General features: G+C 44.0%; 7 protein-coding genes and 1 long non-coding RNA gene across 30 annotated transcripts in view; 7 read left to right on the top strand and 1 right to left on the bottom strand.

The window, feature by feature from the left end:
- Positions 1–2,402: 2,402 nt before the first annotated feature.
- Positions 2,403–22,695, top strand: LOC121573755 (vascular endothelial zinc finger 1). 2 transcript variants are annotated; one of them, XM_041885979.1, is made up of 6 exons: positions 2,403–2,490; positions 13,493–14,247; positions 17,247–17,316; positions 17,715–17,877; positions 19,443–19,478; positions 20,133–22,695. In XM_041885979.1, the coding sequence occupies exons 1-6, from the start codon at positions 2,458–2,460 to the stop codon at positions 20,483–20,485; spliced, it is 1,410 nt and encodes a 469-aa protein (XP_041741913.1). In that variant the 5' UTR covers positions 2,403–2,457; the 3' UTR covers positions 20,486–22,695. The 2 variants fall into 2 exon arrangements, with proteins under 2 accessions (XP_041741913.1, XP_041741914.1); XM_041885980.1 differs by lacking the exon at positions 19,443–19,478.
- Positions 22,696–23,995: 1,300 nt separating this feature from the next.
- Positions 23,996–44,648, top strand: LOC121573753 (CUE domain-containing protein 1). Of its 7 annotated transcripts, XM_041885974.2 has the most exons (13): positions 23,996–24,259; positions 24,488–24,558; positions 29,964–30,047; positions 32,692–33,407; positions 34,466–34,602; positions 39,428–39,590; positions 39,922–40,177; positions 40,480–40,551; positions 40,816–40,905; positions 41,411–41,504; positions 43,438–43,499; positions 43,666–43,735; positions 43,844–44,648. In XM_041885974.2, coding segments are annotated over exons 4-13 (1,269 nt in total). In that variant the 5' UTR covers positions 23,996–24,259; positions 24,488–24,558; positions 29,964–30,047; positions 32,692–33,083; the 3' UTR covers positions 43,845–44,648. The 7 variants fall into 7 exon arrangements, with proteins under 7 accessions (XP_041741908.2, XP_041741912.2, XP_041741911.2 ...); XM_041885978.2 differs by lacking the exon at positions 24,488–24,558 and having other exon boundaries at positions 23,996–24,168; XM_041885977.2 differs by lacking the exon at positions 29,964–30,047 and having other exon boundaries at positions 23,996–24,168.
- Positions 44,649–50,089: 5,441 nt separating this feature from the next.
- On the top strand, positions 50,090–105,069 carry LOC121573752 (kinase suppressor of Ras 1). 5 transcript variants are annotated; one of them, XM_041885968.2, is made up of 22 exons: positions 50,090–50,521; positions 81,087–81,227; positions 91,559–91,706; positions 91,993–92,476; positions 94,589–94,776; positions 95,607–95,676; positions 95,811–95,894; positions 96,043–96,104; positions 96,204–96,313; positions 96,441–96,603; positions 98,681–98,722; positions 99,137–99,185; positions 99,276–99,333; positions 99,418–99,696; positions 99,844–100,040; positions 100,160–100,256; positions 100,705–100,838; positions 101,447–101,578; positions 101,714–101,849; positions 102,107–102,240; positions 102,668–102,676; positions 103,327–105,069. In XM_041885968.2, the coding sequence occupies exons 1-21, from the start codon at positions 50,312–50,314 to the stop codon at positions 102,672–102,674; spliced, it is 2,925 nt and encodes a 974-aa protein (XP_041741902.2). In that variant the 5' UTR covers positions 50,090–50,311; the 3' UTR covers positions 102,675–102,676; positions 103,327–105,069. The 5 variants fall into 5 exon arrangements, 4 of the variants coding, with proteins under 4 accessions (XP_041741902.2, XP_041741904.2, XP_041741901.2 ...); XR_006002089.2 differs by having other exon boundaries at positions 102,107–102,676; XM_041885970.2 differs by lacking the exon at positions 102,668–102,676.
- A 4,721-nt stretch (positions 105,070–109,790) lies between these two features.
- On the top strand, positions 109,791–124,561 carry LOC121573750 (galectin-9). 5 transcript variants are annotated; one of them, XM_041885963.2, is made up of 11 exons: positions 109,792–109,916; positions 118,411–118,499; positions 118,706–118,913; positions 119,238–119,363; positions 120,175–120,216; positions 122,010–122,087; positions 122,280–122,306; positions 122,518–122,568; positions 122,681–122,769; positions 123,757–123,913; positions 124,104–124,561. In XM_041885963.2, exons 1-11 carry the CDS (start codon positions 109,887–109,889, stop codon positions 124,248–124,250), a joined length of 1,044 nt encoding a protein of 347 aa, XP_041741897.1. In that variant the 5' UTR covers positions 109,792–109,886; the 3' UTR covers positions 124,251–124,561. The 5 variants fall into 5 exon arrangements, with proteins under 5 accessions (XP_041741900.1, XP_041741897.1, XP_041741899.1 ...); XM_041885962.1 differs by lacking the exon at positions 109,792–109,916 and adding an exon at positions 112,400–112,523; XM_041885966.2 differs by lacking the exon at positions 122,010–122,087 and having other exon boundaries at positions 109,791–109,916.
- Positions 124,562–126,476: 1,915 nt separating this feature from the next.
- On the top strand, positions 126,477–201,909 carry LOC121573747 (neurofibromin). 3 transcript variants are annotated; one of them, XM_041885959.2, is made up of 57 exons: positions 126,477–126,689; positions 135,737–135,880; positions 135,993–136,076; positions 137,445–137,635; positions 138,922–139,028; positions 139,177–139,244; positions 139,696–139,771; positions 139,868–140,025; positions 140,175–140,348; positions 140,948–141,076; positions 142,747–142,821; positions 144,067–144,198; positions 150,857–150,991; positions 151,458–151,571; positions 151,677–151,756; positions 151,905–152,028; positions 152,274–152,520; positions 152,695–152,768; positions 152,888–152,971; positions 153,097–153,438; positions 153,576–153,715; positions 153,845–153,967; positions 154,253–154,336; positions 163,157–163,273; positions 163,396–163,577; positions 163,848–164,059; positions 164,341–164,502; positions 164,732–164,835; positions 165,070–165,205; positions 169,375–169,533; positions 169,650–169,747; positions 169,873–170,019; positions 170,267–170,413; positions 171,227–171,337; positions 183,460–183,892; positions 184,181–184,521; positions 184,675–184,877; positions 184,977–185,170; positions 185,693–185,833; positions 186,814–187,093; positions 187,309–187,523; positions 187,744–187,805; positions 188,092–188,233; positions 190,437–190,538; positions 190,918–191,058; positions 191,230–191,356; positions 191,445–191,576; positions 191,749–191,884; positions 192,055–192,212; positions 192,450–192,575; positions 193,111–193,232; positions 193,350–193,450; positions 193,564–193,706; positions 193,810–193,856; positions 193,948–194,164; positions 197,531–197,584; positions 198,062–201,909. In XM_041885959.2, the coding sequence occupies exons 1-57, from the start codon at positions 126,630–126,632 to the stop codon at positions 198,202–198,204; spliced, it is 8,280 nt and encodes a 2,759-aa protein (XP_041741893.1). In that variant the 5' UTR covers positions 126,477–126,629; the 3' UTR covers positions 198,205–201,909. The 3 variants fall into 3 exon arrangements, with proteins under 3 accessions (XP_041741893.1, XP_041741892.1, XP_041741894.1); XM_041885958.2 differs by lacking the exon at positions 197,531–197,584 and adding an exon at positions 167,096–167,158; XM_041885960.2 differs by lacking the exon at positions 197,531–197,584.
- LOC121573748 lies at positions 180,277–182,604 on the bottom strand. Its single transcript, XM_041885961.2, has 2 exons — positions 182,470–182,604; positions 180,277–181,872 (listed from the first exon to the last, which is right to left on the bottom strand). Exon 2 carries the CDS (start codon positions 181,866–181,868, stop codon positions 180,996–180,998), a length of 873 nt encoding a protein of 290 aa, XP_041741895.2. The 5' UTR covers positions 181,869–181,872; positions 182,470–182,604; the 3' UTR covers positions 180,277–180,995.
- An 11,148-nt stretch (positions 201,910–213,057) lies between the features above and the next one.
- On the top strand, positions 213,058–216,410 carry LOC121574373. Its single transcript, XR_006002179.1, has 3 exons — positions 213,058–213,284; positions 215,704–215,871; positions 215,991–216,410. It is a non-coding gene; the product is annotated as an uncharacterized LOC121574373 (long non-coding RNA).
- A 65,272-nt stretch (positions 216,411–281,682) lies between these two features.
- LOC121573745 (RNA-binding protein Musashi homolog 2-like) overlaps positions 281,683–288,358 on the top strand; it is a 335,153-nt gene continuing 328,477 nt past the window's right edge. For 2 of the 6 annotated variants that reach the window (XM_041885953.2, XM_041885955.1), the window contains exons 1-4: positions 281,683–281,876; positions 282,225–282,265; positions 282,529–282,610; positions 283,112–283,196. In XM_041885953.2, coding sequence (XP_041741887.1) covers positions 281,815–281,876; positions 282,225–282,265; positions 282,529–282,610; positions 283,112–283,196 — 270 coding nt within the window. In that variant the 5' untranslated portion in view covers positions 281,683–281,814. The remainder of the gene's footprint in view (positions 281,877–282,224; positions 282,266–282,528; positions 282,611–283,111; positions 283,197–288,358) is intronic. The other 4 variants (XM_041885956.1, XM_041885952.1, XM_041885957.1 and 1 more) reach the window with 2 other exon arrangements.

Below are 288,358 nucleotides of genomic sequence, written 5' to 3'. Positions count from 1 at the left end.
GCAGACACATGCATACACACGATAACATATGCACTATACACACACGTACACATGGATTTTTGTACTGTAGATATGTGGTAGTGGTGGAGTAGGGGCCTGAGGGCACACAGTGTGTTGTGAAATCTGTGAATGTATTGTAATGTTTTTAAAATTGTATGAACTGCCTTAATCCATCTGTGGTATATTCAATTGATTGGACATGATTTGGAAAGGCACACACTTGTCTATATAAGGTCCCACAGTTGACAGTGCATGTCAGAGCAAAAACCAACCCATGAGGTTGAAGGAATTGTCCTTAGAGCTCCGAGACAGGATTGTGTCGAGGCACAGATCTGGGGAAGGGTACCAAAAAACTTTCTGCAGTATTGAATGTCCCAAAGAACATAGTGGCCTCCATCATTCTTAAATGGAAGAAGTTTGGAACCACCAAGATCCTTCATACAGCTGGCCGCCCGGTCAAACTGAGCAATCGGGGGAGAAGGGCCTTAGTCAGGGAGGTGAACAAGAACCCGATGGTCACTCTGACAGAGCTCCAGAGTTCCTCTGTGGAGATGTGAGAACCTTCCAGAAGGACAACCATCTCTGCAGCACTCCACCCATCAGGCCTTTATGGTAGAGTGGCCAGACAGAAGCCACTCCTCAGTAAAAGGCACATGACAGCCCGCTTGGAGTTTGCCAAAAGGCACCTAAAGACTCTCAGACTGTGAGAAACAAGATTCTCTGGTCTGTGTTGAAAAGTAATAAAGGGGAGTATATATAAAACATGGGGGATTGGAAGTGATGCAGACAATTACATTGATAGAAGATACAATCTATCTACAATATTAAGCTGATCCACCCCCCACCCCCCAAAAAAAAAAAAAAAAAGATTATCTGGTCTGATTAAACCAAAATTGAACTCTTTGGCCTGAATGCCAAGCGTCACGTCTGGAGGAAACCTGGCACCATCCCTATGGTGAAGCATGGTGGTGGCAGTATCATGCTGTGGGGATGTTTTTCAGCAGCACGGACTGGGAGACTAGTCATGATCGAGGCAAAGATGAACGGAGCAAAGTGCAGAGAGGTCCTTGATGAAATCCTGCTCCAGAGCGCTCAGGACCTCAGACTGGGGCGAATGTTCATCTTCCAACAGGACAACGATCGTAAGCACACAGCCAAGACAACGCAGGAGTGGCTTCAGGACAAGTCTCTGAATGTCCTTGAGTGGCCCAGAGAGACTGGACTTGAACCCGATCTAACATCTCTGGAGAGACCTGAAAATAGCTGTGCAGAAACGCTCCCCATCCAACCTGACAGAGCTTGAGAGGATTTGCAGAGAAGAATGGGAGAAACACCCCAAATACAGGTGTGCCAAGCTTGTAGCGTCAGCCAGAGCCTGGACTTGAATCGCTGCTAAAGTACTGAGTAAAGGGTCTGAATACTTATGTAAATGTAATATTTCCATTTTTTATTTTTAATACATTTGCTAAAATGTCTAAAAACCTGTTTTTGCTTTGTCATTATGGGGTATTGTGTGTAGATTTATGAGGGGAATAAACAATTTAATCAATTTTAGAATAAGGCTGTAACCTAACAAAATGTGGAAAAAGTCAAGGGGTCTGAATACTTTCCTGAGGCACTGTATATATAACTTCAGTGTAGGTGAAGGGGAGGAGACAGGTTAATGAAGGATTGTTAAACTTGGAGACATGGATTGTATGCGTGACATTCAGAGGGTGAATGGGCAAGACAAAATATTTAAGTGCCTATACAGACTATGTTGTAAACGGTAGGCTATCTGCAAACAAACGAGAACAAGATTGTCCTGATTAGGAAACGAAATGCTTTAAATAGCCTAGATAAACGTGTACTTCTAGCGCCGAGAACCCTAGATGGCGTAGTTCTTCCGTTACGTATTGTATTAGAACAGACGACGTACTTTGGCGAACCTTGGGGCTATCTATAGTAGTACTTCCACGGAGATTACGAGTTTGAGCAAAAATTATTACCATGGTGCTTTTATTATGTGTGAGGTAATGCGATTGCAAGGTCAAAATGTTCCTCAACGATCAGTCCAAATGTATGAAGAACAGCTCCCCACTATTCCAACATGATGCCATATGCGGAGCAATTGATTACCTCTGCCGTTTATTGAATGCCCCCTGCAGAATCAGGGAAACACAGACATAGGGGTGTTCGATAAATTTAGTAGCCTACACCAGCAATATTAACACCGAGTTTCACAATATACTTAATATAAGTTGGATATTTAGTTTATATAAGTTAATTATATTTTAAACCCTTGTTGTGCTGAAAATAAGTTGTATACTTTCATTTGAAAACTCCATTAATGCCGCCCTAAAATGCTTTCGAAGTGGAACAGTCCAAGGGTTACAGGAAGTTGTAGCAGCTGCCATGTTTGGCTGCTTTGTTGTAGGTTTCTTGTAGGTTTCCTGCAGATTTTTTTTTGGTGTTGCAATGGAACCGAGCTGGAGTACGTTTCTATTTCAGGTAAGTGAACTTTGATACCCGAAAAGTAAGATAATTGATGGAATAACTGTAGGAAACTAAAGACATTCACGGTCTGACGTTTTTCAAAGGTATACTTTTAAGTAAAGGTATCCAAGCAAAACAATGGTACATCAATCCAGGCTTCCAGCTGAGAGGTTGGGCATGACGTTTGGAAAAATCTGTTCTCTTCTCTCTTTTTCGTATTTTTTTGTATTTCTATGATGATGATGATGATGGTGGGGGGGGGGGACATAAAATGAGTTTGTGTGATTATCTAAATAACGTAAAGCTTTGTTTATGTTATCTAAGTTAGCTTGTTAGATCAAAGCCAGCAAACATGATTCATATATCGATCATTCGCAGGCTCCAAGAACGCCACAGTTACGAGCCAGCCAGTCTTGTTTTTGTCTTTGCCCCGAACCGTTGATCCGTTTTTTTCTGTCTGATGGTGGGACTTTACTTTAGCTAATTGGCTAGCCATTGTTTATAGTCTCCTAAAATAATTGTTCCACAGATCACTAGAAAATGATAAATACTTTCATAATTGACATTTACTTCGTTGCTTTTTCGCAAGTCAGCGTTGAACTTTTTCCTTCCCTCCTCAATGATTCAAAATAGCCAGCTAGGTAGCTAAGTTAGCCCTACTAGCTATTATGTGACTGCGGGTAAAGAAGGAATAAAATATGCACACGAAATAAAAGCAGTGATTTATTTCAGTGTGCGAAATGGAGATTTCAATCCATATAACTATCTCCGTTTTAGCTAGCTAACCATTATATTATGCAACATGGCCAGCTGGTTATAGCTAAGTTAACGTTACTATTTTTGTCTTTGGCCCGCATTCAAGCTAAGTTTCTTTACAGTTTTGCATTACAGCATCACTGCACCAACGAATCAGATTTGGTTGATAAAATTGGACACATTTCTGCTAGCCTATTGGGCCGGGCATTATCAAATATTGTTCCTTGTTTACTTTAATAACTTTAAATTGTTTTTGCAAGCAGATAAACAAAGGTCTAGCCTACAGTTGTGGTGGAATGATTGTTTGTTTTTCAACAAATTAAGGCCAAGGTAACCTCATGCATCTCAGATTTTATCCATTAGCTGGTTTCTTGTATATTGTCTGATTTGGATCCTTGGGGACCGTTGGAATAAATTATCATCATAGCTAGTCCTTTTTGTGTCAAGATCCACAACCACAAAACTATTCAATCCATTAGGCCTACTCAGAGCTGGGCCTACAATGTTGCAATTCAAGTAATGATGGTTGTGTTTAATTGGGAATATAAATTGTCCTCCTTGTCATAATATTAGTATCACACATGTTTTATACATTATTATATTATAAACGTTCCTTGGAGTTGATCACACTCGTAAAATTATGCCTAGGCCCCCAGCAGGACTGGATCAGTTTAACTGTATCCGTTGGCCCTGCAGCCAGTCTGCAGGAGGTGAAATCGGAGCAGCCTGATTTCACCCCCTCCCTCAAGTGGTACATGGCTCCATCTTGAAAAATAGATTATCTTTCTCTTTTGAATTGGAGCTCAGATTGTTTGAATGACTCAAATTCTTGCTCTACCCGGCAAGCCCTTTTAGCCCTGCTTTCTGCTTTGAAGTGATTGCTGTAATTGTCCCAGGTACAGCTAACTGTGTTCTATTCCCAAAGTATTGGAAATGTGCAGCTGTTGCGGCTAATTGGAGTGGGCCCAGAGCCTGTGTGCAGGGGGCAAGTCGAGGCTAAGTGGCAGTCAGTCACCAAAAACTGCGCACAGTGCAGCGATTTTGCTGAGGGTGGTATGGTGTTGTATGATGCTATTGTGAACAGTCCCTCATTGATCAGTAGGTGTTAGGTAGTGACACATGGGGTGAAAGTTGATGTTAATGCAGCCCTCTTGCTGATTTCTCCCATGCAACTGCTAGTGCCGTGAATCATTGTGTCATGTGATTTTTTCCCCTCATCTTGCGGACAGTGCAGGAAACCAAAATACTGGCTACTTAGCCTAACGTTATTATTACTACCTCAGTTGTCTTGTTGATTCGTTGATCCTACCAGATTATTTCACCCCTATGGAGGAGCACTCTTTTTTTTGTGTTGTCTCAGTGTGGATTTCTTTTAGCCCATCATCAGACTATGAACGACCGTTTAATCAAACGGTAGCAGCTCAGGGCCAGAGGGATCAACCACCTGTCACTACTCAAGAGCAGAAGGAAAAAAATACTTTCATTTTGATTCCCCTTTTATGAGAAAAGTGGTGCTTGACAAAGGCTATTGTGCTCTCTGAGAGAGCTAAAGTACACATAATCCTTCATTACTCATCTGCAACAGTGCAAAATAAGAGGTGCGTCTGTCACTGGATGCCTTGTTCCTGACAGAAAGGCTATGTGACGCTGGCTTCTGCGTCTGTATGACTCACGCTAAACGCCTCTCCCCTCTGGAGCCCTCACTCACTCATTGATCCCAAGGATGTTGGCAGCAGATAATGGCCACAACGACCTCTCCTATATGACTCAATCTGTCCCTGGAGTATGATTGAATAGGCTACCACAAGTATTCATTTCATCTAGTTTAGCCTACATCTAGGAGCATTTTTTTTGCTACACCTACGTCCTGCAAGTACCAGAGCTGTGAAATACCTCCAGTTAGGCCTATAGCTTATCCCACAGTAGAATGATGGAACTGCCTGAGCAGTGATTCTTCCACATTTAGATAGCCTACTGGGAAAAACCCCAGGCAGGGATGTAATGTTCCAAAAATAACAATGTTAATTTCTGTTTTCAGGACAGACTTGTTAGCTAATCTGACATTGAGAACAGTGGCAAAGCAATACATTTGCACTCAAATTAAGGTTGTTCATCAATGTTCTTCAGATGGCTACAAATTGTTTACTTTTCTAAAAGCTGGGTAGGAAATGAACAACCATGCTACAAAGACTGTCAAAATGTTATTTCCTATTTCACATGTAATTGTTCTTACAGCGAAAAGTAAATAAACCGTTAAATGAATCACTGTTTTCTAGATAATAAAGTCTAAGCCAGTTACAGATCAGTAGTGTTGTTAGTGTCTTTTCAGAATTGCTTATTCTCCCTGCCTTCCATTTTGATGTTATTTGCGTTGGAGTGACCCCAGCCTTCAGAGCACATTTGTATCAAAATGGTAAGAGCAGCGTGAATGCGCTGCAGGTCCTGAACGTCTTTCTTGGGGCCAGGTTGTCTGCAGCAGCAGTGGCTGTGTCTGCTGCTGTCTGCAGTGTACATCCCCCCCCTCCTCCTCTCTGGACCAGCAGGTCCTGTTCAGACAGACCGAGAGAGGGCTAGAAAATTATGATATTGATGACTAATCCTGGAAGGTAGCGAGCGTGAGCAGGTGCGCAGACAATGCGGGCAGGTGGGCGCGGTGGCGTTCTCCCTGAGTTCCCAGGTCCCCCTGGGTCTGAGAGCGCAGCGACTCATCTGGGCTGAGTCGTGTGTGTGTGTGTGTGTGTGTGGAGAAATGCAGACCCTGTCCCATGAATAGAGGAGCCAAATCAGCGACGATGCGCTTACAAAGACCTCTTGTTGAGCACAGAGTGCATCACTGGCCAGATTTGTCTTCCACAATAGGGCAGATGAAATAAGGAGGAGAATGTGGGATTAATTTTTATTTTCTCCTCTGTCCCCCCCTCCTCCAACCCCCTCGTCTGTTCCTGGTGGGTGGATGGATGGATGGCTGAACGTGAAAGGGAAGGGTCAGGTATTTGACCTTGCCCTTTCGTGCTTGCGGAAGAGAACGCAGTTGTCTTAATTGCAGCGTCCCCCTTTTCATTTCAGTTGGTCACTGTGAGGATGTGTGTGTTTGTTTGTCTCCAGTTGTTATTTTTCATTTGATGAAATGGCCATGTTTCTATTAACTCAATAAAGTGTCCACACCAAAAAGACCCAGATGAGAAGACTTTGCCTCTCCATCCTACTCTATTATGCCTGCCTTTGGTCTCAGATGGAAACGGTCAGTGTGACCTGACCAATATGAATGCACATTTTTGTAGGACCTGGCAGCAGTTTTTACTGGATAAAGTTTTTTCTCTCGGATGTCAATATATTTGAGTAGCCCCCAAGCTGGGCTCTGAAGCTGATGAATGACAATCAAGTGTTAGGCTAGCCTACATGTTAGTGATGGGGGGGATCGATACAGTTACAAATCGCACAATTATTTTGGGACGATATTATATTGATATTTGACTCCCAATTATTGTTTTGTGTAAAAAAATAAAATCAACAAGTTAGCACCAGAAAGACCGTATTTTTCATCCTATAGCTTATTCTCTCTTCTTTTTAAATAGTGAGCCAACATGTTTTCAGCACTTATTTCCTTGACTGATCAAAACTCGTATTCTCATGCTTTCTCTTGTCTCTCTGAAGCAGACATATAGTGAGCAATATGTTTGGAACCTCAAATTGCAATAAAATGTCAGTATCGAATCGCAGTCGCGAGAATCGCAATACATAATTGTATCGGCACCTAAGTATTGTGATAATATGGTATCGTGAGGTCCCTGGCAATTCCCAGACCTACTAAATGTAACGGTCACTATTTGTGGGGTCCCCCCCGCCCAATTTAAGAAGCTCCATTGAACAGCAATAATGACCCCTAACAGGCATGCTTGGCTCTCTTTGTGCACAGCAGCTCTAGTGCCATTCTGCCTATTTATGTTCTAGAGCTGGATATTAAATCCACCCAGCCAGGCCTATCAGCTCTGCAGACGTCACACTGGCTACCGTCACATGACTTTTAGAACTACACAAGACGACAATACATTGACCTACATTCTGCATAATTTAATGATAGATCACCAGAGGGTCATATTTCTCATAATAACCTAGTATATTTAGCTAGATAAACGTGTTAAATTATGATAAACATGATTAGTTGTTTTCCATGACATTATGGGTCTGTAAGCACACACAGTGCCGTCAGTCGGAGGATCCCCAGTCACATCCTTTTCCTAAAAACATCCCCGTCTGGTGTGTCTGTGCTCTCCTAAAGTGTAGTGCAAAGCCCTGATCTAGAGGGCTGTTTAGTCTGCGCTGAAGCCAAGGAGGAGACAGGCAGACAACGTATTCCAGCACTGCGTGTGATTATTTATTAATGTCAGTCGGGTAGCTTCCCGCTTTGACGTCACTAACCTTCTCCCACAGCGGGGGACCTCTGCTCTGCCTGCTGTGCAGCACAACTATGTACTATTTTCACTGAAACTGAGTGATTTAGCAGCAGCACATTAAGGCCTCTCCCCTCTCTGCCAGCTCCTCTTTAATTGGGCTGCTTTGGGTGGTGGCTGGATGTGGTTCTCTATGCGGATGGTAGGTTTCCCTTAGTGTATTTGATGTAATATGGCAGAGATTCACCACTGTGGTTAGACAGGGAGGCATCCTGTGGCTCTCGCTCGTACCTGGTGGCTCTCCTCTGTTTCCTGATGTGTGGCTATGGAGACGGGGCTTGTGGCTTGACCTGCACAGCCCCAGAGCCCACGCAGTCACACCACTGAGGAAGATAGTGGGTGGACTGTGTCTAACAAACACATTTCTGTTAATTCTATATATATTTTTCATGTTTAACGGACACATTTGGAATGAAGTCCATTGTAATGTTGTGCTACTAGCTAACCAGGGGAGCACCTTGTCTGGTTTGGTTTAGCTGAGCTCATGCCCAGGCTGCTGCTGGAGGCACTGAGCTGGATTCTTCCCAGCCTGCCTACTTTTGCACACATGACGAATGAGCACCATCATGGCGGGGGATCATTTTTCATATAGCAAATTTAGATTCCTCAGCAGCAGCAGGCTGTTTGTGTGCCTCCTCACTAATGACAGAGCCAGGGCCTATTTTTGTCCCTGTAAAACACCCACAGTCACTGACCCTGCTTTTTTTGCGTGATTTGTCAAATGGATGCCCCAAACGTCAAAACTGTGGCTCGGTACAAAGATTATTCTTTATATGGGACTTGGAAGTCAATAGAGCATAGCATCTACTTGCAGTGAAGGGCTTTAGCAAATGATCTTCCCAGTCAGTGTGGTTTTAGACTAAAGGGTTGTTGTGATGATTATCTGGCTGAATGTTTCTGATTGAATGTTTTCAGATCTTCCAGTACATTTCCTCCGGTTGTCTTTGTTGTGTTGTTCGGCTGTCTCTCTTGCATGTCATTAGTCATTCAGCAGAGGGGAGGAAGTGCTGACTAGAGCCCCCGCTGATATACTTTCAGACTGCTCTGTTCTGGCCCCTGTGGTCTACTCTGCCACGCATGCGCCCAGAATGACTCACTGTCTATTTCGGTGTGGCTTCAGACGCAGTGGCTTTTGCCTCGCAATCACACCGGCAGCCAGCCACACTTTCACTCTCCAACTCTTTGCATCGTCAATTCAGCAGAAGAGCTGTGAAATCACTTCAGAAAGGGCACCGCACAGAGCCAGTGTTAAATCTCCATGTGTTGTGTAAACACATGTAACTACTAGGCCCAAGGCTAAAAGCTCAGACACAACGGTAGGATTGTCAAACGTTTGCCTGCCTACAGTACTTATCACATCTGAACAGAGTGTTGGCAGTCAATCTCTTTTGTGTTCACACCGCAAAAACCTTGGAAGTTGTCAGCCTTGTTTAAAATACTCCAAACCAGAAGGTGGCAGTAGCGTTGGCAATGCATAGCCGTGCGCATTGCTTATGGTCTAGATTCCAAGCTATCTGCGCTAATGTTGCTATTTTGTAGAAAGCCCTTGTTGATACTAGCCAGATGGCCACAGCTAGATAACTACCTAGCAAAATGAAGAAGAATAAACTATTTAATTCACTCTACATAATCCCATACTGACAGTGCCAGCCCATAGACAATGGTTTAGCTAGCTAGCTAATGTTAGCATATTCGCTAGCTAGCACAACAGTGCAGTGTCCTTAGCTAGCTAGCTATCTCGGCAGCTAACACAGGCAGCTGCTTCATGGAAACTAGCTAATCCATTGTGATTTAATTACAGTGAGGGAAAAAAGTATTTGATCCCCTGCTGATTTTGTACGTTTGCCCACTGACAAAGACAAGATCAGTCTATACTTTTAATGGTAGGTTTATTTGAACAGTGAGAGACAGAATAACAACAAAAAAATCTAGAAAAACGCAATTGATTTGCATTTTAATGAGGGAAATAAGTATTTGACCCCTCTGCAAAACATGACTTAGTACTTGGTGGCAAAACCCTTTTTGGCAATCAGAGGTCAGACGTTTCTTGTAGTTGGCCACCAGGTTTGCACACATCTCAGGAGGGATTTTGTTCCAGTCCTCTTTGCAGATCTTCTCCAAGTCATTAAGGTTTCGAGGCTGACGTTTGGCAATTCAAACCTTCAGCTCCCTCCACAGATTTTCTATGGGATTAAGGTCTGGAGACTGGCTAGGCCACTCCAGGACATTAATGTGCTTCTTCTTGAGCCACTCCTTTGTTGCCTTGGCCGTGCGTTTTGGGTCATTGTCATGCTGGAATACCCATCCACGACCCATTTTCAATGCCCTGGCTGAGGGAAGGAGGTACTCACCCAAGATTTGACGGTACATGGCCCCATCCATCGTCCCTTTGATGCGGTGAAGTTGTCCTGTCCCCTTAGCAGAAAAACACCCCAAGCATAATGTTTCCACCTCCATGTTTGACGGTGGGGATGGTGTTCTTGGGGTCATAGGCAGCATTCCTCCTCCTCCAAACACGGCGAGTTGAGTTGATGCCAAAGAGCTCGATTTTGGTCTCATCTGACCACAACACTTTCACCCAGTTCTCCTCTGAATCATTCAGATGTTCATTGGCAAACTTCAGACGGGCCTGTATATGTGCTTTCTTGAGCAGGGGGACCCTGCGTGCACTGCAGGATTTCAGTCCTTCACGGCGTAGTGTGTTACCAATTGTTTTCTTGGTGACTATGGTACCAGCTGCCTTGAGATCATTAACAAGATCCTCCCGTGTAGTTCTGGGCTGATTCCTCACCGTTCTCATGATCATTGCAACTCCACAAGGTGAGATCTTGCATGGAGCCCCAGGCTGAGGGAGATTGACAGTTATTTTGTGTTTCTTCCATTTGCAAATAATCGCACCAACTGTTGTCACCTTCTCACAAAGCTGCTTGGCGATGGTCTTGTAGCCCATTCCAGCCATGTGTAGGTCTACAATCTTGTCCCTGACATCCTTGGAGAGCTCTTTGGTCTTGGCCATGGTGGAGAGTTTGGAATCTGATTGATTGATTGCTTCTGTGGACAGGTGTCTTTTATACAGGTAACAAACTGAGATTAGGAGCACTCCCTTTAAGAGTGTGCTCCTAATCTCAGCTCGTTACCTGTATAAAAGACACCTGGGAGCCAGAAATCTTTCTGATTGATAGGGGGTCAAATACTTATTTCCCTCAATAAAATGCTAATCAATTTATAACATTTTTGACATGCGTTTTTCTGGATTTTTTGTTGTTGTTATTCTGTCTCTCACTGTTCAAATAAACCTACCATTAAAATTATAGACTGATCATTTCTTTGTCAGTGGGCAAACGTACAAAATCAGCAGGGGATCAAATACTTTTTTCCCTCACTGTATAATGTCAATACTAGCTAGCTACAGTGGTTAGCTAGCTTGGAGGAAGTATTTGGTGTTGTGTACTTAGCTAGCTACCATCCCATAGCCTACATTGCATATGAAGTGTGACTGGCTCATCTGTGGATGTACGGAGGTGCACTGACGAGCATTGCGATTCTATAAGTAGAATCAGTAGGTTCGTCGCTACCGTGTCGGCACGCAGCAGGTATCGCTTTTGTCCTATCCAGAGAAGGAACGGCCTCCCACTGTGATAAGTACCTATCGGCAGTCTATTGGCAGTGAGATTCTTGGTGTGTTTCATGCTTGAGGCGGACAAGTCACCAAAGCAAAGCCTTCCTAGCAGCACTGGAGCATTTTAAGATGTGGCCTGTGAATGGCAGTGAGATTAAGCTGTTCCCAATAGGCCTAGTTGTTGCATGTGAATGGCTCCCAGATTAGGCTATTCCCAGTAGGCCGTGTGAGCCAGTAAAACAACACAAAGAGAGACTAATGCTAAATTAATTTCCTCCCAAACTATTTTCTCACTGCAAGAGTGGTTATATAAAGGAGGAATGTGAAGACGTAGGCTAATCTACAAAAAGTGCCGGGTTACATAAAGGAGAAAGGCAGAGCTACAAGGATGTGAGGTGAATTTGGCTGTGTTGAGTAACACAAACAAAACCTGACCTTTCAGTGCTCTGTCTCTTATAACTAACCTGTAGCAGGCAGAGTGAGGCAGGCTCATGGTAGTCTCAACCTATAGTTCTACCCTGTCGGTTCCAACAGGAAGTCCACCTGCTACAAAGACAGTCAGGTGGTGTAATATTGTCTTGTATGAGAGTTGACCAGTGTTGTTCACCTACAGTGCATTCGGAATGTATTCAGACCCCTTCCCTTTTTCCACATTTTGATACGTTACAGCCTTATTCTAAAATGTATTAAATTAATCTACACACAATACCCCTTAATGACAAAGCGAAAACAGGTTTTTAGAAATGTTAGCAAATAAAATAAAAAACAGAATTGCCTTATTTACATAAGTATTCAGACCCTTTGCTATGAGACTCGAAATTGAGCTCAGGTGCATCCTGTTTCCATTGATCATCCATGAGATGTTTCTACAACTTGATTGGAGGCCACCTGTGGTAAATTCAATTGATTGGACATAATTTGGAAAGGCACACACCTGTCTATATAAGGTCCCACAGTTGACAGTGCATGTCAGAGCAAAAACCAAGCCATGAGGTCGAAGGAATTGTCCGTAGAGCTCAGAGACAGGATTGTGTCGAGGCACAGATCTGGGGAAGAGTACCAAAACATTTCTGCAGCATTGAAGGTCCCCAAGAACACAGTGACCTCCATTATTCTTAAATGGAAGAAGTTTGGAACCACCAAGACTCTTCCTAGAGGTGGCCGCCCGGCCAAACTGCGTACTCGGGGGAGAAGGGCCTTGGTCAGGGAAGTGACCAAGAACCTGATGGTCACTCTGACAGAGCTCCAGAGTTCCTCTGTGGAGATGGGAGAACCTTCCAGAAGGACAACTATCTCTGCTGCACTCCACCAATCAGGCCTTTATGGTAGTAGCCAGACGGAAGCCACTCCTCATTTAAAGGCACATGACAGCCCACTTGGAGTTTGCCAAAAGGCACCTAAAGGATTCTCAGACCATGAGAAACAAGATTCTCTGGTCTGATGAAACTAAGATTGAACTCTTTGGCCTGAATGCCAAGCGTCACGTCTGGAGGAAACCTGGCACCATACCTACGGTGAAGCATAGTGGTGGCAGCATCATGCTGTGGAGATGTCTTTTAGCGGCAGAGACTGGGAGACTAGTCAGGATCGAGGGAAAATGAACGGAGCAAAGTACAGAGAGATCCTTGATGAAAACCTGCTCCAGAGCGCTGAGGACCTCAGACTGGGGCGACGGTTCCCATTCCAACAGGACAACGACCCTAAGCACACAGCCAAGACAACGCAGGAGTGGCTTCAGGACAAGTCTCTCAATGTGCTTGAGTGGCCCAGCCAGAGCCCAGACTTGAACCCGATCAAACATCTCTGGAGAGACCTGAAAATAGCTGCAGAGAAGAATGGGAGAAACTCCCCAAATACAGGCGTGCCAAGCTTGTAGCGTCATACCCAAGAAGACTTGAGGCTGTAATCGCTGCCAAAGGTGCTTCAACAAAGTCCTGAGTGAAGGGTCTGAACACTCATGTAAATGTGATATTTCAGTTTTTTGTTTTTAATAAATGTGCAAACATTTCTAAAAACCTGTTTTTGCTTTGTCATTATGGGGTATTGTGTGTAGATTGATAAAAAAATAAAATCAATTTTAGAATAAGGCTGTTACATAACAAAATGTGGACAGTCAAGGGGTCTGAATCCTTTCCGAATGCACTGTATGTTGTTGACTAGTGTTTAAACGTGCTGTTCTGTGTCTCTACAGCAGGCCAATGAAGCCCTCCACCACCAGCACCAGGTGGCCCAGAACAGCCTGCTGCCGCTGCTCAACTCTGGGAACGAGCCTGTGGACCAGAAGCCTGTGATGCCCATCCCCCTGGACCAGAAACCCCCCGCTAGCGCAGCAGAGCTTCTCAAAGACAACGTGGCCAGCGGGGCAGGCGGCGGCAGGGGACCCATGCCTGTGGTGAAGAAGGAGCACAAGAGCAAGACACCCTTCATCTGCGGCTACTGCAACAAGGCCTTCCGTGACAGCTACCACCTGCGGCGCCATGAGTCCTGCCACACGGGCATCAAGATGGTGTCACGGCCCAAGAAGACGGCCCAGACAGCCCCCACCATGGTGCCCTTCATCTCCAGCCTGCCCAGGGAGAACAGCGGGCAGCCCTCCTACATCTCCACCATAGCAGGCATCCTCACCACTGCCACCACCTCTGTGTCCTCAGCCTCCAGCATCATGTCTCCAGCCTCTATGATCAATGTGCCCCAGCAGAGCCAGCCCAAGAAGCCTGCCAAGCCTGTGAAGAAGAACCATGGCTGTGAGATGTGTGGCAAGGCCTTCCGAGACGTCTACCACCTGAACCGTCACAAGCTGTCCCACTCGGACGAGAAGCCCTTCCAGTGCCCCATCTGCCAGCAGCGCTTCAAGAGGAAGGACCGCATGACCTACCACGTGCGCTCTCACGACGGTGGAGTCCACAAGCCCTACGTCTGCTCCGTGTGTGGGAAAGGCTTCTCCAGGTAGGCTCCAGGCCCAGCCATGCACCTTCACTAACCCTGGCTAGCTGTTTTACATTTCAAATAAAAGTGCTTGCTATTTATTACAAACTCATTTGAACTCAAACATCAACCAGTTTTGATCCTGTTAATACATGGTGATTAGTCTACAATTTCTATATGGTGTTAGATGAGCACTTATAGAGATGCACTGAGATGGAGTACAGTGGGGAAAAAAAGTATTTAGTCAGCCACCAATTGTGCAAGTTCTCCTTTTACACTTACAAAGATGAGAGAGGCCTGTAATTTTCATCATAGGTACACGTCAACTATGACAGACAAATTTCAGACAGGATTTTTAATGAATTTATTTGCAAATTATGGTGGAAAATAAGTATTTGGTCACCTACAAACAAGCAAGATTTCTGGCTCTCACAGACCTGTAACTTCTTCTTTAAGAGGCTCCTCTGTCCTCCACTCGTTACCTGTATTAATGGCACCTGTTTGAACTTGTTATCAGTATAAAAGACACCTGTCCACAACCTCAAACAGTCACACTCCAAACTCCACTATGGCCAAGACCAAAGAGCTGTCAAAGGACACCAGAAACAAAATTGTAGACCTGCACCAGGCTGGGAAGACTGAATCTGCAATAGGTAAGCTGCTTGGTTTGAAGAAATCAACTGTGGGAGCAATTATTAGGAAATGGAAGACATACAAGACCACTGATAATCTCCCTCGATCTGGGGCTCCACGCAACATCTCACTCCGTGGGGTCAAAATGATCACAAGAACGGTGAGCAAAAATCCCAGAACTACACGGGGGGACCTAGTGAATGACCTGCAGAGAGCTGGGACCAAAGTAACAAAGCCTACCATCAGTAACACACTACGCCGCCAGGGACTCCAATCCTGCAGTACCAGACGTGTCCCCCTGCTTAAGCCAGTACATGTCCAGGCCCGTCTGAAGTTTGCTAGAGTGCATTTGGATGATCCAGAAGAGGATTGGGAGAATGTCATATGGTCAGATGAAACCAAAATATAACTTTTTGGTAAAAACTCAACTTGTCGTGTTTGGAGGACAAAGAATGCTGAGTTGCATCCAAATAACACCATACCTGCTGTGAAGCATGGGGGTGGAAACATCATGCTTTGGGGCTGTTTTTCTGCAAAGGGACCAGGACGACTGATCCGTGTAAAGAAAAGAATGAATGGGGCCATGTATCGTGAGATTTTGAGTGAAAACCTCCTTCCATCAGCAAGGGCATTGAAGATGAAACGTGGCTGGGTCTTTCAGCATGACAATGATCCCAAACACACCGCCCGGGCAACGAAGGAGTGGCTTCGTAAGAAGCATTTCAAGGTCCTGGAGTGGCCTAGCCAGTCTCCAGATCTCAACCCCATAGAAAATCTTTGGAGCGAGTTGAAAGTCCGTGTTGCCCAGCGACAGCCCCAAAACATCACTGCTCTAGAGGAGATCTGCATGGAGGAATGGGCCAAAATACCAGCAACAGTGTGTGGAAACCTTGTGAAGACTTACAGAAAACGTTTGACCTGTGTCATTGCCAACAAAGGGTATATAACAAAGTATTGAGAAACTTTTGTTATTGACCAAATACTTATTTTCCACCATAATTAGCAAATAAATTCATTAAAAATCCTACAATGTGATTTTCTGGATTTTTTTTTCTCATTTTGTCTGTCATAGTTGACGTGTACCTATGATGAAAATTACAGGCCTCTCTCATCTTTTTAAGTGGGAGAACTTGCACAATTGGTGGCTGACTAAATACTTTTTTCCCCCACTGTATATGACCATCTGTTGTTCAATGTGACATTCTACATGTCCCATTGGCTGCTGCCCTCAGGCTCACGGATTTATAGTAGTGTTGAATAGTCTTGACTCAGAGCCTTTGTGGTCCCCAGCATGTTTAAACAGTCTCGCTTTTAGAGAGCAGTTCATCTTCAGTGTCCCAGAGTTCCCTCTTGCGGGAACAGGGAGAGGAGTAGGGAGGGGGGAGGCTGTGGTTCCTGCCAGCTTGTCACTGCTTCCCCTTCCCCAGGGAATGCCATTAGAACAGGCCTGGGAGGGAGGCAGCAGCCTGGGATTTCCTCTTACTCACACCTAGTTTTCCCACTCTGCTTCTGTGCTGCTACTTACAGGGTCCTGTTTGTTTAAAGTCTGAGCCACCTGGAATGACTGAGCATTCCTGTCTTTCCAGGCAGAGCCAACAGTGGCCTTGTAAGATGGCCTCTTTCAACATTTACGGCAACATCCACTCACTACTTCCAGCTATGCGTCACTAGTAATCTGTGCAATTCATTGGCATGAGTAATGGCAAGATTACAAATAACCATTTAAAACCCTTCCAATAAGCAAAGGGCTCTTACAGCTTGTTAGTTGTTCAAATAAGAGCAGAAGCTTGGTGTGAGTGAATATTCCAGTGGCTCAAACTGATGTAAACATTATGCTCTCTGTCCAAACTATAATCTCAGAGCTGGGCAATTAAGGGCAGAACCCGGCTTTGTTCCAACACAGTGACGCAGAGGTTTATCGGGACATTGTAAAGTGAGAGGCCGGCTTGCAGAATAACGCAACTCTGAGTCACTGCCAAGTCTGCAGGCACTCTCTCTGTCTGTCTGGAAGCTGCTGTCCTCCTCAGTTAACAGTGAAACGAGGAGAAGAACAGCCATTCCGGTTCACAGCACACCTGAAAATATTATAATTGACTCCTCTCCTTTGTAACAAAACCACTACCAGTGTGAAACTGTTTTGCTCTGGCCAAGCTGCCCGTGTTAGTTCTTCACACCATCACCAGTGATGAAATGATTTAGCTCCCAGCCTGTCTGCTGTAGTCCAGGTTTTCAGTCGAACTAACTAATGGTACCTCTGGGAGCTGCGATGAGTGGACTGTGTGAACATTTGAGTCTCACTGGAAAAGGTCTAAAGTACAGTGTGTGTGTTGTGTGTCCATTAATATTCTACAGCAAGATTGTAACTTTTCTTCTCTTCTCTCCTCCAGACCAGACCACTTGAGCTGCCACGTGAAGCATGTCCACTCCTCAGAAAGACCGTTCAAATGCCAAGTAACGGTAAGAGAGATAGAACTGTACTGTGTGGCCTCATTAGGGCCACTTGTCAGCAGCTCATTATTGACAACTTGAGCTGCATGTCTGTCGGCTAGCATAAATTCTCCCACTTTGCACTTTCCTTTCTGCCGTCTCGGACAGTAATTGTTAGTTTCCTATGCTAGACTAGTGTCTTTTTAAAATGAGCCCATTAGTCATAGCGTTGTAATGGCAGTCTGTCCACGACACCACACTCCAGTATGCCCTGTGGCCCCAGTAGAGATTTATGATGATCTATAAGCCTTTAAAGTTGGACATGTTCCATCCAGGCTGCACTTGGCACCGAGCTGGAGCACAAAGCTGGGTGGCCCTATGAATAGTAGTGTGCCTCTGGCCTTCTGACCCTGTCCTGTCCTCTCCAGGCCTGTACTTCTGCCTTCGCCACCAAAGACAGACTGCGCTCCCACATGATCCGGCATGAAGGAAAGGTCACCTGCAACATCTGCGGCAAGATGCTGAGCGCAGCCTACATCACCAGCCATCTAAAGACACACGGCCAGACCAACTTTAACTCCTGTAACAAAGGTACGTCAGTCCTATCTCACCAACCACTGCCTCCCTCCCAACTTAAATGAAATCTTGTCAGGTTTGACATTCCTAATTTAAAAAGTCAGAAACCAGTTTAAAATGACAACTTTTGAAACCCTTTTAAGTAAGTAATCTTAATTTGTTTGTACACACTTTGAACATTCACACACCTCAACCCATAGCTGACATTTTCCTAGAAATTGTATTTTACTCCATACCAAGACAGTGTGCCAGAGGCCAGTGTCTGGGATAACCTCACATGACAGTGAAAATATCATTTGATTGATTGATGCCGACTTTATCCTTAGGCAGGTTTCATTCTCTGTGTAGTTATAGTAGCGCTACAGGACATGGAAAGTCCCACCGTACATTGTCCATGATAGGCATTACCATGTAATCTTCGCTGGTTACATTTTGCCCCAATTCCCTCGAGTACCATTCTGTTTTTAAACATGAATTGGATGTTAGTCTGTTGAGTGGAGGGATGTATATGCTGTGCTATGTGATTTTTTTTTGTGGGTCTTCTGCTTGTGGTATGTAATCTGATGACATGTATTCTCGTTGACAAGTGAATGGCCTGTGGCAGAAATCTGTTGTCATGTTCTAAATTTGAAGCGCTTTCAGCAATTGGCTCGTGTTTGAGGGAAGTGTAACATGCACAATGATATCTGATCCAACCACAGCAAACTTACAGCTTCTCCACTCAATTGATTTGTGCAGCTTGCATGATAACCCCACCCCCCTCTTCTAATTTTCTCAGAGTATTGCTCTTCCATTAGTCTTTCTCATTAGTGTTATTGATATATATTTGTTGGTATGGACTCGAGATTACTTTGTATTACTGCTCAGTAAATAATTCAGAAAAATCACTGGCACCGTAACCGTTTAAATATACTACAAGTGTATAATACGTAACATGGCTGTCAAGTACAGCCCAATAACTGGTTTCTTCCTCAGTCTTCGTGCTATTACTGTGTCTGTTTTTCCTGTTTTGTTTATTCATCTGTGAATTTCCATTTGTGAAAGTGCTGTATTTAAGTTTTGGTGATTCAGGCCTTAGTCAACGTGTTTGTTTGTGATTTTCCTGTGGAACGTGTACACCCTGTTCATCTCTTCCCATCCGGAGAACACGGCATCATAACGCATTACACATGGATCACTGCTCAGAGGTGTAGTCAATAACAAAGTATAGCCTAGCTCAGGCCACCTAATCAACATTTCTAAGATTCCTCTTTCAGTTACACATAGACAGTAGAAGCAACAAGGGAAAGACGTTCACTGCTATGTTGTGTATTCACTCCGCATTAGCTGCCACCTGAATGAGCACTGCCACCCTTCTCCCAAGGGTCCACAGCACAAGGCAGCCATACAGCACAGAGAACACTACAAATAGGATATTATTTGTCACCACAGTAAGCGTATGGCCCGTTCCCTCCTCCCCCTGGGGACTAGCAAGCCAGGGTGTGTGTACCCACCTTGCCCACCTGAAGTGGGGCCTGTAGAGTGCACTGAGAGAGATGTAGACAGTCCATTATAACCCCTGTGTGTCTATTTCTGAATAGGGGACTGGCAGTGGAACTCCTCAGGGGGACGAAAAGGTAATGACAACGTAGCATCGCGTGAACCTAACCCCAACCCCCCTGCCCGCCCCCCAAGAATACACAGTCACATCACACACATACACAAGTAAAAGGCAAGGATAAATACAAGACTTTAGGCCTTTGGTAAACTCAGGCCAGTGTGTCACTTCATTTCCAAACATTGCATCATCATTGCATCCCTGGAAATGTTGTCTTGGAGATTTCTGTGTTCTCATTTTTAAACTGTTGTACTATACTATGTACAGCAAGAATGACCACTAGAGTGTTTTGTACTGTTTTGCCTATACATAATTACCTGCTTCGGTATTCATGTTTTAGAAGAGCATGTATTTGCCGCATTTAAAATGGGAAATGGTTGTTAATATAAAGGTTAATATAGTTCAGTCAGTGTGCTGCAGATGAGTCAAGGCAGTAGCAGTAAAGATGGAGAGGAATGCTGACTGCATATACTGCAAAAATTATCTCTGGACTATTTCGCATACATTTGAGTGTGGAGATATTTTTTTGCAGTGTATGGACAGCATTCCTCCCTCTGCTTAATGATGGAGAATAACCAGTAACTATCAGTGTGTACATGTATTTGTTTGATTGGTTTAGCAGTGAAGGAAAGGACACCATCTTTAACACTATCCTCTATCCCCTGTTCTCTAGATAGTAATGACATTCACAACTCTGCCTCAGCCACACCTGTAACAGCCTCTGCCCCCATCACCACCACGATGAACCGGGGCAACTCCATCAACAACCCTGTCACCATAGCGGCGCAAATGAACATTTCCACCAATACGGTTAACGTCAGCCTCCAGCACCCAGTCACCATCACTGGGCCCGTCAACATCGCCTCGGTCAACATCCCTACCACGGCACACATGAATATCGCCCACCCTCTGGCCATCAGCACCCCCATGTCCATGACAATGTCCGGGCCGCTCAACATCGCCATGAGGTCCATGGAGAGTATGTCTTTTCTGTCCCAAGTCCTGCCTTCGTCCCCACCCTGGTAAAAACAAAACGAGATGGAGAGAAAAGAAAGGGGAAAATGAAGCAAAACAAGAAAAGACGACTCCTCCCCATTACCACCATCTTTCCCCAGCCCGCTGGCCCCTGACCCCGTGCCCCTTCCTCAGACCTGGAAATGAACGTTTAGCCTACTTGTGCCGTGCAGTGGAGAGTACTTCCCTGTCACATGGCTCCACCCCAACCAATGTTACATCACAGAAGAGAGAACCAGAACAGTTGTGTAGAAGTTAGATAGGGTTTTGTCTATTATCTGAAGGACTTCAAACCTAGATGTAGTGAGTCGATGAAGTGTTAAACAGTGATGTCAACATTACAGTCGGGGTAGGATAACAAGAGGGGAGGACTCTCAAGCCTCGCTTAAACACCCATACCTTTGCAATGGAGAAAAATAAAAAAAAATGGAAAAGGACTAATGCAATAAGTATGAATTGTTGGTTTTATTGTTCCACAAGTTATCTTGCAAAGACAATGGGTGTTTCTTATGTTGTTTTATCTATAGCCTGCTAATCAGTATTTAATGTTTTTAGGAGATGAGTTCAACAAAAGGGACAAAGACTTCCATTTGGACGGAAGGTTATTCTTTTTTTCACATCTGTGTTTTTCAAATAGGATGTATGCTCTTGAGGTACATTGACTAACTTGTACAGTTTTCATGTTAATGTATTATCACCATCAACAATTTATTCTGTATTCTTTTGTTGAAGTGGATATCTGGACATTGTCCCTGTTGTCTGTTAAATATGTGTACAATTAGGATAGTTTTTTTCTCTTTATTAGGGATGGCAGAGGTGCGCTTCTTTTATTTGGTGATCAGTTGATGTCAATTGTTTTACATGAACTGAGAAAGGAATGAGTCTTGCACTGAAAGCATATCCCATGTGTAACTAAACAGCAGTATTATCAAAGATCAAATTAGTGTTAGGTAACCAGCCTACATAATAACATGGCCATCTAGTGGCTTACAAATGCCATTGAGGGAATGGTCCTGAAGTTCACCAATGTTTTATTTCTTAAACTATTATTATTATTATGTTGGTGACGGATTAGTTTTGTTAGAAATATTTTATAACCTTTTATCATTTTGTTTTTAGGACCTCAATAGGTTGGACCTTCTGCTCAGGAAACTCACTGAGAGTAGCCCAGTCAACTTCATTTTGTTTTAATTGAATTCATGTCTAACTTAATCCTGGTCTTTCCCATGTTACTTTGTAATATTTAAATCACCATATATCTTTGTTTGTTCAAAGAAAAAAGTAGAAGTCCTTCAAAGACTAGGGATCCAAGAACTCTTATTTTTGTCAACATAGCTGACCATTTTAATAATCATGTAATCAATTTCAGTCTCCGCCTGTGTCATGGTGACTTATGGATTAGAGGAAGGATGAGGTGATTGATGTATTGAGAACAAAACACTAATGATTTCTGAGAAGGATATGAAAATAATGAACTACTAGATCATGTTGTAGTGTTGCTGCAGCCGAAGGGAGGCCAGGATCTAGGCTAGTGGGGCTAGCATGTCCTGGGCAGCACATCTCAGACATTATGGCTGTTAAGTCCCATAGATTACCATTACTAGATAAGAAGTTCTTACTTGGCCAAACCTAAGGATGTTCTATCTAACAGTTTTCTTTGGTGAATGCCATATCACCATTGCAAGGTTTTTGTGCTGTGTGAGGTATAGTATACTCTGTCCTGAAAGAACACACACAAGATGCATGTGAGTTGTATTTTCCCCTGAGTTTTTTCAAAGAAAGTCCAATGATGTGTTTTCTTATGCATTGTGTAGATGCACTGTAATTGCCTATTCTGCTTGCCAAATTTTATACAATTATGAGATGCAACTAAGTGAATATTTTGAATTGAACGTTTCAGCATTTGTAACAAAAATAAAAACTGATTTGGAAATTATTGGGACACCTGTGAAGGCAGTTGAATGTATATCTTTGTACAAAACAATTTTAGTTCTGAGGATGTGGTAGTTAAAATACTAGACATGTGAAAGAACCTTTTATAAATATTTTGTATTAGAACATTAACAGCGGTAATTTTGTATATATGAAGACTTTCTGATTAGCAGAAAGGTAAAACATTCCTACATTTTTTAAATGTATGTTTGTCAAATTATTACGTAAACATGCGCAATGTTTTATTTGCCTTCTATTTGGGTTGTCTAAATAAAATAACTAAAACATGATGATTGGGTTGTGTGGCTGTGCCATTTCCTGATGAGTCAGCCTGCAGTGGGAGGCTAACTGTTCCACTCATTAAATAACTTTTACACTCACCCCACAGTACTACAGATGTTCAAACTTAGCCTAATTGACAGCAATAGCTTTCCTCTTTTGTCAGATTTCTTTGTGCCATTTTGGCTTTTAGGCCATTTGTTTTTCATTTTTTTAGTGATTGAGACACCAAGGGCTGGTTTCCCAGACACAGATTAAGCCTAGTAAAAAAAAATTGTCAATGGAGATTCACCATTGACACTGCTACCTAGTCCAAGACTAGGCTTAATCAGTGTCTGTGAAACCGGCCCATAGATGCTCTACTGATTTACTGACGTCGCGTGAATGACCTTTCCAGTCTGTATGGCCTGCTGCAGAATAAATTACAACTGTTTATTCAGGTCAAATGTCAATTTCCCCCTCCTTTCCAACTGATCCTCTCCTGATGTGTACACACAGTTCAAGGTGGCTGGATGATGCACCCTATTTAAAATGGTAAAATCTTTGAAGAAGAGAGAAAGGTGCTGAATCTTAGATATTGCATGTTTTCATTAAGAAAATATCTACATTAGTTAGTATAATTCAGTAGACCTAAATGTTGGCCAAGATTCTCCAGTGTCGCAGTATTGGATCTCATCTGACCATCAACAGAGAGGATGAAATCTGTGTTTTATTGCTGCAAACATTCTTGATATTTATGAGATCCAACTGAAAAACCAATTTAATTCAAGCGTGACGACCAGTCTTAGAGGCTCAGTTTAGATCTGAATTGTGAGTACCCCATGAGAAAAGCAAGCTTGGGAAGCTTGTAAGAAGCAGGTGTTTTTTGTTTGAAGCCTTTTGTCCCTCTCCTCCTCTCCAAAAGAGGATTAAGTCAGAGGCCACTGTCGCACATACGAGTTGCCTCATGTTAACCATCTGGTTTTCATGAATGAATACAATTATTTTGCAGTAAATGTATTATTAATAATAACATTTGTATAGCAGTTATTAGGCTATTGCAATTTTGCTTATGAAAAATAAAGCATTTTGTGATTATAAATATTACAAAAATAGATATCTGATAGCATGTAGGATACATAATTGCTGTTTTCCCCTATCCAAATATCATCCTTATTTACAAAAACCTGATGAAAGTATCGTTGTTGCCCCCTGGCCTCTGTGTGATTCCCATATTTCTCCACTAGGCGGCTCTCTGGCTCCATTTGTCTGCGCCGCGCGCAACTCGGAACTACAGTGAAGGACTGCGTTCAGGCTATCCAACTCCACCGTCAAGCAAGGCTATCCATGCTCGACTGAATTTGCGTGCGATAGCTTGACGGTCGTAGAGAAGTGGGAGACAACACAAGAGCATCATTGGATGACAGACATCACAGTATTCCGTCGCATCCACAATTTGCGCCCAGAGAAAACACTTTTCGTCAACGTTTACCATCGCCCCTTGGGTAAACAAATCATTGTTTTTCATTTCGATTGTAGGAATGGGGTAGCTACTTCTTTTTCTAGCTGCAGATGTTGGCGTCCGCTCTTCGCCTGGTAAGGGTTGGGAGTTTACATTTCACACATCAAAAATGCTACCTAGCAAAGCTAACGTAGCTTGCTAAAGATAACGCACTAGCTACATTCCAATGGCGTAACTACCATACACAATTCAAATGTCGTTTTTTGTTTAAAATACTTATGTTATTCCATGTTAGCTGTCTTCTAGATTTTTTTTTACAGGTTTGCATGTTTCTGCTTGCAATTTCTGTTAACTCATCTTAGCTAGCTAGCGGATAACGAACCAACTAACTGTCACCTGAAGAGTGGGATGAGATGAAGTCGGCGATCTTTTGGTGAGTGGTGTCGTGTGCTTCACTAGCCACATAGCTAGGTGTACCACGGGCACGAGCAATCAGTGTCATTGATCTTGTGCTGCTGCCTTGCCCACCAGGCCCACAGGGTCTCTTGGCTCAGATGTCCATGGCTGGGGTCAATTCTATTTCAATGTCAGGTGCATACCATCACCTATTTTACATTTACATTTACATCATTTAGCAGACGCTCTTATCCAGAGCGACTTACAAATTGGTATCATGTTATCTCTGGTCAGCTTATTTTTGTCATTTCTTTTTTCCCTATTATTGTATTGCATTTTTGTGTTTCATAAAAACACTATAGAAATCTTATGATGTAGGCTATAGTATTTAATTGATTACAAATGACAAATTATTATATTTACCTTGCTAGTGCACAAGATCACAGCATAATTTAGAGGTGGTGTACTGTGTCGGCATATGTGTAGAGAATAGTAGAACTCAGAGTCATATATGGAGTCATATATATATATATATATATGTGTGTGAGAGAGCAAGTTAGGCCAGGTTTTAGAATGGCCGCCTTTCTTGTAATTTTTTTGGTACCTTTGCCCCAATTTCGTGATGTCCAATTGGTAGTTACAGTCTTGTCCCATCGCTGCAACTCCCCTACGGACTCAGGAGAGGCGACGGTCGAGAGCAATGCGTCCACCGAAACACGGCCCTGCCAAGCCACACTGCTTCTTGACACACTGCTCGCTTAACCCGGAAGCCAGCCGCACCAATGTGTCGGAGGAAACACCATCCAGCTGGCGACCGAAGTCAGCTCGCAGGCGCCCGGCCCACCACAAGGAGTCGCTAGAGCGCGATGGGACAAGGAAATCCCGGCCGGCCAAACCCTCCCCTAACCCGGACGACGCTGGGCCAATTGTGCGCCGCCTTGTGGGTCTCCCGGTCTCGGCCGGCTGTGACACAGCCTGGGATCGAACCCGGATCTGTAGTGCCTTAGACCGCTGCGCCACTCGGGAGGCGAACGTCCGCCATTTTAGCGCCCATATAGAACTTTATTCTTGAAATGTTGGTGATGTAAGGGAGCGGTCGAAATTTACGCAATTGTGACCCGGAGGAAAATGGGAGAGGCTCATGCTTTTTCAATTTCAGTCAGGGGAAGGGTTTAGTATTATTTTATTTTTGTCGAGGGGTGGATCCGGTAATCTGTAATCTATTAAATGTCAGTATTTGTCAGCATTTTGGAATTTACGTATTGCATTAGACTATGTGTAACTTTGATGTACAACCCTGCTGCCCGGCTGGATGGGCATTTCGCTTTCCCTTTCCATTGGCTGTTAGATCAGTCTTTGTGCTTGGCGTATCCAGAACGAGTATCTAGCGAATCAAATAGCGCTTGTAGCGATGAAGTAGGAAGCTAGCACGCAGCAAGAACAGCGGTAGAAATGCCGTGTTCAAAACAACTGGGAACTTGGAAATCTTCGGCTTCAGTGTGTTCAAGATAACTAGGAACTCAGAAAAACATTAGTGCCGACTGGAAATCATTTTGAACAGTCATCCAACTCAGAATTCAAAGTCGAAATTTCTGGCATCTTTCTAGAGCTCAGACTTTCCGACCTGAAGATCACTGACGTCATGATTTGACCTCTTTTTTTGTTGTTGTTCCCAGTTGTCTTGAAAGCACCAAAAAACGGTGGTTTATCATAACAACAAGCATGGTGTCGCACAATTACACAAGGACCATAACTCGTGAATAAAGTTATCTTTACAATAATTTAAGGGTTTCTTTGCAGTCTCTGTCCGCTGAAGAGAGTCTAGAAAAATTCAATGGAATTTTGGAGTCGAAAGGAGATGGTTCCTCAATGCGGATTTAAAGTGAATGGATTAAATCGGTTGTTGGAGGAGTAGCTACTGAATGGGGAAGACAATAGTCCATGTGGATGGCTGGGCTATCTGTATGCCTACGAGTTTTAGAAGCAATATGTTTATCCTAGGCTGCCTGTCATTTCATGATATACACACACACACACACAGTGCTTTTGGAAAGTATATAGACATTTAACTTTTTCCACATTTTGTTGCGTTACAGCCTTATTCTAAAATTGATATAATAGTTTTTTTCCCTCATCGATCTACACACTACACCATAATGACAAAGCAAAAATAGGTTTTTAGACTTTTTTGCAAATGTATTACAAATAAAAAAACGGAAAATACATTTACATAAGTATTCAGACCCTTTACTCAGTACTTTCTTGAAGCACCTTTGGCAGCGATTACAGCATCGAGTCTTTTTATTGGGTATGAAGCTACAAACTTGGCACACCTGTATTTGGGGAGTTTCTCCCATTGTTCTCTGCAGATCCTCTCAAGCTCTGTCAGGTTGGATGGGGAGCGTCACTGCACAGCTATTTTCAGTTCTCTCTAGAGATTTTCGATCGGGTTCATGTCCAGGCTCTGGCTGGGCCACTCAAGGACATTCAGAGACTTGTCCCGAAGCCACTCCTGCGTTGTCTTGGCTGTGTGCTTAGGGTCATTGTCCTATTGGAAGGTGAACCTTTGCCCCAGTCTGAGGTCCTGAGCGCTCTGGAGCAGATTTTCATAAAGAATCTCTCTGTACTTTGCTCTGTTCATCTTTGCCTAGATCCTGACTAGTCTCCCAGTCCCTGCCGCTGATGAACATTCCCACAGCATGATGCTGCCACCACCATGCTTCACCGTAGGGATGGTGCCAGGTTTTCTCCAGATGTGACGCTTGGCATTCAGGCCAAAGAGTTCAATCTTTGGTTTCATCAGACCAGAGAATCTTGTTTCTCATGGTCTGAGAGTCCTTTAGGTACCTTTTGGCAAACTCCAAGCTGGCTGTCATGTGTCTTTAACTGAGGAGTGGCTTCCGTCTGGCCACTCTACCATAAAGGCCTGATTGGTGGAGTGCTGTAGAGACGGTTGTCCTTCTGGAAGTTTCTCCCATCTCCACAGAGGAACTCTAGAACTCTGTCAGAGTGACCATCGGGTTCTTGGTCACCTCCCTGACCAAGGCCCTTTCCCTGCGATTGCTCGGTTTGGCTGGGCGGCCAGCTCTAGGAAGAGCCTTGGTGGTTCCAAACTTCTTCCATTTAAGAATGATGGAGGCCACTTTGTTCTTGGGGACCTTCAATGCTGCAGAAATGTTTTGGTACCCTTCCCCAAATCTGTGCCTCGACACAATGCTGTCTCTGAGCTCTACGGACAATTCCTTCGACCTCATGGCTTGGTTTTTGCTCTGACATGCACTGTCAACTGTGGGACCTTATATAGACAGGTGTGTGCCTTTCCAAATCATGTCCAATCAATTTAATTTACCACCGGTGGATTCCAATCAAGTTGTAGAAACATCTTAAGGATGATCAATGGAAACAGGATGCACCTGAGCTCAATTTCGTGTCTCATAGCAAAGGGTCTGAATACTTATGTAAATAAGGTATTTCTGTTTAAATGTTTTAATACAGTTGCTCAAATTTCTTTTTAAAAACGTTTCGCCTTGTCACTATGGGGTATTGTGTGTAGATAGCTGAGGAAAATGTTTTATTTAATCAATTTTAGAACAAGGCTGTAACATAACAAAATATGGAAAGAGTCAAGAGGTCTGAATACTTACCGAAGGCACGGTGTGTATATATGTATATATGTATATGTATGTATGTGTGTGTATATATATATATATATATATATATATATATATATATATATATATATATATTTCACTGTGTAAATTCATTGTGTAGGCTTTTCAATGCAGTATTATTCCTAATAATTAATCTTTAAGATTGAACTCTTTAGCCTGAATGCCAAGTGTCACGTCTGGAGGAAACCTGGCACCATCCCTACGGTGAAGCATGGTGGTGGCAGCATCATGCTGTGGGGATGTTTTTCTGCGGCAAGGACTGGGAGACTAGTCAGGATCGAAGGAAAGATGAACGGAGAAAAGTAAGAAATCCTTGATGAAAACCTGCTCCCGAGCACTCATGACCTCAGACTGGGGTGAAGGTTCACCTTTCAACAGGACAATGACCCCTAAGCACACAACCAAGACAATGTAGGAGTGGCTTCGGGACAAGTCTCTGAATGTCCTTGAGTGGCCCAGCCAAAGCCCGGACTTGAACCCAATCAAACATCTCTGGAGAGACCTGAAAATAGCTGTGCAGCAACGCTCCCCCTCCAACCTGACAGAGCTTGAGATGATCTGCAGAGAGGAATGGAAGAAACTCCCCAAATACAGGTGTGCCAAGCTTGTAGCGTCATACCCAAGAAGATTTAAGGCTGTAATCGCTGCCAAAGGTGCTTCAACAAAGTACTGAGTAAAGCGTCTGAATACTTATGTGAATGTGTTATTTCAATTTTGTATTTTTATATACATTTGCTAAAATTTCTAAAAACCTGTTTTTGCTTAGTCATTATGGGGTATTGTGTGTAGATTGATGAGGGGGGAAAACAATTTAATACATTTTAGAATTAGGCTGTAACGTAACAAAGTGGAAAAAGTCAAGGGGTCTGAATACTTTCCGAATGCACTTTAGTATCTGCACTTTGGCTTTGCATGAAGTTAAGACCGTTGTTTTCACAATGCATGTTCACAGCTGTTCTGTGTCTTGAATTTGTCTCTGGCTACTTGCACAAATCAGATTGACATTGCCTACGGCACCAGGCAGGAGGTTTGTTGTCCAGGTCCATTGCCATGGAGCTGGGGTCTGACAGAATTATAATTGTGTTGGCAATGATTAGAATGGTAGGGGGAGTGTCATATTCCTATTGAGCTTTTCACTGCAGGAGAGGACGCCATACTGCCAACAACATCATACATAGTGATACCAGGTAGTCTACACTGTCATTTTATTATGATATGATTACCTCGCTGCCTACAATGATACCTTAGCACAGTCAGGAGAATTCTGAGATTTCCTGGAAGAGATCCCCTCTTTTCATATTGATTGGCTAAATCCAAAACATCTAGGCCTAGCTAGCCAAAGATAATCATATTTGTGTGTATCTATCACCATATGTTGTCCATTGTCTCTGTCTTTCATCACAGAGCTTTATCAAACTGTCCTTTGACTACTCCCGGTATCTGTAATCCGCTCAGGGCCTAACCTGCAGGCATTAGTTATGGGTGACGTAAGCAAGCCCTATACTCTATGTAATTCACAAGGGCAAAGCAGTCCTCCCCTGGCTCCCATATCAGTAAGCAGCTCCAGCTATGCAGCCTACATGAGGACAAAGAGCTGTGGTGGATTGTGGTGCTAAATATAGCTGGGCGCTAGGTACAGATTAGGTTGAATAGTGAAAAGTGAGGGATCAGTGTGTGGGGAATATCATTCAGCCAGCTCGGCAATGATTGATTTGACAACGTGGGCTCTCCCCCAGACAGCTCACTGGCTTCAATTGATGTCTGCCTGCAGGATGTTTGATAAGACCTATCCTATCCTAGAGATGCATCTGGAAGAAGAGCATGACGAGTGATTCTACTTTGTGGATTTGTTGCTGTAAGTCAATCCTCTCTTTCAGTCAATTTAGCCTAACATCTATTATGCTAAAAGGTAAGTATTAATGTAAAGATAGGCTATGTCTTTTGTATGTTCAGACTCTTCAGTCTCTGGTTTCTGCTAATCTGTGGTACTTACACTGCATTCGGAAAGAATTCAGACCCCTTGACTTTTTCCACATTTTGTTACGTTAAAGCTTTATTCAAAAATTGATTTTTTAAAAATCCTCATCAATCTACACACAATAAATACCCCATAATGGCAAAGTAAAAACAGGTTTTTAGAAATGTTAGCAAAAAACAGAAATATCACATTTACATAAGTATTCTCTCCAGAGATATTTGATCAGCTTCAAGTCCGGGCTCTGGCTGGGCCACTCAAGGACATTCAGAGACTTGTCCCGAAGCCACTCCTGCGTTGTCTTGGCTGTATGCTTAGGGTCGTTGTCCTGTTGGAAGGTGAACCTTCGCCCCAGTCTGAGGTCCTGAGCGCTCTGGAGCAGGTTTTCATCAAGGATCTCTCTGTACTTTGCTCAGTTCATCTTTCCCTCGATCCTGACTAGTCTCCCAGTCCCTGCCCCTGAAAAACATCCCCATAGCATGATGCTTCACCGTAGGGATGGTGCCAGGTTTCCTCCAGATGTGACGCTTGGCATTCAGGCCAAAGATTTCAATCTTGGTTTCATCAGACCAGAGGTGCCTTTTGGCAAACTCCAAGCGGGCTGTCATGTGCCTTTTACTGAGGAGTGGCTTCCGTCTAGCCACTACCATAAAGGCCTGATTGGTGGAGTGCTGTAGAGATGGTTGTCCTTCTGGAAGGTTCTCCCATCTCCACAGAGGAGCTCTGGAGCTCTGTCAGAGTGACCATCGGGTTCTTGGTCACCTCCCTGACCAAGGCCCTTCTCCCCCGATTGCTCAGTTTGTCTGTGCGGCCAGCTCTAGGAAGAGTCTTGGTGGTTCCAATCTTCTTCCATTTAAGAATGATGGAGGGCACTGTGTACTTGGGGACCTTCAATGCTGCAGAAATGTTTTGGTACCCTTCCCCAGATCTGTGCCTCGACACAATCCTGTCTCGGAGCTCTACGGACAATTCCTTCGACCTCATGGCTTGGTTTTTGCTCTGACATGCACTGTCAACTGTGGGACCTTATATAGACAGGTGTGTGCCTTTCCAAATGATGTCCAATCAATTGAATTTACCACAGGTGGACTCCAATCAAGTTGTAGAAACATCTCAAGGATGATCAATGGAAACAGGATGCACCTGAGCTCAATTTCGAGTCTCATAGCAAAGGGTCTGAATACTTCCTAAAGACCTGTTTTGGCTTTGTCATTATGGGGTATTGTGTGTAGAAAATATTTTATGTAATCCATTTTAGAATAAGGCTGTAACGTAACAAAATGTGGAAAAGTCAAGGGATCTGAATACTTTCCGAATGCACTGTATGTTTTTTGTTGTTGTTGCAGAAACTCTTAGAACTGATAGCAGCCGGTCCATAGGACAGGGCAGAGCAGTGTGTCCTTGGTGCAGCACTGTGATTCACAGGTTCACGTCACACTGCCCCATTTCATCCTGAGTGCTCCATGATGTTTTCAAATGGCCTCTCCTGGCAGTGCAGTACGTTCTAGAGCAGCTGCACTGATATGGAGCAGCCGGGTACTAGGTCAGTTACACCACCTGCTCCCAGTCTCAGGCCCTACTAGCCATTTAAACAGTTATTGATCCAGTGCCTCTAGACCAAGGGTGTCAAACATACAGCCCGCAGGCCAGGTCCGAGGGGGTCCAATCTTTTTACTTTAAAAAAGTATTATTATTATCAAAATACTTTAAAATGACTAAAACCAAATTCTTTACTGTGTCCAGCTCGCTAATAATCACCAAAATGAAAGCTACACAGTCCGGGAGCATCAAAAATGATGGATAGAGGACAATTTTTTTGCAAATTTTGATGGCAAGGAAATATAGTGCGGCCCTCCGGACCTTGTTGAAGCCCGAATGTGGCCTCCGGGGCAAAATTAGTTTGACACCCTTGATCTAGACTGCAAACCCTTATTTGCCCTAATTTGACACAGTCTAATGCCTGCTGACTGACTGTGATGAGGTGCTGCTGGGCTAGGCTGGCTTCATAGTCACACTGTGCGGGCGTCACTGCGTCTCTGTGAAACAAACTGCTGCATGGCTGTACTGGTGAGGAGTGTTTACTCAGTGGCAGGCTAATTAATTCAGGTCCTGTAACCTGCTTAGGCGTTGCATGTGGCGGCCGTCGGAGTCACGGTGCAGTTGGCAGCCGGTGATGCCTCTAGCCCCTGCTCTGCCCTCCGCTGGCACTGGCTGACGCTATTTTGGTGCCTGGGAACACAAGCGTTGCTGTGGGAACGCGGACACCTAGGGTGACGGGGCTGATGCAGAGTGTCGAAGTCGGGGAAGTAATGCTATCAGACACGCTGAATTGTAACGCCACTTTTTGTGTGTGTCCCAAAAATGTATAGCCTTATCTTTCTATAGCCTACTTGGACACACCTCGGCTATTGCTTGAAAGGAACATGTCAACACTGCTCATTGTGATGCCCAGTCATGATGTCGGTCTGCTTCTCCACAACATGGCTGCTGTTCCTGACATTCTTTCCTGTTCCCAACACTGCAGGTGCTGAAGGGATGCGTGGGCTGGAAGTCCTAGGGCACTGCTAGCTAGTCCACTTCTGCTCAGAGAGAACGCAGCACTGGGTCCTCCACACACTGCCTGCCTGCCTGGGGAGACCAGCTACCACATCCTCACAGCATTGGATGCAGCTGGCTCAAAAAACAGAAGAAGAAGAAGCGAGGGCTGTCTGGTGTTGTGATGATGAGGGGATAACGGGGCAGAGCGCTGAGGGCCCTGAGGTGGACTGGCACAGTTGAAGCAGCAGGCCAGGGTTGAGCCAGGCCAGGGGAGGCAGGCGGTGGGCACCCACCGTCCAGGGACCAGGAGCCACCATTTCTCGGGTGGTGTTGCCGGCGCGGAGGAGGGGCGCCGTGCGGAGGCTGGAGGCTCTTTGGATGATGACCAGCCTGTTCCGCCGCCACAGCAACAGCAGTGGTAACCATGGTGACATGGCGGCGCACAGGGAAAGCCCTGTTCCAGCCGAACTCAACAACAGTCGTCCCGGTGGGGGTGGACGCACGGTGCGGCATCTGGAGTTCAACCAGGCCATGGAGGACTTCAGGACCATGTTCCCCAGCATGGAACAGGAGGTGATAGAGTGTGTTCTGCGGGCCAACCACGGAGCCGTGGACTCCACCATCGACCAGCTGCTCCAGATGAGCCTAGACGGACACAGCTCCGACGACAGCTCTGACTCAGAGGACAGCCTTCCTCCTGAGGTACGTCTGGGTGCACTGGTATAGGAACTAGTGGGTAGCCCAGATTAAACTAAGTGAACACAACCTAAGACCGTCAGAGACCATAGCGTATCATGAAATGTATGTCAAAGTTGTCAGCTACCTTTTCACCCCATACTCGTTCATACACCTTATTTCATTGTATTTCGTTTTTTTGCCTATTCAAACCAGATGGTTGCTCTTGGGGAGGGAAAAGTATTTGATGTTGCCTTTAATATGCTGTTGTAGTGGATGACATGCATTTCTCTGGAGGGCACTGTGATTATACACTGCTATTGTGGACAGAAAGCTTTGATAAACTGTCTAAAGCGGTCTTCAAAAGCTTGACAATACCCGGAGACTGGCTGTGGATGTACATGTAGAATGAGACACATTGCTAGAGAGTGGTATGCTCTCTAGCAATGTGTTGACTGCTGTGAACAGCCTAGACAAACCATTCCTTTGGACATTCATAAACTCCCTTTGTGCTGTAGTAACAAGATTGTATCAAGTGCAATATTGGACTGCCAAGCTGTTCGCTTTGTATTTGATTAAATTACTGCAGGTCTCTCATATTTAGTGTTTTTATTAGCCTCAGTCCACTCTGGCTGTATTCCACCAATGACACCATGCTCCATACAGGATATTAACTAACTTTGTTTAGTTTATTTCCCCCAATCACTCGGAATGACCTGAGAGAGAGGGGGAGATTTTATCTTAATAAATTATGAAGAGCTGAACTTAATACTTATAGTGGAGTGTATTCTACCTCACATGCCAGGCTGTTATTTGGAAAGTGAAGTTAATTTACATTGATTAAATACAGGATGAAAACTTGCTGCTGCTTGAGGTTAATAAAACAGCTCAATGACAGCCCTCACACTGCCTCTTATTAAGGGCAGGAGGCTGAGCTGCATTTCCTATGAGCAGTTAGAATACAGATTAATTATTCATTTAATTCATTAATTAATGCTCTTTGAAATGTTCATATGTGCCATTTGAAGGGGTTGTCATGTCCTTTAGAACATTCTTAATGGCTCCCCTGACCTCTGACCCTGTAGATCCTTGAGCGGACGTTGGAGCCGGACAGCTCTGACGAGGAGCCGCCGCCGGTCTACTCCCCGCCATCCTATGACATGCACATCTACGACAGGAAGTACCCAGGCGAGGTCCAGCCCACAGCCTCACCACCTCCCAGGCAAGTGAAGTGAAGAGGAGGGAGGGAGGGAGGGAGGGAGGGAGGGAGGGAGGGAGGGAGGGAGGGAGGGAGGGAGGGAGGGTTGGTTGGGTGGGTGGTAGGTTGAGGGGGGTTGTCTCAGGGCTGGCTGGCTCTGACCTCATTTCACTTAAAGGAGAATGATAGATGTTAGGATAATGTGAATTAATGAATTCATTTTCTCTGAAACCATAATTTACATGAGTGTTGAGATATATATTCTTCTTTGGTGCTTTCTCAATCTAATACATGATATGGCTGGTCAGCGATTATTATTATCGGCCAGTCTGCACTGTCTGCACAGCGCGTTATCGACCCAGAACCTATCGGATTTTCTGCCTGAATCACTGAATCACTGGACCTTTAACACTGGATAATCGCAACTAGCTAGCTGCAACCAAATGAACGTTGTTGTTGGCTAATCAGCCTTGAGCTAGCCTTGAGTCAAGCACATCTCCCGGCTATCTACCTCTCTGTCAACCGGACGGGACCTCCTAGATTCGACACGGAGCCCTGCCGATCCATCACGACTGGTCTGCCGACGTAATCGTCTGTGGTTTCAACAGGCTTCCCGTTGCAAATTCCACGAAGATCCATCTGCTAGCCCCGGCCGGCTAGCACACGCAAACTACAACCGTGCTTCCTGCTCGCTCTGCTGAAGCCCCTATTTGAACTGCTCTCGGACTCACATATTTCTGTTCACTGGACCTTATGATCACTCAGCTGCACAGATGATGCCTGCTGGACTGTTCCTTTACACGGTACCCTGTTTATTCTGTTTAGCCTCAGCCCAAACTTTATCGCCATTACCAGTTGTTGTCTTAGCTCTCTCTAATAACACCTGTGATTGCTTTATGCCTCTCTCCCATGTCAATATGCCTTGTTAGTTAGTTAGTTCTTATTATACAATTTCACTGTAGAACCCCAAGTCCCTCTCAAACTGCCTCAAATAGTTCCTTTGTTCCACCCCCCATACATGCCGAGACCGGCTCAATCGGTGCCTCCAGTGATGCTATCTCTTTCATTGTTACCCAACGCTTAGGTTTACCTCCACTTTACTCATATCCTTCCATATCCTTGTCTGTACATAATGCCCTGAATCTATTCTACAACGCCCGGAAATCTGCCCCCTTTATTCTCTGTACCCAACGCACTAGAAGACCAGTTCTTAAAGCCTTTAGCCGTATCCTTATTCTAGTCCTCCTCTGTTCCTCTGGTGATGTACAGGTTAACCCAGGCCCTGCAGCCCCCAGTATCACTCCTACTCCCCAGGAGCTATCATTTGTTGATTTCTGTAACCGTAAAAGCCTTGGTTTTCTGCACGTTAACATCAGAAGTCTACTTCCTAAGTTTGAGTTATTCACTGCGTTAGCACACTCCGCCAACCCTGATGTTCTAGCAGTGTCTGAATCCTGGCTTAGGAAGGCCACCAAAAATTCTGAAATGTCCATCCCAACTACAACATTTTCCGTCTAGATAGAACTGCCAAAGGGGGTGGAGTTGCAATCTACTGTAGAGATAGCCTGCAGAGCTCTATCATACTATCCAGGTCTGTGCCCAAACAGTTTGAGCTTCTACTTCTAAAAATCCACCTTTCCAGAAATGTCTCTCACTGTTGCCACTTGCTACAGACCCCCCTCAGCCCCCAGCTGTGCCCTGGACACCATATGTGAATTGATTGCCCCCCATTTATCCTCAGAGTTCGTACTGCTTGGTGACCTAAATTGGGATATGCTTAACACCCCGGCCATCCTACAATCCAAACTAGATGCCCTCAATCTCACACAAATGATCAACGAACCTACCAGGTACAACCCTAAATCCATAAACATGGGTACCCTCATAGATGTCATCCTGACTAACTTACCCTCTAAATACACCTCCGCTGTCTTCAACCAGGATCTCAGCGATCGCTGCCTTATTGCCTGCTTCCGTAACAGGGTCCGCGGTCAAACGACCACCCCTCATCACTGTCAAACGCTCCCTAAAACACTTTAGCGAGCAGACCTTCCTAATTGACCTGGCCCAGGTATCCTGGATGGATATAGATCTCATTCCGTCAGTAGAGGATGCCTGGTTGTTCTTTTAAAAGTAATTTCCTCTCAATCTTAAATAAACATGCCCCATTCAAAAAATACAGAACTAAGAACAGATATAGCCCCTGGTTCTCCTCAGACTTGACTGCCCTTGACCAGTACAGAAACATCCTGTGGCGTACTGCATTAGCATCAAATAGCCCCTGCGATATGCAACTTTTCAGGGAAGTCAGGAACCAATATTCACAAGCAGTTAGGAAAGCAAAGGCGAACTTTTTCAAACAGTAATTTGCATCCTGTAGCACTAACTCCAAAAGGTTTTGGGACACTGTAAAGTCCATGGAGAATAAGAGCACCTCCTCCCAGGAAACACTATCACCACCGATAAATGTACAATAATCGAGAATTTCAACAAGCATTTTGCTACGGCTGGCCATGCTTTCCACCTGGATACCACTACCCCGGCCACCAGCTCTGCACCCTCCGCTGCAACTTGCCCATGCCCCCCGCTTCTCCTTCACACAAATTCAGACAGCTGATGTTCTGAAAGAGCTGCAAAATCTGGACCCCTACAAATCAGCTGGGCTAGACAATCTGGACCCTTTCTTTCTAAAACCAGCCGCCTAAATTTTCGCAACCCCTATTACTAGCCTGTTCAACCTCTCTTTCGTAACGTCTGAGATCCCCAGAGATTGGAAAGCTGCCGCGGTCATCCCCCTCTTCAAAGGGGGTGACACTCTAGATCCAAACTGTTACAGACCTATATCCATCCTGCCCTGCCTTTCGAAAGTATTTGAAAGCCAAGTTAACAAACAGATCACCGACCATTTCGAATCCCACCGTACCTTCTCCGCTATGCAATCCGGTTTCCGAGCTGGTCATGGGTGCACCTCAGCCACACTCAAGGTCCTAAACGATATTATAACCGCGATCGATAATAGACAGTACTGTGCAGCCGTCTTCATCGACCTGGCCAAGGCTTTCGACTCTGTCAACCACCGCATTCTCTTATTGGCAGACTAAATAGCCTTGGTTTCTCAAATGACTGCCTCGCCTGGTTCACCAACTACTTCTCATAGAGTTCAATGTGTCAAATCGGAGGGCCTGTTGTCTGGACCTATGTCAGTCTCTATGGGGGTGCCACAGGGTTAAATTCTTGGGCCGACTCTTTTCTCCGTGTATATCAATGATGTCGCTCTTGCTGCTGGTGACTCTCAGATCCACCTCTACGCAGACGACACCATTTTGTATACATCTGGCCCTTCATTGGACACTGTGTTAACAAACCTCCAAACGAGCTTCAATGCCATACAACACTCCTTCAGTAGCCTCCAACTGCTCTTAAACACTAGTAAAACTAAATGCATGCTCTTCAATCAAACGCTGCTAGCACCCGCCCACCCGACTAGAATCACTACTTCGACGGGTCTGACCTAGAGTATGTGGACAACTACAAATACATAGGTGTCTGGTTAGACTGTAAACTCTCCTTCCAGACTCACATTAAGAATCTCCAATCCAAAGTTAAATCTAGAATCGGCTTCCTTTTTCGCATGCTGCCAAACATGCCCTCGTAAAACTGACTATCCTACCGAGCATTGACTTCGGCGATGTCATTTACAAAATAGCCTCCAACACTCTACTCAGCAAATTGGATGTAGTCTATCACAGTGCCATCCGTTTTGTCACCAAAGCCCCATATACTACCCACCACTGTGACCTGTACGCTCTTGTTGGCTGGTCCTCACTACATATTCGTCGCCAAACCCACTGGCTCCAGGCCATCTATAAATCACTGCTAGGCAAATCCCCGCCTTATCTTAGCTCATTGGTCACCATAGCAACACCCACCCGTAGTATGCACTCCAGCAGGTATATCTCACTGGTCATCCCCAAAGCCAACACCTCCTTTGGCCGCCATTCCTTCCAGTTCTCTGCTGCAATTGACTGGAACGAACTGCAAAAATCTCTGAAGCTGGAGACTCTTATCTCCCTCACTAACTTTAAGCATCAGTTGTCAGAGCACCTTACCGATCACTGCACCTGTACACAGCCCATCTGAAATTAGCCCACCCAACTACCTCATCCCCATATTGTTATTTATTTTGCTCATTTGCACCCGTTTCTCTATTTGCACATAATCTCTTGCACATCTATCATTCCAGTGTTAATAACAATTTTAATTATTTTGCACTATAGCCTATTTATTGCCTTACCTCCATAACTTGCTACATTTGCACACGCTGTATATATATTTTCTGTTGTATTTTTGACTTTATGTTTTGTTTTACCCCATATGTAACTCTGTGTTTTTTATCGCACTGCTTTACTTTATCTTTGCCAGGTCGCAGTTGTAAATGAGAATTTGTTCTCAACTGGCTTACCTGGTTAAATAAAGGTGAAATAAAAATAAAATAAAAAATGCTGTGAGTGCTTTGAATGCTATGAGGTTCATAATGCATTCAATGCTCCACCTGCTGTCTAATGAATGCTAGTGCAGCAGCTATGCAATCCATGTGAGGTACATGTTCTTAACTGTGCTCTAACTTGGGTAGATCTGTAGACCTAATACTAGTAATAGTTTTGTTATATGAACACAATGTTTTATATGTGTGCCAAGGAGAGAACCTTTCAGAAGAAATTAGAGAAACAGTTATGTTTATGTTAGATGGATCCTTTGAAGATGACCAAAACACATCATTATTGATATTTACTGTTGCAGAACATAGCATCAATGGAACTAACAATATCCTTTGCCATCTCTCTGCCAGCTTTGATGCCAGTCAAACTCCTCCCTGCCAGCCCCCTCTTGGCCCACCCCCTCCCGCCAGTCAATGGCAGGTTGGCAGTTACAGGAACTGGAACCCACCGTTACTAGGCAACCTCCCTGATGACTTCCTGCGGATCCTGCCTCAGCAGCTGGATAGTCTGCCAGTAGGTAGATTTATGTGTCAGCCCCTAATGGACCAGTAACCCACACTCCCATTACTTACAGACTGCTGGCTGCCTGGTGCTCTACTCTGATGGCCAGCTGGCTGGATAATTACCAGCCTCTGCAACGGGTTGCACATGAAGAAAAATACAGTTCAACTATTTATACAGAATCAGTTCCCTAGTAGTCTTCCAAAAATGAAGACAACACCCAAAAAACTAGATATATTATTTTCAATTCATGGTGCAATTTTATAAAAAACTGAAGCATTTCCACATAGGACTTTGACATGTCTAACAGTGTTCTCTCTGGTCCCTCCCTCCCTCCCTGCAGCGCTCACACACCAGCCTAACGCAGAGTAGTCTGACCCAGCCCTCGTCCTCTTCTTCCTCCCTGTCGTCCGTGACGCAGCAGGTTCAGCCGGAGGCTGGGGCGGGGGCCAGGGCAGGCCAGGTTGGCATGGAGACGGAGCAGGAGAGGAAGCTGAAGCAGTACTTGGGGGATGAGCGCATCGCCCTCTTCCTGCAGAACGAGGAGTTTATGAGGGAGCTGCAGCGCAACCGCGAGTTCCTCATCGCCCTTGAGAGAGGTGTGCACACACACACATCCAAGCACGCACTCAGTAATACATCCTCACACTGATTATTTTTTGCAGCATTTGCAAATGTCTTATATAGTACTAAGCGATGATCTCACTATGCTTTCATCCCCATCAATCAAGGTATGAAGAGTCATTAGAAGAAGGGTCTCTATGTCATGGCAGTGCTTTCCTCCTCATTTTCTCCACTTCTGTTCTAGTAATGCATGACGGAAGGCTTGCAGGTTGTCCTGCTACGTGCCTCTATGCTCACAACTCCATTGATGCTGAGACATCGGCACTCTCTGTTTTAGATCGGCTGCAGTATGAGTCAAAGACATCCAAGTCCCATCATTCACAGGCTTTCATGGGGATGTCCACTCCAGGTAGATATCATTAATCTGCACTCCATAGCATTACGTTACATCCTAGTAATGTCTCACTCAGGTCCAGGTTTCATGTGGGGCCTATGTAGGCTCCTGCAGTGAAATGCCTTATTTTAAAGGCACACAGAGAAAGTGTGACTCGGTGTGCATCTCAGTCGTTGTGTGTGTCTCTGTGTGCGTCTTATCATGTCTCGGTGTGTGTGTCTTTCTCTGTGCTTGTGCGTGTCTGTGGGGTCTATTTCACGGTGCTTGTTTGTGTTCTAGGAGATAATTGTGCCTCAGGCTCTGGGGAGGCCTGCACCAATGTTACAGACGATGCCTTGTTCCGTGACAAACTCAAGCACATGGGCAAATGTAAGAACACTCCCAATCTCTCTCTTGCTCTCTGGGGCATAACTAAATATTTTTCTCAACGTGTGTGTCTCTCTGTCGCTCCCAAATTCCAAATGTTATTCGAACCTTCCACATTGGGCATCTACAGCTAGAATGAAATGGTTCTAGGATGTTCTAGCAGTGCATGGAACTGAAAAGGAGGGATGGTGTCTATATACAGCAAGGTCATTATTAGAAATCAACACACATTTGTAGGACATGACCCTCTTACAGTCAGTGCTCCAGAAAGGTATAGTAAAAGTCTCCAACGTTCCTACCGTCCCTGCTCTTAAAACTGCAAATAAGATATTAAGAATAAGATGTTTTCTGAAATATATAATTATGTATTCATGGGCATATGCTTTCTCAAATCCAATCAGTCATATTAAATAAAGAAAAACTCAGCTCAAACTTTTAAAATGTTTATACACTCAACCAATTGTCTGTTTTCTCTCCACTTTCTATTTGATCCTGTAATCCTCCACAGCTACACGGAAGAAGCTTTTTGAAGTCGCTAGAGCTTTCTCTGAAAAGTCCCGAAGAAGAAAAATGAAAAGGAGAGCCCTCTTGAAACATCATTCGTATCCTTCCACTTCACCAGTGGTCCCCTACACCACCCATCACCTCCCCCTCCTCTCCCTGGCAGGCCTCCATTGCCCAATGGTTATTTTGTCCTTGCCAGAAGTGACCGTGAGCTTCAAGTGAACTGAACAGATGCGCTTGCATTGTACAGATGTAATTAACTATCCCTGAGAGACTTCCCTGCATGTTGATGAGTGGCTGTAGTATCTGCCTTTGTTTCTAATGTTAGTGGATTTGATTTACAGGGAATGTCCCATTTAGTATCCATTTGGGTTTTATTAGGGCTGGGCTGAATTAGGAGGTCCTCTCATGGCCTTGACTCTGATCCAGCAGGCTTAGTACACTGCTCAAAAAAATAAAGGGAACACTTAAACAACACAATGTAACTCCAAGTCAATCACACTTCTGTGAAATCAAACTGTCCACTTAGGAAGCAACACTGATTGACAATAAATGTCACATGCTGTTGTGCAAATGGAATAGACAACAGGTGGAAATTATAGGCAATTAGCAAGACACCCCCAATAAAGGAGTGGTTCTGCAGGTGGTGACCACAGACCACTTCTCAGTTCCTAGGCTTCCTGCCTGATGTTTTGGTCACTTTTGAATGCTGGCGGTGCTTTCACTCTAGTGGTAGCATGAGACGGAGTCTACAACCCACACAAGTGACTCAGGTAGTGCAGCTCATCCAGGATGGCACATCAATGCGAGCTGTGGCAAGAAGGTTTGCTGTGTCTGTCAGCGTAGTGTCCAGAGCATGGAGGTGCTACCAGGAGACAGGCCAGTACATCAGGAGACGTGGAGGAGGCCGTAGGAGGGCAACAACCCAGCAGCAGGACCGCTACCTCTGCCTTTGTGCAAGGAGGAGCAGGAGGAGCACTGCCAGAGCCCTGCAAAATGACCTCTAGCAGGCCACAAATGTGCATGTGTCTGCTCAAACGGTCAGAAACAGACTCCATGAGGGTGGGGGTTGTGCTTACAGCCCAACACCGTGCAGGACGTTTGGCATTTGCCAGAGAACACCAAGATTGGCAAATTCGCCACTGGCGCCCTGTGCTCTTCACAGATGAAAGCAGGTTCACATTGAGCACATGTGACAGACGTGACAGAGTCTGGAGACGCCGTGGAGAACGTTCTGCTGCCTGCAACATCCTCCAGCATGACCGGTTTGGCAGTGGGTCAGTCATGGTGTGGGGTGGCATTTCTTTGGGGGGCCGCACAGCCCTCCATGTGCTCGCCAGAGGTAGCCTGACTGCCATTAGGTACCGAGATGAGATCCTCAGACCCCTTGTGAGACCATATGCTGGTGCGGTTGGCCCTGGGTTCCTCCTAATGCAAGACAATGCTAGACCTCATGTGGCTGGAGTGTGTCAGGAGGAAGGCATTGATGCTATGGACTGGCCCGCCCGTTCCCCAGACCTGAATCCAATTGAGCACATCTGGGACATCATGTCTCGCTCCATCCACCAACGCCACGTTGCACCACAGACTGTCCAGGAGTTGGTGGATGCTTTAGTCCAGGTCTGGGAGGAGATCCCTCAGGAGACCATCTGCCACCTCATCAGGAGCATCATGCCCAGGCGTTGTAGGGAGGTCATACAGGCACGTGGAGGCCACACACACTACTGAGCCTCATTTTGACTTGTTTTAAGGACATTACATCAAAGTTGGATCAGCCTGTAGTGTGGTTTTCCACTTTAATTTTGAGTGTGACTCCAAATCCAGACCTCCATGGGTTGATAAATTTGATTTCCATTGATAATTTTTGTGTGATTTTGTTGTCAGCACATTCAACTATGTAAAGAAAAAAGTATTTAATAAGATTATTTCATTCATTCAGATCTAGGATGTGTTATTTTAGTGTTCCCTTTATTTTTTTGAGCAGTGTATTATGTTTAAACCGCTGCCAGTCCCCTTAACATTATCTACCAGACTGGGTAATGCTGCCTCAACTGCCAACCTCTTGGCTGACGAAGAAGCCGGACACCTGAGTGGTACGTTTATCCATGTTTTAATATCATTCTAGTGAAGAAACCTAATTGAATGGTATGAGGCATTGATTGGTCGATTGTTTCATTTAGGCCTAGCCCAACTGTGAATGGGGAGGTGAATGTGGACCACATGCTTATTTGTATGAACCTAACTCATGTGTCTGTACAGAGGAGGACAGCAAACTTAAGAGACCAGGCCCTCAAGAAGAGGAGGTGCCCCAGCAGGAAGTGTTGTCATGGTGAGAGAGCAGTAACTCCACACACAAAAAAACATACTACCTTGAAAACTACATTTTTATGTTTTGGATTTCCTCAACTAACAGTTATCTTACCTATTTCACTGACAGATTTCTCATATAGTTTAGTCTGTGACAATGGAAGAACAAAATGGCTCACACTACACCTCTGGACCTGAACCAGCCCGTCCCAAGTCCCATGGAATATTGTTGCCTTCAGATGCTCTTCGGAACTGGGAAATGTCACATTTAAGTCGTAAGTCCAACATGACTGTTTTGGAAGTCAGAGCAATTATTCAACCAATGAGATTTTAGCTAGCAAAATGAGCTAGCTAATAATACTAATGATAAAGTTAGCTAGCTTGCTTAACTTTGACAGTAGGGTCAAAATAGCTATTATCCACATTGATAAGTTTGACGGCATCAAAGGTGAAAGGTCAGTGATGAAACGTCACAACTCTTAAATTGGGTATCATCTCCATCTCCGACTTTCCCATTTGGAATTCCAAATTGGGAGGGTTATTCAAGTGCTTATTTCCCAGTCTAAACATTGTATTTCCCACTTCCGAGTAGCATTTGAAGGCAGTCTTTTGATTTCTTGTTTCAGAAATCAACAAACTAGCTAGTTAGACACTTTTTTGTATGATTTAAATTACATTTGAATATAAAATCTATATTGTTATTGATGGTGAATATTAATAATGTTATGATTTTATTTTTTATGTATTACTCATTTGGAATTATTCCTGATAATTGCTGGGTGATACAGTGAAAGCTGGAGTTGTAATTCCGATACGACTCAGGACTCTAGTGCATTTTACTCGCATATGAATGGATTTGAACATATTTATACTGAACAAAAATATAAACGCAACATGCAACCATTTCAGAGATTTTACTGAGTTACAGTTCAGATAAGGAAATCAGTCAATTGAAATTAATGAATTAGGCCCTAATCAATGGATTTCACATGACTGGGCAGAGGTGCAGCCATGGGTGGGCCTTGGAGGGCACCCACTGAGTAGCCAGGCCCCATCACTGGGTAGAATGAGTTGTTCCCCACACAAGGGCTTTATTACAGACAGAAATACTCCTCAGCACCCTCCACATACCCCCTCAGACGATCCCGCAAGTGAAGAAGCCATGGTCTGAGGTTGTGAGGCTGGTTGGATGTACTGCCAAATTCTCTAAAACGACATTGGAGGCAGCTAATGGTAGAGAAATTGACATTCAATTCTGTGGCAACAGCTCTGGTGGACATTCCTGCAGTCATCATGCCAATTGCACGCTCCCTCAAAAGTTAAAACATCTGTGGTATTGTGTTGTGACAAAAGTGCACATTTTAAAGTGGCCTTTTATTGTCCTTAGCACAAGGTACACCTGTGTAATGATCATGCTGTTTAATCTGCTTCTTGATATGCCACCTTATCTTGCAAAGGAGAAATGATAACTAACAGGGATGTAAACAAATTTGTGTACAACATTTTAGAGAAATAAGCTTTTTGTGCGTATGGAAAATGTCTGGGATTTTTTATTTCAGCTCATGAAACATGGAACCAACATGTTGCGTTTATATTTTTGTTCAGTGTAGCTCGGCCCCATTCAACAGTCCATTTCAGACCTCATGTGAGTTGTGTGTGTGGAACAAAGATTGTTCTAGTTTATGCTTACCCAAATGCAACCATATTCTCCAAATCTGATATTATAATCTCTACCAAATTGTCTGCCTTGAGGTCCAACAATAAGGTCCAGATAGGCTTCCCATTGATCTATGGTATCTTCCCAGAGATGACCAATGTAGGTGAATGCTGTTTCCAGTGTAACCAGAGAGCACTGGTTTGAATCAGAATCTGGACCATCAGTGCAACAGTAACAGTAGACATGTGGCTAGGGTTTCCTCCTTTAGCATGCATATGCCTATTTAGTCAGTAAATCATTTATGTTCTGTTTCTCAAACAACTTTACAGTACAGTATTAGATACACTATGAATTTTCTTCTTCTGTTTGTGGCCTCTACATCTGTGTTGCTAACAGAAGAGCAGTCTGACCTTAAATTATGAATTGAGGATTTATTCCCGAATTTCACTCTGCTTGTGATTTTCATATTTTACCATTGTCATTCTTGATGAATTGTCTTTGTTAACCACGTGTTCTTGCTGGTGAATGTCTCTTCCATGCGTCTGAGGACACTACACCCCCATTGCAGCTCAGAACTTTTACTCAAGTCATATGTTTGTGTTTTTGTTATTTAGAGAAGAATAAATTATATACATTTTATTTGAAGAGAATAGTTTACTCTTGTCTTGTTTGTAGATGCTTAGGAAAGGAATCTCCTGATTGTATCACAATGATCCACTGGCTTTATCGGATAGAAGTTTTTTTTATTTTGACTACCATCATTTTTTATTGAGAATACCAGTACTTCCTGATAATACTCAAGCTGGTTTAGACTGTATGTATCTGCAACACTTTGCTATGTATTTAGCTAGATGTGTATAAATTGAAACGGTTTGAATGATTTATGATCTTGGGGATATCATTGCCATAAACTATGTAGATATACTTACTGTAGTTAGCAAGAAAATAATCAATGCTCAGGGAATCTTACTCAACCGCCATTTTCTTGTTGTGTTCGACCCTCTTCTCCGCCATTTTCTCCCCAACTGATTAAACACAGCTGAAATGTTTCTGATATTTATATTCTGCAGTGTTCCATGGCCTAGTATGCTATAATCCTTGTGGGTGGATTTTTGGACCAATTATAATTGGTTTGGTACTGCATTCTCTGGCTATACTAGAGAGAAAAGATAGCACTCTGTTGGCCTTTCTGGAATACATCAATTCAATACAAATGGCAAGACTTTTCAATGTCAGTCCTATCCTGAAGAAAATACTGTTTTAGCAAATGCAATTGCTTCTTATCATCAGACCACAAGCCTAATCTGTCGCCATTTTGAGTTGTAGCTTACCTCCACTTTTAAGAAAGTGAACCTATAAATGAACCTATAAGATCATAGATTGTTTTACACTGAAATAGGATATGGACCAACTATACCAAACCTAGAGGGTGACTTGTTATGTGCGTAAGAATTTCATTTCAGTCTGAGCATTTTTTTATCTGGGTTTGTGTGATGGATTAATTATTCTATTGTCCTGTGTGTTGGTCAGGGGGCACCTGAGACTTGGTATAATGGTATTTTCTTCCATGTTACCGTAGCTCCCTCCAAAGGATTGTGTGTTACATGAATGTACAGTATAGAGCCAATGTTGATTAAAACATTAACCATTTACAGTGCACCTCTTTGGGCTTGTTATTCTGAATGACTCACCATCACCCAATCAGAAGATAGAATGTATCTTTGTGAAAGTCTCATACTGTATTCCTCTATTTTTCTATTTGAAAAAGCATACATGCTAGAAATGTATCACCAAATTACATTACAATTCATGTTATCAAATGCAGCTTAAAGAAAAAAGAAATGCTAATGGTTTTTTATGACTTGTACAATGTATTTCTATCTGTAAGAGAAATGCTGGTATAGATCTTGAGAAATGATGTAATCTAGCATAGTATAATCTCTTACAACTCAACCCAATCCAAAAAAAGCAAAGAATACACTTTCAGGATAACTTCTTAAGCAAATATTTTCTTATACTGCTTTTATTTGCTACTTGAATAATACAGTTCTGTTGTACCCTGTGTTCTTGGTCATTATTGTGTGCCAGATCTTAACTCAACATATAGCATGTCCTACTAATAGCTCTATTTAATGTGTTTGTATGTGCCAGTGTGTGCTCCAATGCTCCTTCATTTAAAGCGTTCCCAGGAAGTGACATCGACACTGACTGAGCACTGCCTCTGATGTCATTTCACAGCACTTCATTTTAGAACGTTTACTTCCTCCTATCTTAGATATGTTATGTCAGACATGACGAAACAGACATTGAAGTGGTGAAGTGGTGTGTAACTACCTGTTCTTTCATGCCTGGTTACAAAGTAATTACACAGGGTATTACTCCAAAATATGCCTAAGTAATGTAAACGGTTGCAATTTCATTCAGTTTCTGTTGTCCTATGCATCTCATGACTTGACTAGGACTATATGTGATAGTAATCAATGCTGCTAAGTGAAATTATTTCAATATCACTGCCTCTACTTTTTCAATCGAGTGGAGTTTGGACCGAGTCCTAGCTGCAAACCTACTTTGTCCACTAGATGGTGCTCTACACAAATGTATTCCACTTTATTGCATCTGCATCCTATGCTTAGTTTCTTTCCTCTCATTGGCTCTCTTTCCGATAGTATGACACATCAGTGTTTTCTCTTGTTTGTTGTGCTGCTAATCTCTACCATAGTATCTTGATTATCCTTGCTTGCCTCATCTGTTTTGTAGTTCAGTCCTTTATTCACCCCTTGCTGTCAGTCTTTCTTTGTCTCTGCATGGCCTTCCTCTGTAGTCATTGCCACCCCTGTCCTGAAGGGGGCCCCAGCCTCTATGTAGTGGCAGACAGGCAGGCAGGGATGGCTTTGGCTGCTTGACATGCGTGTTGGGAGGAATAAGCCTGGCATTCCTTTATCCTGCTAATTGCATGGCGACTGTAGATGGAGCTTTAATCTAAGCCTGACTGACTACCCTGCTCCTCAGATCATGCCTGGGTCTGGTCTCCCCCTCCCTGTCCAAGGATTGGGATGTTTAAAGTCCTGTTTTACATGCTGTTGTGTCTTAACTAGACATGTGAACATCACACTCAAGACTTGACAATCTAAGAATTTCTAGTGTTCTTGTTTGATCAGCATAATGCAATAACATGCAATAGAAAGGCCCTGTAAGGACAATGCAGACAGTGGTGGTACATTATGAATGCAGTTGTTTCAGTGCAGCAGTCCTTCCAGGCAGGCTGTGTTTTTAGCAGGTTGACGTTTAATGTCATTACTTTTGCCCTGGAGGCAGAACTGAGCGATTTCCGCTAGATGAGCCAGCTGTTAAGTCAAAATTGTCTATATCGTAAAAATTTATGAAAACAAAAATGAGCTTTTTGGTCATAATTTAAGGTTAGGGTTAGGCATTAGGGTTAGCAGTGTGGTTAGGGTTGGGTTAAAATCTGATTTTATGACTTTGGCTGTGCCAGCTAGTGATGACTCTGCAGAGCTGTCTCCAGGGCAAGATTCATGACAATAAATGCCAACCTGTGTATTGTTATGGAGCAGCACTCCCACTGTTTAGCGTGACCCTCCCTGATCTCATCATCCCTCCTCAGACCTGCAGGGTTGGCTCAGGAGATCCCCTGGCACGAAAGGACACGCAATCAGATTGTCCACAATCCGATTTAATCTGATGCAATGCTGCCTGGGAGACTTGCCCCTACTGCCTACACTAAAATGTAGCAGCCTGGCCGGCCAATAGGGCTGCAGTACAAACAGCTTAAGAGGCCGCTGGGCCGGGTGGCATGGCAAAGGATGTGTGTGTCTATCCTCAGTTTAGCAAGCCATGTCAACAAGCTGACAAGTGCCTTCTTCCTTCCCCCACCCGATTGCTCTTAGACTAAATTGTTGTAAGCTTTCCTGTAAATTAGGTCTTGCTGAATTTTGGGGGAATTCTAACTTCATGAAATTGCTTTGCTTGCCTTGATGCTCTCGTGCCTTACCCTTGGCAAGACGGTAACAAGCTCAGTCCAATATGCAAGAAAGAAGGGGAGCACGTTTCTGGAAATGGGACTTAGTCTTTGAGTGTGTAGGTGACATAAAAGGCAGCAGAGTCTCCTGAGTCAAAGCCAGGACACACGTTGATGTCATTCACAGTGTGTGTGTCTAGACTTCAGCATTGCTATGTGGCGCTGAGCAAGAGGAGAGCAGTCACATACCTTGAAGGTGAGAGTGGGACCTTAGAGGGGGTTACCTTGTTATCTGCATTTTAAGATATTACTCTAAAAAGATGAGGATCAGGATGAGTGCCTACTAATTAGAGTTAGTTGTATGGCAAAATAGATTATTTTGTGTGATCTCTCTTGATGATGTACTGAGTGTGGAGTCAAGCATGCTCCTGTAGGTGCTTTGCAGGATGGCTCACTCAGAAGGGCTTACATGCACCAGACTAGCAGCTCAAACCTGTCCTTTGATCCTAGCCTATCACCATACCAACACAAACCAAACGTTAGGGAAGGCTACAGTCATTCTGAATCATAGCACACGTCACAGGAGCAGGCATGTCAATATGCTCCACTATCTTCATCACTTCTACCTTCACCCTGGATTCTGTGTGTGAGTGAGATTGAGACGCCCAGCCATAGTGAAGGACTTCGTTTCCCGAACTGCAACGCGCCCCATGATGATTCAAACAGCTGACAGACGGTAAACGCTTATGGGAGAGCTGTCAGGGAGGGAGATAGGAGTCTCTCGGCGGAACGGGCAGAATACACAACCCGAGCACTGTTGGACTTTGGATTGCTTTGGACCAGGATCTTGATATCGAGCATTTTGTGACATTTGTTAAGTTCAATAATATTGCGTCGTTGGTGCATGTGCATTTTAACATTCACAGTTTGCATCTACCCCCTAAACCCGTGCCCAATGCCGAGGAATGGATAGTGTGTCTGATAAAGGTGGAAAGATGGTCAAGAGTGATGAGCAGTCGGAGAGGGATAGTGGCGGTGGCGCAGCCATGGCAGCTCTACACCAATGCGAACTCATCCAGAACATGATTGAAATCTCCATATCCAGTTTACAGGGGCTCCGGACCAAATGTGCCGCGTCCAACGATCTCACACAGCAAGAGATACGTACTTTAGAGGTAATTAACTCTTGAAAACGCATGAATACGGCGGTCCAAACTGCGGAGTCATGTATGTCCGGCTCAGTTCTGGGCTGCAGCTCTTTAGTGGCTGTATGCGAGGCGCCCCATCAGTTTCCTCCTATTTTTCACAATACACTGTAGCTGTATTGCGCGATGCATGATTATTTAAAGAATAGGCCTATGTTTACACATGCACTGTGACTTCCCACATTATAGGCTAGGCTATTGATATGCTATAAATAGACTTGTCACTGACGTTGATCTGGTTATTATTGTGACCTCTTTCTCTAGGTGAAATATTTGGCTGGAACCCCGGATATTTTGCAGCAATGTAGCTAATGGTGCAGTTGAAATCAAACGGGCCAAAAATCAAACGGGCCAAATTGATCTCATGATGTCATTGTCTCTCTTTTTATTTTTATTATATTCTTGGTCACGATTCCGCATTTCTGCATCAGACAAGCCAAATTTGGGGGCGAACGAAATGCAGAATTAAATAGCAGAGCATTTCTCGGCAATGGTAAACACCCCTCATGCCAATAATCCTGATAAATTCCCTGACCAAAGCTCTGAGCCAATTAAAGCCAAGGTGTGGATATTGACAGTGTTCACTGCCTAATGCGTTCCCTGCACCTGTCTGTGGATCCAAATTCATTTCAGTCGTGTTGGGGATGACTTGGTTAGCATGTGTAAACAATTCTGATGAACCAACCAGGGGTTAAATTGTGCATAGGGTGATGGCCTACATGTAGGCTCTGGTCTTTATGCCTATAATAAAGTGTGCACTAGCTTACTGTAGTATGCACTTGGAAAATGTTATCATAGGAATAATAGAATAGGGAAATTGTATTATAGAGCAATATCATGTTCGTGGGCTTAGATAGTATTCTCATCTGTCATGACATTGGTCCGGCCTGCATTCAGTCACCAACATACACAAATATATACTGTATAAGTAGAGCCATTCTCTGCATGCAAATTAAATGAAAATACTAATATCAGTGATATGCATGCATGCTCTTCACATTTGAATACGATTTTCAGGTTGGTGTTTGTATTTGTGGAAAGCACATGCTACTACTCGTCCACTCCAGATTAAGATCACTTAATTGCACAAAAGGTCCAAACGAAATTTGACTTCGACTTTTAACCCAACCCCTCCGAAAGACACGCATACATACACTCAGTGGCCAGTTTATTAGGTACACCGTCTATTCACGAAAATAGTTCGCTCCTACAGACAGTGAACCATGTGGCCCTGGCTTTTTATATAAAACGGGCATTGAGACATTCAGTTACTGTTTGATTGAACATTAGCGACTTTGAGCGTGGTATGATTGTCAGTGCCAGGCGCGGCAGTTCTAGTATCTCAGAAACAGCCGGACTCCTGGGCTTTTCATGCACGACAGTATCTAGGGTTTACCGAGAATGGTGCGACAAACAAAAAACATCCAGTCAGCGGCAGTCCTGTGGGCCAAAACAGCTATTTGATGAGAGGTCGAAGGAGAATGGTAAGACTGGTGCAAGCTAACAGGCGGCTCACAAACAGGCAAATAACGGCGCAGAACGACATCTCGGAACGCACAACTCATCGGTCCTTGTCACGGATGGGCTATTGCAGCAGACTACCACACCTTTTACCACTCCTATCAGCTAAAAACAGGAAGAAGAGGATCCAGTGGGCACGCGATCACCAACACTGGACAATTGAGGAGTGGAAAAACATTGCCTGGTCCAACAAATCGCGGTTCCTGTTGCGTCATGCATGTGTCCATGGCCCCATCCTTCCTGGTGTCAACGGTACAGGCTGGTGGTGTAATGGTGTTTTCCTTACACATGTTAGGTCCCTTTACCAACTGAGCAACATTTCAATGCCCCAAAGAATTCAGGCTGTTCTGGAGGCAACGGGGAGTCCAACCCTGTACTAGATGGGTGTACCTAATAAACTGGCCACAGGGTGTACATACAATTCTCCAAAAACCTGTATATGTGAGGGGCTGCCACACTTGGCGCCTGGGGAGCTGTTGTTGTGGGAGGTTAAGTGCCTTGCTCAAGGGCTCAACGGTAGGCAATGGCATCTAGGATTTGATACCAGCAATTCTCTGATTGCCAGCTCACTTCCCGGAAGATTTTTCCTGTCGGAACCGAGATTCGAACTGTCTGGCTCGCATCTCTAACTGCTAAGCTACCTGCCGCCCCAGATGTTTTTGAAGAGTGCATTTACTTTTCGTATTTCTTCAACATCTGAGTTGTTAAAAGGTTGGGTCTATTTGAGTGGTGATTGGACTGAATCACTAGTTCTCATTAACCTGTTTCAGGACAAAGAAAGACCTCAAGTAAGTATTAGAAATAGAAAGCAATGAGTGGGTGATACAGTGCCTTCGGAAAGTATTCAGACTCCTTGACTTTTTCCACATTTTGTTACGTTACAGCCTTATTCTAAAATTGATTAAATTGTTTTTTTCCCTCTTCAATCTACACACAACGCCCCATAATGACAAAGCAAAAATTGGGTTTTAGAAATTTTGATAATTTATTACAAATAAAAAACTTAAAAATCAAATCAAATTTTATTTGCGACATGCGCCGAATACAACAGGTGTAGACATTACAGTGAAACGCTTACTTACAAGCCCAACAATGCAGTTTTTAAGAAAAGAACAAACAAACAAAAAAGTGTTAAGTACAAAATAGATAAGTAAAAAAGAAAAGAGGGGGTTGGGGTGGGGTGGGGTGGGGGGGCAATGCAAATAGTCCGGGTAGCAATGATTAGCTGTTCAGGAGTCTTATGGCTTGGTGGTAGAAGCTGTTAAGAAGCCTTTTGGACCTAGACTTGGCGCTCCGGTACCGCTTGCCGTGCGATAGCAGAGAGAACAGTCTATGACTAGGGTGGCTGGAGTCTTTGATAATTTTTAGGGCCTTCCTCTGACACCACCTGGTATAGAGGTCCTGGATGGCAGGAAGCTTGGCCCCAGTGATGTACTGGGCTGTGCGCACTACCCTCTGTAGTGCCTTGCGGTCGGAGGCTGAGCAGTTGCCATACCAGGCGGTGATGCAACCAGTCAGGGTGCTCTCGATGGTGCAGCTGTAGAACTTTTTGAGGATCTGAGGACCCATGCCAAATCTTTTCAGTCTCCTGAGGGGGAATAGGCTTTGTCGTGCCCTCTTCACGATTGTCTTGGTGTGTTTGGACCATGATAGTTTGTTGGTGATGTGGACACCAAGGAACTTGAAGCTCTCAACCTGCTCCACTACAGCCCCGTCAGTACTTTGTTGAAGCACCTTTTGGCAGCGATTACAGCATCGAGTATTCTTGGGTATGACACTACAAGCTTGGCACACCTGTATTTGGGGAGTTTCTCCCATTCTTCTCTGCAGATCCTCTCAAGCTCTGTCAGGTTGGATGGGGAGTGTCGCTGCACAGCTATTTTCAGTTCTCTCTAGAGATGTTCAAGTCCGGCACTGGCTGGGCCACTCAAGGACATTCAGAGACTTGTCCCGAAGCCACTCCTGCGTTGTCTTGTCTGTATGCTTAGGGTCGTTGTCCTGTTGGAAGGTGAACATTCACCCCAGTTTGAGGTCCTGAGCACTCTGGAGCAGGTTTTCATCAAGGATCTCTCTGTACTTTGCTCCGTTCATCTTTCCCTCGATCCTGACTAGTCTCCCAATCCCTGCCGCTGAAAAACATCCCCACAGCATGATGCTGCCACCACCATGCTTCACCTTAGGGATGGTGCCAGGTTTCCTCCAGACGTGACGCTTGGCATTCAGGTCAAAGAGTTCAATCTTGGTTTCATCAGACCAGAGGTGCCTTTTGGCAAACTCCAAGCGGGCTGTCCTGTGCCTTTTACTGGGGAGTGGCTTTCGTCTACCATAAAGGCCTGATTGGTGGAGTGCTGCAGAGATGGTTGTCCTTCTGGAAGGTTCTCCCATCTCCACAGAGGAACTCTGGATCTCTGTCAGAGTGACCATCGGGTTCTTGGTCACCTCCCTGACCAAGGCCCTTCTCCCCCGATTGCTCAGTTTGGCCGGGCGGCCAGCTCTAGGAAGAGTCTTGGTGGTTCCAAACTTGTTCCATTTTAAGAATGATGGAGGCCACTGTGTTCTTGGGGATCTTCAATGCTGCAGAAATGTTTTGGTACCCTTCCACAGATCTGTGCCTCGACACAATCCTGTCTCTGAGCTCTACGGACAATTCCTTCGACCTCAAGGCTTGGTTTTTGCTCTGACATGCACTGTCAACTGTGGGACCTTATATAGACAGGGATGTGCCTTTCCAAATCATGTCCAATCAATTGAGTTTACCACAGGTGGACTCCAATCAAGTTGTAGAAACATCTCAAGGATGATCAATGGAAACAGGATGTACCTGAGCTCAATTTCGAGTCTCATATCAAAGGGTCTGTATACTTATGTAAAGAAGGTATTTCTGTTTTTTATTTGTTTTAAATTTGCAAACATTTCTAAACTGTTTTCGTTTTGTCATTATGGGGTTATTGTGTGTAGATTGCTAAAAAATAATATTTAATCCATTTTAGAATAATGCTATAACATAACTGTGGAAAAAGTCAAGGGGTCTGAATACTTTCCGTTGGCACTGTATATGCCTTCTACAGTAGGCCTATCACTGCCACCACTCAAACTGCCACTTTAATTATTTCTTCCTTCACACTGGGCCAGGTTTCCTGTTAATTCAGGATGTCCATCTCCCCAGTATATTGGGCCACACTGGTAAGAGCTCATTATCGCTGAAGAAAAAGGACACTAAATCCTTTGGAAGACATTCAAAACCAGAAATGGTCATTCAGAATCCACATTCCTCCAGGCCGTACATGCCCTGATCCCATCTTCACACACACCCTGAACCAATCAAATGTGGGGGTGCTAGAAAGAATCTGGGTAGTATTACAGCACCAAATTTACGTGCTAGTTTTAGTCACAGTATTTCATAGGTACAAAAGCCATAACCATTTGGTTGAATCACCCCCATCTGTTTGTATGAGAAGATTGTAGTGACAATTGGAACAGAGAGAGGGGCTGTTAACCACAAGTCCCCCAGATCTGTCTTGGACTTGGCCATGAAATCCTAACTGGCAGAAATCTGACAAGCCTGTCTCAGCTTGACACTCCCAAAACGGTCCACAAGAGTCCCGTGTACAACAGCAGAGTGGAAAATATAAATTGTCAATACAGCTAAATGGCCTAACGGCTCAGTTAATTTGTGTGAAGAATGAGAGAAGTGAGCGCAATCAAGAGGCTTGAACTCACATTAGATTCTTACTGAAAGAGCTTTATTATGGCACTCCATCCATGGCAGTTGTTTTTGCAGTGTACCTTGTCGGTGAGAAGATAATGGTGCTTTGCTCTCCATGTGGAGTACCGCAAGGTGGTGCTTCAGTTTTCACACACTAATTCCTGTCTGAAGCATGATATCTCTCACACACCTGACCCCTCTGTCTGTCTCCATGTTTGCCTATCCTTTGCCATGTCTCCCCGTCATTGTCTCTCTGTGTCTCTGAAGCAGTTTGACTAATACACTTAAGCACTGAATGACAGGAGATTATATCCGCTCCCAATAATCTTCTACCAAACATCCTCAAGGGACAGAAAAGTATTCACACACCTTGACTTTTTCCAATTTTGTTGTGTTACAAGGTGGGATTAAAATTGTTAGAATTTTTTTGTCAACAATCTACACAAAATACTCATGTCAAAGTGGAAGAAAAATTCTAACAATTTTAATCCCACCTTTAAGAGGCTCCTCTGTCCTCCACTCGTTACCTGTATTAATGGCACCTGTTTGAACTTGTTATCAGTATAAAAGACACCTGTCCACAACCTCAAACAGTCACACTCCAAACTCCACTATGGCCAAGACCAAAGAGCTGTCAAAGGACACCAGAAACAAAATTGTAGACCTGCACCAGGCTGGGAAGACTGAATCTGCAATAGGTAAGCAGGTTGGTTTGAAGAAATCAACTGTGGGAGCAATTATTAGGAAATGGAAGACATACAAGACCACTGATCATCTCCCTCGATCTGGGGCTCCACGCAAGATCTCACCCCGTGGGGTCAAAATGATCACAAGAACAGTGAGCAAAAATCCCAGAACCACACGGGGGACCTAGTGAATGACCTGCAGAGAGCTGGGACCAAAGTAACAAAGCCTACCATCAGTAACACACTACGCCGCCAGGGACTCAAATCCTGCAGTGTCAGACGTGTCCCCCCTGCTTAAGCCAGTACATGTCCAGGCCCGTCTGAAGTTTGCTAGAGTGCATTTGGATGATCCAGAAGAGGATTGGGAGAATGTCATATGGTCAGATGAAACCAAAATATAACTTTTTGGTAAAAACTCAACTCGTCGTGTTTGGAGGACAAAGAATGCTGAGTTGCATCCAAAGAACACCATACCTACTGTGAAGCATGGGGGTGGAAACATCATGCTTTGGGGCTGTTTTTCTGCAAAGGGACCAGGACGACTGATCCGTGTGAAGGAAAGAATGAATGGGGCCATGTATCGTGAGATTTTGAGTGAAAACCTCCTTCCATCAGCAAGGGCATTGAAGGTGGACAATGATCCCAAACACACCGCCCGGGCAACGAAGGAGTGGCTTCGTAAGAAGCATTTCAAGGTCCTGGAGTGGCCTAGCCAGTCTCCAGATCTCAACCCCATAGAAAATCTTTGGAGGGAGTTGAAAGTCTGTGTTGCCCAGCGACAGCCCCAAAACATCACTGCTCTAGAGGAGATCTGCATGGAGGAATGGGCCAAAATACCAGCAACAGTGTGTGAAAACCTTGTGAAGACTTACAGAAAACGTTTGACCTGTGTCATTGCCAACAAAGGGTATATAACAAAGTATTGAGAAACTTTTGTTATTGACCAAATACTTATTTTCCACCATAATTTGCAAATAAATTCATAAAAAATCCTACAATGTGATTTTCTGGATTTCTTTTTCTCATTTTGTCTGTCATAGTTGACGTGTACCTATGATGAAAATTACAGGCCTCTCTCATCTTTTTAAGTGGGAGAACTTGCACAATTGGTGGCTGACTAAATACTTTTTCCCCCCACTGTACATGTAGGTAGAGTTAAAGTGACTATGCATAGATAATAAACAGAGAGTGGGAGCAGCGTAAAATAGGGGGTGGGTGGGTGTATGGGGGTGGACAATGCAAATATTCCGGGTAGCCATTTTATTATCTGTTCAGGAGTCTTATGGCTTGGGGTAGAAGCTGTTAAGAAGCCTTTTGGACCTAGACCTGGCGCTCCGGTACCGCTTGCCGTGCGGTAGCAGAGAGAACAGTCTATGACTAGGGTGGCTGGAATCTTTGACAATTTTTAGGGCCTTCCTCTGACACCGCCTGGTATAGAGATCCTGGATGGCAGGAATCTTTGCCCCAGTGATGTACTGGGCTCTACGCACTACCCTCTGTAGTGCCGTGCAGTCGGAGGCCGAGCAGTTGCCATACCAGGCAGTGACGCAACCAGTCAGGATGCTCTCGATGGTGCAGCTGTAGAACTTATTGAGGATCTGAGGACCCATGCCAAATCTTGTGTGGGGGAATAGGCTTTGTCGTGCCCTCTTCACGACTGTTTTGGTGTGTTTGGACCATGATAGTTTGTTGGTAATGGGAACACCAAGGATCTTGAAGCTCTCAACCTGCTCCACTACAGCCCCGTCGATAAGAATGGGGGTGTGCTCGGTCCTCCTTTTCCTGTAGTCCACAATCATTTCCTTTGTCTTGATCACGTTGAGGGAGAGGTTGTTATCCTGGCACCACACAGCCAGGTCTCTGACCTCCTCCCTTTAGGCTGGCTCATCGTTGTCGGTGATCAGGCCTACCACTGTTGTGTCGTCGGCAATCATGGGTGAACAGGGAGTACAGGAGGGGACTGAGCACGCACCCCTGAGGGGCCCCCGTGTTGAGGATCAGCGTGGCAGATGCGTTGTTACCTACCCTTACCACCTGGGGGCGGCCCGTCAGGAAGTCCAGGATCCAGTTGCAGAGGGAGGTGTTTAGTCCCAGGGTCCTTAGCTTAGTGATGAGCTTTGAGGGCACTATGGTGTTGAACGCTGAGCTGTAGTCAATGAATAGCTTACTCACGAAGGTGTTCCATTTGTCCAGGTGGGAAAGGGCAGTGTGGAGTGCAATAGAGATTGCATCATCTGTGGATCTGTTGGGGCGGTATGCAAATTGTGTGGGTCTAGGGTTTCTGGGATAATGGTGTTGATGTGAGCCATGACCAGCCTTTCAAAGCACTTCATGGCTACAGACGTGAGTGCTACGGGTCTGTAGTAATTTAGGCAGGTTACCTTAGTGTTCTTGGGCACAGGGTCTGCTTGAAACATGTTGGTATTACAGACTCAGTCAGGGACAGGTTGAAAATGTCAGTGAAGACACTTGCAAGTTGGTCAGCGCATGCACGGAGTACACGTCCTGGTAATCCGTCTGGACCTGCGACCTTGTGAATGTTGACCTGCTTAAAAGTCTTACTCACATCGGCTACGGAGAGCGTGATCACACAGTCGTCCAGAACAGCTGATGCTCTCATGCATGCTTCAGTGTTGCTTGCCTCGAAGCGAGCATAGAAGTAATTTAGCTCATCTGGTAGGCTCGTGTCACTGGGCAGCTCGCGGCTGTGCTTCCCTTTGTAGTCTGTAATAGTTTGCAAGCCCTGCCACATCCGGCGAGCGTCGGAGCCGGTGTAGTACAATTCAATCTTAGGTCTGTATGGACGCTTTGCCTGTTTGATGGTTCGTCTGAGGTTATAGCGGAATTTCTTATAAGTGTCCGGGTTAGAGTCCCGCTCCTTGAAAGCGGCAGCTCTACTCTTTAGCTCAGTGCGGATGTTGCCTGTAATCCATGACTTCTGGTTGGTGTATGTACGTACGGTCACGGTGGGGACGACGACATCGATGCACTTATTGATGAAGCCAGTGACTGATGTGGTGCACTCCTCAATGCCATCCTCAATGCCATGGGAAGAATCCCGGAACATATTCCAGTCTACATTTTTTGCAGTTTTACTTTAGTGCCTTATTGCAAACAGGATGCATGTTTTGTAATAAAAAATGTTTTATGTACAGGCTTCCTCCTTTTCACTCTGTCATTTAGTTTAGTATTGTGGCGTAACTACTATGTTGTTAATCCATCCTCAGTTATCTCCTATCACAGCCATTAAACTCTGTAACTGTTCCAAAGTCACCATTGGCCTCATGGTGAAATCCCTGAGCGGTTTCCTTCCTCTCTGGCAACTGAGTTAGGAAGGACACCTGTATCTTTGTAGTGACTGGGTGTATTGATACACCATCCAAAGTATAATTAATAACTTCACCATGCTCAAAGGGATATTCAGTGTCAGATTATTATTTATTTTTTACCCATAGGTGCTCTTTTTTGAGAGGTATTGGAAAACTGAGGCATTGGTTGAATCTGTGTTTGAAATTCACTGCTTGACTGAGGGACCTTACAGATAATCGTATGTGTGGGGTACAGAGATGAGGTAGTCATTCAAAATCATGTTAAACACTATTATTGCACACAATGAGTCCATGCAACTTATTATGTGACTTATTAGGCAATGTTTTTCTCCTGAACTAATTTAGGCTTGCCATAACAAAGGGGTTGAATACCTATTGACTCAAGACATTTCAGCTTTTCATTTTTAATGAATTTGTAACATTTTCTAAAACCATAATTCCACTTTGACGTTATGACATTGTGTGTAGGCCTGAGACACCAAATCTCAGTGTAATCAATTTTATATTCAGGCTTTAACACAACAAAATGTGGAAAAAGTCAAGGGGTGTGAATACTTTCTGAAGACACTGTATGGACATGAAAGGTTATTCAGAGCTTAAACAGAGTCCATAGCTTACAGGTTGTAGCTTATTAATGTCTCTTGATATGCATTTCCATCAATTAGTATTTTGGATTAATGCATCACCATGTTATCTGTGCAGATAATCCATCCCTGAGCCTACCTAATGATCAGCAGATAGAAATGCATAATCTGTGTTGTCTTCTCATGGTGTTGGAAAGAGTTTTCCTGTGCGGCTTGTGGTGTGAGCTATTGTGGCTGTTTCTATATTTAGACAGCGTTCTTCCTACGCATTTTCAGTGTTGGTTGTTAAGTAAGAAAATCAAATGACGCGCTGAGAGGGGAGAGCAGGGAGGAGGGAATCAAAGCCAATTTTATTTATTTGTATTTTTTATTTGTATTTTACCTTTATTTAACTAGGCAAGATAGTTAAGAACAAATTCTTATTTACAATGACGGCCTACACCGGCCAAACCCTGACGACGCTGGGCCAATTGTGCGCCGCCCTATGGGACTCCCAATCACGGACGGTTGTGATACAGCCTGGAATCGAACCAGGGGGTCTGTAGTGACGCCTCAAGCACTGAGATGCAGTGCCTGCACCGCTGTGCCACTCAGGAGCCCGAATTAGCTGGGCTACTTCGTTTGACATGGCAACCGCTGTGTCTGTCAGAGGCCTAGGAGACGACCGGGGAGAATCTGGCTATCACCGGAGAAGACACAAGCATATGATTGCAGCAATAACCACCCTATTTCTGTTCCCTATTTTTTATTTATTGGTAAAGCAAACTGTGTAATCCAGCAGTCAGATTGCATGGGGTGGAAATCATGGTGGTTTTAGCCCAGCAGGCAGCCTTTGAGCTATTCTTAAACATATTGAGGATGCAGCATTGCTATGTGTCTGGTAATTCTGAGGTCTGCAGTGTTTGTGTAATAGGAAAGAAGAATTTGCATGACATGGCTCCTCATAGTAGGCTACAAGGGGTTCCTTTGCCCTATTCAAACATGCTTCCTTCCTTTCTTCCTTCCTTTCTTTTATCCTTCCTTCCTTGAAGTGAGAACCTGATATGACATTATTAGATTGGTGAGAACATTCATTATTCATTGGTGAGAACATATTATTATATTTCGGTAACATTTTACATGCAGTTGCTCCTATACCTGTGTAATAACACTACAGTAGCTTTGAAATTGCGTACTAACAGACTTTAGTGATTTTGTTATTATTACTCCGGTGCACTAAGGAACAGTCCCTATTCCTCATTCTTGTTAGAAGGGTTCTATATATAGCATGTTTGCACAACTGAATTTGCTATATTTTATGTATTTTGTGTTTCTAATGTTGAATTCAGTTTAATATCAATTCAAAAATTCTGTGTAGCACAAAAAGAGAATTAGGAGGCACGATTTAGAGAATGATACAACACCAGCTCAAACTCCTACTCTAAGTTCTATGGGAATTGCCTGGTTAGATAATAATGCATGTTTAGTTTCAAATGTTTCTCAGGAGAAGACACTCATTAGCCCGCCCCCGTGCTGTTCTAACTCACTCATGTCAACGTGTAACCCATAACACTCAACAGTGATCTTCTAATTGATGTGATGTGGCTACAATTGATTCAGGGGCTTGATGCAAATGCAATCCCTAAGTTGCGCTATTGTGTTGTAGTTCCTGAGACGCCTACATGTAGTCTACGCCAGGAGATAACATGCAAAAACCTCTCCGGCACTCTAGTATCAGGCATTTGAGAAATGTCTCCCAGAATAGAGCTGTGTGCCAATGACTGTTGTAGGTTATCACACTGCAGCTCTAGACGGAGCACACGTGCACTTACATCAGTTTTAATGATATTGTGACTTTTCCTCTATACTGTACACACACTTAACTGCACAGACTCAGAACTATTTCTGAGCCTTTTAAGAACTGTAAAGAAGTGTGTGTACGGGACGTTTGCAATGCACGTGTGTGTGTGTGTGTGTGTGTGTAGTCCGTGTGTTGGCCAGGGCTGTGTTGTTGGGGAGCTGGGGCGGTGGCTGGGGCACGCCAGGGACTGACCTTATACAACATAAGAACAGAGGATTAGTGGCAGCAGCCAGCGAGTCCCACAGCCCCTTCCCCTCCCTGTGGGGTCAGTCAGCCCCAGTGATGACAGAGGAGGGGTCAGCGCAGCGGGCCATTGTCTCTGACAGTCACCCAGGGCGACGGGCGCTCAGCCCCTTCACATAGCCCTCGTGGCACGTGACGCTCCCTCCCTGCACCACCCGTAACTGTGCCTCTGTCCATCGTGTCACCCTGGTGGTGGGCGGGGGTGATTTGTGGCACCTTCATTTTATTACCTGGGGGCTGCTTAATATGCGGCAACACGTCACAGCTGTTTGTTAACATTTTAAGGCCCAATACAAAGGCCCAGTGCACACAGTGACAGTGACTGGGCGCCCACATTTTATTAACGCTACCATTGCCAGCATGGGGCCAGCAGATAAGGACCGATGAGGCTATAGGCGAAAAGACAAAACACAACAAAGCTTCCTTGTCACAAGGTCCTGTGTGCTTGATGGTGATAGTATTGTGTACTGATGTGTTCTTGTGCCTCCTCCAGTTATAAAGACAGATACAAAAAAATAAGTATGATTTTAAAATGAATGTATTGTTTTGGAAGACAACCATCATAGACACAATTAAACACTTACACATTTATTTAGCATCTTTAAAATGTGTGGGCTTCTGGGGGGTAGATTCAGAATCCATGTGGGTCCATATGCCCACCCTGACCACAGACGGCAGATGCCTTAAAAACTGCTGTACAATTCTGAGGGGACCAAAGGATAATTATACATAATACAGGTGACAATAGAAACTGCCAAGAGTCATGGAAGACTCAAATTGTTTTAGCTCTGAGAAATCTGTTGTTACCTTCTCATAGTCTAAGTTCTGTTTCCCCGGGAAAAATAAATCTTGCACAATTCTCCTGCAGAGAGGCATTGCTGTCATTGGCAAAGACATCAATGTAAGGCTGTCATCCAACGTTTATGAGAGTACAAGACTGTTATTTAGCTGAATCTTGAGGAAACAATTGGAACAGTAGGAGTTTGTCCCCTGTGTCAGACCGGTGTTCTGGTGTCTTTCTGGCTGTGCTCTGGTGACTTGGTTCATATTGGCTGTCACTCATCTCCTCAAGGCACTAAAGTGTTTCCATGGTGTTGTTTATCTCAATTTTCAGACTAACAGGTGGGATCTGAGGCTAGTCAGACCAACCCATCCCCCACCAGGCTCCAGTCTGAGTTCATGAGTTCCATCCTCCTTAACTGATCACAGGACTGATTGGAGAATCTATCGGTCTCTAAATCTGACTCTGGTACATTCTGAAGCCCACTAAGGTGCTCAGTAATACAACCCTATTTGAACACACGTCTGTAGAATGGGGCAATGCTACTCCAGCTTTTTGTCTTTCTATAGGAAATGAACTGTCATTCAGATGTTATCTAAAAAGATAAATGTGTGTTCTTTTTCAGAACTGCAAAGTTGTCTCTAGTCTGAGGTGTAATTTCAACAGATATTCCACATGGATGTGTACTGTCTGACCCTCTGTGTTTCATGTCTATGGGAAAATCCCACTCTACAAAATGCGTCTGACTACTCTGGAGTGAGGTTGCTAGGTTACCTGACGTCACTCTTGCACCAGTGTATTGTTCACTGTGCTGCCTGCGTGATCCCCATCTACCTGTGTGTGTGTGTGTGTGAATGTGTGGTGCTCGTGACAGGTGTCTCTGGTGCCCAACTACACAACGTCATGTTCCACAATGAGACTGCTGTCTCTGCAACTCACAGCTGAAAGATAATAAGGGAAAGCATTAATAAAATGTATGACTCGGGTATTCGAACCAGCAACCTTTTGGTTACTGGCACAACACTCTAACCGCTAGGCTGCTTGCCACCCTACTACCTGCTGTACTACTGTTGTACCTCATGTTTCATGACCATTCAAGCTATACCGAGAGAAGTGCTGACAGAAGTCTACTTCATAATGCAGTCTCATTCTGCTCTGTGGAAAAGTAATGTTGAGCTTATAAAGTAAAGCTTACATCCTGTCTCTCCACTAAAGGAAGACCCACAGATACAATGAAGAGAGCTAGTTGTCGGGAAGAAGAAGCTTACTGGCTCTCTTGTCCACCCACAGCATGAGCTCTTCTAATTGGCTAACCTCAAAGGTCAAATGCTTGCACCTAAAACAATGGTCAAAGTCCAGACACATTGGGTCAGTATACAGTATACAGAGTTGACTGGGCATAGAATAGCATAGGGCTCCCTTTAACCAGTCCTGTCAGACAGTCTATATTTGAAGTGATTCAGTAATCTACTATTACCTTCACTGGTCATAGTACCATTGATGCTTTAATGAGTCTAGTCATAAAGAAGATCTTGCTTCCTATTCATATTTGGCCTCCTGTCTCTTTTCCCTTTGCGGTCCCTGAGTTTGTTGCTTCTAAAGATCATATTTGTATTTTTGTATTTATTATGGATCCCCATTAGTTCCTGCCAAGGCAGCAGCTACTCTTCCTGGGGTACAGCAAAATTAAGGCAGTTATACATTTTAAAAACGTTGAAGAGTGTGCAAAGCTGTCATCAAGGCAAAGGGTGTCTATTTGAAGAATCTCAAATATAAAATATATTTTGATTTGTTTAACACTTTTTGGGATACTACATGATTCCATATTTGTTATTTCATAGTTTTGATGTCTTCACTATTATTCTACAATGTAGAAAATAGTAAAAATAAAGAAAAACCCTGAGTAGGTGTTCTAAAACTTTTAACCGGTAGTGTATCTATAACATGAAATCCATGTGTACATGTGTGTATAGTGCGTATGTTTTCATGTATTTGTATGCATGTGTCTGTTTGTGTTGCTTCACAGTCCCCACTGTTCCATAAGGTGTATTTTTATCTGTAAAATCTAATTTTACTGCTGGCATTAGTTACTTGATGTGGAACAAAGTTCCATGTAGTCATGGCTCTATGTAGTACTGTACGCCTCCCATAGTCTGTTCTGGACTTGTGAAGAGACCTCCGGTGGCATGTCTTGTGGGGTATGCATGGGTGTCCGAGCTGTGTGACAGTAGTTCAAACAGACATCTCTGTGCATTCAACATGTCAATACCTCTCACAAATACTAGTAGTGATGAAGTCAATCTCTCCTCCACTTTGAGCCAGGAGAGATTGGCATGTATATTGTTAATGTTAGCTCTCTGTGTACATTGCAATTTTCCTAAGTCCCTCTATGTGGCACCTGACCACACGACTGAACAGTAATCCATAGTAATCCAAACTAGGGCCTGTAGGACCTGCTTTGTTGATAGTGCTGTTAAGAATGCAGAGCAGCGCTTTATTATAGACAGACTTCTCCCCATCCTAGCTACTGTTGTATCAATATGTTTTGACCATGACAGTTTACAATCCAGGGTTACTCCAAGCAATTTTGTCTCCTCAAATTGCTCAATTTCCACATTATTCATTACAAGATTGAGTTGAGGTTTAGGGTTTAGTGAATGATTTGTCCCAAATACAAATATTTAGGACTAACGTATTTCTTGCCACCCATTCTGAAACTAACTGCAGCTCTTTGTTAAGTATTTCAGTCGCTGTAGTAGCTGACGTGTATAGTGTTGAGTCAAGATTGAAAAAAAGTAATGGGCCTAGACAGCTGCCCTGAGGAATTCCTGATTCTACCTGGATTTTGTTGGAGAGGCTTCCATTAAAGAACACCCTCTGTGTTCTGTTACACAGGTAACTATTTATCCACAATATAGCAGGGGGTGTAAAGCCATAACACATACGTTTTTCCAGCAACAGACTATGATCGATAATGTCAAAAGCCGCACTGAAGTCTAACAAAACAGCCCCCACAATATTTGTATTTGTATCATACATTTCTCTCAGCCAATCATCAGTCATTTGTGTAAGTGCTGTGCTTGTTGAATGTCCTTCCCTATAAGCGTGCTGAAAGTCTGTTGTCAATGTGTTTACTGTAAAATACACCATTTTTTCCCAAAAGTTTACTAAGGGTTGGTAACGGGCTGATTGGTTGGCTATTTGAGCCAGTTAAGGGGGCTTTACTATTCTGAGGTAGGGAAATAACTTTTGCTTCTCTCCAGGCCCGAGGGCACACACTTTCTAGTAGGCTTAAATTTAAGATATGGCAAATAGGAGAGACAATATCGTCCGCTATTATCCTCAGTAATTTTCCATCCAAGTTGTCTGACCCTGGTGGCTTGTCATTGTTGATTGACAATAATAATATTTTCACCTCTTCCACACTTACTTTACGGAATTCATAATAACAATGCTTGTCTTTCATAATTTGGTCAGATATACTTGGATGTGTGTCAGCGTTTGTTGCTGGCATATCATGCCTAAGTTAGCTAATCTTGCCAATGAAAAAATCATTAAAGTAGTTGGCAATATCAGTGGGTTTTGTGATGAATGAGCCATCTGATTCAATGAATGTTTGCCTTTTTGTCCAAAATTTCATTTAACGTGCTCCAAAGCTTTTTACTATCATTCTTTGTAATTTATCTTTGTTTCATAGTGTAGTTTCTTCTTCTTTTAATTCAGTTTAGTCACATGATTTCTCAATTTGCAGTAATTTTGCCAATCGGTTGTACAGCCAGACATGTTTTCCATCTCTTTTGCCTCATCCCTCTCAACCATACAATTTTTCAATTCCTCATCAATCCACGTGGATTTAACAGTTTTTACAGTCATTTTCTTAATGGGTGCATGCTTATTAGTAACTGGGATAAGCAATTTCATTAATGTGTCAAGTGCAGCGTCTGGTTGCTCGTCATTACACACCACGGACCAACAAATATTCTTCACATCAACAACATAGGAATCACTACAAAACGTATTGTATGACCTCTTATACACAATATTAGGCCCAGCCTTTGGAACTTTGGTTTTCCTAGATATGGCTACTATATTGTGATCACTACATCCAATGGATTTGGATACTGCTTTCAAACAAATGTCTGCAGCATTATTATTTATTATTATTATAATTATTATAACACACCTTGTTGTTCTCCCTGGTCCCATTGCATATAGACAGGCTACATGTTTTTTTTGTTTCTTTACCTTTATTTAACCAGGTAAGCCAGTTGAGAACAAGTTCTCATTTACAACTGCGACCTGGCCAAGATAAAGCAAAGCAGTGCGATTTAAAAACAACAACACAGATTTACATATGGAATAAACAAAACGTACTGTCAATAACACAATAGAAAATATATATACAGTGTGTGCAAATGTAGTAAGTTATGGAGGTAAGGCAATAAATAGGCCATAGTGCAAAATAATTACAATTTAGTATTAACACTGGAGTGATAGATGTGCAGAATATGATTTGCAAATAGAGATACTGGGGTGCAAATGAGCAAAATAAATAACAATATGGGGATGAGGTAGTTGGGTGTGCTAATTACAGATGGGCTGTGTACAGGTGCAGTGATCGGTAAGCTGCTCTGACAACTGATGCTTAAAGTTAGTGAGGGAGATAAGTGTCTCCAGCTTCAGAGATTTTTGCAGTTCGTTCCAGTCAATTGCAGCAGAGAACTGGAAGGAATGGCGGCCAAAGGAGGTGTTGGCTTTGGGGATGACCAGTGAGATATACCTGCTGGAAAGCATACTACGGGTGGGTATGGTGACCAATGATCTAAGATAAGGTGGGGATTTGCCTAGAAGTGATTTATAGATGACCTGGAGCCAGTGGGTTTTGCGACGAATATGTAGTGAGGGCCAGCCAACGAGAGCGTACAGGTCACAATGGTGGGTAGTATATGGGGCTTTGATGACAAAACGGATGGCACTGTGATAGACTACATCCAATTTGCTGAGTAGAGTGTTGGAAGCTATCCTACCGAAGTCAAGGATCGGTAGGATAGTCAGTTTTACGAGGGCATGTTTAGCAGCATGAGTGAAGGAGGCTTTGTTGCGAAATAGGAAGCATATTCTAGATTTAACATTGGATTGGAGATGCTTAATGTGAGTCTGGAAGGAGAGTTTACGGTCTATTCTAAGTCAGACCCGCCGAGAGTAGTGATTCTAGTCGGGCGGGCGGGTGCAAGCAGCGTTCGATTGAAGAGCATGCATTTAGTTTTACTAGCGTTTAAGAGCAGTTGGAGGCCACGGAAGGAGTGTTGTATGGCATTGAAGCTCGTTTGGAGGTTTGTTAACACAGTGGCCGGCACAGTGGGGCGGCAGGTAACTTAGTGGTTAAGAGCGTTGTGCCAGTAACCGAAAGGTCGCTGGTTCTAATCCCGTGCCGACTAGGTGAAAAATCTGTCGATGTTCCCTTGAGCAAGGCACTTAACCCTAATTGCTCCTGTAAGTCGCTCTGGATAAGAGTGTCTGCTAAATGACTAAAATGTAAAAAATGTAAATGTCCAATGAAGCGCCAGATGTATACAAAATGGTGTCGTCTGCAAAGAGGTGGATCTGAGAGTCACCAGCAGCAAGAGCGACATCATTGATATACACAGAGAATAGAGTCGGCCCGAGAATTGAACCCTGTGGCACCCCCATAGACTGCCAGAGGTCCAGACAACAGGCCCTCCGATTTGACACATTGAACTCTATCTGAGAAGTAGTTGGTGAACCAGGCGAGGCAGTCATTTGAGAAACCAAGGCTATATTTAGTCTACCAATAACAATGCGGTGATTGACTGAGTCAAAAGCCTTGGCCAGGTCGAAGAAGACGGCTGCACAGTACTGTCTTTTATCGATCGCGGTTATTATATCGTTTAGGACCTTGAGCGTGGCTAAGGTGCACCCATGACCAGCTCGGAAACCAGATTGCATAGCGGAGAAGGTATGGTGGGATTCGAAATGGTCGGTGATCTGTTTGTTAACTTGCCTTTCAAATACCTTCGAAAGGCAGGGCAGGATGGATATACAGTGGGGAGAACAAGTATTTGATACACAGCCGATTTTGCAGGTTTTCCTACTTACAAAGCATGTAGAGGTCTGTAATTTTTTATCATAGGTACACTTCAACTGTGAGAGACGGAATCTAAAACAAAAATCCAGAAAATCACATTGTATGATTTTTAAGTAATTAATTTGCATTTTATTGCATGACATAAGTATTTGATACATCAGAAAAGCAGAACTGAATATTTGGTACAGAAACCTTTGTTTGCAATTACAGAGATCATACGTTTCCTGTAGGTCTTGACCAGGTTTGCACACACTGCAGCAGGGATTTTGGCCCACTCCTCCATACAGACCTTCTCCAGATCCTTCAGGTTTCGGGGCTGTCGCTGGGCAATACGGACTTTCAGCTCCCTCCAAATATTTTCTATTGTGTTCAGGTCTGGAGACTGGCTAGGCCACTCCAGGACCTTGACATGCTTCTTACGGAGCCACTCCTTAGTTGCCCTGGCTGTGTGTTTCGGGTCGTTGTCATGCTGGAAGACCCAGCCACGACCCATCTTCAATGCTCTTACTGAGGGAAGGAGGTTGTTGGCCAAGATCTCGTGATACATGGCCCCATCCATCCTCCCCTCAATACGGTGCAGTCGTCCTGTCCCCTTTGCAGAAAAGCATCCCCAAAGAATGACGTTTCCACCTCCATGCTTCACGGTTGGGATGGTGTTCTTGGGGTTGTACTCATCCTTCTTCTTCCTCCAAACACGGCGAGTGGAGTTTAGACCAAAAAGCTCTATTTTTGTCTCATCAGACCACATGACCTTCTCCCATTCCTCCTCTGGATCATCCAGATGGTCATTGGCAAACTTCAGACGGGCCTGGACATGCGCTGGCTTGAGCAGGGGGACCTTGCGTGCGCTGCAGGATTTTAATCAATGACGGCGTAGTGTGTTACTAATGGTTTTCTTTGAGACTGTGGTCCCAGCTCTCTTCAGGTCATTGACCAGGTCCTGCCGTGTAGTTCTGGGCTGATCCCTCACCTTCCTCATGATCATTGATGCCCCACGAGGTGAGATATTGCATGGAGCCCCAGACCGAGGGTGATTGACCGTCATCTTGAACTTCTTCCATTTTCTAATAATTGCGCCAACAGTTGTTGCCTTCTCACCAAGCTGCTTGCCTATTGTCCTGTAGCCCATCCCAGCCTTGTGCAGGTCTACAATTTTATCCCTGATGTCCTTACATAGCTCTCTGGTCTTGGCCATTGTGGAGAGGTTGGAGTCTGTTTGATTGAGTGTGTGGACAGGTGTCTTTTATACAGGTAACGAGTTCAAACAGGTGCAGTTAATACAGGTAATGAGTGGAGAACAGGAGGGCTTCTTAAAGAATAACTAACAGGTCTGTGAGAGCCAGAATTCTTACTGGTTGGTAGGTGATCAAATACTTATGTCATGCAATAAAATGCAAATTAATTACTTAAAAATCATACAATGTGATTTTCTGGATTTTTGTTTTAGATTCCGTCTCTCACAGTTGAAGTGTACCTATGATAAAAAAATTACAGACCTCTACATGCTTTGTAAGTAGGAAAACCTGCAAAATCGGCAGTGTATCAAATACTTGTTCTCCCCACTGTAGGTCTGTAACACTGTAACAGTTTGGATCTAGAGTGTCACCCCCTTTGAAGAGGGGGATGACCGTGGCAGCTTTCCAATCTCTGGGGATCTCAGACGAGACGAAAGAGAGGTTGAACAGGCTAGTAATAGGGGTTGCGACAATTTTGGCGGCTAATTTTAGAAAGAAAGGGTCCAGATTGTCTAGCCTAGCTGATTTGTAGGGGTCCAGATTTTGCAGCTCCTTCAGGACATCAGCTATCGTAATTTGGGTGAAGGAGAAGCGGGAGGGCCATGGGCAAGTTGCAGGGGAGGGTGCAGAGCTGGTGGCCGGGGTAGGGGTAGCCAGGTGGAAAGCATGGCCAGCCGTAGCAAAATGCTTATTGAAATTCTCGATTATCGTAGATTTATCGGTGGTGACAGTGTTTCCTTGCCTCAGTGCAGTGGGTAGCTGGGAAGAGGTGCTCTTATTCTCCATGGACTTTACAGTGTCCCAAAACATTTTGGAGTTAGTGCTACAGGATGCAAATTTCTGTTTGAAAAAGCTAGCCTTTGCTTTCCTAACTGATTGTGTATATTGGTTCCTGACTTCCCTGAAAAGTTGCATATCGCGGGGGCTGTTCGATGCTAATGTAGTACGCCACAGGATGTTTTTGTGCTGGTCAAGGGCAGTAAAGTCTGGGGTGAACCAGGGGCTACAGTGAGGGGAAAAAAGTATTTGATCCCCTGCTGATTTTGTACGTTTGCCCACTGACAAAGAAATGATCAGTCTATAATTTTAATGGTAAGTTTATTTGAACAGTGAGAGACAGAATAACAACAAAAAAATCCAGAAAAACGCATGTCAAAAATGTTAGATTGATTTGCATTTTAATGAGGAAAATAAGTATTTGACCCCTCTGCAAAACATGACTTAGTACTTGGTGACAAAACCCTTGTTGGCAATCAGAGGTCAGACGTTTCTTGTAGTTGGCCATCAGGTTTGCACACATCTCAGGAGGGATTTTGTCCCACTCCTCTTTGCCGATCTTCTCCAAGTCATTAAGGTTTCGAGGCTGACGTTTGGCAGCTCAAACCTTCAGCTCCCTCCACAGATGTTCTATGTTATTAAGGTCTGAAGACTGGCTAGGCCACTCCAGGACCTTAATGTGCTTCTTCTTGAGCCACTCCTTTGTTGCCTTGGCCGTGTGTTTTGGGTCATTGTCATGCTGGACTACCCATCCACGACCCATTTTCAATGCCCTGGCTGAGGGAAGGAGGTTCTCACCCAATATTTGACGGTACATGGCCCCGTCCATCGTCCCTTTGATGCGGTGAAGTTGTCCTGTCCGCTTAGCAGAAAAACACCCCCAAAGCATAATGTTTCCACCTTCATGTTTGACGGCGGGGATGGTGTTCTTGGGGTCATAGGCAGCATTCCTCCTCCTCCAAACACGGCGAGTTGAGTTGATGCCAAAGAGCTCGATTTTGGTCTCATCTGACCACCACTTTCACCCAGTTCTCCTCTGAATCATTCAGATGTTCATTGGCAAACTTCAGACGGCCCTGTATATGTGCTTTCTTGAGCAGGGGGACCTTGCGGGCGCTGCAGGATTTCAGTCCATCACGGCGTAGTGTGTTACCAATTGTTTTCTTGGTGACTATGGTCCTAGTTGCCTTGAGATCATTGACAAGATCCTCCCGTGTAGTTCTGGGCTGATTCCTCACCGTTCTCATGATCATTGCAACTCCACAAGGTGAGATCTTGCATGGAGCCACAGGCCGAGGGAGATTGACAGTCTTTTGTGTTTCTTCCATTTGCGAATAATCACACCAACTGTTGTCACCTTCTCACTAAGCTGCTTGGCGATGGTCTTGTAGGCCTTTCCAGCCTTGTGTAGGTCTACAATCGTGTCCCTGGCATCCTTGGAGAGCTCTTTGGTCTTGGCCATGGTGGAGAGTTTGGAATCTGATTGATTGATTGCTTCTGTGGACAGGTGTCTTTTATACAGGTAACAAACTGAGATTAGGAGCACTCCCTTTAAGAGTGTGCTCCTAATCTCAGCTCGTTACCTGTATAAAAGACACCTGGGAGCCAGAAATCTTTCTGATTGAGAGGGGGTCAAATACTTATTTCCCTCATTAAAATGCAAATCAATTTATAACATTTTTGACATTTTTTTCTTGATTTTTTTGTTGTTATTCTGTCTCTCACTGTTCAAATAAACATACAATTAAAATTATAAATGGATCATTTCTCAGTGGGCAAATGTACAAAATCAGCAGGGGATCAAATACTTTTTTCCCTCACTGTTCTTAGTTCTGAATTTTTTAATGGGGCATGCTTATTTAAGATGGCGAGGAAAGCACTTTTGAAGAACATCCAGGCATCCTCTACTGACGGAATGAGGTCAATATCCATCCAGGATACCCGGGCCAGGTCAATTAGAAAGCCCTGCTCGCTGAAGTGTTTTAGGGAGTGTTTGACAGTGTGAGGGGGCGGACGTTAGTCAGGATGATATCTATGAGGGTGCCCATGTTTACGGATTTAGGGTTGTACCTGGTAGGTTCCTTGATAATTTGTGTGAGATTGAGGGCATCTAGTTTAGATTGTAGGATGGCCGGGGTGTTAAGCATATCCCAGTTTAGGTCACCAAGCAGTACGAACTCTGAGGATAGATGGGGGGGCAAGCAATTCACATATTTTTACATTTACGTCATTTAGCAGACGCTCTTATCCAGAGCGACTTACAGTTAGTGAGTGCATACATTATTATTTTTATTACATTTTTTCATTGTGGCCCCCCGTGGGAATCGAACCCACAACCCTGGCGTTGCAAACGCCATGCTCTACCAACTGAGCTACATCCCTGCTGGCCATTCCCTCCCCTACCCTGGACGACGCTGGGCCAATTGTGCGCTGCCCCATGGGTCTCCCGGTCGCAGCCGGCTACGACAGAGCCTGGATTCGAACCAGGATCTCTAGTGGCACAGCTAGCACTGCGATGCAGTGCCTTAGACCACTGCGCCACTCGGGAGTATGGTGTCCAGGGCACAACTGGGGGCTGAGGGGGGTCTGTAGCGAGCGGCAACAGTGAGAGACTTATTTCTGGAAAGGTGGATTTTTAGAAGTAGAAGCTCAAACTGTTTGGGCACAGACCTGGATAGTATGATAGAGCTCTGCAGGCTATCTCTACAGTAGATTGCAACTCCGCCCCCTTTGGCAGTTCTATATAGACGGAAAATGTTGTAGTTCGGGATGGACATTTCTGAATTTTTGGTGGCCTTCCTAAGCCAAGATTCAGACACTGCTAGAACATCAGGGTTGGCAGAGTGTGCTAACGCAGTGAATAACTCAAACTTGGGGAGGAGGCTTTTACGGTACAGAAGTCAACAAATGATAGCGCCTGGGGGGTAGGAGTGATACTGGGGGCTACAGGGCCTGGGTTAACCTCTACATCACCAGAGGAACAGAGGAGGAATAGAATAAGGATACGGCTAAAGGCTTTAAAAACTGGTCTTCTAGTGCGTTGGGTACAGAGATTAAAAGGGGCAGATTTCCGGGCGTTGTAGAATAGATTCAGGGCATTATGTACAGACAAGGATATGGAAGGATATGAAGTGGATATACAGTGGAGGTACACCTAAGCATTGGGTAACTATGAAAGAGATAGCATCACTGGAGGTACCAATTGAGCCGGTCTCCGCGTGTATGGGGGGTGGGACAAAGGAGCTCTCTGAGGCTGGTTGAGCGGGACTGGGGGCTCTACAGTGAAATTGTATAATAAGAACTAACCCAAACAGCAATAGGCTAGGCATATTGACATGGGAGAGAGGCATAACACAATCACAGGTGTTATTCAAGAGGGCTAAGACAACAACTGGTAATGGTGATGAAAGTTTGGGCTGATGCTAAACAGATAAACAGGATGGGGTACCCTGTAAAGGAACAGTCCAGCAGGCATTAGCTGTGTAGCTGAGTGATCGTAAGGTCCAGTGAACAGCAATAGGTAAGTCCGGGAGCAGTTCGTAGGCTGCTACAGCACAGGCGAGCAGGAGGCACGGCTGTTGATTGCGTGTGCTAGCGGGCCCGGGACTAGCAGATGGATCTTCGTGGTTGTCGCAATGGGAAGCCTGTTGAAACCACATCAGACGATTACGTCGGCAGACCAGTCGTGATGGATCGGCGGGGCTCCGTGTCGACACTAGGAGGTCCCGTCCGGTTGACAGAGGGGTAGATAGCCGGGAGATGGGCCTGGCTCGAGGCTAGCTCAAGGCTAACTGGTACGTCGGGACAGTGGTGATTAGCCAACAACAGCCATTCGGTTGCAGATAGCTAGTTGCGATGGTCCGGTGTTAAGGTCCAGTGATTCAGTGATTCCGGCAGAAAATCCGATATGTGCAGACTGGCCGATAATTGTCCAGGCTAGAGCTGGCTGGGAGGTAGTGCAGGCCACGGACAGTGGTGAGGACTGCTAACGGTGGCTAATAGCAAGTCGCTAGTTAGCTGGCTAGCTGGCTAGTTTCAGCCGTAGGTTCTTGATAAAAATAAAGAAATAATAGAATCCATTCCACATTGGGTGAGGTGGGTTGCAGGAAAGTATATTTAGTTAAAGGATGGAACGTGAGAGAGAAATATTTATGGAAAAAAGACAAAAAACAAAAAAACTGGCTATTTACACGAGGACACAACAGAATACACGACCGCACTGCTACGCCATCTTGGATATCTAGTAAAGATATGATCAATACATGTTGATGATTTCATTCCTGTACTGTTTGTAACTACCCTGGTAGGTTGATTGATAACCTGAACCAGGTTGCAGGCACTAGTTACAGTTTGAAGCTTTCTCTTGAATGGGCAGCTTGATGAAATCCAGTCAATATTTAAATCACCCAGAAAGTATACCTCTCTATTGATGTCACATACATTATCAAGCATTTCACACGTTATCCAGATACTGACTGTTAGCACTTGGTGGTCTATATCAGCTTCCCACCAGAATGGGCTTTAGGTGAGGCAGGTGAACCTGTAGCCATATTACTTCAACAGTATATAACATGAGCTCCTCTCTAAGCTTTACAGGAATGTGGTTCTGAATATAGACTGCAACACCGCCTCCGTTGGCATTTCTGTCTTTTCTATAAATGTTATAACCTTGTATTGCTACCACTGTATCATCAAAGGTATTATCTAAATTTCAGAGATTGTCAGAATATGAATGTCATCTGTTACTAGCAAATTATTGATTTCATTAACCTTGTTTCTAAAGCTACATATGTTAACGTGGGCTATTTTTAACACTTTTCTGGGATGCTTGATTATTTTTCTTGCTTTACTAGGAAGCTTAGCAGAGGTAGACATACTCAGGTTATTTTTATTAGTGCAGGGTGAGCTGCACACAGTGGACTTCCTACTAGGGTACACCACCTCAGTGCTAACAGTATTACTCTGGTTCATAGGCATATGATTACTGCGTATAATAGGTGTAGGATCAGCAGAGGCATTCCGGGCAGGAAGAGAGACATAAATTAGGTTGTTTACATTGTGTCTTCCAACGCCCCTAGGATAATGTACATTTGCGACACAATGGTAGGGATTAAATGAGCTGGATTTGGGTCATTGATATGTCATTGTCTCAACTCAGCCTTATAATGCAATGAAAGGATCCAGGAACCCAAATGATTTGGGTGGATCCCATCCTCCGTATAATACGAGCTTTGTTTCCAGAAGTTATCAAAATTGTCAATACATGTTACACCCACAGAGCTGCAAAAGTCTCGTAGCCAGTTATGGAGGGCTAAAAGTCTGCTGAAACGTTCAATGCCACGATTTAGGGAGGGCAGAGGGCCAGATATTATGGGGCGTTTGTTGGTGTCAAGTAGAGACTCAATCAGTTCTTTAAACAGTTCATATCAAGTTTTCTTCAAGTCAACCCTCCTTAGCACACTTTTTCAGTTAATTCAATTACCAAATAGACCGTGTTTCTTTCTTCCAGTCACGTGACCAAGGGAAGAATGGAAATTGAACTTATTGAGGAGGGCAATCTATGCACTCAGTACAATTTAGCACTTGGCAAATGGCAGCCAAGGAGCTGGAGATGAGCTGGAGTGGTCTATGGAGAGCCCCTTGGCCCAGGGTGAGGTGTTAATATGTGCCCTGTCCTCACCCACCCCCGCACCTGACCTGACCCCTCCTCAGGTCCTCATCCAGATGCCCACTCTGCTTTTCTCTCTCTTCCTCTATTCTCTCGCTCTCTCTCTCTCCTACTGTCTCCTCTCGCCTGCAGTGGAGAGGCCTTTGTTAACCACTGCCGCCGAGCCAAGCTGCCTCTTACATCCCAAGGCCACATTTTCTCTCGCCGAAAAGTGTGGCTGAGCATGTTTCTGTGCGGTGTGTACTACAAGTGTGTGTGTGTGTGTGTGTGTGTGAGTGAAAGAGCTGAGAAAAGGCATGCTTTGCTCATTGTTGCTCCGGCTCTTGAGAGATGACTGGTGGGTAGAGTGGAGTGATACCTGGTGGTGCGCTGGTCATTTCAGAGCCATGCGGCGTGGTGCTGCCTGCAGCTCAAGGCAGCCTGCTGTAATGGACACTCGGATGGAAAGAGAGATAAGGAGACACTCTGCTGGAGCCCAGCGCTGCGCTCAGTTGAGAAGGCCAGTGCAAACTAATACCACAGTGCTGTGAGATTTACTCATAGGACCGCTGTATCTGGTAGTGGTCTGGGAAGGCCGGGGTAGGGGGTGAAGCCTGCTGTGTCCTTATAATGTTGCTATATTAAAGTCGTTGTAATGCTCTAGTTTAGAATTCAGACATCCTCTGGTCAAGTTCTGAGGTGTTTTTTTAATTTTTATCACAGACCACTGTATGTTCAGACTAACTTATCACGTCCCTCATCTGTTTTCTTTTTCCACTGTCATGTCCCATACAAAGACTCTTGATATCCCAGTGTTCATTTGCACAATCACCACCAGGGCAGCGGTGTCAGGTGTGCTGTTTGGATGGTACACAGCAGGGCTTGTGATGTTGCGATGTTTATCAGTACATCAGATATCAGGTGAGGGGGAACAGAGTAATGGGGGTAGGGGGCATGTCACTTGGTGTGGAGGGGGGGGTGTGGTGAATGGTGAGGTTGGCTTGGCATGCCAGTGACTGAGGCTTCACTCATTAAAGCGATTATTAGCAGACACAGGCGACGGAGGGCTGGGGGGGGGCGTGGCGGCAGGGTTGGGGGGTGTGTGTGTGTGTGTGTGTGAGTGAAAAGGATGACTGGCTTTATGGCCAGCAGCCACATGGTAACAGGGCGTGCTGTGCGTCAGCAAGTTGCTGCCCTGGGCACTGGTGAAAGGGCTGTCTCAGCGGGCGAGCCCTCCTCCCTGATGTCAGGCCTCATCCTCTCTCCTCTCCCCTCAGACTGCCCTGCTCCCTGCGTCATCACCAGCCACCACAACATGGTGCTGCCACAACCTTGTTCCCTCCGCAAGGCAATCAAACAGGCAAAACGTCAATATCGAGACAAAGTGGAGTCGCAATTCAACGGCTCAGACACAAGACGTATGTGGCAGGGTTTACAGACAATCACGGACTACAATAGGAAAACCAGCCACGTCGCGGACACCGACGTCATGCTGCCAGACAAGCTAAACAAGTTCTTTGCCCGCTTTGAGGATAACACAGTGCCGCTGACGTGGCCAGCTACCAAGGACTGTGGGCTCTCTTTCTCCGTGGCTGACGTGAGTAAGACATTTAAACGTGTTAACCCTCGCAAGGCTGCCGGCCCAGACGGCATTCCTAGCTGCGTCCTGTCACCTAAAACCCTCACAAACTTTTACAGATGCACAATTGAGAGCATCCAGTCGGGCTGTATCAACGCCTGGTATGGCAACTGCACCGCCCACAACCGCAGGGCTCTCCAGAGGGTGGTGCGGTCTGCACAACGCATCACCGGGGGCAAACTACCTGCCCTCCAGGACACCTACAGCACCCGATGTCACAGGAAGGACAAAAAGATCAAGGACAACTACCACCCGAGCCACAGCCTGTTCACCCCGCTATCATCCAGAAGGCGAGGACAGTACAGGTGCATCAAAGCTGGGACCGAGAGACTGAAAAACAGCTTCTAGTTCAAGGCCATCAGACTGTTAAACAGCCATCACTAGCACAGACTTGAAAATCACTGGCCACTTTAATAAAGGGAACACTAGTCACTTTAATAATGCCACTTTAATAATGTTTACATATCTTGCATTACCCATCTCATATGTACATACTGTATTCTATACTATCTATTGCATCATAACCTATGCCACTTTGATAATGACATTGCTCATCATTCTTATTCCATTCCTTTACTTAGATTTGTGTGTATTAGTTTTTTTTTTTGTGGAATTGTTAGATATTACTTGCTAGATATTGCACTGCACTGTCGGAACTAGAAACACAAGCATTTCGCTACACTCGCAATAACATCTGCTAACCATGTATATGTGACCAATAAATTTGATTTGATGATTTGATGAGATTTTTGACCTGTTCTCAGAGAGAAGGAGAGAGAAAGAGAAGGGGACAAGAGACGTAGAACGACAGAGAGAGAGGCAAGTTGGAGGGGGTTGTGAGGGGCAGATCCTCACCCCTAGCTGCCTGTCTCTCGGTGTCCAGCCTGCCTCACTGCAGCTTCCTCTCTGCAGAGCTGGAAAATTAATGTGGTAGCCAACGCTCTGTTTGTTTGTAGAGAATCATGGTGGAGTGCTTTCACACATTCTGCAATGTAAGCGTCCTCCCTGTTTTGTTTATTATGTGAACAGCCTATTACATATTTCTATATAAAACATGGATCCTACGGTCCTGACAGATGAAAGAACAATGTGATACCTGGGTTAGTGCCTAGAAAAACAAAAGCCCATTGGGGGGGGTATTTTTTATGTGATGGCTGAGAGCCGGTCTGCTAGCCTCACTGTGAACTTTGCGTCTTTCATAACTGTGATGTCACTATACCCCTGCCTTCAGCCGCTGCAATGTTCAAATGACACTTGGTTGCCATGCCAGCGGTGCAGAAGGCCAGCTCGCTGTTCCCTTCCATATAATAACAGCTATTTATATCTATTTGACAGCCCTGCTTTTCTGACTGCCTGTGTGGGAACATGGATGGAGGAGAAATGCCATGTTGTAGAATGAATAAATGTGTGTCTGCGTGATTGGAGTAATTTGTGTCAGATTGGCGCCTCCTCACATTATGGGAGAAAGCTCAAGAAGGATGGTGTGTGTGTGTGTGTGTGTGTGTGTGCATACATGCATGCGTGTGTGTCTGGTGCTGCTTCATCTCCCCAGTGTTCTAAGACAGTCCACACATAAAAGACAGAACAGCACTCTCCCTCGTCGTCTCTGGGGCAGCCATGTTTGTTTTATAGGATTCCTTTTTTTTGTCCTTGTCCAATATTTGACAAGGGGCTTTGCATCTGCTAAATCTCCAGCATAGAACCCATACTATAAACATGACTTGACATTGTCAGTGGCTGTCTTATTCTGGCTTTCATTTACCAGTTAATATGTACACTCTATTGTAGGTCTTCTGTTTAGTTAATCAGTTATTCAATGATTTGTATATGCAAGGAATTGTTTTATGGAAGTATAACGCACAGAGAAGAATTCAGCATCATATAATCAGAACATAACTAATGATGATTAACATTTCAATTAATGTATCCCTGGTACTTAATGTTTTCTGTGTACTATTTCCGCAAATAACAATTGTGTATACACATTATGCATACCATAATTGCTGTAGTTATGCTTCCACTGTCCATTAAAAAAAAAAAGTAACCTTTATTCAACTAGGCAAGTCAGTTAAGAACAAATTCTTATTTACAATGACAGCCTACCCCGGCCAAACCCGGACGACGCTGGGCCAATTGTGCGCCGCCCTACGGGACTCCCAATCACGTCCGGATTTGATTTGGATTGTGATACAGCCTGGAATCGAACCAGGGTCTGTAGTGACACCTCTAGCGCTGAGATACAGTGCCTTAGACCGCTGCACCAGTGGGCTCATGGCTGTTTCAATTCAACTATATTTCCCTATCACACTAAACTACACACTTGACAACACAATGAAGAGTAGTAGATATCCTGCAGGCCAGAACGGCTGCTCTAACTCCTCTCCTCACATTAACCTGCCCCTCCCTTCTCTGTTGGTGCTTCTCTCTGTTGCCCCCTGCAGGTGAAGCTGATGAAGTACATCTGTAAGCAGCTGCAGTGTAAGCAGAAAGTGCCGAAGACAGAGAGGCCTCAGGCCTTGGACAGCTACCCACGGCTGGGGGACTGGCTGCGCACCGTCAACCTGAGACCTGAGCTCATTGAGGTAGGTCCTAGAAGTGTTTGTGTGTGCGCGCGCGCCACTGTCTCTCTGCATGTTGGTGTAAATGTAAGTATGTGTACTGGTCTTCTTTTTGTAATGTCCCAGACTGATAAACCATTTCCTTTCTTGTCATAGAGCACTTATGTTTAGGAGGTCTGATCAGTTCTAGCAGTATCTTGCCATAAAATGTGCTGGTTGAATGCTGTATGGGGAATTACATGCCTACATTTGACTCTTCATTTGACTCTTCGTTTGTAAGGATAGCAAATGTAGAGTATAGCCATCCAACTCTTATGGGTTTGCAGCCTCATGGATCTTAAATCATGCAATTTAGTGTCCTAAGAAATTATACTGTTGGAACCAAGAGCAATTTAAAATGGCAGATGATGCATTTTTTGTCTCCGTTTCGAAGCCACAAACCAAGAATGTTTAACAAAGCTTATATTTCAGAGAACAGGCTGCTACTGTGTGAATGACTCACCATTTTACAGTCCTATACAACAGTCTGAAATCCACTGCAGGGGCCCATACAGAGAGGCTAGACCACTGTTGGCTGCTGCTCCAGCCAGGAATTACTGTGTCTGCATGTCCTCAGCTCTCATAAGGTCCCTCAGGCATGTGCTGTCCCAGCCAGCCAGGCTGGATACTAGCTACTAGCTAGGCTAGGCTGTAGCCGAGCTATGGCCAGGCCTGGAGAGGGCAGGTCAGGGGAGAGTGGTGCTCTGTTATCTACTTACTAGTGTTGTTTTGGCTGAGAGGCTCCCGTCACATTCCACACACTCTGGATGGACCCCAGATACGGCACCACCCCTAATCCATCGCTCTCGTGCTCTCATTCCCGCCCCCCATCATTGCTCTATTTTTACTCATAGGCCAGTGAGTGATCTGTCTGTGCCCTGTGAACAGACAGCAAGCAGGATAGGATATAAAGACAGCCTACAAAGTACCAGGGATGCCAGCAGACTTTTGTGCATAGAGCGCTTTATCCTCTCCCGTCTAACAATTTGAAATAACTCTAGCATGGCAACAGATTGATCACTAATAGGACTGCTACAGTACAACTCCCATCAGTCAGTCAGCCAGTCAGTCCAGCAATGCTGCTGCATCCTAGGTGCTGTGACCCACTTCAGTGACAGTGTGAACTGTGACGGCACAACTGGCCTTGAATCCTCCAGTGCTGCCTGCCTGCCTGCATGCTCACATGGTTGGGGGTGTACTCAGCCAACAGACTAGTGGAAGGCCCCCAACATTTTGAGATACCCCTACCCGAGGTATAACGAAACACAACCATGTTTTTCCATATCTCTAAGGTCTCCCATATATGAAATGGATGGTTGTATAAAAATATTTTACTGCAAAAGTGTGTGTGAAGTTTGGAATACAAAACTACATTTTTTGCAGCTGTTCAATAGACAACTTTCCTAGTCAAATTTGCTCTCATTCAGTGCTGTATGGTCCTGCCTGACAGAAATACATACAGTAACATGTGTTTTGATGGCAATTGTAATAGTCTCTAGGGAAAACAAGTTGGCTCAGACATCGAAATGACTTTTTTGGGGGGTCCAAGGTTCCTTAAAGGATTTTGTATCTTTAGCCCCTAGTCTTGGAATGAAGTCAAAGGGGCAATCACAGATTGTCTTTATATTTAGCCTGAAATCCAAATTCAAATATGGCTGCCATAATAACATTTGATGGAGGTAAAATCACCTGTAAAATATGAATTTTGTAAATAAGAGGCATTTTTTTCAGAATTGTGTAGAACACTCATGCCTATAAAGACTGTTGGTGTGAATCAATTTAATTCTGAATTCAATATGGCCAACATGATTACACTCAAACACATTAACCTGTATATAAGTAGCACTTGTTCATTTCGATTGTTTTATTCTGTCTTTAAAATGGTTTCATAAGGCTTTTGATATACAGTGGGGGAAAAAAGTATTTAGTCAGCCACCAATTGTGCAAGTTCTCCCACTTAAAAAGATGAGAGAGGCCTGTAATTTTCATCATAGGTACACGTCAACTATGACAGACAAAATGAGAAAAAAAAATCCAGTAAATCACATTGTAGGATCTTTAATGAATTTATTTGCAAATTATGGTGGAAAATAAGTATTTGGTCACCTACAAACAAGCAAGATTTCTGGCTCTCACAGACCTGTAACTTCTTCTTTAAGAGGCTCCTCTGTCCTATACTCGTTAACTGTATTAATGGCACCTGTTTGAACTTGTTATCAGTATAAAAGACACCTGTCCACAACCTCAAACAGTCACACTCCAAACTCCACTATGGCCAAGACCAAAGAGCTGTCAAAGGACACCAGAAACAAAATTGTAGACCTGCACCAGGCTGGGAAGACTGAATCTGCAATAGGTAAGCAGCTTGGTTTGAAGAAATCAACTGTGGGAGCAATTATTAGGAAATGGAAGACATACAAGACCACTGATAATCTCCCTCGATCTGGGGCTCCACGCAAGATCTCACCCCGTGGGGTCAAAATGATCACAAGAACGGTGAGCAAAAATCCCAGAACCACACGGGGGACCTAGTGAATGACCTGCAGAGAGCTGGGACCAAAGTAACAAAGCCTACCATCAGTAACACACTACGCCGCCAGGGACTCAAATCCTGCAGTGCCAGACGTGTCCCCCTGCTTAAGCCAGTACATGTCCAGGCCCATCTGAAGTTTGCTAGAGTGCATTTGGATGATCCAGAAGAGGATTGGGAGAATGTCATATGGTCAGATGAAACCAAAATAGAACTTTTTGGTAAAAACTCAACTCGTCGTGTTTGGAGGACAAAGAATGCTGAGTTGCATCCAAAGAACACCATACCTACTGTGAAGCATGGGGGTGGAAACATCATGCTTTGGGGCTGTTTTTCTGCAAAGGGACCAGGACGACTGATCCGTGTAAAGGAAAGAATGAATGGGGCCATGTATCGTGAGATTTTGAGTGAAAACCTCCTTCCATCAGCAAGGGCATTGAAGATGAAACGTGGCTGGGTCTTTCAGCATGACAATGATCCCAAACACACCGCCGGGCAACGAAGGAGTGGCTTCGTAAGAAGCATTTCAAGGTCCTGGAGTGGCTTAGCCAGTCTCCAGATCTCAACCCCATAGAAAATCTTTGGAGGGAGTTGAAAGTCTGTGTTGCCCAGCGACAGCCCCAAAACATCACTGCTCTAGAGGAGATCTGCATGGAGGAATGGGCCAAAATACCAGCAACAGTGTGTGAAAACTTTGTGAAGACTTACAGAAAATGTTTGACCTGTGTCATTGCCAACAAAGGGTATATAACAAAGTATTGAGAAACTTTTGTTATTGACCAAATACTTATTTTCCACCATAATTTGCAAATAAATTCATAAAAAATCCTACAATGTGATTTTCTGGATTTTTTTTTCCTCATTTTGTCTGTCATAGTTGACGTGTACCTATGATGAAAATTACAGGCCTCTCTCATCTTTTTAAGTGGGAGAACTTGCACAATTGGTGGCTGACTAAATACTTTTTTCCCCACTGTATCTAGGACAATGAGTGGCACTGCCATGCCTCTTTTGTGTTTGAATAGCCGAAGCCAACTAGTTTTCCAATGTGTGTTCATGTTTTAATCTCATTCACACATTTACAGCATATCAACAATGGGCAAATCCACAAAATATAATAACAAGCCTTTCATGACACAAGGACACAGTAGCATAACCATAACCAGCATTAATTTACAGGAAAACAACCGTAATACAACAATCAGCTACTCTTGTAGTGTATATGTACAGCCCTCTTTTCCCCACTAAAACTAAGTGTGGAAGGTTGATTCAAAGTCTTTGAGGTGACTAGGACATGAGTTTGTCCTTAACAGGGTGAGGAGACAAAGTAGCCAGTGGTGGTTGTAGTTCTGGAGACTGACCAGCTTGCACAGCTAACTGGTCATTCTGGGCAAGCTGCAGCGAATGACCAGTGGCACAGTGGTCTAAGGCACTGCATCGCAGTGCTAGCTGTGCCACTAGAGATCCTGGTTCGAATCCAGGCTCTGTCGTAGCCGGCCGCGACTGGGAGACCCATGGGGCGGCGCACAATTGGCCCAGCGTTGTCCAGGGTAGGGGAGGGAATGGCCGGCAGGGATGTAGCTCAGTTGGTAGAGCATGGCGTTTTCAATGCCAGGGTTGTGGGTTCGATTCCCACGGGGAAGTATGAAAAAAATTAATAATGTATGCATTCACTAACTGTAAGTCGCTCTGGATAAGAGCGTCTGCTAAATGGCTAAAATGTAAAATGTAAAATGTATCCTTTGTGTATGCCTGGCGGGGTATTGGGGCTGTGCGGTGATCAGTTTCCATTTCTACAGTTCGCTATAGGCAGTCAGCAGATGCAGCTTGCATACCAAAGAGACCCATTGACTTACTGGAATGTTATCCCAGCCTGAATGATGCTGGGTATACTCCAGTAGTGGAATGTACTTCTCTCCAGGAAAAACATCAGGGACAGACATATATTCTGCAAAAGGTACAGGGATTGGACTGCTGAGGACTGGGGTAAAGTCATTTTCTCTGATGAATCCCCTTTCCGATTGTTTGGGGCATCCGGAAAAAAGCTTGTCCGGAGAAGACAAGGTGTCATGCCTGTGTAAAGCATCCTGAGACCTTTCATGTGTGGGGTTGCTTCTCAGCCAAGGGAGTGGGCTCACTCACAATTTTGCCTAAGAACACAGCCATGAATAAAGAATGGTACCAACACATCCTCCGAGAGCAACTTCTCCCAACCATCCAAGAACAGTTTGGTGATTACCAATGCCTTTTCCAGCATGATAGAGCACCTTGCCATAAGGCAAAAGTGATAACTAAGTGGCTCGGGGAACACAACATCGAAATTTTGGGTCCATGGCCAGGAAACTCCCCAGACCTTAATCCCATTGAGAATTTGTGGTCAATCCTCAAGAGGCGGGTGGACAAACAAAACCCCACAAATTCTGACTAACTCCAAGCATTGATTATGCAAGAATGGGCTGCCATCAGTCAGGATGTGGCCCAGAATTTAATTGACAGCATGCCAGGGCGGATTGCAGAGGTCTTGAAAAAGAAGGGTCAACACTGCAAATATTGACTCTTTGCATAAACTTAATGTAATTGTCAATAAAAGCCTTTGACACTTATGGAATGCTTGTAATTATACTTCAGTATACCAAAGTAACATCTGACAAAAATATCTAAAAACACTGAAGCAGCAAACTTTGTGAAGACCAATACTTGTCATTCTCAAAACTTTTGACCACGACTGTAGGACCTGCCTTGTTGATAGTGTTGTTAAGAAGGCAGAGCAGCGCTTAATTATGGACATTCTTCTCCCCATCTTAGCTGCTGTTGTATCAATATGCTTTGACCATGACAGTCTACAATCCAGGGTTACTCCAAGCAGTTTAGTGTCCTCAACTTGCTCAATTTCCACATTATTCATTACGAGATGTAGTTGAGTTTTAGGGTTTAGTGAATGATTTGACCCAAATACAATGCTTTTAGTTTTGGAAATATTCAGGACTAACTTATTCCTTGCCACCCATTCTGAAACTAACTGCAACTCTTTGTTAAGTGTTGCAGTTATTTCAGTTGCTGTAGTAGCTGACGTGTATAGTGTTGAGTCATCCGCATACATAGACACACTGGCTTTACTCAAAGCATGTCGTTAGTAAAGATGGAAAAAAGCAAGGGGCCTAGACAGCTGCCCTGGGGATTATGTTTGAGAGGCTTCCATTAAAGAAAACCCTCTGTGTTCTGTTAGACAAGTAACTCTTTATCCACATTATAGCAGGGGGTGTAAAGCCATAACAAGTTTTTCCAGCAGCAGACTGATCGATAATGTGAAAAGCCGCACTGAAGTCTAACAAAACAGTTGGTTGTCTGGTTGTGAAGGAAAGTCTGTGAAAGGGCTGTCACCGACAGATTTGCCTTTAGGTCTTTACAATGCCTAATTGGCCTGTGGGTGGAGTTTTTATGTTGAATGTGGCAAAACGTTCTGCAGGTCACGTCCTACATATTTCTTTCTGTTCCTTTGGAAGTCAGGTAGAAAGATCATTTGGCCGTGGGTGGTTGGCATTGATTACGGACTGGGGCAGGCCCAGCAGGAGATGTGGAGAGTGACAAACCGGTGAGGGTAACCTCAGGTTACTTAGATGTTAGTTAGTGTAGCTAGGTCATAGACTATGACTAAGAAGCGTTGGTTGTGAGGGACATAGCACAGCTCTACACATACACTGCCGTTCAAAAGTTTGGGGTCACTTAGAAATGTATTTGTTTTCGAAAGAAAAGCAATTTTTTGTCCATTTAAAATAACATCAAATTGATCCGAAATACAGTGTAGACATTGTTAATGTTGTAAATGGCTATTGTAGCTGGAAACGGCTGATTTGTAATGGAATATCTACATAGGCGTAGAGGCCCATTTTATCAGCAACCATCAGTCCTGTGTTCCAATGGCACGTTGTGTTTTCTCATCCAAGTTTATCATTTTAAAAGGCTAATTGATCATTAGAAAACCATTTTGCAATTATGTTAGCACAGCTGAAAACTGTTGTGCTGATTAAAGAAGCAATAAAACTGGCCTTCTTGAGACTAGTTGAGTATCTGGAGCATCAGCAATTCTGGGTTCGATTACAGGCTCAAAATGGCCAGAAGCAAAGAACTTTCTTCTGAAACTCGTCAGTCTATTCTTGTTCTGAGAAATGAAGGCTATTCCATGCGAGAAATTGCCAAGAAACTGAAGATCTCGTACAACGCTGTGTACTACTCCCTTCACAGAACAGCGCAAACTGGCTTTAACCAGAATAGAAAGAGGAGTGGGAGGCCCCGGTGCACAACTGAGCAAGAGGACAAATACATTAGAGTGTCTAGTTTGAGAAACAGACGCCTCACAGGTCCTCAACTGGCAGCTTCATTAAATAGTACCCACAAAACACCAGTCTCAACGTCAACAGTGAAGAGGCGACTCCGGAATGCTGACCTTCTAGGCAGAGTTGTAAAGAAAAAGCCATATCTCAGACTGCCCATCTTAATCTTTTATTTTGATTGGCCAGTCTGAGATATGGCTTTTTCTTTGCAACCCAATGTGCATCACAAATGCAGTGAGCCGAATATATTGATAAAAGTCACCTTGTGCGAGAGAGAGATACATGGTTATCAAAACGTAATGCCAGGGTAAGCCTACACGAAACACAGCCCTTTATTTGAAGTGTTTCTAGAATTTCCCATGGGAAAAATGAATGGTGTAAAAACAATTGGAACAATTTCCCTGTTAGACCGCTAGGTTTTATGGGTATTATGACACCTCCACTGTGGGGCTCTATAGAGCACTGAATGAGAGCAAATTTGACTTGAAAAGTTATCTATTGAACAGCTACCAAAAAGTTACGTTTACATTCGTCATAAATATGAACAGTTGATATTTCCAACTATTGTATCTGTGTTTACAGGTCTATATTTCTAAAATGCTTTAAGATATCCTAATGCTGTTTGTTTGTGTATGTTGGGCAGACATTTGACTACTTGTATTCCAAATTTGAGCAATATCAGAGCTTGCAATATTTTGTTATATGCTGCCCCCCCCCAGGTAGGAGTATCTAAAAAACAAAAGCCCTTTTTTAGGATTGGCCACTAGCCTAACAAGCAAGGCTTACATAATGTTACATAACAAGCCAATCTGTGGATATCAAGTTGGGAGTCTCTTGCAGGTCTGTGTGTATCATATGGGTTTAATTGCAAGGAGTGCAAAAAGCCTAATTGTGACAGCGCTCCTGGAAGCATTTCAACTGGGTGAGCCTGCTTCTACACGTTGAATGTAACCGGGAACGAACATATCAGAGAAACTGAAAATGGGTTTTGTTACATAGAAAATGAGTATGTTCTTGCCTTAGATACAGTATTTCCAGAAATATCTCAGTTTCTTGAGGTTGGTGAGACAATCGTTTTTAGCTCTGTAAGGTTACAGGGTTCATTCCCATCCACACAATGTGCTTCAGGCCAGCAGGGGCTGAAAAAGGTGTTCATCTCCTCCTGGCTCTGGGATCACACCTGTGTTGAACTCTGTGAATGAGGGTTAGACCTGGCCAGCGAGTCACAGACCCTGGGTTAGCCAGGCTGACATCAGCACTTTATGGTGAGTAGGCAGACTGTAGCCCCCTGTAGTCATACCCACATACTTACCCCCACCCAGCCAGGTCCTCAGTATCACCTCTTCTCTCTGTGTGTCTGGCTACCTCACAGACTGACTGAGCTGTGTGCTTGGACCTGCACTGGAGGAGGGAGGGAGGGGGTGGGAGGGAGGTGCAGGGAAGGACGAGCCAATGGCTTGGCTAAGAGGGAGGGAGGGAGGGAGGGATGGATAGTGGGGTTATTTGTCGTGTGTGACGAGGGTTGTGGAAGTAGTGGATTCCTCTCACTGGAATGAGTAGAGCTCTTCATCTACAGTGTGTTGAAAATCTTCCATATGGTATGTAAAGAAAGCTATAGCCGAATCATTCAGTAAGTATATATTTAAAACCAAACATGTAACATCCGGTTGTAATTTTTTCTGGAGGCAGGATGTTTTTAACTAAAATGGTACAGAAACAATATGGTTTTCCTGCTATTAAGATGTTCATGCCATCTTCAAGCGTCCAATTTTCAGCTGTGTGCCGCTGTTTTTTGCTCATTGGACATTGTCATTTTACACAGCTGTATGCGTTAGGGTTTTGACGAGCATGTCTAATCCCAAGACTGTGTTGGGCAGCCTGCAGAGTATTGGGTTTGTTTGTTTGTTTAGAGGAAGGTTTCCTGATGGTTTGTGCCAGTGGTGATCTAGCCTGAAGCACTAGACCCGGCTGTTTTTAAGCTAATCTCTTCTCATTGTCATGTCTCCTGGTTGCACCTGACTGTGTTGGTTGTGTTTGTGCACATACTTACAGTTTTCCTGAGGACATAGTTATTGGGTACAGCTCACCTTTGAGACATAGGGTGGGTCGGGGAGTCAGGAGTGGCTAGTAAAATAGGCTGTAATATAGAGGGTAGTCAACCCATAGGATGAGGGGACAAAGGTATGTCTGAAGTGCGGGCGTAACAACTCATGTTGTTAGACAGCGTACTGTATCTCCAGGTACACACTTTTATAATGGCAAACTTCAAGAAGGTGACTGAAAGTCCTAAAACAATACAGGCTACAACTCGCAGGCTTGCGAATAATTTCAATTCCAAAACTATTGCCACAGTAGTTATGTTCAGTTGACCATGGAATAAATTACCTCACCATTTTGCATTAATTTCTCATTTGTGAGGTGGATTTGAGTGCACACAATTAGACTGTGTTGTGATGCACAGAGAAACTACTGGGAAGGGATGGTGTGTACTGTTTGCGACAAACACAGTCACGCTGCTGTGCCACCACCTACAAATGGAATCAAATCACTCTGTCTATTTCTAGCCAGATGTTTGAGCGTTTGTTCAAAGACCCTCATTGTTCCGAGTTTCTGTGTTCTCCTCTAGGTGGAAGGCTCCACGGGGCTTTGGCCAATCAGTCAGTCTGGAACCCTCAATTACAGGCTCAAAATGGCCAGAAACAAATAACTTTCTTCTGAAACTCGTCAGTCTATTCTTGTTCTGAGAAATGAAGGCTATTCCATGAGAGAAATTGCCAAGAAACTGAAGATCTCGTACAACGCTGTGTACTACTCCCTTCACAGAACAGTGCAAACTGGCTCTAACCAGAATAGAAAGAGGAGTGGGAGGCCCCGGTGCACAACTGAGCAAGAGGACAAATACATTAGTGTCTAGTTTGAGAAACAGGCGCCTCACAGGTCCTCAACTGGCAGCTTCATTAAATAGTACCCGCAAAACACCAGTCTCAACGTCAACAGTGAAGAGGCGACTCCGGAATGCTGACCTTCTAGGCAGAGTTGCAAAGAAAAAGCCATATCCCAGATTGCCCATCTTAATATTTTCTTTTTATTGGCCAGTCTGAGATATGGCTTTTTCTTTGCAACCCAATGTGCATCACAAATGCAGTGAGCCGACTATATTGATAAAAGTCACCTTGTCAGTCTGTACTCACTGGTCTCTGCTCCTGGTCTGGCCTGTGGATATATCTGGAGATAGATGTCTGTCTGGCTGCCTGCCTTTGGTTGATGAGAATGAACAATGGTCACCTTTTGTGTCTATTATAGAGTTGGATACTAGGATACTAGTGTAAGATGTATACGTCTGTATGTTGCTCTATCACATGTTGTACTGTATGGAGAGGTCCGACTGGATAGTGTGTGGTGGTACTGATCACTCACCTCCTCCTGACCTTGTCTCTCTCTGCTCCTCTCGCTAGGCGGTGCCGGTGAAGCTGTCCTTGGATGCCTTGCTGCAGATGCCAGGTTCTCACGTGCGGGAGACCATGAGGAGACTGGGCTCCAGTTTAGAGGAGTGTGCCAGGCTCAGCGCTGCCCTCTCCTGCCTGAAGAGCGCCACTGAATCAGGTGGGTGTCTGTCTGGCTGGCTGGCTGTTTCTGTCTGTCTGTCCCTTGGAGAGTCTGCCTGATCTGACTTGTCAGTGTGGGGTCTCTGTGGGGTTTTACTGACTGTTAGTCTCAGCGCCAGGCTGGTTCTGCTCTATTATCCCCGCCAGCAGCAACAGGCCGCCACCCAGGGTAAGGTTCTGTTGTAGGACAGAAGACACTAGGTTGAGGGGTGGAAGACTGAGGGTGCTAGTATGACTAACCGGCTCTAACAGGTCTGGAACCCTTTTCTGTGTCTCCCCTACAGATGGAGAGTTAAGAGAGGATGGGGGGCCATGGTTCTCTGAGCCCACCCGGCGAGACAGTGGCTCTCTGCTGCTGCCTCCCGAACAGCTGTTGGGAGGGATGGGGGGTCCGATGCGCCCCCACAGCCCCTCTTCCCTAGCTCGGCCCCCCACCACCCCATCCACTCCCTCCACCCCCTGCACTGCCTGTGCCCATCCCCGGTCCTTCTCCGTGTCTACAATGCCCAGTCCCGAGGCCCACGGGGCTGACAGCCCTCTCACAGACCCCTTCCCCCTCTCCACCACCCGACAGGGGCTACTCCATGGCCACACCTCCACCCCGCCCCTCACCCCGCCCTCCAAGAGACGCCACAGGCTGAAGCCCCCCTGCACCCCGCCGCCCCCCTCCCGCAAGGTGCTGCACCTTCTGCCCAACATCACCCTGACCCGCAGCAAGAGCCATGAGTCCCAGCTGGGGAACCGCATCGAGGAGCCGCCAACCAACAAGTAGGTCACTTCCTGTTCCCGTGCCCTAGGCTTTGTATGTGTGACTTCCAGTCCTTTATGACCTAGAGTAAAGTGTTATACAGTGTGGTTGGAGGCACAGAATTTCAACTTATCTAGTCCAATTCACAGTAATTATAGTGGGCCCCTTGATGAGAGATTTCTGAAAGGTTATTTTGATTGGCAACATATGTGTGAGGTCATCATGACCAGTGTCTGGGCAGTTTTCCACGCTGCTCAAAATCTTGGAACAGGGTTGAATATAGGACACGCCTCCACCCTATTATGACATTACAACTGGACGTGTAAGGGCAGGGCTTATCACACACACTTGTACTCTCACACACACACACACACAAACCACATCCTGCCTGCTGCTGCCTTAATGTGTATATGGCCGGAGCTAATCCCCACAGATTCCCAGAGATAATGAGTAATGTCAAAACAGGAAGCTTTTCTAAGGCCTGATTCTCAAAGCAGGGCAAGACACACACATACAGTTTATTAGGTAAACCACCCCGTTCACGAAAACGTGGCCGTGGCTTGCTATATAAAGCAGGCAGACAGGCATCAAGGCATTCAGTTACTGTTCAATTGAACGTTAGAATGGGCAAAACGAGTGACCTAAGTGACTTTGAGCGTGGTATGATCGTCGATGCCAGGTGCGCCGGATCCAGTATCTCAGAAACGGCCGCCCTCCTGGGCTTTTCATGCATGACAGTGCGGAAAAAATAAATAATAATCCAGTCAGTGGCAGTCCTGTGGGCGTAATAGCTCGTTGATGAGTGAGGTCGAAGGAGAATGGCAAGAATCGTGCAACCTAACAGGTGGGCAACAAACAGACAAATTATGACACAGTACAACAGTGGTGTGCAGAACGGCATCTCGGAACGGCCAACTTGCCGATCCTTATCACGTATGGGCTATTGCAGCAGACGACCACACCGGGTTCTACTCCTATCAGCTAAAAACAAGAAGAAGTGGCTCCAGTTGGCACGCGATAACCAACACTGGACAATTGAGGAGTGGAAAAACATCGCCTGGAACATGACATCGAGTTCAGTTTACTTGAGTGGCCTGCACGGTCCCCAGACCTAATAGAGCATCTTTGGGATGAGATGGAACGGGCTGTTCGTGGGCATGAATGTACCGCCGTCCAATCTGCACAACTGTGTGATGGCATCGTGTCAAAACCCTGTGGAACATTTCCGACACCTTGTAGAATGCCCCGAAGAATTCAGGCTGTTCTGGAGGCAAAGGGGGTGTCCAACCCGGTACTAGATGGGTGTACCTAATAAACACACATACTAACGCATATCAGTAATATCCTGTTTATTTGTAGTGATGTTACATTAGTGATGGAAACTCAGCCATAATGAAACCTGACTAGACAGAAGTATTTAAACAGGACTGATACTACAGCTTAACGATACATGCATTATGTACATGTATATAGAAGTATACCCTATGACCCCAGACCTAGCCTGTGAGGACACTGATGAGTGTGAGCGGGGGCACAGGCAGAGCCCTGAGAGAGCAGGCAGGCAGGCAGGCAGTGGGGCTGTGTGCTGCTGGATCAGCATTCCTGACCAATGCCAGGAAGAGGATGCTAAGCCCTTTGGCCTGTGCTCTGCTCTGCTCTCCTCTCCAGTGGTGGAGGGTGTGGCTCAGTCTTCCCTGTGCCTGCTTTTTTTTAATTTAATTTCATTGTCCTCCAAGTGGCGGCAGGTAGCCTAGTGGTTAGAGCATTGGGCCAGTAACTGAAAGGTTGCTGGTTTGAATCCTGAGTCAACAAGGTGAAAAATGTGGCTGTGTCCTTGAGCAAGGCACTTAACTCAAAGTCACTCTGGATAAGAGCGTCTGCTAAATTACTAAAATGTATGTGTTGCTGAATCTCCTCTCTGCCAAGGCATGATACTGCCTCCCTCTCTGCCTCACTTCTCTGACACTTACATAACATGGTTCATACAGTATGGCCATTCAAAAATTATCTCTGGTGAAAGATTATCTGTATGGAGGTCTGTTTTGGATTGTCATTGAGTAATCCAGTGATGAGGGTGTGAGGGCAGCAGTGGGCCACTGTACTGACGTCACAGCGTTCTGTGTTCCCCTCAGGTGTGCAAAGAAGAATAAGTTGTTCCTCAACGTTCAGATCAATGGGAATGGCTGTGAGGTCTCGCTCTCCCGCTCCCCCCACCGGTCTGCCCGCACCCCCGGGGCTTCCACCCCTGCCCCCGCCACCGCCCCCTACACCCTACCTGGCACCCCTACTCTGATGGAGGAGCATTCATTCCACCTCAAGAGTGAGTACACATACATTTTGACTTACCCCGCTATATGTAAGGAATCTTCACTGAAATAGATTGGTAAATGCATGGTGAATTACTCAGATGGAATGGACCGTTTGTGTATGTGTGCTCTTTTTAAAGAGCCAAATGTATTTCCCAGTAGCTGGCTGTAGGGCCACAGTTGCCATCCCAGTCTGGCTCAGAGTGTTTCAGTCTGTTCCATCTGAGGGCTGTGATGTGGGGGGAGGGAGCGTTTTCTGACCTCATCGCTTCTAGAGAAATGACATTACTCTTCCAATTCATTCGACAGCATAGAGCAAAATCTAACACTCCCACAAAGTCGTGTGAGTGAGTGTGTATCACCTACCAAACCAACGTCATTAGGTCTCACTCAAATTGGTTCTAACTTGTAAAATAAACAGTAAATGTTTGTTTTTTTGGTTTGGCACATAGTGTATGTGTCCATAATGATTCATGTGTAGGAGAGTCACCTACCGAACCAACGTCATTAGGTCTCATGCAAATTCGTTTTAACTTGTAAAATGAACAGTAAATGTTGTCATTGTTTTGGCACATAGTGTGGCAAGTTGTAAGCAACCGCAACACTAGGGTTGCAAAATTCTGAGAATTTCCTGGAGTCTTCCAACTGGGATTTTTGGGAAAGGTAACAATATTTTGCAATTCCCTAAGCACCAGTGATTTCATTTTGATAGTAGCCACTAAACTTCATAAATAAATTGCCATATTTGTGCTAATACTTAATGTTTAGACAAATCCTCCTCTGTCTATATTTGTTTGACTACTAGTGTTTGACATCTCTCCTCTCTCTCTCTCTCCCCCCCCAGATAACATGGGGTTGCACCGTGGCTCTCCACAGACAGTGAGGAGAGACATAGGCCTGGCCGTCACTCACAGGTTGGTGACTACCTCATGTCATACACCTTTAGGTCAGAGACTACCATGATACAAATGTAAAATATACTTTCAAGCCACAGTAGAAATGGCAAAAAACGATTGATGGTTTATGTAATTGACGATTCTGTGTGAAGGTTTTCCACCAAGTCGTGGCTGTCTCAGACGTGTCAGGTGTGTCAGAAGAACATGATGTTTGGGGTGAAGTGTAAACACTGCAGGTGAGTGGAGTAGAGAGAGAAGGAGAGGGAGGGGGGCTCTCTGAGATGTTCTGGTGTTGGGTTGAGTGTCTGTACAATGCAAAAAAAATACAACTTCATCTTCTTTTGGTGATCAATTGTTCTCTGATTGGTTGTTTCCTGTCTGCAGGTTAAAGTGCCATAACAAGTGTACTAAAGAAGCTCCCTCCTGCAGAATCTCTTTTCTGCCAAGTAAGCCCTTTCTTGCTTCTCATTTTCATCCATGGATTCATGGTTTACCGATTTGATTCAACAAGTGTTAGTTTAATGGTCCCAATCTCTTCTTTCCAGTCACCAAAATCCGGAGGACTGAGTCTGTGCCATCTGACATCAACAACCCTGTGGATCGGCCATTAGAGGCACCACAGTTTGGCACACTACCAAAGGCCATCACCAAAAAGGTAGAGACACCGTCTTAGATATTACATCACAGCTTTGATGATAATGATATGCATGGTGCTGTTAGGACAGACAAGTGTGTTATTGACTCTGATCAGTGTGTATTTCTTCTTCTTCTCCTTCTCCCAGGATCACCCCCCTGCGCTGAACCAGTTGGACTCCAGCAGTAACCCGTCCTCCACCACCTCCTCCACACCATCCTCCCCTGTCCCTTTCCAGAACCCTCCCAGTGCCACCCCGCCCCCCAACTCCTCGCCCAAGGTCCACCGGGACAACCGCTTCCACTTCCCAGGTAGGTCCCTGACCGTCACTCACACACCTATACAAATACATAAACACACACAATCACCTCAACAAATGCACACAATCACCTGGAGTCTCTCCCTTTCTCTCTCTATCGCACTCTCTCACATGCAAAAACACACATGAATATACACACATGGATATACAGTTGAAGTCGGAAGTTTACATACACCTTAGCCAAATACATTTAAACTCAATTTTTCACAATTCCTGACATTTAATCCTAGTAAAAATTCCCTGTTTTAGGTCAGTTAAGAATGTGAAATGTCAGAATAATAGTAGAGAGAATTATTTATTTCAGCTTTTATTTCTTTCATCACATTCCCAGTGGGTCAGAAGTTTACATACACTCAATTAGTATTTGGTAGCATTGCCTTTTAAATTGTTTAACTTCGGTCAAACGTTTCGGGTAGCCTTCCACAAGCTTCCCACAATAAGTTGGGTGAATTTTGGCCCATTCCTCCTGACAGAGCTGGTGTAACTGAGTCAGGTTAGTAGGCCACCTTGCTCGCACACGCTTTTTCAGTTCCGCCCACAAATGTTCTATAGGATTGAGGTCAGGGCTTTGTGATGGCCACTCCAATATCTTGACTTTGCTGTCCTTAAGCCATTTTGCCACAACTTTGGAAGTATGCTTGGGGTTATTGTCCATTTGGAAGACCCATTTGCGACCAAGCTTTAACTTCCTGACTGATGTCTTGAGATGTTGCTTCAATATATCCACATAATTTTCCTTCCTCATGATGCCATCTATTTTGTGAAGTGCACCAGTCCCTCATGCAGCAAAGCACCCCCACTGCATGATGCTGCCACCCCCGTGCTTCACGGTTCGGATGGTGTTCTTTGGCTTGCAAGCCTTCCCCTTTTTCCTCCAAACATAACGATGGTCATTATGGCCAAATAGTTATATTTTTGTTTCATCAGACCAGAGGACATTTCTCCAAAAAGTACGATCTTTGTCCCCATGTGCAGTTGCAAACCGTAGTCTGGCTTTTTTATGGCGGTTTTGGAGCAGTGGCTTCTTCCTCGCTGAGCGGCCTTTCAGGTTATGTCGATATAGGACTTGTTTTACTGTGGATATAGATACTTTTGTACCTGTTTCCTCCAGCATCTTCACAAGGTCCTTTGCTGTTGTTCTGGGATTGATTTGCACTTTTCGCACCAAAGTACGTTAATCTCTAGGAGACAGAACGCGTCTCCTTCCTGAGCGGTATGACGGCGGCGTGGTCCCATGGTGTTTATACTTTGTACTATTGTTTGTGCAGATGAACGTGGTACCTTCAGGTGTTTGGAAATTGCTCCCAAGGATGAACCATATTTGTGGAGGTCTACAATTTGTTTTCTGAGGTCTTGGCTGATTTATTTTCATTTCCCCAGGATGTCAAGCAAAGAGATACTGAGTTTGAAGGTAGGCCTTGAAATACATCCACAGGTACACCTACAATTGACTCAAATGATGTCAATTAGCCTATCAGAAGGTTCTAACGCCATGACATCATTTTCTGGCATTTTCCAAGCTTTTTAAAGGCACAGTCAACTTAGTGTATGTAAACTTCTGACCCACTGAAATTGTGATACAGTGAATTATAAGTGAAATAATCTGCCTGTAAACAATTGTTGGAAAATGTACTTGTGTCATGCACAAAGTAGATGTCCTAACCGACTTGCCAAAACTATAGTTTATTAACGACATTTGTGGAGTGGTTGAAAAACAAGTTTTAATGACTCCAACCTAAGTGTATGTAAACTTCCGACTTCAACAGTACACTTAACCACACAAGCATGTCCACTGCACACAAATAAGCCAGCATACTCCCACTATCAAGGGCATGCTTGCATTGTGTTCTTGATTACACAGAAGGTCTCCCTGAGTCACATTTCCTGTTTAGCGAACTTTGAACGTGGAATGGAATGGCCGGGCAGCAGGGGTCGTCCTCCCTCTCTCTCTACATTAATACCGCTCCTCTGGGGGGTGGGGGTGACTGGGGTTGTTTTAACGGATACTCTAACCCAGAGTCTCTCTCTCCACTCCATGCTTGTTGGTTCTTCCCTCTCTTTTCCCTAAGCTGCCTGCTACTTTCAGCATAGACAGAAGTTTATCTTCCCTGGTGAGTTTACAGTACGGTCCCAGACAGACTGTTGTACTGCGCTCACACCTGCCAACGTCCCCAGCCCCAACCCTGTCAGCTCTCTCTATCTCCTGCATGTATTCACAGGCTTAGTGAATTACGTGACCAAGTTGTGCATTTGTCAATGTTTTAGAATAATGTGTTGTGCTGTGTGATATTTAGACTGCATTCATTGTCTCATGTGGAGATGGGTCTCTGTGCCACCTGCTGGGGAGTTTGAGAATTGCATGTCTTGTCATATTGTGGTTGTGGTGGTGGTTGTCAACACATTGCTATGGCAAAGCGACAATATAAGCGGGCAAAGGAACTACAGCAGGGACGCAATTTTGTCTTTACAAGCAAAAAGCCACCATTTTTTATTACATACTGAATATTTGTATTTCTTTCTCCCAGATGTGTCCAGTTCTACTACGTTGCACTCTGAAGCCCTCCATGACACAGTGTAAGGCTTGCCTGTCTATTTAATTTATCAATAGTGTTTTAATGGTACAATACTCTGACATTGTGACTGTGGTTTACCCTGTCCCAACAGTGAGACTGAACCAGCAGATGACATGCACGCTGAACTGGCCGAGGATGAGGACGGAGAGGTATAAACTGAGTGTGTGTGTGCGAAGTAACTGTGACACATGCAGATACATGCCCAAAACCCAACATGCATGAATGTCCTACAGGAGGAAGAGGAGGATGAGGAGGTGGTTGAACCTGAGATCGACCCAGACCCAGTAGTGGAGGAGGAAGATGGGGAGGAGGAAGATGATGATGAAGATGGGAGTGGGATGAATGGGGGTTCGGACGGTGAGTGTGATGGTGATGAGTTGGATGACCTGCCCAACTCACGGGGAGGTCGCTGGAAAGGCCCCATCTCCCGTAAGGCCAGCCAGACCAGTGTCTACCTGCAGGAGTGGGACATCCCCTTCGAACAGCTGGACCTGGGAGAGCTCATTGGGAAGGTGATAGGGCAATACAACACACTCTTTTCACTGGATCAAAAATATTGAATGATCTACATTTGCATCGAACTATCAGTGTTTTCTGTTTAAACCCATTTAAAGTGTGTTTCTGAAACTGTCATTAAATCACTCCCTCCTTCACTCCAGGGCCGTTGGGGCAAGGTACATAAGGGCCGTTGGCATGGAGAGGTGGCCATCAGGCTGCTTGAGATAGATGGGAACAACCAGGACCACCTGAAGCTGTTTAAGAAGGAGGTGATGAACTACAGACAGACCCGTCATGAGAACGTGGTCCTCTTTATGGGGGCATGCATGGCCCCGCCCCACCTCGCCATCATCACAAGGTAGGGGGAGGGGCTAACTCGCATCCAGAATCAATACTTATCTCTTTGTTATATTCAGTCAACCATAGCTGTTGTTTATTTGTTTTGTTCAATTTTTTTATTCAAATGTTTCTCTCCAGTTTCTGTAAAGGGAGGACGCTATACTCTGTCGTTCGAGACACCAAAAACACACTTGATATAAACAAGACGAGGCAAATTGCTCAAGAAATTGTAAAGGTAAACTTCTGTCCCTGTTCAATACTTTCACATTTGTACAGGTGTGTGTGTGTGTGTGTATATATGTATGTGTGTATATATATGTGTGTGTGTGTGTGTGTGTGTGTGTGTGTGTATGTGTATGTATGTATGTATGTATATATATATATATATATATATATATACACACACACACACACACTACCAGTAAAAAAGTTTGGACACACATACTCATTCAAGGGTTTTTCTTTATTTGTACTATTTTTTACATTGTAGAATAATAGTAAAGACATCAAAACTAACATTTTGAGAGAAATAAGCTTTTTGTGCATATGGAACATTTCTGGGATATTTTATTTCAGCTCATGAAACATGGGACTAACACTTGTTGCGTTTATATTTTTGTTCAGTATAAATGTGTAACGTATATTTACTTTATGTCCTTATTTCCGTCCTTCAATCCACACAGGGAATGGGCTATCTGCATGCCAAAGGCATTGTCCACAAGGACTTGAAGTCGAAGAACGTCTTTCATGACACCAATAAAGTCATTATTACAGACTTTGGTCTGTTTGGGATCTCTGGAGTGGTTCAGGAGGGGAGGTAAGGACTCTGCATATTGGTTCCTACATCAATCGTCTCAGCTGGTGGATGCTCAAATCAAATCAAATTGTATTGGTCACATACACGTTTAGCAGATGTTATTGCAGGTGTAGCGAAATGCTTGTGCTTCTAGCTCCAACAGTGCAGTAATATCTAACAATTCACAACAATACACATAATACACACAATCTAAAAGTAAAATAATGGAATTAAGAAATATATAAATATTAGGACGAGCAATGTTGGAGTGGCATTGACTAAAATACAGTAGAATAGAATACAGTATATACATATGAGATGAGTAAAGCAAAAATATGTAAACATTATTAGTGACTAGTGTTCCATTATTAAAGTGGCCAGTGATTTCAAGTCTATGTGTATAAGGCAGCATCCTCTAATGTGCAGGGTTACGTAACCAGGTGGAAGCCGCCTAGTGATGGCTATTTAACAGTCTGATGGCCTTGAGATAGAAGCTGTTTTTCAGTCTCTCAGTCCCAGCTTTGATGCACCTGTACTGACCTCGCCTTCTGGATGATAGAAGGGGTGAACAGGCAGTGGCTCGGGTGGTTGCTCAGTGGGTGACTGTGTGTGTGTGTCTTCCTTCACAGGCGAGACAATGAGCTGAAGCTTCCACATGGCTGGATCTGTTACCTGGCGCCAGAGATCGTACGCAGGATGAGCCCTGGAAACAACGAGGACCGCCTGCCCTTCTCCAACGCTGCAGACGTCTACGCTTTTGGGTATGCTCTTAGCACATTCTGATGTACCTTTTCTTTATCATTGATAGCACAATAGTTTTTCTCTCTATAAGACTGCATCAGTTTACAGTTAACTGGCTCTGGGGAATGACCATATTGCTGGTTGCCCCCATTTAGCACCATTTGGTACGAGCTCCAAGCCAGGGACTGGCCTATCACCAACCAGCCTGTGGAGTCTACCATCTGGCAGGTGGGGAGTGGTGAGGGCATCAAGAAGGTCCTGGCAGAGATCAGCCTGGGAAAGGAGGTCACGGTGAGTGGAGGGGTGAAGCACTGCTGTGTGCCAGATCATATTGTGGTGGAATCATGCAGAAATCTTTGCACATAAAAAAAAATCAAATTTGCATCTTTCTTAATCCCCGCATTGCAAGCGAGGATATTTTCTAGGCTAATGCTAAGTTAAGGGATGGCCTTGTTAGAATAGAGGAGACAGTAAAGCTGAGTACAGGGTAAATCTCTGCATTGTGTTGGCACGAAGTGAGGACATTAATCCCTCCTGTGTGTGTGCAGGAGGTCCTGTCTGCCTGCTGGGCCTACGACCTGAGGGAGCGGCCCACCTTCACCCAGCTGGCTGACATGCTGGAGAAGCTGCCCAAACTCAACCGGAGACTGTCCCACCCTGGACACTTCTGGAAGTCTGCAGAGTACGTATCCTAGAGGTAGAGGTGGAGGCATGGGAGGAGGATATGTCCTGCCTGCCCTCCCATGCACTCTGAACCTTGACTGGGCTCTGACTCGTCTGGAATGGACTTGTGTATAAAACAAAGGGGTTCAACTGAAGGCATGTAAAGGAAGAACCCCAGATTGCTGTGAGGTATTAAGCCCACTGATGTAAAACTGATGGGGACTAGGCAGGGTATGCCTGAGTAGACTCTTGGTAGTAGTTTATGTTCATGATAGTCATGAGCCACATTAGCATCTGATGGTCCACTACAAATACATTGACCACTGTAATATGAGAGACGGTGGTTTCGAATGGTGAAACATTTAGCATTTAGAAATGAACCATATGCGATGCTAAGGGAATGTTCTCTGTTTTATCTTCTATTTCCAAAACTCTATCTCCCCCAGGATGTGACTGTGAGTTGAGTGCACTTTTCTGTTTAAAAGCATTGTTTTGTCCCTCCCTTTCCTGGACATTTTCTTGACCTGCTCTGTACCTCTACATCTCCCCACCCCTCTCCTCTTCTCATATGTTAGATATACAGTACCTGGTCCAGATTTCTCTCCACCTTTACTCCTCTCCTACCATCTCTCTCCTGCTCGTTCTCTGTAAATTTGGACCGACTTTGGGAAACCCTGTGCTAGTGGAAACTGCTTGGCTACTGGTCTTCTGTTTGTATTTAATCACAAGCTGGCCTCTTCCAACACTATCAGTAATGATACCACAGATGCCCCAACAAAGGCTGTCTGCATAGCATGCCAGAGCTTGAATGGAAAGAGAAGCACTTACCAGCTTGCTTGGTGTTTGCCATGGTCTGTTGGGACACTTTGCGTGGACTTGTGAATCCTGAAAAAGCTTTCTGTGAGAAAGCTCATCTGAGCTTTCTGTGGTACAGAAATCTGTCCCCTTGTTTCATGTTGAAGTATTTTCCTGTCTACTCTACTGCGCTGGCCTTCTTCTCAAATCATTCTCTCTTAATGTTACACTTGTTAGTATAGTTTCACTAACAGTCTCTAACCTCCTTGTTTTCCTTTGTTCTCTCTCTCTTTCTGTCTTCCTAATATAGGTTGTAGCCGTCACTATGAAACATAAGCAATGCAAAACAAACAAAGCCTGGGTCTGCCTTGCATGCTCCTGAAATCCTTAACTCTTAGGATTGATCAAAGCATTGACTCTGCCTGATACAGACACTGCTTCCACTAACCCACAGCCTGATCTTACATGTCTATTAAACTGTAGTGTTTCCTTGTGTGGGAGAGAAGGGTGCTGGACTGAGGAGATCGAGGGTAGTGCTTCACTACCTTTCCTTCCTTCGTCTCAAAACTTCTTGCCTTCATTTTTATTTTTTGGACTATCTGAGACTTGTGAGTAAGTGGTTCGTGGTGTCTGTGCTGAGACTGACTGGTATGCTGTTGCCTGTGCCTTGTGGCTGATGGCTGGTCTGCTGTGTTCTGCTCCGTCTGCAGCCTGCCCAGCTCCCAGACGACGTGGCCCAGACACTCGTTGGGCCAAACCAATGGTTTTAACTCTTCCTATCACAAATGGTCCTCTGCATTCACTCCCTCCTCCTCTTTTTTCATTGTGGTCTTGATGCTTCAGGCTGCTTGAGTGATGTAATCCAACTGCCTCTTGCCTCTTAGCTCTATGCAGTTTTTCGATGGCATGCGCTGCGACACTGTCACCGGGCTGCCCCATGTCTGCCTTCTGGTCACTCACTACCTGTAAACATTATTTCAAATGCAGAAAAAACTATAAGATACAAACTGTCACCTTTTTGTTGTTGGTTCCTATTTAGAGTAATCATTTTTGCAGTGTTAATTTTTTTGTTCCATGAAAGTTGAAAGGACAAAGGTCTCAGGAATTGGGAGAGCATTATTTAATTGACTCTTGCCTCTGTGTTGCTTGTCTGAGTAGAATCTGATGAAACCATACATTTTAAAATGGCTCAGTGCATAAATGAAGAATTAATATGTTGAAACCGCAGTTCACAGGAGGTGTCAGCATGCAATGGGACCTTCCTCTCATCATCTCACTGCCCACTGGAAATGGAATTCTGTTGGTTATTTATGACTGAAGGTATTTGATGATGAAGTGAGTGCCCTGATTATTAAAAGGCATAAGAGGGCGCCATAGAGAAACAAGAGATGCCTTCTCTCAGCCTGTGAGTGGTGTAGAGAGGTAGACCTTTCAAGTAGTTTAGTAGATTCCTAAACAGCGCAAAAAAATTTGAACAAGAACCTGCCGCAAAAGTGTCCTATAATTTACTCCTTAAACATAAACTTCTTGTGCACGCTTGTGTGTATTATGTTTGTGATTGCTAGCCTCAGTTGGTGTGCTTGTATTTGTGTTTGTTTGTGAGTGTGTATGTGCGAGTGAGTGTATTGTATTGGAATATGTAGGGTTGATTTAGTGAAAGACTGCAGTAAATGGTATATTGACGATATCAGTGGTGTCTAAACTAGACATGTATATACATTATTTAATGTACAGCTAATTAACACAATTGTTTTAATATTTGTACAAACATTTTATATGTACTATACATCTTTGCATTTTTAAATAGGTACTGCTCCCCTATTACAGATGTATATATCTTTATATTTTTTAATGTACAAAATACTGTAAAAATACTGTACATTTTTTTTCGAATGTTTTTTATGTCATGTAAAAATTCATATTTTTGTATTGCATGTGGCTACCATTCTGTAAACACAGTTTCTGTTTTCATCCTTGAAAGACAATAAAATGAAGCTTGTCATGTGATAATTTATGTTTGAGTTGAATTTAATAAAGTATTTGAGTTATGTTATGGAATTTTACAGTCAGTTATATTTACGGTTAGTGTCACCAAATATATTTATAACTAATCCCTTTCTGTCTTTGGTGTCACTGGTAACTTGATATGTGCCCTTGGTGTGATATGGTAATCATTAACACAAGATATGATGGGGAGTAAGGACATTAGGCCATAAAAACTCATATCTAACTGATTCACTCATCTGTACACTAGTGTAGTATGTTTCATTCAAAATACTTTTAAAAAATGTGGTGTGTATTCATGGTTTTAGTTTATGTAGCCACTTCCCAATTCAGCAAGGCTCTCATTGTTTATGTTTAAATAGTATTGAGAATGTATTATTATAGATAAGACATCATAGATATACTGTACGTTTGAGGACACATGCAAAATCTGATCAGATATAAATGTAGTAGGTATGAGGTAACACCTAGTGAAAGAGAGCAACCCGGCGAATAAAGCAGCCCAAGAGTTAACACACAGGAACTTTATTTAAACACACTGAGGAAGATGAATATGGGGATGCACATGGGGATGAGAAGTGGGAAAGGTAGTGGTTCTGAAACAGGAGAAACAGAGGTAATGAATCCACTGTACACAATACTATAACTGATAGCACAAGCAGAGCAACAAGGCTATTAAAAAGGGAAGGACTGTATGAAAATGTATATGCTACCTGCACATATGACGATACAGCTATACACAAAGGCAGCATACAACAATAGATTCAGAGTGTTTAATAGTTACATGTACAGGGGTTGCAGGTGTGATTGCAGGGTACAGTGAAATAAAATAATTTAAATGGTAATACAAAAAAACAGAAATAGCACTATATACTGTACATCATAACTGTAGCAGTGATTAATAAATACATGACTGTTTAGGGGGGGTGGGGGCCAAGTGAAATAAAAACAAAAATTATAATTTAAAAAATCTATAATATACATATTAACAACTGCAACAGTGATAAATGTCCTTGGGGTGGGGACAGAATAAAAGTATGTTGGGGGGGGGGGAATGTCCATAGGTCTGTGGCAGTGGAGTTGCCGTATCAGGCTGTGAAGCAGCCCGACAGGATGCTCTCAATGATGCTCCTATAGAACACTGTGAGGGCCCTCGGGGACAGGCTGAATTTCTTCAGCATCCTGAGGTTGAAGAGTCGCTGTCGTGCCTTCTTCACCACAGTGTCTGTGTCACGATCGTCGTTACAGGAAGCGGACCAAGGCGCAGCGTGTGAAAGAAACATGACTTTATTTTATAAAGTTTCTAACAAACAAACAAAACACGACTCGTGAAGTCCAAACGGTTACACTGACCGACAAGGAACAAAAACCCACAACACCCAAAGGAAAACATACAGATTAAATATGGCTCCCAATCAGAGACAACCAGCCCACAGCTGACACTCGTTGCCCCTGATTGGGAGTCATTATCTCAAACATAGAAATGAACCCAACAGAAATACAAACATAGAAATACACCCAATGAATGAACACACCCTGGCTCAATATCCAGAGTCCCGGAGCCAGAGCTTGACAGTACCCCCCCCTAAAGGCGCGGACTGCGACCGCGCCTCAATAAGGGCTAAACAAGGGAGGGCTGGGTGGGCATACCTCCTCGGCGGTGGTTCTGGCTCCAGCCTAGATCCCCACTTCCTCTCCAACCCCCCAAAGTACCCCTGGTCCTGTCTAGCCCCGCTGGCCGGAGCCGGACTGACGACACGCGCCCCTGGCTTGGTGCGTGGAACAGGAATGGACCGGAATGGCCTGGCGACGCGCACCACAGACTTGGTGCGGAGAGCAGGAACGAGCCGGACAGGGCTGACGACGCACCCCGTAGGCTTGGTGCGTGGAGCAGGGACAGGCCGGGCAGGGCTGTCGACGCACACCGTAGACTTGGTGCGTGGAGCAGGAACAGGCCGGGCAGGGCTGTCGACGCACACCGTAGACTTGGTGCGTAGAGCAGGAACAGGCCGGGCAGGGCTGTCGACGCACACCGTATGCTTGGTGCGTAGAGCAGGGACAGGCCGGACCGGGCTGGCGACGCACACCGTAGACTTGGTGCGTAGAGCAGGGACAGGCCGGGCAGGGCTGTCGACGCACACCGTAGACTTGGTGCGTGGAGCAGGAACAGGCCGGGCAGGGCTGTCGACGCACACCGTAGACTTGGTGCGTAGAGCAGGAACAGGCCGGGCAGGGCTGTCGACGCACACCGTAGGCTTGGTGCGTAGAGCAGGGACAGGCCGGACCGGGCTGGCGACGCACACCGTAGACTTGGTGCGTAGAGCAGGAACAGGCCGGGCAGGGCTGTCGACGCACACCGTAGGCTTGGTGCGTAGAGCAGGGACAGGCCGGACCGGGCTGGCGACGCACACCGTACACTTGGTGCGTGGAGCAGGGACAGGCCGGGCTGGGCTGGCGACGCACACCGTAGGCTTGGTGCGTGGAGCAGGGACAGGCCGGGCTGGGCTGGCGACGCACACCGTAGGCTTGGTGCGTGGAGCAGGGACAGGCCGGGCTGGGCTGGCGACGCACACCGTAGGCTTGGTGCGTGGAGCAGGGACAGGCCGGGCTGGGCTGGCGACGCACACCGTAGGCTTGGTGCGTGGAGCAGGGACAGGCCGGGCTGGGCTGGCGACGCACACCGTAGGCTTGGTGCGTGGAGCAGGGACAGGCCGGGCTGGGCTGGCGACGCACACCGTAGGCATGGTGCGTGGAGTAGGAACAGGCCGGACCGTACTGGGAACACACACCACTGGCTTTAAACGGGGATCAGGAACGGGCCGGACCGGACTGGCAATACACCTCAGTACCTCTCGCCGTGCCTCAACTACTTCCTTCCCTCCTCTCGCCAATGGCTCCCGTAATCCGGTGGCCTTCTCTCCACGTCTCCCAATACGCCCTGTGACAGCCTCCTGCTGCCCAGTCGCCCAAGCCGTGTGCCCCCCCCTAAAAATTTTCTGGGGTTGCCTCTCGTCCCTCTGACGCTGACACTGCTTACGCCGTTGCTCCTCTCCTGCCTGGGTCTCCCCCTTCATAGCCCTCCGGTACCGGACGGCCTCCTCCTCGGTAATCTGCCCCCAACCGAGGAGGACATCCACAAGCGTCACCTCCTGCGTGTGTTCCTGGACACGCTGCTTGGTCTTGGTATGGTGGGTTTTTCTGTCACGATCGTCGTTACAGGAAGCGGACCAAGGCGCAGCGTGTGAAAGAAACATGACTTTATTTTATAAAGTTTCTAACAAACAAACAAAACACGACTCGTGAAGTCCAAACGGTTACACTGACCGACAAGGAACAAAAACCCACAACACCCAAAGGAAAACATACAGATTAAATATGGCTCCCAATCAGAGACAACCAGCCCACAGCTGACACTCGTTGCCCCTGATTGGGAGTCATTATCTCAAACATAGAAATGAACCCAACAGAAATACAAACATAGAAATACACCCAATGAATGAACACACCCTGGCTCAATATCCAGAGTCCCGGAGCCAGAGCGTGACAGTCTGTGTGGTTAGACCATTTCAGCTTCACTGAGATTTGTACGCAGAGGAATTTGAAGTTATTAACCATCTCCAATAGTAACAACTAACTATTAAGAACAATATATACATGTCACAAAACTCAATTTGGGTATACACACCATCCCAGAGATAATAGTAAGTCCAGTTGTTGATGGGCAGAGACAGAGACGTTGCTCTCTGCACTGCTTGAGGGAGACTGCAAGTATTGTGTGACCTGCAGAGTCAAGAGGATAGGCAGATATCCGGCCCCCTAGTAACTTCCCTAGCAACCTATCAGGGCACAGGTCACACGGTCATAGAGAGTTTGAGAGGCAGGTTTATGGTACCCCCCTAAACTCTCAGGCTCCTGTTGTAGGGGATGGGGAGTGGAGAGTGCAGCTCAGGGTTGTGAGGTTCTGATAACAGTCACCAGCATTGAATTCGTAACACCTAGGATGTGGTGCTGAGGCTGTGATGGGTAAAAGAGGCCATGCAGGTTCTAATCTAGGGTCACCAAAGAGGCCATGCAAGTTCTAGAGTGGCTCGTTAGACTAAAGAGGCCCAGGACTGTCCAAAAATGTTAGGTGTCAAATAGGCACTTGGGTAGCCAGGTATGCTGTGTGGTGCCCTTTACTATTCACTACAGATTTGCTGCAATGCTTTTCCCTAAATACCTCTGATCCTAGTGACTTAGTGAAAGTAATAATTGGAAGGATACAAGAAAACTAAACCATTTCAAAATGGTAAGTTAATGGGAATCAGTCAGCAAAGTTGTAGGCTACTTGGTGTAAAAGGTGTGCTAATGGCGCTTCAGCGCATTTTCATTGTCGTAGCTCTCTTATCTGAAGGTCACCGTTTTCGTTTGTGTAAGTAAACAATGGAGGCATTTATGAGAAACGAAACTTACGGTGCGCTATGCAGAAATCGCTCCGTCATTTCCTAGTTGCTTTTCTAATAGTTTGCCTAATTTCAGTTTATTGACAAAGCAAGCAAGTATATTGTAGAGAATCATTGTACCATCCCAGTGAAATACATTTTCCATAACCCAAAATATTGCATTTTCAGCTGTTTGAAGCTGGTGTACAAAACTTAAAGTAAAATATATAAATATATAACTAGCGCACATAGAACAATAGATCTACCGCTTCTTAGACTTGCTTTCAATGAGAATGACAGATCTATAACTCACATTTCTATGTGAATTTGGTCGGGTCGCCCAAAAAGTGACATTGCAGCTTTACTGAGGAGAGCCAGATCACGTCTACGTGCTGCGCTCTATAGATTCACCAAACAGTCGGACAGATCAGAGCAACACTGAAGCATGGCTTTTCAGCAACCCTTCTTCAATCCGGTAAGAATTATACTGTGACAGTATTCACATCATTTATTTCATCAGGCCCCGTTGTATGTGAGTTTCGGGTGTCATTTTGTTACTTATTTTTGGTGTAATTTTCCACAATATTTTTCTATTCTGTATCCACAGAGTTGCTAATTTTTCTTCTAAACACACAGAGTTGCTAATTTTTCTTCTAGCCCAGCACTAGCACATGCGACGCAACTAAAAGTAGGTGTAATGAGTCTGTTAGTGATGAGTTCAGTGGACTAGAATAGAAATGGGTCCCACAGGAACAGGACTGAAAAACATTGAACAGGTCTAATATCCTGTCATTTGCATAACCACCTTTGACATGTAAATACATAAGTGATTGATAGAATGAATGAAGAAATTCAATAAAAAAATCCTATAGGATAGAATCCTATAGTAGTCCAATAGGACTGGTTCTGAAAATCTTATAGGATTTTTATATTGGATTGTAATTGGATTAGACAATTACATATGAAAGGGGACAGTGGAAATATGTGAACTATAATAATTTATTGCCACGTGATCCTGACCCTACAGACGTAGGATCTTAATTGTAGCTAATTTGCTACAGCAGGAAAATAATCCTGCAGCAACAGAAAATGTGAATTATTTTTTATTTTTGTAGGAGTTGATCCATTTTTCGTTAAGGCAAATCAAGTCTGCATTTTCAAAGTGGAAATTACTAACTTTAGAAGCCTTTTAAAACTCAAATACACTACAAGTTTGCATTTCCTGCTGTGCAGCAAAATTGAGGAAAATACGCTTTCCAATGACATCATCGGTGTGCCTGGTGATTTTAACCAATTATGAGCAGGCATTGCCTACTAATTGGTTGATGATGTCATTGGAAACACTTATCTTCCTCTATCTTTTTTTCCACAAAACATACACTACCAGTCAAAGGTTTGGACACACCTACTCATTCAAGGGTTTTTCTTTATTTTTTACTATTTTTACATTGTAGAATAATAGTGAAGACATCAAAACTATGAAATAACAAATATGGAATCATGTAGTAACCAAAAAGGTGTTAAACAAATCAACATATATTTTAGATTTGAGATTCTTCAAATAGCCACCCTTCCAGTTGTTGAGGGGCAGAGACAGAGATGTTGCTCTCTGCACTGCTTGAGGGAGACTGCAAGTATTGTGTGACCTGCAGAGTCAAGAGGATAGGCAGATATTTACATTTACATTACAGTCATTTAGCAGACGCTCTTATCCAGAGCGACTTACAGTTAGTGAATACATCTTTTTTTATACTGGCCCCCCGTGGGAATCGAACCCGCAACCCTGGCGTTGCAAACGCCATGCTCTATCAACTGAGCTACATCCCTGCCGGCCATTCCCTCCCCTACCCTGGACGACTTGTGCACCGCCCATGAGTCTCCCGGTCGCGGCCGGCTGCGACAGAGCCTGGATTCGAACCAGGATCTCTAGTGGCACAGTTAGCACTGCGATGCAGTGCCTTAGACCACTGCGCCACTCAGGAGCTTATATCCGGCACCCTAGTAACTTCCCTAGCAACCTATCAGGGCACAGGTCACACGGTCATAGAGAGTTTGAGAGGCAGGTTTATGGTACCCCCCTAGACTCTCAGGCTCCTGTTGTAGGGGATGGGGAGTGGAGAGTGCAGCTCAGGGTTGTGAGGTTCTGATAACAGTCACCAGCATTGAATTCGTAACACCTAGGATGTGGTGCTGAGGCTGTGATGGGCAAAGAGGCCATGCAGGTTCTAATCTAGGGTCACCAAAGAGGACATGCAAGTTCCAGAGTGGGCTCGTTAGACTAAAGAGGCCCAGGACTGTCCAAAAATGTTAGGTGTCAAATAGGCACTTGGGTAGCCAGGTATGCTGTGTGGTGCCCTTTACTATTCACTACAGATTTGCTGCAATGCTTTTCCCTAAATACCTCTGATCCTAGTGACTTAGTGAAAGTAATAATTGGAAGGATACAAGAAAACTAAACCATTTCAAAATGGTAAGTTAATGGGAATCAGTCAGCAAAGTTGTAGGCTACTTGATGTAAAAGGTGTGCTACTGGCGCTTCAGCGCATTTTCATTGACGTAGCTCTCTTATCTGAAGGTCACCGTTTTCGTTTGTGTAAGTAAACAATGGAGGCATTTATGAGAAACGAAACTTACGGTGCGCTATGCAGAAATCGCTCCGTCATTTCCTAGTTGCTTTTCTAATAGTTTGCCTAATTTCAGTTTATTGACAAAGCAAGCAAGTATATTGTAGAGAATCATTGTACCATCCCAGTGAAATACATTTTCCATAACCAAAAATATTGCATTTTCAGCTGTTTGAAGCTGGTGTACAAAACTGAAAGTAAAATATATAAATATATAACTAGCGCACATAGAACAACAGATCTACCGCTTCTTAGACTTGCTTTCAATGAGAATGACAGATCTATAACTCACATTTCTATGTGAATTTGGTCGGGTCGCCCAAAAAGTGATATTGCAGCTTTACTGAGGAGAGCCAGATCACGTCTACGTGCTGCGCTCTATAGATTCACCAAACAGTCGAACAGACAGATCAGAGCAACACTGAAGCATGGCTTTTCAGCAACCCTTCTTCAATCCGGTAAGAATTATACTATGACATTATTCACATCATTTATTTCATCAGGCCCCGTTGTATGTGAGTTTTGGGTGTCATTTTGTTACTTATTTTTGGTGTAATTTTCCACAATATTTTTCTATTCTGTACCCACAGAGTTGCTAATTTTTCTTCTAGCCCAGCACTAGCACATGCGACGCAACTAAAAGTAGGTGTAATGAGTCTGTTAGTGATGAGTTCAGTGGACTAGAATAGAAATGGGTCCCACAGGAACAGGACTGAAAAACATTGAACAGGTCTGGATAAGAGCGTCTGCTAAATGACGTAAATGTAAATGTAAATGTAAATATCCTGACATTTGCATAACCACCTTTGACATGTAAATACGTAAGTGATTGATAGAATGAATGAAGAAATTCAATAAAAAAATCCTATAGGATAGAATCCTATAGTAGTCCAATAGGACTGGTTCTGAAAATCTTATAGGATTTTTATATTGGATTGTAATTGGATTAGACAATTACTTATGAAAGGGGACAGTGGACATATGTGAATTTGCTACAGCAGGAAAATAATCCTGCAGCAACAGAAAATGTGAATTATTTTTGATTTTTGTAGGAGTTGAAATTACAAACTTTAGAAGTCTTTCAAAACTCAAATACACTACAATTTTGCATTTCCTGCTGTGCAGCAAAATTGAGGAAGATAAGCGTTTCCAATGACATCATCGGTGTGCCTGGTGATTTTAACCAATTATGAGCAGGCATTGCCTACTAATTGGTTGATGATGTAATTAGAAACACTTATCTTCCTCTATCTTTTTTTCCACAAAACATACACTACCAGTCAAAGGTTTGGACACACCTACTCATTCAAGGGTTTTTCTTTATTTTGACTATTTTTACATTGTAGAATAATAGTGAAGACATCAAAACTATGAAATAACAAATATGGAATCATGTAGGAACCAAACATTTTTTAAACAAATCAACGTATATTTGAGATTCTTCAAACAGCCACCCTTTGCCTTGATGACAGCTTTGCACACTCTTGGCATTCTCTCAACCAGCTTCATGAGGTAGTCACCAGGAATGCATTTCAATTAACAGGTGTGCCTTCTTAAAAGTTAATTTGTGGAATTTCTTTCCTTCTTAATGCGTTTCAGCCAATCAGTTGTGTTGTGACAAGGTAGGGGGGGTATACAGAAGATAGCCCTATTTGGTAAAAGACCAAGTCCATATTATGGCAAGAACAGCTCAAATAAGTAAAGACAAACGACAGTCCATCATTACTTTAAAACATGAAGGTCAGTCAATCCGTAAAATTTCAATAACTTTCTTCAAGTGCAGTCGCAAAAACCATCAAGCACTATGATGCGCTAACTGGCTCTCATGAGGACCGCCACAGGAATGGAAGACCCAGAGTTACCTCTGCTGCAGAGGATAAGTTCATTAGAGTTACCAGCCTCAGAAATTGCAGCCCAAATAAATGCTTCACAGTGTTCAAGTCACAGACACATCTCAACATCAACTGTTCAGAGGGGACTGTGTGAATCAGGCCTTCATGGTCGAATTGCTGCAAAGAAACCACTACTAAAGGACACCAATAAGAAAAAGAGACCTGCTTGGGCCAGGAAACACGAGCAATGGACATTAGACCAGTGGAAATGTGTCCTTTGGTCTGGAGTCCAAATTTGAGATTTTTAGTTCCAACCGCTGTGTCTGTGAGACGTGGTGTGGGTGAACGGATGATCTCTGCATGTGTGGTTCCCACTGTAAAGCATGGAGGAGGAGGTGTTATGGTGTGGGGGTGCTTTGCAGGTGACACTGTCTGTGATTTATTTAGAATTCAAGGCACACTTAACCAGCATGGCTACCACGCCAACCCATCTGGTTTGGGCTTAGCTATCATTTGTTTTTCAACAGGACAATGACCCAACACACCTCCAGGCTGTGTATGGGCTATTTTACCAAGATGGAGAGTGATGGAGTGCTGCATCTGTCACGACTTCCGCCGAGGCTGCCCCCACTCCTGGTTCGGGCAGACTTCGGCGTTCGTCGTCACCGGAGTACTAGCTACTGCCGATCCCATTCTCATCACTCCACTTGTCATGTCTTGTCAATCACACACACCTGGTGCTCATTCCCCTAATTAGTATGTGTATAAGTGTTCCCTCTGTTCCCCTTGTCTTTGTGAGTGATTGTTTGTTGTGAGAGCGTGTAGCTCGGTTGAGCTACTCTTCACTGTGTTTCTGCCAAGTTGGATGTTTTCCCTTGTAATAGTTTTGTTTGACGCTTGGGGCGTTTGATTTATGTAAACTGAATAAACTCTGGACTTCGGTATTTCATTCACACCTCGTCACAGCATCAGATGACCTGGCCTCCACAATCCCCCGACCTCAACCCAATTGAGATGGTTTGGGATGAGTCGGACGGCAGAGTGAAGGAAAAGCAGCCAACAAGTGCTCAGCATATGTGGGAACTCCTTCAAGACTGTTGGAAAAGCATTCCAGGTGAAGCTGGTTGAGAGAATGCTAAGAGTGTGCAAAGCTGTCATCAAGGCAAGGGGTGGCTATTTGAAGAATCTCAAATCTCAAATATATTTTTATTTATTTAACACTTTTTTGGTTACTACATGATTCCATATGTGTTATTTCATAGTTGTGATGTCTTCACTATTATTCTACAATGTAGAAAATAATAAAAATAAAGAATAACCCTTGAATGAGTAGGTGTGTCCAAACGTTTGACTGGTACTGTAGAAACACGCCATTTTCACATATGTTGATGTTGGGGTGGTGCTGGAGATTATGAATATGAAGTTGACCATTTTAGAAATGTCCCTTTAATGACTGTCACGTTCGTTGTGTAAAGGATCGGACCAAGGTGCAGCGTGGTATGCGTACATAGTCGTTTATTATTAATCCAACAGAACGTGAAGTTCAAGAGGAAACAGAAACAGAAACAAGATCCCACAACTAAAGGTACGCAAAATGGCTGCCTAAGTAGATCCCCAATCAGAGACAACGATCGACAGCTGCCTCTGATTGGGACCCACACCCGGCCAACATAGAAATAGAATAAACTAAATGGCATATGAATAAAGTAGATTCTATCCAAATCACACCCTGACCTAACCAAACAGAGAAAACAGGTGATCTCTAAGGTCAGGGCGTGACAATGACACAGGTCATTATATATATATATATATTTTACAATACCTGGATCAGTTGTGCCAAGAGGTCACTAGATGGGAACTGGTAGTTACAGTTGAAGTCGGATGTTTACATACACCTTAGCCAAATACATTTAAACTCAGTTTTCACAATTCCTGACATTTAATCCTAGTAAACATTCCCTGTCTTAGGTCAGTTAGGATCACCCCTTTGTTTTAAGAATGTGAAATGTCAGAATAATAGTAGAGAGAATTATTTATTTCAGCTTTTATTTCTTTCATCACATTCCCAGTGGGTCAGAAGTTTACATACACTCAATTAGTATTTGGTAGCATTGCCTTTAAATTGTTTAATTTAGGTCAAACGTTTTGGGTAGCCTTCCACAAGCTTCCCACAATAAGTTGGGTGAATTTTGGCCCATTCCACCTGACAGAGCTGGTGTAACTGAGTCAGGTTTGTAGGCCTCCTTGCTCGCACATGCTTTTTCAGTTCTGCCCACAAATGTTCTATAGGATTGAGGTCAGGGCTTTGTGATGGCCACTCCAATACCTTGACTTTGTTCTCCTTAAGCCATTTTGCCACAACTTTGGAAGTATGCTTGGGGTCATTGTCCATTTGGAAGACCCATTTGCGATCAAGCTTTAACTTCCTGACTGACGTCTTGAGATGTTGCTTCAATATATCCACATAATTTTCCTTCCTTATGATGCCATCTATTTTGTGAAGTGCACCGGTCCCTCCTGCAGCAAAGCACCCCCACTGCATGATGCTGCCACCCCCGTGCTTCACTGTTGGGGTGGTGTTCTTCGGCTTGCAAGCAACCCCCTTTTTCCTCCAAACATAACGATGGTCATTATGGCCAAATAGTTATATTTTTGTTTCATCAGACCAGAGGACATTTCTCCAAAAAGTACGATCTTTGTCCCCATGTGCAGTTGCAAACCGTAGTCTGGCTTTTTTATGGCGGTTTTGGAGCAGTGACTTTTGTACCTGTTTCCTCCAGCATCTTCACAAGGTCATTTGCTGTTGTTCTGGGATTGATTTGCACTTTTCGCACCAAAGTACGTTCATCTCTAGGAGACAGAACGCGTCTCCTTCCTGAGCGGTATGACGGCTGCGTGGTCCCATGGTGTTTATACTTGCATACTATTGTTTGTACAGATGAACGTGGTACCTTCAGGCATTTGGAAATTGCTCTCAAGGATGAACCAGAGTTGTGGTCTACAATGTTTTTTCGGAGGTCTTGGCTGATTGATTTTGATTTTCCCATGATGTCAAGCAAAGAGGCACTGCGTTTGATGGTAGGCCTTGAAATACATCCACAGGTACACCTCCAATTGACTCAAATTATGTCAATTAGCCTATCAGAAGCTTCTAAAGCCATGACATCATTTTCTGGAATTTTTCCAAGCTGTTTAAAGGCACAGTCAACTTAGTGTATGTAAACTTCTGACCCACTGGAATTGTGATACAGTGAATTATAAGTGAAATAATCTGCCTGTAAACAATTGTTGGAAAAATTACTTGTGTCATGCACAAAGTAGATGTCCTAACCGACTTGCCAAAACTATAGTTTGTTAACAAGAAATTTGTGGAGTGGGACTTCCAGGAGGGAGATAGGGAAGATGAGGAGGGAGCACCTTCTAGGGATGGCGGTAGGATGGGGGGGACAGCTTTGGTGGGAGGGAGGCATGGGAGGGGGTACAACCCTGGGAGGAGTTGGAGGGTCTAATTATCTTTATTTTCCTCTCTCTATCTGAACGTAAAGAGGGTAAAGGGAACATGCTCTTTTTTGTATGCAAAGCTGACTATTATATATTAAATTAAAGAAATGCTCATACCTTTGTGTTACTGTACCTAAAAATGTATTTTCCTTTTATTTATATATACGTAATTTAAAAATGTTGTGCTTTCTAAGGGGAACACCCCCCCAAAATCTTGTGTTATTGTAACATTGTATATAGTATTGTATGTCATATTGTAATGTTTTCTAATTCAAAGACAATAAGTTGCATGAATAAGAATCAAATCAAATAACTCAAGTGAGTGTTTTGTTGAAAAAGGTGTAGTGTATGGTGGTCATACTGCAACTGAACTTGCAGCTTTGAATCACTCCCATATTGTGGTGGTGAATAAAACCGAAACTGTTGTTTCCAATCAACGAAAATGTTCTAATTAATGTTGTTGTATTGTACTGGAACAAAACACAACAAATTATAATTTAGTTCTAATAGGATTCTGATTGTGGTGACAAAATTCTACAAGAGTTATCAAAAACCTATAGGATCCAATAAGATTAATTTCCTGTAGGAAAAAAGTAGTCCAATAGGATTGCAATAGGATTCTGATAGAGGTGACACAAAATCTTATAGGGTTGCGAGAATCCTATAGGATCCAATAGGATTATTTTTGACATTTCCAATACGAAAAAGTAGTCCAATAGGATTCAGATAGGATTCTGATAGAGGTGACACAAAATCCTATAGGATTCTATTGGAAATATCACTCATCCTAAATTATTTTTTGACTAGGGAAGGAAAGAAGAAAGGAAACCATAACATTTTAGATTGTTATTGGTTAGAAAATGCTTGATGTGGCCATTGTGAAAGCTTAAAGTCTCTATTTGCCAAGTCCCTAGCCTTGCCAGGAACACTACCTGCCTGGCTCTTAACAGATGGTGAACGAGACTAGCTACTCAGCCCTTGTCACGTGTTGTTTTGTGCTCTGTGCCCCTAGAGAGTGCCATTCACTGGCTGTATCCAGGGAGCTCTGCATGAGGGGAAGACCATCACTGTGACAGGGAGAGTCCTGCCAGGAGCCCAGAGGTAGACCTACCTACTGACAACTCTCCTTTAACACAGTCTTGTCACTCACTATAAGCACAGGAGGGATTTTGTTTAACCTAATCATTGGGTGCAACGTTTACATTTTAGCAGACACTCTTATCAAGAGCAACTTACAGTAGTGTGTGCATAGATCTTAATTAATTGTACATCAAAATATAATATGCGCCTTTCTTCTGTCCGTATAGGTTTCATGTGAATTTGCAATGTGGCTCAAGAGGAAATCCTGACATAGCCCTCCACTTCAACCCCCGATATGACGGCTTCCTAGACGTTGTGATCTGCAACACCATGCAACACTCCAAGTGGGGCTCAGAGGAGCGTGAATACCCTGCACCCATGACCCGGGGTGCCAACTTTACCCTCATGTTCCTGGTCAACCGAGATTCATATTCGGTCAGGAGTTTTTTATTACTGATGCTTAGGCTACAACGTTTTTTGAATGTGGACCTATTGAATGAACCTTATCTCTAGAGCAGTTTTTTTTACTGTGGACTTATTGAATTGAATCTTATCTCTAGAGCATTTATTCTCCATGTGCCATTGGTTTCCCACTGGAGCCACCCATACTGTATGTAGAATGTATGCATGCATAACTGTAAGTCACTTTGGATAAAAGTGTCTGCTAAATGGCATATATTATTATTATTATTATATTATAATATTTAAATATTATATCTTTTTTATTTTTTGTCTGTCCTAAATCCTGTCTTATCCTAGATGATTGTGAATGGTGCCCACTTCATGGAGTACCTGCACCGGCTGTCATTCTCCAGAGTGGACACCATCTCTGTGGATGGGGGAGTGGAGGTTCAATCTATTGCCTTCTCCAACCCTGCAGTCACCGTGAGTATCTGACAGGTCCTCTTCCTGGGAGAATATAGTAAATTTTCGCGTTCAGTAGGATCAGCCTTGAGCAAGCAACTGGATAGATTTGCTCATCTTAATCAGTTGTTTGGAATGCAACCCAGTGGGCAAAACTGGTTGCAACGGTCATGGTCAGGTAGTATAATGATTGTAAAAGGATGTTTTAAACATATTTTTAGCATCCAGAAAAACTTAGTTCCCTCAGTTCCCAACTGTAGCCCTTTCCTGCAGTGAAATCACCTAGTGGCCTCATGGGTGGAATGCTATTAATATTTTTCATAATTTCATAATGAATAAACATTATTTAAAAAACCAGCCGAAAATCCAGTGTTTCTTTGTCAAACGGATTTGTTATATTTCAGTCTTCTGTGATGTATATTAAGTATAATATTGGGATGCAAACTCAAAATATAATACATTTGAACTCTATATCTGACATGGTACAGGTGTCTTCTTTTTTTTAAGCCCATGTAGACTTTGGAATGGTCAGCCATAGGAGATCAGGCTTGCAGATTCAGTGCCTCTTTTTAAATCCCTGCTGAAGACACACTTTTATAAAGATGATTTTAATGTATGATTTTAATTAGCTATCTTTTTTCATTGTCCTTCCTCCCGTCTTTGTTTCTTTGTTAGTACTTTTATTTTATGATGTGAAGCACTTTGTTACCTGTATTGAAAAGCGCTATACAAATGAAGTTATTATCATTATTATTGTTATTATTCAGACTTGCATGTGCTGACCAAGAGAGTCTGTTCATATGTGAAATGTGATGTCCTGTCTTTTCTCCAGTCACCTCCTCCCCAACCAGGATATCTTGGCCAGACCCACTGTGTGAGTATTCTTCATATGACAGACAGACTCATGAACAGGATTCATAGTTATAGTTTAAAAAATATACAGTGGGGAGAACAAGTATTTGATACACTGCCGATTTTGCAGGTTTTCCTACTTACAAAGCATGTAGAGGTCTGTAATTTTTTATCATAGGTACACTTCAACTGTGAGAGACGGAATCTAAAACAAAAATCCAGAAAATCACATTGTATGATTTTTAAGTAATTAATTTGCATTTTATTGCATGACATAAGTATTTGATACATCAGAAAAGCAGAACTTAATATTTGTTACAGAAACCTTTGTTTGCAATTACAGATATAATACGTTTCCTGTAGGTCTTGACCAGGTTTGCACACACTGCAGCAGGGATTTTGGCCCACTCCTCCATACAGACCTTCTCCAGATCCTTCAGGTTTCGGGGCTGTCGCTGGGCAATACGGACTTTCAGCTCCCTCCAAAGATTTTCTATTTGGTTCAGGTCTGGAGACTGGCTAGGCCACTCCAGGACCTTAAGATGTTTCTTACGGAGCCACTCCTTAGTTGCCCTGGCTGTGTGTTTCGGGTCGTTGTCATGCTGGAAGACCCAGCCACGACCCATCTTCAATGCTCTTACTGAGGGAAGGAGGTTGTTGGCCAAGATCTTGCGATACATGGCCCCATCCATCCACCCCTCAATACGGTGCAGTCGTCCTGTCCCCTTTGCAGAAAAGCATCCCCAAAGAAGGATGTTTCCACCTCCATGCTTCACGGTTGGGATGGTGTTCTTGGGGTTGTACTCATCCTTCTTCTTCCTCCAAACACAGCGAGTTTAGACCAAAAAGCTCTATTTTTGATACATCAGACCACATGACCTTCTCCCATTCCTCCTTTGGATCATCCAGATGGTCATTGGCAAACTTCAGACGGGCCTGGACATGCGCTGGCTTGAGCAGGGGGACCTTGCGTGCGCTGCAGGATTTTAATCCATGACGGCGTAGTGTGTTACTAATGGTTTTCTTTGAGACTGTGGTCCCAGCTCTCTTCAGATCATTGACCAGGTCCTGCCTTGTAGTTCTAGGCTGATCCCTCACCTTCCGAGGTCAGATCTTGCATGGAGCCCCAGACCGAGGGTGATTGACCGTCATCTTGAACTTCTTCCATTTTCTAATAATTGCGCCAACAGTTATTGCCTTCTCACCAAGCTGCTTGCCTATTGTCCTGTAGCCCATCCCAGCCCAGCCTTGTGCAGGTCTACAATTTTATCCCTGATGTCCTTACACAGCTCTCTGGTCTTGGCCATTGTGGAGAGGTTGGAGTCTGTTTGATTGAGTGTGTGGACAGGTGTCTTTTATACAGGTAACTAGTTCAAACAGGTGCAGTTAATACAGGTAATGAGTGGAGAACAGGAGGGCTTCTTAAAGAAAAACTAACAGGTCTGTGAGAGCCGGAATTCTTACTGGTTGGTAGGTGATCAAATACTTATGTCATGCAATAAAATGCAAATTAATTACTTAAAAATCATACAATGTGATTTTCTGGATTTTTGTTTTAGATTCCGTCTCTCACGGTTGAAGTGTACCTATGATAAAAATTACAGACCTCTACATGCTTTGTAAGTAGGAAAACCTGCAAAATCGGCAGTGTATCAAATACTTGTTCTCCCTACTGTATATATTTGGAGTTACATCAAGAATAAGGTCTGCAGTTGTATGGAAACACTTATAATTAGTAATAATCCCAGTACTACATATCTGGTTTCACAAAACAGTAGCATAGGCCATAATCCAAGATGTACAATTTATTTACAGGGTCAACGAAACCGAAATAGATCTCGTCAAAGCAAAACTGGCCCCAAAACTCCTCCTCAATGGTGTAACACCACACAGGTAGATTAGATCATACTGGGTTGACAGCTAATTTGGTGTATTTAGCTTTTTTTCTGGTGGTGGTTGTTTTCATAAGGTGACTGCATGACTGCATTTCATTCCGTTCAATCAACGTTAGCTTTGAGGGTAGATCTTGCTTGCTTTCCTTGTTAAGGTTGATATATATTTGACAACTGTTTGTCTGTTTTGTAGGCTTTCTCAGCTGCAGGATTTATTCAGGTCAGTTGCATTCCAAATAATCAACTTTTCAGAGTTTAAAATGTGTAGAGTAGAGGCCATTATCAGGAATTGCATTGGAGTTTGATAATTTTGTATCTATATAAATGAATGTTAAGAAAAAAGTTCTGACAAGATTAAAGTCGTTTTTAGTAGAGACTGTGCTGAAAAGGCGCTATTCTTCATATGGTGTTGTATAATGTTTATTTTATAGGCACCCCCTCCATACACCGCCCAACCTCCATACACCCCACAGCCGTCCTTTGTAAGCTCCCCTTCTTTAACCTACAGACTAAGTGCAGACTGCATAATTACATTAATTTATCGAAACAGATTATTGGGTTGACATGGTGATGTTATGGATCCTTTGTCCTCAGGTTGTGCCGTATAAAAACATCATGGCAGGTGGACTTTACCCAGGCAGAAACATCACGATCCAGGGTGTGGTTAACCACAATGCTGATAAGTAAGTTCTTGCTGCTACATTTGACCTAGAAGTTTGTGTGTATGTATTGATATGTAGGCTACTTGTGCCTTTTTTTTATGTATGTAGTTCTGTGTTTGAGCTGTTCTTGTCTATTAATGTCCTGTATTATGTCATGTTTCATGTTTTGTGTGGACCCCAGGAAGAGTAGCTGCTGCTTTTGCAACAGCTAATGGGGATCCTAATAAAATACCAAAAATACCAAATACTCAATTTGAGCACATCTTACATAATTAATTTGCTTCACCTGCTATGGGTCAGAGTTGGTACTATGAATGGTGTACCTGTACATTACAGACAATACAAATGAATCATAAGGAAAAAGGTCCTCTTTAGATTAGCCTGTCACCCTCCAAATTATTTTCATAACAAACTCTATTTATTTCACGATTGTGTAACACTCACCAGCAGAGTCCAGAAAAGTTTTCCCTCTCTACAAACAGTACATTACAGAGCTATACTGTATTATGAGCCAGGTTGTTTGGGTCCTGGATGCGGATTGGCTAAAACAGCATTTCAGCCTTGTTTATATCAGACAGTATACCACGGGTATGAGGCACAAATACTTGTTTACTGTTCTATTTATGTTAGTACCCAGTTTATAATAGCAATAAGACACCTCGGGTTTGTGGTATATGGCCAATACACCACGGCTAAGGGCTGTATCCAGGCACTCTGCTTCGCATCGTGCATAAGAACAGCCCTTAGCCGTGGTATATTTAAGCAATAAGACCAGAGGGGGTGTGGTATATGGCCAATATACCACGGCTAAGGGCTGTTCTTATGTACGACGCAACGCGGAATGCCTTGATACAGCCCTTAGCCGTTGTATATTGGCCATATACCACAAAACCCGGAGGTGCCTTATTGCTATTATAAACTGGTTACCTCTGTACACCTTAATGGGTAATCTAACTTGACATTCCTGGTCAAGCCTTATAACCATGATTATGGTTGCTGTGGTTCTAGGTTCTGTGTCAACCTGCGTTTCAACTCGGGGGTGGCGCTCCACTTCAACCCCAGGTTCAATGAGAACGTTGTAGTTCGTAACAGTCTCCTGAAGGAACAGTGGGGTCCAGAGGAAAGGACAGGGGGCATGCCCTTCTACAGAGGCCAGCCTTTTACGGTATAAACTCCATTATAGCTGACTGCATACTCTAGGATGGAACAAGTAGCTATATTTTAACGTATATTTGCACGTGTTGTGCATTGACAACAATTTCAGCTAAAATGCATCTGAATGTGTTTTAGCTGCAATGACACCGTATGCTTTTCCTTGGATGAACTCGGCACTCATGTCAGGCTCTGTGTTTCAGGTGACCATCATGTGTGATACCCAGTGCTACAGGGTGTTGGTGAATGGAGCCCAGATGTTCAGCTACAACCACCGCCACTTCCTGTTCCAGCAGATTGACATCCTGGAGGTGGAGGGGGACGTGAGCCTGTCCACTGTGCTGGTCTGAGTTACACACCCTCCGAGGTCAAAGGTCAGCGATAGTAGGATCTGATCAGTCAGGGCATTATAGGGACCAATGTGAAATCATGTCTTATGTGTCTAGTGTGTTGAAAAACTGTCGCGATTGACTCTGTTGCTGATGGCGAGACATTTTAATCAACATTTCTCTCTTCCATAAACAATTTAATGTAGAGTAAGACTATAGGAAATATTATCTTCTATTGATCCTATTCCAGACAGTTTCTTGATGCCTACTGTATGTCTGTACTCTCTGTCACAACAATGTTTCCACAGCAAATAAACAGCAATATATTGGAACTAAGAAGTTGTCATAATTCTACATCACCACAAGGGGGCAGAGAGGTTCTGATAAAATTAATAACTTGGTCCTGTTTTAGATTGTAGTGGGAAGGTTCAGATTTGATATTAAAAGCATTCTATGGATTTTCACTAAGTAAATACTGATGACATGATCGGTGTTGTGAATCATTATAATTATATGAAGTGCATTCGAATGACTGTGCACTCTGGGAGTTCCAGTGGTTAGAAGTAGGCTAGTAGACCGGTCGACAGATTGCTTTGGCTGGGAATCGGGATGTATGAACTGATACTCACCTACCGATTCACCTCACTTGCTGCTACAAACAAGCGGGTCAGTCTGAAGCCATCAGCAATCAGAGGTCAGTTAGGCTATTGGCTATTGGTATTTCTTGGTGCTAATGGGAGTGCTAGGCCTATTCTTGAGGGGGCTTCAGCACTGTCTTGCCCCTCTCTGGAGCCACCCATGAATGCCTGGTTGTACCAACATGATGTAGACCAGTGCTGCACAAGGTGGGTTTTCATAAAAAAAAATATGCCTGTTCAACATTCTTTAGATTAATGAAATTAGTTCATTTTGCAGCATGTGATTTGAAATTCTTTCTGAGGTGACCAAAATGGCACAGGGCACAGGGTCAAAGCATGGCAACATTACATGTCAACAAATGTGGATGACAAATGTAAGTACATTAGGACTGATATCTTATACACCAGGGTTCCCCCGGGGTTTTATCTGGCCCCCCAAGTTTTCTGTAATATTTTTTATTTATGTTTTAACTCTTTTTTTGTTTAACATAAAAGACTGAAAAACACCAGGAAATCAGCTCCAAGTAATTTCAATTTTGGAAATCTGTTCCCAAGTATTCCACGCATAACAGAGAGAGACACGCGACCGTATACAAATGTAAGCAAGGTTTGAAATTATTATGTTTTAGTTAAATATTATATATGTTTGGACATCTTGCGGTCAATTTGCAGTCTACACATTTTTTGTAATTATGTTCCGGCCCCCCGAACATCCGCTCAAGAAAAAATTGTCCGGCGGCAATATCTAGTTGATGATCCCTGCTATACACAGTGTGGCAATAAAAATGGTATGTCAGAGCAAATCTGTCTTTTGCTTTGACATAGTAACAGACACATTCACTCCACAGACACATTCACAAATAGCAGCCTGTAGGGTCTATTTATATTGTTATTTTTCAAAGGGACAATCTGCTAAGAGATCATTTATAGGTAAGCCGTTTATATAGGCTTACTTTCTTAAATATTAACATTGAATTCTTGCTTGAGAGAAAAGGGAAAGGAGGGACAAGAAGAAATTGTTACATTACAGCTTAGAATACCAGCACATATTGCCAAGTGATGATGTAGGCCTACACTATAAGGGATTGCTATCTTATCTAGCTACTGTTATTATGCATTTTGTTTTCATGTAACTGCAAAATGTTTATGGTTCTGTTTCTTCTGTCTCTAAAATCCGAAGGCAGTGTGACATCACCAGTTTGTTATCTAAAGCCTGTCATTGATGAAAACACACGGCATTGGTCCAATGCCCCGTTTTTTGTATTCATACTGGACGCCGCAAAGATTCTTGCAACGCACGCGCAGTAGCTGCTCCTCAAAACAGCACCAGTGCCAGCTTCATTGAGGTTGTCACTAGTTACCACAGGCACAAAGTCAAAATGGCTATATCGTAGCAATTCATGAAAACAAAAATTCGCTTTTTGGTCTTAATGTAAGGTTAAGGTTAAGCATAAGGTTAGCCGTGTGGTTAAGGTTAGGCTTAGGTTTAAAACCAGATTCAAAGATTTTTTTTTGTAGACATAGGCGGGGTTTATCCATAATTATGACTTTGTGGCTGTGGTAACTAAAGACGACCGTTCATTGAGAAGGAGGATTGAAACTTCCGGTTCTGTCATGGGGACATTGTGGTGTGTCTGATTAAAGAAAGAAAAATAACCCCATCAACATCGGAATTTGAGGATTAACTGGTCGCAAACAGCAAAGGAATCATTATTTATACGGAGAATTCAAGTGGCCCATCGCGGCTCGCACCCGGCCGGCCATGGCGGCGCATAAACCCGTGGAATGGGTTCAGGCCGTAATTAGTAGATTCGACGAGCAGGTAAGAATAACACATCGTATCAGAAATTGTGCCTCTGCTTTTTTCCCAGTAACATCATGGAGGTCGTGGGTTTAGTGACGGGATCATTTAAAGAAAGCTGCACTGTCATGAGTGGTGTGTTTTGAGCCGATCTAGAATGTATAGTTATCCTGCTCAATACCACTCCTGCAGAACCGCATCATCACACAGGAGAGCAAGTGACAGCGACAGAGAGAGGACGAAATAACACATGGACAAATCTGTCCCTAACATTTGAAATAGCATTTAAAACCCATTTGGATGAAACCACGAGGATGTGGCCTCAATATATAAACAAAGGAATCGACAGTACACGCCTCTTACTGTCAAGAAGGAGGAACTAGCTCGATGTTGAATTGGGCTGCTAGTTTGCGTGATTGTTACTGTAATGTATTCAGCTTCTGCCAATAACACTGCGCTAACTAGCTAGCCACTGCAACCCGTAGCAATTGTCCAGTAATTAGTGTGTTAATGTCATTTCCATTAGCTAGTAGCCTAACCTTGGACTACAAAGCATTGTTTCTTTATAGCCACTTAGCTATTACAGTAGCTAACTATTACTAAACAAAAATAGACGCAACATGCAACAATTTCAAAGATTTTACTGAGTTACAGTTCATATAAGGAAATCAGTCAATTGAAATAAATTCATTAGGCCCTAATCTATGGATTTCACATGACTAGGCAGGGGTGCAGCCATGTGAGGGCCTTGGACGGCATAGGCCCACCTACTTGACCGGGCCCACCCACTGGGGAGCCAGGCCCAGCCAATCAGAATGAGTTTCTTCCCACAAAAGGGCTTTTTACAGACAGAAATACTCCTCAGCCATCCCCCCATCCCACAGGTGAAGAAACCAGATGTGGAGGTCCTGGCTGACGTGGTTACATGTGGTCTGTGGTTGTGAGGCTGGATGGATGTATTGCCAAATTCTCTAAAATGGCGTTGGATGCAGCTTATGGTAGAGAAATGAACATTCAATTCTCTGGCAACAGCTCTGGTGGACATTCCTGCAGTCAGCATGCCAATTACGAGCTCCCTCAGAACTTGAGACATCAGTGGCATTGTGTTGTGTGACAAAACTGCATATTTTAAAGTGGCCTTTTATTGTCCCCAGCATAAGGTGCACCTGTGTAATGATAATGCAGTTTAATCAGCTTCTTGATATGCCACACCTGCCAGGTGGATGGATTATCTTGGCAAAGGAGAAATGCTTACTAACAGCGATGTAAACAAATGTGTGGGGATTTTTTTTTTTGAAATAAGCTTTTTTTGCGTATGGAACATTTCTGGGAATTTGTATTTCAGCTCATGAAACATGGGACCAACACTACATGTTGCGTTTATATTTTTGTTCAGCGTAGCTAGTCATATCCTGTGTTATTTGAGCTGCGCCAAGTTTGTTTACAGTGTGTGTGGATTTATCTATGCAGATTGACAATCAGGTCTCATCCATTCATTGCATTGGAAAACATGGGTGATCGAATCTTGTTTCTGCTCCATTCATTGCATTGGAAAACATGGGTGATCGAATCTTGTTTCTGCATGAGTTTATTGACCTGCTCTGATCCCCTCACTGATGTCATTGACAAGCACAATTTCACAAATGTCTTCATCCTTGTCGTACATCAAAGGAGGGCTTGGGGCATTTCCATCGAAAAGGACCCATCATGAGCACCAACATGTGAAGTTGATAGGAGCATACCAAATTGGGTGTCAAATGAAAGCTAAGAGTACATGTTTGGGAAATGAAGGCATAGATCCATTTTTCAACCATTTCCCATAATTAGTCATTAGTAAAGGCTTAGAAAACATCTACCAGAAAAAGTCTTAAAAGGCATCAGAAATACATAAAAACACAATAATGTTGACGTAAAGACCCCTGCCAACTAATAAAAACAGCCTATATATCGTTTTGGAGAAATTGTTTACTCGCTGGAAGTTTAAGAAATATTGCCTTGTGCCTTGTAATTCCATTACCAAAAACACACATCTTTAAGATATTTTCTAATTTCTCTTCCTCATAAGGATGGAGGATAATGAAAGTTCACAGAAGTAACAAGTAAAGGTAGACCTACCAATTAGTTATAGTGTTTTTACTGATATCAGTTTTGTTTATGAATTATTAAGTGATTAGAATGTGTAATTCCGTTACCAAATTGTTAATGGAATTACCAAAAATCAGTAACGGTATTACTGCAACTGAATTGGCTACAATGGGAAATCATAATAGTCACAAACCACAGTTAGGTCAACTGCTACTGTCCTCCCTTCCACTTGCATACTGTTATGTTTAGCTCATAACTGTTTTCTTTGTCTTTCTGTTGGCTGGTGGTCAAACCAAGAGTGTTGAGTGTTCAAACAGAATCTGGACAACCCATCCCTCTCTCTCTGTCTCTCTCTCACTCTCCAGTTAGTGTTTCTCAGCTGTTACTGACACCTACACCATAAACCCCCTGTCTTTTCATTTACTGTAACCAGCATCCTCACCCACTGAGCACCGACCGACACCGGACGTCCCGGGACGTTGAAAAGTAGTTTGGTCAGTCCACCCTGGCCTTGATGTTAAAGGGGAAAAAATTGTTTTAATCAACTTCATATTCATAATCTCCAACACCACCCCAACATCAACATATGTGAAAATGGCACATTTCTATGTTTTGTAAAAATGATAGAGGAAGATAAGTGTTTCCAATGACATCATCAACCAATTAGTAGGCAATGCCTACTCATAATTGGTTAAAATCGCACAATGCAAACCGATTTCATTGGAAACACTTCTCTTCCTCTTACTGCAAAACATAGAAACGCGCCATTTTCACATGTTGATGTTGGGGTGGTGCTGGAGATGATGAGTATGAAGTAGAACATGTAAAACATGTCCTTTAATGTCCACAGACAGACCAGACTGCACCAAATCTCAACCTATTATAGACGTATCTTTCACAAGTTTGGATAGCACAATACAGCACATTACAGTAGAGTACAGTACAATACAGTAGTACAATACAGTAAAGAAAAGTGTAGTACAGTATATTGTACTGTACTGAACTATACTCTACTTTACTGTACTGAACTCTACTGTGTTCTGCTGTGCTGCGCTGTGAGATGTCCACACTTGTGAAACATAAGGAGAATGACATTCATATTCATTAATATGAATTTCTGTGTAGTACAGATCAGGGACCCATAATGTAATACCGTTACCATAATTCCGTTACCGGGTGTAAATCCACTTCACTTAATGTAGCCTAGTTCAATAACTAAAACAAATTATTTTTCAAACTCAAGGTGCCATCTCATAGCTCACACCCCATTCTTTCTGCAGACATCTTTGAATCTTAATTCGGCGTAGACATTTAAGAATTTTTTGAAAATGTGGTTGCAAACAACCTGAAGGAGATTTTACCGTAATTCCGTTACCAAAGTTTGCATCTGCACAGTTCTTCCACTTAATTAGTTTTTGTAAATTTTTCAGTGGAAATTGTTCAAAGTAGTCCTTGTGCATAGATCTGTATGGTTTGTTAAACTTTGAAATCAATGGTTTTTGTTTGGCATACATTTTAAAGTGAATAAAAACGGAGTCAAACGTAAATCTGTTACCTTGTAATTGCCCCTAGCCTATCTGATGCAGTATCAGTATGGACTATGGTTGTACAGTAGTAGGCTTACTTGTAAGCAAAGCAGTGATTTCATTGTGTCGCCCTTGCATGTGTTGCTTTTTTCATGCAATTGATGTAATCGAATTTATAGGCTCAGTCTGTGTGATTATGATCAGTAAAGTTTGTAGTATGTTGCAGTATAGGCCTAGATATTATGCCTACATGATGAACCTATGGAATGGTAAATTCCATATTTTATATGTAAAAATAAATAAAGGCTAATGAATCCTATCAAATTACAGGATTACCGAACCAGGAAACATTTTTTGGGGGGTCTGTTCATTGTTGCAAGAGGAAAGATGATTTGTGGGCATATTGACATACACTGTTAACACGATTTGTTTACACATTTATTTTCTATCAACTATCTCTTAAGTGTAAAACAAGCCCATTCTTAAATGTTTACCCAATAGCTCAGTGGAGATGAGAGATTAGTCATTGTGGCTGTTTAGACTACTGTGGCTTGTTTTGGGGAGGTGGTTAGGCTAGGGCTCTCCAAACCTATTCCTGGAGAGCTACCCTCATGTAAGTTTTTGCTCCAGCCCCAGTTGTAACTAACCTGATTCAGTTTATGAACCAGCTAATTATTAGAATAATGTGCACTAGATTAGGGTTGGAGCGAAAACCTACAGGAAAGTAGCTCTCCAGGAACAGGGTTGGAGAGCCCTAGGTTAGGCCCTACTTACATTTACATTTGAGTAATATAGCAAAGGGAAACTCGGTCCTGGAGCCCCCCCCCCACAGTCCGGGTGGCCATTTTATTAATTGTTCAGCAGTCTTATGGTTTGGGGGTAGAAGCTGTTAAGGAGTCTTTTGGTCCTATACTTGGCACTCCGGTACTGCTTGCTGTGCAGTAGCAGAGAGAACAGTCTATGACTTGGGTGACTGGAGTCTTTGACAATTTTTTGGGCCTTCCTCTGACACCGCCTAGTATATAGGTCCTGGATGGCAGGAAGCTTGGCCCCAGTGATGTACTGGGCAGTACGCACTACCCTCTGTAGCACCTTACGGTCAGATGCCGAGCAGTTGCCATACCAGGCGGTGATGCAACCGGTCAGGATGCTCTTGATGGTGCAGATGTATAACTTTTTGAGAATCTGGAGACCCATGCCATTTCTTTTCAGTCTCCTGAGGGGGAAAAGGTGTTGTCGTGCCCTCTTCACGACTGTCTTGGTGTGTTTGGACCATGATAGTTTGTTGGTCATGTGGACACCAAGGAACCTGAAACTCTCGACCCGCTCCACTACAGCCCCGTCAATGTTAATAGGGGTCTGTTCGGCCCGCCTTTTCCTGTAGTCCACGATCAGCTCCTTTGTCTTACTCACATTGAGGGAGAGATTGTTGTCCTGGCACCACACTGCCAGGTCTCTAACCTCCTCCCTATAGGCTGTCTCATCGTTGTTGGTGATCGGGCCTACCACTGTTGTGTCATCTGCAAACTTAATGATGGTGTTGGAATCGTGTTTGGCCACGCAGTCGTGGGTGTACAGGAGGGAACTAAGCACGCACCCCTGAGGGGTCCCAGTGTTGAGGATTAGCGTGGCAGATGTGTTGTTGTAGATGAAGGAGAGGAGAAAGGTTAAAGAATGATTTTTAAGCCTTGAGACATGGATTGTGTATGTTTGCCATTCAGAGGGTGCATGGGCAAGACAAAATATTTAAGTGCCTTTTGAATGGGGTATGGTAGTAGGTGCCAGGCGCACCGGTTTGTGTCAAGAACTGCAACGCTGCTGGGTTTTTCACGCTCAACAGTTTCCTGTGTGTATCAAGAATGGTCCACCACACAAAGGACATCCAGCCAACTTGACACAACTGGTAAGCATTGGAGTCAACATGGGTCAGTATCCCTGAGGAACGCTTTCGACACCTTCTAGAGTCCATGCCCCGACGAATTGAGGCTGTTCTGAGGGCAAAAGGGGGATGGTGTTCTTAATGATTTGTAGACTCGGTGTATATGTGTGTGTGTGTGTGTGTGTGTGTGTGTGTGTGTGTGTGTGTGTGTGTGTGTGTGTGTGTGTCATGAGTGACTGCATGTGTGCTAATGTGCGGAGAATCAGAGCAGGTGGTCAGTCCAGTTCAAGTGTTCATTAGTCTTATGGCTTGTAGATTTAAACTGTCTTTGAGCCTGTTGGTATCAGACCTTATGCTCCGATACCGTCTGCCCGACAGTAATGGAGAGAACAGCTCGTGTGTGGGGTCCTTGACGCTGCATGCCTTCCTCAGCACCGTTTTGAGTAGATGTCCTGGATGGGTGGGAGCACGGTCCCAGTGATGTACTGGGCGGTCTTCACCACCTCCTGGAGGGCCTTGCAGTCATGGACGGAGCAATTCCCGTACCAGGCTGTGATGTAACCGGTCAGGACGATCTCTCGATGGTGCAGCGGTAGTATTTGGAGAGGGGGCATCTTATCAGTTCCATCTAAGGGGGTTGGTAACCACATCAGTGACATATTCATACAGTACATGACATGAGGAGGCTAGACCGTATGCAACAGGCCAGATGTCTAGGTTATTGAGACTGTATCACAACACTTGGTTTCTGAGATCCTCTATTATAGTTTTGAAAGTTCCAGTGGTAGCGTAGTCGTTCCTAGTCCAATGTCCCGGTTCCACAGTAACCTTTCTCCATCTTCCAGGGTTAGGACTATTCCAAGCCGATAGGCCTACCTGTCCCTTGTAACAGATATTCAGTTGAAGTTGTGCCCCCCTATCCGTTAGCTAACTGTTCTGGCTTGGAAGGCCAAGTGGCTGGGTGTGGCTCATTGCAATTTGTAAGTCGCTCTGGATAAGAGCGTCTGCTAAATGACTTAAATGTAAATGTAAAATTGCACTTTGATGAAGTTCTAATGGAGATTAGGCTTAATTGAAAGCCTTTTGACTGTTAAGCCTATTGATAGTGCTTTGTACTCATTAAGAAGGATTGTGTATGTTGGCTTCTGGTGGGATTGAGACTGCTTTAGTCAGAATCAGCCTTGAGATTAGCAGCTCAACCTCTGTGACATTATAGGCTCGGCTATATATTCCTCGAGCTTGACCCATTGAGGTCAAAGCAGAGCATTAGAGATTATTACCCTACAAATAATCCAACCCTCACTAGAGTTCATTCAGACTATCCTTTTCAAAATCCAATGAAAGGTGGGCTACTTCGGTCGTGCCACATCCAAGGATAATGTAGTGCATTTGAATAGGATTCCAGTATTTTCCCCATTGTGTAAACAACATTAAGCCCTATCATTTATTATTAGCTAACGGTGTCTTAAACTAGTGCTTGAATGTATTGTGCTTGAGCTTGTGAAACCAAAGCTTCTAAGGAAAAGAGGAGGAAATCTTTATGACCTTTTCATTGAAAATGTGATGTTGATCCCTGATGCTGCTTACAAGCCCTGACCTAGAAAGAGAAGCTCAGCCAAGTGAAGAAGAGCCATGGTTCTTTTAGATGGAATCTTGGATGTTAGCTCATAAATATCTCCATGATTCACAACAATCCCACCCTCTAGTTTTTTTTCTGTGCTTGCCTAAGTAGTGTTTCTATGTTGGCACTCAGCAAAAACGTCATTACTTAGGCGTTTGTGTGTCTTCTGGCGTTACGTCGACAAGAGAAGTGTACTCTTCCTCTCTCCCCTCTTTATGTGCAGTGCCGTGTTGGCTAGTGCCAAAGCACTCATAAGGAAAGGGATTGACCTTAGAGGAATTGAAGACTGTGCCAGTGAAACAAAGTGGCCCTGTGTCTGTTTGCCTGGCCTGAATATGGATGTCAACAAGCGTGTATGTGTGTGCCCGTGCGGGTGTCTCTGTGTGTGTTTGCAGGGAAGATGCTCAAGTCTAACCTCCCGAGTGGCGCAGTGGTCTAAGGCACTGCATCGCAGTGCTAGCTGTGCCACTAGAGATCCTGGTTTGAATCCAGGCTCTGCTGTAGCCGGCCGCAACCGGGAGACCAATGGGGCGGCGCACAATTGGCCCAGCGTCGTCCAGGGTAGGGGAGGGAATGGCCGGCAGGGAGGTAGCTCAGTTGGTAGAGCATGGTGTTTGCAACGCCAGGGTTGTGGGTTCGATTTCCACGGGGGGCCAGTATGAAAATAAATAAAAAGAATAATGTATGCACTAACTGTAAGTCGCTCTGGATAAGAGCGTCTGCTAAATGATGTAAATGTAAATGTCAGTCTCAGGACTCTCATTTCCATCCCCTCACACACATGCCTCTAATCCAGGAGAGGAGCAGCCCCTCCTTGGCCTGTGCTGGGGATCTGGGTGTTAGGTCATGCGCCTGCTGTAGGGGGAGGTACCTACCGGATGGTTGGGACTGGGAGTGTGTCAACCAAAAAAATCTCCATACTTTTTTATTTGTTTAGCTTACTTATAAGAAGCCATAGGCTATACAAAACTGTCAAGTTTGACTTCCTCTGCACCTTGCAGACTAAGTAAGTTTGTTTGCATTTGTAGTTCTACTTGTAAACTGAAGCGCACGTGTGTGTATGTGGACGAGCAGCAGACTGCCGCAGGTGTGCAACTGTGGCCCAAAAGGTAGAGGCGGAGCATAATGCATGGAGCATAGCCCATAGCATGTGTCTATGAGCTCAGCCCATCTCGGCTCAGCCCTGTTTGTGTAGGACTATATGCTCAGGGAGGGGCCACCATCCAGGCTTCCCCAGTGCTCTACACTCCTCTATATCCCTTTAGTCTCTTCTGCTGTCTGGTCTGATGAGGGAGGGGAGTGTCTTGTCCTGCTAGCTCTGTAATAGCCCATGCCTCTGTACTGCTGTCCCTCACCAAATGGAAAATTCTTCCAAGAAGTGGGGGAGTCGGGTTGCTTCTAGTGTTTGCGTTTTTTAATGGTGTTTGGGTGTCACATGGAGCTGTGATTTGCTGTTATTAGGCTAGATGGAGCGGAGGCAAGGCTGGGTCAGCCTGGGGCCACAGACCAGCTGATGCACCGTCATCCGGTCTGAGCTGGAGTCAGAGGCAAAGGAGGGCCCAGCCAGCCAGGCTCTCACAGACACATCCACTGAATGTAGTGTAGCCTACTGTACAGTACATCCCCTGTTCAGGATGACAGATGAAGCTTCACAAGAGGCAGACATGTTGGTCTCTAGAGAAAGGGACTGTGAGACCACTGCTCAAGGAGCGCTGCTAACCAAATGTGTTGTTATTCAATCACGCAGACCAGGAATAGGCTATCCCCTTGAAAACATAGTGATGGCTTATTGACAGGAATTGTATTCAGAAGGCTATTCCTGTACTCGAGGCTCTTGACAGTATGTTAGGGTTATGTGTATTGGACATGAAGCAAAGTTACTAACTTAGATGAATGTAACAACACCAACAATTTATAAACTTTATAATCCTAACTCTCTCACTTTCCCCCTCTGCAGCTTCCAGTCAAAGTGGGCCAACAGAACACTCACACCAAAGTCAGCACGGAGCACAACAAGGAATGTCTGATCAACATCTCCAAGTACAAGTTCTCATTGGTCATCAGTGGCCTCACAAACATACTGAAGAATGTGAACAACATGGTGAGTGTGTGTGTGTGTGTGTGTGTGTGCGCAATGTCAGTTGAAGCCTATAGAGCCGGGAACAGTGTTGGAGAAGTCTCAACCATGTCTCCTGCTCCTCTTTCTCCCCTAGCGAATATTTGGGGAGGCTGCGGAGAAGAACCTCTATCTCTCTCAGCTCATCATCCTGGACACACTGGAGAAGTGCCTTGCTGGGGTGAGGATCCTTTTTTTCTCTTAGACGTTCCCCATAAAAATACAAATAAGGAAATTATGGATGCATGTCGCTGTTATATCTCCGACTCTCTCTCTCTCTCTCTCTCTCTCTCTCTCTCTCTCTCTCTCTCTCTCTCTCTCTCTCTCTCTCTCTCTCTCTCTCTCTCTCTCTCTTCATTCTCCTTTCCTCCCTCTGTGTCTTTCCTGGTTTGTTTCCTTGTCTCCCTGCATGCTCTCCTAATACAGCATTATGGTTTTTACAGATCTCCATTAGATATCAGCATAACACAATAGGATGTGGTTGAGATGTTTTGCCTCAGTGGGGACAGTGGCCTTTGTGCTGGACTGGATCTGAGCCTTTCCCCTCCCCACACGTGAACTGTGTGTTTGAGTCCTGTCTCTTTCTCTCAGCCTTGGGGAATTATGTTAGTAGCCAGTAGTCTCCTGGTTCTTTTCCTTCCTCTCCCCTCCTTAGTAAAGATGTGCTCACTGCTCACTGAATATTGCTTTTCCAGGTGCTTGCTCATCTTGACTTTGCATTCTCAGCCTCCAATGGAATTGCCCCAAGTTTCCGGATGGAGGACAGCTGTTAGTAGGTTCTTCAAGTCCTCCTTGTTCTTGAAATCTGAATGCTTTTTGCTAACTATTTTTGCCTTGTTGATGTCCTCTTTCAGTAGCCCATGTCCCTGGAAGTTAATTTAAAATCATGACATATTACACCCTTACTAGTAATCAGAAAATCCTTCTATTTTCAATTAAATATTTCCCTTAATGATCCACCACTGTCCTCAAGTAGAGCCCTCTCTTTCCCCATTCCCCCTACAGTGTCCAGGGGTAATGACAGGTCCCAGGCCTGCAGTAGAGCTCTCTCTGTCCCCAGTCCCCCACAGTGTTGTGGGGTAATGACAGGTCCCAGGCCTGCAGTGCAGCAGGTCCAAACCCAGCAGGTAGAATCATTAGTCTGGATAGCTCTGTCCAGAGCTGTTATCTCAGCTAGATTTACAGCATTGTTTCAAGGCTGTGAGAGACATCAGAATGCACTGTATCTAAAATATGTGATGTGAAGTTGTAGCCTACCGATTTGTGATATCTTACCTATTGGTACGGATGTTTTAGACCTAGTATGTTTTATATCTTCATGTATGAGAGGGAATTTGTGATTTCAGGGATGCCTGCCTTATGACTGGAGCCTGACTGACCGTTCTCTCTGTGTGGGAGGGTTTTAATCCTCATCCCAATCTATCAGTGGTCTATTCTCTCCTCTCTGGGTTAATCGTGCAGTGAGGACACCAATGAAAGGTTTTCTCATGTTTGACCTCTAACCTTTCCTCTAATCCCTCCCTTCCTGGTCTCTCTTCCCTTCCCTCAGCAACAGAAGGACTGTATGCGTCTGGACGAGACCATGCTGGTGAAACAGCTGCTGCCAGAGATCTGTCACTTCATCCACACGTACCGTGAGGGCCACCAGCATGCCGCCGAGTTACGTAGCTCCGCCTCCGGGGTCCTCTTCTCCCTCAGCTGCAACAACTTCAATGCCGTGTTCAGCCGCATCTCCACCAGGTGACATTAATCATAAACACCCATAACTCTCCCCTCAGCCCAACCTGCTCTGAGAAGCGACAGGCCACAGTAGTAGACCTCAGGCTGAACATAGAGGATGGGTTACCGTTAAGTGTACACCAGTTCAGGCCTTTGGGCTTCAGTGAGAGCGAGGAGGAAAAGAGAAGCTGGAGCTATTATCTACCTAAGATAGATAGAGGAAATAAATAGAGGGAGAAAGTCTCTGTCAGCAGCCTTCATAAAGAGTGTATTTGTCTGATGGAGTAATGTTCCACTGTGAGACCAAGCCCCAGAAGGACCTGGACATGCACAAGACATGGAAGCATACTCACATGCGTGTGTGTGTGCGCGGGCGTGTGTGTGTCAGAGCTGAGTGGTTTGGAGTGGGGAGAAAACATCTGCTGTTACCATTAACCACTAGGGTATATGAATTATTTGTTGAAGCTCAGAAAGCACATATTTTGTCTTCCTTCTCCTTGCACTGGTGTACTACTTGGTTCTGAGGCAGAAGAGAAGAGTGCTGCTCCACTCGTGTATCTATCGTTTCTGTGAGTCGCAGTCTGCACTTGTTAACCCAGCTGTGCTGTGGTCTTATTGGTCCATGACTGGCAGGCCCAGACTGATGAAGTGGCTGGTTATTAAATCATGAGGAGTTGGTTATGTGATGTTAAGCTGGAGAGAGAGAGTTGACCTTAACCACTCCCCAGTGTCGCCTCTCTCGCTTTCTTTCTCTCCTCAGCTTTTACCTTGAAAGCATTGCCCATTCATTCAAACTAGCCTATTTGATGTCAGTTCCACGCGATGGCCAATCACTATCTTATCCCTACTTTGCTACTTCACCCTTATTATTGGAAGTTCTAGTAGTCTAACCCTAACCCTTACTCACCAAACCACCTGATTTTAATTTGGGTTTTAACTAAAGTTATTACCGGTAGTCAAATGAGACATTTACATTTACGTCATTTAGCAGACGCTCTTATCCAGAGCGACTTACATGAGCAATTAGGGTTAAGTGCCTTGCTTAAGGGCACATCGACAGATTTTTCACCTAGTCGGCTCGGGGATTAGAACCAGCGACCTTTCGGTTACTGGCACAACGCTCTTACCCACTAAGCTACCTGCCGCCCACCTATGCTTACCATTTGATTAGTGTATGTAGGATGATGCTCCATTGCTACTTCTCTACAGTTTCGTAATGATGATGTGATTCTATTGAATGTGAATATTCGAGGAGATTAAAATAATAATCTTTATTAAATATCCATCTTTGCTGTGTTTCCCCTCAGGTTGCAGGAGCTCACCTTGTGTTCAGAGGACACAGTGGATGTCCATGACATTGAGCTCATACAGTACATTAATGTGGACTGTGCCAAGCTAAAGAAACTGCTCCAAGGTATTTGCATATTCTTATCAGTCACATTGCTTTATTTAGGACTACAGCCGTCACATTTGTAGTTATCCATTTGATAGAGCTAAAGATGTTGTGCACCATTGTTGAGGTTCAGCGTGGACTCACTATTGGTTGTCATCTTCTCCTGCAGAGACGGTGTTTAAATTCAAAGCCCTCAAGAAGCCTGCCCAGCTAAGTGTCATCAACAGCTTAGAGAAGGTGAGTCGCTCTCTCTGTCTCTGTCTGTCTCACACATCTATCTACAGACTCACTGTCTCCACCTAGTGGTCTCTTGTCCTCATCTCCTGTAGCCCTGCTCCTCCTGCTCTAGTGCAGTGTCTGTTGACTTTCTGTGGAGCTGCTCAGGCATCTGGATACACTTCAGTGGAGTCAGGGCACTGGTGTTTACACTGACCGTCTGTGGCTCGCCAGAAGCCCCAGTCTTGAAGCTGGAGTGTGGCTCCACTGAGAGGATGTGTAAACACCTTAACAGTTTTATGAAGTTTTACATGTAAACTGTTTTTATCTCACCTAATCTGAGCTTGACATTAGTATCAGGATGGGAAACATCGTTGCAAGTTGGTGTGTTGTTGATAGTCTTCTTTGCGAGTTGAGGATAGGTACAGTGCTTCCCAGGCAGGTGATGTGACCCCCTTCTCTCCCCTCTCAGGCCTTCTGGAACTGGGTGGAGAACTACCCTGATGAGTTCACCATGCTATACCAGAGGCCACAGACAGACATGGCTGGTGAGAATGCAGTTACAGTTATAATGTTCCACTCAGTGATGAATCATATGTCTATGTGTTATTGACTGTGTTGTTGCTTGGTTGTGTCTCTCCCAGACTGTGCCGAGAAGCTGTTTGACCTGGTGGACAGTTTTGCTGAGAGTGCCAAGAGGAAGGCAGCCGTGTGGCCCCTGCAGATCATCCTCCTCATCCTCTGTCCTAACATCACACAGGACATCTCCAGAGAGACTGTAGAGGACACCAAGGTCAACAAGGTCAGACACAACACACACGCAGCACACACAGGGCGCACGGCGCACACACTAGGGTTCTAATCAGCCATGTCTTACAGTACTCATGTCTCACAGTAGACTACGCTTCTCTCATACAGTACTGTTACAGTACTCTTCTCTGTCCCTAACAGAAACTGTTCCTGGAGAACCTGCGGAAGGCCCTGGCCGGCCACGGGGGCAGTAAACAGCTGACTGAGAGTGCTGCCATCGCCTGTGTCAAACTTTGCAAGGCCTCCACCTACATCAACTGGGAGGACCACTCTGTCATCTTCCTCCTGGTGCAGTCCATCGTAGTGGACCTCAAGGTGAGTATCAGCCACAGATGGTCCTCTGATCATCAGTGTTATGGGACAGTATTATAAACGTAGTATCCAGTATTAGTCACCAGTGGTAACCAATTATAAACATAGTATCCAGTATTAGTCACCAGTGGTAACCAATTATAAACGTAGTATCCAGTATTAGTCACCAGTGGTAACCAATTATAAACGTAGTATCCAGTATTAGTCACCAGTGGTAACCAATTATAAACGTAGTATCCAGTATTAGTCACCAGTGGTAACCAATTATAAACGTAGTATCCAGTATTAGTCACCAGTGGTAACCAATTATAAACGTAGTATCCAGTATTAGTCACCAGTGGTAACCAATTATAAACGTAGTATCCAGTATTAGTCACCAGTGGTAACCAATTATAAACGTAGTATCCAGTATTAGTCACCAGTGGTAACCAATTATAAACGTAGTATCCAGTATTAGTCACCAGTGGTAACCAATTATAAACGTAGTATCCAGTATTAGTCACCAGTGGTAACCAATTATAAACGTAGTATCCAGTATTAGTCACCAGTGGTAACCAGTCACAGCTGATGCTATGGACCTTGTTTCTCCCTTTTCCTGTCAGGCCCTGCTCTTCAACCCAGCCAAGCCTTTCTCCAGAGGGGCGGGAAGCCAGAACGCAGACGTGGACCTCATGATCGACTGCTTTGTCTCCTGTTTCCGCATCAATCCCCACAACAACCAACACTTTAAGGTATTTATTTGTATTCATTAAGGATCCCCATTAGCTGCTGCCAAGGCAGCAGCTACTCTTCCTGGGGTCCAGCAACATTAAGGCAGTTATATACAGTTTAAAATATTACATGACATTATATTTCATAACACTTTACCCAATATATTTAGTGTGGTCCCTCAGACCACTACTCCATTATCACATATTTACAATACAACATCCACGTGTACGTGTGTGTAGAGTGTGTGTCTTTTCATGTGTCTGTGCCACTCTGTTCCATAAGGTGTATTTTTTTTTTTCTGCTTGCTTCAGTTACCTGATGTGGAATAGAGTTCCATGTAGTCATGGCTCTATGTAGTATTGTGCGCCTCCCATAGTCTGTTCTGGACTTGGGGATTGTGAAGAGACCTTTGGTGGCATGTTTTGTGGTGTATGCATTGGTGTCTGAGCTGTGTGCTAGTAGTTTAAACAGACACCTCGTGCATTCAGCATGTCAACACTTCTTACAAAAACAAGTAGTGATTTAGTCAATCTCTCCTCCACAGCAAGGGGAGATTGACACGCATAATATTTAATGTTATCTGTACTAAATGTGTACATTTAAGGGCCAGCCGTGTTGCCCTGTTCTGAGCCAATTGTAATTTTCCGAAGTCCCTCTTTGTGGCACCTGACCAAACGACTGAACATTAGTCCAGGTGCGACAAAACTAGAGCCTGTAGGACCTTGTTGATAGTGTTGTTAAAAAGACAGAGCAGCGCTTTATTATGGACAGACTTCTCCCCGTCTTAACTACTGTTGTATCAACATGTTTTGACCATGACAGTTTAAAATCCAGGGTTACTCCAAGCAATTTAGTCACCTCAATTTCCTCATTATTCACTATGATCGATAATGTCAAAAGCCGCACTGAAGTCTAAAAGAACAGCTTCCACAATCTTTTTATCATACATTTCTGTCAGCCAATCAATCATCAGTCATTTGTGTAAGTGCCGTGCTTGTTGAATGTCCTTCCCAAAAGCATGCTGAAAGTCTGTTGTCAATTTGTTTACAGTAAAATAGCATTGTATCTGGTCAAACACCATTTTTTCCAAATGTTTACTAAGGGTTGGTAACAGGCTGATTGGTCGGCTATTTGAGCCAGTAAAGGGGGCTTTACTATTCTTGGGTAGCGGAATTACTTTTGCTTCCCTCCAGGCCTGAGGGCACACATTTTTTAGTAGGCTTAGATTGAAGATATGGCAAATAGGAGTGGCAATATCGTCCGCTGTTATCCTCAGTAATTTTCCATCCAAGTTGTCAGACCCCGGTGGCTTGTCATTGTTGATAGACAATAATACTTTTTTCACTTCTTCCACACGCACTTTACGGAATTCAAAATTACAATGCGTGTCTTTCATAATTTGATCAGTTATACTTGGATGTGTAGTGTTAGCGTTTGTTGCTGGCATGTCATGCCTAAATTTGCTAATCTTGCCAATGAAATAATCATTAAAGTAATTGGTAATATCAGTGGGTTTTGTGATGAATGAGCAATCTGATTCAATTAATGATGGAGTTGAATTTTGGAGTATAGTTTTGCATAGAAATGGTTATGTTAATACACATGTGTTAACCACATACTGGTGTGTTGAAGTAAGGACTGTGTGATCTCTGGTTAACCTCTCTCTCTTTATTTTTCTCCCCCATTTCAGGTCTGCCTGGCGTCATCCTCTCCTCCCACCTTTCACTTCGTCCTGGTCAACTCCCTATACAGAATCATCACTAATGTAAGTGTGTGTTGTCATGGCCCAACATAGGGTTAAGGGATCAATCAACACACCCAATGCCAATGTCCATTGCCACCATCCAAAGTAATAAAAGTGACCAATGCTGTGTGCACAGTGCATGTCTAGACTGACCAGTGGTAACCTTATCTGTGGTGACTGTGTAGATGATGTCACTACTGTACACACTGCACTCTATTACACAGCCGTTAGATGGACTACCATCTCACTCTGGATGAGCCATGCGGGGAGAGGAGGTGCTGCAGACACACGTGTGTGTGTGTGTGTGTGTTTCAATAGGAAGTGCTTAAGGGCAGATTTCATACAGAGGCCCTTTTATTAGCTCTCTATGTGTCTGAGAGACTGTGTGTGTGTGAGGGAGTGAGAGTATGACTGGTCTCTCTCTCGCCCCCCTCACTCAAAGCACTTCCTGTCTGAGCAGAAGTCAGAGGCTGCTTTTGTTCCTGTCTGTCTGTCTGGGTGTCTGGGTGTCTGGGTGTCTGGGTGGGTGGGTAACAGACAGAGTAGGAGAGGACAGCCGCCATCCTTCTCCCCACCAGGCAAACTCTCCACCCTAACAAATCCTACAGGGCTGAATGCCCCATGTCATTATCTGAATGAGTATAGACTGGGATAAATCAAATCTTATTTGCGGGTGTAGCGAAATGCTTGTGCTTCTAGCTCCGACAGTGCAGTAATATCAAACAAGTAACATCTAACAATTTCACAACATACCCAATACACACAAATCTAAGTAAGGAATGGAATTAAGAATATATACATATATGGACGAGCAATGACAGAGCGGCATGGTAGTTTGCCCCCGGTAATGCGTTCGGCAGACCGCACCACCCTCTGGAGAGCCCTGCGGTTGCGGGTGGTGCAGTTGCCATACCAGGCGGTGATACAGCCCGACAGGATGCTCTCAATTATGTATCTGTATAAGTTTGTGAGGGTTTTAGGTGCCAAGCCAAATTTCATCAGCCTCCTGAGGTTGAAGAGGCTCTGTTGTGCCTTCTTCACCACACTGTCTGTGTGGGTGGACCATTTCAGTTTGTCAGTGATGTGTACACCAAGGAACACCCACTATTACTATTCAACCTACAGGCCGGTGTATTATCCAAGTCTGTCTACAGGATTAAGTTTCTGTTTCAAATGTTTTATAATGAAGCCTAGTTATCCATGTACACAATTGTACAGTTTGTTTACAGGATTGAGTTTAACCCTCTGTCCATTCCTCTGTTGCAGTCTCCATTGGACTGGTGGCCTAAGATTGACGCGGTGTACTGCTACTCAGGAGAGCTGAGGATCATGTTTTCTGAGACGCTGGGCCACGTGATGAGAGGCTGCAGTACACACGCTCCCCTCCGCATGACTCCGGTAAGACACACACTATCCGTCTGTGGGCAGATACACACAACAAAACACACACACACAACAAAACACACACTCTTGGAAACAAAAACATACTCAACAAACCCAACATGTTATCGTGTGTGAGTCTGCATTATAGTTTTTTTTATGAATGGGCCATGCTGAGATAAGATGTTATTGAATGTCAGACTGCAGTGTGTTGTTTGACTGCGGAGAGCAGGAGCTTCACAGCAGCTACAAATATAAACGTATACATACAAACAACAACTTACAGACGCACAGAAATAATGACTACATCTCCTCTGCCCAGACGCGTATGCTCACACCCTCATCCCTAGTGCCTGCATTATTGTTTGCCACATGGCCTTAAATTGTACCAATTTGTTTTTCTCGGTCGACCTTGCTATTTCAATATTTGAATAATAAATCATTAGATTTTTCCATTGTGTTAATGATGGCAGATTTGATTGATCTCCACGTTTTTAGTATACGTTTTTTCAAGATGAGTGATGAGAAGAGAATCGTCCAGCCCATTGGGTATCTCACCACACGCTCATATGCCATGTCATGAAATATGCAGACAGACGGATTAAAAGTAAGTTTACATTGTAATACTTCTGACAGCCAACTTTCTAGCTCCGTCCATAACTTTTGGACTTCATAGCATTCCCTGAAAGCATGTCATTATTAGTTTTACACTTAAGATATGACTCTGCTGTTGTGCTGTAGACATTCTGAGTTTTGTCTCTTGTATAATACATTCTATACATTTAGTTTATACTGGATTAAACATAAATTTTCATTAACTGTAATTTCGTTGCTTATGCTCCAATTTTCCCTCCATCTTGTGCGCCAACATCAGTTGGTTCCAATCTTGGTTCCAATAGTTATTTTTTTTCTAAGAGGTTGTCAGTTGGATATGCTCTCTGCAAGGTTTTTTATATCTTCCCTATCAATTGAACAGCATTTTCTGACTCAAATAAGATTCCTTCAAGGTTGCTCGTGATGTCGAAAAGATTTCAAATCGAAATGTTTTGATACACTACATGACCAAAAGTATGTGGGCACCTGCTTGTCGAACATCTCAGTCCAAAATCATGGGCATTAATATGGAGTTGGTCCCCACTTTGCTGCTATAACAGCCTCCACTCACTAGATGTTGGAACATTGCTGCGGGGACTTGCTTCCATTCAGACACAAGCATTAGTGAGGTCGGGCACTGATGTTGGGCGATTTGGCCTGGCTTGCAGTCAGCATTCCAATTAATCCTAAAGGTGTTCGATGGGGTTGAGGTTAGGGCTCTGTGCAGGCCAGTCAAGTTCTTCCACACCGATCTCGACAAACCATTTCTCTATGGACCTCACTTTGTGCACTGGGGCATTGTCATGCTGAAACAACTTTTGCCACAAAGTTGGAAGCACAGAATTGTCTAGAATGTCATTGTATGCTGTAGCGTTAAGATTTCCCTTTACTGGAGTTTGTGTGGCCTACCACTTCGCAGCTGAGCCGTTGTTGCTCCTAGATGTTTCCACTTCATAATAACAGCACTTACAGTTGACTGGGGCAGCTCTAGCAGGGCAGAAATTTGACGAACTGATTTGTTGGAAAGGTGGCATCCTATGACGGTTGAAAGTCACTGAGCTCTTCAGTACAGTCCAATATACTGCCAATGTTTGTCTATGGAGATTGCATGGCTGTGTTCTCGATTTTATATACCTGTCAGCAACGGGTGTGGCTGAAATTGCCGAATCCACTCATTTGAAAGGGTGTCCACATGCTTTTGGTCATATAGTGTATATGTCGCAATTCCATGTCTGGAAGGTTAAAACCACCCTCAGACTTAGAAGATGTAAAACTTTCCTTTTTATTTTATGAATTTTATTTGCCCACATTCTCTTATGACCGAGTATACTTTTTTAAAGAATGTCTTCGGTGGGTTAGTTGGTATTACCGAAAATAAATACAAAAACTTGGGGAGCCATGCCATTCTAAAGAGGTTTATTCTACCTGTAAGATTTGTGGGAAGATTATTCAATTTAATTAGATCTGCTTTCATATTGTTGAGTAATGAAATAACTTTATCTTTATATATTTGTTTGTCACTTATTAAGCATCCTAAGTATTTCATATTTTTTTGTGGTCCACTTTAAAGGATTGCTGTAGATAGTGAGGTATTATTTTTATTTTTGCTATTGACATTATTTCAGTTTTTTCCACGTTAATTTTATATCCTGAGATGTTTAGAGTATTCTGAAAATATTTTTAGCAAAGGGGGCATTGACTTTTCATTATTGGTCAAGTATATCAGGAGAATATCTGGAAATAAGTTTAGTTTATAGTCATGTTTACCAATACGTTTGGGTCCTGTCTAATTCTTTCTGCAAGCGGTTCAATTGCCAGTGCAAACAGGAGGAGGGAGAGAGGACATCCCTGTCTTGTGCCCCTTTCTAAAGCAATTTTATTAGATAATGTATTATTTGTGCATATTTTAGCTTTATGACATTTATACAATATTTTTTATTAAATGTTATTTCAGCTGGATAGTTGAAAGCTTCCAAAGTTTTGAATAGAAAATGCCATTCAAGATGATCGAAATCCTTTTCGGCATCAACAGCCATTGTTGATAAATCTACATCTAGTTTTTTTGCGTGTTGTATTAAACTGAAACATGTTCTTGTATTTGTTTGCAAGTGTGTAGTTCTTTTATAAACCCTGTTTGATTGAAATGTGACAAGTCTGGTAAGACTTTTCCCATTCTATTGCTTATAAGCTTTGTTATTATTTTATTGTCACAATTTATTAAACTTATGGGTATATAATCAGCAGGGGACTCTCGATTTTCCTGGTTTTAATATAACTGAAATAACTGTTTGATACATGGAACTAGGAAGTACTGAATTGAGTGACATGTGTGTTGTCATTTGTGTAAATAGGGGGGCTACTTTGTCCCAAAATGTTAAATAGAATTCTATGGGAAAGCCATCCATTCCTGGTGCTTTTTTCCATGCAAATGTTTTAACAGTATCTAATATTTATTATTGGGTGATCTCTGTTTTTAGTGATAATTTTTTGTCTGTTGATAATTGCTTCAGAGTTGTTGAGTCTAAGAAGGCTACAGGGTCCGTCCAACTGTTTAATTCTGATTTTATATACAGTACCAGTCAAAAGTTTGGACACACCTACTCATTCAAGGGTTTTTCTTTATTTTTACTATTGTCTACATTGTAGAATAATAGTGAAGACATCAAAACTATGAAATAACACATGGAATCATGTAGTAACCAAAACAGTGTTAAACAAATCAAAATGTATTTTATATTTGAGATTCTTCAAAGTAGCCACCCTTTGCCTTGATGACTGCTTTGCACACTCTTGGCATTCTCTCAACCAGCTTCATGAGGTAGTCACATGGAATGCATTTCAATTAACAGGTGTGCCTTGTTAAAAGTTAATTTGTGGAATTTCTTTCCTTCTTAATGCATTTGAGCCAATCAGTTGTGTTGTGACAAGGTAGGGGTGGTATACAGAAGATAGCCCTATTTAGTAAAAGACCAAGTCCATATTATAGCAAGAACAGCTCAAATAAGCAAAGAGAAACGACAGTCCATCATTACTTTAAGACATGAAGGTCAGTCAATCCGGAACATTTCAAGAACTTTGAAAGTTTCTTCAAGTGCAGTCGCAAAAACCATCAAGTGCTATGATGAAACTGGCTCTCATGACCACCACAGGAAAGGAAGAACCAGAGTTACCTCTGCTGCAGAGGATAAGTTCATTAGAGTTACCACCCTCAGAAATTGCAGCCCAAATAAATGCTTCACAGAGCTCAAGTAACAGACACATCTCAACTTCTACTGTTCAGAAGAGTCTGTGAATCAGGCCGTCATTGTCGAATTGCTGCAAAGAAACCACTACTAAAGGACACCAATAATAAGAAGAGACTTGCTTGGGACAAGAAACACGAGCAATGGACATTAGACCGGTGGAAATCTGTCCTTTGGTCTGATGAGTCCAAATTTGAGATTTTTGGTTCCAACCACCGTGTCTTTGTGAGACGCAGAGTAGGTGAACGGGTGATCTCCGCATGTGTGGTTCCCACCGTGAAGCATGGAGGAGGAGGTGTTATGGTTTGGGGGTGCTTTGCTGGTGACACGGTCTGTGATTTATTTAGAATTCAAGGCACACTTTACCAGCATGGCTACCACAGCATTCTGCAGCGATATGCCATCCCATCTGGTTTAGGCTTAGTGGGACTATCATTTGTTTTTCAACAGGACAATGACCCAACACACCTCGAGGCTGTGTAAGGGCTATTTGACCAAGAAGGAGAGTGATGGAGTGCTGCATCAGATGACCTGGCCTCCACAATCCCCCGACCTCAACCCAATTGAGATGGTTTGGGATGAGTTGGACCGCAGAGTTAAGGAAAAGCAGCCAACAAGTGCTCAGCATATGTGGGAACTCCTTCAAGACTGTTGGAAAAGCATTCCTCATGAAGCTGGTTGAGAGAATGCCAAGAGTTTGCAAAGCTGTCATCAAGGCAAATGGTGGCTACTTTGAAGAATCTAAAATCTAAAATATATTTTGATTTGTTTAACACTTTTTTTGTTACTACATGATTCCATATGTGTTATTTCATAGTTTTGATGTCTTCACTATTATTCTACAATGTAGAAAATAGTACATTTAAAGAAAAACCCTTGAATGAGTAGGTATGTCCACATTTTTGACTGGTACTGTATATCTGATAACTCTCTTGATAACCATATTTGATAACCACTCACTTCCCTGTCATTTTGTATGAATGTGTGTGTCATCTCGCTCATATCTGTGTGTTTGGTCTACTCATCTCATGGAGGTGAAGGACGGCAGAGGGAACTCTCTGACATCATTGACTCGGTGGTGCTTCTTTGTCTTCTGCTTATTTTCTCTTTCATATTGCCCCGTTCTTTCCTTCTCCTTCTTCTTCATTTTCTTTGACCTGGCTGCTGCCGCCCACTCACTCAGATGCCAACCTGTCACAGTCACTGTTTTGCATGGCAGTGGGCGTCTGTCGCTGTAAGTATAACTGCCACCCCTACCACTCCCCACGTTTCCTCCTCCCGACTCCTCTGCAGCTGACCCCTGACCTCTAACCCTGACCCCACCCTCAGGCTACCACAGGTAAGAGAGAGCCCCTGTCGTCCTCCACCTCCTCTGTGCTCTGGTTGAAGTGAGTCTGCGTCTGACTCCTCCCTCCACTCCATCTCATCTGTATGCTAGGCTAGCTCCTGGAGCATGCTTCTCAGCATGTTAGTGCTGAGCGATTTTTAGTGCTTTTTGAGGTCGGTTCGGTTACAGTTATTAAAAAATAATCACGATTTTCGATTTCCATTAAAAAAAACAAATGCCAACATTAAATGCAATATGTGGAATGAATGCTGTAACAATACAGAATAAAACAATTAATAAAAGTCCAATGATGTTAGTGACCCATTACTGATTATTAACCATCATTTATTCACAATACTTTAATAAAATATTTCAGTTGTGTGTATTACATTTGTTTTATTTGATGACTTGATCATCTCATCTCTATAGAGCTGCTGCCTATGTTGTCTGACAAAATAACTATTTTAGTAGTTCTTCAAAGTAAATAAGGCATACTTTTATGACTGCTGAATACCAACGATCAATCACTTAGATCATGTATTTTCTGGTAGATAACTCGCGAAGCTACTGCTCTCTATCTCGCGCATTCTTCTGCCTCTTCTCTCACTCAGTGTCTGCCCCACACAGTCCGCACAAACAGGCGCGCAATGGATTATGGTCATTGTAGTCAATTACTACGTTTTCTGCGCTAAACAATGTAGAATATTGGCCTGTTGGAAACTAAAACGCACACAGTTCGGGCTTGATCTGATTTATCTGTAGAGAAACTGCGCATTGAGCTCACAGAAAAAAACTAAGAAATGGAATTCAAATAATTGAACCGATGTAGGTCAATTAGTTGTTTAAAAAAATAAGAATAACTGACATTTCAGTTAATTGCTCAGCGCTATAGTTGAGGCTGAGTCCTCCTCTTGCACACTCACAAAGTCTTTGGATTGTTCATCATCTTTATTTTAACTCCTAAATGGAGGATCTTAATATAATCACAGTGTTGATATGCCTTCAAACTAGGTTCTATGGATGGCTACTTGGTTGGGTTTTCATCACCTGTGAAGGGATGAGAGGCCTATAGATTGTGTTGGTGCATAGTTGAATATTTCCTTAAAACGCCACTAGAATTGGGTGCTATTTCCTCATCCATAATTCCTGTTTGCAGTGTCCTGGTGTTTGTGTGTGGGCCTGACTCCCTCATGGTGGCCAGCCCATGATGGTTTAGGCATGGCCCCTTAGGCTCCTGTCTGTTTGCCCACCTCCTGTTTCATGGCCCACCCATGAAGGGAACTTATGAAACAGTGTCTCTCTCTCTATCCTCCCCTGTTTGACCCCTGATTCCTTCTCTCCTGGTGGCTCTCCTGATCCCTGTGCGCTGGGTCTCTGTTGCTCGGAGGGTGGGAACTTGTTTGTCTGATTGCAGTAGAGATACTCTGCATCTGTTTCTCTCTCTCTCTCATCCTCGCTCATCTTAAATGAAAGATCCTGCTAATGGCCAGTCTCTACTGTTTGTTTCCTTCAGAGTCTGACCTTCAAGGAGAAGATGACCAGTCTGAAGTTCAAGGAGAAGACCACAGACCTGGACACGCGTAGCCACAAGTACCTGCTGCTGGCCCTGGTCAAGCTCATCCACGCTGACCCCAAACTCATGCTGCATGTTAGTGTTTACTCTGTTTATTTTAGGACTCCTGGACAGAAATAATGTGCGTTTTTCTGTTTGAGGATGGTCATGTAACACAGTAGTTATACTTATCCTTTAATTCTACATTTGTTGTGTTGGATTAAGGGATTATCATTGTTAATTCCACTTGCAGGGTTAGATTTAGACATATTAGCCAAGTGTTAGGTTATAGAGACTGATTATAAAGTCTTAGGGCTCGACACACCAATAGCGCTTGCAAGCCGGGAATACTTGCAGACTGATTTGACATGTCAGATGTCAACGTTACGCTCAACGATCGGTAGACGATGGCACACATTCGGTGCGATGTGTGCCACCCTTTTTAAGATGGTTTGGGATTTGCAAAGACTTTTAGGCAGACTAGACCGGACTAGACACTCTTGGCATGTTTGTACATTGCTGTGTAGTCGTATACATGTTTTTTTTATTGTGTGTGTGTAAGAACCCGGGTAAGCAGGGTCAGGAGATCCAGAGCAGTACAGCAGAGCTGATCACCGGCCTGGTGCAACTGGTGCCTCTAGCCAACATGGGAGAGTGTTCACAGGAAGCAATGGAGGTGAGCCCCATCTCTCTTTCTATCTCACTCTCCCTTTTTCTCCATTATGGTTACATTTTGCCACAGTGGCTAATAGATACTCCTCCCGTTCTCTTCCTTTTCTAGGCCCTCTTGGTCCTGCATCAACCTGAGACCATAGAGCTGTGGAACCCAGATGCTCCCATTGAGACCTTTTGGGACATCAGGTAGACTAAGCCCTCCTTTTTATCTACCTTGTTTTATAGATGTTGTCCTACCTTAGATGCCAGGTGAAATTGAGTGTTCATTGATGCTGATTGGTTAGCACAGATGGAGAACACCAGCTTGACTGTGATTGGCTGTTGTACCCTACAGTTCCCAGGTCCTCTTCTTCATCTGTAAGAAGCTGGTTGGCCACCAGATGATCAACAGTACAGATATCCTCAAGTGGCTGAGGGAGATCCTCATCTGCAGGAACAAGTTCCTCCTCAGGAACAAGGTGAGCCACATCATTGTGGGTTTTGTAGTCCTTATACCTGTGGGGCTCATCCAGGAGGGCACAAGGTTATAGAATGTTCAAAAATATATTTAGGTCTATTTATTTGTCTTGTTGAGTAAAGCCAAAAGGTAGCTCTATGCATGACATTTTATATATCTATAACATTCAGAACCCCCTCCTGAACGTGACCGTGGTTTCACTAATCTCCTTTGTTCTAACCCCTCTGTCCTGTCTTCCTCCCCCAGGAGCAGGCCACGGTGGGCAGTGGCATCCCCATCTGCAGACAGGCCCAGACCAAGCTGGAGGTGTGTCTCTACATGTTCCTGTGGAGCCCTGACATGGAGGCCGTTCTGGTGGCCATGTCCTGCTTCCGACACCTCTGTGAGGAGGCTGAGGTCCGCTGTGGAGTGGATGAGGTCCCGGTGCAGACCATCCTACCCAACTACAACACCTTCATTGAGTTTGCCTCCGTCAGCAACATGATGTCCACAGGTTAGTAGTGAATGAACGTGCTAATGATCTATGACCTCGAGATGACGGTGCTGTATCTTATGGACAGAGTACCACCTCTAGAGGGCAGTCACAGCTTGAGAGCTCAGCAGGTGATGAAGTCGGGGCTGTCTGAGAGGCCAAGGCTCCTGTCATGGTGTGTTTGTGTGTTTTCAGGCCGCTCAGCCCTGCAGAAGAGAGTGATGGCTCTGTTGAGGAGGATAGAACACCCTACTGCAGGAAACACAGAGGTGAGCGAGTGGCCTGCTGCTGTGCTTCTAGTCATACCCTGATGGTTCAATATGGAAGTATGTTTGTGAAGCACGATATTCACATCAACTCAATATTTGTTTTATAATGTTCCCCACAGGCATGGGAAGACACGCATGCAAAATGGGAGCAGGCGACCAAATTAATCCTCACCCATCCCAAAACTAAGCTAGAGGATGGCCAGGTAAGCAGACATCCATTAGCTTGTTCTTATGCATTCTTGTTACGCACATCAAAATACACTTCACAAATTATTTGGTTGTGGATTGATGTTGTCCCTCTGTTGCTCCTCTCTGTGTCTGTGTCCAGGAGTGGATCAACATGACGGGCTTCCTGTGTGCTCTGGGAGGTGTGTGTCTGCAACAGCGCAGTGTCCCAGGCCTGGCCACCTACAGCCCACCCATGGGGCCTCTCAGTGAGAGGAAGGGCTCCATGATCTCCATGGGCTCTTGTGAGGGGAACACGGAGACGCCCCTGGGCCGCTTCCTGGACCGCCTACTGTCCCTCATGGTGTGCAGCCATGAGAAGGGTGTTCAGATCCGGACCAATGTTAAGGATCTGGTGGGCCTGGAGCTCAGCCCGGCTCTCTACCCCATGCTCTTCAACAAACTCAAGAACAGCATCAGTCGCTTCTTCGACGCACAGGGGCCGGTGAGAGGAACACACACACACACACACATACAGTGAAAAGGGTTGTACCTGTTAATCCAAAGACACTGAAGGAATAGAGGTAAGAGCCCCTTTCTTAGCCTGTGTGGTAAAATATATTATTCTTTGTATCTGTTTAGGTTCCCATCAATGACACTAACACCCAGTTTGTGGAGCAGACCATCGCCATCATGAAGAACCTACTGGACAACCACACTGAGGGCAGCTCAGAGCACCTGGGACAGGCCAGCATAGAGACCATGATGCTCAACCTGGTCAGGTAAATGTCTCAGCTTCTCTCCTCCTGTCCTCTCCTCCATGGCATGCCGACCCTGGACTATGAGCTGGTGAGCTGCTGTGAGCCCACTGCCCACTCTCATTCTCCCCATGCCCTGTGTTGTGTTGGCAGGTACGTGCGTATCCTGGGCAACATGGTGCATGCCATCCAGATGAAGACCAAGCTGTGTCAGCTGGTGGAGGTGATGATGGAGAGACGAGACGAGCTGTCCTTCTGCCAGGAGATGAAGTTCAGGTGAGAGATCGAGACGACCTGTCCATCTGCCAGGAGATAATGTTCAGGTGAGAGATCGAGACGACCTGTCCATCTGCCAGGAGACAAAGTTCAGGTGAGAGATCGAGACGACCTGTTCTTCTGCCAGGAGATGAAGTTCAGGTGAGAATGTCCTCCTTGAGTCTAGACTGTCAGTCAAACATGTACTGTCCAGGTTTACTGCTACATATCGACTGATACGGAGTAATACAAAGACCATGTCATTGAGTTTACACACAGTAAATGAATGTCATTTGTCGCTGACAGGAATAAGATGGTGGAGTACCTGACAGACTGGGTGATGGGCACCTCAAACCAGGCGGCTGATGATGACGTCAAGTGTCTTACAAGGTACTGTACTACTACCCCCTGCTTGGATTGTACCCCCCCACATCATCACAGAGCTGATATGACCTTGACCTCTTACATTTGTGTTTTAAGATGGCACTGGGATGTATAGCCACTGTTTTACGGGCTCCTGACCAATACTGCTATTTTGTGTGTTTTTTTTTTCGCTGATCTTAACTTTTTTTTCTACATAATGTTTCCGCCATCGCTTCTTATGACCGAAAATAGCTTCTGGACATCAGAACAGCAATCACTCACCTCGATCTGGACAAAGACTTCTACTTCAATGAGTGCACAGGACATACTGCTCACCTCGGACCAGGCCCTAATCCCCGACACTCGGAAGAGGAAAAAACGTTGCTATAGAGGACACCGTGCGGGCACATTGATGAGACTACGTTGACGAGTGACTAAACCGCCCCTACCCTCTGTTCTATTTGCGAATGTGCAATCGCTGGAGAACAAACTGGACAAGCTCCGTTCGAGACTATCCTATCAACGGGACATTGTGAACTGTAATATACTATGCTTTTCAGAGTCATGGCTGAACAAGGACATATATGCAGTTAGCTGGGTTTTTCATGCATCGGCAGGACAGAACAGCAGCGTCCGGTAAGATCCGTGGGAGTAGGGTGTCTCTTTGTCAACAAAGACAGGTGCGCAGTCTCTAATATAAGGAAGTCTCAAGGTTCTGCTCGCCTGAGTTAGAATACGTTGTGATAAACTGTAGACCATACTATTTACCAAGGGTTTTCATCTATATTTTTCTTAGCTGTCTATTTACCACCACAAACTGATGCTGGCACTAAGACCCCACTCAACGAGCTGTATAGGGCCATAAGCCAACAAGAAAATGCTCATCCAGAGGCAGCGCTCCTAGTGGCCGGTGATTTTAATGCAGGAAAACTGAAATCCGTTTTACTAATTTCTACCAACATGTCACCTGTAAAACTAGAGAAAAAAAACTCTAGATCACCTTTACACCACACACAGTGATGCATACAACACTCTCTCTAGCCCTCCATTTGTTAAATCTGACCATAACTCTATCCTCCTGATTCCTGCTTACAAGCAAAAACTCAAACAGGAAGCACCAGTGACGCTCTCAATGCGGAAGTGGTCCGATGAAGTGCATTGATGACGTCGTCCTCACAGTGACTGTACGTACATATCCCAACAAGAAGCCATGAATTACAGGCAACAATCCGGACGCTTATAAGAAATCCTGCTACGCCCTGCGACGAACCATCAAACAGGCAAAGCATCAATACTGGACTAAGATCGAATCCTACTACACCGGCTCTGACGCTCGTCGGATGTGGCAGGGCTTGCAAACTAGCCCGGAATACAAAGGGAAACCCAGCCGAGAGCTGCCCAGTGACGCGAGCCTACCAGACGAGCTAAATGCCTTTTATGCTCGCTTCGAGGCAAGCAACACTGAACCATGCATGAGAGCACCAGCTGTTCTGGATGACTGTGTGATCACGCTGTCCGTAGCCAATGTGAGTAAGACTTTTAAACGCGTTAGCATTCAGACGGATTACCAGGAAGCGTACTCAGAGCATGCGCTGACCAGCTGGCAAGTGTCTTCACTGACTTTTTCAACGTCTCACTGACCCAGTCTGTAATACCTACATGTTTCAAGCAGAACACCATAGTCCCTGTGTCCAAGAACGCCAAGGTAACCTGTCTAAAAGACTACCGCCCTGTAGCACTCACATCTGTAGCCATGAAATGCTTTGAAAGGCTCACATCAACACCATCATCCCAGAAACCCTGGACACACTCCAATTTGCATACCGCCCAAACAGATCCACAGATGAAGCAGTCTCTATTGCACTCCACACTGCCCTGTCCCACCTGGACAAAAGGAACACCTACATCCGACCACAAGGTACTACAGAGGGTAGTGCGTAATGCCCAGTACATCACTGGTGTCGAACTCCAAACCATAAGTTAACCAAATAGCTACCTGGACTATCTGCATTGACCCTTTTTGCACTAACTATTTTTGACTCTATGCGCACACACACTGGACTCTACCCACACACTTGCACATACTGACACTCCAACACACACACTCACTCACACATAACACGTACACACAGGCAAACATTTGCCACACACACACTTTCACACTCCCACACACGCGGCTGCTACTGTCTATTATCTATCCTGTTGCCTAGTCACTTTACCCCTACCTATACAGTATGTACATATCTACCTCAATTTCCTAGTACCCCTGCACATTTACTCGGTACTGGTACCCCATGTTTAAATAGCCAGAAGTCGGAAGTTTACATACACCTTAGCCAAATACATTTAAACTCAGTTTTTCACAATTCCTGACATTTAATCCTAGTAAAAATTATGTGTCTTAGGTCAGTTAGGATCACCACTTCATTTTAAGAATGTGAAATGTCAGAATAATAGTAGAGAGAGTGATTTATTTCAGCTTTTATTTCTTTCATCACATTCCCAGTGGGTCAGAAGTTTACATACAATCAATTAGTATTTGGTAGCATTGCCTTTAAATTGTTTAACTTGGGTCAAACGTTTCGGGTAGCCTTCCACAAGCTTCCCACAATAAGTTGGGTGAATTTTGGCCCATTCCTCCTGACAGAGCTGGTGTAACTGAGTCAGGTTAGTAGGCCACCTTGCTCGCACACACTTTTTCAGTTCTGCCCACAAATGTTCTATAGGATTGAGGTCAGGGCTTTGTGATGGCCACTCCAATAGCTTGACTTTGTTGTCCTTAAGCCATTTTGCCACAACTTTGGAAGTATGCTTGGGGTCATTGTCCATTTGGAAGACCCATTTGCGACCAAGCTTTAACTTCCTGACTGATGTCTTGAGATGTTGCTTCAATATCCACATAATTTTCCTTCCACATGATGCCATCTATTTTGTGAAGTGCACCAGTCCCTCATACAGCAAAGCACCCCCACATCATGATGCTGCCACCCCCGTGCTTCACGGTTGAGATGGTGTTCTTCGGCTTGCAAGCGCCCCCTTTTTCCTCCAGACATAACGATGGTCATTATGGCCAAACAGTTCTATTTTTGTTTCATCAGACCAGAGGACATTTCTCCAAAAAGTACAATCTTTGTCCCCATGTGCAGTTGCAAACCGTAGTCTGGCTTGTTTATGGCGGTTTTGAAGCAGTGGCTTCTTCCTTGCTGAGCGGCCTTTCAGGTTATGTCGATATAAGACTAGTTTTACTGTGGATATAGATATTTTTGTACCTGTTTCCTACAGCATCTTCACAAGGTCCTTTGCTGTTGTTCTGGGATTGAGTTGCACTTTTCGCACCAAAGTACGTTAATCTCTAGGAGACAGAACGTGTCTCCTTCCTGAGCGGTATGATGGCTGCGTGGTCCCATGGTGTTTATACTTGCGTACTATTGTTTGTACAGATGAACGTGGTACCTTCAGGCGTTTGGAAATTGCTCCCAAGGATGAACCAGACTTGTGGAGGTCTACAATATTTTTTCTGAGCTCTTGGCTGATTTCTTTTGATTTTCCCATGATGTCAAGCAAAGAGCCACTGAGTTTGAAGGTAGGCCTTGAAATACATCCACAGGTACACCTCCAATTGACTCAAATGATGTCAATTAGCCTATCAGAAGCTTCTAAAGCCATGACATCATTATCTGGAATTTTCCAAGCTGTTTAAAGGCACAGTCAACTTAGTGTATGTAAACTTCTGACCCACTGGAATTGTGATACAGTGAATTATAAGTGAAATAATCTGTCTGTAAACAATTGTTGGAAAAATTACTTGTCATGCACAAAGTAGATGTCCTAACCCACTTGCCAAAACTAAGAAATTTGTGGAGTGGTTGAAAAACGAGTTTTAATGTTTTAATGACTCTAACCTAAGTGTATGTAAACTTCCGACTTCAACTGTGTGTATATGTGTATATATATATATATATATATATACAGCTGTGGAAAAAATTAAGAGACCACTGCAAATGTTTCTTAAATCAGCATCTCTACATGTATGACAGCCATTCCATTCCAGTGTCTGTTGAATTCCAACACAAGCACACCTCATTCTAATGAATTAGGTACTGATTAGGTGATCACCGGAACCAAATCTTATTTAACGAGGAAAAGTATAAAAACCACTGCTGTGGTCATCACTATCATCTTGCAATAGGACCAGCTGGATGGCAAAAACAGTGCTAATAGTACCTCAAAAGTAATATTAATCAAAAAATAACTATTGAGTTGAAAAGGAAAGTTTTGAGTGAGGAAAAGAAGGGTTCAATTCTGGCTTTGCTGGCAGAGGGATAGAGTGAGCGTCAGGTTGCTTCCATCCTTAACATTTCAAAGATGGCGGTTCATAAGAACAAGGTCAAGCAGCAGACATTGGGGACAACAAAGCTACAGACCGGCAGAGAGCGAAAACGACTCTCTACAGACCGGGATGACCGCCAACTAATTCGAATGTCACTCAACAACCGTAGGATGACATCAAGTGACCTACAAAAAGAATGGCAAACGGCAGCTGGGAAGAAGTGCACGGCGAGGACGGTTTGAAACAGGCTCCTAGGGGCAGGGCTGAAGTTGTGCAAAGCTAGAAAAAAGCCCTTCATCAATGATAAGCAAAGAAGAGCCAGGCTGAGGTTTGCACAAGACCATAAGGATTGGACCGTAGAGGACTGGAGTAAGGTCATCTTCTCTGATGAGTCCAATTTTCAGCTTTGCCCAACACCTGGTCGTCTAATGGTTAGACCTGGAGAGACCTGGAGACGTGGAGAGGCCTACAAGCCACAGTGTTTCGCACCCACTGTGAAATTTTGTGGAGGATCGGTGATGATCTGGGGGTGCTTCAGCAAGGCTGGAATCGGGCAGATTTGTCTTTGTGAAGGACGCATGAATCAAGCCACGTACAAGGTTGTCCTGGAAGGAAAGTTGCTTCCTTTTGCTCTGACATTGTTCCCCAACTCTGAGGATTGGTTTTTCCAGCAGGACAATGTGCCATGCCACACAGCCAGGTCAATCAAGGTGTGGATGGAGGACCACCAGATCAAGACCCTGTCATGGCCAGCCCAATCTCTAGACCTGAACCCCATTGAAAACTTCTGGAATGTGATCAAGAGGAAGATGGATGGTCACAAGCCATCAAACAAAGCCGAGCTGCTTGAATCTTTGCGCCAGGGGTGGCATAAAGTCACCCAACATCAATGTGAAAGACTGGTGGAGAGCATACCAAGATGCATGAAAGCTGTGATTGAAAATCAGGGTTATTCCACCAAATATTGATTTCTGAACACTTCCTAAGTTAAAACATTAGTATTGTGTTGTTTAAATATGAACATGAACTTATTTTCTTTGCATTATTCGAGGTCTGACAACACTGCATATTTTTTGTTATTTTGACCAGTTGTCATTTTCTACAAATAAATGCTCTAAATGACCATATTTTTTTTGGGAATTTGGGAGAAATGTTGTCAGTAGTTTATAGAATAAAACAAAAATGTTTTTTTTTAACCAAACACATACCTATAAATAGTAAAACCAGAGAAACTGATAATTTTGCAGTGGTCTCTTAATTTTTTCCAGAGCTGTATATACAGTCGTGGTCAAACGTTTTGAGAATGACACAAATATTAATTTTAATAAAGTCTGCTGCCTCAGTTTTTATGATGGCAATATGCATATACTCCAGAATGTTATGAAGAGTGATCAGATGAATTGCAAAGTCCCTCTTTGCTATGAAAATGAACTTAATCCCAAAAAAACATTTCCACTGCATTTCAGCCCTACCACAAAAGGACCAGCTGACATCATGTCAGTGATTCTCTCGTTAACACAGGTGAGAGTGTTGACGAGGACAAGGCTGGAGATCACTCTGTCATGCTGATTGAGTTAGAATAACAGACTGGAAGCTTAAAAGGAGGGTGGTGCTTGAAATCATTGTTCTTCCTCTGTTAACCATGGTTACCTGCAAGGAAACACATGCCGTCATCATTGCTTTGCACAAAAAGGGCTTCACAGGCAAGGATATTGCTGCTAGTAAGATTGCACCTAAATCAACCATTTATCGGATCATCAAGAACTTCAAGGAGAGAGGTTCAATTGTTGTGAAGAAGGCTTCAGGGTGCCCAAGAAAGTCCAGCAAGCGCCAGGACCGTCTCCTAAAAGTTGATTCAGCTGCGGGATCGGGGCACCACCAGTGCAGAGCTTGCTCAGGAATGGCAGCAGGCAGGTGTGAGTGCATCTGCACGCATAGTGAGGCGAAGACATTTGGAGGATGGCCTGGTGTCAAGAAGGGCAGCTCTGATGAATCCCCTTTCCGATTGTTTGGGGCATCCGGAAAAAAGCTTGTCCGGAGAAGACAAGGTGAGCGCTACCATCAGTCCTGTGTCATGCCAACAGTAAAGCATCCTGAGACCATTCATGTGTGGGGTTGCTTCTCAGCCAAGGGAGTTGGCTCACTCACAATTTTGCCTAAGAACACAGCCATGAATAAAAAATGGTTACCAACCTCAGAGAGCAACTTCTCCCAACCATCCAAGAACAGTTTGGTGACGAACAATGCCTTTTCCAGCATGATGGAGCACCTTGCCATAAGGCAAAAGTGATAACTAAGTGGCTCGGGGAACAAAACATCGACATTTTGGGTCCATGGCCAGGAAATTCCCCAGACCTTAATCCCATTGAGAATTTGTGGTCAATCCTCAAGAGGCGGGTGGACAAACAAAACCCCACAAATTCTGACTAACTCCATGCATTGATTATGCAAGAATGGGCTGCCATCAGTCAGGATGTGGCCCAGAAGTTAATTGACAGCATGCCAGGGTGGATTGCAGAGGTCTTGAAAAAGAAGGGTCAACACTGCAAATATTGACTCTTTGCATAAACATAATGTAATTGTCAATAAAAACCTTTGACACTTATGGAATGCTTGTAATTATACTTCAGTATACCATAGTAACATCTGACAAAAATATCTAAAAACACTGGAGCAGCAAACTTTGTGAATACCAATACTTGTGTCATTCTCAAAACTTTTGACCACGTGTGTGTGTGTATGTACAGTGGGGAAAAAAATATTTAGTTAGCCACCAATTGTGCAAGTTCTCCCACTTAAAAAGATGAGAGAGGCCTGTAATTTTCATCATAGGTACACGTCAACTATGACAGACAAATTGAGAAAACAAAATCCAGAAAATCACATTGTAGGATTTTTAATGAATGTATTTGCAAATTATGGTGGAAAATAAGTATTTGGTCACCTACAAACAAGCAAGATTTCTGTCTCTCTCAGACCTGTAACTTCTTCTTTAAGAGGCTCCTCTGTCCTCCACTCGTTACCTGTATTAATGGCACCTGTTTGAACTTGTTATCAGTATAAAAGACACCTGTCCACAACCTCAAACAGTCACACTCCAAACTCCACTATGGCCAAGACCAAAGAGCTGTCAAAGGACACCAGAAACAAAATTGTAGACCTGCACCAGGCTGGGAAGACTGAATCTGCAATAGGTAAGCAGCTTGGTTTGAAGAAATCAACTGTGGGAGCAATTATTAGGAAATGGAAGACATACAAGACCACTGATAATCTCCCTCGATCTGGGGCTCCACGCAAGATCTCACCCCGTGGGGTCAAAATGATCACAAGAACGGTGAGCAAAAATCCCAGAACCACACGGGGGGACCTAGTGAATGACCTGCAGAGAGCTGGGACCAAAGTAACAAAGCCTACCATCAGTAACACACTACGCCGCCAGGGACTCAAATCCTGCAGTGCAGACGTGTCCCCCTGCTTAAGCCAGTACATGTCCAGGCCCGTCTGAAGTTTGCTAGAGTGCATTTGGATGATCCAGAAGAATATTGGGAGAATGTCATATGGTCAGATGAAACCAAAATTGAACTTTTTGGTAAAAACTCAACTCGTCGTGTTTGGAGGACAAAGAATGCTGAGTTGCATCCAAAGAACACCATACCTACTGTGAAGCATGGGGTGGAAACATCATGCTTTGGGGCTGTTTTTCTACAAAGGGACCAGGACGACTGATCCGTGTAAAGGAAAGAATGAATGGGGCCATGTATCGTGAGATTTTGAGTGAAAACCTCCTTCCATCAGCAAGGGCATTGAAGATGAAACGTGGCTGGGTCTTTCAGCATGACCCCAATGATCCCAAACACACCGCCCGAGCAACGAAGGAGTGGCTTCGTAAGAAGCATTTCAAGGTCCTGGAGTGGCCTAGCCAGTCTCCAGATCTCAACCCCATAGAAAATCTTTGGAGGGAGTTGAAAGTCCGTGTTGCCCAGCGACAGCCCCAAAACATCACTGCTCTAGAGGAGATCTGCATGGAGGAATGGGCCAAAATATCAGCAACAGTGTGTGAAAACCTTGTGAAGACTTACAGAAAACGTTTGACCTGTGTCATTGCCAACAAAGGGTATATAACAAAGTATTGAGAAACTTTTGTTATTGACCAAATACTTATTTTCCACCATAATTTGCAAATAAATTCATTAAAAATCCTACAATGTCATTTTCTGGAATTTTTTTTCTCATTTTGTCTGTCATAGTTGACGTGTACCTATGATGAAAATTACAGGCCTCTCTCATCTTTTTAAGTGGGAGAACTTGCACAATTGGTGGCTGACTAAATACTTTTTTCCCCCACTGTATGTGTGTCTGTATATGTTTTTTTTTTTTTATCTGCATTGTTGGGAAGTAAGCATTTCACTGTTAGTCTACACCTGTTGTTTACGAAGCATGTGAAATTAAAATGTGATTTGATGTGACCTCTGTGACCTCTAACCCCTGACCTATGCTTTGTGCTGTGTGATATACAGGGACCTGGACCAGGCCAGTATGGAGGCGGTGGTGTCTCTGCTAGCTGGCCTGCCCCTCCAGCCTGAGGAGGGAGACGGAGTGGAACTGATGGAGGCCAAGTCCCAGCTCTTCCTCAAGTACGCCAGCTATCCTCTCTTTACTCACTATACTATTGCAGTTCATTAGTTATGCAATGTGGCTTACATCATAATAATACCAAAAGATAAAGAGTAGAGTATCTTTCTCCTCCTCCTCCCAGGTACTTCACCCTGTTCATGAACCTGCTGAATGACTGCAGTGAGGTAGAGGATGATGGGCAGCAGGTGGCAGGGAGGAAGAGGGGCATGTCTCGACGCCTGGCCTCTCTCAGACACTGCACCGTCCTGGCCATGTCCAACCTCCTCAACGCCAACGTGGACAGTGGCCTCATGCACTCCATCGGTCAGTCTGGAAACCTAACATAGGAACTTATCAGGAATGAGGCTTAGGCTCACTCTTTGGTTGGCTTCTTCATGTTTAAAGTGCCCAACATGCGAAATAAGATTAATAGTGGAAGTGGCTTTAATTGGATCTCTGTTGATTACATCTAATTCATCATTAGTGTAGGATCGTTAAAACAATACTTGCCCATGGTCAATGTTCTTCCCTCTTGTCCCACTTAGGTAAGATTATCATACATTTCTCTCTATCTCCCGCTTTCTCTGTGTGTAGGTCTGGGCTACCATAAGGACCTGCAGACGCGGGCCACCTTCATGGAGGTGCTGACTAAGATCCTGCAGCAGGGGACAGAGTTTGACACACTGGCAGAGACAGTGCTGGCTGACCGGTTTGAGAGGCTGGTAGAGCTGGTCACCATGATGGGAGACCAGGGAGAGCTGCCTATTGCCATGGCACTGGCCAATGTAGTGCCCTGCTCCCAGTGGGTATGTAGCCTATTCACCACCCCCTGTCCTTTCTCTGTGACGTGACATCTTGACATTTATATTAGATCTGGGGGTGTAAATGGAGTAACATTTTAAAGCAAATAGTGTTCATACTGTTTTAGCTTATATTACACCACTGCACCACGCTATATGAATATGAATGAATGTGTCAGTGTTGTGTTAGTGATGTGTAGATTGTAGGTGTCCGAGTGTGAGCTGTGTCAGTAACAATGTGACCTCTGTTAGTAACAGTTATTTTTTTCCCTCCTGTCCCCTGTCAGGATGAGCTGGCACGGGTTCTGGTGACTCTGTTTGACTCGCGCCACCTCCTCTACCAGTTGCTGTGGAACATGTTCTCCAAGGAGGTGGAGCTTGCTGACTCCATGCAGACACTTTTCAGAGGAAACAGTCTGGCCAGTAAAATCATGACCTTCTGCTTTAAGGTACACAACATGACAGGCTGGGTGCCCAGTCTTGTCCTGCTCAACCCAGGCATGAAAATGTGGTCAAGCTATTTTACAGCTATGCAAAATACCCCTGCTATCTGACAAAGGTCATGACACACTATGTGGTTTTTGGCTTTCAAATAAGCATGGTGCCTGCTTTCTAAAATGTTAGTTTCGAGTTTCACAATGTGTTTGTGTATCCACCCCTCTTTCTGCTGTGTTTCAGGTGTATGGGGCCACGTACCTCCAGAAGCTTCTAGAGCCTCTTCTCAGAGGGGTCATCACCGCCCCAGAGTGGCAGCTCATCAGCTTCGAGGTGGACCCCACCAGGTACCCCACCCCCTGACCCCACAGACACCACACCAACACATTCACTCATTCACCCACTTTGTTTTCCAGCTGTACTATTTAAACCAAGGCAGCCCCCTCCCTACCATCTTAGATTATTTATTTGTATTTATTTTTGCAACATGGAAGAAGAGTTGTATGCTCCCTGACCTGTTGCATTGTCCAATGCTCTCTTGTCGTCTCTGGTTTTGGCTGGTTCTGTGTCTCCGGCTGCAGGCTCGAGCAGAGTGAGATCCTGGAGGAGAACCAGAGGAACCTGCTGCAGATCACCAACCGCTTCTTTCTGGCCATCATCAACTCATCCACAGAATTCCCCCCTCAGCTGCGCAGTGTCTGTCACTGCCTGTTCCAGGTACATATGAGGCTGCACACCTCAACTGCCAACTCCAACCCACTCCACAGGCTGTAAACCCCCATCTTAACGGACAGGGTTCCATTTATTTGAGGATTTAAACTTTTTCTGCAATGGCCACCATTATGTTTTCACAATGTTTTCAGGGTGGTTATTTTGAACAAGGTAAATGTACAGTACCAGTCAAAAGTTTGGACACACCTACTCATTCCAGGGTTTGTCTTTATTTTTACTATTTTCTACATTGTAGAATAATAGTGAAGACATCAAAACTATGAAATAACACATATGGAATCATGTAGTAACCAAAAGAGTGTTAAACAAATCAAAATATATTTTATATTTGAGATTCTTCAAAGTAGCCACCCTTTGCCTTGATGACAGCTTTGCACACTCTTGGCATTCTCTCAACCAGCTTCATGAGGTAGTCACCTGGAATGCATTTTAATTAACAGGTGTGCCTTGTTAAAAGTTAATTTGTGGAATTTCTTTCCTTAATGCATTTGAGCCAATCAGTTGTGTTGTGACAAGGTAGGGGGGGTATACAGAAGATAGCCCTATTTGGTAAAAGACCAAGTCCATATTATGTCAATAACCGCTCAAATAAGCAAAGCGAAATGACAGTCCATCATTACTTTAAGACATGAAGGTCAGTCACTCCGGAAAATTTCAAGAACTTTGAAAGTTTCTTCAAGTGCAGTCGCAAAAACCATCAAGCACTATGATGAAACTGGCTCTCATGAAGACCGCCACAGGAAAGGAAGACCCAGAGTTACCTCTGCTGCAGAGGATAAGTTAATTAGAGTTAACTGCACCTCAGATTGCAGCCCAAATAAATGCTTCACAGAGTTCAAGTAACAGACACATCTCAACATCAACTGTTCAGAGGAGACGGTGTGAATCAGGCCTTCATGGTCGAATTGCTGCAAAGAAACCACTACTAAAGGCCACCAATAATAAGAAGAGACTTGCTTGGACCAAGAAATACGAGCAATGGACATTGGACCGGTGGAAATCTGTCCTTTGGTCTGATGAGTCCAAATTTGAGATCTTTGGTTCCAACCGCTGTGTCTTTGTGAGACGCAGAGTAGGTGAACGGATGATATCTGCATGTGTATTTCACACCGTAAAGCATGGAGGAGGAGGTTTTATGGTGTGGGGGTGCTTGGCTGGTGACACTGTCAGTGATTTATTTAGAATTCAAGGCACACTTAACCAGCATGGCTACCACAGCATTCTGCAGCGATACGCCATCCCATCTGATTTGCGCTTAGTGGGACTATCATTTGTTTTTCAACAGGACAATGACCCAAAACATATCTCCAGGCTGTGTAAGGGCTATTTGACCAAAGAGAGTGATGGAGTGCTGCATCAGATGACCTGGCCTCCACAATCACCCGACCTCAACCCAATTGAGATGGTTTGGGATCAGTTGGACCGCAGAGTGAAGGAAAAGCAGCCAACAAGTGCTCAGCATATGTGGGAACTCCTTCAAGACTGTTGGAAAATATTCCTCATGAAGCTGGTTGAGAGAATGCCAAGAGTGTGCAAAGCTGTCATCAAGGCAAAGGGTGGTTATTTGAAGAATCTCAAATATAAAATATATTTTGATTTGTTTAACACTTTTTTTGGTTACTACGTGATTCCATATGTGTTATTTCATAGTGTTGATGTCTTCACTATTATTCTACAATGTAGAAAATAGTGAAAATAAAGAAAAACCCTTGAATGAGTAGGTGTGTCCAAACCTTTAACTGGTACTGCACATTAAAAGGTAAGATTTGCACTTTTGTGCAGTGTCTGTATATGAATGTAGTAGTATTTGTGCAGTGCGTGTTTGTGGTGTGTGTGTTTGTCGTGACTTTTTTTGTGCCCATCTCTGTTCTGTAGGCAACTTGCCACTCTCTACTGAATAAAGCCACAGTTAAAGAGAAAAAGGAAAGCAAAAAAGCAGTAAGTTCAGAGAACGTTCTCCCTAGCCACTCTCTTGAAAGAAAGGGAAAGTCATTCACCCTCTTGCTGCTCTATCACCTTAAACTACTTTATACTCCCGCCCTCCTTACAATCCTCACCTGAAATCCCACTACTAATACTTTTACTTCCAAATGAGTTGATCTGGATTTGAATGTACGCTCACCACAAACAAACTGGTGGCACTGGTGAAACTACAGTATTCCTATCCACTGCTCCTCTGGGCTGTTACTGGTGTGGGCTGTGGGGTTTTGGGGTTGGTGTTGAAAGGAGTTTGGGAGTCGATGATAACAGGCTCATGTTGCAGATGGTCAAGGAGCACTTTGGCACATAGTTGTGCTGTGCTACTCGGTATCCTGAGATCCACTCTCATGGAATTTGGAACCAACATAGTGTCTTAATAGGGCGTTGAGCCACCACAAGCCGCCAGAACAGCTTCAATGCGCCTTGGCATAGGTTCTACAAGTGTCTGGAACTCTGTTGGAGGGATGCGACACCATTCTTCCATGAGAAATTTCATTATTTGGTGTTTTGTTGATGGTGGTGGAAAACGCTGTCTCAGGCGCCGCTCCAGAATCTCCCAGAAGTTTTCAATTGGTTAGCGATCTGGTGACTTGAGACACACACACGCACGTTTATTTTACTGTCCTTGTGGGGACCAAAACATTTATTCCTATTTAAAATCCTATTTTCCCTAACCCTTAACCTAACCCAGGGTTTCCCAAACTCTGTCCTTGGGACCCCAAGGGGTGCACGTTTCGGTTTTTGACCTAGCACTACACAGCTGATTCAAATAATCAACTAATCATCAAGCTTTGTCAGAGGAAGGCCCTAAAATTGTCAAAGACTCCAGCCACCCTAGTCATAGACTGATCTCTCTGCTACCGCACGGCAAGCATTACCGGAGCGCCAAGTCTAGGTCCAAGAGGCTTCTAAACAGCTTCTACCCCCAAGCCATAAGAGTCCTGAACATCTAATCATATACAGGTACCCCCTGTATATAGCCTTGCTATTGTTATTTTTACTGCTGCTCTTTCATTATTTGTTACTTTTATTTCTTATTATTTTATATTGTATTTTTTGTGTGAATTTTTTGGGTATTCTTTCTTAAAACTGCATTGTTGGTTAAGGGCTTGTAAGTAAGCATTTCACTGTAAGGTCTACACCTGTTGTATTCAGCGCATGTGACAAATACAATTTGATTTGATTTGAATCAGCTGTGTAGTGTTAGGGCAAAAACCAAAACGTGGTGTTGAAAGGAGTTTGGGGGTCGACGTTGCAGATGGTCAAGGAGGACTTTGGTCCATAGTTGTGCTGTGCGACTCAGTATCCTGGGATCCACACCGCTTTTTGGAAAGCGCTCATGGAATTTGTAACTCTCTTGTGAAGACCTAAGGCTTTCTCTGAAGTTCATTACTAGCTACGTTTCACAGTGCAGAAAGACCTCCACACCCTCAGTTCTCTATACTGCATTTACTGTATCTGAAATGAACAATGTAGTGAGCTAGCAGCCTATTGTCATGAATTGTTGTGCATCCCTCATAGGTGGATGTCATATTGGCATGATAGTTAAAATTGCTAGCGGTCAATATCCTGTGTTGATGGGACTGGGTAAGCTGTAGAGGCCTGGTCATTGGCTGACCTTTCAAAGCAATCTAATACTGCACATCATTAATGACAGCTTGTGTTATTCCAGCAGCAATGAAACAATACTTTTCATTAGGTTGCATTATCTTACAGCCTAGTATTTCCACTGCTGCAATCTCCCTATTAAAACACACTTGTGTTAAAACTGTTAACATTTTAGTATGCAGAACGTTTGATCAATTCAGGGCATTGATTTAATTAAACATCGCCTAGCGTTTTTTCATAAGCATACAGTATCATGTCTACCCTAGTAGTTAGGACTGGTCTAAGATTCTCCTCCCCCTTTTCAAGATTTCCAGGTACCTTGCTTTCCTTTTTAATCTCTAACTCAGTTTTGAAGCGGGCCTAGTGGTGTGAATGAGGTTTGGAGGTGATGATGTTGGCATCTTGTCCTCTAGACTGTGGCATACTTTGTCTCCCTCCCCACTCTCCACCCTGCACTCTTTCTACCCCTCTATCTTCTCCAACCCATGCCCTCTCCTCCTCTCCCTCTCTCTAACAATGAATCATCCCCCGTTCTTACCATCCCTCCAACACCCTCACACACACAGGTGGTCAGCCAGCGTTTCCCCCAGAACAGCATAGGGGCGGTGGGCAGTGCCATGTTCCTGCGTTTTATCAACCCTGCCATAGTGTCGCCCTACGAGGCAGGCATCCTGGATAAGAAACCTCCTCCCAGGATAGAGAGGGGCCTGAAGCTCATGTCCAAGGTAAGAGGACAGGATACCCAGGCCACATATACAAAGGTGATATGGCTTAATAATATGCTATATTCTTTTTGAGGATCTGGCCTTGTTGTTGACAAGGTTTTATTTTTCTCTTACAGATCCAGCAGAGCATTGCCAACCATGTTTTATTCACCAAAGAGGAGCACATGAGGCCTTTTAATGACTTTGTCAAAAGCAACTTTGATGCAGCTAGAAGGTATGATAACAGAAGGATCTCTTCCCTCTCTGAGAATACATTGATATGTATTGGATGTTTTCACTGGATACTAATTACCCTAGCAGGTTTAGCTAAATCTTGTTCCTTTTACCTATGTGTTGTAGGTTTTTCCTGGACATTGCATCAGACTGTCCTGCCAGTGACTCAGTCAACCACAGTCTGTCCTTCATCAGTGATGGCAATGTTCTGGCCCTGCACCGGCTGCTGTGGAACAACCAGGAGAAGATAGGACAGTACCTCTCCAGCAACAGGTGAGTGGGCAGAATGGAACAAACAGAGATGGTCTGTTGTATGGCTTAGATGTTATAAGAGATAAGTAAGATATTTTACATAACGCAGATCTTTAGGATAAACAACAACCCATCTCACAGGAGGTTTTGTTTGATACTATAGTACACCTCTGTACCTGATGCATGTGGCAGATGTGTATCAGAGAGTAGACTTGATGTTATTGTAACCTCTGAATATATTGCTAACCTCTTCGTTGTTCTTCATCAGGGATCATAAGGCAGTGGGAAGACGGCCTTTTGACAAGATGGCCACCCTCCTGGCCTACCTGGGGCCCCCAGAGCACAAACCTGTGGCTGACACCCACTGGTCCAGCCTCAACCTCACCAGCTCCAAGTTTGAAGAGTTTATGACAAGGTACATACATCAAGTTACTATTAATTACATACAGGTAACTGCCAAAATAAAGGAAACACCAACATAGTGTCTTAATAGGGCATTGGGCCAGAACAGCTTCAATGCACCTTGGCATAGATTCTACAATTGTCTGGAACTCTATTGGTGGGATGTGACACCATTCTTTCGTGAGAAATTCCACAATTTGTTGTTTTGCTGATGGAGGTGTAAAACGCTGTCTCAGGCGCCGCTCCAGAATCTCCCATAATTGTACAATTGGGTTGAGATCTGGTGACTGAGACACACACACACCCTTTAAACCCCCTATGCTCCTTTGAGACCCCTCTTTCAAAGTTACTAAGATCTCTTCTAGCCATGGTAGGCAAAATAATGGGCAACTGGGCAGGCATTTTTATACAGTACATGACCCTAAGCATGGGATGTTAATAGCTTAATTAACTCAGGAACCACACCTGTGTGGAAGCACATGCTTTCAATATACGCTGAGTGTACAAAACATTAATAACACCATCCTAATATTGAGTTGCTCCCGCCTCCTTTTGCCCTCAGAACTAACAAGGAATTAACAAGTGACATCAATAAGGGATCACAGCCTTCATCTGGTCAGTCTGTCATGGAAAGAACAGGTGTTCATAATGCTTTATACACTCTGTGTACTTTGTATCCCTCAAGTGTTTCCTTTATTTTGTCAGTTACCTGTTGATCTCACTGTCACAAAGCAGTCTCATAAAACAGGATATGTAAGTATCTGAGGCAGTGGTTGTTTTAGTAGTACTCTGAAAGTATTTCCCTGTCTCGTTCCTGCTCCCTCAGACACCAGGTACATGAGAAAGACGAGTTCAAAGCCCTGAAGACCCTCAACATCTTCTACCAGGCTGGCACCTCCAAGAACGGCAACCCTGTTTTCTACTACATTACACGCAGGTGAGGTCTGCAGACTGTCACATTTCAACAGAAAGTCACAAAACACTATATTCACTTTATCATGATGCATTTATTCAGAAACATAGAAGTTGTTTTAACATGTGTGCTATATTTTATTTTAGTAGATAACAAAAGGTATTTGTAAAGTGTCCAATGAGTACAGGTCATCGTGGTCTTCCTTAGGGTGAGAATATATGTAGTTAAAGAATAGGTTGACATCCCAGGTTGAGGGAGTGCATGGTGAGTAAAGTGATGTATTCCGCTGCCTTGCTGCCATCAGAAAGTAGCTAGCTGCTGCAGGATTGTGGAGGACAGAGCCAGGAGCATGGGGCCAAGCCCCCACAGAGAGGAGTGTGGGGGAGAGGAGTTGGTGCCGTTGGCGATGGAAGGGGTACTGTTGGTGGTGGAAGGGGTGGTGTTGGTGTTCATCACAATCCCATGTTGAGCCAGCAAGAAACTGGCCATCACAACCATATGCAGCACACCACTATGAAAATGCATTCTCTTTCTGTGGTCAAACTGCCAATGTAGAAATAAGACAACCAACATGTCAGTCACCAAGCATGCCAAGTAGATCAGCATTTTTTACGCTCTTTAATTTGTAAGTCTAGTAAATTTCTCATGAGTTGTTTCCATATTGAAGCTGTATTGCATTAAGGTCACTGTACATTCTAAGTTCATCTTAGTAAACTGACTTGATTGATGAATGCCAGCAAATTGATCTCAATAAACATCTCACCAATTATAACAACAACAGGACCACCAGCACCATTCAAAGATCTTCCACTTACCTGTTATTATGAGGTAAAGTCTCTCAGCTTCAGTGGTGATGATTGTAGATGAACCAACAGTTTGGGAGGAGGTATTTTATTGCACCTGGCTAATGACATCATTATAGTTGACTGTTGGCATTGGCAGTTCACCTCAAAGGGGGGGAGCAGTGTTTCTGTTTAGCCTTACCCATGGAAAATCACAAAACACCATGAACTCTCTCTCTCTCTCTCTCTCTCTCTCTCTCTCTCTCTCTCTCTCACTCACTCACTCACTCACTCACTCACTCACTCACTCACTCACTCACTCACTCACTCACTCACTCACTCACTCACACACAAACAAGTATTTGTGGATGTGATTGAGTGATGTAGCCCACTGTGGTGCCAGTAGGAAACTTATAGGTACAGTATGGTGCCACCTGCTGCTGAGTCAAGGTCATAGCCTCTAAATTGTTGTGAAAGAACCAATGACTGTATATACAGTACCAGTCAAAAGTTTGGACACACCTACTCATTCAAGGGTTGTTCTTTATTTTTACTATTTTTTACATTGTAGAATAATAGTGAAGACATAAAAACTATGAAATAACACATATGGAATCATGTAGTAACCAAAAAAGTGTTAAACTAATCAAAACATATTTTATATTTGAGATTCTTCAAATAGCCACCCCTTGCCATGATGACAGCTTTGCATACTCTTGGCATTCTCTCAACCAACTACTTTTCCTTCACTCTGCCGTCCGACTCATAGCAAACCATCTCAATTGGGTTGAGGTCGGGGGATTTTGGAGGCCAGGTCATCTGATGCAGCACTCCATCACTCTCATTCTTGGTAAAATAGCAGTTACACAGCCTGGAGGTGTGTTGGGTTATTGTCCTGTTGAAAAACAAATGATAGTCCCACTAAGCCCAAATCAGATGGGATGGCGTATCGCTGCAGAATGCTGTGGTAGCCATGCTGGTTAAGTGTGCCTTGAATTCTAAATAAATCACAGACAGTGTCACCAGCAAAGCACCCCCACACCATAAAACCTCCTCCTCCATGCTTTACGGTGTGAAATACACATGCGGAGATCATCCGTTCACCCACACCGCGTCTCACAAAGACACGCCGGTTTGAACCAAAAAACTCAAATTTGGATTCTAGACCAAAGGACATCTTTCCCGGTCTAATGTCCATTGCTCGTGTTTCTTGGCTCTTCTTCTTATTGGTGTCCTTTAGTAGTGGTTTCTTTGCAGCAATTCGACCATGAAGGCCTGATTCACACAGTCCCCTCTGAACAGTTGATGTTGAGATGTGTCTGTGACTTGAACTCTGTGAAGCATTTATTTGGGCTGCAATTTCTGAGGCTGGTAACTCTAATGAACTTATCCTCTGCAGCAGAGGTAACTCTGGGTCTTCCATTCCTGTGGCGGTCCTCATGAGAGCCAGTTTCATCATAGCGCTTGATGGTTTTTGCGACTGCACTTGAAAAACGTTAAAAGTTCTTGAAATGTTCCGTATTGATTGACCTTCATGTCTTAAAGTAATGATGGACTGTCGTTTCTCTTTGCTTATTTGAGCTGTTATTGCCACAATATGGCAACACAACTGATTGGCTCAAACACATTAAGAAATAAATACATTCCACAAATTAACTTTTAAGAAGGCACACCTGTTAATTGAAATGCATTCCAGGTGACTACCTCATGAAGCTGGTTGAGAGAATGCCAAGAGTGTGCAAAGCTGTCATCAAGGCAAAGGGTAGCTACTTTGAAGAATCTCAAATCTCAAATATATTTGGATTTGTTTAACACCTTTTTGGTTACTACATGATTCCATATGTGTTATTTCATAGTTTTGATGTCTCACTATTATTCTACAATGTAAAACAATTTTAAAATTAAGAAAAACCCTTGAATGAGTAGGTGTGTCAACTTTTGACTGGTAGTGTATGTGAATGGACAAAGCCATCGATCACATGGCACTATTCATTCCTATGTGAAGACTCAGTAGCGCAGTTTAAGCTACTCCAGGAAGTGACATTGCAGGCTAGCACAGTGCTGCCCCCTCATTGAGTAACTCAAGTTGAATTGAAGGCCGACCAGGGTACTGCAGGCTGCCATTAGCAAATAAATTATCCTTATAACTTCTGTGTGCGATTTTTAAATAATCGGTTCAAGGACCTACATCTGGTGTATTAGAAGCAATTACTGGAACCATGTTTGTGCTCGTAAGTGTTTTTTATTTACACAAAGATTGACCACGAAGATGGCAATTTTTCCATTCACTATAATGGGGGATCCTGTTTTCTGCTAACAATGCCTGCAGCACAGGAGGCTGCTGAGGGGAGGACGGCTCATAATAACGGAGCAAATGGAATGGCATCAAACACCTGGAAACCATGTGTTTGATGTATTTGATACCATTCCGCTAATTCCGCTCCAGTCATTACCTGCAGTACCACTGTCTGCCTTGAACTCCCATGGCTTCAATGAGAGGGGGCAGTCATTCTCCCCTGGAAAGAATCTGGTTAAGAAACAGGTTAAAGGCCCAGTGAAGTCAAACAATTGATTTTCCTGTGTTTTATATATAAACTCAGCAAAAAAAGAAATGTCCCTTTTTCAGGACCCTGTCTTTCAAAGATAATTCGTAAAAATCCAAATAACTTCACAGATCTTCATTGTAAAGGGTTTAAACACTGTTTCCCATGCTTGTTCAATGAACCATAAACAATTAATGAACATGCACCTGTGGAACGGTCGATAAGACACTAACAGCTTACAGACGGTAGGTAATTAAGGTCACAGTTATGAAAAGGACACTAAAGAGGCATTTCTACTGACTCTGAAAAACACCAAAAGAAAGATGCCCAGGGTCCCTGCTCATCTGCGTGAATGTGCCTTAGGCATGCTGCAAGGAGGCATGAAGACTGCAGATGTGGCCAGGGCAATAAATTGCAATGTCCGTACTGTGAGACGCCTAAGACAGCGCTACAGAGAGACAGGACGGACAGCTGATCGTCCTCGCAGTGGCAGACCACGTGTAACAACACCTGCACAGGATCGGTACATCCGAACATCACATCTGCGGGACAGGTACAGGATGGCAACAACAACTGCCTGAGTTACACCAGGAACGCACAATCCCTCCATCAGTGCTCAGACTGTCCGCAATAGGCTGAGAGAGGCTGGACTGAGAGGCCTGTTGTAAGGCAGGTCCTCACCAGACATCACCAGCAACAATGTCGCCTATGGGCACAAACCCACCATCGCTGGACCAGACAGGACTGGCAAAAAGTGCTCTTCACTGACAAGTCGCGGTTTTGTCTCACCAGGGGTGATGGTCGGATTCGTGTTTATCGTCGAAGGAATGAGCGTTACACCGAGGCCTGTACTCTGGAGCGGGATCGATTTGGAGTTGGAGGGTCCGTCATGGTCTGGGGCGGTGTGTCACAGCATCATCGGACTGAGCTTGTTGTCATTGCAGGCAATCTCAACGCTGTGCGTTACAGGGAAGACATCCTCCTCCCTCATGTGGTACCCTTCCTGCAGGCTCATCCTGACATGACCCTCCAGCATGACAATGCCACCAGCCATACTGCTCGTTCTGTGCGTGATTTCCTGCAAGACAGGAATGTCAGTGTTCTGCCATGGCCAGCGAAGAGCCCGGATCTCAATCCCATTGAGCACGTCTGGGACCTGTTGGATCGGAGGGTGAAGGCTAGGGCCATTCCCCCCAGAAATGTCAGGGAACTTGCAGGTGCCTTGGTGGAAGAGTGGGGTAACATCTCACAGCAAGAACTGGCACATCTGGTGAAGTCCATGAGGAGGAGATGCACTGCAGTACTTAATGCAGCTGGTGGCCACACCAGATACTGACTGTTACTTTTGATTTTGACCCCCCCTTTGTTTAGGGACACGTTATTCCATTTCTGTTAGTCACATGTCTTTGGATCTTGTTCAGTTTATGTCTCAGTTGTTGAATCTTGTTATGTTCATACAAATATTTACACGTTAAGTTTGCAGTTTGAAATTTCAGCCTGTTTTGGTGGGATGGAGTTTTGGCCTTCCATGGTGACATCACCTGGCGGTAAATAACAGCTAGTTTTTAGTTTTCCCCTCCCCACTCAGACCACTCCCAGACAGTCCTAGCAAAATTCTTGCTTGAGAAATTGCTCTTTGCTAAGAAGCTATTTTGGTTTATTTTTGAACATTTTAATTTAGAACAATCACAGTAAGGTACTTAATTATTATCCAGAAATGATTTGATATTGAGATAAAAACGGCTGCATTGGGCCGTTAAGTATTAAAAGTGAATGATGAAAACAGAGTTATGCAGATAGTGAGTACTAAAGCATTTGTTCAGCATCCCAATAATGATCATGTATATACAGTGGTAGACTAGTAGTGTTATATGTACGTGGATGCTGCCTGTGCATGTCATACAGTATATTGTTATTGATCAAAGTAATGCAGAAGAGAGTCCATTTGAGTAAGTGTCTGACAGTATTCAAAATGGAAAGAAAACAAAGTTGGTTTAATGACACTCATTTGTGTGTGTTTGTGCAATTGTATGTCCAAAGTGTGACAAGGACATTACTCCAACTCCAGACATTTCCTTCAACTCCAGACATTTCCTTCCTTCAATCAGAGGACATACCGGGTGTGAGTCAGGAAGAACCACAGGTTCAGTAGTAGTGGGAGAGTAGAACTGGGGCTGGGGGCTGGGCTGGTGTTGCGTACCGGGGTGCCACCCTGGTTAGGCCTCTTGACACTCCTGGTGCGGAGGGTGGCCGTTCTCCTTGTGATGGTAGAGGGGTTGTCAGTGGTGAAGGCTATGTCTGTGGTGTAGAAGCTGTCAGTAGTAAATGCAGTGTCTGTTAGGAAGGGGTCGTCTGTGGTTGTCAAGCTACGGTCTGTGTGGGAGCTGTCAGTGGGCAGGGTGGAAATGGCTAGAGGGGTGGAGGTGAACGGGTATTGGTCTGTGAAGAGGTTGTGGTCCTCTGATCCACTGGGGCGTCCTGGGGCTCTCCTGGTGTGGAGCTGGGTGTTGAGCAGGGCAGACTTGGACAGGTACCAAGGCCACCTGGTGAGGGCCTCTGGAGGAGGAGGGTGGCTCAGCTCCTCCTGAGTACCAGCAGCCAGGGGAGGCTGAGTGTAGGAGGCAAAGTGCCACCCTCCAGTCCTGGCCAGTGGGGGCTCTCCACAGACAGGGTGAATGTGGCAGGGGCATCCCAGCACGCGGGTGGAGGTGTGCTTGAGCCAGGCCAGCAAGTGGGTGATGTTGGTCTGGTGCTCACAGGCCCAGGGGTTGTCCCCCAGGGAGAGGAGCCTCAGCCTGCCCAGCTGGCTGAAGGCCCCGGGGCCCACAGAGGAGAAGCGGTTGGAGTGCAGGTAGAAGGTGGTCAGCCTAAACAGCCGGTTCAGAGTGCCAGGCAGCATCTGCACCAGGGAGTTGTGGGAAAGGTCCACGGTCTCCAGGCTGGCAGGCATGTTGGTTGGCACGGTCCAGAAGCGGTTGTGGCTGAGGTTGAGCAGGCGCAGGCTGGTCAGGGTGTTGTTGATGAACACGGCCCGCTCCAGCTTGTTATTGGACATGTCCAGGACCCGCAGGTTCCACTGGTAGGCCGTGTCATTTTTGTCCAGCAGGTGGATGCGGTTGGCTGCGGTGTGGAGCTCCCACAGGGCTCTGGGCAGCGCGGTGGGCAGGCGGACCAGCCTGTTGTAGGACAGGTCCAGGGTGCGGAGGTGGGCGAAGGTACTCAGCTGGCCGTCCAGGTCGTGGATGCGGTTGTGAGATAGGTTGAGGGAGTGCAGGTTGTGCTGCAGGCCCAGGGGCAGTGTCCTCAGGTCCCTCCAGGAACAGTCCACTTCCCTGTGGCTGCGGTTACAGGTGCACATGGGGGGGCAGACAGCCAGGGCCTGTAGACCCAGCAGCATCAACAGCCATAGCACGGCCACACAGTGGGGAAGGACACTGGGGGGCATCAGTAGCACACGCCTTGAAACACCAGGAGAAATGAGTTAGAAACATGATAGCAAGCTCACTGTATTAGCTGGGCTACATATCAAAGCAGTAGCATGTGTTAGTAAAACCGTATAGTCCACATAGGTAGTAGACAAAGAGCACAGTGAATGAATGAGATGCAGATTGAGACTATCCTCTCTGCACCAGTAGTGGAGGAGAGGCTGTGTTACTGCAGTGAGCTGTGCTGAACACACCAGAGACAACAGTTAAGATCTCATTCTCTCCCATTCTGTTCCACTCTCGCCCTCTCTCTCTCATGGAGGCGCCCTAACATCTGGCTCATGACCGCAGTACACACACACACACCTGCACACATACCTGCACATGTGTGAACGTGACCTCCATAAATATGCAGGTATAGTTATCAAGCAGCGTGTGTAGATATACGCTTGTCACAGTGCTGCAGATATGCCTTCTCCAGCATGCTCATGCATACAATACAGTATGTGAGTAGGGTTTAAACATTTGGCTTTAACTCCTACAGCTTATTTATTTAGGAAGGGAGTTCCCCCAACCTCCCTAGCAACGAACTAGTGGGCAGTGTGATGCTTTGACTAGAATGGCTTGTAGTCTGTTTTGAAGAGGATGTTCTGATTGGCTCGGGCTATTAGTCTGTAGAGGATACCTTTTAAAAGATGGTTGTACATCACTAGAGGTGTGAATTCCCTACTGTCCCATTTCACTGATGTTAATTAGCCTGTTCGATATAGCCCAATCAGTGAGTGTCAGCTATTGAGCAGGGAGTTGTTCCTACTAGAACGGGCTGAATAGATTGGTTTTTATTCATGACTAAGGAGAGTACACCGGCCAGTCCCGCAGCAAGCGGAGTCAGAGAAATTATGCACAGGGAGCAGTGCAAAGATTAAATTACTGTAGCACCATAGTCATGTATGTTTGTGTGTGTGCATTGTTGCTTTCTTGTCTTTTCTTGGATTCCATCGGGGTGTGTGCGTGTGCGTGTGCGTGTGCGTGTGCGTGTGCGTGTGTGTGTGTGTGTGTGTGTGTGTGTGTGTGTGTGTGTGTGTGTATGTCATGCGTAAATGTGTGTGAGAGAGAATAGAGACACTCACCTTTTCCTCATCTTTGCATTCCAGTCACTTCTCTCCTACTTGCTAAAGCTACTTGCTGAAGAGGGATTTTCTAGGGTTTAATGGTTTTTTGCTCATTCACTGTTTTTAACGGCCTCTTGCTTTTCCTTTCCTACCTCCTGAGGCGGTTCTTTTCCCTGGTTTTGTCCTTGATCCCTCTTTTTTTCTCTGGAGGATGGACCATTAGGAGTATCTGTCTCTTAGTCTGTCCTTTAGGTCCAGTGATGCAGGTAGCATTAAACGGTATAAACTCCTACTGCTTGAGCAGCCACTGTAGGCTCTGCATTCACACTGTGAAGAGTGTGTGTGTTAGGGAGGGAGAGAGGGAGGGAGAGAGGGAGGGAGGGAGTGAGTTTGAGGGGAAATTGGGAGGGGTGTAGGAGAGGAGTAGAGATGCAGTGCGGCCCATAGCTACTGATGACTGAGGAGCAGGGGACTACTGACTCCAATGTTTCATCATCTCTATCATTCAAATAAATATCTTCCATCTCTCTCTCCCCACACCGTCCTCTTTCCGTATCTCTGGATTTAGCTAGGACTGTCAATGAAAATCCACTGACTCACTGCACCATGGAGGGGAATTTATTTTATAAAACGAAAATGTTCTTCATATTTTGCTATAATAGTTATGTACCCGTACATATTGTGGTAATGAGAAACAGTTGATTTTGGATTGAAGTTGTTGTTAGTAGTCAGTATAATGCCCAATTCACGGACAACCCATTTAGGCATGACATGCAATAAATCCACACTTTTTCATCATGTTGTCAGCCATAAGTAGATTAATACATATCTGAGAAAGAGCCTGGGAACATAAAACGGATCGGTGGCGGTGCGGCAGTCTTGAATGTGGTGTTATGCTGCTTTGTTGTATTTCCCTTCTCTGGTCAGTGAAAACAGGGCATTCTTCCCAAGCTCAGTGGTACTGCCCAACAGACACAGACTCTGCTTACTAATGCCCAGCCTCTCTCTCCCTTTCTCTGTAATTGATCCACATGCACACTCGCACAAAAACACTCGCACACAATTAGCTGTCTCTGTAGCAGAGAAACACTCAGGAAGCAATTTACAGAGTGTCCTAATTCTTTATTGTTGTATACAAAGCCTTGGAAACAGAAGGGCAGATGGCGCTAGAGTAGAAAAGTTTGAACTCTTCCTTACTGTAGAGAAAAGACCAAGGAAGTGATGTCGACTTGTAGTAAAACATTGTGAGAGCGTTTCTGGAAGAGGTTTGTGGCTTAAAAACTGTTCCTCTAAATGCAGTCTCTTTACTTAAACTGATACTACAGTTTAGTGCTGGTTGGTTCTGTTTTGTAATTTTTCAGAATTTTGAATATCTAAAAAAGGAGAAGTGAGGGAAATGTCAGCAAGCTGTGATACAACCACTAGACAAAACAGGAGTCATTTCCTCTGATCAGTGACACTGATGATGGCTATACGTTTTAACTAAACTATTTTTGTTACACAAAAAAAAAAAATTATACAAATATTAAACATTCACATTATATTCAACTTCTTGTGGTACATTCATTTGAAGAGACATTATCATAATGGTAATTATTTCTCAAGTTTTGAATGAGAATGCAAGCATAAAATACAAAGCTACTCTAGCATTGAAAAACCACACTAAATCACTCTAAGCAGATCTCTTTACAGCATGCCAATAGAAGCTGTTGTATAAAACTGTGCTGTACCCATCGGTATGCAGCTGAGGACAGTTTGGCCAGTGGTTTGAGCTTGTTTCTGGGCCAGAGTCTGAGGAGGTCGTCACCATGTGAGAACCCTCACCCCACAACCACAACAACATCACTGGAGGCTTGGGAGGGGGGAGAGACTGCTGTGGCTGCGGGGTCAGAGGGCTCTGCAGGCTGCTTGGTGGTGGTGGTGACTGGGCTCCCCTGGCTAGGGTTTGCAGCTCCTGACACCCCGTTTTCCGTCGCTTCCTTCTTCTCGTCCTTCTTGGGTGTGTCTTTCGCCATCTCATTTTTCCCTTGCTCCTTGTCTTCCTTGCCCCTCTCCCCCTCCTGGGTCTGTTTGAGCTCTGCCATCATCAGGCTGGTCTCACTGGGCTCAGAGTCAGGCCTCTCCTTGGTCCTCTGGCCAATGCCCAAGTACGCAGCACCACTCACCAGGTCTACATTGCTGCGGGTGGGGCGGCTGCTGATGCGGGGCCGGCGCTTCAGGTGGCACACCTGGCATGACAGCACCACGGTGGAAACCAGCAGGATGGTACACAGGACCACCAGGCCACCTGTCACCATCAGCAGGATGGTTCCCTCATTCTTCTCAAACAGACAGTAAGAGCCGGGGCTGGGTTTGGCCTCAAGTGGAGGGTAGGCAGTAGGTTTGGTGTTGGCTCTGGATGGTGTGTTGTTGGTGTTCACTGGGCTATTGGTTCCAGATGTTTCACTGGTGTTGAGTGTAGCTGGCGTTGTTGATTCTGACTGAACATCTTTGGTTGAGATTTGATTTGTTGAATTGTCTAATTTTGTTAATTCTGTAGTTCCAGAAGGTCCCATGGTTGCGTTAGGGTTAGCCAAAGTTCCATTTTCAGTTGTGAAGTTTTCACCAGTAGGATTGTTACCGTCATTAGCAAGTACTGCTGTTCCCATGATTACCACACAGTACAGGAAGAGGCAGACAAGGGAGCCATTCATATTTCTATGGGAAAAGGGGGAGAAAAGAGAGATCAGAGTGAGGTTGACTGGTGACCCTCAGTAAGTATTATAGCATCCCAAGTTCTGCTTTTTTTTTACACATTGTGTTCCTTTGTGGTTTCATGTGTGAGTGTCAGTTTCCATACTGACTGATGTCATTTGATCAGCAGTCCGAGATCTGAGTGACAATGATGAAGATTGGTATTAATCTGAGATTTCAAATATCTTGATTAATTTGATTAGCCTTCTTGTTGAACCATTATTAATTTCTTTTGTCCAGAATGTATTTGAGAGTTGATGATCAATATTCACTTCCAGTTTATGCCAGTACATTTAAAAAAAACTGGCATTGTGCAATTTTGATCTCCCAGAAATTGAACTCAAGCGATTCTGGTCAATATAAACTGTAACCTATAATTTCTGGGTATGATGTACAAAATCTCAAGACTGGATCTCCTTACAGTTAGGATCTCAAAATAATACACTATACAAAAAACACTTCCCTCAGTTATACATCAGTTCAACACAGGACCCTCTACCCTGTGAAGGTAGACTATTTCCAAACTTTGTTTTTGTTCTGGAATATGTTGATATCACTTACCTTGACGGAGTTGACCAGTCTGTGTGTGGTACTTCGTAAAACGAGAGAATCCAGGCAGAGATTCAGAAAGCCCAGCCATATATGTGACCAGTTTTAGAAACAAGAAATATGAAGAGTGGTGTGAAAGACTCACTCAAGCCGTCATCATGCTCATTCAGTAATGACATGTTTCCTGTTCCTCTCTCACTTCTCCTTTTCTGCTTTATTTGAAGCTAGCTACTTGATTTCCTGTGTGATGTTTAGCTTGGTCACGCAGAGGGTTAGCACTATGGCACTCTCCGCGGGGTTGGAAGAAAGCGGATGTTTCCGTTTTTCAAGGATCCAGTATTTTCACCTAAAGTCTGTTTCCCCAGAAAAACAGATGTTGGGACTATGCTCAGGTGTCTTTTTACGCCTACTGTGTTAGGTTAGCACTATGGTTAACACACTACAACAGTAGTACTATGGTTAGCACTATGGTTAACACACTACAACAGTAGTACTATGGTTAGCACTATGGTTAACACACTACAACAGTAGTACTATGGTTAGCACTATGGTTAACACACTACAACAGTAGTACTATGGTTAGCACTATGGTTAACACACTACAACAGTAGTACTATGGTTAGCACTATGGTTAACACACTACAACAGTAGTACTATGGTTAGCACTATGGTTAACACACTACAACAGTAGTACTATGGTTAGCACTATGGTTAACACACTACAACAGTAGTACTATGGTTAGCACTATGGTTAACACACTACAACATTAGTACTATGGTTAGCACCTATGGTAATCACACTACAACAGGTGGGGGGTTGAGAGGAAGTGGAAACATTGACTGTCCGTGTGTAATTTTCCAACCGAGTCAAGTGTTGAACTGTGACTCAATCAGGTTGGCATGACACACACATTTCCTGTCCCCTACACCCTATTCAATTTACAGTGACTTAAAAATGCTTCTGTGATGGCCCCCTCTGCCTCTCCCTCTTCACCCTCCCAGATTTAAGACGGGCCAGATCAATGGTGATCTCCTCATCTACCATGTGCTGCTGACCCTGAAGCCCTACTACGCCAAGCCCTATGAGATCGTGGTGGACCTGACCCACGCTGGACCCAGCAACCGCTTCAAGACCGACTTCCTGTCCAAGTGGTTCGTGGTGTTCCCGGGCTTCGCCTACGAGAACGTGGCGGCCATCTACATCTACAACTGTAACACGTGGGTGAGGGAGTACACCAAGTACCACGAGAGGCTGCTGACGGGCCTGAAGGGGAGCAAGAAGCTGCTGTTCATTGACTCCCCGGCGCGGCTAGCGGAGCACGTGGAGCCTGATCAGCAGAAGCTACCTGCGGCCACGCTAGCTCTGGAGGAAGACCTCAAGGTGTTCCACAACGCCCTCAAACTGGCCCACAAGGACACCAAGGTCTCCATCAAGGTCAGGATATGAGGGAGTCAGTAGATTCAGAATGAAATATGTTTCCTACATATTTTTTGGTCTTTGGGAAATAATTGAAAGTAAGTAAGGCACAGACAGGAATGACAGGAATGGCTGAGACAGATTTAATCTTTGTCCCCAGGAGGTATATGTGGTCTGGAGTCAGGAGCGTCAACCGCTTCTCCAGACTCTGGCTTATAATTGACGTTTTTGAACAATGTTACCATTTTGTGTGTCAGGTAGTATAGTAACTCCATCTCTCCAATGTCTCTGTGTTTCTGTACCCAGGTGGGCTCCACGGCGGTCCAGGTGACGTCAGCAGAGCGAACCCGGGTCCTGGGCCAGTCGGTCTTCCTCAACGACATCTACTACGCCTCGGAGATCGAGGAGATCTGCCTGGTGGACGAGAACCAGTTCACCCTGACCATCGCCAACCAGGGCACTCCGCTCACCTTCATGCACCAGGAGTGTGAGGCCATCGTCCACTCCATCATCCACATCAGGACGCGCTGGGAGCTGTCCCAGCCTGACTCCATCCCCCAGCACACCAAGATCAGGCCCAAAGACGTGCCGGGCACCCTGCTCAACATCGCCCTGCTCAACCTGGGTAGCTCTGACCCCAGCCTCAGGTCAGACACAGCTGAGGAAAATATGTTTAGATTTTGGTGAGACTATGAGAGTTGACAGTTAGTGTTCTTAGGGATGTTTGATATACATACATCTATTATGCTTACTGATTTACGTTTTTTCTCTCTGTCTCTGTCTGTCTGTGCTGTGCGCAGGTCTGCAGCCTACAACCTGCTGTGTGCCTTAACCTGCACCTTCAACCTGAAGATAGAAGGCCAGCTGCTGGAGACCTCAGGGCTGTGTATCCCTGCCAACAACACGCTTTTCATAGTGTCCATCAGCAAGACGCTGGCTGCTAACGAACCACATCTCACCCTGGAGTTCCTGGAGGAGTGTATCTCTGGCTTCAGCAAATCCAGTCAGTATCCTTGTTCCTGCCCTCCACACACAAACATGCGCACGTACACACACACACACACACACACACACAGTGTAACATCCTCTCTGATGTGTGCAGGTATTGAGCTAAAGCACCTGTGTCTGGAGTACATGACCCCCTGGCTACTCAACCTAGTGAGGTTCTGTAAGCACAACGACGACGCCAAGCGCCAGCGGGTCACTGCCATCCTGGATAAGCTCATCACCATGACCATCAACGAGAAGCAGATGTACCCCTCTATCCAGGCTAAGATCTGGGGTAGTCTGGGACAGGTGGGGATCTCTCTTTCTGCTCTCAGTGTGGGTGTTAGCCCATGTCTCAACCAACCACTATATTGGATGTTATTGAGGCCATACAGTAGTCCATCCATCAGCCCAGTCTGCTATTGGCTTTATTCTACTGCTGATTTATGATCTGGGAAATGGCTGAAGGATTCAGTGGACTCACTGTTTAGGATGTTATAGACACCTTATGCCTTATCAGATATTATGAGAGTGTTATCCCCTTATGTAGGCATTTCAAATAACTCGGTCTTTGTCAGAGTCCCTGTACTTTTCAGCTCTCAACCAGTTATCATGCTAGCCACGTGAAAATCATGAAAAACTGTTATCTTTGTGTATTAGTGTAGAGCGGGAAGTTGTGGTCTGACTGAAAAAGATGCTGGCATTCTGAGAGACAAAAAATACATACGCTAGTTAGTAACTGTAAGTCGCTCTGGATAAGAGCGTCTGCTAAATGACTAAAATATTTATTTAGTCTCTGAGCTGAGGTCCTGTTGTGTCCTTGTTCTGTAGATAACAGACCTGCTGGACGTGGTGTTGGACAGCTTCATCAAGACCAGCGCTACAGGAGGCCTGGGATCCATCAAAGCTGAGGTGATGGCCGACACGGCTGTGGCTCTGGCCTCAGGGAACGTAAAGTTGGTGTCCAGCAAGGTGAGCGACACACACACACACACCTCAGGAATGACCACTGCGGCTATTCCCTTCACACTCTAAAGGTTGATTCTGTGACTTGAGTCTAGACAAGAATATCTGCTGCAAGCATCAATACAGATCCTCTACAGATGAATAAATGATTTCCGGATGTCCCTTATCCTATCAAATGCCATGAAAAGCCTGTTCTGTACATTCCTTATACTTCTTTATGGCAAGTTGTGATCTTGTAATGTCACTGATTTAATAGTAGCTAATACAGTATCCAATGTTGTTACAGATTACATAATAGATTACATTACAAATTGTTTTAATTTGTACTCCTACAGTATGAATGAAAGCCTGTTTTAAATGTCTCACAAACTGCACACATTTCAAAGTGCCTACCCTGGCACACAGACATTGAACAACTCTTCCAGTTGTCATAACCACAGTACCTCTCAACAACAGTGCTGTTTGTGTCACAACTATTTATGTCATTTGGTGGTTTGCATTATTAATCATTTCCTTTTGACTGTTGAGCTGATTTCTCAGAAAGAAAGAGGGCGTTGAATGTATTGCCCAATGAAGTAGCCATAACAAAATGTTGATCATGTGATCTAGTGCCAGGAAGAGTGTGGCCTCTGAATACAAAGGCCAGTCTGTGTCGGGGTGACGTCTCTTTTCTCTTCTATCTGTACTCATATGTCAAGGCAAAACACTAAACACAGGTTGAGATATTGTGATTGCACATTTGATCAACACCAGACTGGGATATAGAGCATCTCGCTACATTCCCAGTTCTGCCTGTAACCTTTAACAACAGGAGAGATAATGGATCTTCCCAGAGATGCTAGGTGACATGAGAGTCCTGAGTCCTCCTGTTCTTTCCCTTGGGTGGAAGGGAGAGATAATAGATAGGATGTAAAATGTGGTAAAGTCAAATGTTACGTACCCGACCTTTGATGTAACCTTAACTCCGACCCATGCCTGTCTGGCAGGTGATCATCCGCATGTGTAAGATCATCGATAAGACGTGTCTGTCTCCCACGCCCACCCTGGAGCAGCACCTGATGTGGGATGACATAGCCATCCTGGCCCGCTACATGCTCATGCTGTCCTTCAACAACTCTCTGGACGTGGCCACACACCTGCCCTACCTGTTTCATGTGGTCACTCTGCTGGTGGCCACCGGTCCCCTGTCCCTACGGGCCTCCACACACGGCTTGGTCATCAACATAATCCACTCCCTCTGTACCTGCTCCCAGCTCAACTTCAGTGGTGAGGAAGCCACACACACACACACAGCACCCTGGCTGTAGACTGAGGACAGACAGACAGAGATAGGGAGCAGTGAAAATGATTCAAATGCAGAGGGTTGATCATGTCTTGATTCAGTGTTTTGAAAGCAGTCGGAGAGCTAGAGATTTGTTATTGATGTATAGCCTTGTTGAGACTCAGTGATAACTATTCCCCTGTGTGTTTCTCTCTTCCAGAGGAGACCAAGCAGGTCCTGAGGCTGAGCCTGACAGAGTTCTCCCTGCCTAAGTTCTACCTGCTGTTCGGCATCAGTAAGGTCAAGTCTGCTGCGGTCATCGCCTTCCGCTCCAGCTACCGCGACCGCTCCTTCTCCCCTGGGTCATACGAGAGGGAGACCTTCGCCCTCTCCTCCCTGGAGACTGTCACCGAGGCCCTGCTGGAGATCATGGAGGTCAGGAGATGTCAGCACCCCACTGACATAATCACTCATCATTACATCATCACTATAGCATGACACTGCTGTCTGTACCGGTTTAGATGTTCAGTGAACACTAACCAAATTCAATATACTACTTGCCTTCACACAAATCCAGTCTAGCATTTAAAAGTTGTTTTAAAAAAAAATCTGTTTTTCATATGTGCTCATAATTGTGTTTCCCCTCGTCCACAAGGCCTGTATGAGGGACATCCCTGGCTGTAAGTGGCTGGACCAGTGGACAGAGCTGGCTCAGAGGTATGGCAACCACACACAACCATTTCCCCTCTTCTAACTAACACTGACTCAGTGGAGCCAACCACACTGTCTGCTCTAAATCAATTATCTGATGCTTAGCTTACACATTTTCAATGATGTCAGAGCAATGTAAATAGGCTTCAGACCACTTGATAGGCTTTTAAAGGACATGCGTGTGAATGGATTGTATTCATCATTCCCTCTTCTCTCCCTCCATTTCTTCCTCTCTCTCCTTCTATCCCCCTGTACCTCTCTCCTCTCCCTCTCTCCCTTTCCCCTCCCTCAGGTTTGCGTTCCAGTACAACCCGTCCCTGCAGCCTAGAGCCCTGGTGGTGTTTGGCTGCATCAGTAAGAGGGTGACCCACGGCCAGATCAAACAGATCATCAGGATCCTCAGCAAGGCCAGCCCCCTGCTCAGCATAGACCGGGTCTGTGTCCCATCACTCCCATCATGCCCTATTGCTCGCTACATTATATTATACACAGAATTAGGACAACTCATTGAAAGCACTTCCTGAATGACTGTACTGTCTTGTCAAATGTATACAGTACCAGTCAAAAGTTTGGACACACCTACTCATTCAAGGGTTTTTCTTAATTTTTACTATTTTCTACAATGTAGAATAATAGTGAATACATTAAAACTATGAAATAGCACATATGGAATCATGTAGTAACCAAAAAAGTGTTAAACAAATCAAAATATATTTTATATTTGAGATTCTTCAAAGTAGCCACCCTTTGCCTTGATGACATCTTTGCACACTCTTGGCATTCTCTCAACCAGCTTCATGAGGAACGCTTTTCCAACAGTCTTGAAGGAGTTCCCAGACCAGGCCGTCTGTGAGGTCACTGACCACCTTCCGGAGACACTTGAAAACCTACCTCTTTAAGGAATACCTGGAATAGTATAAAGTAATCCTTCTTCCCCCACCCCCCATAAAAAAATTTATAAAAAAAAGTGGTTGTCCCACTGGCTATCATAAGTTGAATGCACCAATTTGTAAGTCGCTCTGGATAAGAGCTAAATGATGTAAATGTAATGCTGAGCACTTGTTGGCTGCTTTTCCTTCACTCTGCGGTCCAACTCATCCCAAACCATCTCAATTGGCCTGAGGTCGGGTGATTGTGGAGGCCAGGTCATCTGATGCAGCACTCCATCATTCTCCTTCTTGGTCAAATAGCCCTTACACAGCCTGGAGATGTGTTTTGGGTCATTGTCCTGTTGAAAAACAAATGATAGTCCCACTAAGCGCAAATCAGATGGGATGGCGTATCGCTGCAGAATGCTGTGGTAGCCATGCTGGTTAAGTGTGCCTTGAATTCTAAATAAATCACAGACAGTGCCACCAGCAAAGCACCCCCACACCATCACACCTCCTTCATGCTTCATGGTGGGAACAATACATGCGGAGATCATCCGTTCACCTACCCTGCGTCTTACAAAGACACAGCGGTTGGAACCAAAAGTCTCACATTTGGACTCATCAGACCAAATGACACATTTCCACCGGTCTAATGTCCATTGTTCGTGTTTCTTGGCCCAAGCAAGTCTCTTCTTCTTATTGGTGGCCTTTAGTAGTGGTTTCTTTGCAGCAATTCGACCATGAAGGCCTGATTCACTCCTCTGAACAGTTGATGTTGAGATGTGTCTGTTACTTGAACTCTGTGAAGCATTTATTTGGGCTGCAATCTAAGGTGCAGTTAACTCTAATGAACTTATCCTCTGCAGCAGAGGCAACTCTGGGTCTTCCTTTCCTGTGGCGGTCCTCATGAGAGCCAGTTTCATCATAGCGCTTGATGGTTTTTGCGACTGCACTTTAAAAACTTTAAAAGTTCTTGAAATGTTTCCAGATTGACTGACCTTCATGGCTTAAAGTAATGATGGACTGTAGTTTCTCTTTGCTTATTTGAGCTGTTCTTGCCATAAAATGGACTTGGTCTTTTACCAAATAGGGCTATCTTCTGTATACCACCCCTACCTTGTCACAACACAACTGATTGGCTCAAACGCACTAAGAAGGAAAGGAATTCCACAAATTAACTTTTAAGAAGGCACACCTGTTAATTGAAATGCATTCCAGGTGACTACCTCATGAAGCTGGTTGAGAGAATGCCAAGACTGTGCAAAGCTGTCAAAGGCAAAGGGTGGCTACTTTTAAGAATCTCAAATATAAAATATGTTTTGATTAGTTTAACACTTTTTTGGTTACTACATGATTCCATATATGTTATTTCATAGTTTTGATGTCTTCACTATTATTCTACAATGTAGAAAATAGTACAAATAAAGAAAAACCCTGGAATGAGTAGGTGTGTCCAAACTTTTCACTGGTACTCTATGTACTGTATCTTTGCAGTGCAAAAAAAAAAAGGGGGCTGTTGTCAAAATAGATTATATCACTTCAAGTAACTGCAGTTGCATCTTGTGTACTTTTTATCTGCTAAGTGACATAAGTCCACATGGATATCACTACTCTTGTGGTAATGTTGCACATTTTCAAATAGATTCTGCTACAAGTATTGGGAGTAGCTGTACATTGTCTGATCCTGTCTGTTGAAAGGTGCTGTGTTTAGTATAGCCTGTGCTGCTCAGACTGAACTGACCTGTTGTCTTCTGTCTGTCCATAGGGTCTGGAGAGCTGTCTAAAGGGACCTGATAACTACAACAGCCAGGTGTTAATAGAAGCCACAGTCATTGCTCTCACCAAGCTACAGCCGCTCCTCAACAAGGTACACACACACAGACACACAGATGGCCACTCAAAGGTTAATTTAAGAGATGGATGTGCTAAATGTTCTGGTGAGCTAACTTCCTCTTGTTTGTGTGTGTGAGAACCACATTCTATTGAGTATAACCCAAATGTTTGAAGCAGTTTGACCGAGAGGAGGGAAGTTATTTTGGCCCTGGCCTGTATGTGGTGAAGAGGCTGCTGACCGACAGTAGATGTTGGCAGTAAATGGTCGTGTGAGACTCGCTTTGACTGCAAGTGTGTTTGTTGGCCCTCCACGGCCCGCCTATGCACAAGGCCCTATGTTTGTGTGTGTGTGTGTGTGTGTGTTGGACGGTAGTGGTGGTGAGAGTAAATAACAGCCTGTGTTTTTTCTGCAGGACTCCCCCATGCACAAGGCTCTGTTCTGGGTGGCCGTGGCTGTGCTCCAGCTGGACGAGGTCAACCTCTACTCTGCCGGCACCGCCCTGCTGGAGCAGAACCTCCACACACTGGACAGCCTCAGGGTCTTCAATGACAAGGTACTAAAAACACAAACATACACACGGTTCAAAAGGTTTGTCTTCCACAAACATTCGGCTCACATTTTCAGCCAGGTATTTTTACAGTTTCACTTTGATATCATTCTCTTTCCCTAACTTCAATTGTAGATGTGTTAATTGTGTGTGTTCCTCCCCTCTCTCCCCGTCCAGAGTCCAGAGGAGGTGTTTATGGAGATCAGGAAGCCTCTGGAGTGGCACTGTAAACAGATGGACCACTTCGTGGGCCTCAACTTCAACTCCAACTTCAACTTTGCACTAGTGGGTCACCTGTTGAAAGGTAAGTATGTGGGGGTGTCTAAGCATTGGGTCAGCCGGGGACTGCATAGTTTAGCTCTTCGTCTCTAACAACCCACCTCTCTGTCTAGGGTACAGACACCCCTCCCCCAACACAGTGGCGCGGACCATCCGGATCCTCCACACACTGCTGGCCCTGGTGGGAAAACACCTCAACTGTGACAAGTTTGAGGTGAACACCCAGAGTGTGGCCTACCTGGCAGGTGAGTTAACGGAGAGAACCACAATGAAGCCATACTTTTATTTTTCAGCCATAGTAGGATTGTACATATTGTCTTTAAACAATTATATTTTTTATTTGCATGGCAACTGTTTCTGCATAGAAAATAAAATGATCTAGTAGTGAAGTAACCTGTGAAATGTCTGTGTGTGTAGCTCTCCTCACTGTCTCGGAGGAGGTCCGCAGCCGCTGCAGCCTCAAGCACAGGAAGTCCCTGCTCCTCTCAGACGTTACCATGGAGAATGTTCCCATGGACACGTACTCTGTGCACCACAGCGACCCCAGCTGCCGGTGAGTGACTGTACAGGGCTGCCTGCTGAGTTGATGTAGAGGCTGACAGCATAGCTGCAGCACCAACTGACTAAGCAGAATTTGTCTCTCGCTGTATTGTACAATGTCAAAGAGGAATTTGATGGCCATATGTGTTCACCTATCAGAATGTTTTGTTCCCTCTGTGTCAGAACTCTTAGGGAGAGTCAGCCGTGGACGTCCCCCAAGGTGTCGGAGCGCTACTTAGTGGTCCACTACCCCACAGGGGGGCAGATCAGCCCGCGCACACGGAAGTCCATGAGCCTGGACATGGGCCAGCCTTCCCAAGCAAACACTAAGAAACTGCTGGGTAAGACACCTGTCAGTCATTCTCCACTGCTAGACCCAGGCCTCTGACCAACAGAGGAGTTTTAACATGTGACAACTGATCAGAGGGATTTAGACTATACACATTCATACAGGATGACTTGGATATCCATAGAATATCCATGCAGGTATGTGCTAATTTAGGTTTTGGGAATTGACCTGTGTATGTATGCCCCATTGTTTAACATGACTCTTGTTTTTTTCTATGCTGGCTCACCAGGCACTAGGAAGAGTTTTGATCACTTGATATCAGACACTAAAGCACCAAAGAGGCCAGAGATGGAGTCTGGAATCACCACGCCTCCAAAGATGAGGAGGGTGGCGGAGAACGATTACGAGTGTCCAGGTCAGTGTCTGTCTCCTGTACACCACACAATGTTTGTGGCTGTTGACACTGATGTTAAAGGGGCAATCCGTAGTTGAAACAATAATAACGCGCACTCCCCGCCACTGTTTCGGTAAAAAGATGAGGCATGGGGCTGGAGAAATGTAACCACTCTCAAATTCATAGACAGAGCTACGGATTCAAGAACTGACCATCCCATGATATCAAAATTATAGTTTTAACCATGTTTTGAGGCTAAGAAGTGTTCGTTTACATTTACTTTGGAGTAAAACACGCTTGTATCTTGGGTTCTGATAGAGTACAACAATTGAACTAAGCTCATGAGGCATTTTATAAGTTATATTCTTCAAGAATCATTGGGTACATAATAATAATTTAATAATAATTAATAATTAAGTCCAAAAATTGATGTGGAAACGGCACAATCTTTGAAACTGACACGTCTCTATCTCTCTCTTTCTTTCTCACTCTCTCACACACCCTCTCTCTCTCCGTCTCTGTCTCACTATCTCCTCCCCTCCCCTCCATTCCACAGAATCGACCCAAAGAATCTCCCACCATACCCTGAGGAAGGTGTCTGTGTCAGAGTCCAACGTGCTGCTGGATGAAGAGGTCCTCACAGACCCCAAGATCCAGGCTCTGCTGCTCACTGTCCTGGTGAGACCACTCACTCCACTCCCCTCCACCTCCATCTCTCTCTCGCTTTCTTAACCTCCCTCTCTCTCTCTGTATTAGTTTGTGCCTATTTCTAACATGCTTACCTCTATGCTACAGGCTACGTTGGTGAAGAATACAACAGATGAGTTTGACCAGAGAATCCTCTACGAGTTTTTAGCTGAAGCTAGTGTTGTCTTCCCTAAAGTCTTTCCAGTTGTGTAAGTGTTTCATTTCAACCCAATAAAGTATGTATTTTTACCAATCCCCTTTAATGTGTACGCATGCATAAGTAACCTTCATCCTTCATATCATCTTGTGGTTTTCTCTCCAGTCATAACCTGCTGGACTCGAAGATCAACACCCTCCTATCACTTTGCCAGGACCCTAACCTCTTAAACCCCATCCATGGCATCGTGCAAAGTGTGGTGTACCACGAGGAGTCACCCCCCCAGTACCAGCCCTCCTACCTGCAGAGTGAGACTCCACCCACTCCTCCCTACATACAGTTACAACTGTGGGTTCTGTAGTGAAAATGGCCATGTAATACTCATCAGTGTTTCTTCTGTTTCTCTCTCAGGCTTTGGGTTTAATGGTCTATGGAGATTCGCTGGGCCCTTCTCAAAGGTGAGCAGACACAACTCATTTGCCTCTTTAGAGTATGGAAGGTTTATTGTCAGTGTTTGTAAATGGCTTTCCATTCTGCTTGTGCCAACAGCAAACCCAGTTCCCAGACTACGCTGAGCTGATAGTGAAGTTTCTGGATGCTTTGATTGACACGTATCTGCCGGGGATCGACGAGGAGACGAGCGAGGAGTGTCTGCGTACGCCCACGTCGCCCTACCCCCCGCCCGCCCAGAGCCAGCTCAGCATCACAGCCAACCTCAACCTCTCCAACTCCATGACCTCACTGGCCACCTCCCAGCACTCCCCAGGTCTGATCACAGATACAGTACACACACACACACACACGCACACACAAACACATGCAGTCAGACCAATCCAGCCGTTCTGTCTCTTGGCAGATTTGATTCTAAGGAATAGCTGTGAAACTTTACAGTAGCCTTTATCTCAAAGAAAATAGACATTTGATTCATTGACCTGTCTGCTTTTTGTCTTCATCTTAATATAGTCTGGCCTGTTTAGTCTTTCCATTTTACCAATCAAAAGAATCAACATGCACTAACAAACACAAAATTAGAGAGAAATATAAATTACCCATCCATCCATTTCCAACTGAATCCAACCTCATCTGAAAAGTTCCATCATAGTGGGTTCACCAACCTGGTCCATGTGTAAGGCTTATTCTCACTCATTCTCTCTCTTTTTCTTTAACCCATTAAATGCATGATGTTCTCAAACTTTATTATTTAGTGTTCATACACATTTAATTTCATGTTTTTGTTCACTTTTCTTCCTCATTTGTTGTGCTTGTTGCGGTGTAGTTTATAGACAATCTCCAATTTTGTCTCATTTGAGGTCCACCAAGGTGGTACAATTAGAATTAGAAACTATTTACACTCCCCTACGTATTTATTTGGACAGAAGCTAAAACTTTTAATTTGGCTCTATACTCCAGCAAATGTTTTATATGAGGTGACAGTACAGAATGTCACCTTTTATTTTAGGGTATTTTCATACATATCTGTTTTATCGTTTAGAAATGAAAGCACTTTATGCATCTAGTCCCCCATTTGAAGGTGTCATTAGTATTTGGACAAATTCACTTATACTTTATGGATGCTACCATGACATAATCATGAATTAATTACAGAAATCATGAATGAATCGTGAATAATGATGTGTGAGAAAGTTATTGATGCACTACCAATAACAGGGGAGGTTAGTATTTTTCTGGGGTATGATATCTATGCTTCTGTAACTTTCTCACTCATTATTATTCACAATTCATTCATGATTTTCTGTAATCATGGTAGCATCCACATTAATGTGTTCAGAACATATTCTATTCTTATTTATAATAAAAGTGACTCCAAAATGACACTATACATTATTTAGAGTCTCAAGCTTGATGTAGTCATTGAGTGCTAGGAATATGGGACCAAATACTAAACTTTTGACTAAATGTAATACACCGTAAGTGAATTTGTCCAAATACTTATGACACCTTCAAATGGGGGGACTAGATACGTAAAGTACATTCATTTCTAATCGGTAAAACAGATATGTATGAAAATACCCTCAAATAAAAGTTGACATTCTGTACTGTCGCCTCATACAAAACATTTGATCTCAAATCCAAAATGCTGGAGTATAGTGTCAAATTAAGTGTAGCTGCAATGGGCAAATAATGTCTCAGCCTATAGTTTGCACATTCGTGGTATGTTATGTTATACTGTATGTCTATATACACTGCTCAAAAAAATAAAGGGAACACTAAAATAACACATCCTAGATCTGAATGAACGAAATAATCTTATTAAATACTTTTTTCTTTACATAGTTGAATGTGCTGACAACAAAATCACACAAAAATTATCAATGGAAATCAAATTTATCAACCCATGGAGGTCTGGATTTAGAGTCACCCTCAAAATTAAAGTGGAAAACCACACTACAGGCTGATCCAACTTTGATGTAATGTCCTTAAAACAAGTCAAAATGAGGCTCAGTAGTGTGTGTGGCCTCCACGTGCCTGTATGACCTCCCTACAATGCCTGGGCATGCTCCTGATGAGGTGGCGGATGGTCTCCTGAGGGATCTCCTCCCAGACCTGGACTAAAGCATCCGCCAACTCCTGGACAGTCTGTGGTGCAACGGGGCGTTGGTGGATGGAGCGAGACATGATGTCCCAGGTGTGCTCAATTGGATTCAGGTCTGGGGAACGGGCGGGCCAGCCCATAGCATCAATGCCTTCCTCTTGCAGGAACTGCTGACACACTCCAGCCACATGAGGTCTAGCATTGTCTTGCATTAGGAGGAACCCAAGGCTAACCGCACCAGCATATGGTCTCACAAGGGGTCTGAGGATCTCATCTCGGTACCTAATGGCAGTCAGGCTACCTCTGGCGAGCACATGGAGGGCTGTGCGGCCCCCCAAAGAAATGCCACCCCACACCATGACTGACCCACTGCCAAACCGGTCATGCTGGAGGATGTTGCAGGCAGCAGAACGTTCTCCACGGCGTCTCCAGACTCTGTCACGTCTGTCACATGTGCTCAGTGTGAACCTGCTTTCATCTGTGAAGAGCACAGGGCGCCAGTGGCAAATTTGCCAATCTTGGTGTTCTCTGGCAAATGCCAAACGTCCTGCACGGTGTTGGGCTGTAAGCACAACCCCCACCTGTGGATGTCGGGCCCTCATACCACCCTCATGGAGTCTGTTTCTGACCGTTTGAGCAGACACATGCACATTTGTGGCCTGCTGGAGGTCATTTTGCAGGGCTCTGGCAGTGCTCCTCCTGCTCATCCTTGCACAAAGGTGGAGGTAGCAGTCCTGCTGCTGGGTTGTTGCCCTCCTACGGCCTCCTCCACGTCTCCTGATGTACTGGCCTGTCTCCTGGTAGCGCCTCCATGCTCTGGACACTACGCTGACAGACACAGCAAACCTTCTTGCCACAGCTCGCATTGATGTGCCATCCTGGATGAGCTGCACTACCTGAGCCACTTGTGTGGGTTGTAGACTCCGTCTCATGCTACCACTAGAGTGAAAGCACCGCCAGCATTCAAAAGTAACCAAAACATCAGCCAGGAAGCATAGGAACTGAGAAGTGGTCTGTGGTCACCACCTGCAAAACCAGTCCTTTATTGGGGGTGTCTTGCTAATTGCCTATAATTTCCACCTGTTGTCTATTCCATTTGCACAACAGCATGTGAAATTTGTCAATCAGTGTTGCTTCCTAAGTGGACAGTTTGATTTCACAGAAGTGTGATTGACTTGGAGTTACATTGTGTTGTTTAAGTGTTCCCTTTATTTTTTTGAGCAGTGTACTTTTGGAAATGTTTCATCATTTGTTTTAGTCTTTAAGAACATTTGAGTAATTCATGCTATGCCACTATTTGGCAGAAAGAATTATCCTCTTTTGCTCCATATTGTACATTTTATTTGGAACTAAAGAGACTTAATTATACGGAGACTGGAGTATTTATACTTCTAAACCGTATTGTCGGAGACACCTGAGAATGCTGAATGAACGTTTTTTTTTATTTCTGTCACTCTTTGTTAAGTTGGGTTATGTTCTGTTTTTGTTAATCATGTTGCTCTTTGTTTCCTGTCATTCCTCTTTTTGGGTTGCCATGGTCACTCCCTCCTGTTTCTTTCCCACTCTGTGTCTGAGAAGCTCCTCTGCCTTGCTCTAAGTCCGCCGTTTTCGCCCCATACCTCGTCCGGCCAGGTATTACAGCCCCTCGTCCCCATGCTGCTCCTCACTCCCAGGCACACGGCACAGCCTCACAGAGGTGTGCGTGGGGTAGCAGAGGCCCATCACAAAGCCCAACAACACTACTTGAGCATTTGTGATTAAGTCTTTGTACATAATGTTTCAATGCCCATACACCATATTATGTCCTGTTTGTTCAAAACACAGAGCAATCCTTTTGCGATAAGTTGGAGCACTTAGGTCAGTACATGGGTTGACTACTCCCCCTATTGTTGGATTTGTATATAACAATGTGTATAAAACAACAGAGAATCCCTATGTGGTTTTTACAGTATTGATAGCCACAAAGGTAGATTGCATATAGTTCTTCAGGTGGATGTCTCAAAAGCATTAGCTTTACTGTATAATTATATAATAGAATAGTTTGTCATGTATTAGTGTGACATATTATACCTAATGGCTTGTGTTTGGTGTGTGTGTGTCCTCCGACAGGCATCGACAAGGAGAACGTGGAGCTCTCTCCGACCACGGGTCACAGCAACAGCGGGCGCACGCGCCATGGTTCTGCAAGCCAGGTGCAGAAACAGCGCAGTGCAGGCAGCTTCAAACGGCCCAGCATCAAGAAGATTGTATGAGAGAGGCCCACCACTAGGACCCCATACCGGGGTCGCCCACGCCAGTCATCATGCTGCACTTCTACTCCAACTCTCCTGTCCTATCAATCTCTCTCGCTCTCGCTCTCGCTCTCTCTCAGCCTTGATTCTCCTCAGTTTCCTTTTGTTGTTTTTTGTGTGTTTTCTTTACCCTAACCCGTCCAGTCAGCCATATTTGCTTGACGATCAACATATATTGAAGAACTGTTTTGCAGTTTTGTTTGTGAAACAGTCAGTGTCTGAGTCTGGCATTGTTTTATGTTTGGTCTTTTTGTGTCACATAATGAGCTACATTGGAATCCTTTTTTAAAAACAGCATTAGTTGAAAGAAAGCACTGACATTGACAACACAGCAGAAACAGTAGGGATCATAGTATCTGAAGCCATTTTGTTGTCTTGCTTCTTTGTCTTGGTTTAATTCTCTATCATAATGAAAAAGTATTACAAGAAAACAATTTCTGTGATTTGCACAACTTTCTGTAATTCAACATGCATGTACATTTGTTAGTTTTTTGCCTTTAAGTGTTGTTAGTAGAAGGACATTTTTCTTCAAGCTGAGAGAGCTTTGCCAATGGGACTGAACTAGATCAAATTATAAACTGCAAATGCCTCTCATTGAGACACATGGAAATGACAAGAGGGATTGGACCTTGAAAGGTATCCCTCAGAGTGACACTGCAAAGGGACAGCACTACCCTGACACACACCATTCTGGAGGAAATCACTGAAAGCACTAAAACCTTCCTGTATTTGCAACATCTGTGAAAAGCATGGACAACAACAGACATTAGTGTTTTACTGTGCTGTGGAGGTGGGAGCTGGATGATCGATTTGGCCTGTTTGAGCTTTGTCAGGCACAATCCAATGATGGCCAAGCCATGTGTCTTTATTGGTTACTGATTGTCAAAGCTGTGGGGATTCCTCTTGATTAGGTGGTATTTTTATTCTTACATGATGGAGTGCCAGAGAGGGTCCACTAGACATGCCACTCTGCTGTTGGAGGACAGCAGCCTTGCAGGTTTCAGAGCTTAAGCTTTTAATCAGCACCCTATTCACGTTTCACAACACTATGTCAGGGAAAGTTGGGAAGGAAAATCTGGAGGAAAAACAGGACTAGACAATGTCCTCCTATGTTGGAATGGACATTGGAAATCGGCCTTAGCTTTGAAATATATAATATCTATAGTGGTAGTCTCTCAGTAATAATTGTCTCATTCTTGCCCACACTTACTATACACACACAACACACACTTGGGAGGTTGTTTTGTTCATTGTGTGCCTTTTCTAGGGTTTTCAGATGTGTGTGTGTGTGTGTGTGTATATATATGTATATATATCACACACACACAATACCTTATGATACAAGCATACAGTGATTTCTAATCAGCTGCCTGATAATAATTAACCTATATGGTTAAATATTCATATAAAACATTGTTAACATTCTGTTCCACTTGTCAAAACAAGTATTCAAACAGAAATTCCATGACTCTAGGGACCAGATTTGCCGAGGGTTTGCATCTGCAAATGTTGCACCTGTATTTAAGAGTGAATGAAATGTTGAAGTCAGAACAGTATTGTTTTCAGTTTGCTATTTGTTTTGTGAAAATTGGTGCCAATTATGTTCTGGTTCGAAAGCTAAAGTCAAGTCTGTTCATTATGTAAATAGTAAAATAATGTAAGTTAATTACAATCAAATTGTATTGGTCGCATACACAATGATATAGTTATGATTTATTTTAGAATTTATTATAATTTTATCATTGCAAAATAAATATTTAATTTGAAAGATTTGAAATATTAATTAATTAAAAATAACCTATGGTAGTAATCACCTCAAGACACATACCTACTGAATAGTGTTTTCCATGTTTAAAATCAGCTTACTGAAATGCTGACAAAAAAAAGCATTGTGAGGGATTGAGACAATAGTCAGACAGTCTGTTCTCAGATATGAGAACTATGTGTATTGGGAGTATAGCTGTACAGGGTGTTACTGGCCCTTCTTGCCATTGTCTTCCCTCATTAGTCGATAGTGTGGCACATGTAAAGGTATAGGCATAGGGGTCAGTCCCATGATGCAGTGCGGCAAGCCCTGTGATGCTGCACCAAAGACTAGCTTGCAGTAGCGAAAGGAAAATCAAACCTGTTCTGTAGTTTTATCATTGTTGACTTTCTCTGAACCTTTTCAGTTGTTCCAATATGCCTTGCACAGACTGAACGTGTGGCAAACAGTAGAGACTTTCCTTTCTCTAACAACAAGGTACAGTTTGTTGAGCAGCACAGGAGTCCTCTGGTCACACCATTCAATTTCTCGTGGAGCCTGGTTCCTCATTTCTGCTGTTTGAGGTTATGTGTACCAGGTATCCAACCAGTGCCATACATTGAGTCTCTAAGTCATGGTTGCTTTGGATGCTTGTGCCAACTCCTTCAGAATGTTTTTTGTAAGTGTACTTGTTACCATTATGATAATCCTGGGGTAAAACACAATTCCTTTAGATGTTTTTGACTTGCCTTTGCTGAGGAGAGCATGTGTATTATGTACACTGAGTAGGAGTTGGTGTATAAAAAGGAGTATAGAGAGAGGGCGAGGGAGGATATGAAGACTGACAGTTTAAAAAAACACTAGTGAATGTTTTACCCGGCCACTTAGTTTGTCACATACATCCAGCCATCTTAACAATCAACAACCATGCTCAACCATACATTTGTTTTTCTATTCTATTAATCTGGTTTAGATTTGACATGATGACCACAAGAAAATGAACAATGTGCACACTTAGTTGTTTTTTCCAAATGCAAAGTGTGTTGGTGCTGTTGAGAGGTAATGAACCTTGTATAATGAAGTTGAACTCCATGCCTGGATTTTGTTTACAAATGTTTTATTATACTTGAATCAGGAGGATATATGTCCAGAAGAAGCAGTTGCATATAATGGAAAAGGAAAAAATTAAGATTTAAAGATAAAATGGAACAAGTTTACCAAACGCAATCAACAAGATTTCAAAAGATCTAGTGTGAAGGAAACCAAAGTTAAGGATTGGCAATATAGTACAAACAAACTCTGAAACTACTGTGTATTGATATAATCATCTGAGATGTCCAATATACTAACCCACAAATTACAGTTTGCTTTTTTATGGGTATGATAAATGATACAACTAGTGAAAGAGAGATGGACCAAGCTATGAATCAATGGTTTTTGCTTTTTAGTCAGAACCGCAGCATTCGTCATCATGTGCTATGATGTGTGTATCGTAAAAGTGTCAGTTATTTAGTTCTGTCCTCATCAGACTTTTAGGAACTATACAGATCTCTGTTTCAAGCTCATATGCTTTGAAGAGTGAACCCAACCAACTGTTTTTATTTTATATTTCTATATTTTACAGTGTATACCAGGCAGACAGAACACTTTGATAACTATCTTCAATGGACCCCTTCTTCTCAGTGTCTCATCTGAAAGTGTAGGCCAGAGGGAATGTTTTTGCCTTGGTTTTACTTAATGGAAATGTGCCACTTTAAAGAACTGAAAGGAATTAATTCACATACAATGTGTCCTAATTTGAATGAATTGAACATGTCTGTACTTGAAGTCTCCTAACATTTATTTGCAGCAGCGCAGAAGAGACAGTATATACAGTCGTGGTCAAAAGTTTTGAGAATGACACAAGTATTGGTCTTCACAAAGTTCGCTGCTTCAGTGTTATGAGATATTTTTGTCAGATGTTACTATGGTTTACTGAAGTATAATTACAAGCATTCCATAAGTGTCAAAGGCATTTATTGACAATTACATTAAGTTTATGCAAAGAGTCAATATTTGCAGTGTTGACCCTTTTTTCAAGACCTCAGCAATCCGCCCTGGCATGCTGTCAATTAACTGCTGGGCCACATCCTGACTGATGGCAGCCCATTCTTGCATAATCAATGCTTGGAGTTTGTCGGAATTTGTGGGTTTTTGTTTGTCCACCCGCCTCTTGAGGATCGACCACAAGTTCTCAAATGGGATTAAGGTCTGGGGAGTTTCCTGGCCATTAACCCAAAATGTCGATGTTTTGTTCCCCGAGCCACTTAGTTATCACTTTTGCCTTATGGCAAGGTGCTCCATCATGCTGGAAAAGGCATTGTTCGTCACCAAACTGTTCTTGGATGGTTGGGAGAAGTTGCTCTCGGAGGATGTGTTGGTACCATTCTTTATTCATGGCTGTGTTCTTAGGCAAAATTGTGAGTGAGCCCACTCCCTTGCCTGAGAAGCAACCCCACACATGAATGGTCTCAGGATGCTTTACTGTTGGCATGACACAGGACGGATGCACTTACACCTGCCTGCTGCCATTCCTGAGCAAGCTCTGCACTGGTGGTGCCCCGATCCCGCAGCTGAATCAACTTTAGGAGATGGTCCTGGCGCTTGCTGGACTTTCTTGGGCGCCCTGACACCTTCTTCACAACAATTGAACCTCTCTCCTTGAAGTTCTTGATGATCCGATAAATGGTTGATTTAGGTGCAATCTTACTAGCAGCAATATCCTTGCCTGTGAAGCCCTTTTGTGCAAAGCAATGATGACGGCACGTGTTTCCTTGCAGGTAACCATGGTTAACAGAGGAAGAACAATGATTTCAAGCACCACCCTCCTTTTAAAGCTTCCAGTGTGTTATTCTAACTCAATCAGCATGACGAGTGATCTCCAGCCTTGTCCTCGTCAACACTCTCACCTGTGTTAACGAGAGAATCACTGACATGATGGCAGCTGGTCCTTTTGTGGCAGGGCTGAAATGCAGTGGAAATGTTTTTTGGGGATTAAGTTCATTTTCATGGCAAAGTGGGACTTTGCAATTAATTGCAATTCATCTGATCACTCTTCATGACATTCTGGAGTATATGCAAATTGCCATCATCAAAACTGAGGCAGCAGACATTGTGAAAATTAGTATTTGTGTCATTCTCAAAACTTTTGACCACGACTGTAGATATCAGTTAACCACTTTGTTCAATGCAAGGATAAAACAATTAAATGTATTTTCTCTTCAAACGTTGGTTTAATATAAAGGAATGGCCATTTGGACTTACTTTCAAAATGGTAAAGCATAGAAATTATAGCTGAAAAGTTTTGGATGCAGAGCACCCCACCACCTGTTATGACACCAATATCAGAAGAAAGTGTTGGGAGCAGACACTTGTCTCTGAAAGGCGGACTGAGCTCTCTGTAAATGTATTGTTGGTTTTCATGATTCTCAACTGAAGTCAATTGTGTCTTGCGCTGGTATGATATCTCCTAATTTGGCACATCAAGGTTATGCAAAATATTTTTAACCACTGGCCACAGTTTTACTGTTTCTTTCCCTCATTTTTTTACACAGTAAGCTCCACCTCTGTAAATAATTTTGTGTAAAAATTGACAAAGGTATATTTACTACACTGTAAATACATGTGATGATATATTGTATTATTTTGCTTTTTGTAAAGCAGTTAGTTGCTGTACATGTAAAACATACAAATTGAATTATTCTAGTGTTAGTAATGATAACCTCTCTCCATCATGTCACTGCATTGTCATTAAATATATTGAGGAAAATAAAAGGTTCAAATCGAGGATATAGATGACTGTGTACTCTAAACCTCCACTGTATGATAGGTTTCTGTCCTCATCTGACATTTACAGATGTTGCCCTAATAAAGAATTTCTGTCGGACCTCTAGCTGCTTGTGTCATACTTGCAGATCATGGCATTTATGTGTGTATGAATGTTCTTTTGATGTACAATTTATTGATGATAAAAAAAAGTGCTGCCCCTCCTTGATAGTAAAATAAGATGTACCTGCCACATCGAGAAGGGTGCAATTGTGGCCTGCAATTCGGGGCGTTCCTGTATGTGACATTCCTGCATCTGCAGGAACCCCTCTTTATACTTCTATTGGTCAATTCTGAAGCTAGGACAGGCGGGAGGCGGGGGCGCTCTATACAGTAGGTACAATAACGTTGGATGCCAACTGGCGATAAACCCCACAGAAGAGGCGAGGGTGACAACGGTAGACAGTGTCTACCAATTATTTGATGGTCCGACCGTATTCTGTCCTCTATCAACAGTCTTTTAACTTTTGGTGCCAGCGAAAATGACAAAGTAGTCAAGACGACTAACTTGATTGAGCCTCCGCCATGTATATCCCACTAGGGCAGGATATTTAGGCCTCCATATATCCACTAGTTTCAATATATCCATAATATTCTTAATTTCCTTAAGTGCATGAGGGTGATGGTTTGTAGTGTGATTTCCTATACGGTCCATTGAGGTACTTAAATCCGTATTATAATCTCCCACCATAATAATTGAGTCGTATTGCCTGTAAACTCAAATTATTATTAGCTGTATATTTTCAAAGAAGCGTGGATCATCATTATTTGGACCATATAGATTAATGAGCCAAGTCTGTTTATGGTCCAATAGCATAGGATTCCTATTCGACTCAGCCATGCCTCCTTGCCCGTCCAACATTTCCTCATCTCCCACCTAATGCGACTAGCCACGATGCTCCTACCTCTTTTTCCCCTGCCCCGCTACAAAGTTACTCCCTGCAGGCGGTCACTGAGTCCGAGGTGCTAAAGGAGCTCCTTAAAACTTGACCCCAAAAAAACATCTGGGTCAGATGGTTTAGACCCTTTTTCTTTAAGGTTGCTGCCCCTATCATCGCCAATCCTATCTCTTTTTAACATGTCTCTCCTCTGGGGAGTTTTTTTTTGGGGGGGTTGGAAGGCAGCCATGGTGCATCCTTTATTTAAAGGGGGAGATCAAGCTGATCCTAATTGTTATAGGCCAATTTCTATTTTGCCCTGTTTATCAAAAGTGTTTTAAAACTTGTCAATAATCAACTGACTGGCTTTCTTGATGTCTATAGTATTCTCTCTGGTATGCAATCTGGTTTCCGCTCAGGTTATGGACGTGTCACTGCAACCTTAAAGGTCCTAAATTATGTCACCATTTCCCTTGATTCTAAGCAATGTTGTGCTGCTATTTTTCTTGACTTGGCCAAAGCTTTTGATACGGTAGACCATTCCATTCTTGTGGACCGGTTAAGGAGTATTGGTGTCTCTGAGGGGTCTTTGGCCTGGTTTGCTAACTACCTCTCTCAAAGAGTGCAGTGTATAAAGTCAGAACATCTGCTGTCTCAGCCACTGCCTGTCACCAAGGGAGTACCCCAAGGCTCGATCCTAGTCCCCACGCTCTTCTCAATTTACATCAACAACATAGCTCAGGCAGTAGGAAGCTCTAAAACAAAGCTTTCTTAGTGTCCAACAAGCGTTCTCTGCCCTTAACCTTGTTCTGAACACCTCCAAAACAAAGGTCATGTGGTTTGGTAAGAGGAAAGTTTTATCTCCATCTCTTCATTCAAAGACTCAATCATGGACACTCTTACTGACAGTTGTGGCTGCTTCGTGTGATGTATTGTTGTCTCTACCTTCTTGCCCTTTGTGCTGTTGTCTGTGCCCAATAATGTTTGTACCATGTTTTGTGCTGCTACCATGTTGTGCTGCTGCCATGTTGTGTTGCTACCATGCTGTGTTGTCATGTGTTGCTGCCATGCTATGTTTTTGCCTTAGGTCTGTCTGTCTTTATGTAGTGTTGTGGTGTCTCTTGTTGTGATGTGTGTGTTGTCCTATACTATTATTATTTTTATTTTAATCCCAGCCCCCGTCCGCGCAGGAGGCCTTTTGCCTTTTGATAGGCCGTCATTGTAAATAAGAATTTGTTCTTAACTGACTTGCCTAGTTAAATAAAGGTTAAATAAAAATACATAAATACAAATAATAAAATAAAATAAAAAAATAAAATAAAATAAAATATATATATATATATATATTTTAAAGGATCCCCCTTCCTTGCTGATCTGTTTGAACAGTTTACACATTCGGATCAAAGTTGTTAATTAATATCATCACTCCTTTTTAGTTTCTTTGCCCATGGGAGAAATATATTTCGCCCCACAGTCCTTGTTCCATACAACTTCGTCTAAAGAAGTAGAATGAGTGTCCTGTAAACAATAGATATTATGTTCCTTATCTTTTAGCCAGGTAAAGACTGATCGCCTTTTATTATTATCTGCTAAGCCATTACAATTATAACTAGCTATACTTATTTCATCACTTACCATAATGATACAGGAACTCCCCAAATTGCGGCCGCAATCACACACTATTGGCCACATCTGCCTGCACATTAACAACCCAGTCTCTCATTAATTATGTACTATATACACAAATTAGCACAATGTTTTTATGTACTAATAGCACAAACTTATGGCGCAACCAGATACCTCTGATGCCACGCCCTTTCTGAATCTCTTTAAACTTGATGCGCCCTGTGTAAGGTTCTGTATTTATTTTCTTAGTCAACCTTGTGTTCTTGAACGTAGCCCTGTCTTTCATTTTTGTTCATTGATTTCACCATTGCGTGCCTGTGACCACGATTCCTGCCTTTTGCGAAGACGAAATAAACACCTGTCGCGCTCTGCGCGTGAATCTACACCTTTTTCTCCCTGAGTATTCATTACACACTGAGTTTGTGCTCTTAGTACAAATAAACATAACTGCTTATTTGGTTGAAGCTAACTAACGTTAGCTATTTTACAGTGAGAACGAGGTAAATTATTGGACAAGAAATGACAAATATTCTAGTATTTTCTGTATTTCGGCCCGCATAATTCTAAACTATTTTATTTCAATCTGTGACGTATATTGGTTCATTTTGTAGACAGGAAGTTATATTTATTCGCTCTGGCCAACAGTATATTGTATGCTAACGTTAGCTTTTTGGTTCCCACCGGTTGCCCCCAGTGAACATTGGGCCTTTTTAGGAGCTGCACGCCGTTATTAATTCTGTAAAAAGACAATCAATAATATCAATCGTGTAAGCACATGGAAATACTTTTTTAAAGTGTCTGGCTGTGAGTAACGGACTGTGAAACTCAATATCCCATGATTCCATAGTACCGGAACTGACGTATTATCATTTATACCGGAACTGACTTTCTGTGCTTGTGTTGAAAACCGCACCCAATTTAAAATAAACAATAACTGCATAGAATACATAACATATAACAGAATAATCTATTTTGCCTTTTAATTAGATATTTGATGGTGTAGCTAGTTTATTTATGGCCTGTGTGTGTCCCATATAAATATGATTACATAGCAACACAGGTGTCTGCACATTTTAAACTGTAAACTGTAATTCTCTTTTTGCTGTCTGTATACCAATTGTGTAAATATGAATACACATCTAGTTGATAAATAATAATACCAGCTTTGTTCGCACCTGAGATGTTAATGAATTAAAGCAGATAAATAACAAAAACATTTGAGTGTTAACTGTGGAGGCTTTTGCACAATATAACGCAGTTCCCACGATAATGAAAATCAACCATCCACAATGTATACCAATTTACTTCTATCATGTGTGAATCTACTATATATATTTGATTGTCTCACAGTATATGATCACCCATTTTGGTACTTTTTTTTCTACGTTAACATACAATAATGTTTATGTTCAACCAAATAGAGAAAGGAGCTTGAGCAAAGAGCGGGATGCGGCATGGGTGGCATTTGAGGAGGCTCTTCGAGAAAGCCATCGCACAGCATTACAATTTCAACAATTAAGTGGTATTTCTTCCCATTTCCCCAGTATATTTTTAGGGCAGTTGAATTGTGAGTACATACCACAAAGTTGTTGTGTTGTAATTTTAATCACAGACAGATTCCCATTCTATGTTGGATTTGAATAATACTTTAGGATCAGAAGGAGCGAGCTGCAAAGCGACAGTCACCTGCTCCTGCCACTAGCCAGCAGAGGCAACCTAATTCACAAAAGACCTGGACAAAAAAGGTAAGTGTTTTGTACCTATTTGGTTGTGTGTTTGTTTATGCATGTAAAGTGTGAATTTTTTTTTCTAAATAAATAACATATGCCAGTCCTGGCTGCCTCATGTTAATTGTATATTACTGTCATCAAAAGTCACAGAGGAGGACATGGACCTTACCGGAACAGGTGACCTTATTGCAGCTAATGGCAGGGGTGAGTACCGCCTTAAATAGAGCTTGACCCTGGGGCATCTGACCCTAAATAGGGTTTCCCAATCCTCTCCACTGGCCCCCCCAGAAGTTTCAAATGTTTGTTTTAACCCTAAATTGCCACCCCTGATTTAATTAGTCAAAGCCTTGATGATTAGTTGACTAATTGAACCATGTGTGCCAGTTAAGTTAAAACAAAAATGTGAAATGTCTGGAGGGGCCGAGGAGAGGTTTGGGAAACTCTGCCCTAAAGGAACCCCAAGGGAGATGCCAAGAGTGAGATAATAATAATAATATAATAATATGCCATTTAGCAGACGCTTTTATCCAAAGCGACTTACAGTCATGTGTGCATACATTTTTACGTATGGGTGGTCCCGGGGATCGAACCCACTACCCTGGCGTTACAAGCGCCATGCTCTACCAATCTCCCCTGGGGGATTTCTTAATAGACTTATAAAGGCTAGGATCGTTACACGACTCCCTCGGTTCAGAAAATACAACCTGTGCTTCTCTATCACAAATCCCTCACGCCTTAACAGGACATGCTTTTGACCCTCATACACTATCCTACTTCTGCTCATCAGAGTAGCAAATGGTAGGAGGGGGTATTGACCTGAGGTAAGCTTGAAGCCAGGGCGCTTGACCCTAAGGAAATCACGCTACACACATCAACCCCAAGAGAGTAAGGGCCTCATCAAGGCTAGCGTCATTCAACTTGTCAGGCAGCATGACTACCTTGTTAGGACATCTCTAACTAGTACTAAATGCAGTTGCAATATACTGACCAATTTTAGCTGGCTCACTGGCTTTCATTTCAATGTGGGATTAAATACAATATAGTGCTATAAAACTTTCAAATCCTCAGACCTATTGACTGTAACCTAAGCCTCTGTCTTGCAGGCATGAACGCTTAGGTTGCATGTATTGAAAATAGATTCAAAATGTTATATTACTCTCAAAATAAGAAGAACCACTGCTAATGTACATTAAAACCACATAGTTATGCACAGTCATTTAATGACATATATATCTAATATAATGACGTACAGTATATCATCATGTTATGACATATATCTGTTAGAGTGGATTCTCATCTCTTCACCCAATAAACACAGTTATACTTAAGTTGCGTTGATGAAGAAATATAACACCATTTTTATTTAATAGTTTCCAGTACCAGTACCCATCCTCCTGCAGTACCCATGTTCCTGCAATTATCCCCACAAGATACAGGTACAGTATGCTAGAATGCCAAACAAATGCCATGCCAACCTTAACATTTTTTAATACAGCCAAGCTATTCTTTTCATGCATTCTGTCATGTTTAAAAAAATAAATCTCAACAAGACTCCCTGATGCAGGACCTACAGGAGCTGATGGGGAGTTTCACGGGGCCAGATTGTCATGTAACCCCAAAGGTGACTTGGGCAGAGAGGCAGGCCTTCTGTGCATAAACGTGGGGGGAAAAGAGAGGCAATGGTGGACAGCATGCTCTCAGCTGAAGGTACTGTGTTGGGCCAGTGTCAGTATTGCAACAGTGAGGACGCTGTTGTTGAAGGTACTGTGTTGGGCCAGTGTCAGTATTGCAACAGTGGGGATGCTGTTGTTGAAGGTACTGTGTTGGGCCAGTGTCAGTATTGCAACAGTGAGGATGCTGTTGTTGAAGGTTCTGTGTTGGGCCAGTGTCAGTATTGCAACAGTGAGGATGCTGTTGTTGAAGGTTCTGTGTTGGGCCTGTGTCAGTATTGCAACAGTGAGGATGCGGTTGTGCAGTGCAGAGATTGCCTGCCCAGGCATCTTCTCTGTGCCTCATGTGACATAGCCACCCATAGCACCAAGGTTTTGCACAACAGGGAGTCTCTGTTTGAAGGGTTTTATCTCCCCTTGTCCCCAACCACCGTAATTCATCAGGATGATGAGGGGTCCCTTACCTTCCAGGAGCAAGGTGTGTGTTTATTGTTTAGGTGATTCAAATTAAATCTGATAGCACCTCCTGCAATACCAACTTTTTAGTCATGCTGCACAATTTTCAATGCATCAGTATTTACAGTCCAAATATATAGAACCATTTATTTGTGATTTTCTTTTGGGTGTCACATGTTGGTTTCTAGTTTGTGTTTTGCCCATGGCTGTGCCACAGCTGTGTGGTTGCGCCCCCAGTGCCCTGACAGTGATGAGTGGCAAGCAGGTAATCCTGATTGGAATAAATGGTATGTGTGTGGTTTTTAAGGACATTACTTCTATTCACATGTTTTTAAAGAATGTAAATAATTACTCCTGACTCAGGGCGCTACAACCTGTCCCTTCCTGCCCTGAACTGCTCCGGGTGTCTGAGACATTGGACAGTGGGGCTGGACGAACTTGTAAAGAGTGGTGACTGGCCAGCCACCTTGACTCACCAGACCATCTTCACAGTGGACCTCTTCAAGTCCTTTGAAGACATGAAGGTGTTGGCCCCAGGATGCTCCCGTCAAGCCTTTGTGGGAATGCTTGACGGAAGAACAAAGCACTTTGGCAGGGTAAGTGTGTATATAATTAGTGGTGAATATGTGTCCCTAATAAAAAAATAGTCCCTTACTTATACCTCTGTATGTTTTGCATGTTATTAGAGTGGAAAGATGTGTGGCGACACATTCCAGAAGGAATTCCTCGAGTGGACGTATGGGCGGTTTGAAATAGACAAGCTTTGTGGAAGCAATCTCCTCCATTGTCCTGCCTGCTCACAGGAGATGCATGCTATAGGAGTGGATGGGAATCGCAAGCAATACCGCTTCCGGAAAGCTTCAGGGTTTGTACTACCTTCTTATGTGTTGATGTTTTGTCAGGGTGTAATTATGCATTCTTAAAGTGCATGCTGGTCTTCTTTTTGTTATGAAGTATATGTTTGTGATGTTATATTGCAGTTGGTCTTCTTTTTAGAAGAAGATTAATTGTCAACTGGAAGGTCATTTTTCATTAAGCAAAATTGTGGGACAGTGATTTGTCTTTTTGCTTTATCCAAATCCCTCCGAGACACACAGACACACGCACAGAGAGGTTGGAGCAACACGGTCAGATGTCTGGGATTTGAACCAGCAACCCACCTCTCTAGGCTACTTGCCACACCTTGGCGGTTTGGTTTTATGTATAATTTTGTGATGTAATCTTGCAGTCTGACTCTCTATTTAGTGTTGAGAAGGGCTTCTATGATGGTGTCTTCCTGGCGAAAGATGATGATGTGTCATCCTTCGTCAAACAAGTCCATACAAAGACCAATCATGTAATTATTCTCACAGTTTCTATAACATAGCTTAATGTCACCCAGAACTTGTTTCTTTTAAATTAATCTCTGCACTTCACTGTAATTTTCATGTTGTAGAAGCCAGGCAAAGGAATGTGTGGCACATCAGAGTGGACAGCGGCCAAAGAGACATTAGGAAAATAATCTGCCAAAGTAGATGAGGATGGTCTTGAGATAGCAGTTTGCCGACACGGTGTGCTCCTCAAGGCCCTCAACATGTACAGAGGCGAGATATATGCCTATGCAATGTACTTGCAGAAGGAGCTGTCTTCTGCTGGCACGGTGGGCTTTTTCTGCTGCGATGTTGCATGCAAATACTGGCTATATTTTCAGAAAGTTGTGCAGGCGTGCCCAGAGTTGGAGGAGCTTCTAAAAATGCACCCTCTCCTGTCCGTTATGCATGCGAAAGTGCATGAATGGTCTTGTGAGGTAATTGTTTTCCTTCTTGACAGTTTTCTGTTATGCAGAAAGGATATTGTAATGCTTTTTAAAATAATTGAATTAATACATTATAATTTTTTTGGGTATTTGTTCATTATGGCATTATAGCTCAAATGGGGAGGCCGCAATCATCCTGGTGCCGGCAACACAACCAGAGAGGAAGTCGAGCAGGTGAATAGTTTTATATCCAGAGCTGCTGTCACGACAAAGTACATGTCCAAGGCTGGTAAGTGTATTATGATAACATAACTAATGCTGAAGAAGGTTTAGGATTGCAACATAATTCCCTTAATAATGTTTAACTATTAAGTGGTCCTTTATATTTGAGCTCCAGCACACTTCAATTAATAAGATAAACCTAATTGCCCCTCTCCTGGACTGTCACCTTGCCACGGTGGAAAGGCTTGCGTACGCCAATGACCCTGAGCGCTAAGCAGGAGGGGGTTTATACTCCCAGCAGGTGCAACCAAGCCGGTCGAAGGGTAGGAGGCAGACAAAGCAGTCCATGGCCCTCCATGTTGAGGGTTGGGCGTGGGGCTAACTACCCCACCCCGTAAAAAACAGAAACATTGACACAATTGCCCCAAAGCAGGACATTTTCTTGGTTACTGCTGAAGGGAGAAGCTGACAGTGAAGGACATTTACTTTTTGGGCTTAACTGATGATGCTACGATGATGTTATGTAATGTTAATGATTTTATAGTTTTTTTTTAAATCTTACATGACTGTAATTGCAATCTTTATGTTGATTGGTTAGGCACACAGTAGTAAATTATTAGAATAGCTGACTGAAGATGTTTTTCCAATAGTACGGACAGACATTATCACACTACTGGCAATGGGCTGGAATGAGAGGAAGTTTGCCAACATGGATCACATGTTGGCAAAGAGATATGTGAAGGTAGGGGGGAGGGGGGCGGGGGGGCTTTCATAATCTTTTTTTATTTTTTACCTGTATCTGCTTTCTCATTCTTGTTTATCTCATTTATTTCTACATGTCTGATCTTCTGTCTGCAATCCTGGCTCAGGTTTTTATTAGTCATCTTGATGTAGGAAAACATGAAGATTACTGTATATTTTAAAGTCAAATCTTTTAGTGTGATTCACTTGAAAAATTTGAACCTTCACCTATGTACTGTATTTCAAGTGTATTTTTTCAGAATGTCAAAAGACTGAAGGAGGAGACCAGTCTCCTTGAAGAAAAGCAGGCAGAGCTGGACATCAACGACACTGTGCTTCAGGAGTGGGTTGCTGAGGTGCAGCAGTGAAATGAAGGTACAGTATGTTAGGTTCTGAACAAATAGAGCAAAAACTGAAACGTACAACCAGAAAAAGCTCAAACCAAGTTTATTCTACCCACAAGCATATATTTATACCTTCCGGGTAGGCGGAGTCACCGCCTTGCATGTCTAAGATAAACACTCCTTCTCTGTTGTTAGGCAGAAACACAATAGGTTCCTCTCACGGTATCGTCATGGCCTGCCTAAGTCTAGGACCCTCATGGGCGTGGAAGTGTGTGTGTATGGGATAGGACTGTAGTCAGATGGTTTTCGGGGTGAGCCCCTATGGCCCCCCTCCCAGCAGTGTCTTCTCTCTTCAACTATTGTGCTTATCTCGAGTTGAGTTCCACATTCCTCATGGTCCTGGTTCCACAGCAACTGGCCTGTCTTATCAGGAACTGAAACCAAACTGCTACCATTTGCATCCTTCATTAGAAATATTAATATTCAGCAATAACATGTTTGAACAGAATATTAACTTTCTGCACTTCCCCTTGTCTCACTCAGTAATTTTCCATACCCAAAGTTCCTATTCATCCTTCATTGACCCCTAACATACAGTGCCTTGCAAAAGTATTCCTCCCCCTTGGCGTTTTTCCTATTTTGTTGCATTTCAACCTGTAATTTAAATGGATTTTTATTTGGATTTCATGTAATGGACATACACAAAATAGTCCAAATTGGTGAAGTGAAATGAAAAAAATAACTTCTTTCAAAAAATTCTAAAAAATAAATAACGGAAAAGTGGTGCGTGCATATGTATTCACCCCCTTTACTATGAAGCCCCTAAATAAGATCTGGTGCGACCACTTACCTTCAGAAGTCACATATTTAGTTAAATAAAGTCCACATGTGTGCAATCTAAGTGTCACATGATCTCAATATATATACACCTGTTCTGAAAGTCTGCAACACCACGAAGCAAGGGGCACTACCATGAAGACCAAGGAGCTCTCCAAACAGGTCAGGGACAAAGTTGTGGAGAAGTACAGATCAGGGTTGGGTTATAAAAAAATATCAGAAACGTTGAACATCCCACAGAGCACCATTAAATCCATTATAAAAAAATTGAAAGAATATGGCACCACAACAAACCTGCCAAGAGAGGGCCGCCCACCAAAACTCACAGACCAGGCAAGGAGGGCATTAATCAGAGAGGCAACAAAGAGACCAGAGATAACCCTGAAGGAGCTGCAAAGCTCCACAGCGGAGATTGGAGTATCTGTCCATAGGACCACTTTAAGCCGTACACTCCACAGAGCTGGGCTTTACAAAAGAGTGGCCAGAAAAAAATCCATTGCTTTTTGAAGCATGGTGGTGGCAGCATCATGCTGTGGTGATGTTTTTCATCGGCAGGGACTGGGAAACTGGTCAGAATTGAAGGAATGATGGATGGCGCTAAATACAGGGAAATTCTTGAGGGAAACCTGTTTGTCTTCCAGAGATTTGAGACTGGGACGGAGGTTTACCTTCCAGCAGGACAATGACCCTAAGTATACTGCTAATGCAACACTTGAGTGGTTTAAGGGGAAATGTTTACATGTCTTGGAATGGCTTACCTTCTCAATCCAATTGAGAATCTGTGGTATGACTTAAAGATTGCTGCACACCAGCGGAACCCATCCAACTTGAAGGAGCTGGAGCAGTTTTGCCTTGAAGAATGGGCAAAAATCCCAGTGACTAGATGTGCCAAGCTTATAGAGACGTTCCCCACGAGACTTGCAGCTGTAATTGCTGCAGAAGGTGGCTCTACAAAGTATTGACTTTGGGGGGGTGAATAGTTATGCACGCTCATGTTTTCTGTTTTTTTTGTCTTATTTCTTGTTTGTTTCACAATAAGAAATATTTTGCATCTTCAAAGTGGCAGGCATGTTGTGTAAATCAAATGATACAAACCCCCAAAAAATCTACTTTAATTCCAGGTTGTAAGGCAACAAAATAGGTGTCACGTTCGTTTAAGGACGGGTCAGACCAAGGCGCAGCGTGAAATGCGTACATGTTTATTTAAATGGTAAACACACGACAAACCAACGACACGTGACGTCCTAAGGCTAAACACAAAACAAGCCTACTCACGGAACAATATCCCACAACTAATGCATGCCAACAAGCTGCCTAAGTATGAACCCCAATCAGAGACAACGAGCGACAGCTGTCTCTGATTGGGAATCACACCCGGCCAAACATAGATCTACAACACCTAGACTGAAACATAGAAAACACAACAGAATATTCACACCCTGACTCCACATATAAGAGTCCCCTGAGTCAGGGCGTGACAATAGGAAAAATGCCAACGGGGTTAATACTTTCGCAAGCCACTGTATCTATTGTGATTGAGTGTTTACCTTCAGCGTAGGCTGCAATCATTGCTGTTGTTCTGTTATATACCTCTGTGAGTTTACATCTCACAGGCAACAGCCATCTTGCCATCAAAAAGGCAATCTTCGACAGACTGATGTTGTTGAACAGACTGCAGGAGGAAGAGAGGATCCTGGGGCAGGAGATGAAGAGGCACTGGGGGAGCCTACAAAGAGCAAGGGGAACTCTGGAGGCACTGTCCCAACAGCTGCAAGATCAGAGTAAGTTGAGTTTTATACTATTTTTGGACTGAACTTTTTGTCTTACTTTACAAATACCCTCCACACTATTTTGTGTAATGGAATTGTAAATAATTTGCTGCTTTACATGTGACTTTTAGGCAATGCAGTGGAGTTGTCAGAGGGAGGGAGGGAGGAATGGCCTTCTCTGCCACCTGAAGAGAAGATTGAGTGAACTGACACAAGACCAAGTCAACACCAGGAATACCTACCACAAGCTGATTCTGGGAGAAGGGGATATTCTTGATGACTCTGATGTAGACGAGAACTCAGATGAAGATAGAAGTCCTATTGCTGAGAGCTCAGATGATGACTGCTATGCTTTCCCGCAGGAGAGGTAAAAGGCAGCCACCACCTCCCTTGGGAGCAGCCTGGTCTCCTGACGTTGACCCCTGACCCCTCACCTTCTGAACCCATCCAGAGAAATGTAATTTGCCTGATGACGTGCTAGTGGAGAAGGAATTTGTAATTTCAGCACATTTGTTGCCATATTTTCTCTCCTCTCCTCCATTTCTTCCGGTCCTAGACTTTAGGTCCATCATCAGCAACTCAGACTGTTGGTTGATGAAGGACCGTAACGTAGTATGCGTACTTACAGCAGCATACGATTAAAGAGTTGTTTTACCTAAATTAATTGATGTCAATCGATATATTCATGGTATAACAATATAGAAATGTACATAATAAAGTTCACAAACTATAGCCTACTAAGATGGGCACCTGGCACAATGCTGATTTATATAGGTTATGAGCAGCGGATTGGTCTGAACAACTTTAGTAGGCCTAATGATTTTTTAGTGAATAATGAGAAAGCAATCAGATTAGATTGAATATGTAGGCAAATTCCGACATCAGTGGACCTGCGTGAGGGGTGTCATGAAGAATTAGGGCATTTTGAAGGGGCTGATACAGTCTTCCACTATTTAGGCCGTAGGGCTCCTGTTACATTTGTAATAGGGAACAACTTATTATAGCTTATTATATTGCCGACTGACCTTCAAATAGGCTACGCAATATAGGGCTATTTGCGATAAGCGCATCTTCATAGAGGAGTTTATTATAGGCCTATAATAGGCTAGGTGTAGCTATAGATTAAAATCCATATAGGCCTACGTGTATATCATCATAGTTTAGATACTATATATAGCCTACCATGCTATTATGCTTATTACTGTGCGTTCTTTCTGGAGGCTACCACTGCATCATATTGACATGCGGCATGTTTTGCGACAGGTGCGTTTATCTGATTGGGTTCTGTGGGCTACTTAACAGGGATGTATTATCTAAAGGTGAAAGCCAAATCATGGCACAGCTGCTCTATTTGGATAGGCAGTGAGAATTCAGTGCATAATTGTCTTGTTTATCAGAAATATGCTGTGATGAAGACCATGGTAATAGAGGTGCGGTTATGGCCATTATGGGTATAGGGGTTGAATGGCCATATAAAGGGTGTAGAATGTTTAAATAGTATATTTCCGAGGTTCCCAAGGCTCCAATATCAATATAAAACAGTTTTGTAAACATCTACATACATACACTTGTTTTCTGCCTAACCTATTTTAACAAGCCATGTCTGACCATGGAATCCTCCAAATTTTATTTTTTGTTTTTGGTAGCTCAGACTTGTGGCTTGGCACAAAATATATTTGGGGTGAATCAGACATATTTGTGCAATCCCATACCCCTGGTGGCCATGGGGTGCTCAGCAGCGCCCCCCAAAGGTGCAACTTCTCCAAACTTTAATGATTCTTAAGTCAAAAACAGATTAATATATCCAAACATTATTTGACATGAAGGTTTACTAAGGGACCCTAATTAAAACACGAGGCTCCCACATTGCAAGCTTAAGGACTGAAAAACACATTTTAAAAAGTGCACCACTTTAAATATTGAGTTGGCATGTGCTGATGCAGCACAGTGTTATGTAGGTTTTAATGAATTGGCGAATATATTGATACTGTAGCGACCCGCACAGACAGCTGTGTGTTATGTGTTAGGCTAGTAGATGGTTGTGTTGTACCTACCAGTACCCAGTGTTCGCAGGGGCCGACATGTCAATCAACCTGCTATCTGCCAATCACGGGAATGCCTGGAATGTTCTGATGCCGGGCATCCTGGCGGTTGGCGGAGTGGCGTGGAGGGGGGTTGGGCAGGGGGATGGAGCATTGGAAGTTAAGACCAGGTTTAGCTTTTGTTCTCTCTCTTTTTTTACGTCTGGGCTTCACAAGAGAAGGTCACGATTGGCTTGTGGGTTATCTTTCATTTATTTGGCGTGGGCTACGGCCAAACAGTAGCCTGTGTAAAGTTGGTTTAATAAACCGTCCATTCGTAAACTCAATCCTCTGTCTGGACAGTTGTTATTTTATGATCTAGTCAGGTCATTACATTGGTGTCAGAAGTAAAAACGTTGATAAAAGTTAGCCAGCTAGCTAGCTGACTTCTGTGGCTAGCTACAGTAGGTGAGAACGGGGGTTGAAGATGCTTCGAGGGAATCCGAAAGTGAAGGTGGAGGTAGGGGACGATTATGGCCAAGAAAGTGTCGTAGTAAATATATAATGTTATAGCTTGGTCTGACTAAAATCTTGTGCATGACCCATCTTGTGTTGGGCCTTTGTATTTAATACAATGCACAAAGACTTCTATCTTGTCGGCCTTATCAGCAGGTGGCTATGGACAACACCCACGCCATAGGTCTCTCAGTTCTCCCAACTCACGACTTCTTGCTCTGAGGACATACACACACACCCCCCCACACACACACACATATACACACACACACACACACACACACATCATCATTGTTAAACATACACACACATACACACACACACACACACACACACATATACACACACACACACACACACACACACATCATCATTGTTAAACATACACACACATACACACACACACACACACACACACACACATACACACACGCACACACACACACACATCATCATTGTTAAACATACACACACATACACACACACACACACACACACACACATACACACACGCACACACACACACACACACACATCATCATTGTTAAGCACACACACACACAAAAACCCCTTCTCTTAGGCTGAACATCTGAAGACAGAGAACCCGACTCAGAGCCAATGCAATGGAGGTGACCTCGACCAACTCATCAGGACCAATCAGAAGATCAGAACTACTAGAATCAACCTACTTTATTTTATTGTATAAAATGTCAGCACACAATGTTTAGGGGCTCGCTCTCTCAGATATCTCCCTACGAGGTTGACGAACGGGTCCGTGCACGCGATTTACAGATATCTTTACCTCTGAATAAACTGCCTTATATTATACAATTATCCACCTTGTCCGAAAGTCTCTACTTGGTCTCCGTTCTCCAGTAAACTTGTGATCATCAACAGAGGTGCGTGTGCATGGACGTCGGGGGTTCTGGCTGAGGAGATCGCCAGGGCATCGGAGCCCAGAGGCCGCTTGAGGGAGGACGTTAGAGTGATGGCGGCTGAAGCGGGCATGAGTGCTTCGTCGACTGTGTTTCGCGCGGATTCTGGTGGGCGGACCGAAGGGGTGACGTCGACGCGGCGGGACGAGGAATCTGGGGCTCAAGATGTAAACAAACATGGCGGCGCCCAGTTCCCGGCTGCGTCCGTATCCGTTAAGACCCCGAAGTATTCCGGTAAGGCGGATTGGGAAGCTTTTCATGCTCAGTTTGAACTGTTAGCTCATTTTAGGGGTGGTCGGATGAAGATAGGGCACTGCAGTTGGCTTTATGCCTCACGGATGAAGCTCTGGCCTGTTTGATATTGATTAGCCCCGAGGACAGACGTGATTATGGTGCTTTAGTGGGAGCACTGAGGAGGCGCTATGGACAGTGTGTACAGCCCGGGCTACTGCGCTCCGAACTGAGTAATAGACGCAGGCAGCCTGGAGAGCCTCTACGGGTGCTAGCTAATGACATTGAGAGCCTCTCTCGGCGGGCATATGCTCACATGCCCCCCTCCGTGCAGAGCGAGCTAGCACGGGACCAGTTCATACAGGCGCTCTCTCCTACGGAGCTGCGCATACAGACCCAGCTGGCTCATCCTGAGTCATTGCAGGTAGCCTTGGAGATGGCTTTGGAGAGGGAGCTGGTGTGGGCTGGGGCTTCAGCTGGGGCTTTGGTGGGGGTGCAGGGAGACAGACCCTCTGTGCGAGCTGGGGGGCAGAGCAGCCCGGAGCCGGAAAAGCCTGCATGGGTGGCTGAAATGACAGAACTAATTTGTGCTGTGTCGCTACAGGCGGCACGAAACACACGCCCTGGTCCCAGGGTCTGCTGGGGTTGTGGCCAGCCAGGCCATCTGTGCCGAGATTGCCCCATGTCCCCCAGAGCTCAGGGAAACGGCTCGGGGTCCGCATAGACCGGGTAGTGCGGACCCCTGGCTTTCTATCCCAACCACCATCTTCTTCAGGAGGAGCCCACCGGCACAGACGGGGAAGCAAGGCTCCACTTCCCCCAGAAGCAGACGAGGGCAAGCGGATGGAGCCTGTTGTTGTGGTGGGCCGGACCTGTGTTGGGGACTTTTGTCATGTCCCTGTCACTGTGGAGGGGGTGCCCTGCTCCGCCCTGGTGGACACTGGGTCCACAGTAACCCTGGTGAGGCCAGATATTGTGCCAGGTTGGACTCAGTGTGAGCCTACAACTGTGCAGCTCCGCACAGTCACAGGTGAGCTGGCACCCATGAAAGGGAAGGGAATAATGACTCTGACAGTAGGGGGCAGGACTGTGCGTCATCCTGTGTGGGTGGCGGCTGTGCAGGACCCTTGTATCCTGGGGTTGGACTTTCTTAGGAGCACAGGCTGCCAGTTAGACCTAAATAGGGGCACACTGAGCTTCCAGGGAGGGCCGGAGGTCACCATGGCCCCTAATGTCACATTCACTCAACCCAACAAACCCTTTACTCCAACAGTTAAAGCAGCAGAGACTCATGGCTGCCCCCCTCCCCCACATCTGGGTGTGACTTTTCCCCAGCCCCCCTGTCACCTACGGCGTTGCGTTACATTCCCCCAGCTACCTCCACGACACAGTCCTCTGTGAGCCCGGGCCGCGCCCCCCAGCCCAGCTACCCCAGATGGGAGGGGAGAGGACACTGTCTGCAGTGAGGGAGATATGGGGAGGAACTGTGTTGGTCTTGACCCCGAGCAGCAGGAACGGTTGAGGCAGTTGCTGTTTGAATTCAGAGACAGCTTTGCGCTGAGTGAGTAAGAGGTGGGTCAGACTCATCTGGTGCAGCATGAGATCGACACAGGTGATGCTCGACCTATCAAGATGCGTCCCCGCCGTATCCCGCTGGCACGCCAGGAGGCGGCAGACAAGGCTGTGTTGGAGATGCAGCGGGCAGACTTCATTGAGCCCTCAGACAGCCCCTGGGCAGCGCCAGTCGTCATGGTTCCGAAGAAGGGGGGCAAGCTGAGGTTCTGTGCGGACTACAGGCGGCTGAATGAGGTAACCAGGAAGGACTCATACCCCATACCACGTATCGATGAGTCGCTGGACCTGGTTAGGGGTCCTCCTGGTTCTCCTCACTAGACCTCCGCAGTGGCTACTGGCAGGTGCCCCTCTCCCCAGAGGCCAGAGCCAAAACTGCGTTCTCCACTAACAGAGGACACTGGCAGTTCAAGGTCCTGTGCTTTGGCCTGTGCAACGCTCCAGCTACTTTTGAGCGTTTGATGGACAGGGTGCTGGATGGCATCCCCCGACAGCAGTGTCTGGTATACCTCGATGACATCCTGGCCCATGGCAGCTCCTTCCAGTCAGCCCTGGGGGCGCTACGGTGTGTGCTGGAGAGGGTGGCTGCCGCAGGTCTGAAGCTCCACCCCGAGAAGTGCCACTTCATGAGGAGAGAGGTGTCCTTCTTGGGCCACCGAGTGGGGAAGGAGGGGATCAGCACCATGGAGGACAAGGTAGCGGCTGTCAGAGACTGGCCCACCCCCACCGACCAGCGTCAGCTGAAGAGCTTCCTGGGCCTGGCCTCGTACTACAGGAGGTTTGTACGGGGCTTCTCAAGCGTTGCTGCTCCACTGAACCGCCTGCTGCCGAAGGACAAGGCTTTCACTTGGACAGTGGAGTGTGAGGAGGCGTTCAACACCCTCAAACGTGCACTGATCGAGGCCCCGTGCTCGCCCCCCTGACCTCACATTGCCCTTTATCCTGGACACAGACGCGAGCAATGTGGGCATGGGTGGGGTGCTGGCCCAGGTGGGGCCAGAGGGGGAGAGAGAGCGGTGGCGTACTTCAGCAAAACATTTGACAAACATGAGCGCCGCTACTGTGTCACCCGGCGGGAGCTCTTGACTGTTGTGGCTTCCGTCAAACACTTCAAGTACTACCTGGGTGGTCTGCCCTTTACTGTAAGGACTGACCACTCTGCTCTCCAGTGGCTCATGTCTTTCAGAGAGCCAGAGGGGCAGGTGGCACGCTGGTTGGAGGAGCTTCAGCCGTATGACTTCACGGTGGTGCACAGGGCAGGGGCACGCCACTCCAACGCCGACGCCATGTCCCGTTGGCCCTGTACTGCAGACGGCTGCCACCACTGTGAACGGAGAGAGGGACGGGAGAGAGAGCTGTGTGCAGAGGAGGGGGTCTGTGCCACAGTGTGTCGGGCGAGCGGGCCTGTCTGCTGTGAGCTGCAGACTGTCGACGTGGCTGAATGGGGGCAGCAGCAGGGACGGGACACAGACCTACAGCCAGTGCTACAGTGGGTAGAGGCGCAGGTGAGGCAACCATGGGAAGAGGTGACAGCGCTCTCACTCGCGACCAAAGGGTTGTGGTCAAAGTTTGAGCGACTGCGGCTGGCTGATGGCGTGTTACAGCGGGCATGGAAGGAGTCAGCTACGGGGAGGAGAGGTGGCAGGTGGTGGTCCCAAAAGCATTGCGGGAGGCTGTGCTCCAGAGTACTCATGGGGGGGTGGGGACTGGACACTTTGGGGTCACAAAAACACTGCGCCGCCTCCGTCAGGGCTTTTACTGGGGGGCAACACAAGAGGGATGTGGAAGACTTTTGCCGCCGCTGTGACAACTGCACAGCGAGAAAGGGCCCCCCCAGGCCGCTCTCATGCTCAGCTCCAACAGTTCCCAGTGGGGGCTCCCATGGAGAGGGTGGGAGTGGATGTAGTTGGGCCGTTCCCACCACAGACAGTGGAAACCGCTGGGTGCTCACGGCCATGGACTATTTCACAAAGTGGCCCGAGGCCTATGCTCTGCCTGACCAGGAGGCAGAGACCATCGTCGACGCCCTGACAGCGGGGATGTTCAGCAGGTTTGGAGCTGCAGAGTCCATCCACAGCGACCAAGGCAGAAACTTTGAGTCCCGTGTGTTCGCCACCATGTGTGAGAAGCTGGGTATGCACAAGACCCGCACTACTCCTCTCCATCCTCAAAGTGATGGCCTTGTGGAGCGCTTCAACAAAACGCTTGGACAGCAGCTGGCCATCGTCTCTTCCAAACACCAGCGTGACTGGGACAAGCACCTGCCTATGGTCCTCATGGCATGCCGCTCCGCTGTCCAAGACTCCACCTCCTGCACGCCTGCCCTCCTCATGCTGGGGGAGAGAGATCCGTACCCCTGCGGAGATGGCGTTTGGTCGGCCCCTGGATAGCCCTCATGTTTCCCCGGGGCCGGAGTATGCCCGGAGACTCCAGGACCGCCTGGAGACAGCCCACACCTTCGCCAGAGAGCAGCTGCTGAATGCAGGTGTGAGGCAGAAGAAGAACTATGACGTGCACACCCGGGGAAGGCACTTTGTGGCTGGGGAGCTGGTCTGGGTCTACAGCCCGCTAAGGAAAAAAGGCAGATGCCCCAAGTTGGACAGTCACTGGGTGGGACCCTGCAGTATCCTGGAGAGGGTAGGGGAGGTTGTTTACCGGGTGCAGCTTCCTCCCAGGGGGAGAAAGGTGACACTGCACCGGGACAGGTTAGCCCCATATAGAGGGGCCTCTTCTCCCCAAACCCCAGGAACCCCCACAATTCCCCTCTCTGGCAATGACATTCTCCAGGCACCCACCCCCAGGTGCCGCAGACAAGGCTCCAGACAGCCCACTCCCCCTGTGTCACCGCGTGGTTCCCCAGAGCCACGGACTGTGTTACCCGTTCCCGCTTCCTTGTCCCCCATGTCCTTGCCTTCATCCCCTGGTTCCCAGAGGGGCACTCTGCGGCCATCACAGCCACGCAGGCAAAGGAGACCTCCGGGTCGCTTCAGAGACTTTGTTTGTTCCTCGGGGACGAGGGACTTTGTGGTGGGGGGCTGTGTAGCGACCCGCACAGACAGCTGTGTGTTATGTGTTAGGCTAGTAGATGGTTGTGTTGTACCTACCAGTACCCAGTGTTCGCGGGGTCCGACATGTCAATCAACCTGCTATCTGCCAATCACGGGAATGCCTGGAATGTTCTGATGCCGGGCATCCTGGCGGTTGGCGGAGTGGCGTGGAGGGGGGTTGGGCAGGGGGATGGAGCATTGGAAGTTAAGACCAGGTTTAGCTTTTGTTCTCTCTCTTTTTTTACCTCTGGGCTTCACAAGAGAAGGTCACGATTGGCTTGTGGGTTATCTTTCATTTATTTGGCGTGGGCTACGGCCAAACAGTAGCCTGTGTAAAGTTGGTATATTAAACCGTCCATTCGTAAACTCAATCCTCTGTCTGGACATGATATGTTATGAAAAATTTCTTCAAACCAGATATGTTATGATCTAGTCAGGTCATTACAATACGAATCCGGTTAGGGTTAGAAGAATAAACTACAAAATGTCGCCGTAGTTCATAACATATCTGGTTTGTGGAAGGAAATGTGTCATTATTTTTACAAATGATTTCAGAAAAAAACTATTGCATTAGCAAACATCAACGTGATTCACATTAAAGACCGATGCAGCTACAATCATTTATGAATACTATCAAAAAGTAATAATACAAATCTGACAGATCACATGATACCCTTCCTACAAAATACCCTTCCTACAAAATAAGTGTCAACGTCAAGTGACGTAACTTTACCAGAAGAACAAAGCAGTGACCCAAACCTGCATGTTTACCATTCTCCCTCTTTATATGCCAGAGACTTAGTAGTTGTTATGATCATAACCTGTAAAATGTGCAATTTATTTCCTCTAATAGTAATAATACAAGCAATTGCGACCTTTGCTAGCAAAAGCTGCCTATTGAAATCACTGGCCACTTTAAGAAATTGAACACTAGTCACTTTAATAATGTTTGCATGTCTTGCGCTACTCATCTCATATGTATATACTGCATTCTATTCTGTGGTATTCTTCTGTATCTTAGTCCATGCCGCTCTGTCATTGCTTGTCCATATATGTTATATATATTCTTAAATCCCATTCCTTACGTTTTTGTGTGTATTGGGTATATGTTATGAAATTGTTAGATATTACTGCACTGTCGGAGCTAGAAGCACAAGCATTTTGCTACACCCGCTATAACATCTGCTAAACACGTGTATGTGACAAATACAATTTGATTTGAAAGTTGCTGTTGTCAAAAATACAGGACCTGTTCAGCAGTCCTTACGAAATAAGATTGCAGTATACAGTACACTGTAGTATAACTGCAGTTAGTGCATTATAACTGCAGTATGCTGCAAATACTGCGTCCAAAATAACCGTTTTTCTTACTGCAGTAATTTTGCAGTGTACCACAGTCGACTGCAGTTACTGCACTTTTACTGCAGTTTCAAAACTGCAATCTTTTTTTGTAAGGGAGGGCTCAACGGTACACAATGGTCACGTAGAAATGTTTTGTGTAGAGGCAATTGTCAGCGGTACAATCAAACTATAACAACACTTCAAAATTGACCAGGAACAAACCGATTAAATATGACTTTTATTGCCTAAGCAGCCTCCACTGATTGTAGCCGTTTATTGACCTAATAATTGTTCATGTTACTGAACCAAATCTTAATATATCTCTGGAGATCCATTTGGTCTCCACAGAATTGGGAAAATCTGCATATGTGTGGAACAATATACAGCAATCCTTGTAGTTAGATATTCTGGTACCTTTCAGGCATTTTAAATTATTAATTGGAGACTTATTTTACAGAATGCAATTGCTTTTCTTAAATATGTTTAATATTGTGTTTTATTTAATGTATATTAGGGCTGTTGTGTTTTATTTATGTACTGGGTTTTATTTGTTTATGTATACAGGGCTCTTATAAATATTTATATCTTAATGTGAGTCCCTGTTTAAATAAAGGTTAATAAAAATATATACATTCTACTAGGCCTAACCCTGATTGCAGAAGTTAGGCCTACACATGTAATAATATTGATACACCAATATTAATTGGGTAGATTACAATAATTGTAGTGTCATGGAGGCACACCTTGTCCTCCCTGGTCCCATTGCATATAGACAGGCTACATGTTTTTTTTTGTTTCTTTACCTTTATTTAACCAGGTAAGCCAGTTGAGAACAAGTTCTCATTTACAACTGCGACCTGGCCAAGATAAAGCAAAGCAGTGCGATTTTTAAAAACAACAGAGTTACATATGGGATAAACAAAACGTACAGTCAAAAACACAATAGAAAATATATATACAGTGTGTGCAAATGTAGTAAGTTATGGAGGTAAGGCAATAAATAGGCCATAGTGCAAAATAATTACAATGTAGTATTAACACTGGAATGATAGATGTGCAAATAGAGATATTGGGACGCAAATGAGCAAAATAAATAACAATATGGGGATGAGGTAGTTGGGTGGGCTAATTTCAGATGGGCTGTGTACAGGTGCAGTGATCGGTAAGCTGCTCTGACAACTGATGCTTAGTTAGTGAGGGAGATGAGTGTCTCCAGCTTCAGATTTTTGCAGTTCGTTCCAGTCATTGGCAGCAGAGAACTGGAAGGAATGGCGGCCAAAGGAGGCGTTGGCTTTGGGGATGACCAGTGAGGTATACCTGCTGGAGCGCATACTATGGGTGGGTGTTGCTACGGTGACCAATGAGCTAAGATAAGGCGGGGATTTGCCTAGCAGTGATTTATAGATGACCTGGAGCCAGTGGGTTTGGCGACGTGTATGACATCTACCATTGTGTCCTCCTGGCTCTACGACTGCTGTATCTGCTGCTCTCCTGATTCATTGTACAACTTGTAGATCTGTCATACTGCATGTAGATGTTTATGCCATTAAACAATAATATAGGATTATATTGGATCCTAATAATTCTTAACAATGTCTTCATAAAGCACAGACCACACATTGGAAACTGAAAATGTATTATATGGAGATAGTGGGGGAGTAGATAAAGAGAAAGAATGCGAGAGCTCCTTCACAGGTATAGGGACAGGAGTGGGCTTTAGGAGATGGTAGGTAGTTGGACCCAGGGGCTCTGCCATTTTCTGCCACTGCAATGAAACCAACAACGACAACAAAATGAACAAACCACAAGATAGATCAAATGGAAGAATTCAAGAAATAACTTATATTAGATTTTTTTCCTGACTTACAGAACTTACATACTTCTGTTTTGGGACACTTGTGCATTTGGCGGAGGTGCATGTGAATGCACAAATGGAGGGGTGAGGGGAAGAGACTATCAAATCGTTGACCTAGCTGCAGTGCTTGATTTGGACAAATAGGTACCAGTACTCATTTTGGGTGCCGGTACTGTTTTATATTTAGGTGCAGGAACTCTACAATCGTTTTGAGCTAATATTCTATAAGAGGAACAGGAGCTCAAGCAGTAGTAAATCTGAGGTATCGGTACTCGGCTACGGTGAGCTCTAACCCAAGTCAAGCACTGCATATGTCCCAATAGATAGTAAGTGACAACTCTGTCATAGCAGCCTACTTACCAGAAGTGTGGCTTCCATCTGATTAAATCTCTGCCCCTTTATGAACAGAATTTTAAATGTTTGAAATCACTTGCTTTGTGGTTTTGTATAATTACAACACCTTTTACTAAATTCACAAATGTACTCAATTGATGATGGAATTGACTATACTGACTGTACTTCCTTGAAAATAAATAGGTGCAGGTCAAGCGGAGGTGACATACAGGTGCAGCTCAATAAATTAGAATATTGTGGAAAAGTTAAGTAATTTCAGTAATTCAATTGACAAAGTGAAACTCATATCGTGGATTAATTACACAAAAAGGGAAATAGTTCAAGCCTGTATTTGTTTTAATCTCAATGATTACGGCTTACAGCTCATGAAAACCCCAAATTCAGTATCTCAGAAAATTAGAATATGACATAAGACCAGTGAAAAAAGGAAATTTAATACAGACATGTCGGCCTTCTGAAAAGTATGTTCTTGTACATACAGTCAGTACTTGGTTGGGGCTCCTTTTGCATGAATCACTGCATCTATGCGGTGTGACATGGTGTCAATCAGCCTGTGGCACTGCTGAGATGTTATGGAAGCCCAGGTTGCTTTCATAGCGGCCTTCAGCTCGTCTGCATTGTTGGGTCTCGTGTCTCATCTTCCTCTTGACAATACCCCATAGATTCTCTATGGGGTTCAGATCAGGCGAGTTTGCTGGCCAATCAAGCACAGTAATCCCATGGTCATTGAACCAGGTACTGGTACCTTTGGCAGTGTGGGCAGGTGCCAAGTCCTACTGGAAAATGAAATCAGCATCTCCATAAAGCTTGTCAGCAGAAGGAAGCATGAAGTGCTCTAACATTTCCTGGTAGATGGCTGAGTTGACTTTGGACTTGATGAAACACAGTGGACCAACACCAGAAGATGATCTGGCTCCCCAAATCATCACTGACTGTGGAAAATTCACACTGGACTTTAAGCAACTTGGATTCTGTGCCTCTCCACTCTTCCTCCAGACTCTGGGACCTTGATTGTCAAATGAAATGCCAATTTTACTTTCATCTGAAAAGAGGACTTTGGACCACTGAGCGACAGACCAGTTATTTTTCTCCTTAGCCCAGGTAAGACGCTTCTGACGTTGCCTCTGGTTCAGGAGTGGCTTGACAAGAGGAATGCGACAGTTGTAGCCCATTTCCTGGATACGTCTGTGCGTGGTGGCTCTTGATGCACTGACTCCTGCCTCAGTCCACTCCTTGTGAAGCTCCCCCACATTTTTGAATGGCCTTTGCTTGACAATCCTCTCAAGGCTCCGGTTATCCCTGTTGCTTGTACACCTTTTCCTACCACACTTCTTCCTGCCACTCGACTTTCCATGAATATGCTTGGATATAGGGTGAATGCACCAACTTGTAAGTCGCTCTGGATAAGAGCGTCTGCTAAATGACGTAAATGTAAATACAGCACTCTGCTAAAGAAGCTGGCTGTTCACAATTCTCTTTTGAGGCTTTCCCTCCTTGTGGAGGGTGTTGATGACTGTCTTCTGCACAACTGTCAAGTCAGCAGTCTTCCCCATGATTGTGAAGCCTACTGGACTGAGACCATTTAAAGGCTCAGGAAACCTTTGCATGTGTTTTGAGTTAGTTAGCTGATTAGTGTGACACCTTGAGTCTACAATATTGAACTTTTCCACAATATTCTAATTTATTGAGCTGCACCTGTAATATTGTTACTGTTTACAGAATCTAACAACTTCACCAGTTTTACCTGTTTATTGCATAATATCAATGTCATAACTGTTCTTCCCTTCCCTGTTCCTTCCCTGTTTATTCCCTGTTCCTTCCCTGTTCCTTCCCTGTTCTCTTGGATTCCGTTCTAACTAACCTCCCTAACTCTGGACTTCAACACTGTCTCCACTGTTCTTACAGAGTTCCTATCCTTGCATTCTGAAATATGAAAAAAAAGCTTTTTTCAGTCATCATTCATTTTATTTTTTACACATGATAGAATGTTAATGTGTTTTGATCGTTGCCTCAAACAGCAATACATGCTGTTGATAACTTAGTCAACTTTCACTGTCATTGCTTGTATATTAATAAACAACTAAGATAATGTGCTGTACAGTCGTGGTCAAAAGTTGAGAGACACAAATACTAATTCTCACAGTCTGCTGCCTCAGTTTTGATGGCAATTTGCATATACTCCAGAATGTCATGAGTGATCGGATGAATTGCAATTAATTGCAAAGTCACTCTTTGCCATGAGAATTCACTTAAATCACAAAAAAACTATTTCCACTGCATTTCAGCCCTGCCACAAAAGGACCAGCTGACATGTCAGTGACTCTCTCGTTAACACAGGTGAGAGTGTTGACGAGGACAAGGCTGGAGATCACTCTGTCATGCTGATTGAGTTAGAATAACAGATTGGAATCTTTAAAAGGAGGGTGGTGTCACGACCCGGTGCGAGAACCAGTCACTAATAATTGTCAGAACCCAGAAGATGAGGCAGACACAGCAGTACTAGAGATGGTGGTTTAATAAAGAACAAAATCTTCAGGCAAAGAAACTAAATCCACAATGTCCAAAAAAATAAAGCCAAGAGGCACAAAGAGGAAAACCTCCAAAAAACAAAGAAACTCCACAAAGTGGTAAAAAACAGCAGGGAAAAACAAACCTCAAAAGACTACTCAAACAGAACACAAAACTAAACCAGAGAACCTCTGGAAAAATCCCACCAGAGAAATATCAATATAACACAAGGCTTGGGCTGGGGCTGGGTGCTAACTTACAAACACTGAGCAAGGAACTGAGGAACACACAGGGTTTAAATACTAACAAGGGAATGACCTACAGGTGCAAACAATAATTAGATCAAGAAAAACAAAAGGTACAAAAAGGTGCAATGGGGACATCTAGTGACCAAAACATGAACAGTCATGGCCAAAACCTGACAGAATCCCCCCTCCTAGGAACGGCTCCTGACGTTCCTACCAGCCTTCTCAGGGTGGAGGGCCCTGAACTGACGAATGAGGTCAGGGTCCAGTATGTCCTTGGCAGGAACCCAGGAGCGCTCCTCGGGACCGTAGCCTTCCCAGTCCACCAGATACTGCCAGGACCGCTGCACCCGGCGGGAATCCAGTATCCGGTGGACGGTATAAGCCGACTGGCCACCGATGACACGGGCGGAGGGGGAGGTCTGCCTGCCGGGATAAGGGGAGAAAAAACAACAGGTTTTAATAAAGAAATGTGAAATGTTGGATTGATCTTAAGGGATCTGGGTAAGTGCAGGCGAAAAGTAACGGGATTGACTCTCCTGGCAATCTTAAAGGGACCGATGAACCTCTGGGACAGCTTGCGAGACTCCACCCGTAGCGGTAGGTTCTTAGTTGAGAGCCATACTCTCTGGCCGGGGTACAGGGTAGGACCGGGACGGCGACCTCCTGTTGGCTTGTCGTTGGTACTGCTGAGAGGAACGCAGAAGATTAAGACGTGCCTTCTTCCACGTAAGCCGACAGCGTCTGATGAACCTCGAGGCTGAAGGCACTCTGACTTCTGCCTCCTGGTCCGGGAACAATAGAGGCGCATAGCCAAACTGACACTCATGCGGGGACATACCAGTGGAGGAGGAGCACAAGGTGTTGTGCGCGTACTCGCCCAAACAATGAAGGATGACCAAGTGGACGGGTTGTTGGAAACCATGCATCTGAGGGTGGTTTCCAGCTCCTGATTCATCCTCTCAGTTTGGCCATTGGACTCGGATGGTACCCGGAAGATAAACTGGCCGTGGCCCCTATGAGTTGGCAGAAGGCCTTCCAAAACCTTGAGGCGAACTGGGGACCTCTGTCGGAAACCATATCTTGTGGGATCCCAAAGACTCGGAACACATGGTTAATCACCAACTCAGCTGTTTCCTTGGCAGATGGTAATTTGGTCAAAGGAACAAACCTGGCCGCCTTAGAAAACCTGTCGATGATGACTAGGATCGTAGTATTACCATGGGACGGAGGAAGGCCAGTAATAAAGTCCAATGAGATATGGGACCAGGGTCGGTGGGGAATAGATAGAGGGTGAAGGAGTCCTTGAGGGCGAAGGTGAGAAGATTTGCCCTGGCAGCACACGGAACAGGCCTTGATGAAAGTGGCAACGTCTTCCTTCATGGTGGGCCACCAGAACTTACGCTGGATGAACTCCAAGGTGCGGCCTACGCCCGGGTGACAGGTGAGGCGAGAGGAGTGCCCCCACCGAAGGACTTGGGACCTTGCTGCCTTGGGAACAAACAACCGATTAGCAGGACCTCCACCAGGGCCCGGTTCGATGGCTTGAGCTTGTTTCACGGTATCCTCCACTTGCCACGAGATCGGAGCCACGATCTTAGCGGCCGGAAGGACAGTCGTGTCAGTATCTTCTCGAATGGCAGGAGAGTAGATTCGTGACAAGGCGTCCGGTTTGAGATTCTTCGACCCGGGTCTATAGGTGAGGATAAACTGAAATCGGCTGAAGAAAAGAGACCATCGAGCTTGTCAGGCGTTCAACCGCTTCGCCTGCTGGATATACTCCAGATTCTTGTGGTCCGTAAGCACTTGAAACGGTTGAGAAGCCCCCTCGAGCCAGTGTCTCCATTCCTTCAATGCCATCTTAACCGCTAGGAGTTCACGGTCCCCCACATCGTAATTCCTCTCGGCCGGGGGTAAGCCGGTGAGAGAAGAAGGCGCAAGGATGAAGCTTCTTGTCTTCACCCCTCTGAGACAGGACAGCTCCAACCCCAACCTCTGATGCGTCTACCTCCACCACAAAAGGTTCCTCCGCCGTTGGTAGTGTCAGGATGGGAGCAGAGAGGATGCGCTGCTTGAGTCCTTGGAAGGCCGTCTCAGCTTCTCTCCCCCACAGAAACCTTGTGTTGCCACCCTTGGTTACCGCCGAGAGAGGGGGCTGCCACCGAGCTGAAGTTCTTGATGAACTTGCGGTAAAAGTTGGTGAAGCCCAGGAAACGTTGAACTTCCTTAACGGACTTGGGGGTGGGCCAATCCGCTACCGCCTCTACCTTCTTGGGGTCCATCTGGACTCGTCCGGGTTCCACAATAAATCCCAGGAATTGTACTCGAGAGGAATGGAATTCACACTTCTCCGGCTTAACGTACAAATGGCTGTCTAGGAGGCGTTTGAGCACTTGTCTGACATGCTTAGTGTGTTCTTGAAGGGAGCTCGAAAAGATGAGGATGTCATCCAAGTACACAAATACGAAGATGTTAAGCATATCCCTAAGCACATCGTTTATGAGCGCTTGGAACACAGCCGGAGCGTTGGTCAGGCCGAAGGGCATCACCAGTATTCGTAGTGACCAGTAGGCGTGTTGAAAGCGGTCTTCCACTCGTCCCCCGGGTTTGATCCGCACAAGATGGTATGCGTTCCGAAGGTCAAGCTTAGTGAAGACAACTGCTTCCTGGAGCAGCTCAAAGGCTGTGGCCATAAGAGGTAGCGGGTAGCGGTTACGGACAGTTATGGCATTGAGTCCCCGGTAGTCGATGCAAGGTCGTAATCCGCCGTCTTTCTTGGCCACAAAGAAAAACCCTGCTCCCGCCGGCGAGGTAGATGGACGCATGAGGCCTGCTGTCAGAGCGTCCATGATGTAGGTATCCATAGCAGCTCGTTCGGGAGGAGAAAGGGAAAAGATCCGACCCCTGGGAGGGCAGGTCCCGGCAACAGGTCGATGGTGCAATCGTAAGGTCTATGGGGTGGTAGTTTGGTGGCCCTCTGTTTGCTAAATACCAGTTTGAGGTCATGGTAACACTCGGGAACTCGGGACAAGTCGATGGATTCTAGAGACTCGGAAGGAGAACTCTGGGAACTCGGGAAGATACAAGTGGCTTGGCACGTGGGACCCCACTGCTTGATAGTGCCCACAGACCAGTCGATGTGAGGGTTATGGCTGTGAAGCCAGGGATAGCCAAGGACGAGAGGAAACTCGGAACAGGCGATCAGATGAAAGTTCATCACTTCCTTGTGTTGGGAAACTGAAAGTCGTAAGGGGGTAGTGGCACGAGTGACAAGTCCAGATCCCAAAGGACTTCTATCCAACGTAGTAACCCTTATGGGGTCACTTAGAGGTTCAGAAGGAACGCCATTCTCCTTCGCCCAGATCCCATCCATGAAGTTACCTGCGGCTCCAGAGTCTACCAAGGCTTGAAGAGAAACCTCGTGGTCGTCCCAGGAAAGGGTAACAGGAATGAGCAGGCGGGAGTTGGATGGATGGGAGGAGGTTATGTTTCCCGTTACAGTCCTCCCAGGCCTGCACGGGAGAGTGCGTTTCCCTGGAGCCCGGGACACGTGGAGCGGAAATGGCCCGGTTTGCCGCAATATAGACAGCATCGCTCCCTCATCCGGCGGTCTCTCTCAGCCTGGGAGATGCGTCCCAACCTGCATGGGTTCTGGTGGAGCCAGCGAGGATAAAGGTGGAGACTCGGAGTTGGAACCGATAGGAACTAGGGTGAGCGGTCTATGGTTTTGTTCTCTCTCTCTCAGACGCTGGTCTATGCGTGAAGCCAACTTGATAAGGGACTCGAGGTTGTCCGGTGGTTCCCGAGTGGCCAGTTCATCTTGGATGGTGTCAGAAAGACCCTTCAAAAAACACACTGTGAGCGCCTCGTCGTTCCAGCCACTTGCTGCTGCCACAGTGCGGAACTGGATGGCATAGTCCGTCACGCTGCGCCCGACCTTGGCGGAGAGTCAGGAGCTGTTTGGCTGAGTCAGGGCCGTTGGTAGGACCTTGAAACACTCGCTTGAATTCTTCAGCAAAGGTAGAGTAGCTGGCACAGCAGGGACTTTGGGCATCCCACACAGCAGTAGCCCAGGCTAGAGCCTTTTCCGACAGCAGGGTGATGATATATGCTATCTTGGACCGGTCGGTGGGAAACGACGATGGTTGCAGCTCAAAGGAGAGAGAACATTGGGTGAAAAACCCCTTACAAACACTTGGGTCCCCTGAGAACCGTTGGGGAGGCGGCAGACGAGGTTCCGCCAGGGGATTAACTGCCAGGGGCCCTTGAATCGGATGAACTGGAGCAGAAGCGGTTGCCGGGGAAAGTCGATCCGAAATCTGCTTTATGGACGTCAGCATCTCTGACAGAAGTTGAGAATGTCTAGCCATTAAGGCCTCTTGCTGAACCAGAGCAGCTTCGTGGCGTTGGACAGTCCCCTCATGGTGGGACAGCATGGAAAAAAAATCCTGGGTACTGGCTGCCTCTGGGTTCATAATAATGGCTCAGTGTTTCTGTCACGACCCGGTGCGAGAACCAGTCACTAATAATTGTCAGAACCCAGAAGATGAGGCAGACACAGCAGTACTAGAGATGGTGGTTTAATAAAGAACAAAATCTTCAGGCAAAGAAACTAAATCCACAATGTCCAAAAAAATAAAGCCAAGAGGCACAAAGAGGAAAACCTCCAAAAAACAAAGAAACTCCACAAAGTGGTAAAAAACAGCAGGGAAAAACAAACCTCAAAAGACTACTCAAACAGAACACAAAACTAAACCAGAGAACCTCTGGAAAAATCCCACCAGAGAAATATCAATATAACACAAGGCTTGGGCTGGGGCTGGGTGCTAACTTACAAACACTGAGCAAGGAACTGAGGAACACACAGGGTTTAAATACTAACAAGGGAATGACCTACAGGTGCAAACAATAATTAGATCAAGAAAAAACAAAAGGTACAAAAAGGTGCAATGGGGACATCTAGTGACCAAAACACGAACAGTCATGGCCAAAACCTGACAGGTGGTGCTTGAAATCATGGTTACCTGCAAGGAAACACGTGCCGTCGTCATTGCTTTGCACAAAAAGGGCTTCACAGGCAAGGATATTGCTGCTAGTAAGATTGCACCTAAATCAACCATTTATCGGATCATCAAGAACCTCAAGGAGAGAGGTTCAATTGTTGTGAAGAAGGCGTCAGGGCGCCCAAGAAAGTCCAGCAAGCGCCAGGACCGTCTCCTAAAGTTGATTCAGCTACGGGATCGGGGCACCACCAGTGCAGAGCTTGCTCAGGAATGGCAGCAGGCAGGTGTGAGTGCATCTGCACGCACGGTGAGGCGAATACTTTTGGAGGATGGCCTGGTGTCAAGAAGGGCAGCGACGAAGCCACTTCTCTCCAGGAAAAACATCAGGGACAGACTGATATTCTGCAAAAGGTACAGGGATTGGACTGCTGAGGACTGGGGTAAAGTCATTTTCTCTGAATCCCCTTTCCGATTGTTTGGGGCATCCGGAAAACACCTTGTCCGGAGAAGACAAGGTGAGCGCTACCATCAGTCCTGTGTCATGCCAACAGTAAAACATCCTGAGACCATTCATGTGTGGGGTTGCTTCTCAGCCAAGGGAGTGGGCTCACTCACAATTTTGCCTAAGAACACAGCCATGAATAAAGAATGGTACCAACACATCCTCCGAGAGCAACTTCTCCCAACCATCCAAGAACAGTTTGGTGACGACCAATGCCTTTTCCAGCATGATGGAGCACCTTGCCATAAGGCTATTGTGATAACTAAGTGGCTCGGGGAACAAAACATATACATTTTGGGTCCATGGCCAGGAAACTCCCCAGACCTTAATCCCATTGAGAACTTGTGGTCGAGTGGACAAACAAAAACCCTCGAATTCTGACAAACTCCAAGCATTGATTATAGAGGTATGGGCTGCCATCAGTCAGGATGTGGCCCAGAAGTTAATTGACAGCATGCCAGGGCGGATTGCAGAGGTCTTGAAAAAGAAGGGTCAACACTGTAAATATTGACTCTTTGCATAAACGTAATGTAATTGTCAATAAAAGCCTTTGACACTTATGGAATGCTTGTAATTATACCATAGTAACATCTGACAAATATCTCATAACACTGAAGCTGCAAACTTTGTGAAGACCAATACTTGTCATTCTCTCAACCTTTGACCACGACTGTACTATAGAGATGACAGCCCAGACTCAAGAAAATAGTCAGTGACAAATTAAAGAAATCCATGTACCTTTGCACTTATTCAGTTTCTGGCACTCTGCAGTGCCAGTGTCGTCCTCCATGGTCACAATGGACCCCCTTCTCTTCCACTGAACTTCAACCTGAATGAACAGACACAGACATGATTGGTATTGAAACTCTTTGGTTGCACACACATTATTTGCTGGTCCAGATTCACTCCCTACCCCTCCTCCTTGGCCCTGACTTAACCCTTATTCTTCTGAAGGGTCTGGATAGGTATAATCAGGAAAGTGGTGGAGCTTACACCATATTGCATACACCTTACACATATACAAACATCTAAGGGTTAGGGCCAAGGGAAAGAGTTAGGGAGTGAACTGGGAACGTCTGATTCACAATGGGTAAAGCCCAAATCACACAGGGAGCCTTTTTTTATAAGTGCGTGAATAAGCATGCTTACGCTGGAAATCGAATGCATGGGAGTCAATGAGGGAGAACAGACAGGCTATGAGCTTCAACGGCATAAGTATATAGAAAGCTAAATTAGAAGGCTATTTTTCTCGCGCCGCAATGCTGGTATAATGAGCGGATAAATTCTCAGAAAATAAGACTGTTTGTGCATTGTTACCGAGTCTGGAATAGTGAAGTGCAGGTTAGCATTTTTTGTCATGAATCTTGTTCTGGAGGCAGCTCTGAGGAGTGGTCACTAGCTGGCACAGCCACAAAGTCATACAATCAGATTTTAAACCTAACCCTAATGGCTAACCCTAAATTAAGACCAACAAGCTCATTTTTGTTGTGATGAATTTTTACAATCTAAGGGGGATCGCTCAGTTCTGCCTCCAGGACAAGACTGATGACAAATGTCAACATGCTTGTGAAGTTAATTTAAAAAGTGTCTATTTAGTGTAAATATGTTTAATTGCATGCCAACATTATGTATAGACTAGTGCTTATGAAGCAATGTTATTCTACATTTATAAACTTGATTGTGTTTTGGAATGATATCACAAAATCAGTGTCATTTTCTTGACCTTATCACCGTTGCTGCTTACAGCTGATTTGATTGTACACTTCAAACGAAGTGGTTCAAATTGATCAAATCTGGTCTAGAGATTGAGTGGGTTGTTTGTAGAAAGAGTTCAAGGAATTGTTATGATCTTCCCTACTCTGCTAAGTAAAGATGTATGGTAAAAAAATATATTTTGAGCTGTAGCCTATGGTTTATCTGGATACCTATTTGAAATAAAATGTACCAGCTACTCCTGTTTATTTCGATCATGGGCATGTAGCCTAGGCTACATCTGGAAAACTAGAGGAATGAGGTAACTTTGATTTCAAAAGAGAATACAACTCTTTAAAATGGCTTTTCCAGATAATTATGCTGGCATACACTACACTGTCTATGTGAATTAACGCTTACTGCTGTCGCACGTGGTTGACTGAGTCCCCAGTGTTATGTCTGCTTAAGATTCAGCTTTCTCGCTCACCTGCCCTGATTGAGATCAGTTCCCTCCTCCATGGTGACCACGGTTACCTGCTCTGCATACGTCACCACGGGCCCCCCCTCAACTGCCTCCTCCATGGTGACCACGGTCACCTGCTCCGCCATCACCACGGGCCCTTCCTCAGCTGCCTCCTGGTTGACTGGCTCACAAGCTGATACTGAAAACCATATATTACTATAAAGTAATATACTTTTGTGGTGGAAACAAAAGTCATATTTCATTACCATACAATTACACATTTTCAAAATTACAAATGACATATACAACAGTATTTGCAATGTTTCAAATAATTTGATTGCAAATGTGACTGGGGCCTTGTATAAACTTGTTAGGCTACTAACTTTCAATATCCATGTATGACAACAAAAGCCTGTGTACAGTACGACCAGGTACAGTAAAATAATGTGGTTGAAATGCGACTGGCTATATGCCTACATCATAGAAAATCTACATACATCATTGGCATTACTAGTGATGCCACTATGATTCTGGGAAAAATAAAAAGGCTAAAATGACAAACACAGGTCCATAACTGTAGACAGAGATTCTGGCACTCTCCTGGTGAGTACATGATCCACTCCAAAAACATGTGAGAATGTTAATCAACTGTTTCCTATCATTCACACGTGTGTTAAGGATTAGAATCTCAGTTTCAGTTTTGAAATACCCAATTCTAACACTTAATCAAATCTGATTAGAAAAGTTTTGAATAACTTGGTCCTGTTGATTACTGTCTCAAATGTTTTCTGTGTCTCACTTTAGATAACTGATGTCTGAAACCAGACATACGCTGAAGAAGGTGGACACCAACGTTTGTTAGTTTATTCCCTTGCCTGCTGAAAGTTCGGAAGTTTTGTATATTTTGTGTGCAAACCACCCTTCATTTGTTGTATATTGGTTTAACATGGCAACATTTTTGAGCGCAATGGTACTTAAAAACATGCTTTTTTTTCATAAAAATACTTCACTCATGCGCTGCTTATTCGGCTAGTGTAGCATCATTGGTTATAAACTAAGTAAAGAATATTTGTGTTAATCTGCATCCATCCCTTATGTCACTTTATTGGGGTATTTCCTCAGTCATATGATGTTGTTTGTAAAATGTTGACTCCAACTGCTTCCCACAGTTGTCAAGTTGGCTGGATGCCCTTTGGGTGGAGGACCATTCTTGATACACACAGGGAAAGCATTTTATCTGATCTTAAATGGTTCGATCTGGAATCTTTTTATTTTTTTTAAAGAGGGTTCTCCTACAGGCAGAAATGGTGCCCCAAAGCACTCTTATTTTCTGAGTGTACTGTGAATAACATCTCCAATATACTGTCAACAATGTTTCACTGAGCAGCTACTAAGGCTCAAATGATTTTCTCATTTTTTTTCTCTCTGATCATTTTAATGGTTGTGCCGACAGGACATACCAGTTTATTTTCTATTGGACACATGCAGGCCAATAAATAAACTAGCTACACTATCACATATCTAATTAAAAATGCAAAATACAACTTTCTTCTATTATACATTATATACAGAGTAATTGTTTTTTCTTAAGTTTGGTGCGGAATACAACACAATAGGCCCTTTTCACGTGACGTCAGACAACTTCCGTTCTGCCGCGATGCAGGTTATGTTTACATCCGGTGTCGCTTAGGAACGCTTAGCTAGTAGCACATCATTATGGAGTTCACCCAGTCCCTTTCACATCTGCCACCAATACGACTTAACGACGTAGAACGACTTGCTGACAAGTGGTCCCTTACTTCAAGATCGAAGCTTGATAAAGGCTACAAGTTCTTCGTTGAAGGTTACCTGTTTGATTATGAAGGTACGTGTTTATCTTTATTTAGCTTAAATTAGCCCTATGCTAGCGAAGGTTATGAGCTGACGAGTTTCTGTTTTGCAGCCTCTTTTTAATATTACTGCTGTTTGTATCGACCGTAAGATAAGAGTCAGTAATGTATTAATGGCTAATGCTGCGCCCTTTCTCCCAATCACTGTATTGAAACAGTCTCAAGTGTAGTTAACGGTGAGGTGACAGTGAGAGGGCGATGTTACAGGTCCATGAAGAAAAATGAGGAGGCTCATCGGCTTCAGGTTTCTCAGATAAACAGTTCTCTAACATTATGATAAGATAGGTTAAGATAGATAAGTTTTCTTTTTGTTGTGTTTTGCTGCGGTTGCAGATTTAATAAGAATGATTCCACAAAGTTCCACTGTGGATCAGTTTGTTTCTCAGTCTGAGCTCTGATTTTGTATCATTAAACTTAATACACAACGAAATTCTTACAAACCGATGTGGGTTGTTGACGGCAATAAAGACTGGGAAAGATTCTGTGATAACTCAAAATGTTCAAATTTTCGATAAGTGTTGGCACTACTTGTCAAAGGTTTCAGAACAGCCAATTTTTCTTAATTAAAAAAAGAAATTGGGTTTTGAAAATTGTGTACAGTAGTTTATAATGAAACGCAGAAAAAATGTTTTGTAAGTACAGCACTAATTGTTATGTCTCTATGAACAGGTTACACTAGACTCTGCAGAGGTTCCTGTGGTACTCAATCACATGTCATGTTCCTGCTCTGCTGGGAAAGCACTATGTAATCACATAGTAGCACTTCTTTTCAAAGTGCTCACTATGTTACCATGGGCTTTAAGACAGTGCCATTGCCTCTGTCATGCACCAGCGCACTGCAGACCTGGCACCGGCCTAGGACACAGGTCAGACATTATTTGTTACACTGATGCAGAACTTTGCAGTTTGTATTGACTTTTGACAATGTATTGTTCATCATTATTATATCACAGGGAATTGTACCAGAGGCCACCAATGATATGGCGGTGTGTAAACCAGCGGCTAAGAAAAAAACAAGTGTCAGAGCTGGTGTGAAGTGCACACTGTACCGAGCCTATGATGGTGAGTCTGAATGAGCCCCCGCCTGTACTAGAGCACAAAGACTTTAGTGCATTTCTAAAATAATACAAACATAAAAGTGATTATTATTTGTTACTTTTTATATAGACTTTCAGTGGATATTTTTTTATTTGTATTAGAAGCATGTACGAGACTGGATGAGTGTGGTTGTCTTTTTTAGTGAAAAAGATAAGGTGGCATTTAATGAAATCTAAACTTGACATATCTCACTTTCATGCCAGGGCCTATTCCGGATCCTCACGTCATGGCCAGTGCTGAGAAACTGAAAGACATCCGTCCACAACCAGGGATTTGCAAATTGCTGCACGGGCTTGAGGGCCTTAATTTGGTGGACTCTAAATTTGGCCCTGTGCCATTTGGGTCTGTGCTTTCTTACCAGTGCCCTCTAGAATTAAGTAGAGATATTATTAAACACCCTGGTGCCAGTGAGTTTCCTCAGTTGCCTATTGAAGGTTACAACTTTAAATTTCCCATTGATTTTGAGCCCAACTACATACAACAATGTCATTTGGACAGCCTGATTGTGTCAGAGGAGATGTCTGCTGCTATTGAAGCAGAAACAAGAATGCAGTCAGAATGCCAGCTGTGGAGCCAGGTACGCAAACCCCGACTGACAGCCAGCAGATTCCGTGAAATATGCCATGTTCGTGGGGGAGTTGTCTGCCAAGGCTTTGGCAACCCGCATTCTGAGAGGAACTCCTCAGACAGCTGCTATGAGAAGAGGGTTGGATCTGGAACCTGAGATACTGAGGCAATATTCTGATTTTTGTGATGTCTCTCTGAAACAATGCGGGGTCATCATCCACCCTGATTCACCTCACCTTGCAGCCAGCCCGGATGCTAAAGTCTTCTGCCCAACAGAAGCACCACCATTTGGTCTTGCTGAGGTTAAGAGTTGCGATGTTGAAAATGTTACCCAAGTTAAACACCTGATCACAGTTAAAGGCCAGGCCTGCCTTAAGAAGAGCCACAAATACTACTATCAGGTTCAAGGCCAACTCGCCTTAAGCGGACTTCAGTGGTGTGACTTCATTACAGATACCCGCACTGACTTCACAGTTGAGAGAATCTTTAGGGATGAGGAGATTATCCACTCAATGCGACAGAAGCTTGATCATTTCTATTATAACATCTACATGGATGTCTTCTTAAGTTATAAAACATAAGGCAGAATTTTATGTGTAAATAGTGTTAAGGTAAATGTGGAAGGTGAACCTTTGACATTTTTTTTTTTTTTTTCAAATTAACTTGTCATATACTGTATATCTCCTATGTACTGAAACACACATTTTGAAAAGGATTGTGATGTAAATGTCGACATGTTTTTCTTTAACTGCAAATGAACTTAATTGTGTTATATACTGTATATCTATGTATTGAAATACAAATTTTGAAAAGGATTGCGATGTTGTAAATGCTCTTACCAAAATCAAAAAGGATTGGAAGCAGTTGCTTGCAAACATATATTTAATAGTTCCATCAGTGCCATGACACATAAGCACATAACATGGTTAATAGTTGGATATTTTTACAATATATCACATTAGGTTCATTAATAGCTATGAAAAAGTTATTACCCTTAACAAAAACATACAGTATAACATTAGATCAATTAAATTACCAACAAAGTTAATTCATATTTACATTTTTTTGTACATACAATACAGTAATATAAAAGTACTTCTATTTACAGCCCATCTAGCTTACTCAGGAAATATACAACTTCCAGTTGACAAAAACATCAGACTGGTTTGTCTCCTTTAATGTCAAGAGGTCCCTGATAGTTCCATTGCATATACGTAAACATTATTACTCTTAACTTTACTAATTTAACTTAAACGTACCTTTTGGAATTTCTTCAAGTAGCTAGCTTGCTAGTTAGTGGTCAACAGTTGTATTTTCGTTGAGAAGTCTCAGGTTACGGGCGAACGGAAGTGAAGTTAACCTGCTACGCGGAAAGGCGGAAGTTAGATGACGTCATCGTGAAAAGGGCCTATTGATTCATTATATGGTCAGTTCCGGTACTACGGAATCATGGGAGATTGAGTTTCACAGTCCGTCACTCACAGCCCGCCACTTAAATCCATGAGTCTGAAATAAATAAATAATTCTCTTAAAAAGTATTTCCATGTGCTTACATGATTGATATTATTGATTGTCTTTTTACATAAATGATAACAGTGAGTAGATTTTTAAACAGCTAGCTAAAAGGCCAAACGTTACACGCTCCCGGGAACCAACAAGCTAACGCATTACGTTACAACAACAATGTTAGCCAGAGCGAATAAAGATCACTTCCAGTATACAAGATGCTAAAGCAATACACAACTTGATTAAAATACAATAATAGTCCAGAATTATACGGGCTGAAATACAGAAACTACTAGATTATTGGTAATTTCTTATCCCATAATTTACCTCGCTTTCACTTTAAAATAGCTAGGTTTTTATTTTTTTTATTTTTTTTATTTCACCTTTATTTAACCAGGTAAACCAGTTGAGAACAAGTTCTCATTTACAACTGCGACCTGGCCAAGATAAAGCAAAGCAGTGCGATAAAAACAACAACACAGAGTTACATATGGGGTAAAACAAAACAAAGTCAAAAATACAACAGAAATACATATATATACAGTGTGTGCAAATGTAGCAAGTTATGGAGGTAAGGCAATAAATAGACTATAGTGCAAAATAATTACAATTAGTATTAACACTGGAATGATAGATGTGCAAGAGATGATGTGCAAATAGAGATACTGGGGTACAAATGAGCAAAATAAATAACAATATAGGGATGAGGTAGTTGGGCGGGCTAATTTCAGATGGGCTGTGTACAGGTGCAGTGAATACGCAGTCCAAATACGCAGTTATGTTTATTTGTACTAATAGCACAAACTCCGAGAGCATCGAGTTAAAGCATTCAGAAGGGGCGTGGCAATGAAGTTCGATGCGCCAAGAGTTTGCTATTAGTACATAAAAACATTGCGCTAATTTGTACATCATTAATGGGGAGACTGGGGGGCGCTGTTGGAAGCCAAGGATGTAGCACGCGTCTCCCTATCGCTCCTGAGTTAGTGACCAAATTTATATATTTAACTTTGCAAAACTGCATACATTTCTGTTTGCCCAGGCGTCTGAAGAGACCCATAAACAACTCAGTTCAAGTTTAATAAATTTAAATTCGTAATGACATCAACCCGACCAAAAACAGAGTCTGCAAGAGCAGGCCGCAACAAGCCTGCAACTTCTCCCGACTCACCCCCGCCACCGAACGCTACCAATGCCGGCCCCACGGAAACACTTACTGTGGAGATGCTACAATCCGTGATAGGCACCCTCAAAGCCGACATTTTCGGAAAAATTGACTGTCTCTCTACCAACCTCAGGTCAGAGATATCAACGATCAAAGACGAGCTTAAAAAATCTATCGAGAGTATACAGAATAAGCTCGACGCACATGGGGTGACTTTATCGGATTTGGAGCGAGGGGCTACAGACCACGGCACTCGCATTAGCGAGCTAGAGGCTAGCGTCGGCTCATTGACAACTAGGGTGGCATTCCTCGATAATAGATGCGAAGATATGGAAAGTAGAATGCGGAGGAACAACATTCGTCTACTGGGAATACCGGAGGGAGTGGAGGGCCCAAGACCCACGGAGTACATGGCCCAGCTACTTCAGGAGCTGCTCGGGCTAGAGGAGAAGCCATTGCTAGACCGGGCTCACCGCACTCTGCGTAGCCGACCCAGGGATGGAGAACCCCCACGACCATTTGTCATCAGGGTGCATTTCTTTCACGTCCGCAACGACATACTGAGAAGATCGGGAGAAGCATCCCCTCTTCTACATAAGGGTAAAAGAGTCTCGATATTTGCGGACTACACAACAGCTGTGGCTAAGAGGCGGGCTAGCTTTGGAGCTGTGAAACGCCAACTACACACCTGCCCGGGCGTGAAGTTCGGCCTCATCTACCCTGCGGTTTTGAGACTGACTTTACCGGACGGTTCCATGCACAGATTCGAGGACCCGGCTATAGCGGCAGATTTCATCAACAAGAACGTGAAAGCGGCTGTTGTACCGCATGGTTTGTAACAAATGGTTGGCTAGCTGGTCTTCCTATCAGGCTAGTTAGCAGGCCGAATGGGTGACTAACGAAGCCATCTCTGCTGGGTTCATCGACATATGAATGTCATTCTCTTCTTTATCTTTTTATTTCCAGCCCAGGTTTGCCGCCTCTAATGCCAATATCTGGGGGTCTGCATGGCTGTTTCAGTCTGATTATTTACCATCTGCGTCGAGGTTAAACCTCTCTTAATCGAGGATAGTTTTCCTTAGACTCTATTGGGGACCATTCTATTCATGTTTGGCTTACTCTAGTTAAATGGTCACTAATCTTAGGTAGCACAGAGTAAGAGTTATCATGCTTAGCTCTAAACTTTCTTCGTATTTAGGGTTTTGCTTGCATCTCATTTGGGGAGATGCTTCGGCAAGGGCGGGTGTGAGGGAAGGGTTTGTTCATGTATATAGTTTGTATATGTTTTTTGTGCCTCTTCGTTTGTCTTTGTTTTTTACATTTGCGCTTTTAGGTTCAACTAAGATCTTCAGTTTACATTGTACCTTGTCCTTTACACATCCTCTCTCTCTCTTAAGATATGACTCAGCCTAGTGTAGCCCATACTGCTGGAGGGAATGGCTTTAATTTTCTTACTTGGAACTGCAGGGGCATAAATAACCCAGTTAAACGTAGTAAGGTACTACACCATCTTCATCATTTGAAAGCTCACATCATCTTTCTCCAAGAAACTCATCTGAAGGTATCACAACACTCAAGTCTTAGGTGCAGATGGGTGGGTCAGGTGTTCCATTCCTCATTTCAGAGTAAGGCGAGAGGGGTGGCTATTTTACTTCACAGATCGGTACCTTTTACATGTTCTAAGGTGATCGCAGATCCCCATGGTAGATATATAATTGTCAGTGGTAGGCTGCTCAATACAAAGGTTCTTCTTGTTAATATCTATGCTCCTAATTGGGACAACGGTGATTTTTTCAAATCGGTTTTCTCTACACTCCCAGATATGTCCACCCATATGTTGATTTTAGGAGGTGACTTTAACTGTTGGTTAGACCCACAATTGGATCGATCCTCCACTAAACCTACCACCCTATCAACCTCAGCTAGAGTTGTTCGAACCTTTATGTCTGAATTCGCAGTCTCAGATCCTTGGAGAATGGTTAATCCAGCTGGGAAAGCATACTCTTTTTTCTCATCGGTCCACCACACTTTTACGCGCATAGACTACTTCCTTGTTGATGACCGGCTCCTCCACTCCATAACTTCATGTTCATATAACCCAATTGTTGTATCTGACCACGCCCCTGTTACTATGGAAGTAGCTTTTCAAAATGTTGACAATCAGCGACCGCCTTGGCGACTAAAAACCCAACTGCTCAGTAATGAACACTTTGTCAACTTTGTTTTGAGTCAAATCGACTTTTTCATGATTACAAATAGAACCCCAAACATCTCTGCGTCTACTCTCTGGGAAACTCTGAAAGCTTATATCAGAGGTGAAATTATCTCCTACACCGCACATGAGAACAAATTGAAAAGGAATAGGTTATCTATGCTAACACGCTGTATTGCCCAATTAGATGACATTTATGCCGTTCCACCATCCCCAGATATTTATAAGGAACGTTTAACTCTGCAAGCAGAATTTGACACACTATTAACAGACCAGGTTACTGAAATGCTTGTCAAGTCTAGGAGCACTTACTATGAACAAGGAGAGAAAGCCAGTAAATTATTAGCTCACAAGTTACGTCAACAATCATCATCATCTCAGATTACAAAAATTCGCACATCATCTGGGATATCATTAGATCCTGGGGGGATCAATGAGGAGTTCAAGAGATTTTACCAGTCTCTATATACCTCTGAAAGTAAAGCGGATACACTGGAATTGGATAATTTCTTCCACTCACTATCTGTGCCTTCGGTCGGCCGGGATTTGGTAAAAAAATTAGAGCAGCCGATCACTGTTGAAGAACTGTCTAACGCTGTCAAATCCCTTCAATCTGGGAGAAGCCCAGGGCCTGATGGCTACCCGACAGAGTTTTATAAAAAGTTTATCACCAAAATAGCCCCTATTCTAATTGAAATGTACAATGATGCATTTGTAAATGGTGCTCTCCCACATACTCTCACTCAAGCAACCATTTGTGTTATTCTTAAAAAAACAAAGACCCTCTTGACTGTGCATCATACCGTCCAATTAGCCTGCTAAATGTGGACTATAAAATTCTAGCCAAAATTCTGGCAACGCGCTAGAAACAGTCCTCCCATCAATTATCTCTCCGGATCAAACAGGATTTATAAAAATAGACACTCATTCTTCAATCTCCGAAGATTATTTAATATTATATACAATCCTTCTGTCAACAATACCTCTGAAGCCATTATATCCCTGGACGCGGAGAAAGCGTTTGATCGGGTGGAATGGAAATACCTTTTTTACACTCTAAATAAATTTGGCTTTGGCTCCAAATTCATGACCTGGATAAAACTTCTGTACTCATCCCCCAAGCCTCTGTCAGGACTAATAACACTCAATCAGATCGCTTCCCTCTGCAAAGATCGACACGTCAGGGTTGCCCTTTAAGTCCCTTACTGTTTGCCCTCGCCATAGAGCCACTTGCAATAGCACTTCGCTCTAACCCCCTCATCAAAGGCATAGTCAGATACGGGCACGAACACAAACTGTCTTTATATGCAGATGATTTATTAATATACACATCCAATCTTTCTGTCTCTGTCCCTGCTGCCCTTGCCACTTTCGCATCCTTCGGTCACATATCAGGGTATAAACTAAATCTCAGTAAAAGTGAATTGATGCCACTTAACATGGCTGCAAAAAAATCCCCTTTACATAACTTGCCATTTAAAATAGCACACAGCAGTTTTATTTATCTCGGGGTACATGTCACAATTAGGTTTGAAAACCTTTTTCAAGCCAACTTTGCTCCTCTCTTAACCCGTACTAAGGACGATTTGGAACGGTGGTCTTTGCTACACCTCTCCTTAGTTGCTAGAATTAACTCTATTAAAATGAATACTCTCCCTAAATTCTTATACCTCTATCAGTGCCTTCCAATATTTCTACCCAATACATTTTTCAAAAGATCGACGGCCTAATTCTACCCTTTATATGGGACAAAAAGCCTCCTAGGATGCGAAAACAGCTCTTGCAGAGGCCCAAACCAGACGGCGGTCTAGCTCTACCAGATTTCAGATTCTATTATTGGGCCGCTAACCTTAGGATCATTCAGTACTGGTTGCAGAGCAGAGTAATATTCCCACCCCCAACTTGGCTGGAGATGGAGGCTGCCTCGTCTACACCGGCATCACTGTCTTCCCTCGCTCACTCCTCTATTACAGGCCCTTACTCCTCCTTCACCAACAATACATGTGTCAAAACAACATTGAAGATCTGGAATCAATTTAGGCGCCACTTTGGGTTTCAAACAACCTCTTCCTTGGCTCCGGTAGCCTCAAACCCAGCTTTTCCCCCATCTATGATTGATGGTGCTTTCTCAACATGGTCTAATCTCGGTATTAAAAGATTCAGAGATCTGTATACTAACAATACATTTAGTACGTTTCAACAACTATCAGCTAAATTTGGTCTCCCCAGACATCATTTTTTTAGATTCTTACAAGTCCGGAGTTACATCCGCAGCATAGATCCAGGATTCCCCAACCTTTCTAGTGGAACACAGTTCGACACATTTCTCACCCCTCTTCCTAATCAGAAAGGCACAATGTCAATAATCTATAGTCAAATTTGCTCACTACAAGCCATCTCATTAAACAATATCAAATCCTCTTGGGAGGAGGAACTGGGTGAGGAAATATCTGATGAACTATGGGAAGAGGCACTCAAAAGGGTACATAGCTCTTCTATTTGCGCTCGACACGGCCTCATCCAATGCAAACTCATTCATAGGGCCCACTGGACCAAAGCAAGACTATCAAAAATTTACAAGGATGTGAACCCTAATTGTGTTCGATGTAACCAGTCCCCTGCTAATCATGTGCACATGTTTTGGTGCTGCCCATCTCTGGTTGGTTTCTGGAAAGACATCTTTAACACACTCTCAGAATTAAGCGGCACACAGATCGAGCCAGACCCTCTCATTGCATTATTTGGAGTTTCCTTACCCACAATACAATTGACCAAAATGAATAAGGATGTAATTGCCTTTGTCACGTTGTTAGCGAGACGATTAATTTTACTTAGATGGAAATCCTCTGCAGCCCCTTCTCATGCTCTTTGGATTAAATCTATTTTGAATTGCATAAAGTTGGAGAAAATAAAACAGACACTCAATGGGTCTGTAGACAAATTTTATGCAAAGTGGGCTCCCTTCTTTTCTTATGTCAAAAGAATACATTTCCCTGCAGTTCCAGAGTGATGTATATTTATATATTGGTGATGTAAGAAGCCTGGTATGTGCATATACGACATCTCGGATGTTAAGGACGGTAATAACTGTGCTAGCTGACCTATAACAACTGGATCAAAACAGATATTATTCCTTTTTTTTTATTTTTTTTTTTTTTTTGTGTTTTATCTTATTTATGTACTTAATGTCTATTTTTTCTTTCATGTCTGTCTCTCCATGTTTTGCTGTATCGTTGTCTTCAAATTGTTGTTCCATATTCATACCAAATAACTTTCAAGTGCAATTATTTACTAAATGCTGGCACTGAAAATTCAATAAACAAAGTATATAAAAAAAAAAAAAAAAAAATGGGGAGACTGGGTTGGCATTAAACCCTGCAGCCTCCCTGGGCAATAATATCGCGAGGTTTGATTGGCTGCTGTATTTGGAACAAAGCTGCCGAACTTCAGAGTCTTTTAGGCTGCTTGCTGAAAGAAGCAGGTGTAGTGTTGCCAATTTATCAACTTTGTCGCTAGATTTAGCGAGTATTCTGACTTTTTCTGGTGGTATTGGGGACTTTTGGAGACTCTGACGTGAAAGCACGTATCGTTCTTACTCTTCTCAACGAGCAGCGGCCCCACCCCCGTCCCAAAGCACTCACAGGCGGCCCAGTCCTCGCGCTGCAGTCAGAGCAGATGTTCACCCCTCCGCATCCAGACTGCTAATGAATCGCGCATTCGGGAAGCTGCCGCTGGCTGATCCCGCCCTGGCTTACATTCAGGGCGGGATGTAAATGTAGGGTGTTTGTTTTTTACTCACTTTTTGTCTCTCCCACGACATTATTCCTCTCTCCTACAGCGTCCATCACAATTACATGCACATGGCAAAATATGCAAATTAGGCGATGACGTCATTTAGCGACTTTTAGGACAGCCAATAGCTACTTTCCTTACTGAGGAGTTGGTGGAGGTCAGACATCTAAGAGGGAGAGCAATTTGCAGGTGTGCTGTTTATAAGCGGGATATTGAAAATGTGGTGAGTATGTTGCCATCTACCTTACAATGTTTGTTTGGCTAGCTACATTATCTTGCACCAGTGCCAAATGCATTGCATGTCAATAGAGAGGAACCAGAGTAAATGTTTAATTGTCGGAAGCAAAGATTATTGGGTGCAAACATTTGATCAGAGGTAATGTAACCATTTAACGTTAGCTAGCTTAACTTTAGCGAAAGCACTGACTAGGCCTATCAATGTTAGTCACTAAACGTGGCGATGCCTTCAGTTGTGCAGACACCATTTACATAGAAAAAAAACTCAACGTCTCTTGTATGTTTCATCTTGTCACGAATGATGAATAAAATTAGAATTGAACCGACTTCAAAACGCGGGTCTATGTGTGTGGCAATAGGTGTTTGCTCATGACCTAAGGCCTGTGCACCAGACATAAGTTGACATGGTTTTGTGCAGTACCAGTTGTTATAAAAAGTCGGGAAAACAAAACTTTACTGTGGATGTTTGGTCAAAAATTTCGAGCAGCTAAAGGACCAACCGCACAGACAACCAGTAGAGTAGTGAAGTGATGCAGACAATTACATTCATGGAAGTTACAATCTATCTGAAATATTAAAGCTGATCTACCCCCTAAACAAACGAATAAAATTACATTTCAACTTAGTTTTCTTTTTTTTTTTTTTCTTTTTTTTTTTACATTCTGGCTTGTAAGGAAAAATGTCCATGATTTTGCTTTGTTTCAGTCTGTATACCAATAATTGGTTTCAAAGTCTTGATTTATTTGGCAAATCTATAGTTGACCAACCCTGGATTGCTGATGCTATGAATTGAGTCAAATCCGATTCAAACGTGGGCGAGATGGCGAGCACGAGCAAGATGAAACGTTTTTGCATGAGCAAACACTCCAGAGAGAAATGTGGGTCAGTGCTTACTGGGGATCCTTGGGACCAGTGGCAACCCCTCATTCACCTGTTTTGAGCCCCACCTGTTTAGCTCCAAAATGCAGACGTTTCAGCCTAGCTCAGTGCTTTCTGTGGTGGAGGGGCAGCCAGCGGAAAATACAGTGTAGGGGTTGGTAATCTTCTCTAGTTGCGCTGTAATTGGCTCCGTGTTCTCTCACTCCTGGGGACACTGCAAAATCTACAGAGAGAGCTATAAAGTTTAAGCTCCCTTGGGTGCTGCCATAGATTTACATTAGAAGTGCCCATCCAAGAAGGCTCAAGGTCATATTGGCCACAGATAAGATGACGTCAAATCACGTTCAACATCATACTTTCAAAATCTTAACGAGACATGCAGTCATCATGCCGACAATCTACTGGCAAATGCTTGTCATATGAAGATAAATTATAGATAAAACGTATCGGTGCTCGTCGGCCATTGGACAAACTAGAAATCGCAAATTCAACAATGAGTGGTTTGGAAGGAATCAGTGGCTAACTGCAAGTGTTGCAAAGCAATCACTATTTTGCTTCCCCTGCCTGCTATTCGGTGGAGTGGGTGTGTGTGGTCCAAGTCTGGGTTTAAGGGTCTCGTTTCCAAGCTTAAAAGGATAAACATTCACACGCAACACCGTGGGCCAGAGAATGTTGAAAACATTGGCCATGCTGTCAATCCAGCATGACTTCTGCCGCATTCAAAACAACTGGAAACTGGGACATCTTAGACTTCAGTGAGTTCAAGACAACTGGGAACTCGGAAAATAAAAGAGCTCAGACTGGGAAAATACGTTTTGAACAGTCATTCACCTCGGAATTCCAAGTCGGGAACTCTTGCCTCTTTCTAGAGCCCCGACCTGAAGATCACTGACGTCATGATACGATCCTTGTTTTTGTTTTTTTCCTGAGTTTCCAGTTGTCTTGAAAGCACCATAAATCCAGAGAATGACAGACTTTGATGACAAAGTTTCATGACAAAATGTGCTTACAAGAAGGACCGCTGCGTCACCTTCCTGTTCAAGTGAGCTCAGCGCAATGGTAAGTCCAAGTGTCTTGTATGCTACGATGTAATATGCCAGGGAGATATGTACTGTAGCTAAGAAAGTAATACTAAGTGTATGCTGTTAGTAGCCAATGTGCCTCACCCTAATAATTTTGTCCCTTTCACCCTCATAACCTGTAATTTTTATCATAGGTACACTTCAACTGTGAGAGACGGTATCTAAAACAAAAATCCAGAAAATCACATTGTATAATTTTTAAGTAATTAATTTGCATTTTATTGCATGACATACGTATTTGATCACCTACCAACCAGTAAGAATTCCGTCTCTCACAGACCTGTTAGTTTTTCTTTAAGAAGCCCTCCTGTTCTCTACTCATTACCTGTATTAACTGCATCTGTTTGAACTCGTTACCTGTATAAAAGACACCTGTCCACACACTCAAACAGACTCCAACCTCTCCACAATGGCCAAGACCAGAGAGCTGTGTAAGGACATCAGAGATAAAATTGTAGACCTGCACAAGGCTGGGATGGGCTACAGGACAATAGGCAAGCAGCTTGGTGAGAAGTCAACAACTGTTGGCGCAATTATTAGAAAATGGAAGAAGTTCAAGATGACGGTCAATTACCCTCGGACTGGGGCTCCATACAAGATCTCACCTCGTGGGGCATCAATGATCATGAGGAAGGTGAGGGATCAGCCCAGAACTACACGGTAGGACCTGGTCAATGACCTGAAGAGAGCTGGGACCACAGTCTCAAAGAAAACCATTAGTAACACACTACGCTGTCATGGATTAAAATCCTGCAGCGCATGCAAGGTCCCCCTGCTCAAGCCAGCGCATGTCCAGGCCCGTCTGAAGTTTGCCAATGACCATCTGGATGATCCAGAGGACGAATGGGAGAAGGTCATGTGGTCTGATGAGACAAAAATAGAGCTTTTTGGTCTAAACTCCACTCGCCGTGTTTGGAGGAAGAAGAAGGATGAGTACAACCCCAAGAACACCATCCCAACGTGAAGCATGGAGGTCGAAACATCATTCTTTGGGGATGCTTTTCTGCAAAGGGGACAGGACGACTGCACCGTATTGAGGGGAGGATGGATGGGGCCATGTATCGCGAGATCTTGGCCAACAACCTCCTTCCCTCAGTAAGAGCATTGAAGATGGGTCGTGGCTGGGTCTTCCAGCATGACAACGACCTTGAAACACACAGCCAGGGCAACTAAGCAGTGGCTAAGTAAGACGCATCTCAAGGTCCTGGAGTGGCCTAGCCAGTCTCCAGACCTGAATCCAATAGAAAATCTTTGGAGGGAGCTGAAAGTCCGTATTGCCCAGCGACAGCCCCGAAACCTGAAGGATCTGGAGAAGGTCTGTATGGAGGAGTGGGCCAAAATTCCTGCTGCAGTGTGTGCAAACCTGGTCAAGACCTACAGGAAACGTATGATCTTTGTAATTGCAAACACAGGTTTCTGTACCAAATATTAAGTTCTGCTTTTCTGATGTATCAAATACTTATGTCATGCAATAAAATGCAAATGAATTACTTAAAAATCATACAATGTGATTTTCTGGATTTTTGTTTTAGATTCCGTCTTTCACAGTTGAAGTGTACCTATGATAACAATTACAGACCTCTACATGCTTTGTAGGTAGGAAACACTGCCAATTTTGCAGGTTCAAATACTTGTTCTCCCCACTGTATTTTTATTTTTAAAGGTGTGGGGCTGAATGAATTGTTTCACTGCCAGACAAGGTCTTCTGTAGCTCAATTGGTAGAGCATGGCGCTTGTAACGCCAGGGTAGTGGGTTCGATCCCCGGGACCACCTATACGTAAAAATGTATGCACACATGACTAAGTCGCTTTGGATAAAAGCCTCTGCTAAATGGCATATTATTATTTATTTTTTTTGGGGGGGGGGTTTGCCCCATCATGATTTACATGCTAAAATCTGCACTGGTTGGGACGTCCTAAACCTAAACCCATTTTAAATGTCAAATTCAATGGAGTAGGGACGTTGCCTGGCGATTCTAACTGATTTGAGGCAAAAGGAATGGTAAATAAGTCTGGCTGCGCAACCGATTGGCAAACGTATTGCAAATTAAGAAATCATGTGACTAAACTGAATAAAAAGAAGGAACTACAATATGAAACAAAGATGACATAAAGTGATAGTAAAAAGCTTTGGAGCGTCTTAAATTAAATTTTGGGGGAAAAAGATAAACTCTGCTCTATCGTTCATTGAATCAGATGGCTCATTCATCACAAAACAGACTGATATTGCCAACTACTTTAATTTTTTTCATTGGCAAGATTAGCTAACTTAGGCATGACATGCCAGCAACAAACGCCAACACTACACATCCAAGTATAACTGATCAAATAATGAAAGACGAGCATTGTAATTTAGAATTCCGTAAAGTGAGTTTGGAAGAGGTGAGAAAATTGTCTATCAACAATGACAAGCCACCGGGCTCTGACAACTTGGATGGAAAATGACTGAGGATAATAGCGGACGATATTGCCTCTCCTATTTGCCATATTTTCAATATAAGACTACTAGAAAGTGTGTGCCCCCAGGCCTGGAGGGAAGCATCAAATAGCTGACCAATCAGCCTGGTACCAACCAACTACACAAATTACTGATTAGCTGAGAGAAATTGATAAGATTGTGGGGGCTGTTTTGTTAGACCTCAGTGTGGCTTTTGACATTATCATTCAAAATTTCCAGCAGCAGACTTATGGCTTTACACCCCCTGCTAAACTCAGCAAAAAAAGAAACGTCCCTTTTTTAGGACCCTCTTTTTCAAAGATAATTTGTAAAAATCCAAATAACTTCACAGATCTTCATTGTAAAGGGGTTAAATACTGTTTCCCATGCATGTTCAATGAACAATTAATGAACATGCACCTGTGGAACGGTCGTTAAGACACTAACAGCTTACAGACGGTAGGCAATTAAGGTCACAGTTATGAAAACATAGGACACTAAAAAAGAGGCCTTTCTACTGACTCTGAAAAACACCAAAAGAAAGATGCCCAGGGTACCTGCTCATCTGCGTGAACGTGCCTTAGGCATGCTGCAAGGAGGCATGAAGACTGCAGATGTGGCCAGGGCAATAAATTGCAATGTCCGTACTGTGAGACGCCTAAGACAGCGCTACAGGGAGACAGGACGGACAGTTGATCATCCTCGCAGTGGCAGACCACGTGTAACAACACCTGCACAGGATCGGTACATCACACCTGCGTGACAGGTACAGGATGGCAACAACAACTGCCAGAGTTACACCAGGAACGCACAATCCCTCCATCAGTGCTCAGACTGTCCGCAATAGGCTGAGAGAGGCTGGACTGAGGGCTTGTAGGTCTGTAAGGCAGGTCCTCACCAGACATCACCGGCAACAACGTCGCCTATGGGCACAAACCCACTGTCGCTGGACCAGACAAGACTGGCAAAGTGCTCTTCACTGACGAGTCGCGGTTTTGTCTCACCAGGGGTGATGGTCGGATTCGCGTTTATCGTCGAAGGAATGAGCGTTACACCGAGGTCTACTCTGGAGCGGGATGGTGTGTCACAGCATCATCGGACTGAGCTTGTTGTCATTGCAGGCAATCTCAACGCTGTGCGTTACAGGGAAGACATCCTCCTCCCTCCATGTGGTACCCTTCCTGCAGGCTCATTCTGACGTGACCCTCCAGCATGACAATGCCACCAGCCGTACTGCTCGTTCTGTGTGTGAAGAGCCCGGATCTCAATCCCATTGACACATCTGGGACCTGTTGGATCGGAGGAAACCAAACCATGAGGTTGAAGGAATTGTCCGTAGAGCTCCAAGACGACAGGATTGTGTCGAGGCACAGATCTGGGGAAGGGTACCAACAATTTCTGCAGCATTGAAGGTCCCCAAGAACACAGTGGCCGCATCATTCTTAAATGGAATAAGTTTGGAACCACCAAGACTCTTCCTAGAGGTGGCCGCCCGGCCAAACTGAGCAATCGGGGGAGAAGGGCCTCATTCAGGGAGGTGACCAAGAACCCGATGGTCACTCTGACAGAGCTCCAGAGTTCCTCTATGGAGATGGGAGAACCTTCCAGAAGGACAACCATCTCTGCAGCACTCCACCAATCAGGCCTTTATGGTAGAGTGGCCAGACGGAAGCCACTCCTCAGTAAAAGGCACATGACCGCCCGCTTGGAGTTTGTCAAAAGACAATTAAAGACTCTCAGACCATGAGAAACAAGATTCTCTGGTCTGATGAAACCAAGATTGAACTCTTTTGGCCTGAATGCCAAGTCTCACGTCTGGAGGAAACCTGGCACCATCCCTACGGGGAAGCGTGGTGGCAGCATCATGCTGTGGGGATGTTTTTCAGTGGCAGGGACTGGGAGAATAGTCAGGATTGAGGGAAAGATGAATGAAGCAAAGTACAGAGATCCTTGATGACAACTTGTCCCAGTTCTTCCATGGCCTGCATACTCACCAGACATGTCACCCATTGAGCATGTTTGGGATGCTCTGGGTCGACGTGTACGACAGCGTGTTCCAGTTCCCGCCAGTATCCAGCAACTTCACACGCCCTTTAAAGAGGAGTGGGACAACATTCCACAGGCCACAATCAGCCTGATCAACTCTATGCGAAGGAGATGTGTCGCGCTGCATGCGGCAAATGGTGGTCATACCAGATACGGACTGGTTTTCTGATCAACACCTTCAAATTAGTGGATTCGGCTATTTCAGCCACACCCATTACCGACAGGTGTATAGAGCACACAGCCATGCAATCTCCATAGGAAACATTGGCAGTATAATGGCCTTACTGAAGAGCACAGTGACTTTCAAATGTTGCACAGTCATAGGATGCCACGTTTCCAACAAATCAGTTCGTCACATTTCTGCTCTGCGTAAAAATCGTCTGTCCTCGGTTGCAACACTCACTACAGAGTTCCGAACTGCCTCTGGAAGCAATGTCAGCACAATAACTGTTTGTCGGGAGCTTCATGAAATGGGTTTCCATGGCCGAGCAGCCGCACACAAGCCTAAGATCACCATGCCCAATGTCAAACGCCGGCTGGAGTGGTGTAAAGCTCGCCGCCATTGGACTCAGGAGTGATGAATCATGCTTCACCATCTGGCAGTCCGACGGATAAATCTGGTTTTGGCGGATGCCATGAGAATGCTACCTGCCTGAATGCATAGTGCCAACTGTAAAGTTTGGAGGAGGAATAATGGTCTGGGGCTGTTTTTCATGGAACGGGTGTTTTGTTACACGTGGTCTGCCACTGCGAGGATGATCAGCTGTCCGTCCTGTCTCCCTGTAGCGCTGTCTTAGGCATCTCACAGTACGGACATTGCAATTTATTGCCCTGGCCACATCTGCAGTCCTCATGCCTCCTTGCAGCATGCCTAAGGTACGTTCACGCAGATGAGCAGGTACCCTGGGCATCTTTCTTTTGGTGTTTTTCAGAGTCAGTAGAAAGGCCTCTTGTGTCCTTTTCATAACTGTCACCTTAATTGCCTACCCTCTGTAAGCTGTTAGTGTCTTAACGACCGTTCCACAGGTGCATGTTCATTAATTGTTTATGGTTAATTGAACAAGCATGGGAAACAGTGTTTAAACCCTTTACAATGAAGATCTGTGAAGTTATTTGGAATTTATGAATTATCTTTGAAAGACAGGGTCCTGAAAAATGGACGTTTCTTTTTTTTGTTGAGTTTATAAAAAAAACATGAATGGATAACATACAATCATAAATACAATTTGGCTACATAGGCCTACAAACATTTTACAATGGATAGCAAAATCACAATGGCTTCAGGTCTAAGTTGAGACCGAAGGGCGCAAGGGTCTTTAAATTATCATGCTGTTTAATCAGCCTCTTGATATGCCACACCTGTCAGATGGATGGATTATTTTGGCAAAGGAGAAATGCTCACTAAATTTGTGCACCATTTGAGAGAAATAAGCTTTTTGTGCATATGGATCATTTCTGGGTTCTTTTATTTCAGCTCATGAAACATGGGACTAACACTTTACATGTTGCATTTATATTTTTGTTCAGTGCAATTCCATCTCCTGTATTGTTCTGCCCGCTCCACATACTTGTAAGCTAATTTGTGTTAGTGTCAATCAACAATTGAAACCATAAACTCCCCGCCCCTGTTTCGGTATAAAGCTGAGGGATGGGGCTGGAGAAATGTAACCACTCTCAAATTCATAGACAAAGCTATAGATGCAAGGACTGACCATCGTGCCTCCTTCTAAAACCCCATTGGAGGAGACGACCCAAGGTTCCTCGCCACAGACCTCCTCCAATGGGTTTTGAGAAGGATGCGAGTAAAGGAAGTGAGGAGTTGAGCAGAGATTAATTGGGACCGAGCTCATGTGTATTGTTTTAGGTTGGGCTCCCTAGTGGCGCAGTGGTCTTAGGCACTGCATCTCAGTGCTTGAGGCGTCACTAAAGACCCCCTGGTTCGATTCCAGGCTGTATCACAACCGGCCGTGATTGGGAGTCCCATAGGGTGGCGCACAATTGGCCCAGCGTCGTCCGGGTTTGGCCGGTGTTAGGCCGTCATTGTAAATAAGAATTTGTTCTTAACTCACTTGCCTAGTTAAATAAAATAAACCTTGAAACTTATGTTGAATGATATGTTTATTTTGTTCTACTTGTGCTCTTTCCACAGATGGCTCTGGCTTGCTGATAACATCTGAGACTCCCAATGCGATTTGACTCTTGTGTTACAATAAAACTTCCAATGCCAAATTTTAATAATTTGAGATTTTGTAATTGATAGACAATGGTAGTTTCATCAGACAATTACTGTAAAACAAATGTTTTCCTCAGTGCAATGTTTGGTGAATGCATGGTGTGTTGTCCTCCATTCTAAACGACCGTCCATCCGCATCACTGCTGAGAGGGTCATTGGCTGACACCTGCCCTCCATCGAGGTCCTGCACGACTCTAGGGCAAGGAAGTGTGCGGGAAAGATCATCGCCGACCCCTTCCAACCACTCTTCCAAAGACTAATCTCTGGCAAACCGTTCAGGTCAATCACGACCAAAACCTCCCGCCACCTGAACAGTTTCTTCCCCCGTGCCGTGGCCCTCACCAATCGGCCACCTGGTCCACGATGATCCCCTCGTCCATGGACTTTGCACTATTCATCCACAGACTATGCACCCTTCACTATCATCCCAGGACTGCAGATTGCTCTTTGCACTCTCTGCACATCTCTTACATGCATAATTTATCATGTAGCTTAGTGTACATGTACTGTATGTGGATCTTGAGTTTCCCCATGTCGTTCAGCGCTTACTGCTCAAGCCGGCTAGCTAGCTAAACAGACGTCTCTGCAGTGAATCGCAAACAGAAGGCTCGTAATAGCCAATCACAACACTGGACTGGCCAATGGCAGGAATTTGTTAGTTCGTCCATCACAACAGTGAAAGTGACCAATCTAAGGTTTCCAGACACACACACACCTTTTAAGCCTGCCCCCATCAGCCTGAAATCCAAACCCAAATGTGCCAAGACTTCGAGAGCAATTTGAGAAATTGAGGGCAAAAACATGAGTGTTTTGCTGGTGGACAATTATAATGTGTTCCAAAATATTTTTTCGCATTTGAATCACGTTTCGTTGCGTTACAGTTCTATATGTACTGTTTAAGATTTTTTTTCCGATTTGACCTGTGGTGATGTTCTGCTCGCTCAGTCACACTTGTAAGCTCAAGTTTTAATTTGCGCTCTCGACTGGACTGTGCACTTGCAGAACCTGTTCTCTGCTCACTCTACCACATTTCTCATCTCTTGACAGTTTTCTCGCGCGTTGATGTTTGGTCTTGCGTGCGTAATCTCGTGCGCGTTTGACTTTTTGAGTCAGATTTGACACCATATGTAATGGCCAATGAGAGGTTTTGAAGCCACTGGAGGTCATAATTGGTACTCCTCAGAAGGTGCAGTCCTCCATAGGAATTAATGGAATTCTACAGTATTTCAATAAAATGTTTTCAGGACAATTACATGTATTTCTTTGTTTTAGTGGGGACAGTAACATTAATACTCTCTGTTCGTTGTCTGTAGCTTATGCCTGCCCATACCGTAACCCCACTGCCACCATGGGGCTCTCCGTTCACAACATTGACATCAGCAAACCACTTGCCCACACAACGCCATACATGTGGTCTGCGGTTGTGAGGCCGGTTGGACATACTGCCAAATACTCTAAAATGACGGATGCAGTTTATGGTGGAGAAATTAACATTCAATTCTCTGGCAACAGCTCTGGTGGACATTCCTGCAGTCAGCATGCCAATTGCACGCTCGCTCAACTGGAGACATCTGTGGCATTGTGTTGTGTCACAACTGCACATTTTAGAGTGGCCTTTTATTTTTCCCAGCACAAGGTGCACCTGTGTAATCATGCTGTTTAATCAGCTTATTGATATGCCACACCTGTCAGGTGGATGGATTATCTTGGCAAAGGAGAAATTTGAGAGGAAAGTTTCTGGGATCTTTTATTTCAGCTCATGAAACATGGGACCAACACTTTACATGTTGTGTTTTATATTTTTTCAGTGTATTTTTTTATGTTCATAATTTAAGTGTGCATGAATGTGTCTAATAGAATATACTTGTCAAACGAATGTACACCTTTTTAATATACTGAACAAAAATATAAATGCAACAATTTCAACGATTTTACTGAGTTACAGTTCATACAAGGAAATCTGTAAATTTTAAATTCATTAGGCCCTACTCTATGGATTTGACATGACTGGGCAGGGGCGCAGCCATGTGTGGGTCTGGGAGGGCATAGGCCCACCCACTTGGGAGCCAGGCCCAGCCAATCAGAATGTGTTATTCCCCACAAGGGCTTTATTACAGACCAGAAATACTCCTCAGTTTCATCAGCTGTCCAGTTTCATCAGCTGGTCTCAGACTATCCCGCAGGTGAAGAAGCCTGATGTGCAGGTCCTGGGCTGGCGTGGTTAGATGTGGTTGTGAGGCTGTTAATATTTTTTTCAGTATAAATGCATTCCTATAGCTTCCAAAATCATTTTTACAATGGAGTACCAAAATGGCTGTGCTGTGGCTTCAAAACAGTGCCCCTGTTAGTGATCTAGGATTAATACATAGCATTGCTTCTGACTGCAGCAAAAACGTCATTCAAGTGGTTGCCAGCTAGCGCGTTGCATTAATTAGTAGCTGTCCCGCGCATGTGATTCCCATTTTTTGCCGGTCAGAATGACAATTTCTTTAGTCTTTCTGTAGAGACTAATATTTTCTGATAGCTATATTTCGACCCTGCAAACCACCTTTAATGAAGGATGACTTCAGTAGGTCTGTCATTTGAGGGGGGAAAATGTGTTGCTGATACTGGATAGCTGTCAATGCAATATTAATGAGTTCCAATCAGTCGCACGTGTTTGTTTTATTCAGGGTCATCATGCACTAAGGACCATAGCTACAGAATCGTAATGGCTCCATACAGTGTTAGTTTACATTTACATTTACATTTTAGTCATTTAGCAGACGCTCTTATCCAGAGCGACTTACAGGAGCAATTAGGGTTAAGTGCCTTGCTCAAGGGCACATTTACGTCATTTAGCAGACGCTCTTATCCAGAGCGACTCACAAATTGGTGCATTCACCCTATAGCCAGTGGGATAACCACTTTACAATTTTTTGGGGGGGGTAGAAGGATTACTTTATCCTATCCCAGGTATTCCTTAAAGAGGTGGGGTTTCAAATGTCTCCGGAAGGTGGTGAGTGACTCCGCTGTCCTGGCGTCGTGAGGGAGCTTGTTCCACCATTGGGGTGCCAGAGCAGGAAGTTTGGCTAATGGAATGCAACGGCACCCATTTTTCAACTAACCTGTTGTTGGCTATACTTTCTTTGTTGATTCCGAATAAAAGTTGATCTTTATAAATGCCTGTGTCCAGTTGCAGATGGTTTTCCCAAAAATATATTCAGAAGGATATTAAATCCACATCTTGCATGTGTATAGATTTTTGATTTGGTCGCACTGTCATCTACTTCTACATGTGGCCGCGTCGCATAGAAATGACTAGTTGCTGCAAAGATGTTGGGAAATGCAAGATGTCTGGTAGCTAAATTGGCAAGGTAACTCCTCACTCTGTACAAAATGTGGATTGAGTATTTTTATATGACACTGACATAAGATACTTTCTTCGTTCTCGATTCGGAAGAAAAGTGTATCACCAAGGACTGTTTTGCCGAAAATGTGCCTGCTAAGCGTTACACTAGCTACGTATCAACAGCTGTCGCCCAGCTGGAACAGCTAGAAATGGTCGGCTTAGCCAATTATTTATAGATTTTATTATTATTGAATATTAAAGCATACAATCTACTTGCAGTGACGCCGCTCAACATTTACATTACATTCAGTCGTCTAACAGACTCCCATCCCACAAGGCCAAAAAAGGGGACCCGAACCAGTGACATATCAGCCACCGGCCCAAGCTCCCTACAGCCAGGCTACTAGCCCTCCAAGATCTGAACCCCCCCCATAAATTCAAACATACTTTTTGTTTTATTTTGACTTTATTTTTGTACTTTTTAACTTTGACTGTCATTCTATTCCCCCCTCAGCTTCCCTCAGCCCATCCCACCTATCTCTGCTGGCCACCCTCTTCGGATTTCTACGCACCATATGTGTTTCAACTATGCTGTGATGTTTAACATACCATTTTGAATCTAACTAATCGAATAGAATCCACAGATTGCGAGTGGAAGATAAATACTTTTACTAGGAGTATTAGTAATTGACTGACCAGGTCTCTCCAGAACTCCCAATAATGCTATTTTTGGGGTCAATTTTAGATTAATGTTTTGCTTTTTCAGCCATTCCTGAACCTGAGACCAGAAACATGCTACCAATGATGTATTAGTTATAAGGACCACAGGTTATCTCTGTGGGTCCATGCTTGCTCAATTGACTATTTGACCTAAAGCAAACGCAATAGCTAGAGGTCCCTCAATCCTATTAGGATAAATAGCTAGGCATTAAATAAACTTTTTCAATGTATACCGTTGGCAAAACTACAAGTTATTTTCTTATGCCATGTACGGTCTTTCCTGACACCACCTTCAGTTCAATGTTGGCTACATTTATCATCAAAATTGAACGGCAACATACATTCTAGGAAACATGCTAACTAATGTACTATTCCACAAGGATTCAACTAATTTGATCTGTTTTGGTTTAGCCTTATATGGGCTACAATTCAATAAAAAAAATTAAAAAACATACTCTAGTTAGACTACAGTCAGATGACTATTGGCTGTGTTCATGGTCTATCTATGATTTGTCAGATGGCAAATGTCTGCAGTCAGAGGTCTGGCTTTTGTGAGAGGGGATATTGGTGAGCATGGTATGTAGGCCTATCACTCCCCTCTCCTGCTGGGAGTGGAGACCCTGTAAAGAGACTATAGGTTTGCAAATCCTTTGAGGAATACTAAGACTGGACCATCACATGAACCTGCTTGTTTGTCAAACTTTTAGGCTAATCCCCTTGTCCCGTCTCGAAGATCACCATTCATAAATTAACTGCGGTAGTCTGCCCTATGCTATAGGCTATGTCTCATTTGTTTTCTGAACCATATATTAGCATGTTTCAGATGTTTATGATGCTATTAAGTTATTCTTTCCTTCTCAAACTTGAAACAAACTATTGTAAATATGTTAGCTTCCCTCCTTGGAGAAAGATAAGTGCTACAGTATTTGTCATGTTGCGGTACTGTTACTTCTCTAGCCTATCGTGCGGCCTCGATGCCATGACTGGCATGCCTGGCGAGAGGAGTAGCCAACTTGTCGGTATGCCATAGCCTGAAGGTCACAGGCTTTAGTGGAACTGCAATGTAGCCCGTGACGTTGTTTCATTGCACAGACAGGATCTGTGAGGGAATGACATGCCTTTCACTCACCACCCTTTTATAATGCTCTACAAAAAAGTTATGGGTGGACCTGCACATAGGACAGCCATTCAGGGTCTGGCCAAACTGCAAACATTACTTCTAGCTAGCTAGACTGTTATCTTCTGTGGCAAGAACACAATTTGTCAACCTACACTGAGCAAAAATATAAACGCAACATGTAAACTGTTGGTCCCATGTTTCATATAAAAGATCCCAGAAATGTTGCATACGCACAAAGTGTATTTCTCTCAATTTCTTTGCAGAAATGTTTTTAGAATTTGTTTCCCTGTTAGTGAGCATTTCTCATTTGCCAAGATAATCCATCCACCTGACAGGTGTGGCATATCAATAAGCTGATTAAACAGCATGATCATTACACAGGTTTACCTTGTGCTGGGGACAATAAAAGGTTTTATCGCACAACACAATGCCACAATGTCTCAAGTTTTGAGGGAGTGTGCAATTGGCATGCTGACTGCAGGAATGTCCACCAGAGCGGTTGCCTGAGAATTGAATGTTTATTTCTCTACCATAAGCCGCCTCCAACGTCATTTTACAGAATTTGGTAGTACATCCAACCGGTTTCATAACCGCAGACCACGTGGGTGAGCGGTTTGCTGATGTCAACGTTGTGAACATGGTGGCAGTGGGGTTATGGAATGGGCAGGCGTAAGCTACGAACACGCAATTGTATTTTATCGATGGCAATTTGAATGCACAGAAATACTGTGAGGTCATGAGGCCCATTGCAAGGCCTTTTTTTTTAAATTCGGTCCAACGGATGCATATCGGTATTCCCAGTGTTGCATGTTGCGTTTATTTTTGTTCAGTATATTACTGGTGATAATTCATACACAAGATATGTAGCCTATTGGTTATATAACTGATAATAAAAGGGATAGTGGTCCCCCTCATACAGTAGCTAATAATCACTGTCATTGTCCTATACCCAGCGTCCCTAAGTGAACTACTGCATAGGGTACCATGTGACACCTGACCTGAGCTCTGTTGGCTGTAATCAGATGCTGTCACCATGGCCTGGCTGTTAATGGGTTTGCTGCTCAGAGGGGTGGTGTGGTAGAGACAAAGGTTTTTTTTTCTGGATAGAGAAGGATGGTGTGGCTATGCCCCCTTAGCCCTCCCCTTAACTGGAGCCTTATCAGTACTTCACCCGTTTCTATCCCAGCCAGCAGTAAAGACGGGCCGTTGAGATTTGTCTCTGGTGTTAACTTGTCTGTCTCTTTTCTCAGGTGTTGCTGTTAGCAGCAGTAGGCGGTTAGGTGATGGTACTGAGGCTTCAATCCGTTCTGACCCTCTACCTGTCGGTAGTGTTGGCTTTCCTAGGCTTGTGGTGGTACACCTCTTGGAAGAAAGAGCGCCTTGCTGACAAGGATGGCACAAATGAGGAGACAACCAAAGACCAGGAGCAGCTGTCCTCCTACCCCATAGACGTAGGTAACTGTGTTGTGGAGAACGGCCACTCTACTGGGATGCATATGGACAGGCACGCAGTGAGGGAGAGGTCGTTAGTGGAACAGGAGCTTGTTGATAGTACAAACACCCCAGCAGCAGCAGAGCTGGGTACAGTCCCACTCTGCCAATCACAACCTGAGGTAAGGGTTGTGGCTGCAGACTGTCTCAGTAGTGACCTGGATACTGCTGCCGTGAAGCCTATTACAGAGAGCACTGAGTCTTCAGCTCAAGTGTTCCCAGAGACTGCACCTGAGAGCCAAGCCCAGGGTGGACCTGAGAATGATCTAGCATTACAAAGGAAACACCAGCCATGCTCTGATGTGGAGCAAGTCGACTCTGTGACCTAGGCTCTGGTAAATCTAATGTCTGCAGTGAAAGTGCAGGTATAAATCCACAACCACCACCACCGTCTGAGACACTGGAGGACACTACAAACAGCACTTTGAACCAAGAAACTGCAGAGGTTAGACTGGACCCAGAGGGAGAGGTTGGACTGGACCCAGAGGGAGAGGTTAGACTGGACCCAGAGGGAGAGGTTAGACTGGACCCAGAGGGAGAGGTTAGACTGGACCCAGAGGGAGAGGTTAGACTGGACCCAGAGGGAGAGGTTAGACTGGACCCAGAGGGAGAGGTTAGACTGGACCCAGAGGGAGAGGTTAGACTGGACCCAGAGGGAGAGGTTAGACTGGACCCAGAGGGAGAGGTTGGACTGGACCCAGAGGGAGAGGTTGGACTGGACCCAGAGGGAGAGGTTAGACTGGACCCAGAGGGAGAGGTTAGACTGGACCCAGAGGGAGAGGTTGGACTGGACCCAGAGGGAGAGGTTGGACTGGACCCAGAGGGAGAGGTTGGACTGGACCCAGAGGGAGAGGTTGGACTGGACCCAGAGGGAGTGGTTGGACTGGACCCAGAGGGAGAGGTTGGACTGGACCCAGAGGGAGAGGTTGGAGAAGACAAGATGTCAGTGTGTTTTGCAGAGGTGAGGCTGCAAACCAATCTGGCTAAGAACTCCCTCCTCTCCAAAGACATCCTGCCTGCTGTGGAAGAACCAACCTGTGAGTGAAGTCGACAGGATGACACCTGTTTGGTTTCCCCCAGCCACCTAATAAGCAGTCAGGTGTCTGCCTCAAGGCTGACGTGGTCTCTGCAGCAGTGAGTCAATTCCTGAAGGAAAAGACCCTGCTAGGACATAGTGTTAGTCCTCTCCGTAGCAGGGACCCCTGCAAAGCCCCGGACCACATCTCAATGGATAACAGTGAACCTGAGAGTGAGATGCCGCCTCTATTGCAGGAGGATCAGTGTTCAACAACCGGCAGAGAGTCTCCTATAGTTCAGGAGGATGTGAAACACGACCGCAGCAGTAGAGTTGAGATTGAGACTGAGAAGACCGAGCTAGCAAAAGAAGATTCTGCAGTAGGTGATTCTGGATCTAGCTCAGGTCAGACCGAAGAGGGCTCCAGTGGCAAGGACTTGAGCACCAGTGTGAGCCTGCAACCACCCAGGGTACCAGCTGAAGGACTGGGGGCCACCAGCATGTCCCTCACTAACGGCCACAGGATGGAGGAGGTGGACATTCCAGGTGAGCCGCCACAAAGCAGACTTTCAACTTCTCACAATATATCGGCATCCTTTCTGTCCAAGCTGGCCTGTTTTAAATATATTTATTTTCCTTTTATGCACAGTTTCAAGTACGAGAACTCTTGCCATGACAGGATGTGTTCTCTTCCCTGTTACTGTTGGGCTGTGTTTGCTAGTTTGTTGTGTACACAACACAAGTGACTGTTTTTAGTGACTGATCCTTGCTGCCCCCAGGCTCTGATGTGAACAGCATGGACTGTGTAGACAGTTACTGTGAACACGAAGCCAGGGACAACAAGCATAGCAACAGTCCCAGTCCACCAAGTCAACTACTGAACACCGATCAGGCAATTGTAAAATACATCCAAAGTCACAACAGCAGCCAGCCACTGACTGTTTGGGAGATAGAGGTGCCAAAGGTGAGTCTACCTCCCTGTCTAACCCTCATCATTCCTCCACCACCTTACTGATAATGTATTTTCTCTGGCTACTGATTTCCACTTTAGGTTCTCTAATGTAGGTGATATGAGGGCTTGTAGATATAGCCTTGTTGTTACAGTAGTGTGCTGCAGTCATCTCTCTGTAAGTGAGACTGAGACCTGGTGCTCCGGTGACCTGGGTACAGCTGTCTGATTCATAGGGCTGTGGTTGGGCTATAATAATGGCACGGTGGTTGGGCTATAATAATGGCACGGTGGTTGGGCTATAATAATGGCACGGTGGTTGGCCTATAATAATGGCATGGTGGTTGGCCTATAATAATGGCACGGTGGTTGGGGCTGTGGTTGGGCTATAATAATGGCACGGTGGTTGGGCTATAAAAATGGCACAGTGGTTGGGGCTGTGGTTGGCCTATAATAATGGCACGGTGGTTGGGGCTGTGGTTGGGCTATAATAATGGCACGGTGGTTGGGCTATAATAATGGCACGGTGGTTGGGGCTGTGGTTGGGCTATAATAATGGCACAGTGGTTGGGCTATAATAATGGCACAGTGGTTGGGGCTGTAATAATTTGACAGTGGTTGGGGCTGTGGTTGGGTTATAATAATGGCACGGTGGTTGGGGCTGTTGGGCTATAATAATGGCACGGTGGTTGGGGCTGTGGTTGGGCTATAATGGCACAGTGGTTGGGGCTGTAATAATTTGACAGTGGTTGGGCTATAATAATGGCACAGTGGTTGTGGCTGTTGGGCTATAATAATGGCATGGTGGTTGGGGCTGTAGTTGGGCTATGATAATGGCACAGTGGTTGGGGCTGTGGTTGGGCTATAATGGCACGGTGGTTGGGGATGTGGTTGGGCTATAATGGCACGGTGGGTGGGGCTATAATAATGGCACGGTGGTTGGGGCTATAATAATGGCACGATGGTTGGGGATATAATAATGGCACAGTGATTGGGGCTGTGGTTGGGTTATAATGGCACGGTGATTGGGGCTGTGGTTGGGTAGTGTGTAAAGGGAGTCCTGCTGCCCTGCCTGTTGTCATACTCTCCTCAGGTTCTCACTCAAGAGGTCACTCCATAGAGCCAGGCACACAGAGAGGGGGAGTGATCTCTCTTTCCAATTACTCTTAGAAGTGCCTGGTGGTATTGGTTACATCTGAGCAAACTGAACCCATGTTATCAGAGCAAGAGTGAACTGGACAGATGTGTGCATGCTCACAGAGAAAGACGCATACCTTCTAGTGTAATATAGTAACTTATGCATGATACACTCTTTTGTATTCTCTGGTTTCACTCCAACAGCATTTTGTTGGTAGATTGATTGGGAAGAAGGGGCGATATGTGAACTATCTGAAGGAGACGTCTGGAGCTACGGTCTTTATCACCGCCCTGCCTTACACCCAGGAGTTCCACATCTGCCACACAGAGGGTGAGTGCCCCAGGACCTGCCTCTCCACAACAGGACATCACTTGTAGTTGGGATTTGGGAACCTAGGCTTTGGGAGCTGTAGTGGTGCTAGTGGCTCGCTCAGTTTGTCCTAGTTCCTCCAGGGTCAAAGGAACAGGTCTATTGTGCTCTGGAGCTGATCAGGAAGAAGTTCAAAGATCTGGATGTGACCAACTTATGTCCAACCTCCAGTGGCCAGCCTGCCCCCTCTCTCCATCACATCCTGGGTAAGCTTGGCTGAAGCAGTGTTGCCAACTAATCTTCAGGGGAAGTTGCTAGAAGCAGGTCGATTTGTTGCTAAATGACGTTGTGATGTCATTGCGTGATGACGTAATAACGTAAACGTAGAATACACAATAACGTTACTCAAATTGACTGGCCATCTCTGCAAAAAATATGATTTGACATTTGTTAGTTTAGATTTGTTTGTTTATTATCACATTTATATTTGTAAAAGTAATATAAACACAACACATTTTATATGATCTGATATTTTTATTTTTAAACACCACATTGAATTATTGAAGAATTACACTTTTTTTTTTTTTTACTAGTAAACCTACACATTATGAACAATTATAGTTTTAAGCAGTGTATTGGTAGGTAACATGCTACCTAACTGATCAACAATTATAGGTACAAGCTAATAACAAGGTATATATGCTATTTTATTGAACAAGCAACTTAACTCAAATAATGTCTCCCCAGGCATCTCTCCCCAGCTCTCTCCAGGTTGTTGTGCTGCTTGACTGGCTACAGTGAGGGGGAAAAGTATTTGATCCTCTGCTGATTTTGTAAATTTGCCCACTGACAAAGACACGATCAGTCTATAATTTTAATGGTAGGTTTATTTGAACAGTGAGAGACAGAATAACAACAAAAAAATCCAGAAAAACGCATGTCAAAAATGTTATAAATTGATTTGCAAAACATGACTTAGTACTTGGTGGCAAAACCCTTGTTGGCAATCAGAGGTCAGATGTTTCTTGTAGTTGGCCACCAGTTTTGCACACATCTCAGGAGGGATTTTGTCCCACTCCTCTTTGCAGATCTTCTCCAAGTCATTAAGGTTTCGAGGCTGACGTTTGGCAACTCGAACCTTCAGCTCCCTCCACAGATTTTCTATGGGATTAAGGTCTGGTGACTGGCTAGGCCACTCCAGGACCTTAATGTGCTTCTTCTTGAGCCACTCCTTTGTTGCCTTGGCCGTGTGTTTTGGGTCATTGTCATGCTGGAATACCCATCCACGACTCATTTTTAATGCCCTGGCTGAGGGAAGGAGGTTCTCACCCAAGATTTGACGGTACATGGCCCTGTCCATCGTCCCTTTGATGCAGTGAAGTTGTCCTGTCCCCTTAGCAGAAAAACAACCCCAAAGCATAATGTTTCCACCTCCATGTTTGATGGTGGGGATGGTGTTCTTGGGGTCATAGGCAGCATTTCTCCTCCTCCAAGCACGTTGAGTTGATGCCAAAGAACTCGAGTTTGGTCTCATCTGACCACAACACTTTCACCCAGTTCTCCTCTGAATCATTCAGATGTTCATTGGCAAATTTCAGACGGCCCTGTATATGTGCTTTCTTGAGCAGGGGGACCTTGCGGGCGCTGCAGGATTTCAGTCCTTCACGGCGTAGTGTGTTACCAATTGTTTTCTTGGTGACTATGGTCCCAGCTGCCTTGAGATCATTGACAAGATCCTCCCGTGTAGTTCTGGGCTGATTCCTCACCATTCTCATGATCATTGCAACTCCACGAGGTGAGATCTTGCATGGAGCCCCAGGCCGAGGGAGATTGACAGTTATTTTGTGTTTCTTCCATTTGCGGATAATCGCACCAACTGTTGTCACCTTCTCACCAGCTGCTTGGCGATGGTCTTGTAGCCCATTCCAGCCTTGTGTAGGTCTACAATCTTGTCCCTGACATCCTTGGAGAGCTCTTTGGTCTTGGCCATGGTGGAGAGTTTGGAATGTGATTGATTGATTGCTTCTGTGGACAGGTGTCTTTTGTACAGGTAACAAACTGAGATTAGGAGCACTCCCTTTAAGAGTGTGCTCCTAATCTCAGCTCGTTACCTGTATAAAAGACACCTGGGAGCCAGAAATATTTCTGATTGATAGGGGGTCAAATACTTATTTCCCTCATTTAAAATGCAAATCAATTTATAACATTTTTGACATGTGTTTTTCTGAATTTTGTTGTTATTCTGTCTCTCACTGTTCAAATAAACCTACCATTTAAACAGGTTGTCTGGGAGCCTTACTTGCAGCCCCTTGCTTAAAGCAACAATGTAATTGATGCACTGTCTCCGAATGACCTTTTCATCCTCTGGCGCAAGACTGAGTTGGTACACCGTGCTCTCGAAGGTTCCCAAGGTATGGTGATGGACTGAGATGTCCATCAATGGCATCCTTCAGGACATCAATTTTTGCTATAGGGTTGACTACTCTGCTGCAAATTGATGTTAAGAGGTGTACTAGATTGTCCAAAAGCTTGACAGGATCTGTTTGCTCTCCCTCAAATGACTTCACTGCAACTTGTACGTCGGACAGGATTGATTTCAAGAATGTCAAGTAGACATAGTTGGTCTTGTCCATGTACATGGCTTGGAGCACATCCGCCATGTAGCAGTGCTCACTGGCCTTGATCAACTCAGAGTGGAGTTTCAGTTCTTCCCACTGGCTCAATATACGAGTTACCGCAGGCTCAATCAATAGCCAACGTGTGGCACACACTTTGGTGATCTGCAGGGGTTTCTGGCCACAATTAATGGTGGCATACACTGCTTTGTACGCCTCGCGCCGTAGTTCCCTGATTTAAGTACTCAACACTGCTAGGGATGGTTTCTTTGGATGCTGCACTGACCGCCAATTGTAAAGAATGGCACACACAGTGGATGAGTACCAAATTGAGCAATGCACATTCTTCCATTAAAATCTTGTGCAGCCCGTTGTGCACCACAGTCATCATTGACACATTATCAGTGTCAATACCTTGAAGATGATCTTTTTTAAGGTTACACTTCTCAATAAACTCTAAATAAAGTTGAAGTGTACCTATGATAAAAATTACAGACCTCTACATGCTTTGAAAGTAGGAAAACCTGCACAATCGGCAGTGTATCAAATACTTGTTCTCCCCACTGTGTGTGTATGTGTGTATGTATGTATATACTCAGCAAAAAAAGAAACGTCCTATCACTGTCAACTACGTTTATTTTCAGCAAACTTAACATGTGTAAATATTTGTATGAACATAACAAGATTCAACAACTGAGACATAAACTGAACAAGTTCCATGTGACTAACCGAAATGGAATGATGTGTCCCTGAACAAAGGGGGGGTCAAAATCAAAAGTAACAGTCGGTATCTGGTGTGGCCACCAGCTGCATTAAGTACTGCAGTGCATCTTCTCCTCATGGACTACACCAGATTTGCCAGTTCTTGCTGTGAGATGTTACCCCACTCTTCCACCAAGGTACCTGCAAGTTCCTGGACATTTCTGGGGGGAATGGCCCTAGCCCTCACCCTCCGATCCAATAGGTCCCAGACATGCTCAATGGGATTGAGATCCGGGCTCTTCGCTGGCCATGGCAGAACACTGACATTCCTGTCTTGCATTGTCATGCTGGAGGGTCATGTCAGGATGAGCCTGCAGGAAGGGTACCACATGAGGGAGGAGGATGTCTTCCCTGTAACGCATAGCATTGAGATTGCCTGCAATGACAACAAGCTCAGTCCGATGATGCTGTGACACACCGCCCCAGACCATGACGGACCCTCCACCTCCAAATCGATCCCGCTCCAGAGTACAGGCCTCGGCGTAACGCTCATTCCTTCGATGATAAACGCAAATCCGACGATCACCCCTGGTGAGACAAAACCGCGAGTCGTCAGTGAAGAGCACTTTTTGCCAGTCCTGTCTGGTCCAGCGACGGTGGGTTTGTGCCCATAGGTGACGTCTGGTGAGGACCTGCCTTACAACAGGCCTACAAGCCCTCAGTCCAGCCTCTCTCAGCCTATTGCGGACAGTCTGAGCACTGATGGAGGGATTGTGCGTTCCTGTTGTAACTCTGGCAGTTGTTGTTGCCATCCTGTACCTGTCACGCAGGTGTGATGTACCGATCCTGTGCAGGTGTTGTTACACGTGGTCTGCCACTGCGAGGATGATCAGCTGTCCGTCCTGTCTCCCTGTAGCGCTGTCTTAGGCGTCTCACAGTACGGACATTGCAATTTATTGCCCTGGCCACATCTGCAGTCTTCATGCCTCCTTACAGCATGCCTAAGGCACGTTCACGCAGATGAGCAGGTACCCTGGACATCTTTCTTTTGGTGTTTTTCAGAGTCAGTAGAAAGGCCTCTTTTTTAGTGTCCTATGTTTTCATAACTGTGACCTTAATTGCCTACCGTCTGTAAGCTGTTAGTGTCTTAACGACCGTTCCACAGGTGCATGTTCATTAATTGTTTATGGTTAATTGAACAAGCATGTGAAACAGTGTTTAAACCCTTTACAATGAAGATCTGTGAAGTTATTTTGATTTTTACGAATTCTTTGAAAGACAGGGTTCTGAAAAAGGGGCGTTTCTTTTTTTGCTGAATAGATAGATGGATATAGATAATACATAAGCCCAGAAATAAAAACACATTGTCCAGCAAAAAATATCGTAATGAAAAATAAATATATTCTAGAAATCACATTGGCTATCCATGGAGGTTGGTTCAGGTTGTCTTTCAATCACATCACTCTGCCAGTCTACTGCTCCTGTCTGTGTTGAGCTCACACTCACTAGCAAACTTTTAACATTGTATCAACTGGGCCCTGCCCGCAAAGTTCCTGTGAGTCCATGACAGACACAAACCTTTCCACCAAGGAAGATTTAGATTATGTAATTTTGCTACCTCTCATCGAATGCCTGGTTGTGTAATTGGCTTAACAGTGCAAATGAAGATAGCTAGTACCAAATAAATCAACACTGAAACAGAGGATATTAATAAGCCAGATGGACAGAGATGTGCATTGTGTAAGGAGCCAACGTTCACTTGGTAGGCTATCATTCCTCCTTGCAAAATTATTGCAATCACTTCCATGTGGTGTCAATGAATCGGCAGTCGATTCTCCTAAAAATAAAAAAACATTAACTACACGTGACCATTCAGATGGGTATCTATTTAATATGGCCGGTAAATCTCACATTTTGTCCAGCAAATTAAAATCTGGTCAGACATTTGACCGGCACGTTTTATTCCTAGTGGAAACACTGCGATTAATGGTGGGATTGATGTTGATGATACTCCTCCCACAGATCTGACTTTGTGGCGTTGCCTTTCCAAGGGTCTGAGGTGATCCTGGAAAATATTGCACCCCTTCCAGGTATGTTTCAGCTCTATTTCTTTATTCTCTACTTTAAGAAAACAGAATATCAAAATGTTAAATTCTGTATTTAAACATGAATTAAAGTTCATGCTCATATCTCGGTGTTATCTCTTCCTTTTCTACTAGGAGAATAGTTTTCAGCTGCAGCCAAATCTGCACTGGAGGAAATGACACAAGGATTGGCACTACTTGCACAGGTAGAGAAAATAAGTGCATGGGTATGTGTACAGTCAGCACAAAGACATAAGGAGAGGTAGTCCCTGTTCTTACTCTGTATATCTGCACACACCTCAGGTCACAAACTGTCACACCAGTGGCATTCCTTTGGTACAGATATGGAGAACAGAAGGAGAAGAGGTAAGCAATATTTTGTTTATTTTGAAACAGGAAAGCATCACTACATGTTAAATCTCTTTTTAAAATACTTTTTATAAAAGTATTCTAATGGTTTCATGTTGCTAATGTTTCTCTCTTGCTCTTCCAGTTGGTGTCTGTGAACCGTGCAGCTGGGTAGACAGCACCTGACTGTGAAGCGCAATCCTGGCTATTCGGATAGTTTTAATGCATCCGTTCTGCCTTGTGAGGTAAGCACAGATCTATAAGTGATTGGATAGGTGTGAGTAAGGTTACCACCCTATTACTTTCACCAATTCAGATCTGTGATTACTTCAAGATAGGTAGGAAGGAACAATGGATTTCTGAAGTATTCCTTTGTCTTTCACCTTTTTACCCCCTCAGTCCCACCTCTGGACTGCTGACCTTGATGGAGCACAACAATGTCTTCCTGTTGTTTCTTTACAACCATACACACACAATCTGAGTTTTATTTATTTATTTTTACTCCCACCCACTCCTTCTTTAAATGTTTGTTAATTATGATAAAATTTTTGTCCAATACGATTAATCTAACTTCTCTCCCCCCCCCCCCCCCCCCCCACCCCACACTGAACACTGTTTTGTTTTCAATGTATACAGTCCTATTAAACTAAATAAAGATCAACTGTCCTTACGGAGGTCTCCTCTTTGGCCATAGCCACAGACTGTTATGTTGTAATATGTACAGAATAGCTACAGTCTGAAAATGTATTGGCTTCAATCAGGTCGTATTAAATTAAGGCATATTGTGTACGTTTTGTGAGTTTGTTGGATGATACACACATTTAGGATCCTTTTTTTGTAAATTGACCTGAAGTTCCAAACTCTCTAAATATATGGCTCTGCAGAGGACATTTTTGCTTAATCAGCCAGTGCCCATGAGGGACTTGTCTGGATTGTTCTCACTGAGGGTTATTGTTCTTCTCCTTTTGATCGTCTCACTGAGTGTTTGTTTCTTCTTTTGAAGGGGGAGCATGAGTATTATTTTTCTCTCTCTGATTTAAGTCGTTTTTGAAGTAGAAGACGTTATTTTACAAAAAAGGGGAATGGTGGAATGAGTAGATTACCTCGTGAATCCAGTAGATGGCACCTAATGCTTAGTTTTTGCTATTCCTGTTAGTCAAGCGCTAGGTAGGGAGTGTTAAGAATACAGAGAGAACCTGCTCTCTTGATAAGCACACACATGTTTCAATCAATTCACAGATTCATCTGTAAAGAATGAGCTTGTATGCATTTTGGTTTGACTGCTAAATGTTATATGAACTCTCTGCAATTAAAGTTGTAATCAAACATTGTTTACTTGAGGCAACTTGGGCGGTTTACACAGGAAGACCAATTCTTATATTTTTTTTCACTAATTGGTCTTGACCAATCAGATCAGCTTTGAAAAAGGTCTGATATGAAATGATCTGATGTGATTGGTGAAAATACCAATTAGTGGAACAAAATATAAGAATTGGGCTGTCTGTTTTAATGCAGCCTTGGTAGGCCTATCATTCCAGGCAGCTGAAGACTTCGGGCCGTTCCTCTGCCCAGGCATTGCTGACGCATGTAAAATCTTACAATGCCTGGATAGGTATTTTAACTAACCACACGTTATAGCAATACGTCAGTCGAAGACGTGGCACGCAACAATTGGTTGATTCATGCAACGTCTGAACAGGGGAACGCAACCTTAATGTTATTTTGTAGCAAACTACTCATTCAACTGAAATATGGAATGAAACACTTTTAGGACCAATTTTAGAGCCATTCTGAATGAATACTGCATACAGGAAATCACGCCTATGATGAAGGAAAACATAAAATATTTGTTTTATCTGCTTGCGTCTAGATTCATCCCCGTCTTTGAATTTAACACAGTAAAATGTTTTTTGTTTAAGATGCAGTATATCAGATGTGTTAGCTGCTTCTTTGCCTTTTCATCCTCATGTTGTATCCCAATTCTGCAACTCCTAGTCTTTCATCAGCTTCTAACCAGGTTTTTTTGTGGGAGGTTCATTTACTTTTTGTTTAAATTTAAAGGGTTGTTTCACCCCAAATCCGTTGAGTTGCAGCTGTATATAAATGTGAGAAGTCAATATTATATACAAATGGTAATTTGTCATGAACTGCCAGATTTGTGGATTGGATTTCCTTCCTTTTGTTCTATTCACTATAATTTACAGTGTCAGTGGTGTAGACTGAAGACTAAGGGACGGTTGTTTCTTCCAGTATGCCGTCTGTGTGCATTTCAGTGCAGAAGTCAAGAGAGTTGTTCTGCTGATAGGATAATATTTGGGGGGAGTTGGGTAAGATTTCCGAAATCACCTGTGGTGCGCATACATTTTTCAGCAAAGGCCTCTGGTTAATGCAGCAGCATGCGCTCCTTGGTGTCTTTGAGACTAATTAAAGGCGTGTGGCATGTAAAAAAATAAAATAAAAAAAAGCTAATCGGAGGGCAGGACTATGAGGAGCCTCATCCAAGACCCCCATTGATTAATGAAGTCACTGTCATTCTCCATTATTTCCACTGCTCATAATAGCACACTCGCTCACCCCCCAGCAGTGGAGAGTGATTGAAGTATTCGCAAAGGTCTCCTCACGTTGAGCTCCATAAAGGCTCTCTTTAGTCATGATGCTCAAGTCAGCGCTGCACTCCGTGATGTTTTGATTTGAATGTGATTTAACTGAAATGTAATCTAAAATAAAAATTATTGTTACATTTATTAAACTGATACTTTGGGATTTTGGCAATGAGACCCTTTATCTACTTCCCCAGAGTTAGATTAACTTGTGGATACCATTTTTGTCTCTGTCCAGTATGAAGGAAGTTAGAGAAATTTTGTTTTGCGCGCCAATGCTAACTAGCGTTAGCGCTATGACTGTCTATGGGTATATGCTAGCGCTAGTTAGCAACTTCTTTCAAACTGCACGCAGACACACATGGTATCCACAAGTTCATCTGACTGTGCTTAAGAAAAGTACATTTGTGATGGTTGAAATGGATTACAAAGGTTGCCATTTCATGGAAGAAACTAGCCATGTATTTAGGGTTATTAATGACTCACAACATTATTGAATAGTATTTTCCTATGAACAATACTATTTTAATAGAGAGCTCTATTGTAGGCTTACATTACATTATCCTGCAAATAATTGTACTGGATATTTCTGTGTAGTTGTGTGGGTGGCTAACCAACACAGGTGCAATTTTTTTGCAATCAATCATGGAACCTAATGTAGGACACAGGTGTGCTGGGAATTAATAGGAGTATGGGGAGCTGCTGATGCTATAGGTTTTGGTTTTCCTGCATGGTGAAGGTAAAAAAATCGCAGGTATTGCTTTTTGACACAGTGTAGAATGCTCTGGTAAAAATAAGTTTTGGTGTTATGGTACTTTAATGTCCCCCTGTATTTGGCATGACAGAATTTGCGCTCTAAAAAATGACAACAAAAGAGCAATGGATTTATTCAGAATTAAAGCAATCACTACAAAATATTCCCAACCAGTATTATGCCCCACTTTTTATGCTGGAAAATGACATTTTAATCTGAGATTGATGAATCACTGCTTTAATAAATACCAACATCAACATTAAGAATTGACATGCATGGCATCAAAAACATGGTGGCTGTTTCTGGGGGATACTGCAGGCCAGGGCCATGCTTTTAACTAAATGTCATTACAATATGGCTTGAAGATGTGAAGTCATTATAAGGGAATAGACCTCCGCAGAGCCTCCTAACAGAACAGCAGAGCATCACACTGGCACTGTCACTGAGATCTGCGCATCGATCTCGTCTGGCACTCACGGTTTGAGCTCTCTGTAGGACGACGAGGGACCGTGTGACAGCTGCAGCAGACAAGGAGGTCCCCAGCTGTCCTTTCACGCTCCTCTTCCCCTCTGCTCTGCTCTCATCTCATACTATCATTTCTTCCTCCTCCTTCCATTTAAATCCCTAATGGCTCCCTGCGATCAGCATCCACAGGCCTGGTTATCCCTCTGCCATCCTTGAGTTACTGTGACGTTTCTGCGTGTTGAATGCCATCTACAGAGCTGTGTGAGAACATTGCTCACGTTGAATGCTTGTCAATGCTACAGTAAGTTCAATATATGAACGCTCTCAGGACACAATGTTTTCTTGTCTCTATGCTCAGCTATCTGGGTAGAGGGGTTCACATTATTGAGGTAGTGTTCAATTTCACAGCTTCATGTTTTAACCACATTTCCTCATTGAAAAACGCATAAATAAACTCTGGAGTTTGTTTGTGTATATTTAATTGTGCAACAGGAACATATGTTTCATATTTCAATGGAGAACCATGTCATAAATGTTTTGAAGTGCATTGATATGTTCAAGGCATGTAACAGATGTAGGATATAAAATATTAAACCGTCCCTTAAATACTTTATCCGTTCATTAATCAAACACAGATGCCATTGTAGCTGCAGGCAAATTCACAAATGTGTCCCTACCGTAGAATGCTCAGGAGGCTGCTGAGCGGAGGACGGCTCATAATAATGGCCGGAACGGTGCGAATGGAATGGCATCAAACACATGGAAACCATGTGTTTGATGCATTTGATACCATTCCACGAATTCCGCTCCAGCCATTAACACGAGCCCGTCCTCAACAATTAAGGCGCCACCAACCTGTGGTAGAATTATATAATACAGTTTCCTCACTGTTGTCAAGGGGGTTTCCATGCGTTTTACATATTGTCTCGAAACCCTTGATCACAAAAATACCATATTTTCCCTTTACTCTTCAGCACTGAACCAACCTTTGATGGCATGTATAGTTAATTAATAGGTAGGGATTTATTACATTAATATGCAGAGAGGAAGGGTATATAATTGTAGACTTCTGAAAGGGATCTCGGCTGCATCGGTCATGTTGTTTGAAGGCTGAATTGCATCTCAGAAAGGCTCACTTAACACTAGTGGCTGCTCAGATTAAAGGGAATGCACCACCACTCCAACCTTGGCTTGGAGTGTATTCATTTCAATGAATATAACAGCTGTCACAATTACTGTGATAGATCCACATTGTGATGTTTACTTGCCTTGTGTGAAGTACTTTGTTATATTTAGTTGTTTAGCGCTCAGCTAAACCGTGTGTGTATGAGAGAATAAGTGAGTGAGTGAGTGAGTGAGAGCGAGTGAGTGAGAGCGCGCGCGCATGCATGTTAGACACACGCACACACACTGAAATAGAGAATACGATAAACAGTATTGACTCATTTACCAGAGTAAACATGAACATTTCATTGTAATGTTGATAATTTCAAGTGGCTTTTTCCTCTTTTCGAGTGGTGATTCATCCAAAAATAGTCAATTACATGTCAAAATAAATTATACCTACCAATGTTCAACCTGCTCTACATATGTCTTCTGTCTATTGTTAAGGAATAAGAGCAGGTTCAACATTGATTAGAATAACTTCATAAGGTATACAATAATGTTTATTGTACAGAACAGTTGACCTGTGTGGCTTGTGGCCACATTTAAACTAGCTCTCATAGATAAACCAGTTCAAAGTCAGTAATGACATCACTGCACCCAGTTCTAAGTGCCTTTACAAAGGTTCTTCTCAAGTAAAAAGGAGATCAATTTGAGTGTGTGTCTGTGTGCACGCGTGCACGTCCGTGTGTCTTCCTCCCTCTGTCTCTGGCCGCGGTAAGGAAATAAACAGCAATCACTGTACCATGACATGAAATCCACTGAGCATCCAGCTTTAATTGAGCTCTCGCTTATGTTCAGATTTAATGGAAAACTAGGCCCGCTTCCCCCAGTTACTGAGTAATGAACATGCATATTCAGAGGTTACAATTAAATCCACCTCTTTTTTTTTCTCCTTTTTCATCTTCAGGTGGACTGCGTTTCTTGTACTGTAGCATTTCAAAATGCAATATGGAATACAATGCTAAAATATTATACTAAAATAGTATGTTATTAAAAGTGTCATGTGAGGGAACATGTTTCTTCAATCCATTTGAACACACAAAATATCCCCCATTCAAATACTGTAGGCCTACTTTAACCGGTCTCTGCCTGCATTAAATATGAACAATCTACTGTACATGTTCATACAAACATGCAGAAAATATTCATGCATTTCTTTAGGATAAATAATGAGAATATTGCTGATATAAAGGCGCAAACAATTGATTCACAATATATCAATATGATAGTTTATAACCTGTAATAGCCAATAGGCCTATTCACATGCAAGTACAATCTATTTTTGGTATTTGACCATGAACTAGCTTGGTCCATCATTATTCGTTTCTCTAATTGCATGCGCGCGCTGGAAGGAAATTAAGCATTAAATAAAATGTTGCCATTAAGGCGTGTCGGGTTTTTTTTGTATCGCAATTAGAACTAATCACCGTGGTTACATTGTCATAGGAGCGTTATGACCAATAGGGGGAGTGGGTTTTCAGAGTTTCATAGGCGGAGTTTCTGTATTAACGTCAATTGGATTGGTTAGTTGACAGCCCTCGCCCCGCCCAGTGTGGGCTAGGGAGAGCATGCGAGGGGAGGGAGCTAGGTTGAGCTGATCCGATCCCACGTGTGACGATTCCATTCCCGGCTCAGTAATATTCTCATAGTCGGGCTGTGCATAGCGTTTGCCGTGTCTGTGTGTGTCTGTTACTGTAGTTACTGCCTATAGTTTGGTTCGCTATGGAAGGAGACGGGAGTCAAGTTACATCTGGAAGCCCAAATGATTCACAACATGACCCGGGGTAAGATGATAACAATTTCGACTTTCCTTTATTTATTGTATTTTTCATCTGAGAATGTCTGAGAGAGGATTTAGCAAGTGTGCGGTGCTGGATTCAACTCGCAGTGCGCACATCACCATTGGTCTTTCCTTCCGGATGCAGTTAGTAGCGATGAAGCTTCTACTTTGCTTTGAAAGATTACAGTAGCAAGTGTGGCCTTCCCCTTTTAATAAGATACATTATTGCAATCCAGCGAATGTTATTTTCCTTTTTTCCCTCTATTCGTTAAGATCGCTTTTAGAAGTAGTTAGTCGTCAAAATGGCCGATCTGACATCTGTACTCACTTCTGCTATGTTTTCTTCTTACAGTAAAATGTTTATTGGTGGCCTCAGCTGGCAAACCTCACCAGGTGAGACAATTATTCCCCTACATTTCCCATGTTTCTTGTTTTGTTGCAATAATTGATTGTGCATGCTGTGGTCGCGTTCTCTGTGTGTGCAGTAGGCTACTGTATGGGATGTTTGGAGTCCCTCTGTTTGCGCACAAGGTTATTTTAGATTTCCAATCATCTGAAGTCCTCTATTCGACCCCTGTGTTTTTGAAACACACTGACAACAGTATGACGACCATTTGTTATTTTCTAATTATCCGACATATTTTCTCTGTTCACAGACAGCCTTAGAGACTATTTTAGCAAATTCGGAGAAATAAGAGAATGTATGGTGATGAGAGACCCTACGACAAAACGTTCCAGGTAAAAGGTTTTTACTTTTGCTTTCCAGTTGGTGAAATGCTATCCTACACTTGTGTAGTTTATATGCAACATATTAACCCGGGCTGTTTGTCCCGCGTTGTGTTTGACAGAGATAGATTAGCTCAAAAGATAGCTGCGGGCGAATGCAATTTGACATTGACTTTGGGACTGCACTGCAATGTTGGTGTAGTGTTTCCCCCCCTCTCCTTTAAATCAATATAACGTCAAATAACTTAAATATCAGTGCCCGCAATTACTATAGTAATCTACAATTCAGGAGGATATTATCTCTATCATTTGAATTAACAGTAGTTAATTGTGACAGTGTAAATAAATGTGTGCAGTTCTATTTTTTTCTGCATGTTAATGATATTCTTGATAGGCTACCATATGTTAATACTCTGAGAGAAACAGTTGAGCTTATATTTCTATCTTCTCATGTAGCCTACATAAATAATGTGTGACCTAATTGTTGTTTCTCTGTGTTTCTTTGTTTTGCAGAGGATTTGGATTCGTTACGTTTGCAGATGCTGCTAGTGTAGATAAAGTCTTAGCTCAACCACACCACGAATTAGACTCAAAGACGGTATGTCTGTGTTTTGATGTCATTTGCAATGATATTTTACTGTCTGTGTTTCACGTTTTAAATGTTCATCATTGCCTTTATTCATTTCACAGTCATGCTTGAGTTATGATACAGTAATAATACTATAATATAAGTTCCACATAGCAAAATAATACCACATTGAAACCAACAACAACTGCTGTACATCCATGTGTGGCAGGTGGCATCTCAGAATACTCACATGCCATTTACCGGTCACTGGGTTGGCCCTCTTGGTTAAGACCTATTGGTAAATGATTCATTTGATCAAAGCCATAGATGTGGAATTAGCCCATGATATCACCGTGATCCCCTTCATGCAAACTATTGTGGTAAAACACCACTTAGGGGTGAATCTCATATCTGCTCAATTTCCCTTCTCCTCTGAATGAAGCTGACACACCCCCTTTCCCATCTCCCATTACCGCTCCACATGTCCACATATCCCATGTCATTCATATGGGCTCTCACCGGCCTCCTCCATGCATATGACCTGTCAGATCATACACATCACTCTAGTCTGTATAATGCATATCGCATAAATGGAAGTGGGAATTTAAAAATATGATTCTATTAAATAAATATGAATGCCCAAAAGGTCCATTAATCCTGTAAAATATTTGGTATTTCATTACATCAAATTATCTATTATTATACATAAGTGTATTTGAAATATTAGAAGTGTTGCTTTCAAGTTCAAGTCACAGTACATTGTCAAGTTTGTTAATTGCCAACACCTCACCAATTACCAAAACCTATTCTCTGTCTTATAATGTCAACAAACCTGATGTTTCTCCTATTAGCTTACTTCATGTATTCTTCCATTAACAGGCATCCATACACACACACACACACACACACACACACACACACACACACACACACACACACACACACACACACACACAGACACACACTTCCCCATTTATGCTGTTTTATCAAAAGCATTGAACTATTGTGCCAATGTGGCAGTAGATCAATAATTAAAGGATGTCAGTAATTTTTGAAGTGCTGTCCGTGTAGTGGTGGATTAGACAGAGTTCAGCTGAAATCATATTTGTCTGCGATTTCTGCTTGGTGGGTGGTGATATCCAGTCATGCTCACACAGCTCTGGAAATTGAATAGTGCATACCGAAAAATAGATGCTTTGTTTGCAGCCTTCTGTGAAAGCCAAGTTCAGGTGGGAGAGTATGTCTTTAAGATATATTTGGAAAGACAAACATATTGTACTTCAGCAGGCAGTGTACAATTACAGTGTGGAGCCGGGCTGAAAGCGGTGCTAGAACTTGTTGCACGGCTGTCCTCAGCTGATTGGCAAGTCACTGAAGGGTGCTTGTAAAAGCTTTCCATTTTTATCTTGATACTTGAAAGCAAAAGAGGAGCGGGTTCATGTTTTGAATGTTATAAAAGGAAACCAGCATCTGTAAGCTGTTGCAGACAATCTTGGGTTGTGCAATGCATATATCAGGGAGAAAGCCCCAGAGTGCTCTATTTAATGTGTGATTATTTGATACACACTCTATGACAGATGTTTCCTGTTTAGAGCTCTGCGACATATAATGATAAATGGCATATATAAATGAAATAATGGATAAATAGCCTACACACATGCAGTATAAATACTGCAGATTAGCATGTGTTCTATTTGTATTTCTGTATGGTACGTATAGGGTGGATATACTCTTTATACATATACATTAGGGAGTTGAAGAACTCTTTCTTTGTGATAATGAATAGCCTATGCTTTAGTAAGCTTAATTGAATCACTCCTTTTCCCCCTCAAGGTGTAGATAGAATGCAGGTGGCACAACAGTTGGTTATTGACAGCACTCATACCAATGTACTTTATTTTCTCTATAGAGATGAGAAGTTTCATCTGGTGTCTTTGCTTGGAGATGTGTCCTGTACCCATATATGTTGCCATAACTGAACAACTAATACGACTCAAAGATAAACAATTCTGCCTGACAAACTAACCGTTAGTAAGTAACAATTGAGTAGCTTGTAATTAGACATATTGTCAAATAAAACACTGGTATTAGTTCTGTTGAATTTACTGTTTTTGATTATTTAATACAAAAGTATAAATAAAGCTCTAGCCTTAATAAATCCATTTGTTTTCCATTTTGTCCATACAGTGTTTAATGAATACGATTTAATTTGAGTGAAGTAAACTATAATTGAAATTACAGGTTGTAGCTTGACATATTATTGTATGCAGACAAGTCTTGAAACCTACAATCATGTTGTAATGTTTTATTTGTTTATTTTCTTCCAGAACACTACACATTTATTTATTACTTTTAGTTTAAGTTCCCTTACACTAAGGTGTGTTGTGTAAATAATAATACCATATGGCATATTGATAAGCCAGCGAGAATAGCCCATGAAAATCATAAGGATTATCATTCTAAAAGCACAATGATTTAGCAGTTGAAGAGAGTGAGGGAGGATGTCATGTTCTTTGTATGAGCTGAGTAATTGAAGGACCTAACCTAAAGCATGGCCCTATTGATACTAAGCAATACTGAGCTCGACATTTGATAGTTCCTGATGTGATGCTGAAGCAAAAGAGGGCACTTTGCCGGCACGCAAAGGAAGCAACTCTTACATCACATAGACCTGAACCAGAAGTTTTCTGCCTTATATTACATTCCAGAAGTCATTCGGCAGAAGCGCGCACGTGTAGCATGTATGTCATATGCTGTATGTACTAACTACAGTGTTAAACAGTGCCTTGCAGTCTCTGATGCTGTATTGTACCAGGTGTCTTTTGCAAAAGAGATTTGATCTTAGTGAGACTAACCTGGACATGCAATACCCTACAAGTCTGCAGGTTTAGAAAGAGGCTGAGGGCTGATGTAACTTTAAATAAAATGTGAAAAAACATTACGATTTTCTTCACATCCTGTAGCAGAAATGGTACAGTGTTCTTAAACCAAAATATTGGAGATTTTTTACAGCCTACTCCAGTTCCAAGCAGTATTACATTTTACATAGATATTCCTCCTTTGTTTTTTTTAGTGGATGTTCTCTAGTGCTAATGGTCTCAGTGTGGAAGGAGGGTTACCCCGTGGAGAAAAATGTCAGCGAGAGATGTGGACAATGAGCACATGTATGCTTTCATAATGCACACACCATCATAACGTGCCACAGCTATTGTTAAATCCCCCTGATAGCCTGAGTTGCTTTCTGTCCGGTTATGAAAACAGAGTGCTTTCAGACCAGTATGAATGTGAATGGAGACATATGGCCAAGGAGAGCCCGAGGCTTCAAAACACACATGGCAGCCATTCAGAACATATTTTGAATGTTATATTTTATTTTATGCTATATCCCATCTGGAATAGTATAAGTTATCTTTTTACGTACAGTTAGTTTAAGAAAGGATGACGAAAATGATTTTAATTGATTCTAATTCTTCTTTATGTGAGGAGTTATAGTGTTAGACTACCAGGTCGGGATTATTCAGTCTGGACTCCTGCCAGAGGAGATGTACTGTACTGCTAAATAAGTCTTATTTTCTTCCAAAACAAAGGTAGCCTATTTTGTCTACAGATATTTTTTGCCATTATTGAATGACCTCTGGCCAACCCCTGTTTGCTGTTTTGATGTAGTAGATTCAAAGTACAGAATGTCTCGTTGAGGTGAGGGGGATGAGGCCAGAGAGAGAGAGAGAGAAGAAAGGGCTGGTGCAGCTGATCTGGACAAATCTAAGCCTCCTCTGTCAGATATCAATTGAAAGTAATGTCAGCTGTGAGCTCACCTCCACCGTGCCCCTTGTTGGTTCATGTCTAGCAGGTGCTTTGTCTTCAGTTGACCGTGTAAGCTCTACCTACCTTTTCCAGCCTTAGATTCAACAGATCCTCTAATGGATTTGGTTTTCTCCTCAGACTTTTCTTTTTACAGTATTCAGCATCTAAACAGGCAGTACTTTTTTCATTGTCATCATTCGTTGCACTGATAATACATTGAATTGAAACAACACAGACATCATTTCTTTTTTACAACAGCAGGGAAATGCAGGCTTTAGAATAGCCCATATGTGGGTAATCAATTGCTCGGGAACGATTTAACGTTCCCCCCAAAACTACTGCTTTGATGAGGGAATGCTAAATGGCCTCAAGTGAAATGATGAGGCTTCATTTGGGTATTTGTTGGCAGTGCATTTGACATTGATGATTATACTTGTTTGTGTATGAAAACCTTAGGGAGATTGACAGAAAGAAGCAGATGATAAATCATTGGATATCAATGCTTCCTAAATCGCTCTAAACACACAAAAAAACAGTAAAGAAATTAAGCCTTTTGATAAGCAATTTTTGTAGCTTTAAAAACCAATCTTAATCTTAAACTGCCAGTATAGAGTGAGATCTGTTAAGAGAGAGAGTTTACCCAGAAGCTGCAATAATGTATGAAATCCTGTTGGAAGATCTGAACTAAGGATGTAAGCAATTGCCTTCTGCCTGGATCTTACACAATCGCACAGTGAGAAGCCCTCTGAGACCCTGCCGTAAAAAGCTGTAACAGAAGATAAGAGAAGAAAAAATGAGAAGGAATGTATTGCTTTTGGTTTGTTCTTTTTTATTAGTCTGACATACCTAGTTGGAAGATGTCGACTGTAGAGCTTGAGAAATAGCTATTTTTACACTTTGGGATGTGATCCATTAGGAGACAAAGCTACCGGTATGTATGCAGTATAATTTGTACCAGAATTGAAACATTATTCTGCATTGATTGAAAAGACTATGCTCTTGTTGGTGGATTTGTTATCATTTCATGGATCTAGAAATGATCCCCTCATTGCAATGAGACTCTGTGATTTATTTCCTACTGGTGGGTGGAAATAGTACGCCACGAGATCAATTATTAACACAAAAGAGCAAACTGCTATTCCTATGGAAGCGTGTAAATGGAATAACCTTTAGTTCTAGACATGCTTTAGTGTACTGTTGTAATGTGAAATACTTGGCCTATATGATTGTGCCCAGGCATTAAATGTAATTCCCACATAAACTTCCAATTTACATGAATACTTCAACAGAATGAAAACAAACTGTAGAATTTATTCACCCCCCCTTTGGCAAACCTCTCAAAAGAACCATTCAATTCCTAGGCTGTGACCTAAATAAAGGTTTGCTTC

Source organism: Coregonus clupeaformis, chromosome 9, assembly GCF_020615455.1.
Source record: "Coregonus clupeaformis isolate EN_2021a chromosome 9, ASM2061545v1, whole genome shotgun sequence".
Classification (NCBI taxonomy): domain Eukaryota; kingdom Metazoa; phylum Chordata; class Actinopteri; order Salmoniformes; family Salmonidae; genus Coregonus; species Coregonus clupeaformis.
Note: the sequence above shows the minus strand (reverse complement) of the source record. Positions and strands in the feature narration are given on the sequence as shown.

Excerpts from the sequence above, each read along its gene's own strand:
- LOC121573752 (XM_041885967.2), top strand. The coding sequence starts at position 50,312 with ATGGATAGTGTGTCTGATAAAGGTGGAAAGATGGTCAAGAGTGATGAG. Across the intron at positions 99,334-99,417 it reads CCGAGGATGAGGACGGAGAG|GAGGAAGAGGAGGATGAGGA; the intron begins GTATAAACTGAG and ends AATGTCCTACAG. Across the intron at positions 100,257-100,704 it reads TTGCTCAAGAAATTGTAAAG|GGAATGGGCTATCTGCATGC; the intron begins GTAAACTTCTGT and ends CAATCCACACAG.
- LOC121573755 (XM_041885979.1), top strand. The coding sequence starts at position 2,458 with ATGGAACCGAGCTGGAGTACGTTTCTATTTCAG. Across the intron at positions 2,491-13,492 it reads GGAGTACGTTTCTATTTCAG|CAGGCCAATGAAGCCCTCCA; the intron begins GTAAGTGAACTT and ends GTGTCTCTACAG. Across the intron at positions 19,479-20,132 it reads CTCCTCAGGGGGACGAAAAG|ATAGTAATGACATTCACAAC; the intron begins GTAATGACAACG and ends CCTGTTCTCTAG.
- LOC121573747 (XM_041885958.2), top strand. The coding sequence starts at position 126,630 with ATGGCGGCGCATAAACCCGTGGAATGGGTTCAGGCCGTAATTAGTAGA. Across the intron at positions 151,757-151,904 it reads GAGACCTTTTGGGACATCAG|TTCCCAGGTCCTCTTCTTCA; the intron begins GTAGACTAAGCC and ends TGTACCCTACAG. Across the intron at positions 152,972-153,096 it reads CTAAGCTAGAGGATGGCCAG|GAGTGGATCAACATGACGGG; the intron begins GTAAGCAGACAT and ends GTCTGTGTCCAG.
- LOC121573753 (XM_041885976.2), top strand. The coding sequence starts at position 33,084 with ATGATGACCAGCCTGTTCCGCCGCCACAGCAACAGCAGTGGTAACCAT. Across the intron at positions 40,552-40,815 it reads CATGGGGATGTCCACTCCAG|GAGATAATTGTGCCTCAGGC; the intron begins GTAGATATCATT and ends TTTGTGTTCTAG. Across the intron at positions 41,505-43,437 it reads GCCCTCTTGAAACATCATTC|ACTGGGTAATGCTGCCTCAA; the intron begins GTATCCTTCCAC and ends ATTATCTACCAG.
- LOC121573750 (XM_041885963.2), top strand. The coding sequence starts at position 109,887 with ATGGCTTTTCAGCAACCCTTCTTCAATCCG. Across the intron at positions 122,088-122,279 it reads AATGGTGTAACACCACACAG|GCTTTCTCAGCTGCAGGATT; the intron begins GTAGATTAGATC and ends TCTGTTTTGTAG. Across the intron at positions 123,914-124,103 it reads ACAGAGGCCAGCCTTTTACG|GTGACCATCATGTGTGATAC; the intron begins GTATAAACTCCA and ends TCTGTGTTTCAG.
- LOC121573748 (XM_041885961.2), bottom strand. The coding sequence starts at position 181,868 with ATGAATGGCTCCCTTGTCTGCCTCTTCCTGTACTGTGTGGTAATCATG.